This window comes from Mustela putorius, unplaced genomic scaffold, assembly GCF_011764305.1.
Source record: "Mustela putorius furo isolate JIRA1106 unplaced genomic scaffold, ASM1176430v1.1 tig00003845_pilon_pilon_pilon, whole genome shotgun sequence".
Lineage (NCBI taxonomy): Eukaryota > Metazoa > Chordata > Mammalia > Carnivora > Mustelidae > Mustela > Mustela putorius.
Window position 1 is genome coordinate 64,160,375 of NW_025421998.1, and position 280,214 is coordinate 64,440,588.

Below are 280,214 nucleotides of genomic sequence, written 5' to 3' on the forward strand. Positions count from 1 at the left end.
GACGAACCTGTCACTTGGCCAGTATCTATTTAGTGTGAATCCCACGGAGTTCCATGGAAGTGATTTTCCAGAAGAAGCAGGGATTTGCCAGATAAATTTTGAATCATTTTCCTTTAAGTATTAACATAGGTGTTATCTCCATAGTGGTGTGCCATCTTGTTTTGGATATCAATTGCCTTTTGAAAGATTAAAAGCTCACATCTGAGCTTCTAGCATTCAGCAGTTACTCTTCACAATGAGTGAAAAAATAGAGGGATGAATGTAAAGGTGGAAATTCTGAAATTCTCCCCCTGAATGAAGCAAATATTGAAAACTCAGATCTCAGCAGATTTTAAAAATCCTACCTTAACATAGTAAGATTCCACTATTTATTTTCCCTGAGCATCATTAAGCAAGCCTTTGAGACTCTCAGGTTTGCCTAGTCATCCAAGGACAAAATTTAGGGAATTCAGCACTCTCACCCATGGGAAAGTCTGCAGCAAGTCAGGGTATAGAATTGTGCTTATTTCTCCCAGAGACCAAACCTAAGCATTTCACCAAACTTCATGCATTGGGTTCCAGGATTCTATTCTAATCTGTAGCATCAGTTCTTTTATCTGCTTGAATTCCTAGTCAACAAAGAAAACTGAGACAAAATTTGATATTATTTCATGGGGCAATTTGGCCACTCTGGCCACATGTGGTCACTCAGCCTTGTTTCCTCATCTGTAAAATGGACCCATAGTGTTAATGAAGACTCTCTCTCTCTCTCTCTCTCTCTCTATATATATATATATATATATATATATATATAAATCAATGTTTCATATATTGCTCTTTCTTTCCCCTCTCTCCACCAACCCAGACTTCTGTGACCACCAACCTTCCCTTCTCATGTTCCTGTCTACATCGTTAATAGCAGTGTGTATTACTTATATGAAGTTCTTTTCAGTTAGTCCCAGTGAATCACACAAAGTTAGAGTGGGAGAAAGAGTTTGTAGATCACCTAGTTAAGCCTCTTCCTTTTTTAAAAAAAAATCAAGAACATGCCTCAGGAGGTACATAGTTTCCCCAGAATTTCTCTCCTTGTCTAGTCAGTTGCTCTACTCTGATCTTTTGAATCAACACAGTTCTGTCCACTCATATACCACTGGTTCAAAACATTTTTCACCCCTGAACTCTTACTGCAGATGAAATATGCTAAGGAAGGCAACAGAAGAAGAGGCTCAATTCAGAGCAGAAGTGGGACCTGGAGATCCATCTGCCAGACCCTCCCCTCATTCTCTACCTCGAGGAAAGGCCATAAGACCTCTGGGGAAGGTGATAATAAAAATACTTAGCCACTGGTAAGGACAAGGCACAGAACAATTAAAACAGATACCCCAGTCACCACTGTTGGGCCACACAAACGCCTACTGATTGATGCCAGTGATGCCTCCGGGGGTCCACCAGTGCGGGTCCACCACACGTTACCACATTAACAAGGCTGTAGGGGGAAAACAGCCATCCTGTGTTTCACTGTCCAGAAAGTTCCAGAAATCGGAATTTACAGCATCGATTGATAGAGCACTCATGTCTAATCACTGATTAGTCACAGTGTCAACTTTCTTTGAAAAACACAACAAAAAATACAGCTAAGCAGAGTAAACTGGATGGGCAGAATAAAACAATGTTGCCAAAATTCCAAACAGTGGGAAAGTAGGTAGTTCCAATTATCCATAGGGAATGGCAGGCCTTTGAAAAAAATTAAAGTTTTGGGATGCCTGGGTGGATCACTGGATTGAGCATCTGTCTGCCTTTGGCTCATACCATGATGCCAACGTCCTGGGATTGAGTCCCGAGTCCGGCTCCTTGTCCCCGGGGGAGCCTGCTTCTCCCTTTGGCTGCCATTACCCCTGCTTGTGCTCTCTCTCTCTCTCTGATAAAGAAAAAAATAAATAAACAAACAAATAAAATAAAAACCTCTAAAAAATTAAAGTGTTAAGAGTGCATATGTGTGTGCATGCGTGCGTGTGTAAGTGGTTCTGAACAGTAATGCAACAACTGAAAAATACTTTTTATAAGAATCAGGCTTTAAAAAGCAGTTACACACACAGGCAAAATCCCAAGACACCTCACCATCCCTGGGCAGATGGACGAACCAAGAAGCTGAATCGATGTTATTTTCAGCGACATCAATACAATACTTTCTTTCATTTGGAAGGGCAAATATAGGAAAGAAGCAGCTGAGAGCATCTGGAAAATGACAAGTAAACAGGTTTGATTTGAGAGCCTAAAGTTTTCCACTCATGCCTTTCCTGGGTCCTGTCCTGGGCGCCCATCCCATCGCCTCCATACCCTGAAGACAATGTCATCAGGCAAGGCCATCTTTTCTTTTCCAGGTCAGTTTATGATGCATAGGGAGATCAGGAGGGTGCAGGTGGAAAGGTCAGAGACTCAAACCCTGTTGGAGCACATTACTGTCCCAACTCCAGGAAGTCACCAACACGTAGGCATCTCAGCTTCCTCATCTGTTAAATGTCAGAAGGATGATGTTTACTGGCTCTGTTGCTGAATGTATTGCTGGGAATTTTAAGTTCACTGATATTATTAATATTTCTGGGAGATACGAGATGACTATAGGTGGTATCTGGGCCTAAAGGCTACCTTATTTTTCTAGAACCCACATAGAATAGAGGAAGCTTTAGACTGAGACTCTAGAAGCAGTTTTCCAATCCTCTTCAGTACGGGGGGTTTCCTTGGGAGCTAGCAAATCACTTGGAGTCACCAAGTCAAGTCAAGTCAAGTCAAATCACCGCGAGTCAAGACAGGGTTGTATAGCCATTATGTACAAATCTAGTGTTTATTTCCTCTCAATGTTTCTTGTGAGCATAAAAAAGAATGCTCAAGGATATAAAATAATTTCCAGACAAATTCTACCATTGTCATTTTTAAATGTATTCTAATTAATGAATGCTAGCATAGCCCTTACTATAATGTAGCAACAGTTTTAAAGGCCCTATGAATATTAGCTTATTTAATATTCAACCCTATAAGGTAAAATATCCCCTCTTACAGATGACAAAATAGAAATATACAGAGTTTAAGTGATTTTCTCAAGATCACACAGCTGAAAGTCATAGCACCAAAATTTACACACAGGTAACTGACACCAAAGGCCCTGTCCTTACCTATTAGGCTATGCTGCCTCATAGAAAGGTAAATACTACTTTTAAATAGTTTCTTCACATTGTATAAATCCAAAACTAAATCATCAGCCTCAAACAACATACTTGGAGTAGTTGGGATCCAACAATCAAAAGGTAGAATGATTTTCCTAATCTCCTCTTGACTGCTGGAATTGGGTAAGTATTTAATCCCCTTGGTGTTGAGTATTAATCTTTAGCAAGTGCCTGCCTCCTAAAAATTCTTAGGGATAAACTAAAGTGGGCTTTACAGGAAAAGCTGTATTTTAATTGCACTCTCTGGATTAGCAGAACGGTGAATGAGTAAGTTCAGGGCTACGGTAGAGTTCTCTTCCTAAAGGTTCCTCCAGCTTCCCAGAGGCTGTTTGAGCAGAAGCTAAATTAATGCTATAAACATAAAGTTGCAGAGAATATTATTTAAGGGTGATTCTTTTCATGGGGCTAAGAAGGGGACTTAACCCTAAGTACCTGGGTCAGAGCTCTAAAACCTACAATATCTGTTTGTTTTCTCCGATAACATGAAAAAGAACTGTCATGTTTGTCTGTGAGCCCCAAATCATGAGAGTAGAACACAAGTCCTGAAGACAAAAATGCCTGAACTGAAGCATATAAAGGGCATCTTGATGAGGGAGCCTCCACCTTTGATGATTCAGCTAACCTGGGCCTTTGTAGCAAGGATGGTCCAAGAAAGATGCTATTGTATCTTCAACAGAAGGCCAAGCTTTAGACTCAATGTCATTGCCAATATGTGAATCTGAATACCACCCAATGAGCCAGCTCTGGTTTCTTTTTAGAAGGTACATAATCATAGCAAACATTCAATTCAGGACAGTTACCTTCTCTCCCCACAATGAACAAGTGATCCCACCCTTTTTGGAGCAAAGGCAGACCAAGAGAGAAAGAAAATTCATTAAGACAGAGCTGTAGACTGGGACCGGAGTGAGTCAGACATGGGGAGGGAGGGTCACTGGGCAACTGTTATCATATAGAAAGAGGACTGTCCAGAGAAAGGTGGTGAGCATGGAGAGGTGATGTGCAGAGGACCACATGGATGGAGAGAGCTGCTGAAAAAGGGGACACTCTCTGAAGGCCTGCAGAGCAGGGCCTGTCTCCCGACTTCCCCTGCAACTTCCCAGGCTCCTATGAAGTTCAAGGGTATGGATTAACCGGATAAAATCACATCTATCTGCCCTCAATTTCACACTAGTTTGGGGTACTTACTTCCACACTTTCATAAGAAAAGTGGGGTGGAGATCTTTGAGATGGAGAATATGAGTTGCCGGTAAGACACATCTCAAAAAATGCTTTTTAGAGAAATCCGGATTTGTAGCATTTGTCATTTTCTTTGGTGTAAATCATTGCTGATTTCAAGCAGCTAAGGTGATGTCACTGAGTGCAGAGTTTGTAAGCAGGGCCCGCAGCCCCTCCCTCCTGAGCCAACACAGTCTCGCTGCTGCTGGAGACTGACACCTCCCCTGGATGGGGACCACATCCCCTTCACATCATCAACTTGTGCCTCATGAGTACCTTGCTTAAAAGCTTATAAACCAGCATATGATGATAGACACTTGAGAGACTATTAGACAACTTTCTTTGACCTGTCCCTTTCCCCAGAGAGTATGAAAGAGATGCATATAAATCAGATAATAGCCATGAAAATATATGATCATTGTAAGGCTGAGGTCAGGGCAACAGTACCAGGACCCCTGTGCTTATAGCACCACCCAGGTGCTGAGATCCAATCAGCCTGAAAAATGAGTCAAAGAGTAAGCAAAATGCCTTATTACTGGAAATGGCTGCTAGAGGCGAGGCTGGAGAACAGAGCTTATGTCTGCGGTCAAGTGGGCTTCCAAGCAGGCAGTTCCCTGGAAGGAGTGTGAAGGAGTAGACACCTTTAAAATGGGCAGCATGGAGGAAAGTAACCGAATCCAGGCTCTCTGCAGGCAGGTGGTCTCCCAAGACAGTGCAAAGAAGGCGGATGTGATGGGGGTTGTGACTCAAACCAAATGGGTACTCATTCTGACACATGCATTATGGGACCAGAGCAGGGCTCCCGAAACTTCCTATGGATTCTTGGTCCTGCTAAGGGGTGAGGATTACAATGTGAAGGAGCAAAGGGAAGGGTTGCTCCTAAGAGAAGCTTCTCCCAAGGAGAAGGAGAGGGAGAGACTGGGCATGTTTCTCCTATGTAACTTGCCAGTCAGGGTGGTCAGTTTAGAGCCAGAAGTATCACATGGATGGACATCACCCTACATGAAGGGAGACACCCCTCATATTGCCTACCTTATCTTTACCTTGGTCCATTGAGCTTAAGCTTTTGGTCAATGAGGGGTGTGGCTATTTCCTATAGGGATAAGATCATCACAGGGTTATAGGGAAGACCCATTTCCACTTAATTAGGCCCTTCCCCAAGAATTAAGATCTGCATCTTTATGTATTCATGGGATTGCTGATGGACAATATGTAATCTGCCTCCATAAAGCTCCAAAATTGGTCAGAACAGTTAATTAATCAATACAACCCTAAGGTCATTCAATTCCCAAGCCTGAAAATTTGTTCTTCATTTTATTTCCCATGCCAAATTATGTCCACCCAGCATATCCAGAGGTTCTGCAATAAAAACAAATGAACAAAATGCCAACCAGATAGATATACCCTGAATCTGATAATTAAACTTTCTCCCTTAATCAGATTCCAGAAAGAAATGAAATTCAAAGACAAAGATCACGTTTCCTTGTTAAAGTCCAAAATTTATTCTCTCTGATTTCATATTCTGCTCATCTCAGCTAAAAGGATTGTCTGAGAGCTTTTAACTTCACTTATAATGGCTTCCTACAGAACCCTCTAGAACAAAGTAATGGGAGAAGCCAATCACTAGCTGACTCACCGTCCTCTCTTCTCCCAGACCCCACAGAGCAGTGCCAAGGCCTAGGATTCCTTTACTCAGCTTCCCATTGCCACATGTTCAGACTTTCTCCTTTTCCGTGTGTCCTCCCAACTCCCTCCTTCTTTATTACCCCAGACAGCAGAGTTAGGATGACATTGACATGCAGAGAAGTGAGAATGTCTCACCTCCTGCTTCCATGTAGTCACAACCATCAATGGTTTATTCCACCTTGTTCAGAAAGAACTAGCAAAGTGGGTGTTAGATACACTCCTCCTTCTTTTAATAAGAAAGGGTTAACCCCAAAGGACTCTCCTTTTTACTTATGGAAAAGCACAGATCTCTCTCTTGCCCTCTGCCAAGATGTGCTGATGTCTTCTAGCAAGAATAGATTGCTCCTGCTTTGGGGGAATTTCTGAGCATTAAATATGTTAGGACCAAAAAGAAAAAAAAATACCATTTTGATGCCATGATTCATTAGGAGAACCTTGGGAACACTGTCCTCAGGGACCATGCCACGCAATAAGACCTATTTGGTTTTGGAACATTACTTTAAGTAAGGAAAGCAGTTTTTCTTACTTAAAACTATAATGTCAATTTTTCTACAACTCTAATCATGGCAACCGACTTTGATAAATAATTTCTGACATTTAAAATGCAGCTCTTGAATCTCTCCTCTCATTAAATGGGAAAAAATAAGTTTTGGAAACAGCCATTCCTCCTGGCCCTATTACTGGATGATTCCCTTTTTAAATAAATGCTTTCACTATAAAAGTAGAACATGCATATTAAAGAACATTTGGAAAACCCAGAAAAGTAGGCAGAAGGAAAAAAAAAAAAGCACATTTGCCCTGTTACCCAAGAAAAATCACTGTTAGCATTTCAGTGTTTTCATTTATGATTTCTTCTTAGTTTTATGCTTATAAAGTTTTTTTCTCAGATTGAAAATAGGTCAATCACCCATAAAATAAACTATTCATTTAATGTAATTCTAAGTTGTGATTCCTTATTGGAATTCCATTCTAATAAGCATCCCCATGCATTTCTCTTAAAACCTGATTAATTCAATCTAAATTCAACCTAAAATATAAATAAATGAGACTTATGTAAGGAAATATTTTGAAACAGCAAAGGAAGAAGAAGCCTGGTAATAAAACTAAAATGTACAATGCATAATCCCTTTGACCTAACAATCCATTTGAAGGAAACTTTCTTTCACATGTTTGACTCTACTATGCAAAGACACAAGTCAAAGATTATTTGGAGTGATTGTTTTGTTTTGGAACTAGATACACAGCTCACTTTCCTCAATTCATGAAACATTAATTGATATCACACACACTTGGAAAAACTGTCTTTTTAATTTTTTCTTATTAATTTGCTTATTAATTCTTATTAATTTGCTCCTTTTGCTCATTTTCCCTGTTCCTCCTTCCCCAGTATCGCCCATCACATTATGAAAATCCATTCTTCTAGAAATGGCAGCTATATGATCTCAGGACATTTTATCACAGCCAGGGTCACAGTGAACATTGTCATGCACTTTCCTGATGAATCTATGTAAAAATTTAGCTTTAGACGCAGGGATGTGTGTGTGTGTGTGTGTGTCTGTGTCTGTGTGCACGCATGCACGTGCATGCACGCACATGCACACTTGTGCACACGCATGTCTGTAAATATATAAATACCTTTTCTTTCACCAGCACTCCCTGAGGTTCATTCCCTCTCACTCTTACCAATGCTTGTTATTTACTTCTGTCAGAGTAACAGGGATAATAGCACAGCTCACAACTGTTGTATTTCACATGGGCCTGTTTAACTAGGGACTTCGACCATCACTTCGCATACTTAATAGCCATTTGATTTTTCACTTCTGAGATTCCAGTATACATGTTATTTGTCCACTTCTTCTTTTTTGTGTTCTGACTTTTTCTTAGTGATTAAAAAGAATCCCTTCGGGGGTCTAGATCTTAATCCCTTGTTCCCCTTAGATTTGGCAAATATCTTCCTTTAGTTCATTGCCTGTCTAATAATTTTGTCAATGGTTTCATTTAACAGAAATTTCAGCTTTGGGGGCGCTTGGGTAACTCAGTGGGTTAAGCCTCTGCCTTCGACTCGGGTAGTGGTCTCAGGGTCCTGGAATCGAGCCCCGCATCTGGCTCTCCACTCTATAGGGAGCCTGCTTCCCCACTCTCTGCCTGCCTCTCTTTCCTGCTTGTGATCTCTCTCTGTCAAACAAATAAACAAACTCTTAAAAAAAAATAAATTTCATCCACTCCTAATATTTTCTGCTATGGGTTTTTTTTTTCATTTATTTATTTTCAGCATAACAGTATCGTTATTTTTTCACCACACCCAGTTCTCCATGCAATCCGTGGCCTCTATAATACCCACCACCTGGTACCCCGACCTCCCACCCCCCGCCCGCCATTTTAAACCCCTCAGATTGTTTTTAAGAGTTTTTAAGATCTTCTCCAGGAATATTCATCTGACCTGAAGTCAGAAAGATAACCTACATTTTTTTCCTGTTATCTTGTATTTGACCCTTAATACTTACCTTCTACTGGCCCCCATCCTTGTATTTTGCATGATGTATAGTTCTTTACCCTGTGATCTGGTTTTCTGAGCACCTTCGATTAATAATCTAACTTCTCCAATGTAGACGTGGTACTATCGTACATTAAATTCCCCCAAAGACCTGACTCCTCTGTTTCTGACTTTCCATTTAATTCCACTTGTACTTGAACCAGTAAACCATCTATTTTTTATGACAATGTTTTTGTCATAAGATTTATTCTCTGGTACATTTATTTGGTTCTGTTTGCTTTACTTTTAAAAAAGAACGTGGAGAATTTCAAAGTGTATAGAGAAAAAATTGATTTAAAAAAAAAAAGAAAGAAAAATTTAAATCTATACCTTACCAGGAGACCCTAACATACCTCTGTGAGAACTCAATAGAATAAGAAAATTAAAAATTAGTAAGAATATGTAAGATAGGAGAGACAAATTTTTAAAAACTGACCTAAGTGGCATATATAGAACACTGTAACCAACAATGACAGATCCCTCATTCTTTTCAGGTTCACAGAGTACCTTAAGCAAAAATAACCATAAGCTGGGCATAAGGCAAATGTCAACAAACTTCAGAAAAGTTATATCATTCATCCTAAGTTCTCTGATCATAATGGAATCAACCTAAAAACTTTAAGTACAGACATATAAGTATAAATGAACTAATACACTTCTGAGAAGTACCTAGGTCAAAGAAGAAATCACAATGGAAATCAAAAATGGAAACAAAATATAAAACTGAATTATAATAAAGAGATGACATCACAAATGGAGGAGGCAGGTGAAAGCTATGCTTAAAGGGAAATTCATAGTGATATATGTTTATATTTATACACAGTGATATATACTTATACATATAGATCCCTCTAGCTTTAGAAATCTATAGCAGATCACACTGTCCTTTCCTTTAGGGTGTTTATATAGTCAAGGAAATTAGCTCTTCATCCACAATGGAAAAAATTTCAGTTCCTAAGTTTAAAATTTTAGTCTGGTAAAACAATTCTATACCTATACCTCCTTATGTGAAGAAAGAAACATATTTTTAATGAAACTTTTAAAAATCATTCTCTGGTCTCAGTAAGAAACAAAATACAAAAATCCTTTAAGAACTTGTATTCCCTCTTGATACAAAAAGTTACTATAGAGAATACTGTAAGAAAGCCCCAAATGACAGAGATCTGGAGACTATCCCAATAAACATTCAGTTAGCAAAATACTCCAATTACCTAATCCTTACCTCCTTTATTTTCTTGCAGCAAAAACTGAAATCGTAGGTGAATGAAAGTATTGATCAAAATAAATGGTTCTGAAGTTTACACAGACACTACCTATCCTAGAGGTCACAATTCATAAAAAGGACATGTTCAAAGTAAACTTGTCTGTATTTGGCCTGACAATCTGTCTATGTCCTTATCTTTGACAATAGAGTTTTAGAGAAAACAAGGTCTCTAATGGTTTGCCATGTCCTCATTTTTGTTCTGGTCAGTATTGTTATTAATGATTGGGTCATGGACAGCAATGGTATACTGAGCTAATAACCTTGACCAGAGACTATGAAGTGGGGGAGTGCAGTGGGGAGGAGGGCAGGAAAGTGGGGTCAACCTGGCTGTCCAGCACGAGAAGCAGAGATCATCAACATATCACAGGGTAGAGCCAGGCTCCCCCCCATCACCATATCAGCTGGGAATCATTATCTATCAGAGAGACATCTGCTTATTTGGTTGCAGATTCCATGGAAATCAACAATTCTGTGTGGTTTCCCATACAGATGATGTGAGTCTTGGGCTCCTATGATATCTGGAAAAAAGGAAGGTCATGGTCCCAGTGTGTGTTTAGCTATATGATAGGGGTCACTTCTGGAACCTACTCATGAACAGATTACTCAGATGAACTAAAGCCAGTTTGGTGGAGGACAATCAAGATGGGGAAGGCATTCAAGCATTGTCACATGGGTTGCTGCAGAAGAGACAAAGAGACCTCCCATGTGCTCTCAAACACTTGAAGGGCCGTCGTGCAGTGAAGGACAGATAGACTGCTAAAGCAGAGTGTGCACCTGAGTAAGGCAGGGCTCTCGAGGACTGAATGGCTGCTGAAGTAGGACTACCAACGAGGGGCTCAAACAGACAAGTAGCTATTAGGGACATTTGGGGGTGCAGGGATTTGGGTGTTAGAAATAGTAACGGCTGGGGGTGACTGAGGATTGGAAAGCTGACCTACGTAGCCTCTGTGATGCCCTCCACACCCAAATCCTATGGGGTTATATGTGCAAATCGGGTTTCCCCTGATCCTTCTTCTCTCCTCATTGTTTCGTGAAAGTGCCTCTTTCTGTGACTGCCTTTTCCAGTGACCCAGCAAAGAGCTCTTTCCCTCTAGTTCTCAAGGCCCCTAAGAGCACTCCCCTCATTGCCCAACATGGCATTGCTCTGTTCACATATCTTTCTTCCCATCTGCCTAGGAGCTCTGATGTGTCAGGAGGAGGTTTTTACTCCTCGTCAAGGCTTATCTTCCTTAGCCTGAAAGTTTCTTGTCGGGAGTGAGTATGTGCATCTTTGCAAATACCGTTATTAAGAAACTCTGAGAAACTAGAAGACTCTGTTTTAAGAAAAGGAGAAGGGGTTGATGAGACACTTCTAATACTTGTAATGCAGAACTAAAAAATTAAAAGAACAAGCCAAAGCTTCAATGTTCCATTGTAGAACCAAATTACATTGTACTTATGTAAAAAATAATTCCTTCCAAACTGCAAAATATTCATCACAGGTTGAGGAAACTAGTGTTTTCTGAGGTCAACCATACCACCACTCAGGGATGAAAAGCATAAAAATCAAGAATTCAGAAACACAGAGGAGGGGCTCATTAGAACATTGTTTGAGCCCCACTGTTCTGACTTCCCACTGCTCTTATTACTCTCAGTCTGACATGTTGGACAACCAAGCCCTAAGCCATCAATTGTCAGTTTTCCAGAATCATTAAATAGAAAACCTTATCAAGTCATTTCCTGGACAGGCAACCTCTTCCTGGGTCCTGTTTAGGTGTACTGAGGCCCAGAGTTAACTTGCAAATGTGGTAGAGAATTATGGATGGACTGGTTCTTCCAGACTTTTCAAGCCAGGGGTGAGCTGCAGCCACGGATGTAAGGGTTGGGGTGGGCAGGGACTGTCAACCTTGCCTCCCACGATTACAATGGTTGGCAGCAAAGTAAAGTACACCTGTTAGGTAAGAAGAGATATATTTGAGACCAATATGTTTGAGACTGCCAGAGGAAAGCTATTAGAAAAGATTCCTGTAATGGTGGAATTGGAATGTGTTTTGATGTCATTTTTTAGAATTAATTTTAATTTTTAAATAATTTGTGACAACATCTGTCCTTGTATTTACTAATCAACATTGCATTGTATAGAGTGAGTGTTCGAATCAGACAGAAGAAGGGGTCCCTGACCTCGGGGAGATAATAGTCTCTTTGGGATGCAGGTCTGGGTTTAACATAGGCTGATGTCAGGAAAGACAGAGGAGCCAAGGGAACTGGATCAGTAAGCTCTCCTGTGCAGAGAGGACCTGGCTGCAGCACAGACTTCTACAATGGTGCCTGACTATCCTGGGCCATGGGGTCCAGCAAGCATGAGAGCACAGATGCCAAACCACGAACCTGGTGGTTCACAGCAGAAGGCATCCAGGCTTCCAGATCCAGTGCGATCCAGCACCATCCAGTAAAATCCAGCATGGCGGAGTTGTGCCATGCTTCTGATTGATCTGACTGTTTATGGCAGGAGCCCAGCCAGGAGCTGGGAAAACCTGATCAGAAACTCTTCCTTGGAAGGAGGGTGCCAGAGCTGGCCACCATCATGGAAAACCTGATCAGAAACTCTTCCTTGGAAGGAGGGTGCCAGAGCTGGCCACCATCATGGCAGGAGGAAAGGAGGCCAACAGGGAATACGAAAGGCATCTTTATGGAAGTTTTTCTAAAGAACAGTTACGGTATTGTTCTCCTGGGCCATACGTGGTGGAAGATATCCACTTGCACTACACAAGCCACAAGTGTAACTTGACTTTGACAAACATAATCCTCTGCCCCTCCCCCCCAAATTATTTGGCATGGTGTTTTTTAAGCTTTTCATATTCATTAAAACCAGGGAAATCAGGCACTTATCTCAAAAATTGTTGTTTTAGAGAAAAGAAAAAGAACTGTAAGTAACCTAAGGTTTTTTTGTTTTGTTTTGTTTGTTTTGAATCAGAACAGTGAGTGGTATTCACTGCCCGTGCAGCTGGCGGGGATAGGACACACGGAGGATTACTGCAATTCCAATGGAGTTAGCTCTCAGACCCACTTTTTCTCTCTCCCTCAGAGTTCAATTACTAACAACAGACCCATCTTTCATCGATGTCATAATCCTTAATTCCTGATGAAACTGAAGTTTTCGCATGCTCTTGTACCGGAGTGCCAGCAACCCCTCCCCCCAGCACCCACAATGCACATAGCACATCACCACATAGCACATAGCACATCACAACTCTGGGCCTCATCTACACCAAGGGCAGGACAAAGGGCTTCCTGGGACCAGATGCAGTTTTCCGAAAACTCCTGGAAGTCAACTTTTCTCGATTTGTGGAAACACCCTCACATCCAGGACTCTTTCTCTTCTCCACTGATGTCTCTGTCCCTGAACTTCCAAGAAAAGGACAAAAACCCTACTCCAGAAATAAATGGAGTAGCAGGGGTGGAGGGTGTGGACCAGAGGCCCATTGGGAGACATACAGACAAGCAGCTTCTTTCTTTCTTCCTCTCTGTCCCTCTCTTTCTTATCACCCTGTCACTTCACGGAGAGGTAAGAGGCTCTTAATAACCATATGAGATCATTACAGATAATATAGTTCAAATGTGGTAAAAGCAGAGTCTCCTTTTCTTCCTCACAAGCTGTGCTAGAAACTGAAGGATAGGTTTTTCTTTGCACACAATGTCTAGCATGACATATAACCCAGAAAATTGGGTAATTGCACCTGCTTAGGTCCCTTGAAACTTTGCAGGTTCATATCCTTGCTTTAGTTCTTGATGTGACATTGAGGAAGTTTCTTGATTTTCTACACCTCAATTGCCATATCTATACAATGCAGATGGAAGAAGGGCTGCTTTACAGGGTTGCTTTCATCACAAAAGTTTTGTGACCCAGAACTTATAAATAATAGCTGTTAGCTGTTACTCTCCCATTGAGGCAAGAACCATTCCTACCCTCCCTCCCCCGGGGTGTATAAAAGATCAGAACTGGTATTTCGCGTTCAGATTGACTTGTGGTTGGATTTGGAAATTACCAAGGCAGCTCGCAGGAGCTGATTCTGGGTGGCTGTGGGGTTCCTCCTGACAATGGGTTTCTCACTGAGCTCTCCCACTGGCAACGGCAACCCACTCTATACCCAGGTAACTATGAATTCCTCACCACTTTTTAAAGAACTGTGGATAGCCATGAAAAATTCATGTCCTGGGGCACAGCACGTAAGACTCCTGTAAGGCACGCCATTCCTCTCCTCTTATCATTCAGTGGCAGACGCTTACTCAGGACCCAGCTTTGAAAGTTCCTTCTCAGGGACTCTTCAGTTAGAGGTAGATAGTCCCTTCTCTGGGCTGCACTGTTCTGCTTCCTAATTATTATCAGATGGGTCCGTGGCATTTTGACTCTGGGTCTACAGTGTATCATCTTTCCAGCTACAATGTGGGCTCCAAGGTGGTGATTGTTCCATTCATCCCTATTTCACTAAAGATTTCCTGCGGCTGGCACAGAATATGTGCTCAATACATCTTTTAACCTAAAGAAAGTAAGTCCATTCAATGTTTCATTAGAGCATATTCTCAGTTTCTTTCAAGCTCTCCCACTAGCCTGAGAGGTCCTTCTGGGAAGAATATTTTTAAAAATATTTGTAGCCCCAGACTAGTCAAGGATATTATAGGTGCTTAATAATCATTTATGGAATTTTTGAGCTGATTGCTTTTGAACACAAGCCTCTTATTAGCATATAGAGTAAATCAAAAATTCTTAGATCAGGCAAATAGCATAATTTTAATCAAAATTAAAGAGAAATTAAAGATACATAGTACGATTTGATCAAAATTATGGTAGTATCTTGTAAGTAGAATGCTTACTTGATAGAACAAATCAGCAGTATTGTCTGGAGACCCTAATCCTTGCCTCTCAGGCAAATTATGGCAGTGGGTCACTCACGGGGTTTTAAAACTCCCAGACTTAGGTTCTACCCCAGTGTCTTGAATCAAAGTCTCTAAAAATGAGTTTAGGCAGAGGTTTTGTTTTGTTTTTCCAGATTCTCCCAAGATTCATGTTTAGGTTAAGAACCATTCTGGCCCTCTAACTTGCTAGCCCTGTGATCTTGAGAAAATTTTTAATTTCTCTGAGCCCCAATATCCTCAGCCTCATTAATCCTTCATTAAAGAAGGATTAATATCTTTCATTAAATGAAGATAATTATCATACCTCCCTTCTCAGGTTGAGAACATTTAAATGAAATAATCCCATAAGAAGTGCTGAATACAATATCTAAAATGCTAAAAGCATAGAGTGACCATTACTGTTATATTAGTGATATTTTTATTATTGGAGTATATGCCACACCATCATCCATGAGCCACTATTGCCACATCTTGGCCAAATATCCTAATTGCAGGTCCCTGTTCTTATATTTAAGTAATTAAAACTGGACCAACCTACCAGCTCTAACCCATCTTGCACCATAAGAGAGAGGTGAGCTTCCAAGCATCCTCCCTTCCATCAATCTCTGCTTTCAAGGCCCACATTGTTCTCCAATTATTGCTAAGAATTAAATTATGCAACTTTCATTCAGGCTTGAGAGTGATTCTTCTTTGGGGAAGAAGAACAGGCAACAAGAAAATGCTCTAGGAAAAAACTTTTTTTTAAGATTTTATTTATTTTTATTCTTTTATTTATTTATTTATTTATTGGAATAAGTGTCTTTTATTTATTTTATTTTTTAAAATTTCTTTTCAGCGTAACAGTATTCATTGTTTTTGCACCACACCCAGTGCTCCATGCAACATGTGCCCTTCTTAATACCCACCACCAGTATTTAGCCTTTTCCTATCAATTCCTCAGTCTTACCATGTGTTGGTCAGGAACACCTCCTCCTAAAGCTCAGGGCTGTCTCTCAGAGGCCCGAGCGGGCAGGAGGGTATAGAGGATCCTCAGGGAAACCCATACCTGTAGGGCTAGGTTAGAGCAACTACCCACAGGCTCACTACAATGTCCTCTCAATTATCTCTGGGGTTTGGATCCTTCAAACTGATGTCTATCTTACAAAGTTCTTACAGGAAACTGAGGAAAAAAAAAAAAAAAAAAGAACACAGTGAATAAATGAACCCTTCCGCCAAATTTTACCAGCTTTAAGGGAAAGTACTAAGCTCAGATCTTTGCATCTATTGTTCTCATTTAATCCTTAAGACCACTGTTAGTATCCCCTTTCATCAGAAAATGATGCTGAGGCCTAGAGGGGACATTTGGTTATACCAAGCCCATACAGATCCTGAGAAGTGGAGACAATTTTCCCCGATCCCTAACTTGTGAGCCTGTGCAGTGTATGGACTTTAGAACCAAAATACTTGGGCTCAAATTCTGACTCCACGAGCTGTGTGACCTTAGGCACACTTGTAATTTCTCTGCGCCTCAAAGTCTTCATCTCCAAAATGAGGAACAGTAGTAGAGATAGTAAATCACAGGTCTGTCATGAGGATTAAATGAGTTAATACATTTAAAGTTGTTAAATATGTAATTCCTATCCTGTGTGCCGAGTGGTCCCAGGGCACCGGGGGGAAATCATAGAGAATTACTGGGACATTTAAAATTTTCAAGGGAAATGTGGTGATACCGGACATCTGTCTGACATTGAGTGCACTACTAACTCCAAGTCATTCACAGTTGCAACATTAGATCTTACCACATTCTTCTGATAATGGTATATCTCCTCAAAGCTGGGTTTTCAGTTAATGCTGTGCAAAAAGCTAAGTCCCACCCAAAATTCAACATGGAGCAGCAAGGGAGCGTGGCAGTGTCCAATCTAATTCCTATGTTCGAATAGTTGGGCAACACCCAACAGGTGCACATGTTCCATTATAAGTAATTATGTTCTTTAAGAAAGAAATAAACGTATTATCTTTTAATTTATGTATGTCTTTTTTTTTCAAATGGCTACGGAAGTTGTTAGGACATAAATATGTATTAAGTTGTTGATACCTAACTACTTAGTAAATGGATATGATGGGTATCTCTTTCAGCCCAGATGTGCCCTAACAAAACGATTGTTGCTGTGAATGCCACAAAATGAGGGTGTTTGGAACTTCTGGGTTGGAATAATTCCTGGTGAATAGTCACGCTGTATAGAAGTCAGCCGTTATTATCAACCCCCACGCTGTACTGAGTCTTATACTAAGTTCTGCCAGTTCCATGTGACTAATAGAGCAGACGTTTGTCTAAACAGGTTGGACAAAAGAAAAGGACTGATTTTTAGAGATAAAGGTATGAGGCTAAGGCTGGCATGTGACTTGTCCTAGATCATCCAGCTCAGCCTCATGGTGCTGGGACTTCCCCAGCTAGCACTTGTTGCCCTGAACCAGGCTGGTTCTTCAGGGGCGGTGGGGGGAGGGTACACAAAACAAGAAAAAATGTGTTACAGCCATCAAGATTCTTTTTCCTTTTTTTGCTATTTTTGCTTTTGTGGGGATGGGGCAGGGTGGAGGAGGGGAGTTGCATCTCTTCCTTCCTTTAATTATCAATTCATTTGAAAACATGTTATTGAACAATTTTACTGACAGAGTCACTCTGCTGATTAAGAAGTTACCTCACCAGAATTAATTTCCCTCTCTTACTAATTGGGAAGGCTTGAAGTAGATCCCGACATGGCATTCTAGAATTCAAATTCCCATCTGTTACTTTTACCTCTGGGAGGTTCCTGCCCTGTGGAGAAGGGAGCCTCCTGCTATCTTTTAGCAACATGACTGGCTTCCTCTGAGACCCTGCCTGGGTGCCAGCAAAGGGGCAGAGGTTCAGGTGTTTTATGCTTTAGTCCTAGGACCCAGCTCTGTTATTCATAAGAAGCGAGGGGGAAATATGGCGAAAGGACTCCACTTCACGTAGATAACTATACTACTGAAGACAGAGCCTTCTCATGGACTGTTTCAAGAAGCTGCCCTGAGAGGTCTGTGCTTTCTTGTTTGTTTTGCACATTATTTTCTGTTTCCCCACAAGTGCTTAGGAAATTGGTTTACCTTTACTTGTTTCACGGCATCCCTGGAGTCATCCCAAGGGAGCGTTTCATTTCGGCTATAAGCTGCATATCAGTTACTTCAAGCAATGGGTAAAGGAGTCCACAAAATGTGCTCTGAGAAGGAAAGGTTCGGCCAGTTCCAAAGGTCCAGATTTAAGCCTTGAAGCCTCTGCACTTATTCACCCCTCCTCTTACAAGGCAATTGCAAGGTGGTTTCTGTTCACTGACTCAGCCTGGAAGTGCCTGCCTCAAGTAGGACCCCTTCTTTCTTGCCCTCATCTTGTATCCTGGTAACCTCATTGCTCAGTCCCCTAACTCTGCCTTTGCTTCACTGGTGGTGCTATTTCCTTCCTAGTTATGAATGGGTTTCCTCTCATTTTCCAAAGGTAGTGCTAGATTTTTCATCATAGTGACATTCTTACAAACTACTTTAGACCAAGCCATTCGTTATCAGAGTCTGTTCCAACCTCAAAGACTTATCTTCCCTGGCACCCATAGCATTATCTAATATCATTATTATTATTATTAGTGTGAACTATTTGTTTCTTTGTTCCATCATCGGAGTCTCATTTTCTGGTTGGTATTAGGAGGTCGTATACCTAACTTCCAGGATTATTTCAAGGATTAAATGACATGCTGACTGTAAAGCACTTGGCCCAACCCCAAGGTCATAGCAAAAGTCTTTACTATTATGAGAAGTGGAACCTCCCCTTCAGCCTATGAGCACAAGGGGAAACTTAGATCCTGTGGTAATCAGAAAACCCCCACACAAATATGTGCACTCTTACCGCTGGACCTGTGGGTATGCTTTGTTAATGGCAAAAGGGATTTTGCAAGTGTAATTAAGATGGCAAACCTTAAAATAGGGAGATGAGCCTAGATTATCCAAGTGGGCATTTCTGATCAAGTGAGGTCTTGATAACAGAGAGAACATGCCAGCTGGAGTCAGGAAGATGTGACAGAAAGGGAGGTGGGAAAGATCTGAAGCAGGAAAGGGATTTAACATGACATTCCTGGAGGAGGGGACACCTGGCAGATAAGAGAAGGAACTCAGGTAGCCTCCAGAAGCAAAGACCTGCCCCCAGCTGACAACCAACCAGAGATGTGCTCTGCAGCCTGCCAACACCTCCCACTGAAACACCTTCCTGCACCTCCCTGACAACCTGATCTCCTTCCTCACACAACAGAGCAGATGCATCATGAATATAGCCTTCTCCCTTTGTCTGCACAATTGAACAGGTATCTAACAACCTCCGACTGAATCCTTCTCAAACCCTAATGTAGAAACAAAATACATATGGTATCTGCCCATAAGAGCAAGTGAATAGAGAGAAGTTTCAAATTTGTGGAGACATTCAGTAGTTTCAAATAAAGAGGCCATCCTGAGAAATCCAAATAAAGGTCTTCCATTAAAGAGAAAGCCAAAGTAAAACTGAGGTTAATAAATTTGGTTTATATTTTCGAAGAGATTCAAGAGAAACTTGTATCTGTGAGAAGTTACAAATCAGGAATAAGGAACAAAGTCTTCAGATGATCAGCATAATTATTGTGAAAATATCATGGAAGCTATGACTAATATAATACATTTTTTTTTAAAAAAAACTGAAATGGGTTGATTGGATGAAAGGCTTAAGACATTTTCTCAGAACCTAGGAAAAAAAGAAACATGATGAACGTGGTGAACATACTCTAAATAAATACAGATGAAAAAACCAGTTTCATTCATCTATAATAGGAATTGGAGAAGCAATTATTTAATAGAGGAGTTCCTTATTTAAAGGAGGCAAAAGGAAACTAGTAATAAAAATAATAATAATAATAACAGAAGAAAATTCCCTGAGATATAGAAAGCTTCCATCCTCAGATGAAAAGGTTTACTGAGTACTTGGCAAAATGCAGAGAACTTAGGAGCCAAACCTAATCAAAATCTTGTTTACAAGAGAGCCTGGGAAAAATGGTTTCCAAAGTCACCTCCAGAGTCAACAAGTAGAGCAGGGTGAGGGCAGGGAATAGATTATAGAACAAACATGGGCAAATTGGCACAATGACCAGGGAAGATCTATTCCATAAATAAAAGTATAAGTTAATGTCGGGCAGTTCATTAGGCAATTCTCTTAAGGCAATTCATCATCTAAATGGATCAAAGAATGAAAACTGTAAAAAAGATACTGAAGTAGTACTTGAAAAATTACAGTAAAAGGGTAAAAACAATTACCCTAGAGTTGAATACTAAGGACAGTGCCACTAAAGTCAAGAAGGATAAAAGATTATTTGCTGTAAGTGAATTATTCAGTATTGCTTTGGGTATATTGGTCAATACAAGAAGATCTTCATCCTTACAAAAAACAAAAGAAGAAAGGAAAGAAAATTAATATAAATATAAATTTATATTTATATAACCTATAATATTAGAAAGTTATAATATTAGAATAGAGGAGACAAAATTACCATGATTTTTATATGCTGTCCTTTTATACCTGTGCAACTTGCAAAAGGACAACTAAATAACTATTAAAACTGATAAAGGAATTCAGTAAGTTAGTAATTAAAAAGCAGTGTACAAAATCAACATAGTAGTGATAATTACACAAAATCCAACTTATAGAGTACCAAAATATATTACATACCAGTGAATGAATAACAAAACACGGTGCCAAAAATAATAAAAGACCTTCCTGAAATAACTACCTAGAAAACAATATATATTTGGTTGAAAAATAAAAGTACATGCACTGTGGTAGGGCAATTTTGTCTCTAGGAAACTACCATAAAGATGTAGTTAGACTAATGGGCAAAAAATGTTCGCTGTAGCCTATAAAGGCATGTAATTGAAACATCCTATGGTGAAGAGTGAAGCAGTATTAAATTTAAGAAACAAACGGGCAAAGGAAAAAGAGAGGAGACAAACCCAGAAACAGATTCGTAACTCTAGAGAATACACTGATGGTTACCAGAGGGGGGCTTGGTGGGGGGATGGGCGAAATAGGTGATGGAGATTAAGGAGGGCACTTGTGGGGATGAGCGCACAGTGTCCTATGGAATGTTGAATCACTATAGTGTTCACCTAAAACTAATACTGCACTGGATGTCAACTATACCGGAATTCAAACAAAATCTAAAAAATAAATATATTAGGACACATGCATACAAGGAGAAAAGTCTCAGCAGGAGAGTCATTGTCAGTCACGGTCCCTCAGGGAACTGGTGTCATCTCCAGATGACAAAAGAACTGAGAGGGCAAACGGGAGATGATGAGGCAACACAGAGTTTAGCAACGGCAGAAGCATCCTCACACCCGGATGCCTTCATTGATGGTGGGGAGGAAGTGGTGTCACTGGAACCGGAAGCTGAAACCTTTCTGCGGAAGTTAGGGCTGCAGTGGACACTGGAGCAAGGTTCCGTAGAGGAGAGGGCTGGCCTATCACTGCGAGAGCCAAGGAAGAGATGAGTTGCTGTCAGAAGCAACACTCAACCCATGAGAAGGGCAGAGCAATACCCCAGCTTCTCCTTTCCAATCTTCCACCAGTTCCTCCTCCCGCTGCTGAGTCTACTTAGAAATTAGAGAGGCACTGGAGCCTGGGATGTGCCATCGCATTTCAGAACCGAGTAGGAAAAGATGGGGAATGCATCTGAGAGCAAGCAGGCAATAAGCCAGCATAACTTCTATGTGATGTTTATTGATGAGGAAAACATATTTATGATGTATTTTAGGAAAAGAAACAGGTTATAAACATTTATATTGTTCAAATAGGCATATAAATACATACCTAAGTAGATAAGCACGTAGAAAAATGACTAGAGAACCCAGTAATGTTAGCGCTGTCTGGATGATGCTATTTTTGGTTTAATCTGTATCTTCTAGTTATTCCAAAATGAGTATATAACACCAGTGACTTAGAACAATAAAAGGATAATCGTGTTTCTGTGTTTAAGAAAAGAACAATTAGATTGTTGGCTCCTTGAATACTGGATATAAAGATGAAGCATCTTTATCATATTTAGAGCCTTTCATTCAGAGAAAAAAGCTGAGATTTTTCTACCAGTAAGAAATACATAACTGCACTATTGATGTTGACCATCAAAGAAAATGTTCGATGTACTTTTACTTTCGCTTGCCCTTTTCTACTCCCACAAACAATTGAAGTAATAAGGTATATTACAGCCAATTCCTTTTTATCTCTTTCAATAATACATTATGAATCATCTCCTTTAGGATTCCCTTGCACATCTTTTTCTTTTATTATCATGTTAGCCTCTGTAATTCAGTATGTTTTATTTTACAGTTCTCATAGTTTAACATCATCTATTTCATAGTGTGCATTCTCTGTTGGATTTTAATTCCACCCCCACTCCTCAAAACACTATCTGTGTTACCTGACTACCATTAGAATGCAGATCTCCCTTGGGAGGATCATTCTAATGCCAACCTGAAATGGCAAAATGAGGACCTCTTCCTTTTCTATCAGAAACCAGTTATCCTTCTGGTTTGTCTCAGCCAGTATCCAGTCAGGAGGTAGTGATCACATCAGTTATTTTTATAAAAACAGTATAATGCAAAGTATAGCTAATTAGGTATTGGAGAACTGAAACGCAAAGCAGGACACTGAGGTTTCATAGAGGTTGTGATTTCAAGAACTAACAACTCTCTCCATGGTTGTGAGGACAGGGGAAGGGACTGGGAATATTAAACTTTAGATGCTCAGGGATGGGGGGGGGTGTTGAAGAACTGCGATGGAAGCCTCTGATGAGAGGGCACTTCTTGGTTGGTATGGGATGACACCAGAGGGACCCATAGGAGGAACCCTGTGGAGCTGGGATTCAAATCTTGAGTGGGGCCCAGGCTAGCCAGTGTTATGACCCCTAAGGGGATACTATGTGGGTAACTACTGCTGCCAGAGCAAAGGAACACTGCTGTGGTGTGGCTGGGATGAACTGGAAACAGAGGTGAAGGAGCATGTCTCTCCCTCTAGCTCCCCCCACCCCACCCCACCCCATCCCACCCCACCCCCGTGGCAAACTTGAAGGAACTGGCCACCTTCCCTCTAGCCCCCCCTGGTGGCAGAGGCAACAAGGAGCCCTCTGAGAAAACAAAAACAGGGTTTGCAGTCCTGATTAAAAGTTGGGCACAGAAGGGTGGTTTGAAGCTGAAAAACATTAGCAAAAGTCCCCTGACTTCATCAAGATCAAAAGCTTCTGCACAGCAAAGGAAACAGTCAACAAAACAAAGAGGCAACCCACGGAATGGGAGAAAATATTCGCAAATGACTCTGCAGACAAAGGGCCGATATCCAGGATCTATAAAGAACTCCTCAAACTCAACACACACAAAACAGACAAGCTTATCAAAAAGTGGGCAGAATACATGAACAGACACTTCTCCAAAGAAGACATACAATGGCTAACAGACACATCAAAAAATGTTCATCATTACTAGCCATTGGGAGACTCAAATCAAAACCACATTGAGATACCACCTTACACCAGTTAGAATGGCCAAAATTAATAAGACAGTAAACAACAAGTGTTGGAGAGGATGTGAAGAAAGGGGAACCCTCTTACACTGTTGGTGGGAATGCAAGTTGGTGCAGCCACTTTGGAGAACAGTGTGGAGATTCCTCAAGAAATTAAAAATAGAGCTACCCTATGACCCTGCAATTGCACTACTGGGTATTTCTCTGAAAGATACAGATGTAGTGAAAAGAAGGGCCATCTGTACCCCAATGTTCATAGCAGCAGTGACCACAGTCACCAAACTGTGGAAAGAACTAAGATGCCCTTCAATGGACGAATGAAGAAGGAAGATGTGGTCCATATATACTATGGAGTATTAGGATGAATACCCAACTTTTGTATCAACATGGACGGGACTGGAAGAGATTATGTTGAGTGAAATAAGTCAAGCAGAGAGAGTCGATTATCATATAGTTTCACTTACTTGTGGAGAATAAGGAATAACACAGAGGACATGGGGAGATGGAGAGGAGAAGGGAGTTGGGGGAAACTGGAGGGAGAGATGATCCATGAGAGACTGTGGACTCTGAAAAACAATCTGAGGGTTTTGGAGGGGCGGGGTGGGTGGGAGGTTGGGTGAGCCTGGTGGTAGGTATTATGGAGGGCACAGATTGCATGGAGCACTGGGTGTGGTGCATAAACAATGAATTCTGGAACACTGAAAAGAAATTTAAAAAATAATAAAAAGTATAAAAATAATTAAATAAATTAATTAAAAAGCCCCCTGCACATAGCTCCTGTTAGAAGTGTCTGCAAGGGGCACCTGTGTGGCTCAGTTGGTTAAGGGTCTGCCATGTGCTCAGGTCATGATCCCAGGGTTCTGGGACGGAGCCCCACATTGGACTCCCTGCTCAGCAGGGAGTCTGCTTGTCCCTCTTGCTCTCGCACTGCCCCCCCATCTCTTGTGCTCTTTCTCTCTCTCAAATAAATAGATAAAACCTTTAAAAAGAAAAAAAAAAGGATTGTCTGCAAATAATAGGGCTCTATTCCTATTTCTGAGCGTGAAAAGGAAGATAAGGGAGCAAAGAAAAGTATAATAGGCTTATGGAAAAAATTATAGGAGTAAAATAGCAAGACAGAATGGCCTTCTCTAACTCTGCAGTACTCATGAGGAACACGCTTTGGGCTTCCTGGTGCTAAGAAGCCCTTGCATCTCTTTACCATCCCCGTCTGGAAATCTGTGCAGCTCCTGGGATTTTTTAAAGTCTCGCCTCCTATTATTAGTGCCCATTGAACTAGATAATGAGTTTGGGTTTCTGAATGTTGACTGTGAGAACCTGCCCTCAGGTATAAAGTATATCCACCCTCTGGCCTCTTAAGTGATATCCCCTTCCAACAGTACAGTGACCTGTAGTACCCCACCCTTGTGTCATGCATTCCCACGGACCTGTGCTGGCCTTGGGGAAAGCCTATCCTTCCATCCCCTCATCCATTGGCTAACTAGTTCAATGAGGGTTTATTCAAAACTTCCTGTGTTGGACATTGTCCTAGATACTGGAGATCCCCTCGTGAGCCAAGCAGACCAAATCTCTTTTCCATTTCAGCGGGTGTGGGAGGGAAAGGCAGGGGTGAGGCAGGTAGTGCACACTTGGAATAAGAGAATAACGAGTTCTACAGAGAGAAATGCACTCATGTGAGAGGACAGGGTGAGGTGGGGGTGTGGAGAGTGATCAAAAAGGACTCTGAGAAAGGAGCAGTTTGACAGAGATCAGAATGGTAGGAGTCTGAGGAACATCTACAAAAGAAGCAGTTGCAGGTGGAGGGAAGAAAGAGCAGAGGTGCTGAAGTAAAAGCCCATCTCGTGAAACAGAAAGGCCAGTGGTGCTAGAAAGAAGGTGGCTCAGGTGGGTCACATGGGGAATGAGATCAGAGCAAGAACAGAACTACCCGGGGCGGCATGATTCATGGAAAGGCTCTCCATACACTCCAAGTGCGAAGAGAAGCCACTCAGGGAGGATGAATGGGAGGTGGAAAACAGTTGATTTAAGAGTTTTTAAAAAATTATCCTGCCTACTATGTGAAAGTCATAGACTCCAGGAACCAGTCGATTAGAAGAAATACTATTGTATGTACCAGGAAGAAAAAACTGTTGATGAAACCACACAGGAAACTTTCTTATAATTTGGAAAATGTTTATAGTTCTTTAAAAAGTTGTTAAAGTTTATCCAGACAGGGATTTTCATTAACTATCACTCGAGAGCATATGTAAAAAAGAAATACACTTGAGATTAATTGAAGAATTCCTAAGTCGTCTTCATAGTCAGAGCTCAACCCTTCTGAAATACTTTTCTATTCAAAAACTTCAAGGAAGCTGAGATACTCATTTTCATTCATTCATTCATTCATTCATTCAACCAATACCATGAGGTTCCTGCTCAAGAGTAAGCACTGTTCCTAGTGCTGGGATGCACTTGAAAGAAGAGATATGTGGCCCCTGGCTTCCCCAAGCATATCGTCCAGGAGACCACAACAACCAAAGAAAGGGTAGGGATAGGAGAAGGCAACATCTGTGCAGAGCTCAGGCATCACACCATGTTGTTCACAAAAGGAATTCTTCTGTCAGGCAAAGTTGGCTGTGAATCCTGCCTCTCCATGATTACTCATGCAACCATGGATAAATTATTTAATCCCTCTGGTCATCAGTTCCCTCCTAATATCTACCTCATACAGTTGTCGTTATGATAAAATGAAATGGTACCCCGTAAAGCCCTTAGCAGAGTATTGGCTCTAATTATGGAATTCATGGTCACTACATGAGCCTGTTGTTGGGTTTAGATATGTCTTGTATGGTTCTCCAAGTAATTCACGTGCCCAAGACACCCCTGATTCTTCTTGAGTGCAACTACACTGCCTGAGTCCTTCTTTCTGTAAACTTTTAGGGACCTTCTAAATATGTTACAACATTTATACAAAATTTATGCAAAATTGCAAAAGCATGACAATTTGTCTTTTCATAATTGTATATTGAGTTGACATTCTGTTTTCTCCTCCCCTCAGATCTCAGGGAAAACTTATATTGCTTCCAGTTGTATAAAGGAGATTGTTACATTCCGTCTGTCTGGGGGGTATAGAAAAAAAATCAAAGAATGGAAAGGAAAATAATGGGAACTCAGCCTCAAAGACACTGGAGGATGGTACCAGAATACTGCAAAAATCTAAGCATGTGGAAGGAAGTTAAAGGAAATGACACACTAGTTCCATTGAGGAGCCTCCATTGTTTCCTTGGCTGTTCTCGGAGTCACATAATGAACAGTTCTCCATCAGTCCATGGAGTTCCCTGTGAAAGACCCCATAGCCCTGAAGCCTGGAGGCTGATGATATTCATGACACACTTCATGATGCTGCTACTGCAATCATCCTACCAATGGGACTGGAAGTATCTGTGACCTGGTCATCATCCCGGCCATGTATTTAAAGCTTTGAGGAGGCAGTTGCCATTTCAAGAAGCCTTAAGTAGACAAAGAAAACATAACTACAACTGTTCTTTTCTTTTAAGTCTTAAATTATGTAAATTGCTTCTTTGTTGAGGATTTCTTGACTCAAGCTTCTTAGAAGCCAAAAGGATAATCTATCTCCAAAATGTAGTTAATGTTTTCTTTCTCTTTTAAATTCTAGATCTGATTAGAGACCTCATTCCCCAACTGGCTCACTTGTGAGAATCCCCCAAAACTGAAGTTATGGATGAAATATAGCTCTTCCTACATGTATGCTCTAGTAGTCTGTTAGCATAGTGAATGGATGATCAACACTATTTCCATGTGTGAAAGATCCACTCTGTTCCTCTGCCCATCCTTCCTTTTCCACAGTGGAAAGTATTTTTTGCTCTATCAATCCTCATTTAGCAATAGTCTCACAACAAAACTTGACGAGATCTGGCTAGAAATAAAAATATGTGCATTTACAGAGCACCTGTTATGTACCCAATAGCATCCTTGCTACAGTTACTTATTAAAAATTTAGGATGTGGTGGGAACTGTGTCCATTAGTTCTACATTACTATTTCCATTGTGCTGAAAAGGAAACTGAAGGTCAAGGAGACTTGAAAGCCGTTCACTTCCAGTTCCATTCACCTAGCTAGTTACGAGAGAGAATTCCAACTGAAGTGTGTGCAGTATCAAAACTCAAATTATTTCTACTGAGGAAATACTGGATACTCTGGAAAACACTGTGTGCTTAGGGTTAGGAGGCCTGAGTACCCTTGTGAGCTCCAGCCTTGAGAACTTGGTAATTTTGTGAAAATATTACATATTTCTTACACTGTTTATAAAAATGGTCATAATATATATTATTGCCGTCCTTGTTCTAGAGTTGATGTAAAAATTAAGTGAAGTAATAAATGAGAAAGTGCTGTAAAAGCATTTTGCTACAAGACAATTGAATAGCATTTGAGGTCATGATATTGTCATCATCACTGACAAATATAGGGAGCGAGTGAGGAAATTTTAAGTGCGAACTAAGTATTAGTTTCGTACCAGGCATTTCCTATCTTGGCTGCACACTATTAGTTAAGAGATGGAGGAACTAATGTGTTGTCATACATTAGATCAGGGCACAATGGAATGGTGTGGAAAGTAAGAGAGGCGAGACTTTTCCAAAAAAAAAAAAAAAAACCACCACTGACTTAGAATGTCATTTACCCATAATTTGGATGAAATTAGTTTCTCTGCACAGCTGACATCTGATTATCCACATCAGTTAAAACTTCAAGTGAAAAAAATTAATTTTATTTTATGACTCAAAATATGGAATGTGTTTTAAGAAGTAACACATGCCAATAATTAATTCGAGCTGCTGAGGATATTTTGAAAAATTAGAAATTTATAAACATAGAACATACTCATGTATCTGTTGTAGTTAAAGACCATATGTTGCCTGGATAAGAATTCATTAATCGCCTCATTGTTTTTCAGTTTTCTTGTAATTTTCTTGTAATGGGACTTCCATCATTAACCATTTGTGACCAATCTCTAGATCCCTATTGACTCAAGGTGCTCATTATAATGAAAATATCTTTTGGGGAGAGAAAAAGTCAAATATATATTACCTATTTATTTATTATATCTAATTATATCTAACTTAAAACATTTAGGAATTGAAAGGGTACCTTGTGTTTTCACAACTGTATTGGAAGCATGGAGTCCTCTTCATCTGGAAGTTGTACTATCTGGCCCCTAGAACCCTTTCCACTGTGGAAAAGGATGGGCAGGGGAACAGAGTGGATCTTTCACACATGGAAATAGTGTTGATCATCCATTTACTACGCTAACAGACTACTAGAGCATACATGTAGGAAGAGCTATATTTCATCCATAACTTCAGTTTTGGGGGATTCTCACAAGTGAGCCAGTTGGGGAATGAGGTCTCTAATCAGGTCTAGAATTTAAAAGAGAAAAAGAACATTAACTACATTTTGGAGATAGATTATCCTTTTGGCTTCTAAGAAGCATGAGTCAAGAAATCCTCAACAAAGAAGCAATTTACATAATTTAAGACTTAAAATAACAGTTTTAGTTATATTTTCTTTGTCTACTTAAGGCTTCTTGAAATGGCAACTGCCTCCTCAAAGCTTTAAATACATGGCCGGGATGATGACCAGGTCACAGATAATCTGAACAATCACTACTAATAGTATGTATTGAGCACCTACTATACCACACACTATCTACTCTTGAGTACTTTATATATGTAAAAGTTAGTACTATTATTGCCTCTGCTTTACATATTAAGAAACTGAGTCACAGATCATTTAAATAACTTCTCGAGATCACATAGCAAAGAGTGACAGAGCCGGGATTTGCGACTCTGGCTCCAGAGTCCTCCAAATATAGGTCAATTCCAATAACAATACTAGATTCAAATTATAGACAAAAAATAAGCACAAAAATACAGCCAAGCTTACATAGGAGGATGCCCTGTTTTGTTTTATACTTTTGTAATAATCCGTTTCTTTGTATCATCCAACTATCTAAACTTAAAAACCAACATTAGCAGTATCTTGACATAGAGCAAAAGGTGCTCCTGAGAACAAGCCAATCAACATCTTTTTTTTAACCAACTATCAATTAAAATCCTATCTTTAAATGTAATGGTAATAAGGAAAGAAAAGTTTTATCAAGTAAATCAGGGTAATACCATACCATTTCCTTGATGAAAAATCTTGAGTTCCTCTCTTCTTCCTAAAGTCAAGCTTAAATTCCTTATCCTGTCACTCAGGATCCTACAAAATCCTCCAGCATTTAGTTTTTAATCTTTTCCCCCTTACACAGCCTGACGCTGCCACTCCTATCCTAATCTTACTTTCTAATTCTTATCTCCACAACTTTTCTCTCCTTGTCCCTGTAGCCAGGATGCCATCTTACTTCTCAGTTATCTCTAACTGTTCCCCAAGGTGCATACACAATCGGCAGTGTTTCTGTGAGTTATTCTTCCTTTCTAGTATCTTCTTTTCTCTTGAACCTGGAAGCACACCAACTGCTCTAATCATTTGATGTTAATGCACACGTTGACTGAGCACCCATGATGTTCCAGGTGCTCTAAAAATACACTTGTATATAATCCTTACAAAAGCTGGTATATGCCTCACTGCCTTCATTTTATTTAGGAAGAAACCAAAACTGAGACATCTGACTTGCCTATGGTAGACAGCTGTTAAGAAGTGAATTGGAGATTCAAATTAAAGATTCAAACTAAAGCCAGAGTGAAATTTTTCTCAAAATTTTCCAAAATGAAATCTAGATTTTACCTTTAAAACTAACTGGTCAATTTCTCATTGTACTACAGTTTTATGGAAAAATTAAGGATATACTAAGGCACACTGGGCCTAAGTGCCATGATCCATTTGTGTTATCCTCAGTGGGTATGGGGAAGGTAGCAATTGTAGAGAGTGGAGAACATGTCTAGGTTGGACATAAGGAAGGGGAATGTGTTGACAGTGTTAAGAGGCTGCTTCTTCCTTGGGCTTTTTTTTTTTTTTTAAGATTTCATTTATTTATTTGACAGACAGAGATTATAAGCAGGCAGAGAGGCAGGAAGAGAGAGAGCAGGAAGCAGGCTCCCCACTGAGCAGAGAGCCCAATGGAGGGCTTGATCCCAGGACCCTGGGATCATAATCTGACCTGAAGGCAGAGGCTTTAACCCACTGAGCCACCCAGGTGCCCCTTCCTTAGGCTTTCTTATTGCTGTCACCCAACTCAGCTACTCTGAAGTCATTTCCAGCACTTTTTTTCCTTGCTGCCTCCCACTATTAAGTCCTTAAAATCCAGGGACTCATTTTAGACCTAGGGGTTGCCATATGTTCTTGTTCTTGCCAACAAGATATAAAAGGGTAACTGTCAGTACTTTCTTGGGTATCATGAAAATATATTCTTGTCAGAAAAGAGAGGCAGAAAAGAACACTCTCCTCCACCATCCTTTCTTTCTGCTTTGGACCCTGCCATGTGAAGCTATGATGATGAGGGATCTGGGCACCATCCCATCACCAGGAAGGGAGACAGTGGCAACATGATAGAATGGTATAAAGGATCAAGAGAGTCTGAGTGTCCTATGGCCTTGCTGAGCGACCAGACTCAGCGTGATAGTGCCCAGACCCAGCCTTCTGTGGTATAAACATTTCATCTTCATGGCTCAATCTTCCATGAGTTGAGTCTTCTGCCCCTTGCAGCCCATGACATCCTAAAACCAGTATACCATCAAATGGGTAATAGCAATAACTTTCTACAAGTTCTGCCCTCTTTGATGAAACAGATACAGTCTAAACAGTACAGGTAAGTCTCTGAGTCTCTGAGTGACATTTTTGTGAAGCAATAGAAGCAAACAACCCACAGGAAGCCTTGGCTTTTCATTGTTACATAGATTCTTGAGAAAATTTTGGTTGGACCCATAGCCTACAATCTATATAGTAAGGCAGGAGAATTCTACCTAATGACTGTATCCTCACTGCACACAGAGAAGATAAGATTTTCTACAGAGGACTGGAAATAGCAGCACAATAGATGCTAGCGTTAGGGGTCTGAATCCTGACGGCCCTTTCTTGCAGATTTGACCCATTATTAGATGGTTGGATAGAATGGGCTTGGGGACCTAATGCAGAAAGACCTGTTCCACGCTCCCTGTCTGGAACCCATTCAGGAGAGTCATGTCAATTGCCTCATACCAAAAAAAGGTAGAATGCTAAAGATTAGTAAGACCTAATTATGCATGGCATAATGAGATCACCTATCTCAGGCCTTGGAAGAGACTCAGAAAGTTTCTGAGAGGCTCAAAGGACAGCTGAGAATTAAGAGCTGGAATGCAGTTAGGGATTCACAATTCCCCAGCAGACTGAGAAAGTGATGGCATGAGAAAAATGGGAGGAAAATTAAGTGGAAAGAGAACAACTCAGAGACACTGTTTAATTACCCTGAAATAGAAAGACTGGGTTTTTATTTTTTTTTAAGATTTTATTTATTTATTTGACAGAGGATGAGAGATCACAAGTAGGCAGAGAGAAGAGGGGAAGCAGGCTCCCCGCTGAGCAGTGAGCCCAATGTGGGGCTCGATCCCAGGACCCTAGGATCATGACCTGAGCCAAAGGCAGAGGCTTAAACCCACTGAGCCACCCAGGTGCCCCATAGGTTTTGGTTTTTTTTTTTTTTAATGTAAAGATAAAGGTGGTTTTTAATCCCCCTAGCAGTATTTAATAAACTAAGTTGATTTGTTTAATAAAGTTTCATTTTTCCCATTGGAGTTGGTATTACAAATTTACAGACAATTTGACATCACTGGAATATGATGTCAGAGCTCATCTATCTAAGCTAACAGCAATTTCCCCAAATAGCCCCCAGCAGCAGGCTGCCCTATCACCATCGCATCTGACTGACCCAAAAGAAAAGACCTAATCTGACAATCTCCAGTGGAGAAATCCCACAGGCTAAGACATTTTAAGCGTGGATTATATTTCACAACCACAACGAGCAGGTCAAGCCCGCCAGAGGAAGATGGTTTCCTCAGCCTTTCCAGTCCCCACCACAAAGTACTGCCATGCTCAAGAACAGCCCTTGGTCACAAGAAGCCACATCACTCCATTGGGTTTGCCTTTGCTACCAGCTTCCTGGGGGTACCTACCCATCCTAAGTAATGTTTCATTATCGGCAGACAGGCTTCTTGGCTTCCTGGGAATGGCTCTTTATGCCATTTGAAGTTCTGAAGCTCCCAAAAAGAGAATATTCGATTCATGAACCAAGTGAGATCCAAGCAAGGTGAGTGTAGAGGAGACACTTCGTCCCCTGCAGGACATCAACATAACTGCGGGTGTGTGACCAGACAACCTGGCTTAAATCCTAGGTCCACACCCTTCTGGGTCTATTACTCTTTCCTCAATTTCCTCATTTGTCAAATTGGAAGGCTGATGTCTACCGCAGCACACTTATCTGAAGATAAAAAGAGATCGACTGGGCTATACAAGAAATACAACAAATACCCATTTTCTCCCTTCATTTGTTCTTTCATGTTAAAAGTTTTACCATATTCTGAGTTTAAGCACAACACATGTATGCTAAGGTTTAACAACCATGGTGACTTCATCTTTAAGTCAATTGAATTAATTGTGGCTTTGGCTATACCCATTGGCCTCCATAAATAAAGACAGGAACAGTAGACCTGAAACCCTCAGGTAACCAGTCGTGATCTACACTTGAACAGCTAGAGATGGCTTCATCAGTACTCATGCAACTGATGCTCACTCTATGCCAAAAGCGGGCCAATCTCATCGTCAAGCCCAGGGAATAGAAAAGGGGACAATATAGTCTCTGTAATATGATGGCGGAGATAAGACAGATGCTATGGGGCTAAGATGAAGGATATGAAACTCAAAACCAAGACTGAGGAGCAAGGATGCTGTATCAGATGGTTTCAAAAATGATAGTGGCCTGAACAAGAATTGTGATGATGGAAATTAAAATAGTTTCAAAAAGCACTGAAGAGGGGGCACAGGTGCATCTCGCCTACTGAACAGGTATAAATAGCAGGTAGGTGGAGGAGGTGAAGAGGACCACATAACATAGTCTATGAATACTAATTGAGGGCCTGAGTTGGGGAGACTCTGACAGAGGTGATGTGGAAGGCTAGAGGGCTAAAGCCACATTCCTCACATCCAGAAAATGCATATGCATTTAAGCAAATAAGATATAACAAAAATTTCCCCATGTCCCCATGTCCCTTAGGCTATTACCTTTTTTATGGGGTTGGTTCTATTCAATTTTCAACAAAGAAAAAAGTAGTAAAAATAAAAGGCAGTGGGCATCTGGGAAGAAGTTTTTGGAAACTTTAGAAAAATTCCCTTGAAACCCGCACATAATTGTTTCAGTCTTACAGGGAAAGTAGATGAAAAGAACGGATTGTGTCATTGCACTTTGAGCCACATACTGCAAAGCCTAGGTGCTCCTTCTAAGGGCTGGTTTCATTTCTATGAAGAGGAAAGAAAACCATAGCCTCTGAGTTACTCTTCGGGAATTATAGGAAGTTAAACATTTTCATTTAAAGCCCATATTTCGGGGCACCTGGGTGTCTCAGTGGGTTAAAGCCTCTGCCTTCGGCTCAGATCATGATCCCAAGGTCCTGGGATCGAGCCCCGCATCGGGCTCTCTGCTTGGCAGGGAGCCCGTTTCCTTCCTTCTCTCTTCTCTCTCTCTCTTTCTTTCTCTCTCTCTCTGCCTGCCTCTCTGCCTACTTGTGATCTGTCAAATAAATAAATAAATAAAATCTTAAAAATAATAAAACCCATATTTCTTAAAATTATATATCCCCTTTTTATATATAGGTATGTTTGAGAAGCTATCATATCAATGTCCTGAAAAGGTAAAATTAAGGTGTTATTAGGTTTTACTATGGACCCTCCATTTCTGCCCTAGGTAACATAAAAAGTATAAAGATTACTTCCTGAACCCCTATCATATCCCACATTCTCCTTGTCATATTTGTATGGGCCCCACCTCAAGTTGGGGACAACCTGAGGTGGGACCCATCTTCCTTGACTCTTCCCCTTCATCTGGTACTTTTTCTACACCATCTCTGGGGCCCTGAGTCTGTTCCAGTGGCTGAAAGCTGCTGCTTTCAGGGAAAGGCCTGTACCATCACTGTAGCACATATTAACAGCCAGATAGGGAGTGAAGGAAAAGGACAACTTGAACCCCCCAGGCTGTTGCCCCAGCTTCTGCTCCACTCTGAATTCATTAACCATCCTGGTCCAGAGAACATTGCAAGAAAAATGATGTGCAGGCAGATTCACAAAACCTAATTCAGGATCCAAAGCCAAGATAGAGATCGAGCAAGGTCAGGAAATGAATGGGAATTTGGAGGAACAAAACCAAGCAGGAGTAAACATTAAAGTATATGGCATAGGTCTGAGTTCTGAGGATGTAGTTTGAAAACAAGGTAGAAAAGACTACTGAGGAGACATAGCAATGAGCTAGGAGGCAGTAAGGAATACTTAAGGACTATTTTAAATACTATTGTACCACTCTTACCCTAATCAAACATACATGGACATTGATTTCTTACCTGTCATTTGCCTTGTCTTTGAAAATAGGACAATAGCTTTGGTTTTCAGCCAAACAAATAACCAAGTGTCACAGCACATAAAGAATAAGAATCTATTGTTAGACTCCTTATCCCTTGGATGAGACATAATCCTAATCACTATTACCTCCCCATTCTGATGTTACACTAACTAGGGTTAGGACAGCCATCTAAGACTTCCTCAGATTTCCCACATCCAGCCAATAGCTGACTTCACCACCTTGATTGTTAGGAATTGGGGCAGCAGTCTGATCTCCTCATATGATCCAGTGAATGTATTGCCAAAGGAAATGTTGAGTACTGGTTCACTAGTAGCACAGAAACTTTGTAGCTGGTTGGAGTTACTGAGATCAGGGACTATACATCCCCTTATAACTCTCCCTTCAGAGTATTAATATCTCTTTTTTCTCTCTTGGATGCATTCTACAGATCAGATGTCAGGCGGAAAATGATGTTCTTGGGGAAGTCTAGGTGGTCTCAGGAATGACAGAACCTCCTTTTCTGCTGACATATACAAGATACTTGAGTAACAGCATGAAGTAAGCCTACAGCAATTAATCTTCTCCTATTTAGGTGAGAAGAGATTGGGTTTATTAATTTTGTTTTCACCAAATGTACCTTAATATCAGTATTTCTAAGACTCTTTCAGCATTATAATTTAAAACAGAGTTTAGTGTGATAATGTAGAGTATAATGTTTTGATTCTGGTATAAATTCACCATATGTGAGAAAAGGGAAAGAAAGAAAAGCTGGCAGTTCAGATAAGAGAAAATAGTGGACTAAGAAGCTCTTATATTTGATAAAGATATAAAAGTAAAAATTGAAATCATTGATATGAACTGAAGACTTTGAAAACCATTTACTCTGAAACTGAAATTATTCAGATATGCCTGGCATCATTCCATCCAGAATTAGACCTTGCATTCAATCTTTATACTTTCTCCCTAAAGGGAATGACAGTTCCCCTATAGGGTATGGGTGCTAGATCTGGGGATGGGAAAATAAGATGGGTGTGGGACATTTTGTGTTGGAGATGGTGATCTATTCAGACATTCTGGAGATAGTATAGTGGCAAATAAGTAGTAGACATGAGATGTTTATACATCAGAGCATTCAAACAGCAAAAAGATGACCAGAAAAATAATAATTATGTTCCACTAGAATAAGATTAATGTGTAAGTAAGCCTTGAGTCCATGATAACATTTAAAAACAAAAACTGACCCATGAATGCTAAGACTATAGAAGTTGGAACTGAATCACGCACATGAGACTTAAGTGTTACTTACAGTAAGATGGGTTATTTATCAAATAATTAAGAGAATTCTGCACTGAAGTTTAGCCAGTCCAGGTTACCCATGACAAACTGCTTTTCCTCTTGTGGGGGTTTTAAAGCACAAAGCATTTTGTAAAGAGATAGGGTCTATGTTCATCTCTGAATCTAACTGGGTTTGCAGTTGTTTTAACTTGGAGAGGACGGTATGGTAAAGATGATGTTATGCGATTTTGAAGGTTGGGTCACAGAAGGTCACATAGTTGTACCTTACTTACAGGAATACTCACTTTTGGATCCCTGAGCCATGTAAGATGTTCAGTTATCCTAGGGTTGCTGTGCTTTGAGGAAGCCCAAACCATATGGACAGACTATGTGTAGGTACTCTGGTCACCATTCCCCATTGAGATCAGCATTAGAGTCACCCCAGCTCAAGTGCCAAATATGTGAGAGTAAAGGTCTCTAAAATATTATGACCTGATGCCATTTACATTACCCAAAGTTTTCAAGACCTCCTATGGAGACCTCAGATATCACCAAGTAGTAACAAACCATTCGTGCTATGTCCTATCCAAATTCCTCATTCACAACGTAGGCAGTGAATCTGGAGGCAGTGGTTTTTTTACACAACAGTATGTATTCATAGCATCTCCAGACTCTTCGGCAGGAACCAACTACATGAATAAAGTCTTAGGTATGCAGGAAGTGCTGCCCCGTATTATTATGCCTTTGATTTTGCTTAGCGTTTATATGTCTAATGCCTTCCAGACAAAAATCAAGTAAAGTAGAATGATAGCAACTCAAGAAATTTCTACTAAATGTAATCACAGCAGAATGTGCATCAAAAAACAGCGCACAAATCTCCTCCCTGAGACTGTAACTAATTCAAGTTCCCAAGAAAATGCCTCAGGGCAGTGACTCTTGAACTTTGATTTACATCAGTATCATCTGAGAGACTTGTAAAATAGAGAGGCCCAGGGCTTTACCTACTTAATGTATCTGAGTCTCTCTGGTCCTTTTTTTTTTTTTTTTTTTTTTTTTTTAAGATTTATTTATTTATTTTAGAGAGGGAGCACAGGAGAGGAGGGGCAGAAGGAGAGACCGAGCATGGAGCCTGCAGCAGGGGAGCCCAGGATCATGACCTGAGCCCAGATCAAGAGTCAGATGTTCAACCAACTCAACCACCCAGGCATCCCTGCTCTATTCTTCGTTAACTCTCTAGGTGACTCTGAAACACATGAATGTTTGAGAACTGCCGAGACAGTACTACGGAAAGTAAGTAGAGAAAGGGGGGCCAATGTAGATAAAATGGCATTACTTCCTGTCCATATACCCACTGCACGTAGGAAAATGTTGAGAGGCTTAGTACCCTTTTTCAGCCTGTCTCAGAGAGTTTCTAAGAAGACAGTAGCTTAATTGCCGTGTCTTCTCCCTCTGACTAGAGTGAGCACCCCTGCCCACACAGACTCAACAACCTGAGGTTGTGTGCCCATGCCTTCATACCACAGAACAGACAAGCACCAATTTATTTGCCAGCTAACTGTGTAGGAGTGGGGTTATCTATCCTCAACATACAGAACCCACAGGAACAACTGTTTTGTTTTTTTTTTTTAACTCAGTGTTTCCCAACTTTGACTGCATATTAGAATCATCTGGAAAACTTTTACAAGTCCCCATTGCTCTACCCCAGACTATTATAACAAGGTCTGGAAGTGGATCACAGGCATAGGTTATATATACATAAGGCTCCCGAGAGGGTTCAAAGTCTATCCAAACTTGAAAACCACTGTCTCTGACTCAAATTCTCACAAATGAGGGTGATTCATTCTGAATTAAAAGAGAAGTCTGTATCTTTAAGGATCATCCTCATAACTTGGTATCAGATAAAATAGTTAAAAATATTAAAACATGTGCAGAAAGATAAGCTCCAGAGATAAATGTCCATATTTCTGCCCTCTCATTACCATATTGGCAAAGTAATAGACAATTCCTTTAGAATTAATAGACAGCACCAGCAATGTCAAGTGAAATTTGAAATTAAAATATACCATTTACACAGCCCCTCATTAATGCTTAGATATAAATCTAATAAAAGCTGCAAAATATATAATATTTGAAGAAAACTACAAAACTCTGAATAATTAAATCAAAGAAGCGCTAAATAAATGAAGACATATTCCATTTTTATGGATCAGAACTCAATATTGTCATGATGTCCATTCTTCCCATCTTGATCTATAGATTCAATACAATCCCAATCAAAAGCCATGAAGTCATTTTGTGGATACTGACAAACCAATTCTAAAGTTTATATGGAAAGGTAAATGATTCAGAATAGCCAACATAGTATTGAAAGAGAACAAGTTGGAGGACTAACACCACCTATCTTTAACACTTACTACAAAGCTACAATAATTGAGATAATGGTGATGTTTCCACAACTCTATAAATTAACAAGAGTCAATTTAATTATATACTTCAAATAGGTGAATTTTTTTAAAGATTTTTTCTTTATTTATGTGACAGAGATCACAAGTAGGCAGAGAGGCAGAGAGAGAGGAGGAAGCAGGCTCTCCAGAGCAGAGAGCCTGATGTGGGGCTCGATCCCAGGACCCTGGGATCATGACCTGAGCTGAAGGCAGAGGCTCAACCCACTGAGCCACCCAGGTCCCCCCAAATAGGTGAATTTTATGGTAAACAATAAAACTGTTTAGAAAGACACAATGTGGATTTAGTTTTAAAGTTCTGGGGGGAAAGGGGCATCTGGGTGTCTTAGTTGATTAAGCATTGGACTCTAGATTTTGGCTCAGGTCATGGTCTCAGGGTCATGAGATTGAGCCTGGCATCAGGCTTTGCACGAGGCCTTGAGCCTGCTTAAGATTCTCTCTCTCCCTCTCCCTCTTCCCTTCCTCACCCCACTCCCCCCCTCAAAATAAATCAATAAAAATAAAGTTCTGAAAAAAACAAACAGGCATAAATAAAGATTAGTACTCTGAAAAAATTACTTTAAGGAAATAGGAGAGAAAAAAAGCTATAGTAATTTTTTTCAACAATGCATGAGCTCTATAAAAATATTAATTAAATATATTGTTTACTATTATATGCCAAATGCTATTCTAAGTGCTTTAATTGTTTTATCATTAAATAATCCTATAAAGCTGATACTATATCCTCTTTTACAGATAGAGAATCTGAGCCTAACTGGACATTAAAAAAAATGAAATGATAGCATACAAAGAGAGGATTAAATTAAAAGGAAGGTGGTAGTGTTAAAGAAATGATTCAAGGAATTAACAATGCCATTACATTATTGTAAATGCTATTAGAAAGACTGAAAAATAATGGAGATCCAAAAGCAGTTTAATGATGATCAGAATGGGATTGAAAACAGTATGGTCAATGCAGAAGAAAAGGAGAAAGAGATTAATGTGATCAGATAATAGATGATAGATAGATGTGGATGACATAAAACAAGGACCAAAGAAAAGATAATAGTGTTCTGAGGAGTGTAGGAGAGAACAGCATAAAACAAAATTAAAGGCTATTATCTACATTTTCTCTTAGCAGAGGAGAATTTTAAATATAAATGGCACCATCGATAACAAGATACTAGATAAAAATGTCCCTGCAGCTGCACTGAGGACCTCACACACAGCATCTTGTTTGATATCACAATCCTAAGAAGCATGCACTATAATTATGCCCATTTTACAGATGATCCTTAGAAGAAGATGACTGCATATTCCCAGCTTGCCTAGGACAATGCTGATTCACTCCAGTGGTACCTCGATAAACTAATATAAATTACTTTAGGCAACACTCCATCCTCAAAAGTGTCAGAAATGTGGACAGCAAATTACATGATGACCTTACTTTGAGCCTAAGACCATAGCTGGTAAGCTGCAGAACCAAAACTTATAGTCAAATAAGTCTCTAAAGTCTTTCTTCTTAACCATTTTATTATAACAACTCTGTAGAGTGAAAGTGTTTATCATATCAAGTCAAAATTAGTGAAAAGTGGTCATTCCAAGAAATCGTGCATTTCTTTTCTTTTCTTTTCTTTTCTTTTTTTTAGAGATTTTATTTATTTGACAGACAGAGATCATAAGTAGGCAGAGAGGCAGGCAGAGAGAGAGGAAGGGAAGCAGACTCCCTGCTGAGCAGAGAGCCTTGGGATCATGACCTGAGCCTAAGGCAGAGACTTTAACCCACTAAGCCCACCCAGGTACCCCAAAAATCCTGCATTTCAAAGATAAATGAACAAGTCTACATGTAGCATTCAGTAGAAGCAATCATTTAAAAAGCAACAAGTACTTAATTTAGTAAGTAAATAATGTCCTAGACTTAATTCACCACAACATTTAATGGCATAAAACAATTTATATACAGACAAGTTGTAATTAATGTAGGAAAACAATAAAAAGCTATTCTTAAAAATATACAAAGTGTTCGGCAGCAAATACCCAAGCAATTACTTGAAGACATTCTTCAGCTAATGGTGGGATAAATCAAAATGCAGACTTCACAAATACAAAAGTAAGATAGAGAAGGACTGGCAGTGGGCAACAATCCATTTTAAAAATAAAATTATAGGGGCGCCTGGGTGGCTCAGTGGATTAAGGCACTGCCTTCGGCTCAGGTCATGATCTCGGGGTCCTGGGATCGAGTCCCGCATCGGGCTCTCTGCTCAGCGGGGAGCCTGCTTCCCTCTATCTCTCTCTCTGCCTGCTTCTCCGTCTGCTTGTGATCTCTCTCTGTCAAATAAATAAATAAAATCTTTAAAAAAAAATAAAATTATATATAAATTGATCCAGAAAATATGGTGTCTGGACAAAATGTGCATATTTGATTTCTTGAAGAACTATCACCATATTTAACTTCTCTACTGCATCAGCAATTCCAATGCATATCAGTTAAAAATTTTATGAAGAAGTGGGTAGAAGAAGGTGAAAGGGAATGTACGTGCAACCGTTTCCTATTTTTCACAGAGGGAACTGAATCAATGATGTCTCATTTCCAGTGTTGATAAATTAACAAAGCTTTAATTAAATTATTTGAAGATACAAAAGGTATATATTAGCAGAAGAAAAAACTTGTACGTCTTTCACATAATAGAAAAAAAACAACTAAAGAAAACCTTAAAAAGATTATTAAAAAAAGAAAAGATAGCATAAAAACTAAAGAAAATACTGAAAACAATAGAAAGGGATGGAAAATAGAGGTGAGAGTCAGAAAGTGTATTAAGAGACCAAACATAAAATGTTTAACAATAATTACAAATGGTTAAACTACTCTCTCAATAAAGGAAAGAGGGATGCCTGGGTGGCTCAGCGGGTTAAAGCCTCTGCCTTCGGCTCAGGTCATGATCCCAGGGTCCTGGGATCGAGCCCCGCATCAGGCTCTGTGCTCCACAGAGAGCCTGCTTCCTCCTCTCTCTCTGCCTGCCTCTCTGCCTACTTGTGTTCTCTGTCTGTCAAATAAATAAATAAATTTTTAAAAATCTTAAAAAAAAAAAGGAAAGACACTCTAACATTACACAAAAACTATATAAGTAAAACCTAAATAAATAAATAAACTTATTTACAGATGACTTAAAGCCAAAGACTAAAAAACACAAGGAAAAAAGGACAAGAGAAGATATGCAAAAGATATTAATAGAAAAGAAAAAAAGGCCAATGTGTCAGGGACCGATATCTGCCAACTCAATCTCCATGCTTAACGGACTAACTTAAAGAACCCTCATTTTGTGCTCGCTATGGCGCATATACTAAAATTAGAACAATACAGAGAAGAATAGCATGGCCCCTTGCGCAAGAACCCTCATGTTACGGGACATGACAATATTCCCAGTTTCTCTTGCAAACAGGAGAAGCCAGAGAATCAAAGAAACAGTGGAAAGACACTGGGGGAATTTTCTAGGGAAGCTTCTTTTAAAAGTGCTGAGCACCCTTTTGCTTTCTCCACTTGCTCCCTTCCACTGGCTGGGATGCCAACACGATAAAACTGGAATGTCCATCCTGCAACCAGATGTTGACCTTAAGGATAGAAGCAATTTATCAAGGACGCTAAAGCAGGAATGTACAATGGGCCTGGGTCACCGATGACATCCTGGAACCTCTTGATTGTTACTTGAGAGGGAAAACAAACAAAAGTCCATCCTGTTTTCAACTAGTCTTCAGATCCTTGTTTCCTGTACCCAAAAGCAATTCTTCACTGATACCATAAAATCAGTATAAAACCAAAATCTAATGTGCAAAAAAAAATTAAATGTGACAGAAGGGAGTTGGGGGAATTTGGAAGGGGAGGTGAACCATGAGAGACTATGGACTCTGAAAAACAATCTGAGGGTTTTGAAGGGGCAGGTGGTGGGAGGTCGGGGTACCAGGTGGTGGGTATTATAGAGGGCACGGATTGCATGGAGCACTGGGTGTGGTGCAAAAATAATGAATACTGTTATGCTGAAAATAAATAAAAAATAAATTTTAAAAAAATGTGACAGAGAATCCCTTTGTTGAATGATATAATCCAACATGAGTATGTGTCATAAATTTTTCTGTAACAATAATACATGAAAATGAATGAAGGAAATGCTATAGGAACTACAAAGAGAAACTTACAGAATTTCAATTAGAATGAGAAACATAAGCAAGCTTCTCTGAATCTTTGAAAACTCAAATAGAACCATTAGGTAAGAAAATGAAGGTTCTAGGGGCTCCTAGGTGGCTCAGTGGGTTAAGCCACTGCCTTCGGCTCAGGTCATGATCTCAGGGTCCTGGGATCAAGTCCCGCATGGGGCTCTCTGCTCAGCAGGGGGCCTGCTTCCCTTCCTCTCTGCCTGCCTCTCTGCCTGCTTGTAATCTCTCTCTGTCAAATAAATAAATAAAATCTTTAAAAGAAAAAAAAAAAGAAAATGAAGGTTCTAAAGAATACAGTAGAATTAAAGAAGGTAGTACTTTGACATGTAGGCATATGAATATGTTCATGTGTATCTATATTTAAGTGTCTTATAAATAGAATTTCATGGACTTGTTTTTCAAAAATCGATTATATGAAAATATTTAAATATTTCAAAATATGGATTTTATCTTCAAATTATAATTCAACAAATAAATAAAAATGTAAAGTACATTAGATTGAACAGAAATACCAACATTTGGAAGTCACTCACAATAATTCTTTGGTCCAAACAGAAATCAGAGTGCATATTACATGTATTGTAAAAAATAAGGAATATATGAATATATTCAATATATAGAATATATATTATTTGATATATATGAAAATAAGAATAATATGCCTCAGAATCCATATGACATAGCTAAAGCATATTCAGAGGAAAAGTCATTGCTTTAAACATGAAAGAATGAAAATAAATGTAAAGCATTTAATCCAAGGGTTCAGATAAAGAACAGCAAAATTAAGACAGAAAAAGAAATAGATCAAAGAAGCAGTAGCAAAAATACCACAAGAAAATCTTTTGGGGGAAAATCAGAAGAAAAGTACTCAAAGATGATTGCTCAGTGCACAGTTTCTGAAAAATCAGACACAACTGAAAACTCAGTTATTATGAGAAGGAATGCAGAAAATCATGGGAACATCACATATTAGCATTACAGGGAAGTAGCCATTTTATTTATTGATATAAAAGCCCAAAATGTGTGAAATTAAAAAGCAGAACCGTAAGCAGAATGCATAGTATGATCTCACTGGGTAACTAAGGAATACATTAGCATATCATATAATTTCTATATTTGCATTTCAGGTTAGTATTTAGAGTAGGAAAGTTTTGTTGATATAATTAAAAAAATAAAATCCTTAAAGTTTAGACCTCTAAATCCCATTTCCTCTGGTGTCCTCTTGAAAGTAGAACACTGCATTCCTTTTCTTTAGGGATAATATCTCTTAGTCATTATAACATGTGTAACCTCTTGCACCTATTAGAGCAAGCAATTACCAGATGTAATACTGCATTTATCTTTTCTCTAGGATCCCAAGGATTTCTCTCTGCTTTCAAAGCAATTTCCCCTCAGAGGATACTATTATTTCATAGTAATGATTCAGAGCCCTTACCACCCCCTCAGAATGCAAGCCAAAACTAAAGGAAAATTAACCAGTGTAGGGAGTCAATGATTGGTTCCAATTTGGTGTCTCTACTTGAAAAGCTCTCCTTTACCGGGAGCTCTCTGCACCTTTAAAATGGAGAAACGTGCACCCATGAAAGTAATATCCTGGGAATTAAATGTTGTGACATATGTCAAACTCCCAGCACAGAGATTTGGTGGAATCCTCCGTTTTCTCTCCCCCGTATCCTTTCCAACCTCCTACATGATTAAAACTCATCTAACCAATCCACATTCTCACAGATCCTAAAAGAGGCAAGGAGAGAATAAACAGCCAGGCGTGCATTGATGTATCTCACTTAGATACTGTGTGGAACATTGTATTGACAGCAAGTTTAGACTGTCAGCTCATTCCTTTGAGAGAGAAGTCACAGGGCATGGGAGGTGGCCTGTCTGTTATCACCTCAACCTTGAGAAATTTAGTCTCTGCAGGCAGTGGCACCTTCTGGTATCCGAGGATCAAAATCCCACTGGAGGAAGTTAATTTCCTTTGTCCTAAACCCACACTTAGTCACCGTTTTCCACACTGATGGATAAAGAAAAGTTGTATGCTTCATCCAAAGTAATAAAAACACTAAAAGCCAAACTTAAACCTCAGAACTGGGATCTTCCTCTGAACTTGGAATTTAATTCTCCTTAACTACTCACTTGGAGATTAATTGCACTCTGCCTGTGTCACTCACAGATTTCATATTATTTTACTTTTTCTGTGATTCAGCCCAGAGAGTTCTATTTTCTGGTCTCTCTGACCAAACCATGAGCTTTCCCAGAGCACCTGATATAATGTATACTTCGTTTAGCAATTGCTCAAGAGATTGTTTCTTCCTACCAATAACCCCTTCAATTCAATGCAGCATGAATTTTTTCATGCATACAGTTTGGACTCTGGTAAGAAAAGACTTAATTGGAAAGAATTGTTCCAGAGGGGAAGGACTCCACTGCAACAGGGATAAGAGGAGCATTATCACAGGGCGACTGTTCCCACCAGGAGATGTGCAATCATCTGAAGGGTTAGGACTCAACGAGGTTTATGAGGCTGGAAAGAGGCAGGCATGGAGAAGAGGGATGAATGGAATAGGATGGTCTGATAGCAGAAGGAAAATGCTTTCTTGAGGGACCGGCCATTCTAGTGAAGCAGGGCTTGTAAGAAGGGGTTGTAATCTGGCTCAGAGGGGCTGAAGTTCAGCCTGGGAAAGGACAGAATCTTGACTAAAATTGGTTTAACGAGCATTGTACTCCCAGTTGATCAGTGGGGACACAGTAGTTTAGCTAACATTTATGAGGCAAAGAAAGGGAATTGGAGGGTCTATGGCTGGCCTTGTTACAGCTGGCTGTGACCCACAAGGGGGCATCCATGAGTCTGATCCCAGCCAAATGGGAAACAATGGTTACTCACAGTCATTGGTTATTTCCTGTTTTCCCACAGGGTCCAGTAAGGTTCAGTGTGGTCATAGGATACAAAAAGAAAAGGGGCAGCTTGGGACACCTGGGTGGCTCAGTGGGTTAAGCCGCTGCCTTCTGCTCAGGTCATGATCTCAGGGTCCTGGGATCGAGTCCCACATCGAGCTCTCTGCTCAGCGGGGAGCCTGCTTCCCTCTCTCTCTCTCTCTCTCTCTGCCTGCCTCTCTGTTTACTTGTGATCTCTCTCTGTCAAATAAATAAATAAAATATTAAAAAAAAAAAAAAAAAGAAAAGGGGCAGCTTCTGCCCTTTAGGAATGTGGAAGCTAAACAAAAAGCCCAAGAAAATTTACACACATAAAGGAGTCATAATGAAGAAGAAAAGAAGGAAGACAATTAGCATTAATGGGATCAGTATTATCTCATTTAATTCTCTACCCATTCAGGCACGACTGTCATCCCTGTTCACAGAGGACAAAAGAGAAGCTTCAGGGTGTCCCTGTACTCATGGAAAGGAAGTAGCAGAGCCAGCTTTGGATCCAGATCACTCTGACTGCTGTGGTTACAGTCAATACGTGAAAATTCAAATGGTGACTGAGTTCTGGGAAGGTCAGGAAGTACCTGGGAGCTCCGAACTCTGTCTCCTTTACATAGGACTAAAGAGAAGACTTTGGACTTCCAAACTGCAATGAGGGGGAATGGCATCCCCACTGAGATGGACCCCATTAACCATCAAAAGTATGTATACAGAACCAACTTTAAATATGTTGTCTATAGTTTTTTATTCCAAAGTTGATGAATGCTCTACTTTAAACATTATAGAAAAACAATGTATTTGTTCAAGGTTGTAAATATCGTAGCCAGGGTTCCCATGATAAATGAAGCAGGAAGGTGGTGGGAATTCAGGGAACCTTGAGCATCTCCCTTCCAAACCCTCTCCAACATTCTGCTCACCCCATCCTGGAAACTGAATGCTCGAATGATACACCAGGACAGGAGGCGGTTGGGGGGGGCGGGGGGAGTTGTTGGGGGGTTGGAGAGGAGAACTGGGCACATACACAGGCGGACCAGAAAATAAAAAGTGAGACTCTCCCAGACACCACTTCTTTTTCAAAGCCCCACCTGACTGTGCCCCAGGAGCAAGACGAGTAAATACCTTATTAAGGTAGTTTCTTAGCAGTTTGTGCAAAATTCTCTTTTCATATCTCTAAGCCTTGGTCCCTTTTACTGAGACGCCTCACTCTGGGATCTGAAGCGTTCTCAGGAGCAGGAACTAAACCCCACTCACCACCCAAAGGTCAGGCAGGCGGAATGAATTACTGAACCACCCCTCACAGGCCGAGAGCATCCAAGGGGTGGATCGGAGTTTTATGACCCTTTTCCTTACCTGGAAATTCTTCTTTCAGGCTCTCCTTGAGTAGTTTTTAAGAAAGCAAGTCTTGGAAATGGGATCCAAACTGCGTGTCTGAGTGTCTCCGAAAGGGAGGTTAACTCTATGACTTCTTGGTGCTCGGAAAGAGAGAACAAAACTCTCTGGAGGTCCACAGAGAAAGGTGAGGGAAGCTTTCCTCCCTCTCTGGAGGTACGGGTGCCCTGTAGCTCAAACTTGGTCGGGAGAAAGCGGGGCGCAGAAATGAGGTCGAGCTCACTGTGGGTCCCAGGAACACCAGAATCAGTCCCCGGGGCTGGAGACCTAGGGCGAGCTAACTCAGACAGCAGCCCCAGAATAAATGCCCTGAGCATGCAGCAAAAACTCCCCACTGGGAGTTGGGCACCAGAGATTGCCCTGCTCCTAAAACGGTGTTTCTTTTCCCTGGAGGCACATTCGAATCACCTGGGGGAGCTTTTAACAATCCCAATGCCCAGGCAGCACCCTAGAACAATCTAATCAGGACGTTGGCCTCCAAGCATTGTATTTTATAAAGATTCCTAGGTTTATAAAGATTCACCTCACCCTGGTGAGCACTGAATGTGTACAACATAGGGCTTTCTTTGAGAGGGTTCCCAGTTTCTACAGGGAACACAGAGATTTGAGGCTCACTCTTTGCAATGTTAGTAAAGGATTTACTAAGATTTGTATTAGGCAGGTGGCAAGGTGAGGATTACCATGCTGCCTTTAATGATATACCTAGCAGAGGCTAGAGCTCCCCAAAGAGGATGGAATCAGCCCCCCAGCACTAATGGATCGCCAAGGCACAGTTTCTCTACTGCACCACAATTACTTGCTGGGTTTGTGATTGTTGTTATTATGGGCTAACAGCTAATTAATAAAGCTAAAGTACTGATATTTTCTTTTTCTTTTCCTAAGATTTTATTTATTTGATAGTGAGAGAGGGAAGGGGAGTGGCTGGCAGAGGGAGAGGGAGAAGCAGCCCCGCTGAGCAGGGAACCCAACATGGGGCTGGATCCCAGGACCCTGGGATCATGACCCAGGCTGAAAGCAGCTGCTTAACCAACTGAGACACCCAGCCACCCCAGTACTAATATTTTCACAGCTGAAATATTAGTTTTCTTCTAAGAGCTCATAGAAGTCTTGATTCACCCCAGATTAATTTGGGAGTGTGGTATGAAATAAAGGCCAAGGTTCATTTTCTTTTCCATGTGGATATCCAGTATTTTGGCACCATTTACTGAAAATACTTTTTACTCATTAGATTTTTTTACTCCTCTGTCAAAAATCAGGTGCCCTTACAAATGGGGGTCATTTCTGCACATATAAAATGTTTTGTCTTGAGCTACTCATCAGTCTGTTGTTGTTATTGTTGTTTTAGATTTTAATTATTTATTTGAAAGAGAGAGAAGGAGCAGAGGGGGGAGGCAGAGGGAGAGAAACTCAAGCAGGCTCTGTGCTGAGCCTGGATCCTCACATGGGGCTTGATCTCACAACCCTAAGGTCATGATCTGAGTTAAAATCCACAGTCGGACCCAATCAACTGAGCCATCCAGGTGCCCCTATTTGTCATTCTTTATTTCATTATCACATTGTCTTGATTTCTGTAGCCTTATGGAAATTCTTGACCTCCAACATTCTTCAATTTTAAGAGTACTTTGGATAGTCTAGGTTCATTGCGTTCCCATATTTTTGTATTAGTTTGTCCACTTCTACTAAAAAAAAAGAAAAAAAAAAACTTGATTTGATTGTGACTGGAATTTCATTGAATCTACAGATCAGTTTGGGGAAAATTGACATCCTAACCACACTGAGTCTTCTAATCCTTGAAGTGGTATAGCTAGCTCTCCATTTGTCAGTCTTCATTCATTTCTCTCAGCAATATCTTATAGAAATATTTCACATCTTTTGGGGCACCTGGGGGGCTCAGTGGGTTAAGTCTTTGCCTTCAGCTCAGGTCATGATCTCAGGGTCCTGGGATCAAGCCCGGCATCAGGCTCTCTGCTCATCGGGGAACCTGCTTCCCCATCTCTCTCTGCCTGCCTCTCTGCCTGCTTATGATCTCTCCCTCTCTCTCTCTGTCAAATAAATAAAATCTTTAAAAAAAAAAAAGTATTTCACATATTTTGCTAAGTACATTCCTAAGAGTATTAAATTACTAAATTTAAAGAATTCCAAAGAATTGTAAATGAAAATATTCTGTAAACTTTGTTATCCAATCCCTTCCATTTATTTTTAATGTCCCTCTAAGACTCATTATTTAAATGCTTACACATGTATTTCTTTTGCTCACATTCCTTAACTATGTTTCTCTCCTTCTTTTTCTTATATCACTTTTAATGCCTTCTGAGAGTTTCTTACCTGAATTCTATCAAATTTTCCTCTTTTTTTGCAATTCAAAACATCTCTTTAATTTTTTTTTCCAACAATTTATTTTTATATCCATTTTTCCAGTTGGTACACCTTAAACTTCAGCTCTTCTCTACCTTCTCCTTTTCAAAAAACTACCTCCCACACTTGTGAACATTTAACCCATGGCGTAGTATGAAGTATAGACTTTAAAGTGGCCACCATGATCCCTGACTTCTGGAATTTATGTCTTTCCGTAATCCCCTTCTCTTGAGGGGCATGAGCCAAGAGGAATGGGATGTATGCAATTACACATATGTGATTACGTAAGACTGTTGAACCCATGTTGGTAGAGTCTCTCTTCCCTTTACTGGCTTTGAAGGAACAGGTGCCATGGGTTTTACAGTTACAAAGAAATGAATTCTGCCAACAGCATGAGAGAGGTTACAAGTGCATGCTACCCCAGCTGAGGCTCTGATGAGATCCCAATCCTGGCCAGCACCTTGATCTCAGCCTAACACAAATGGGCAAGAAGAAAGACTGAGAGACTGGACTCCCCATCTTTGTGTTTTGTGACCTACTCCTATCAGCCCTGATCAGACTCTGGAATTGCTGTTACCATTTTTTTTCTCTGTTGTAACCATGAGCCAAGCAATAATCCACTTGGGCAATGTGTGCAGGAAAAAAAATGCACAAGTAGAAAGCATCCTCTCAGCCTATCCGTGTCCATGGCACCTGGCCCTTGTCTCGTCTCTATTTCCCCTCCCACCTTTAGCCTTCATCATACTGAGACCCAACCAGTCTCTGACTCACATCCAGAAATTTCTCCCAAAAAGGTACAGAGATGGTAAGTGTATTTAGCTCACAGCTTCTTCATAATTGGAATACTCTCATGTAACTGTCACCCTGACCAAGAAATAGAATATTACCAGCAGCCCAGGGGCTACCTCCTAGCCTATTCCAGTCACTACTCAGCAAAGGCTTCTTAACTTTTAATTTATGTAAATGAAATCAAACAGTATGACTTCCCTATAACTCAAAATAACAACTGTGAGATTTATGCATTTTGTTACCTATAGTGGCAGATCACTCATTCTCATTGGTATATGTTTTCCATGGTATGAATACACCACAATTTATTTGTCCACATTTCTCCTGATGAGCACTTAAGTAGTTTCAAGTTAAGGGAAATTACAAAGAAGCTGCTCTATTCATCCTTACGTTTTTTGATTAACATAAGTACTCATTTGTGTTGGGTATTTTCTTAGTAGAAAAACTGCTAGGTCATAGAATACACATATGATCAGCTTTAGATAATGCTGCCAAGAAGTCTTCCAAAGTGCTTGTACCAAGTTACATTGTCATAGTAGTGTATGATAGCTCTTCATCTTCCCCATCCTTACCAGCAAAAGGTATTTCCCATCTTTATCATTTAAGCCTTTTTAACAGGTGTCTCATGGTTTCATGCTAGATCCTGTGCTCCATCAATGCCTCTCTCGTTTCTGTGGGATATCTTGGGGTATATTCAGGTAAGAACATAGAAACCATAAGAGAAGTCCCAAGATCTGTAGTTAGCATACTAGAGAATCAGGGAGTTGATGTGTACTTTTAGCCTAAAATCCAGCAGGCTTGAGGTTCAAGAAGACCTAATGGTTTAGTTCAAGCCCAAAGAACTTTGAAGACCAATGTTCCAACTCAAAGGAGTCAGAGAGGAGTTCTCTCTTATTTATGGGAGAATCAGCCTTTTGTTCAATGGTTCAAATGACTGGATGAAGATCACCCACATTAAGGGGGGCAATCAGCCTTACTCAGCCTACACATTCAAAAGTTAATCTCATCCAGAAACACCTTCACAGAAACACTGAGAGTAATGTTTGGCCGAATATCTACACATCTCACTCCCCAGTCAAGATGACACATAAAACTAGCCATCATATCATACTTATTAGCTTGTCGTCTTGTCTACAAAATTCCTTTCAACTGTGATATAGTATTATTCCATTACATATAAATGTAAGTATATACAAACACACATATATATAGTTATACTTACTATAAATGAAAAAAGTATTATTTTGTTTAATATTATGTTTGTGAGTTTCATCTATAATGTACTATATTTGCTACAAATTATTCATTCTCATTGATGTATAGTTTTCATCATGTGACTGCATGGAAATTTATTTATCTGGTCTACTAGTGATGAGCCTGTAGATAGTTTACAGTTTGGAGTGTCTCATTGATTTTGTCACTCTGAATTTTAGGTTGCTTCTGATTCATTTCTAAACAATATTGCAAAGCCATCCTTTCCAGTGTCTCCTTGTACACACAAACATAAATGTCCCTCTTGGGCAGCCACAGGTCAAAAAAATGACCCATCTGCACCATGAGTGGAGAGGAAAAAACACAACCAGAAAGTTCTTTCCACCTATTCCTTATCCATCACGGAATCTACTCTTTTCTCTCTCTCTTTCCAACCTTACCACATTATGACTTAACCAGCTTCTGCTCTTTCCCAGAAATTTCTCACAGATTTTTAAAATTTTTTATTGAAGTAAAACATACTTATGAAAAAGTACATACATTTTATGTGTGCAGTGAAATGAACTTCCCTAAATTAAATACACGTAAGTAACCGAGTTAGAGACAGAAAATTACCAGCATTAAGAAATGGAATGATGCATCATAGGCTATGTAATTCTAACTTTACTGGATAAGGCCAAATTGCTCTTCAGTGTGACTGTGTCAGCTAACTCCCACAGAAGTGAAAAAAATACACTCATTTCTTCCCATCCTTGTCAATATTCGGGGTAGTCAGACCCTCCTTATGCCTATGCCAATAGATAAAAATTTTGTTGTATTGTTTTAAGTTGCTTTTCCTTAATTTTTAACATGGTTGGGCATCTTTTCATGTTTATCTGCCAGTCAGAATTTCCTTTGCTCATTTTGCTATCTGTTGTCCCGTTTTGACTCTTCCCTTGCAATCCCTGGCTTATCCAATTTTCTGGCCAGCTCCCTCCTATTTGCTGCCCCTTGTTACTGGACCAAAGTGGATCTGCTCCTTGACATACCACAGACAGAGATAACACCAGGAGGCATTGTCTCACAAACTCAACTTTATTTGTACAAACAAGGAAATCATGGAGAATAATTTCTAAAGTCGTGTCCCCCTGAACAAAAAAAAAAAAAAAAAAAAAAAAGAGCAGGCTCCTTTTTTTAGGAGGTGGGATAAATATTCCAAGGAGTATTTTAACATTATAATGAGGTGGAGGCACTTTCTGGCTCATTTTTTTTTTTTTTTGACAATTTTATTTATTTATTTGACAGAGAAAGATCACAAGTAGGCAGAGAGGCAGGCAGAGAGAGAGAGAGAAGCAGACTCCCTGCAGAGCAGGGAGCCCCATGTGGGGCTCGACCCCAGGACCCTGGGATCATGACCTGAGCCGAAGGCAGAGAGTTAATGCACTGAGCTACCCAGGCACACTTTCTGGTACTTTCTGAGTCTCGCATGCAGGCATTTTCCTCAAATGTTTCTTCTTCTGTTTCAGCAGCTCATTGGTTAATTTCTTAAAGGTTAGATAGACAGGCAGAAGTTTTTATGACCTTCCTGAGTTCAGAAGGTCAGACCAAGGACATTTGCTGCCCCTTCAGTGTAGACTTAATACCTTCTCATCTATAACATTCTATGTACTTCTGGGCTGGGCAGATAATGCTAAAGCTTTCCCACTTCCATCCCAGCTATGGTTTTTTTATGATCATCACTAACCTGCTACTCCTTCTACCAGGTGTCACGGACCAATGGCTGCCCACGTCTGGAGCGTTTTCCATGTAAATAATCAGATAGTTATGCTTGGTTGCAATACAAGCAGCTTAGTTCTGTTGTTTTACACCTGGCTGTCTAACCCTACTGTGTTAACTGCATGCCTCAACCCGCATTTGAGATATGATGCAAATCAGTATATGGTTAGTGTCCAGGCACCGCTGTCTAGGAATTTCTGAAGAGAGGAGTTATTACCTCATTTCCATCACTGGTTGTGGGACCTTGGGCCAGTCATTTCAGCTCTGAAAGCCAGTCTTTGCTAGGGTATAATGAGAACATAAAGATACAATGGCTGCCTACCTCCCTGAGTTGCTTGGATGTCAAATGAAAGAACATCAAGGCGATCAAAGTATTTACCCAGCCCCAGTCCCAGTCCCCTCACCAGGGGTCATAGCTTACAGACAAACACAGACCCAGGCTTTTCTGAGAAGTGCCCTGCGAACACCTAGAGTAAACCACGGTATGAAATACAAATAGTTTCTTTCCCCGTGTTTACTGAAATAATGCACAGGCTACTGAGTAAATGGTTAGGTGAGTATTGTAAGTCAGAAAGCAAGCTCAGCCCGAGCAAATGCACAATTATGATTTGATATCGGAAGAGCCAACATGACCTGAATTAATCAGTTGGCTGTTGAGTCCAAGTTCCTGTATTGTTGAAGCTGGAGCAGAAGGGAGGTCCATTCTGGAAGTTAGGGAAAGCATAGCTGGGCAGGAAGGCCTGTCTCGGGAGCCACGTGGATCGCTGTGGGGGTGGGAGGTAGAGGGGCTCCCACCTGCTCGGGGGTGAGGTCCCCACCCTGAGCGGGACCGTGGGGTGAGGAGGCTGTGCCGGCTATTGGATCGTAACTGCTGAGCAGAGAGCAGCACGTGGATCCTCGCAGGCTTCAGGCAGAGCTCCTCAGGAGGTGGGCTCCGGGAGGGCTCCATGCCTCTGCTTAGCTGAACTTCCACCAGAAGCCTTGGGAGGCAGAGCAGGTGCAGAGCTGTAGCTGCTGTCCGGCGCTCAGAGGCTGCTGGACCCTTCCTGGGCTGCAGGCACCGGGACAGCCAGGCTCAAGTTCACCTGAGCCATGACAGCCAACCTCACAGAGGGCATCCCGGACTCCAGCGGGACCACGCAGACCCTAGATGCTTCCCCAGTTTTCTGCACTGAAACGGTAACTTTCACGGAAGTGGTGGAAGCCGAGGAGTGGGGCTCCTTCTACTACTCCTTTAAGGTACGTTCCCTGCTTTCCACTCTGAAAAGGATTTTCAATAATGAGACAAGTAGAATTTAAGAGACCCAGTTAAACTATGGTTGCCAATACCGTGAACGGGTATGGTTTGTTTTTCTTTAACTAAAAGAGTAAAAGAAAAAGGAAAAAAAACCTGATTAGCTAAATCAAGGAGTTTTTCATACTGTGCAAGGACCTAAACTGTAGTTTCTTATGAATACTGGTCTTTTTGTTCTGCTGCTGAAAATGTGTGAATCTTGAATAGCATTTATGTTAACCAAGAGACTGTAGAGTGGAATATCCGCCCCCCCCCATTCCCTTAGGTATAAGCACTTCTAATTAATTCTATAGTAGTGCTTGAAATGTTGTCTGTTTCTTCTAAGGATTATTGCTGTGAGTGTTTTGCTAGGAACATCAGAAGTGTGGAGAGCCCCCATCCTCCAGGACAATGCCTGGCTCAAGGAGAAACATAGCAGTAAGGAAGGAAAGACCACACTTGTTTTTTGATCCTGGCTTTGAACATCAGGGAGTAATAGATTCTGTGACTGTAGTTTGTGGTGCCAGAGTTTGCAACAAGTTGTCTCCTGGAACAGATAAGTAAATCAGACTTTGGTGAATTTCACCTTCAAAGCATTCAGAGGCCACACTGCGAAATGATCCTTATTAGGTTAATACTGTTTCCTCTTCTATAAGACTGTATAGTCAGAAACAAGCCAGGCATCTGGAAAACAAGTTCTCTGCCTCTTGCATCAGAATGCAGACATGTCAGGATATTTCACATGCTGCCTGGAGGTGCCTGAAGTCGTGGCAATAATTCCCAGGTCTCAAACTGGTCTTTTATACCAGAAAGGAAAATATTTCAAGAAAAATTCTAGCCATGTTTGTTTGTTTGTTTGATCCTCTGGGTGTTCTTGAAGTGATTTGGTTTTTACTCCGCAAAGTAGAATTACTATAACATCTATCTCTCTCCTGGAGCTTTGCTTCTTTGCAAACACTCAAAATGAAACTTTCAGTGGGGAGCAATCCTGGGAGGCAGCCTAGCCTTCCACAAAAGCCAAGAGACAAAATAGCAGAGCAAAGCCCAAACAAGTCACTTAGGCTGGCTCTACGGGACCCAGCCCCTCAGAACTACCCCCTAACGCATGCACACACACAGCCCCGCTGCCCAACTCCGCAACAGAAAATAGACACTGAAATCAGAGTTTGTTGCCATTTACCTTTGACTGAGTACATCGTCTCTATGGAATCAGCTCACAGATCCAGAGAGTCTGTCTTGGAGAAGCAGGCTTTGTGCACCCAGGAAACACACCATTCCTTCTCAGGGACCCTACCTCTGCAGTGTCTTGATAGTTATAAAACCAGATAGCAACCAGAACGAAGAGAGAATGGCCATTGCAAAGGGATACTGATTAGCAGGAAGGCAGCTGTTCTGAGACTCAGGCAATAATCACTCTCCGCTGAAATCTGATTTGCCCTTTTTTGAATACAGCTCCTAAGGGTATTTTGAGTGTTCAGAAAAACAGATCCTGGCTGGTTCTCTACTAGTGTTTACACGCTGTCCTAGCATCATCATCTCTAGGCACTAAAGGAAATCACATCATTTTTAAAATCTCATTCCTATTCATGTTTGCCCTCAAACAACTGGACCATTGGACAAGAAAAGAAGATAAAAGGGAGGGATTGTTTGTCCAGGAGCTTAGGATGTTCTATTTCATTTTTTGGCCCACACAATCATTACTAAAACACACTGATTTGTAGTTACAAGGTGGTCCATGCTGTTTGTGGGCACTGAGCTTAAAAGTTTCAGGGTAGAGGATGCCTGGGTGGCTCAGTGGGTTAAAGCCTCTGCCTTCGGCTCAGGTCATGATCTCAGGGTTCTGGGATCGAGCCCTACATCGGGCTCCCCGTTCAGTAGGGAGCCTACTTCCCCCCTCCCCTGTCTGCCTACTTGTGATCTCTCTCTGTCAAGTAAATAAATAAAATCTTTAAAAAGAAAAAAGGTTTCAGGGTAACTTTTTCCCATGGTGCTCTTGGAAAAGGGCAGTTCTGTTATACTATGGGTCCAGAAACAACTCTGATACAAACTCTTGTTCATAGTGAGCCTTTTATTGCACATACCACTCAAGAAGAAAGTCCAAACTGCTCTTTACTATGTCCCAAACGTGTCCTTTTAATCCCCGTTCTTTACCAAAAGCAGTAAAAATATCATAAAAATAAAAATGGTATCAGCAGTAAAAGTAGCAGAACTAATAGCAAGAACAATAGCCTAACGTCTCATTTGCTTTGGGCTTTCTTGATGCTAGGAATCTTTCAAAATGACTTCTGTGACATGTCGCATTTCTTTCTTACACACAATGCTGCACCTTTCCAGCTGGAATTGCCTTGCACCCACATCTGCGTTGGTCTAAATTCCACCGCCTCTGAAGTCTTCTCTTGAATTGCTTCTCCATGAAGCCCCCCTTGACTCACCTCTCCTTTGAGTGCACCTGCCTTCTTGTCACTTAATCCAGCTGTCTTCAACTGCTATTTCAATATGTGTCCGGGAGATGTAAAATAGCCATTAAGCTCCTCGAGTGATTTTTGTTTCCTATTCGCTCCAGAAACCAGCACCATGCTGGGCATACTCAATAAGCATTTACTACATTAATGAAGTGTGGTGCTCTGTTGCTATCAACTGCCCATGTTTTCGCAGAAATCTTGCTTTCTCAGTAACAGAGGTGGGGCTCTTGTTAACCATGACTCCACAGGGTAGCCCCTGCCTGTCTCTCCACCCACTGTACTTGCCAGGCAAGGTCCTTCTCGGCATGAACATTCAAATCATCCTTATCCCATTTCAAAGCCAATGCGACAAAAGTAAGTTATGGGTCCAGTGGGTGGGGTATAGAATTAGTTGTGGTGCCGTAGACTAGTACCTAGTACCTGATTTAGCCCTGGGAATCCGTACCCACCATGTTGTAGCCTTACTACTGTCAGTGGTCTTGTGCAGTCTGCATGCCTGGGTTTCTGATAAAGTGGCAGAACTAATAGCAAGAACTAATAGGTGTTTCCTACGTAGCACTTGGGTTCTCTTCTGAACCCCAAAGCTCTCTTGGCAGGAGACAAGACATCCCTGTCTGGATCTGGTTAACTTTCTCTTCGACAGGCTTAGTGCCTTTTCCTCCTCCCATTTCCACCCCCAATTTCTAGTCCCCACTTCCCACTGCTCTGACCTACTCTGCTATCTAAATATGTCCTCGGATATAGGCAGGAAGGTCAGCAGTGAGTTCACCACCCCCTTCTTCTATTGTGAGTTTCACGTGATCGAACCTATGTGGTTCTGGGTTTCAAAGTTCCCAGCTCAATCCCTGGTTTCCTTCATAGTTTCCAATTTCAATTTCCGATCCAGTTCACTTCCTCAATTCCTAGCCCCAGCACCAAATTCTACCAGAAAATTCCCAAGGAGGCTGGGACCTGGCTAATCAGAAAGTGAAGAGAGGATGTGACTACAAACCTGCCCAAGTGGAAGACAAAGGTGAAACTTAATTTTAGCCTTTCATTTTGCCCGTGAATGTGCTAGCAGTGTATCCTGTATCTCTAATTCTTTTTTTTTTAAAAGATTTTATTTATTTATTGACAGACAGAGATCACAAGGAGGCAGAGAGGCAGGCAGAGAGAGAGGAGGAAGCAGGCTCCCTGCTGAGCAGAAAGCCTGATGCGGGGCTCGATCCCAGGACCCTGGGATCATGACCTGAGCCGAAGGCAGAGGCTTTAACCCACTGAGCCACCCAGGCGCCCCTGTATCTCTAATTCTTAATGATGAGAAAATTAATTCAAAGTAACTAGGAGAGAACCCTGTCTGAATTAGTAAATTGGTGAAATTATAAAATAATGCAAATGAACTCATTTTTATTACTCTCAGGTGAGGGAAGAAACTTGAACCAAGATTGCTAAATATTACCTAATGACGATCTTTTATTGAATCTCCTTCAGTGGGAAGCTACAAATGATATGCGATTAGCCTAACTATTGTTTATATGTAAATGGTTGCTTCTAAGTGCTTGAGGGTGATAAGACAGTTTTTTCCCTTTGTTAGTGCAGCCTCCTGCCTACTGTCTGTTCATTTTCTTAACACACCTTTCATCCTTTAATATAACAAAAGCAAATTCTTGTTGGATTCCTGTCCCACTTATCTCACAGGGAGGCTTTAGCAAGAGCTCAATTGAAAAAGCTTATGTAGCCTGCTTGTTTTCGGTATATTTTGGTTGACAACTCATTTCTAACAACTTGATCTACTTACTGAGTACCAATATTTTCACCTCCAGCGACTGTCATTTCAGTTCCTCTTTGCCCACTTTTCTGAACTCTCCTCTCTTTCCAGCCCACCTTTTATGGGCCTGTTTGTCTCTTTCCTGTCTTGGACCCCAGGATAGTGTCAGTGATGCCCTTCCCGGAATCCAGGAGCCCTGAGTCCCTGGCCTCCTCATGTTATCTCCTGCCCATTACAAAAGGACCTAGCATTCACATCATGCCTTTGTTTATGCCTTCTGGGGAGTTTCACTAAGTATGTTCATTTTTAGTACATTCATGCGGTTGAATATGTGGTTGTTCATAAGGAAATGACTACTAGTTTTGCTTGGTTAAATAATTATTAAAGGTCTGTTATTTACTACCTGTTCCTGCTGTGCAGACCTAGCACTCCACTTTCCACTCCCTCACTGGGTAAGTTCTATCATGTCCAATTTTACTTTGTGTCATTGAGAAAGGCACAGATGTTGCTGGTTGGCTCTACAGGGACCTCGGTCAATTCTCGAGCTGGTTTTTGAGAAAGGGAAACTTGCTCAACTAAATTTCTCTTTGCATTACTAATACATCTCAGGGCAGGAAACATAATCTTAGTTAATTCCAAGTGAACTCAGAGTTAGTTTTTCAGCCAATGAAGGGTTTTCCCATTTTCTGACTCAAGGAAGGTATCTAAGCTCTAGGGATGGTGTCTCTTGTGCATTCACATGTGTGCGATGGGGGGTAAGGCAGGGGGTCCAACTTGGGGAGATACCCAGGCAAGTTGGTGTCAGCCAGAACAGTGTTGTCTGGCCTTCAGAAGTGGTTATCCTTGTTCCAGACCCTTGTCTGGATCCCCCTCTGGCTCAGGTCAGGACCACACTGCCTTCTGAGGCAGAGTACTTTTGTCAAATTTCTTGCAGCCACACGGGTGTTCACACCCCTCTTTTCTTATCTCAATCCTGGCTAAATTTTTGTGTCCTTACTGGGAATGAAAAGTTCAACTGCCTCCCTCCCAGCTCTGGGCTGTGAGAAACAGGTGTTGTCTCTGCCCCTCTCTCTACCCACATGGAGATCATATCTGTAAAACTTCTACCTCACAATAGCCTGGGAAACCCCCAAGGGACTACCATTCCCCCCTTCCTGCACAGTAAGTGGACTTAAGTCCCCTTTTAATACTCTGCTCTCAGACTCAGTGGGTGTTCTCTCTTCCTTTTTTGGTGCAGGCCTTTGGAGGGGCCAACACAATACCCTCTCATCAGTGTCTAGGCTTCCTCACCTTCTGTCCCACTGCTGCACCGTCCTCTGTGCCAGCTCCCTCGGCCTTTCTTTATCAAGGGGGAACTGGTTGCACTGTGTTCTTCCAAACTTATTATTCCAAGCTTTCTGCTCAGGTTGCTCAAAAGACACTCCTCTTACCAGGGAAAAAGCCCTTTCTTTTCAAGGCTCTTAAGATACCCTCCTCGCAGCCTTCCTTTTTTTTTTTTTTTTCTTTTCAGTATCCCAGAATTCATTGTTTATGCACCACACCCAGTGCTCCATGTAATACATGCCCTCCTTAATACCCAGCACCAGGATCACCCATCCCCCCTCCCCCCTCCTCTCCAAAACCCTCAGTTAGTTCCTCAGAGTCCACAGTCTCTCATGGTTTATCTCCCCTTCCATTTCCCCCCAACTCCCTTCTTCTCTCCTTCTCCCCATGTCCTCTGTGTCATTCCTTACGCTCCACAAATAAGCAAAACCATATGATAATTGACTTTCTCTGCTTGACTTATTTCACTCAGCATAATCTCTTCCAGTCCCGTCCATGTTGATACAAAAGTTGGGTATTCATCCTTTCTGATGGAGGCATAATACTCCATAGTGTATATGGACCACATCTTCCTTATTCATTTGTCTATTGAAGGGCATCTCAGCTCTTTCCACAGTTGGTGATGTGGCCATTGTTGCTATGAACATTGGGATATATATGGTACTTCTTTTCACTACATCTGTATCTTTGGGGTAAATACCCAGTAGTGGAATTGCAGGGTCTTAGGGTAACTATATTTTTAATTTCTTAAGGAATCTCCACACTGTTTTCCAAAGTGGCTGCACCAACTTATATTCCCACCAACAGTGTAAGGGGGTTCCCCTTTCTCCACGTCCTCTCCAATGCTTGTTGTTTCCTGTCCTTGTTAATTTTGGCCATTCTAACTGATGTAAGGTGGTATCTCAATGAGGTTTTAATTTGAATCTCCCTGATGGCTAATGATGATGAACATTTTTTGATGTGTCTGTTAGCCATTGTATGTCTTCTTTGGAGAAGTGTCTGTTCATGTCTTCTGCCCATTTTTTGATGTGATTATCTGTTTTGTGTGTGTTGAATTTGAGGAATTCTTTATAGATGTTGGATATTAGCCCTTTGTCTATAGTGTCATTTGCAAATATCTTCTCCCATTCCGTGGATTGCCTCTTTGTTTTGTTGACTGTTTCCTTTACTGTGCAGAAGCTTTTGATCTTGATAAAGTCCCCCAAATTCATTTTTGCTTTTGTTTCCTTTGCCTTTGAAGACATGTCTTGAAAGAAGTTGCTGTGGCCAATGTCGGAGAAGTTACTGCCTATGTTCTTTAGGATTTTGACATTCCTGCCTCACATTGAGGTCTTTTATCCATTTCGAGTTTTATCGTTGTGTATGGTGTAAGAGAATGGTCAAGTTTCATTCTTCTACACATAACTGTCCAATTTTCCCAGAACCATTAATTAAAGAGACTGTCTTTTTTCCACTGGATATTTTTTCTTGCTTTGTCAAAGATTGTTTGACCATAGAGTTGAGGGTCCATATTTGGGCTCTCTACTCTGTTCCACTCATCTATGTGTCTGTTTTTGTGCTAGTACCATGCTGTCTTGGTGATCACAGCTTTGTAGTGAAGCTTGAAATCAGGCAACGTGATGCCTCCAGTTTTGTTTTTCTTTTTCAACATTTCTTTAGCAATTTGAGGTCTCTTCTGGTTCCATACAAATTTTAGGATTGTTTGTTCCAGCTCTTTGAAAAATGCTGATGGAATTTTGATCGGGTCAGCACTGAAAGCATAGATTTCTCTAGGCAATAAACATTTTAATAATGTTTATTCTTCCGATCTGTGAGCATGAATACCCAACTTTTGTATCAACATGGACAGAACTGGAAGAGATTATGCTGAGTGAAATAAGTCAAGCACAAAGAGTCAATTATCATATGGTTTCATTTACTTATGGAGCATAAAGAATAACATGGAGGACATTGGGAGATGGAGAGAAGTGAGTTGGGGGAAGTCAGAGGGGGAGACAAACCATGATAGACTGTGGACTCTGAGAAACAAACTGAGGGCTTTGGAGGGAGAGGGAGTGGGATGGTTGAGTGAGCCTGGTGGTGGGTATTATGAGAGCATGTATTGCATGGAGCACTGGGTATGGTGCATAAACAATGAATTTTGAAACACTAAAAAGAAATAAAATAAAATAAAATGGAAAAAATGTTTAAAAAGAAAGAAAAGACATGTCAGATCATTGTTCCATAACTGAACTTAGCTTTTCTCTGGACCTCTCAGTCCACCTGCTAGCAGAAACAGCTTGGTCATTACTAGGTAAACTCAGACCCTCAGATCTTCCCCATCATTTTAGTGAGGTATGGCATCTATAGCCAGATTGTTGGGGTCAGCTCCCAGGGCCACACTACCTAACTCTGTGACTTTGAGCAATTCCCTTCTACCTCTGCCATGGTTTCCATGTCCAAGAAATAATACTAATAATTAAATGTCCTTTTGAGCATTGTTGTGACAAGTTAAGTGAAGGAATTCTTGTGACATCTTTAAGAATGGCGATTGGTCTACAGTGTTCAATAATCATTAGTTGTTAGATCCCCAGGAACTAATTGTTTCACTCTTTGAAAGATGAGGAACCACCATTATCCATACTTCTGAATATTCTAAAAGACATCGCTGCATTTGAAGCTCTTTGGGACAGTTTTAATATACATTAAGTCCTCACATGGTGGTGGTGAATCAAGCTGTTTCTTTTCTTTCAATTAGACCATGAAAACTGTAGAGTAAGATATTTTTTTTTTTTAAGATTTTATTTATTTATTTGACAGACAGGGATCACAAGTAGGCAGGGAGGCAGGCAGAGAGAGAGAGGGAGAAGCAGGCTCCCTGCCGAGCAGAGAGCCCGATGCGGGGCTCGATCCCAGAACCCTGAGATCATGACCTGAGCCGAAGGCAGAGGCTTAACCCACTGAGCCACCCAGGCGCCCCTGTAGAGTAAGATATTTAAAGAAGATTCCATTTCTTACTTTATCATATTGATATAATGTCTAATTTTTATCTATGCAAGCTTGATGACCCACTGCAAGAAGGGCTATTTACAATGATAGGAAATTATGCCCTATCCAGTGGAAGAAAGGATGGGCTTCTACTGGGGCGAAAAAATCTGGGCCACAAGATAGCAAAAGCATGCACACTCATGATGAAATCATTAAGAAGGAATCATCAGTGTTCTTTTTTTTTTTTCCTCCTAATTTAGGCAATATTGCTGACTGCCTAAAAATGATAGATCTCTTACACTTGTCAGCACTTTATAGTCAATAGCATAATTTCACATGATTTCATTTGACCCTCTAGGAGGGTTTAAAATATCATATATTTTAACCAGATGTGAACATGAAATCTGAGAAAAGTTAAAGGTGTGAACTTCCTAATGAAATAGAAAGAAGAAAAAAGAAATAAGATTCTACCACTGATTTTAGTCAGGATAGGGTGTGTTCCACAGCAGTAAAAACTAAACTCTGAATATTGGTGGTTTTACATATCAGAAGTATATTTCTCTCACACATCCCAGTTGCAAGAAGGTCAACTTGTAACTCTGCTTTCTAGAACAAAATGGTTTCAAAAGGAGCAGGCGTTGGCCTTGTCTTATCTGCTTTGGCTTGAACTGATATATGACTTGACTCGATTCCATTGGCAAGAATGAATTAGGTGATGAGCATGGGAAATGTAGCTTCACTGAATGAACATCCCCAGTGTGGGGAACATAGTGTACTGCTTTAAAGCTTGGCTTGATTTTCACCTTCTACAGGCTGAAACCCAAAGTCTTCAGCCTGGCCTAAATATGTTCATGACCCCAATGTGTTATATAACATACACACATGAACACACACACAGAGACACACACACACAGTCAACTTCAATCATGGAAAGGTAACTCTAGATCCCAATTCCCTAGCATAGTGTCTGACACAGAGTCCAAACTCTGATAAAGGGTCAAAAAATATTTTGTTTAATGAACGAGCATATCAAGCATATCTGTGTCATAAGTTTATTCCTAAGGTCTCAGTAAATTAATGTGAACATATTCGAGTGGATGGAATCTTTTTTTTTTTTTTAAGATTTTATTTATTTATTTGACAGACAGAGATCACAAGTAGGCAAAGAGGCAGGCAGAGAGAGAGAGAAGAGGAAGCAGGCTTCCTGCTGAGCTGAGAGCCCAATGCAGGGCTCAATCCCAAGACTCTGGGATCATGACCTGAGCTGAAGGCAGAGGCTTTAACCCACTGAGCCCCCCAAGCGCCCTGAGTGGATGGAATCTTAATCCTTATTCTACAAGCCATTGGGATTGAATTTTAAAGGTACTATAATTTGGGGGAATTCCTAACACCACAGCAAGGCCATAGAGCAGGGGAGGGTGTGTAAAGAGATCTTTAGACCTGAAGCAAACAACAGCCAAGGTCTGGTGATACTCCTTTCTAGGCAGCTAGTTCTGGTCCATATCTGAGGCCTGGAAACCATTCACCTCTGAACCCCAAGACATCAGGCAGGTATTAGGAAAGGGCACAATGTTAACATTCATGTACCTGCACTCCTTTTATGTGTTCTGACACCTGATTATAGAAGGTCAGCTAGAGAGATCTTCTGTAAGATACAGAGGGCAAAGGGCACCATCTGTGGACAATAGAACCTAATGCAATGGGCTGAATGATTCAGCCTTGTCTACTAGAATGTCAGTCAAGCAACCACACGATTCCTGTCTGCTGCCTCTGGACACTGCACGCAGAAAATGTGTCTGTCCTGTGAACAGTGAGACTATAGCTGCTTCTCAGGAGAAGACCTTATACTAGGTACTAGGAAACCAAGAAGGATGCATCACTGTCTGGATGGGCTGGAAAACTAAAGCTTTAATTCAAAAATATTACTAAAGTGGCTTCAGCCTTTTCAATTCTTAATACCTATAGGTAAACAAAAATATTTCTCATTCAATTTAAATTTTAAAATACAAATATCATGTCTAAGAATAAGTAAAAGGTGTAATTATAATAATGCAGAATACAATTTTTTAAATTATATTCTTTCCCTCCCCATATGTTATGCACCCTTTTACCCTATCACGTTGAGAATCACAGATTGGCTTGACCAGGTATTACCTTAGGCACTGCGGGATCAGAGATGGAAGAAAGAGGTACCTTGACTTTAGACGGCTCTGTTTAATGGGAAACCAGACATTTAGTCAATAATTATAACGGAAAAGGATATAGTCACTTAGAAAAGGGAAGAAAGGTGCCTGGGTGGCTCAGTTGGTTATGTGTCTGACTCTTGGTTTGGACTCAGGTTATAATCCTGAGACGGAGCAAGCATCCGTCTGCCCCTCCCACACTCATGCACATGTTCACTATCGATCTCTCTCAAATAAATAAATAAAATCTTTAAAAAAAAAATAGAGTTAGGCTAAAAAAAAAAAAAAGACCCAAGGGAATCATTAGACTAAACAATATGGATTTTTTTTCTTATAGGCAAGAAGATCTTTAAAGTTTCATTAACAAAAATGTTAACAGTGAAAACTGATTTTAGAGAGGTTGATCAGGCTGCAGGGTTGCAGGGAGGGGACCCTGGAAAAGGAGAGTCAGTTCTGATGCCTGAAGGAGAGGTGTTGGTGCTCAGGCAAGGATTGTCTTGTCTGAGAGTGGAAAGAAAGCTCATGTGTCAGATCACATGCAGGTTTCAGGGAATCAGAGAGGGTTAACTTAGGCAGAGAAGGCAGAGATGACATGAGATGAAAAGGCAAAGGAAATTGAATAGCCATAACAATTCTGAAAAAGAATAAAGTCAGAGTACTCATTCATGTTACCTGACTTACAGATTTACTGTAATGTTACAGTAAGGTATTGAGGGAATGCTAAACATACAGAAATGGAAAAGAAACAGGCCCACACATATATAGTCAATTAATTTTTGACAAAGGTAAAACAGAAATTGAACGAAGGAAGCAAAAATAGTGCTGGAACAAATAGATAGCTACATGTAAGAAGTGAACCCCTACCCAAACATTATACCCTATAAAACTTAACCCCAAGTGGATCATATACCTAAGTGTAAAACCTAAAATAAAACGCCTTAAAGAAAATCTAGGAGAAAACTTTTGTGAGCTTGGATTAGGCAAAGATTTCTTACATACAAAACTAAAATACAATCCATTAAAGAAAAATTTGATAAATTGGGCTATTTTGTAATTAATAACTTCTTTTGTTTTTTTTTTAAGATTTTATTTATTTATTTGACACAGAGAGAGAGAGATCTCAAGTAGGCAGAGAGGCAGGCAGAGAGTCAAGGGTAAGCAGGCTCCCCGCTGAGCAGAGAGCCCAACACGGGGCTCGATTCCAGGACCCTGAGATCATGACTTGAGCCGAAAGCAGAGGCCCAACCCACTGAGCCACCCTGGAGCCCCTAATTAAGAACTTCTATAATTTAAAAGATGTTATTAAGAGATTTTTTTTTAAAAGGCTAATTGCATACTAGGAATAAATATCTATAAAATATATACAGATCTAATAGGTAATTTTATCCAGAGCATATAAAAATTTTCTAAAGCTCAAAAAGCAGAAAAAAAAACCCTTGATTTTTAAAAAGTAGGAAAAGTTTTAGGGGTGCCTGGGTGCTTCAGTTGGTTAAGCCTTCGACTCTTGATTTTGGCTCAGGTCATGATCTCAGGTCCTGAGATAGAGCCCCATATTGGGCTCCAACCCTAGGACTCTCTCTGGCTGCCTCTCCCACACCCCTCCTCACACAGTTTCTCTCTCTCTCTCTCTCTTCTCTCTCTCTCTGTCTCTCTCTCAAGCAGGTTAAAATAAAATAAAATGTAGCTAAATTTTGAACAGACATCCCACCAAAGAAAATACATAGATGATAAATAAGGACATGAAAAGATGTTCAGCCTCCTTAGTCATCAGGGAAATACAGAATAAAACTACAATGAAATACCACCACACACTTATTAGAAGGGCTAAAATAAAAATATACTGACTGTGTCAAGCACTGTCAATAATGGGAAGCAATTAGAAGCATCCTACATTCCTGATGGCAAAATGGTAGACATTTTGGAAAACATTTTGCCCTTTTCTTATAAAGTTAAACATACATTTATTGTACAACCCCCAACTCCTACTCCTGGGCATTTATTTACCCAAGGGAAGTAAAATGTACTTCTACACAAGAGCCTATATATCAATAGTGAGACTGCTTTCATTTGAAAATGCCAAAAAGCAGAAACAACCCAATCATCCTGCAGGTGGAGAATGGAGAAGCAAGCTGTAATACACCCATTCAATGGAACATCCCCTAGTAATAACAAGGAATAAACTTAGAGATACACAAGGCAGCATGAGGCACGTCAAAAACATTATGCTAAGTGAAAGGAAATCAAACTCAAAATGCTACATACTGTCATGATTTCATTTATGTGACATCGTTGTGAAGATAAAACTCTAAGGACAGAAAACAAATCAGTGGTTGCCATGGGCTGGGGGTGGACCAGTACCTGACTACAAAGCGCACGGGGGAGTCTTTGTGTATGATGGAACTGTTCTAGATCTCCAGTGTAATGATGGTTACATTTGTCAAAACTCACAGAACTGTACACTAAAAGGCTGAGTTTTCTTCTGTAAAAATTATACCTTAATAAAAAATTCATTATCTAGACATTTATATTGTGAATTTAATTTTCAACAAAATGTGTTTCATTTAAAAATCATAAATCTCCAAGTGACAGCATAATGGACGTAGAGCTGAAGCCCCAGGAGCACCTGAAATGGGATATGGATTTAGAAGATTACTACCGAATCAAGGGTTCAAGATGGATGAGCCTCCAAAAGGAGCAAATATGGATCAAAATGGACGGAAAGATGGAGGCCCCGTGTCACACGGGGTGTTTGCTCAAATGTCATCTTCTTTGACTTGTATGACATCATAGGACACATCTGTGCCTTGTCTCTCTGTCTCATAGTGTCTAGAAACTATGCTTCACGAGGACCAGAACTCCACCTGGTTTCACCATTGTGTCTCCAGTGCCAACAACCATGCTAGCCTTGATTAGACCCTCAGAGAGTCTTGAAGAGTGAATAGACCCTACTATGGACTTAGATAAGCATAAATATTGACAAAGAGTTCAGGGCACAGCTCTATGAATGTTTCCCTAGGTTTCTCTTTATTCTACTTTACAAGTAGACATCAACCATTAGCCATTTAGCATGAATCTTAACAATATATAGCTAATAGAGCTGAGGAATGAAGACGTTGCTTCCAAATTTTGGAGAACATCAACAGATGGGAAAGGAGGCATTGGATGTGCCTGGAGGAGATGAAGATGAACAGATGCTGAATGGGCAGTGCTGTTTGGTTGACCCCATAGCTGATCTCAACCCCCTCTCACTTCCCCAGCTAAATACTCCCTGCCCTAGTCTCCCCTGCAGTTCATAGTAGATCAGTTTGGGAAACTTAATTGGAAGCCTGTGAGATTTCTGATAAAATTTCTCCTTGTCTAGTAAAAGGAGAAAGATATGGCTGGCATTTTATTTTCCCCTTCAGTCTGCCTTGAATCCTGGCACAGTGCATGGAGCTGCAGCAGCCACTTTGTGACCACAAGAGAAATCCCAGGGCAAATTAGATAAGTCAAAGACAGCAGCCACCTACCTTCAGATTTCTTCTTATATGAAAAACAAAACCAAAAACACTCATTATTTGTTTAAGCCCCTGTTAAGTGGGTTTTCTTTTATTTTTGAGCTGAACACTTTCCTAGTAGATTTTTTTTTAAAGGTGCAAAAATCACATGTTTAGACTTCTGAAGCCAAGGCCTTAAAAGTGCGCCACAGAAAATCAAATAAACATTTCAGGGACGCCTGGGTGGCTCAATTGGTTAAGCAGCTGCCTTCAGCTCAGGTCATGATCCCAGCATCCTGGGATCGAGTCCCACATCGGGCTCCTTGCTCCGCAGGGAGCCTGCTTCTCCCTCTGACTCTGCCTTCCACTCTGTCTGCCTGTGCTCGCTCTCACTCTCTCTCTCTCTTACAAATAAATAAATAAAATCTTTTAAAAATAAATAAATAAATAAATAAATAGACATTTCATTTTCTTTTATTCTACATTTGGGTGGTGCAGGGCTGGCTATGCTCAGGTTTCTCATCCTGCTATTAAAGAGGCCCTGAATAGAGTTTTATAAACATTGATTCAGACTGGATTATATGTTTCTGAGTAAGAAAAATCTCTCCTTTTTTCCCAAAGAAAAAAAACCTTCAATTTTTCCAAATGATTCTCCACATTTCAAATAATAACAGTACCTAGGTAATTTTATGAAAAAAGCTAAAAACACTTTAAAAATATTAGATTAAAAAACTACCCAAAACATTAGGTCACTTTCTCATAATGACTCAATAGGAGGATTTTCCATTGTTCTTCCTGAAGTAAAAGGATGTGATTCTTGACACTTAAAGACAACCGAGGAAAGTGTGAGGCATGGGCTCTGGAACCTAAAACCAATTCCATATTGTGCAGTTCTGAACCCCTCACATGCCTGCTCTGGCCTCAGGCAGCTCTGCCCGGGGAGCCTAGAAATGAGGTAAGGAAGGAGCGAGTTCTCACGTGGAAAATGGATTTGGGGGAAGAAAAGAAGAAGGTAGTCGTGGAGGAATTCTACTCATGAATCTCCTGTCAGCGTCCCCTCAAGCTGACAGTAAGTGAACAGTGAGTGAGGGCTGATGGATTTCCTCCTGAAGACCAGCCTCCCAGACTCTCTACCACCCAGATTCTCCTTCCCTCACACTGTCCACTCTCCCAGATTCTCCCCCAACCCACACTCTCCATTCTTCCACTATCCACACTCCCAGATTCTCCACTCTCTCACATTCTCCACTCACCCACTCTCCACCCTCCCAGATTCTCCACTCACCCAAGGTTCTCCACTCACCCAGATTCTCCATTCTCCCCAGTTCTCTGCTATCCAGATTCTCCACCCAGATTTTCCAGTCTCCAACACTCTACCCACCCAGATTCTCCATCCACCCAGATTCTCCACTCTTTCTCACTCTCCACTTTCCCAGATTCTCCACTCTTCCAAATACTCCATTCCCCCAGGTTGTCCCCTGTCACACTCTCTACTCTCCAACTTGCCACTCTCCCAAATTCTCCACCCACCTACGCACTCTCTTCTCTCCCAGATTCTCCTCTCTCCCAGATTCTCCACCACCACCCCCCAGATTCTCTACCCACCCAGATTCTCCACCCTCCCACACTCTCTGCCCACCCAGATTATTCTCCCTTTGCCACAGTAAAGTAAAGCAGAAACTTCCAGAGATTCCTCCCCCATTTCTGTTCTATTTTTGGAAGGAAAGAGACAGTTCTTCCAAGATAGAAATAGGTGGTTGGAGAGGAATAAGAAGGAAGCATAACCTTGACACAAACAAGAGCCCGGTCCCACACTCTTAAGAGCTACTTCTTTCCCTTTGCTGTCTTCTCTTCCTGCTCTCATCCCTGCCTCCCCAGGCATTCATCATGGACCTTGCATGCTCTGCTTTAAAAAAAATTTTTTCTCCCTCTTTTCCCTAGTCCTCCTTCTATCTAAAAACATTTTTTCCTCAACAAGTAGATTCCAAGTATCCACATAAAAGCCTTTCAGAGTGAAGGAATTCTTCCCCTGGGGTGTCTCTTCCTTCGGCCCCCTTAAACTTCCAACGCTGTTTGCATTTTAAAGAGGATTTTGCTTAACTTCAACAAACCCCTACTCTCCAGAGCTCCCTGAGTAGAGAAAGTGAAGATCACAGGGTCTAGAGGAGTGCGAGGGTTCCTTGAAGAAGCAGCAGCAAGGAGGAAGAGGATTCCCCTTAATTCCTCTTCTTCCAGCTCCCAAAGGCATTTGCCCAGCTCCTCTGTGGGCTGGAGCCCTGATTCACCCAAGGCTGCATCTCCAATGTTCCACGCTCCGCATCTGATCAGGGATCTCCCTAAGGCACTTAGAATTCCATTCACGTACAGATATTGAACCGAAGTCTTTGCACAAGGACCATTATTCACAACTCATAATTTAATAAAAAAATGAAATGGAATATTGTTAGGGCCCAAATGCAAGTTTCCTTCCTTTCATCTAACATTGTGGACTATTGCCCTTGGCAACACATAGCAATCTATGCAAATAGAAGATACTCTTTCAACTGAGGATAAATTTGATTTTATTTCCAATGTACTTCGTTCCTTTTGAGGAGATATATATATATATATATACATTTTTGGTTTTGTTTTGTTTTCTACTTAGGTTGTATAAAAATGCAAAAGGTATTCAAGAATACAGAAACTACGTCCCCCCAAAAACCTAGAATAATCTATTAAATGCTAACTGCTAAGCACTTTGTCTTCTCCATCAATTATTTTATTTACTCCTTTATTACTCAGGTTAACCTAAATCATGTCATGGTAACAAATAACCAGCTATTATCAGAAAGTTGAAAGTACAATATTTATTTCCTGTCATGCCATGTGTTTATTATAAGTTAACAAGGGGCCTCTGCTTATTGTAGTCCCTCAGGGGCATAGGCTGATATTAAGGCTGCCTTAGTATCAGGACTAGAAGACAGTCAGAGAGACAGACAGAAAAGGGTGAACCCTGTCCTGGTTTTTTTAGCTTCTGCGTAGAAGGGACACACTTCACTTCTGCTCCCGATTCACTGGCTAAAGTAAGTTCATGGTCAGATCTGACATCAATGGAACACAGAAATAACAGCCTCCTCCTGAGAAAGTCAGGGGCTATTGGAGAATTGTGAATGCCACTCCTGCAACTCTGAAACAGGCATTATCATCCTTGATTTACAGAGAGAAAGGTGAGGCGCATAAAAGCCAAGTTCACACAATAGTTGATTGTCCAGAAATGTGAACCCAGCCATCTGGTTCAGAAGCACATGCATTCTCCACCGTAACAGAACTCCCTAAAGATGTTCCACAGAACTCAAACAATGTAAGTTGCTAAGTGTGTAAAAAAGAACTATGATCAAAAAAGTGTAGAAAAGAGCACATATTATATTCATCATATATAGTGTATTAGCCTATTTAAGTTTCTGAAAAGTCTTACCGTAAAAAAAAAAAACAGTTTAATTCTGCTTAATCAAGATTTCCCAAACTTATCTGACCATAGTACATCAGGATGTTACCTCTAATAATATGCCATGGAGACAGTGGTCCCTGGAACACACCTCAGAAAACGCCACATAGTATTCTTTTCCCGCGGAACCTGTGCAGTAACCCAGCAGAACCTCCTTTTGGGGCCGATGAGACCCAGAAAGGTAAAGTGATCTTCCCAAAGTCAGACAGGCTAGTAAATGGTAGAGACAGGACAGAGCTGTAGTCTCTAGATAGCTAAGTTAGGGCTCCTGGTCGGCCTGTGGAAGCATCATGAAAATACAAACTGGAAAGCACTAGTCAAATTTAAGATAGCATCATTCCTAATGCTAAGCACTACTGAAATATATAAAATATTTGAATAAATGAAAAAACATGGTGCTTCAGAATAGGGAGATCAAATTTTGTGAAGATGTCACTTCCTTCCAAATTATCTTATGATGTTTAAAACCATTTTAGTCAAAACTTCAATGTGATTGTTTTATTGTGACAAAATAATTCAAAACTCATAAAAAAAACAGGTGAGAAAAACTAAGAGATTTTAATATAAATGCTAATGAGGAAAGGGATTTTTCCCTATCAGCTTTTAATAAATATAAGTCTGCATTAAGCAAAAACATTTCAGAATTAGCACGATACTTGACAGATCAATAATAACAAATGGTCTGCCCTGAAAATAAAATTCTTGTGCATAAATGAACTTAATACTACAAAGAAACTGCAAAAATCAATAAGAAGGAATGTGTATTTGGGCAATAAAAGTAGAGGATGGGTGTTTGGGTGATGATTCTTAAATCAGGTAAGGTTGTAAAATCAATTTCAGTTGGATTTTGGAAATAAGTTTTTATAAAATAGCTAGAAAAAAGTATAACTATCAGACTGATTTTGAGATGAGTAAAAACTTTCAGAGTTTAAAAATAAAAATTCAAAAAAAATTTAAAAATTTAAAAAATTAAAATTCAAAGGAAAACAAAAACTAAGAAAATTATTGGCAATAAAACTAAATATATGTAGTATTATAGCTAGTAATGATACATATAATAATTGTATGACAAGAGTAACATGATTAAATCCATTAGTATATAATGAGCTCCTAGAAGAAAAAAAAAGATGTTTTTGATGGAAAAATGGGCAAAGAAAATAAAAATAATTTTAGATTAAATGCAGAGTTAAAAGAATGTATCAAAATATTTTTGCCAGTGGTCTGAATGATACAACCTTAACAATGAGACCTATCCAACTGGCAAAGATTCAAGAAAAATATGAAAAGCAAGTGACATTTCTGTAACACTGTCAGTAAATCAGGACAATTAAGCTAACTTTTCAGGAGAACCATTTCGTGATATACACTCAAGCCTAAACAATGTATTTGCACTTGGATTTAGTTAATTCTCCTTGCAGAATTATAAGAATACTAAAGAATTCTAAAGAATTCTTAAGAATAAGAATTGGATGAGATGGGCACCTGGGTGGCTCAGTCAGTTAAGTGTCTGCCTTCGGCTCATGTCATAATCACAGGGTGCTGGGATCGAGCCCCGTGTCAGGCTCTTTGCTCAGCAGGGAGCCTGCTTCTCTCTCTCTCTTTTTGCCAGCTGCTCCCCCTTGCTTGTGCTCTTCTATCTTTCTGTCAAATAAATAAAATCTTTTTTGAAGAGTTTGTTTTTAAAAAATATTTATTCACTTGAGAGAGAGATACAGAAAGAGAGAGAGAATGAGCAGGGAGAAAAACAGAGGGAGAGGGAGAAACAGGCTCCCCACTGAGCCAGGAGCCCAACCTGGGGCTTCATCCCAGGACCCCATGAGCATTACCCGAACTAAAGGCAGATGTTTAACCATCTGAGCCACTCAGGTGCCCCAAATAAATAAAATCTTTAAAAAAAAAAAAAAAGAAAAGAAAAGAAAGAAGAAGAAGAAAGTCTGAGACATGGTCTTAAGTGTCAGCTTATTTTATTCCATAGGTCTTGGACAATAGAAGAGGAAAATATGATAGAATCACAGGATGAAATATTAAGGAATATTATGCACCTATAACAATCATTGCTCTTCATTTAATGCTAAAGCTTTTTTAAAATCATGATAAGCTGCATATATAACACATTCCAAGTTTTATATGCTATATTGATATATACTCAGAAAATATGGAAGGAAATATACCAAAATGGGAAAGTAAAACATTCTCTCTGGAAGGTGGGGTTTTGTCTTTGTTCTTTTTCAGTATGTAACTTAATTTTTGACCATGAACACAGACTACTTTTATTAGCAGAAATAATTAAGTAATCCTATAAAGTACACCATGCAGATTTTCACATATTTTTTGCTCATTGCATTTCCATAAGAGCAAATGAAAGCATCAATTTTTTTTTTGCAGAGAAACCTTAAGGGAGGTTCTAAAAGGCATCTGAAAGCAAGACACCTTTCTGACAACAACACATGCCAAACAGAGGGAAGAGGGTGTATGCCAAAATGAAGGAGGAGGAGTTCCAGAGGGTCCTGGCCCCTGAGGCTCACACATGGAAAGGTCTGGGGAGCTGCCAGTGTCTCTCTAGTAATGACCTGGGTGTAGAGGAGAGGGATGTGGTCTTTAAAGAATTATGGTTACCCACTTCCAGAGCCACAGCTCGATTCAGGAATTTAGTGAACTCTCCCATTTCTTTATTTCTCCATTTTCCCATATCACTCTCCTCATAATTTTTCGCCACTCCAGCCTCCAATTGAGATTTTGATAGTGATTTTTGACTTATGCACGTGACCTGTGAGTTATCTGTTTCTTTGAAAATCGACTTTTCCAATCATTTGCATCATTTCTCTATCATCATTGGGATGGGTTGAACCACAAAATGTGTTTAGACTCCCATAGTGAGTGGAGAATAGTAGTAAGGTGGCTTAGACAGAGGCAGGCACCAGCCTAGAGGACCAGTCTCTCTGGGACAGGTCCCTGTTCGGGTAACTGAAGCTCCTGAGTATAGGCCCAAGGTGTTGTGGTCAACCCCATCAAAATCCAAGAGGCTCAGGTGGGAATGATGCCTGCTGCTAGGTGGGTGGTTGCCTCTCTAGGTCTCAGATAGGCTCCCATGGAATGACTGATGAGACGTAGAGAGATTAGTGTGCTACCCTGGGCAGGGGATCCTTGCAAGACTCAGAGTAAATGTAGAAATGCAGGCAAGGGAACCAAAGGACAAATGGAAACCAAGGCAGACCACCAGCTGTATGAGTTGGGTACAGACAAAAAATTAGCCATTTATAACCTTCTGGCCAACCACCCAACTTCAGTCCCCAGAAAATAAAATCACCTAGAGTTCAAGATGATCTACCTGGAATCTTTGTACTTAGCACCTCTCATGCCCCTTCCCGCTACCCATTCTCATCACTTCCATATCCTGTCTTCATGTCTGCTTCTGTTGTTCTTCATTTGTTTGACTCCTCCTAGGTTCTTCTGGCTACTGATTGTGAATCTCCCAGATGGATTGCAAAGTACAGATTGAAAGTATCAGAGTCTGTACTGCAGTGGCTCTCAGGGAGAAAGATTCCTTGGAAACTTTCCCCATTTATTAGTACCCTCAGAACATAAAACAGATTCCTGGAGGTTTTTGTTTGTTTGTTTGTTTTAAGTATTTATTTATTTATTTATTTATTTATTCATTTATTTGAGAGAGAGAGAGGGAGAGAACGTGCACACACGTGAGCAGGAGGAAAGTCAGAGGGAGAGAGGGAGAGAGAGAATCTCAAGCAGACTCCACTTTGAGCGTGGAGCCCCTCTTGGGACCCAATCCCACCACCCTGAGATCATGATCTGAGCCAAAACTAAGAGTCAGTTGCTTAACTGACTGAGCTACCCAGGCATCCCCTGGAGGCTTATTTTTTTAATTATGTGAATCACAAGGAAGAATTGTTTTTTTGGTATTTTTATTATGTAGTAATTATTTAGTTTCTACTATGTGTAGAGATTTGGACCTAATTTATCCAAATGTTAGTTTTCTATTTCAAAGGTCTAGAGCTCAAATAGCAATTTAAATGTTAATCTCAGCTCTTGGTACATAGCAGGAGTTTCATTCATTTGTTCAACAAACATTATTTACTACCTGAACTTGCAGCCCAGTGAGTTTTCAGATGATTTCTAGTATCTGTGATCTGGTATATTATGGGAATTCAGATGGAATTCCAGAAATTTTTTTAAGATTTTATTTATTTATTTGACAGAAAGAGATCACAATTAGGTAAAGAGGCAGGCAGAGAGAAAAGGGGAAGCAGGCCCCTGCTGAGCACAGACACCCCCTTCCCAATGCAGGGCTCCATCCCAGGACCCTGAGACCATGACCTAAGCTGAAGGCAGAGGCTTAACCCTTGTAGTCACCCAGGTGCCCTGGAATTCCAGAATTTAATTGCCCCCAAATGTCCAATACACCTTATTTGTGATTGATCTAGAGGTTCTCTTATGATCTGGGAATGAATCACAAGAAGGGACTCACATTGAAATGAATATGGGGTGCTGGTGTTTCTGCTGTGGGTGAAATTCAAGGATTCACTGGAAACCAAAACGCTGAATCAGACAGTCCCATCTAAAGGCAGTCCCATGCACCAAACCCTGATTGAAATGAAAACAATTAGGTAGTGGGAAATTAACTTTGGGAATTAAACATGAAATATAACCCATGGCAGTTAATGATAAAATACTCAAGACCAATAAGTAACCCTTCCTCGTCAGAGTAGAAAGAGCTGATGCAGTTATTTAATGTGTCCTAGAGGCTAACTTGAGATATAAATGTTAGGCTGTGAATAATTTCCCTGTGCAGTCCCAATTTGAAAGAGATAAAATTGTGGTCTTCTGTCACTTGTGATGGTGGTGTTGAGTGGTAGGGCAAAGACAGTTGAAGAAATGAAGGTAACTAGAGAAGGTTCCAGATGGAGAATTCCTTTCTTCTCTTGGTAGCAAGTTCTCCAAACTCAGAACAGAGACCTAAGATGGACCTTGCCCATTTGAAATAGTTGGTTTTCGGGACACAGGTCTGATTTCTCATTACTAAGCCTTTCATTGCTCTGTGACCACACTTAACGTTCCCGAGTGGCCCCCACTAACCTGAAAGTTCTCAACCTCTGCCTTCACTTATATTATTGCCAGCCATCCTACTCTTTCCTTGGCTACTTCTATTCATTTTTTCAGACTCAATTCATATATTAATTTCTCCAAGATACACCTTTTGACCAACCATGGCCAGTCTTTCCTAAAGTTCTACTGCATGTCCCTTTTTGGAATTCTACAAAATCTCCATTATAGTAGCTCACAGTAATTTTTTTTCTACATTTATTTCTCCACCATTAGACCATGAGCTCCTTGTCTTAGCCTTCCTTCTATCCCCAAACTATGTTGAACTTTAGAACTAGATTATCAACAAATGCTTGTTGAACTTGATTATACAGAATGCAGCAAGTATGTGTGTATTTACAACAACATGATTTCGAGGACAGTTTTCCACTTCTGGTCTGAGTATCATTTCTATACCAAGATAGATAGATAGAGAGAAATAGATGGATGGATGACAAGGTTCTCCCCTCAGGGCAAATGCCTTTCCCCCAGATATACTACATAGAGTTCACAGAATGACTCTTGGTCCATAACCCTTTGGGACTGCCGTGGTCCACAACCATGCTGTTAACCTCAACAAACCCAGGCTATGACAATACCGCCCATCCCATCCACATTCTCGTTCAAGCAGGAGACCCCCCTCAATGTGTCCCACCAGCCCCTAGTCAGAGATTGAAACCTACATCCCTGCCCTGGGCCCCTGTTAAAGGGGTATGAAAAGCCTTAGAGAAAATTTGAAACTTAAATTAACATCCAGACTTACATGTAGCTTTATATAATTTTCTCATTTTTTGCAATAGTAATTATTTTAGAAGTCTTGTTATATGTTTTTTTCATACTTGGTAACTAAGTACTAGAAATGAAGGCTATCCTAATCCTAGATGGGATAATCCTAGATGGGATTCTCGTAGTTTTAGGTAAAATAGTTTGAAAAGGTGAATGCAGATAGATGATTTGATGGTAGTGATTGAACTGTATTTGCATGGGCATCTCTCAGATGGTTAGTGGGAAATTGCAGATTTTCAAAGGGGGCATCATTAGGAGGAGGGGGTGGTGGGGGAAGAAGCTAAGGTGTGTTCTCTACAACAAACCCAGACTTCCCTCTGAGCCTTCTAGCCAACCATTCCCTGGCAGTGTCTCTGAAGCAGCAGGTGGGGTGAGACACGGGGAGTAGTTGGTACAAACTCCCGAGGGAGAGGTTCCCAACTGTGCAAAAGTAGTTGCTGCCCAGGAGTTTCTAGATCCCCTCAATGGATCTCATTTCCCAGGTCTAATTAGGCACCTTCAGGCGTCCAAAGCTTTGTAGTCTGTTCCTACCTGCCTCACTTTGAATTCTGTGTTCCCTGCATTGAGTGGTGATTCATCCTCAGTGGAATTAAACATCTTCAGATCTTTGCTTTGGATATCTGCAGCCCACCTAAGCAAATTAATAGAGCTTTGAGCAGCCTCAGAGCCTGTGTGCTGTGAATGACAGGTGGCATATGAGTCTCAGTGACAGAAGAGCAGAGTTTCTTTCCTGCTGCTCCTTGAGAACTGAGGCTGAATCATAACCTTTCTGAGATTTCATTTCCTCTCTTGGAAACTAAGATATATTTGCTCCTTCCTGTGTTTGAGAGATTCATCTTCAACATCACAAAAATAACAATAATCATAAAATGAGCCATGAAAATGTAAGTGGTACAGAAGGTTCTGTGATTCCTGGGACAGATGATGCAGCTGCATCTTGTGTGATATTTGTGACGACGGTTGGGTGGGAGTCATGCTCTGCTCCAGGGTCCGTCCATTCAAACATGTACTGAGCATCGACCTTATACACTCAGTTCTGCCAGACACAGTCATGAAACGGACCCAGCCCCAGAAACCCAGCTACGGACAAGTTTTGGGTCAGAGGGAAATGAATGAAAATTGAAAATAAATGAGTCAACTTCACCAATCCTGGCCCCAAATTGGAACAGAAAACCTCTATAGTAAGCTGGGGATGGACTTTACAATCCAGGAAAGCTATGTTCACATCCCAGCGACATCACTTATGAGCTGGGTATTCCATGAGCCCTATTTTCTTACTTACAAAATGGAGGACAGTGACATCTCATTGGTCAGTCTGTGAAATCCATGAGCAATATCTAAAGCTTCTCAAATGTTTGGTCCATGACAATCAATCAAGAACAAACATTTATTAAGCATCTACTATATGTGACAAACTAAGTAAGTCAGGTGCTAGATTAATGTGATTCACTCCAATAAAATTAGTTCCCACTCACCCTATAATTATTAATGATACTTTACACTTTTAATTCCAGTTTCCAGGACTCCCCTGGAAAAGAGAATTACCATTCCTTGAATTTGGATAAATCTTGTTTTTGTCTCCAGACGAGTCTGACATAACCAGCACCAAAAATAGTGTCCCCCAACTAAATGTCTGGCATTTTCCTGATATAACTCCCATTTCAGATAACCTGTTCTATGATACTTATAACTAACCTTTCACTTGTCATTAACTGTATATCCACCCAACATATATTTATTGAACTGTAGATACATATACATATACATATACATATACATATATTGCTGCCCGAGATATAGATATGTATCTGTGTATACATCCAACAGATTTATTTATTAAGCACTTTCGATGGGGAAGATGGAATTCCACCCTGGAGTGGTGCCCTAGACTTAATGCCCGCCCTCAAAGGCATCCTTTTGGCCCTGGAAGCCTATCCCATGGGGTGAAACCCCAAATACCAACCCTGTGGCAACACCAGCATTATTCAGGGGATGCTGTAATTCATCCTTCTAAATCCCAGGTCTTCGTTTTCTGGACTGCAGAGAGATAATGTCACCGCATGGGCTCATCACTTTGAGGTAGAAAACCAATTAGTCATGCCTAAAACCATGTAAGTGAGTTGGAAGTGCTGTAGTCTTTAGTCACTGAAAAATTTCAAACTCACCCATTACTTGTACTCAGTATTGAGCATCTGGCTTGAATTTTGCCTCACATGACCACTAGGGGGCATTTGATTCCCAACTATATTTCTCCAATAGGTTTGAGACCCGTGTTGGGACACCATCCCTACCTGGCTGGGTGAAGGAATCCGGGGTGGAGGGCCTGTTAGACTCGGGTGAAATTCCAACAGACTGGAATTGAAAGTAGGATGAACAGAGTGAATTCAAACATCTTCCTGAAAAGGCTGTGAGTTACTTATAAAACATTCCTCAAACCAGTACGTAGTCCATGAAACTTAGGAAGGAGAAAAAATAGTTTTTATTGTGTATATACTATGCATTGGGCACTGAGCTCGGAGTCTGCATTTTCATTGTTATTTCTATGCATCACAAATGTTCTGCAGCAGATTTTTTTTCAATTTATTTATTTTCAGAAAAACAGTATTCATTATTTTTTCACCACACCCAGTGCTCCATGCAATCCCACCACCTGGTACCCCAACCTCCCACACCCCCGCCACTTCAAACACCTCAGATTGTTTTTCAGAGTCCATAGTCTGTCGTGATTCTCCTCCCTCCTAATTTACCCCAACTCCCTTCTCCTCTCTAACACCCCTTTTCCTCCATGATATTTGTTATGCTCCACAAATAAGTGAAACCATATGATAATTGACTCTCTCTGCTTGACTTATTTCACTCAGCATAATCTCTTCCAGTACCGTCCATGTTGCTACAAAAGTTGGGTATTCTTCCTTTCTGATGGAGGCAGAATACTCCATAGTGTATATGAACCACATCTTCCTTATCCATTCATCCGTTGAAGGGCATCTTGGTTCTTTCCATAGTTTGGAGACCATGGCCATTGCTGCTATAAACATTGGGGTACAGATGGCCCTTCTTTTCACGACATCTGTATCTTTGGGGTAAATACCCAGGAGTGCAATGGCAGGGTCATAGGGAGGTTCTATTTTTAATTTCTTGAGGAATCTCCACACTGTTCTCCAAAGAGGCTGCACCAACTTGCATTCCCACCAACAGTGGAAGAGGGTTCCCCTTTCTCCACATCCTCTCCAACACATGTTGTTTCCTGTTTTGTTAATTTTGGCCTTTCTAACTGGTGTAAGGTGATATCTCAATGAGGTTTTAATTTGAATCTCCCTGAGGGCTAATGATGATGAACATTTTTTCATGTGTTTGATAGCCATTTGTATGTCTTGATTGGAGAAGTGTCTGTTCATATCTTCTTCCCATTTTTTGATATGTTTGCCTGTTTCGTGTGTGTTGAGTTTGAGGAGTTCATTATAGATCCTGGATATCAACCTTTGTCTGTACTGTCATTTGCAAATATCTTCTCCCATTCCGTGGGTTGCCTCTTTGTTTTTTTAACTGTTTCCTTTGCTGTGCAGAAGCTTTTGATTTTGATGAAGTCCCAAAAGTTTATTTTCACTTTTGTTTCCTTTGCCTTTGGAGACATATCTTGAAAGAAGTTGCTGTGGCTGATATCGAAGAGGTTACTGCCTATGTTCTCCTCTAGAATTCTGATGGGTTCCTGTCTCACGCTGAGGTCTTTTATCCATTTTGAGTTTATCTTTGTGAACAGTGTAAGAGAATGGTCGAATTTCATTCTTCTACATATAGCTGCCCAGTTTTCCCAGCACCATTTATTGAAGAGACTGTCTTTTTTCCACTGTATATTTTTTCCTGTTTTGTCGAAGATTAATTGACCATAGAGTTGAGGGTCCATAGCTGGGCTCTCTACTCTGTTCCACTGGTCTATGTGTCTGTTTTTATGCCAGTACCATGCTGTCTTGGTGATCACAGCTTTGAAATCAGGTAACGTGATGCCCCCAGCTTTATTTTTGTTTTTCAACATTTCCTTAGCGATTTGGGGTCTCTTCTGATTCCATACAAATTTTAGGATTATTTCTGCAGCAGATTTTATCTCTATCTTCATCTTATAAGTGAAAAAATAGACTAAGAAATGTTACCACTTACCTATGTATTACACATCTAGGGAGTAGCAAAGAGTCTGATCCCAAGTCAGGCTTTTCTACAAATCACTCACCTGATTATAATACTCAAATGCGTCCGAACTTGCTTCCTCAATTCCCATTGTTACAATTTTCTAAATCCTCATATTACCCTGGGGATTTGTGTGTGTCTGTGTGTTTGTGCGTGCATGGGTAAGAATGCTATGAATAAATGACCCTACAAGTAAGTGTTTGCATACTTAATGCCCCTTGTACTACTCAATGAAACATGATTTAAACTTGGCCAAGTATAATTTATATACTCTACATGTACTGCTAACACCTTATACTATAGACAATTAATTGATGGTGAATGAATTAATAAACAAGTGAATAAACATGGCTCTTAGGAAGATGCCAGAAAGCAAGAAGGGAGTGGGGAGATTCTTGTATCTGGAAGTTTCCTGAAGACTCTGAGGGGAGATTGTCTTCAAATAGAGAACTCTAAAGCAGGAACAGGGACCCTAATTTCACAGGACCTGCTCAGTTTGTCCAATAGATACCATCCAGTCCCAAGGAGAATAGACTCTGACCTGTTTACAGAGAGCCGTGGTTCTACCAGCCCAAAGCACAGTGACCACAAGCTTCTAAGGAAAAAGGCTCAGCCAAGCCAGCACCAACTATGCCAGCCCTCCTGAAGCCCGACTTCCAACTCACGGATCTATCTAACCAGGATAATTTAATTTGCAGTGTTTGTCACTGTGCTCCCTGTGGAGCCAATCTGAGCTCCAGGCCTACTCCGAAGATACTGCATGCCTGGCTCAGAATTGTGCCACATGAAGACAAGGAACACAGCTGCCCCATGACCTGTGAGAGGCCAGAGGTATCCTCCATTACAGAGGAACTTGATTTCTGGAATTCTGCACTTCGATGCCAGCCGCATGAGCACCAACGTGCCATGTGAAAAGCAAACCGTTTACCCACTTCAGTGTTGTTTTTCTGGCAATGAGGCTTCACTCTACTTACCACAGGCAGTTAGTTATGTGAGGAAAGGAGAGCATGAAAAGAGAAACATTCTGGAAAAAATTCTAGTTCAAATTTTTAAATCTCCTCCTCCTCCCAGTTCTCATCCAGAAGGCCTTCAGGGTATAATTTTAGTTGAAAAAAGTTCTGTGTCAGAAGGAGAAAATAGGGAGGTTTGACCTCACGTGTTGCAAAATTGAAGGAATTTCTGTCAGGTTTAGAGTAGGTAAGACAGTTCTGAGGGGCAGAGCGGAGAGACTCATTTACTCTCTCCTCTGAAGTAAGAGTCTCTTCCTGGAGGAGCAGTAAGCTGAGGCCAACCGCAGCAGATTCTATTACAGGAGGCTGAGGTGGGGCAGATTTCTGTGGGAAGTCACCGAATACCACAGACTCCATGGAGGAGACACGGCCACCTGCTTTCATCCAGCTAAGAGACACAGGCAGCAGAGCAGAGCCGTGGGTGGTGCTGGTGAAGACAGTCTCAGTAAGGGAAACAGCCCTGTATCCACCACCTTCCTGACATCCCACCATCCCCAGAGTAGCCTGCCTCCTTCTCCTTCCGCCCGCTCACCATGGACATCTGGATTTCTGATCTGACAAAGAAACATCACCAATATTCTAATGTTTCCCTTTCTTCTTCTTCTGATACTGAAAGAGTTCAATGGAAATCAACTCAGTACGGACGAGGTGTGGAAACAAAACTCACACCACCATTGCCCAGGCTGAAAAAGTGGCCTGGACGTGACAGTGTGTTCTCTAATTTGAAAAAAGACATTAAGGCATTGAAATGTTTCTCCCCATGAAACAAATTTCCTGAAAGCAAGAGGAGAAGATCTTGGGAAGTCTCTCATTTGTATTCTCAGCAGGGCTTGACAGGAATTTGTGTGCCCATATCTGCCACACTACCTGCTCTAGGGGCTCCTTATCTTTTCCTGACCTGTAAACACTCCCAGGACCCCGGGCCCCTCCCAGACAGCGCACTATATACTGGGGACATAAGTGCCTCCTCCCCAACACTGGCCCCTAATTGGATCAGCCATCAGCATCCCAGTGTCAGTTGAGTCCTTCTGCTAACAGATGTCTAAGCCCCCTTATGTTGGTCCACATGTTGCCCTAAAGTTTTAAAAGGCAAGTTCAAATCATTTATTCATGCTCTACCATCTACACACCAGCTGCTGAAAGAGAAACATCATTCTGACACTTCAAAGGCCTCCCTTGCTATCTGTTCCTGACAACAGTCCGTCTATCTCAAAGGAGAGAATTCTCTTATTAAAACCACTCCCTCACTCCCCTCAGACCAGCCCTTTTCATAACAGTTTCCATTTTTGATGCTTTCTCAATGCCACCCATATCTAGACTGCTGGAGAAATGGATCTTCCAGAAGAAGGTGACTCCTCTGGTCAAAAAAGGACCAGAGAAAAAGTATAGAACCTGGCACTGAGCAAAGACTATTCTCCAAATGGGAGATGAGTAAGCGTGCTGGAGGTATCTGCGCCTGTGCCTTTCAAAGGAGTGGAGGTCATCAACCCTGTGGGCCTCCCACTCTAGTCATACACCTTGCCCCCCAACACTACCACAGTGCCCCCTAACTCCAACCATCTGTAGTTTGAAGGCTCTGAGCTCTTCCCAGGGCCACAGGAATCCACCTGTAAATCTGAGAGGGAGAACCAGAATATCAGTGTTATAAACTACAGGGCTCACGGAGAAGCTCACTCCAGTCTGGACTTCTGGAAAGGATAGGGCTGGAGGAGAAACCATGAGAAACTGCTCGAGTCCTGGAGCCTGGCAGACCAGGTTTGGGTTTCCGCCTGGCAGGGCCACAAAAGCCCAGGGATGCTTGGGGAGGATAGTGGCTTCAAGAATGGAGCTGACTCAGTACGCACTCACCAGGTCCCCCCACCCCTCAGTCTAGAAGCTTCCCCATATTGTCAACATATTTTGTTTTAGCAAATCTAATCCATTTGTTCTAACTGAACTATTTTACTGCACTGTATGAAAGTATCACCTTTTATTTGGCCATTTCTCTCGCTGACTGAGAAAAACAATACACACAATATATACAGAGTATAGTAAATACCAAATTGCTAATCGCACACACACAATACTCTTTATTTCTATGCGTGCGTGTGTGTGTATGTGTATACACACAGGTATCCAGCTATAAAGTATTTTTCAAAGGACTGGAAAGATAATGTAATCAAAATAGTTACCTTCTGGGAGAAGGAAGTTGATTAAGACAGAGAGTAGTGACAAAGGGGCTTTGAGCTTTATCTGCATTGTTACAGGTTGTTTTTTATTTTTGTTTTTGTTTTAAGTAATCTCTACACTCAAAATGGGGCTTGAACTCATGACCCCAAGATCAAGAGTCACTTGCTCTACCAACTGAGTCAGCTAGGACCCCCTGAATTGTTACAGGTTTTAGAGAAGAATTCGTGTATCTGTTATTGCATAACTTAAAATTAATTTAATATAAGAAAAAGTGCTACTGTGATGTCTCAGATATTTAGAGAGTATATTAAGATTCTCCACAGAAAACATAGTCAGTAGAAATATAGAGACAGAGACAAAGAGAGGGAGACAGAGAGAGAGAGATTAATTTTAAGAAAGTTGCTCAAGTGATTTTGGGACTGGCAAGTCTGAAATTCACAAAGGAGCAGCCTGCTGGAAATTCAAGCATGATTCCCATGTTCCTCAAGGAATTCTTGCTGGGAAACCTCAGCTTTTGCTCTTAAGGCTTCCAACTCATTGGATGAGTCCCACCCATATTATTGAGGGTTACCTGGTATACTTAAACTGAAGTTGAATGTAGATATTAGTCACATCTGCAAAATACCTTCAGAGTAATATCTTACACTCCTATTTGGCAAAGTAAGTAGTCATTATCCCTTAGCTAAGTTGACACATGAAATGTTACCATCACAACGGGCTCCTCTTATCTCCACCAAGTAAGAGAAGCACTTCACATGCCAACATTGGACTTGTGCATTCTTACCAGCATTCTGCCCAGACTGTTTAGGCTACTGTGTTTTGGCTTTTTTTTCAAGCTTGCCTCCGGATCTCCTGATCCCAAGCTCTTCATGGCCATGGCCTTGCTCTGCTTTTTTCCTTTGTCCAGCCTGTCCTAGCACCCTGGGCCTCTGCCCATGGATTTTAAACAGAGGGAAATCTCCATTTGAAGGAATTGTGGAAAACTTCTCACAAAGGACTTGGCATTTTAAATGAGTAGCATTCTTGCTTTTTTCCCCTCATTATTTACTATTTATGTATTACTCAGTGAAACTTTGGTATTACTATATTATAAAATTCTGTCAAAAGAAAAAGAATAGGATAACCCATAATCATATTACCCTAAAATAACCAATCTTAGCACTTTAGTATACTTCAGTCTTTCTCTACTTGTATTAATTTTGCAGTTATAATCATACCTAATACACAATTTTAACTTGTTTTTTCACTTACTGTTATAGTATAAGCATGCTTAATGTTGCTACATAATCTTCATGGTTGCTATTGTTAATAGCCACATAATAGTTCACTGAATTGAAGTACTTTATTTACTTAACTATCTTGTTATCTTTTTTTTTAAAAGATTTTATTTATTTATTGGACAGACAGAGATCACAAGTAGGCAGAGAGGCAGGCGAGAGAGAAGAAAGGGAAACAAGCTTCCCGCTGAGCAGAGAGCCCGATGTGGGGCTCAATCCCAGGACCCTGAGATCATGACCTGAGCCGAAGGCAGAGGCTTTAACCCACTGAGCCACCCTGATGCCCCAACTATCTTGTTATCTTTAAGCAATTTCCAATTTATTCTTATGATAAATATCCGCATCTTTGCTACTGTAGTATTCTTTTTCACACCCTGAATTCTTTCCTGTAGTCTTAAACAACTGCTTGGCCAAAGAATATAGGTACATTCTTTTGTCCCTTGACATATATTTCCAAATAGATCTTTTTTAAAGGTTGCATCAATTTACACTGCCATGATTGTAAACAAGGACCACTGTGTCTCTGTTCTCTTAAGAGTAGAGCTTTGAGAGGTAAGGATTTGAGACTAGGAGGAAGACATTCCAGTAGTGAAGACTGAGCCTGTGTTTTGTAAAGTACCCTGGTTCTCACCAGGACACTGGTTTTGTGTTGCTTTTATTCTCACAGACTGAGCAGCTGATAACTCTATGGGTCCTGTTTGTTTTTACCATTGTCGGAAACTCCATGGTGCTCTTCTCTACGTGGAGGAGGAAGAGGAAGTCAAGAATGACTTTCTTTGTGACTCAGCTGGCTATCACAGGTGAGTAACTATGCAAGTGGGAGAGAATAAGCTGTGTGCAAAATTCCTGTGGCTCCTCGCTTTCAATTATTTTACCAATAGAAATAGCATACTATCAAGTCCAAAAGGCATCAGCGAGTTTGAGAGTAATTTCTATAGGATCCCATATATGGAGCTTTTTTTTTTTCAGCAAGTTTAACACATTTACATATCCATAAGATTCCATTATAAAAATAACTCTATATAGCACACTTAAAAATGCTATTTTCAGTGCCACCAAGAGCTGCTCTAGTGTTCTACCCTTCCTCTACACAACAGCCTCTACAGTTCACTGAGGTGAAAGTACGATATTACACCATGCTATGAGCTTAAAGAATACATCCCAGCAAATGGACCAGAATTACCTCTATTCAATAATAAATGTGAAGTCTCAAGTATTTTGCAGATTTAAGGCTGTGGACATTGTTTTTGAAATACAAGTGATATGTAATACCACTGGTGGGCATGATATAAGGACATAAGATAATATCAGGGATCAAGATGCTTAAATGTGGATTTGGGGAATGTCCAGTACAGTTGAAGTGTGAATGCATCACACTTAGAGAGGGAATGGTGAAATATTCTCAAGTTTAAAAATGATCTGTGAAATAAAAACTCTCACAGAGATGGGTAGAGCCCAAATTGGTAAAGGTCATGTTCAAGAGGAAAAGACAATCTCAGGGCACCTGGATGGCTCAGTAGGTTGAGCATCCAACTCTTGATTTTGGCTCAGGTCATGATCTCAGGGTCCTGGGATCGAACCCCACATTGGGCTCCCTGCTCAGTGGGAAGCCTTCTTCTCCCTCTCCCTTTGCTGCTCTGCCGGCTGTGCTCTCTTGCTTTCTCTGTCAAACAAATAAATAAAATCTTTTTTAAAAAGATAAAAAATAATAAAACAAGGAAACACAAACCAAAAGTCAGCTGAGGAAGCTATGTATGTATATCATATGCATATCAGAAATCCAGATATTCGCGGTTCTTCTTAAAGCACTGGTGCCCATTTGGTTTAGAAGGGAGAAAAATAAAGACAGGAGGATTCTAGTGCTAATAATGTTCTTTTTGTTGTTGTTGATGGTAATTACATGGATGTGTTCCCTTTGTGATAATTCACCAAATTATATGCTCATGATTTGTGTACTTTATGTAGTTTATGTCAATAAAAAGGTTTATTTACAAAACACAGCACCTCAATTTGAAGTAGAACTGCCAACTCAAATGCCTTCAGGAGTAACTGTGTGAAAGAACCCAGGGAAAGGACAGGTGAAGATGGACCCCCAGGGCAAGTAGAGGAAGCGTACCCCACCAACAGGCATTCAAACTCAATTGTTGTTAACATTATGCTGATCAAAAAAAACACACAAGCAAGACAGATTTGGCCTAAGGGCCCCTGATTTATAGCTGCTGATATATAAAATCTTAAAGTCAAAATTCTGAAAAACTTCTGCTATGATAAAATTCTAGTCCACCCCATGTTATGAATCCCACTCTCAGTATGTGAAGGGAGGGGCACCTGGGTGGCTCAGTTGGTTAATCATCTGCCTTTGATTCAGGTCATGACCCCAGGGTCCGGGTATCATGCCCCACATCTGGCTCCCTGCCTAGCTGGGGGTCGGCTTCCCCTTATCCCCCTCCCCCTAACATGTTTGCATGCCTGCGTGCGCGCGCACGCTCTCACTCTCTCTCAAATAAATAAATAAATAAATAAAATCTTTAGAAAATATATGTGATGGGAATAGTAAGCTTTTTGGGTGTAGTTGGGGAGAGTGAGAGCAAGGGTAGGGAGCTTGTCATTTATAATGGTTTAAAAAAATTGCATGTTTTTCAATGTTTTAAAATGCATTGCCTTGAGAAAAAAAAAAAAAGATGTTATGTTAGGGCTTTCTTCTCCAGTTTTCTTTATTGTAATTTGAGAATTATAGGCCATTATATTATACTATTAAAACCAAAAAATTAAAACATTATATGCCTCAGGAGCAACAATAACGCAATGAAAATATAAAGGAAATTTCCTAATGGTATCAAGCCCAACCCATATAACCCAGTCTACATGATTATCAGATGACCACTAAGATTAAGGAGAAAAGTCAAGAGCAGCATATCCTCGTATCTACTTATCATTAAAATTCCTCCATCAGAGGAGTATGTCTCAGGCTTCTTGATATGAGGGAAAATCACTGACAAGACACTGGGGCCCTATCAGGGTGATATTAAAACAGAGGCTGCTGGCTTAAACTCAGCATGAATGAGTTGTTCTCACATAAAGATGCTGCTATTATTAGTGTGTCCCTGTGATACCAAGACATTTGCATAAATACACCTATAATTTTATAGGTGTTTTTCTCTTGGCATCATATCTTAGTCTGCTCAGTGCGCCATAACAAAATACCACAGACTGGGGGGCTTAACACACATTTATATCCCAGAGCTCGGGAGGCTGGGAATGTGAGATGGGGCGCCAGCGGGGTCAGCTTCTGGTGAGATCACTCTTCTTGCCTTGCAGAGGGCTGCCTTCTCGCTCTGTCCTCAGATGGAGAGAGAGAAAGCAAGTTCTCTAGTGTCTCCTAATAAAGCTGTTAATCCTGTCTGATCATCCACTTCCATAAAGGCCCTATCTGCACATATAGTCACTTTGGGAGTTGGGGCTTTAACATGACGGATTTTGGTGAGACACAAATATGCAGGTAATAACAGATGGGAAAATCTAGGTGCATCAGAAGATTACAAGTGATTTGAGGGAAGAACATAGTATGTGGGGTTGGAGGACCTAGATGAAAGAAATGAGGGGTAGCCATAAACAAGAGTTTGGACGCCTTGCTAAGATGTTCAGCAAATCCTTGAGCACATCCTCTGTGGTGCTAGTTTGGTTCAGGCCACCATTGCCCTTTAGTAGTTTACGGTGAAAATCCCAGTGTATAAGAATGAGAATTGCAATACTAACCCGTGGCCAGGTTTTGCTGGTAACATGGGAACACGGTAAAGCAAGGAAGTTGAATTTCTTGTCATGAGGATGACACAAATGTTGGACCACTATGACTAAAGAGACTATGACTAAAGAAAGAAATGAAAACAGGCAAGTGGGAAAAAAAGAAAGATGTTGGAGAGTCAAGGAATGAGAGTCACCACACAGTGGTAAGGTGGGTTTAGTGACGGTTGCCGAATAAAAAAGAGCTGGAAAGAAGGGAGTATGTGTTCAACACCCAAGATATTCTCAGGTGAATGTTGCAGAGACTGTGCAACTAACTCAGTGTGCCCCTAGTAACAGGGAGCCAAAGTAGAGTCACATGGAAAGTCGTTAGTAAACAGGGTCTCCATAGTGGAAACTAAATTCTATTAAATGCTTATCATATATCAGGCTCTGTGCTAAATGTTTTGTGTAGATTTTTTTATTTAATCCTCACAATAGTCCTATGACTTAACCCTGCCCTAATCTTACCCTTTTTACAGACATGAAAATTAAGGTTCAAAGAGATTCAGACCTTTCCCTAGGTCATACAGTAAAGGGGTAGACCAGATATTCAAACCGAGGCAGGTTTTCTTTTTTTTTCCCCCAGTCATGAGCTTTTAATTGTTACAGATCGGGTGTCCCTGAGGGACCTATGCGTGGGTGAGTGGTCTGCGGACAGACTGCAAGACCTCAGGACAATGTGAGTCCGATTAGATGAAGCTATTTTGAGAGCTTAGTCCCAGTGTATTTAATAAATGAGGGGAACTGATGGAGCAAGAGCATAGGAGTCACTAGAGGTAGGAGAATATAAGAGCTGAATACATACTTCAATTTTGAAAGGGCTTGTGGTTCAGTTAAAAATATTTGTAGTTGGGGATGCCTGGGTGGCTCAGTGGGTTAACACCTCTGCCTTCAACTCAGGTCATGATCCCAGAGTCCTGGGATTGAGCCCCGCATCAGGCTCTCTGCTCTGCAGGGGGCCTGCTTCCTCCTCTCTCTGTCTGCCAAATAAATAAATAAAATCTTTTAAACAAATTTTTTGTAGTTGACCAGCTGGCTGGATTTCTAGTCTGTATCATGAGTCCCAGCATTGGTACCAGTCAAAACTGCCCATGCAGGCAGGATGGGGTGCCAGGAATCCTGTCCCATCGCAATGCCTCGCAAGCCTGTTGATAATGCCTGAAATGTCTGTCACAACATAACCATTTCTTGGAGCTTGTTAAAATAAAAATACTCTGAAAACTTATCACACACTTCACTTTGCTTGTTCCTTCTCAGTATGGAATGAAAATCTGAGAGCTTGTAGAAACGAAGGGTCTTGGGGGCCACGAATGACAAGGAGTGGGAAGGAGCCAGACACATTTCACTCATTTAAACTTGTCTACTTCAAATCCTTTGCGGAGCCAGAGCGTTGGTGGTATAGTGGTTAACATAGCTGCCTTTCAGATCCTTTGTGGAACCTCAGGATTTACATAAAGGCAAGCCAAACGTCATGGTTCCAAAGTTTAGGAAGGGCTAGGTCATTTTAATCAACATTCTGAGTGGAGATTTATGGTCTTTTCAAAGCATATTCTATCAGCCACTGTATTAAAATCCCTCTTCAAGTACATAAAACTTGCCACAAATGTTCATCTTTGGATGAACATTTTGCTTTACCAATGTTTCAGGTTATTCAGACTTGAGTATGAATCTCAACAATTGTATGGCCTAGCTCTAAGCCTTTGGAAAAGACAATTTGTCTGAATATCAGTTTCCTAACCCCAAAAGTGGGGATGCTTCTCAGAGCTGTAGAGAGCAGTAAATGAGATAAAATCAATGAAGTGCTTAATACAGTATGAGGCACATAGTAATTGCTCAATAAACACTAGCTGTAAATGCTACCACTATGGCTGTTTCATTCACTGAAATGAAATGAAGGAACTGATTAATTTAAAATCATTTGAGTCACTTGCAAAAGAACAAAAAGTTCTCCAAAAGACCTGAAGTTCACTGCAAACCCTCAGCTGCTCTGTCTTTTATTCAGGACAGTGTTCTTAGCTCAAGTGTGCTCTGGGTCCCAAGTGTTGCTTTGAAGGATGACCAAATATTTTCATATAAGCATATTTTTAATCATAAGCTTCAACTGACATCATCAGTGCCACAGATATTTGGAAAACTAAATTCTGAAACATTTCACCTGGCATTTTTTGAGGGAGAAAAATATGTGCTAACAGTTATTACTGGGAAAGGCAATATGAATGCCCTTTATTAAATAATTTCCATCAAGAAATACTGAGGTTGAGGTTGAGAATAGCCTTCTACTTATAGACAAGTAGCTTTGAGTGATTCTTTGAGGAACATTCTGATTTCTATTTGGTCTTTTATTTCTTTAGTGAGTAAGCCAGTGGAAATTAGATTCAGTTGCACATCCATAAAATCCAGATAATGGTGGTCTAAGTTTATAAGGATTTGTTTTTCCTTATGTAAAGAATTCTCAAAGCAGGTAGTCCAGGGCTCCTATTGTGTTTGCTTATCACTGGGGAACCATATTCCATCCTCAAGGACTTCCATCCTCAAGGTCAGTTCATTGTATGGAAGGCTCTTGGTTCAAAATGGCTGCCAGAACTCCTGCCCATCATGCCCAAATTCTAGTCAATAGGAAGGAAGGGGAAGGAAAGACAAGAGAAGCCCATGCCAGCTATCTGTCCTCCTCCTAATTAACATTCCTAGAATTCCCATCCATGAATTTTTGCTTGTGTTTCATTAGCCATCTTTAACTGAAGGAAAAGCAGGGAAATGTTTTTCTTTATTTCTAACCTGGGTTCTTTTTCCAGAAGAAACCCGGAGTTCTTTTCCTGAGGCAGAATGAGTAGCAGTCTCTGGCATATCTTGTTTTCCATACTTCAATTTCCATAGAGAACTGAGAAATTTAAACAATGAATCTGTTTGACTAACTATTCCCCTCCTTTGAGAATGCTTCCTCCAGAGGGTCATGGGTTCTTCTGACTTTTTATCTTGGCACACTTTGTCCCATTAATTAGATAAACTCCTGTTGTTCACTGTTTACATCCCTCCGCCAGAGTTTTGGCTGTTATAGCAATCCTGCAATGACTATCCATATATTAAATCTCATGAGCATTTATTTATTTAGGATTGTTTATAGAAGTGGGCTTACTGCATTAAAGAAACTTCTGTGGCTTTCAAATTTGCTGATGTCCTTTTAGGTCCCCCAGGACTAAAAGACGATGGGAAATGTCATGAGACAAAAGCTCTAGATGCCACTAGCATAGATCCACACTGATCCTTATTTTAAAAGGTCCCTGCAAACAAAAGCTTTGCTGGCTTATAAGAGTTAGTCATAACAAGTTCCTTGAGGGCAGGGGTTCTCTCTGTTCATTTCTTATACTTATACACCTATTCAGGTATAATTTGCTTATTTAAAAAAGAAAATTTTTAATTTTCTTTTGCTAGTACCTTTATCTGTGTGTCTGTCTTCATATGTTTTAAGGTTAAAACCTTAGCCAGTGTATTGGAGAAGAAAACTAACTTATCTCTTTCTTCCATAATGACTACAGCAGCACTCATATATTTGTGGAAACAAAGAACACATCATTTACCAGAGCATTTGAATGGAGCAAGTGTTTTAATTTTGCATCTGTGTTTTTTTTTTTAATTGGAGTATAAGTGACATATAATATCTTATTATGTACATCATAATGATTTGATATTTTTACACATTACAAAATGGTCCCCACTGTACATCTGGTTATCAACTGTCACCATACAAAGTTATTACAACATTATTGATTATATTCCTTATGCTACACTTTACATCCCTATGACTTCTTTATTTTAAAACTGGAAGTTTGTACCTCTTAATCCCCTTCACCTATTTTGCCAACCCCTAACTCCTCCCCACTGTGGCAACTGACAGTTTGTTTCTGGTATGTATGAGTCTGTTTCTATTTTGTTTTGTTTGTTTTGTTTTTTTAGATTCCACATGTAAGTGAAATAATTGAGGTATTTATCTTTTTGCCTGATTTCTTTCACTTAGCATAATACCCTCTAGGTTCATCCATGTTCATTTTTTTTTTTTTATGGCTGAGTAATTTTCGTGTGTGTGTGTGTGTGTGTGATCTTTATCCATTCATCCATCAATGGACACTTGGGTTGGGTTGCTTCCATGATCTGGCTACTGAAAATAATGCTGTAAAAAAACATAGAGGTGCACAAATTTTCTCAAATTAGGGTTTTCATACTCTTTGGGTGATACCCAGTACTGGGATTCCTGGATCTTATGGAGATTCTATTTTTCATTTTTGAGGAACCTCCATACTGTCTACACAGTGGTGTACCAGTCTGCACCCCCATCAACAATGCACAAGGGTTCCCTTTTCTCTACATCCTCACGAACACTTATTTTTTTGTCTTTTTGATAATAGCCAGTCTGACAGGTGTGAAGTGATACCTCTTTGTGGTTTTGACTTGCATTTCCCTGATGATGAGTGATGTTGAGCATCTTTTCATGTGCCTGTTGGCCATCTGGATGTCTTCTTTGAAAAATGTCTATTCACGTCCTCTGTCATTTTCTCATTGGGTCGTTTGTCAGTTTTGATGTTAAATGGTGGAAGTTCGCCCTATATTTTGCATAGTAACTGTCTATCAGATATATCAATTGTGAATATCTTCTTCCATTCAGTAGGTTGCCTTTGTTTTGTTAGTGGCTTCCTTTGCTGTGCAAAAGCTTTCCAGCTTGACGTATTTCTGTTTTACTTTAGTGTTTGTTACTCCTGCCTGAGAATACTGGTCCAAAAAAATCTTGCTAAGACTGATGTCAAAGAGCTTCTTGCTTATATTTTCTTCTAAAAGTTTTATGGTTTGTCTTACATTCAAGTTTTTAATCCATTTTGAATTTATTTTTATATATGGTATAAGATAGTGGAAAGTTTCATTCTTTTGCACGTAGCTGTCCAGTTTTCCCAGCACCATTCACTGAAGAGACTGCCTGTTGCCCATTGCTTATTCTCACCTTCTTTATCATAGGTTAATGGACCCTACATACATGGTGGGGGTGTTATTTCTGGGCTCTCAATACTAGTACCTTTATCTGTGTGTCTGTCTTCATATGTTTTAACTTACTTCTCCACATTTCTGAGCCCTTCCAAAAAAATCTTAACTAATTCTTCTCTATATATTCCATTAGGATTTTTGATTATAATATTAGTCTTAAGAATGGAAGGAAACCAGAAGATATTGAAGCTGCTATTTTGGCACATTCTGCAATTTTTAGTACTTCCATTCTAACAATTTTCTGGATGAATTTAATGACTGTTTATATTTTATGAGCTAAAGTGCCAATTAAAATTTATTAGTCATTTATCATCTTCAAGACTGACTTGTCTGTTTTATTCAAATGCAATAAAGAAGAAGGAGCTAATGAGAATAACTCCCGTTGAGTGTTCAACAAAGGAAAGATAGAAAACATATTTTTTGGCACACATTCAGAAAACTTCCCTTTTCTGATTGGACCAAATCTTCTCGTATTAGTAAAGAAAATTCGCTTTATCTCAAAGCACTTCTTGGAGAGCAATTTACTGATGAACTAAGGAATTCTCGACCTTCAAAACTCTCCTGTTAATTATCTGACAACAGAGAAAATTGAGAGTTTCAGCAAGAGAGGTGAGATCAGGAGTGTTGAGTTGTCCCAGGCCAAATATGGAACTTGCCATAACTTTCTTGTGCCCCTTTCCTTCAGTCTTTTTCTGGGTTTGTGAGTTGCATACTTAATTCATTTATTTATTTTAGTTCTGCTAATTGTTTACTTTAAAATTTTTTTTTCAACTGCATTGATATAAAATTGACATATGTGTAAGCTTAAGGTGGACAAAGTAATGATATAGTATATGTATGTATTGCAGAATGATTACCACAATAAATTTCGTTAACATTCAGCTCTCTTTTTAATTTTTTGAGGAATCGCCATAATGCTTCCCAGAGTGGCTGCACCAATTAGCATTCCCACCAACAGTGTACAGGGATTCTCTTTTCTCATATCCCTACCAGCACTTGTTATCTCTTCTCTTTTTTTTGATAATAGCCATTTTAACATATGTGAGGGGGGATCTCATTGTGGTGTGAGTTTCCCTGATAATCAGTGATGTCGAATACCTTTTCATGAACCTATTGGCCACCTCAATAAATTCTTTGAAAAAAATAGCTCTTCAGGTCTTAGGTCCATTATTTAAGTGGATTATTTCTTTTTGGCTATTGAATTGTATGATATTAATATATTTGGGATTTCTGTTTGGACTTGATCCCCAATAGTCAAGCTTTGCAGATTTCTCCAGTAATCTTTTTCCCCCACTAGAGAAACTGAAGCATTGGTCTGACACCATGCCTGCCTGGGTGAGGGGTGATGCAGTCAGGATACAGCTACTCCTCTTACCTTTCTGATGCAGTCCTTCTTGGTTCCTGTGGTCCAGCCGAGGGCTACATGATCTTGTCTTGTCTATGGTCTTACTAGTTGGTCTTGTGAGGGGGCAATCAGGAATGATGTGTGTTGCCCTCTTGATGACATTACTTGTAATACTCATTCATAATGAAAACATTAGCAATATGAATTTTTTCTGTATTCATAAATATATATATGATACAATTTACTGGGTTGGTTTTTTTTTAAGATTTAATGTATTTATTTGACAGAGAGAGAGATCACAAGTAGGCAGAGAGATAGGGGGAAGCAGGCTCCCTGCTGAGCAGAGAGCCCGATGTGGGGCTCCATCCCAGGACCCTGGGATCATGACCTGAGCTGAAGACAGAGGCTTAACCCATTGAGCCATCCAGGCGCCCCTTCTTTAACATTTCGTAAATCATATTGAATGTTATGGCCTTGCAGTCAAAGAACATTTTTGGAAGGATTCCTGCTTTTTGCAATTTATTAAGGGTATTTTTGAGGTCTCACATGTAATCACTTACTTTGAAAAATAGTTAATGGGGACACCTGTGTAGCTCAGCATCTGCCTTTGTCTCAGGTTATGATCCCAGGGTCCCAGGGATCGAGCCCCACCTCCTACTCTCTGCTCAATGGGAAGCCTGCTTCTCCCTCTCCCACTCCCCCTGCTTTGTTCCCTCTCTTGCTGTGTCTTTCTCTGTCAAATAAATAAATAAAATCTTTTAAAAAATATATTTAGTGGATATTTTAAAAGAAGATATAAGAATTAATGTGGGAATAAGAAAAAGCCACCCAAATGACAACAAGCAACAATTGTTTATTCAGAGCTGGCTGTAACAGGGGAGTCCGCCACCATCATTTCTGTTGGCAGCCTCTCAGAGATGGACAGGACGGCAGGAAAGTTTTATAATATAAAACAGGGAAGCCCCATAGGAGGCTACTAGCAAGGGAAGCCATAGGCAGGCTAACTAGAAGCATGCCGTCCTCTGTGGTTAACTGTGAGGATTTGACTTTCTCTGCTTGGTCCTAAGTTGGAAACAGGGTCAAAAATTAGAACAGTTGTCAGTTACCAATCAAGTCCTGGCTACTTGGAGTGGATTACTACCATAGGTATTGTTTGGACTTGTGGTTGCTACAGGTCATATGTTGGTTTCCTAGGCTGGTTGTTGCAGGTTGTGAGTCAGAATTCTATTTTTATATATAGTTTGATCATTGTCCATTTGTAAATTCAGTCCCTATTTTGTGCTTACTTTTTTGAATTTGCCTTATTAATTATAGTCTTCAAATATTCTCTATTTTTATGTATTTCTTGCCTATTTGATACATCATGGGTGACTAAAAGTGCTGTTACAGACTTTCATACTTTCTCTCATTTTCTCACAGTATTTTTTAATCAGTATTTATTTTATAAATTTCAACATTTCGTTATTTGGATCCTAAAGGCTCCTGACTCGTGTATCTTTAATACAGGTTTGTGTGCTGAATGTTACACACACTTAATCCTTCTAGTTTCACTTATCCACTTATTTCTAAATTTTATTTATGTGATATTAAGACTAAGTTCATCTATTTTATTTTTATTGCATTTATTTGTCAAACACTAGACCAAGTATTTTAATAGAAAGTTATATTAAAAATATTTTATGGTCTTTGTCTTCTGCTTTATGTCAATGCTTGCAATAATTATCAACAAGTACTTCTGTGTTGGACTGTTCCATGCTCACCAGCAGTTGGCTTCCTCATTCTTGATTCCTCTGTTTGGTACAGATCACAACTACACAACTCACAACTACAGCTCTGAACTACCCTGTGTGGTAATTCCTTCTCCTTTCCAGATTGGTGTGTGGATAGGTGTCTCATTTATGACATTTATGAAAAAGTCTTTCTCTTGTCTCCACAATAATGACAATATAGTTGGGTGTAGAAATCTTGAATTCACAACTCAGATCTCCATAGTTGTTGCTCCATTGACTCTTGGCACTTTATGCTACTAAAATCAACCAGAGTTTTCTTCTTTTATAGGTTATCAAATTTTTGTTTGTTTCTAGATTTTTTTCTTTGTGGTTTCATACCTTTAACAGTTTATATCTATTTATTGGGCTGTTTGATCAGTTCTCCTCTTTGCCAAGTAAGCTCTTTTGATCTGCAGATTAAAGCGACTTCTTAGCTCATTTTGTTTATGCCTGAATATTGATCATCTTCCATTTGTTCTGATCTTTTGTTCAGGAACATTAATTATCCATATGTCTGTAACCATGGTTTTTCTTTCTCATCATTAAAATCTTGGTCCTATTTCTTTACATTGGGAAGGATTATTTAAGCTTTTCCTAATCACTGATTTGATTTAGATTCCATTATTAGCAGAATTACCTCTACTTTTCATCATTTTTAGTCAACTGAGCCACCCAGGTGCCCCAACTTTTCATCATTTTTAAAGTCTCTTGAAGGGGCGCCTGGATGGCTCAGTGGGTTAAGCATCTGCCTTTGACTCAGGTCATCATCTCAGGGTCCTGGGATTGAGCCCCACATCCGGCTCTCTGTTCAGCAGAGAGCCTGCTTCCCCCTTTCTCTCTGCCTGCTTGTGATCTCTCTCTCCATCAAATAAATAAACAAAATTGAAAAAAAAAAAAAAGTGCTAAACCGGGCACTCACGTTGTTTTGGGGCACCTGGGTGGCTCAGTGGGTTAACGCCTCTGCCTCCTGCTCAGGTCTTGATCCCAGGGTCCTGGGATCAAGCCCCACATCAGGCTCTCTGCTCAGCAGGGAGCCTGCCTCCACCTCTCTCTCTGCCTACTTGTGATCTCTGTCTGTCAAATAAATAAATAAAATCTTTTAAAAAATAAAAATAAAAATAAAGTCTCTTGAAAGTTGCTTTTCCAGTGATCAGTTTCAAAATATCTACTTTTATATTACCTAGTGCTTTTCATTTCTGTCAATTTCTCAGTATTTCCTTTTTTGCAACTTATCTAATGTCTTATTGGTTCCTCCTTCACCTTTTATACCACAACATCAAAGTGTTCCTAAAATGCAAATGAGCACAAAACACACTGCTTAAAATTGAAGTGTTCCTTGAACAAAGTTTTTTTTTAATGTTAAGATTTTTTTTCCCCTGACATTTGTGTGCTTTTTTCTACTTACTTAATGCCACAAAAATCTCTCTACTATATGACTCACTCATTCCACCAAAAGTTGACTAATTGGCTAACATCTGAATAAATACACATGCTTCTCATTTAGATAATTCCTACAATCGCCATGCAATATCATCATTGTTCCCTACTCCAAAAAGAAAAGGTCTGTATTTATAAAGAGAGTCAGTTTCTCTTAAGCAGGAAAAGAAGGTATTGTCCTTTCACTCCACGAATAATTTAACTAAAAAAGAATAAACTCTTCTCCTAGGAATGCTTTTTTTTTTTTTTTTTTGGATTTCTTTTTGTTCCCTGCCTTCACACCATCATTAGCACACTGTGTGACCTGGGAGATGCACTTACCCTCACTAAGTCTTTGTGTCTCTGTTTCTAAAAATGAAGAGGTTAGCTGGTTGATCTTAAGAGGCTAGAGTGATCTGGTTGTAATCATCCTTTGCCTCTAATCAAAAATTCCCAATTGTACAAATTGAGAGGAATTTTTATATCTTTAGATAAGTTGTTTAATAACCAAACAGCTTGTGTTTTAATGAGAGCTGACACCTTTATGAATTAACTCTGTTGCTACATAATGGTAATATGTAGCTTCTGGCTCATAGAAGGAATATGACCCGTGGAATATAGTTAGACAGTGGACTCATTCCCCTGTTGCTCGCTGCCTCACTGGGCTTTCCAGGTCAACATTCTAGAAACCCATACATGGCTGTTTATTTATTCCTTTCTTTAGTCATCCAGTAAGTATTATTAAGCACTGACGCTGATGAGGCATGGTTCTAGGTACCAAAGGTACAGTGAGTGGTATATTTGGTTATAAGTGAGAGTTCAAACAATAACGTAAGAAAGGAGACAATTTTGCTTTTGTCCTGCAAAGTTCAGTGGCAGAATATCCCTGGGCTTGGTTTGCTCTAGCAATTCAGCAATGTCACCGAGGACCCTGTCTCTGATATGGTAGAAGGCCTCACCCCCTAAGCTTTGTTCCTTATCTTGGTTATGGGATGCTGTCATAGTCTGCTGAGGCTGCCATAAATACCGCAGAGTGGGTGGCTTAAACAACAGAAATTTATTTTCTCACAGTTCTGGAGGCTGGAATTTCAGGAGGAAAGTGTGGGCAAGTTTGGTTTCTTCCGAGGCCTCTCTCCTTGGCTTGTAGATGGCTGTCTTCTTCCTTTGTCCTCACATGGTCTTTCCTCTGTGTGTGTGAATGTCTGTGCCCTAATCTCCTTTTCTTACAAGGTTACAAGTCATATGACTTAGGCCCCACCCATATGACCTTGTTTTACCTTAATTACTTTTTAAAAAGCCCTATGTTCTCATATTCTGAGGAACAGGGAGTTGGGACTTCAACAAGTAAATCTGGGGGGACACAATTCAATCCACAGCAGATGTCCCCTAATGACTCCTGGGGAACATTGGTCCTCAGGCATTGAGAAAAACTATGACTTCCAGAAGCTTTCTTAGAAGTATAGGAAGGCACTCTTCCCAGCAGTGCTTGTCAACCCTCTTCATGCACCTCCCTGACCTAACTTGAGCTTTATGCTCATATCTGAACTAATTGATGTGAACAAGATTTGCATATACACTGAGGAGCTTAGACTGAAGTCAAATGCCTTACTCCTAGAGATTCACTTTTCCCCAAAACACATGGGCCGAGCAGATGGGATGGATACTTGAGTTAAAAGGTAGGGTGTTTACCGAAAGAAGGAGAAGTAGATGTTGGGGAGCATAGCCTGCTTACAAACAGTAAGGGGGTTGAAAAAATGGGGAGTTGCAAACTTCATGAGCTTCTAGTTAACGGAAAAGAAAGGGAGATTTTTCTCTAGGCTCAGGAGTAGGGTAGCTGGGCAGTTCGGATTCCAGAACATGGCAGAATATACTCTGCCCAAGAGCTGGGAGCCTTCTGAATATCTTTGAAGATTCAAAACATTATAACACTGCTAGAGGAAAATAATATTTATAAGGTTATAAAGTAAGCTTTTCCATTCAACTCAGGAGAAACAACGCAGATCAAATAAAATGCAATCATTTCTGTCTCCCTGATAATTATGTAGATAGGTGAGTGGTGATCAATAACCTTCAGGATGTTAACAAATATCATCCCTTTGAACTTACACCAGCCTTGTGAGATAAATATTCCCATTTTCCAGAGAGGATAATGAGGTTCAGAGAGGGTAGGCAGCCTGTCAAAAATCCTTGAGTGCCTTTGGCACTCCGCCATGTGAGGGATGCAAGCATGAGGAACCTGGAGTCACAGGTTGTCACTTTCTTTTAAAAGGGCCTGAGAGCCCCCAAGCATCTCTTCAGGGAGTCCTTGTGGTCATACTTGGAGGAGACCCTGGAGTAGAGTGACCTAATATACAGACAGGTAACCCAGCTCTATCCTGTGGAACTGTGTCCTTGGCTCAGCGTTTACTGGCTCCATCCCTTATGAACTCTGCCCCAAACTCAACATTAAGAATTAATTGTTGCTTGTCCCTAATCTTAATCATTAAGGAAACTTATACAACTTTCTGTGACTTTCATTTCCCTTTTCTTTGGCTTACTGTTTCTTGGTAGTTAAGAATGCAGTCAATGTTATACAGACAGAGGTTTGGTGTGATCTCCAATTGACTTCTTCCTCCACAACAAGCTCATTGTGTCCTGAACACCCACGGTGTTTGTACAGTTTAGCCATTGTCTGAAAACTTGAGGAATCAATGCCTGTGTCTAAAATGCGTTCTCACACTTTTCAGGCCAATACAAACACAGTACTCCAGACCTCTACACCCAACTTCCTCCTTGATATTCCTTAAAACGGCCCTTCTTCCTGCGCAGCTTTCCCTGTCAGTGATGCCAACACACCTTTGCAGAATCCTAGAGCAAACACGAAGGAATGCTAGGGTCCCTCCTTCTATCACACCACACATGCAATTCCTTGTGAAATCATCTGACTTAAAAAAAAACAAAAAGCAAAAAACAAACCAGAAACAAAACATTTGCTATCCAACCAGTGAGGGAACAGAGCTTCCCATTTAATAATCAAATTTACTAAACCAATCCATGATGGGAAAAGGCAGGGTCTTCTAGACTCACTGAAATACTTACTATAGCTTAACCAGTGATATTAAATCCTCGAAACATGTAAAACAATAATAAAGTACATAATAATGCATGTATGGATATATAGATATATATATTTTATATAGATATGTATACTTATACATTAGATGCATATATTATGTAATATATATCCATATCTATATGTAACTGCATATATAATATATACAGATGATATATAGTATACAGATATACTTTGTAATATATCCAGATATGTATTATATTGTATATTATATATACAGATATGTTATATACCCGTATCTGCATATACACATTAATTTATCCATATCTGTGTACATATATATATGCACACAGATATAGATCTACAAAGAGACTAAATCTGAAATGTTTTAATAAAATGATGATGAATTTTTAATGAAATAATGAAATGATGATACTACTGGCCAGGAGAGAAATGAATCAGGTCACTAGTGTGGTGTTCTGTCCTTTGAATCAAAGATGCGTCATCACGCCTCACCATGATTACATATCCATTCAGTCAATGGAAACTCATCGAGCATCTGTTATGTACCAGGCTGTGCTAAGTGCCGGGGTGGACGAGTGAGCAAGCGAGGGGGGCACTTGGCCCTGTGGAGCAGCAGGATGGAGTGGATGCAGATATTAAACCCACACTAGTCAAGGAGGCTGGCGATGGGGCGCGGGGCGGGGGGGCTCTCCAAGACCAGCTGCCAGCTCTTGCTCTGATGGGATGATCGTGAAGCTACCGTGGGATGACAGCTTCTGCGGCTCGAATGGGCTTTTAGAGAGAACTGAGGTTTTTTTGTGGTGGCTATAGATCAGAAGCCCAATTTCTGCACCTGCTGAACTGAGGACTAATCCACACCGTGTGGCAAATTCCCCCTGAGAAGACCACCCTCCAAACCTCCTGGGGACGAGCAGCGTCCTCCTCAGAGACACCTTTTTGCTTGCTACATACCCTCCTTTCAGGAGAAACTTTTTCAAAGGCTTTCTTTCCTTTGTCCACTTACATATTTCTTATCTCTTCACATTCTCCCATCTAAACCTTCCCCCAAATAAGTTTGTCTGGACCTACCTTGAGTTCATTTGGCCGGATTGTCTGTTGTTAATTGTCACCACTGCCTCTCTCTCGGCTTTCTATGGCATCGCAGGGGAGAGGCCTCCCAGAATCCTTCCCGCCGTTTGCTCCCAGGTCAGATCCTGCCACCGAGGAGCACACACGCAGGAGATCTGGAACAGAGAGACAAAGGGGAGACGGTTCCTGCACCAGCGGCGAGTATGACAGAGCATGAACGAGCAGATGGCAAGCATGAGAGTAGTGTCAGTGTTTTCTAAGCTAATTCTTGGAAGTCACCTGATTTCTTCATGCTTACAAAGATTGGTGAAGTTTGCAGAGACTCCACGTGACCTCCCGCAGACCACCTGTTTGGGTGCTACATGCAGCTAAGGCCATCCGAAGTCAGTGTCTAGCCATTCAGGTGCTTTTTCATTTTATGAACTCGAGCCAAAGCTTCCCTGAACCCTCTTATGTCTCTAGTTCTCCGTATCCAAAACCCTTCCCACTTGGGATTCCGAGAAAGGCTACTTTCTGACTGAACCTGACAAATCTGGTAGGTTTGTGGGGGAAGGACGATTTCCACTTCTTTTGTTGCTCTCTGCCAGAGCCTGACACCATACAAGGACCTCCCTTCAGGGAAAGGAGAGAAAGCAAAGAAAGGAAGGGCAGAAATCCACTCTTTGTGAATTACCTATTTCTAGACTCTACTCTGAGTGTCTAAACAGCCCTCTGCACTTACTATCCTGGAGTCTCAAAAGGCCATGAATAATCAGAAGCTCGAAAAGAAATCCTTTAGCCAATGAGAGAAAGACTTTCTGCTTGACCTGATACTAGATGATTGAGAAGCTCTCCTTGGTCTGTGTCCTGATTCAGTTGGTAAGTACTAATTTGGCACCTACTGTGTACGAGGCCCACTGCTAGACCTGGTGGAGAAGAGCGGCATTAGTAGGAAATAGTCTTTCACTGGGGGACTTCTGTGTAGCAGGGAGAAGTCAAAGTTATTAATTGAAATGACACCAGACAGAGGAAACTGTCATAAAAAAAAATTACATAAAAGCAAGAGCTAAGAGGTTTTCAAAGAAGCTGAAATTATATTCTCATAAGAGAAATCAGAATTCTTCCTTTCTGGAAGAGATAGATCTTAAACGATGGTTAGGTTTCCCAAAGAGATAAGCCAGGAGCTGTGCTGGCCTAGAAAACAGGCTAGGAAAAGGTATTTGGTGTTCTCAGAATATGGCCAATCGGCTTGCTGGGCTAGAAAATAGGAAACTCCGTAAAGGAAGGAGGAGGGTTATAAATATAAGCATGAGAAACACCTCTTATGTCCAAGGTGAGGGGTTTTCAGTCATCCTGTAAGTAGGAATCAAGTCCAAGAACAGTTAAAAATAAATAAATAACCCTGAACACTAATATCCAGGCCCCCCACATGAAAGATTCCGATTCAACTGATCTGGGGCCAAAGTGAGATATTGGTATTTTTTCCAAAGTTCCCCAGATTATTTTAATATGCAGCCGGGTTTGACAACTACTAAGACAATGTGCCTGAAATGCCCAGCACAGAGCCTATTCAAGCAACATTAGCTTTTGTTCTCCACCATCATTGTGTGGGAGATCTGAGACCTGGGCCCAGTTTGCTGGAGGAGCATGGTTTTCGCTGCCCCACAGCTGCCTGAAAGGGTGGGTAAGACCACAAAGCAAGCTTTGTCTGACTGCACCTTTCAGTAAACAGAGGCTTTGCAAAAACACGGGTGCTCTGGCCTACTCCGACCAATCAAATCAGCATCTCTAGGGTGGGGCCCAGGCAACAGTATGCTCCTCGTTAATTATTCCACGAACATCTGCCACGTGATCTGATCTCTATTTCCCCATTAAAACTGATTTGTTGGCTCTTTCAGTTTTCGCAGCATGCCTTGTATCAATGCAGCTTGTTTATATGATCTCTCTCGCTGTATCGTGAACCACCGGAGATCAAAGATTGTGTTTTGTTTCATTTTGTTTTTTATACAATCTCTTTCCCTTTGCACTCAGCACCCAGCAGAGTTTTAACATATGGTATATATTTAAGTAATATTAATTTATCTAATTGTCTGAAGCCACAGATACCCTTCTGAAACTCCCTGACTTCTCCATTCTACTCTCCCCTTTACATTACTCGCAGTGTTTTCTTTGGTTGTTATTCTGCTTTATGTCCTTTCTTCACATTGTAGCCAGAGTGATCTTTTCAAAACTCAAATCCATTACTGAAGCTGTCTGGTGGATGTAATAATATATGCGCCTGCGTGTTGGTTATAACGTTCAATCTCTTTTTGTGTGTACAAGAAGGTCTCCACCATTGATAAAACGTCCTCAATGACTTGAGAATGCACCCCAAGTGAAAAACCACCGCCCCCGGGATGGGTTGGGACTGGGGGCCAGAGGGTGAGACATTGGGGCACTGGGGCATCACTGAAGGCTTTGAGCAGAGGAGCGACTTAAACAGAAATGTGTTTAAGTGTCAAAGCCAAAAAACAGCGTGAGGATAGAAGAAGGAGACTTAATTACTTCTGAGAGAGTCCTTTATTCATTTCTCAAAGGACTATATAATCATCTCAGTTCTGTTTCCAGTTTCCTTCCTTCCATAATTATTTTTTTCTCCGTTCACTTGCCCTGATAGCCTTATACTCATTTGAGTTTCTGTCAAAGGGTCACATTTCAGTATATTAATTCTCTTGCTGAATTCCCATCTGCTAGTCTTATTAAAATCTAAATGGGGGGGGGAACCCTCTACATTATCTAGGAGATCCATGTGAGCAGCCTGGCCCCATTAGCCGTCGTCTGCCGTGGAGACGGATCGCGGGGAGGCATGATTTTAAGGACATAGCTCTCTGGTGCTTGTTACAAAGCACACAGACTGGCCAGAGAGGAAGCTGCCCTGATCAGTAGTTACATCACCCCCCGCCAAACAAATAGAATTCCAATTGTCAGACCCATCTTGGTGGGACAATAGAAAACCACTGTGAATTTAATAACCTACGACAGAGAACTCATTTTTTTTTTTCTGAATGAATTAGCATCTTTTAAAAGAGTTAGCCCATTTGTGGTTTCACTAGCATAGTCTTGTGATGGGCCAAATGCCTAAAAATCTTTGAGAGACAAAGATAAAGAAATCAGTCTATAGTGTCGGATGTGGCTGCCTCTGGGATTCCTCCTTCACAGCCCATCCTTACCCCATCTCCAAATGACAACTGAAAATGTATATTAAAACAATTAATGATTCCGCTCAAAGGCAGCAAGAGAAATCTCCAGGGGTCAGACATGAAGGGTAAATGCTTAGGCTGGAAAACTCTGGGAGCTGGAGCCGGGCAGAACACAGTGCGGAGCAATGGCCACGGTCACCAAACTGTGAAAAGAACCAAGATGCCCTTCAATGGACGAATGGATAAGGAAGATGTGGTCCATATACACTATGGAGTATCATGCCTCCATCAGAAAGGATGAATACCCAACTTTTGTAGCAACATGGACGGGACTGGAAGAGATTATGCTGAGTGAAATAAGTCAAGCAGAGAGAGTCAATTATCAGATGGTTTCACTTATTTGTGGAGCATAACAAATAGCATGGAGGACAAGCGGAGATGGAGAGGAGAAGGGAGTTGAGGGAAATTGGAAGGGGAGGTGAACCATGAGAGACTATGGACTCTGAAAAACAATCTGAGGGTTTTGAAGGGGCCGGGGGGTGGGAGGTTGGGGGAACCAGGTGGTAGGTATTAGAGAGGGCATGGATTGCATGGAGCACTTGGTATGGTGCAAAAACAATGAATACTGTTACGTTGAAAAGAAAAAAAAAAAAAAAGGAACACAGTGCAGATCCAGAGGTGATATTTAAGAGCTGTGTTTTCACATCTCTGGGGGCGGGGGCATGGGGGGGATGGTTGTTAAGGCTCCAGTAGTAAGCGCAGACCTAGGCTCCCTGAATAAAGCCTGGAGCTGGGGAGACTCTGTACCATCCATGACTGGGAAATGGAAAATTTCCCTGCTGTCTGGGAAGCCAATCATCTGTCTCGGGCCTTATCCCAGGCCCCCTCCAGATACAGGAACACCTCAAGAAACAGGATTTCAAACAACCGTGCACACTGGACACCATCATTTAACAAGTTTCTCCTGTTCTGGTCACTGTTTGTTGTGCAACAAACAATCCCACCCAAACGTTAGTGGCTTAAAATATCAGTTTGTTGCCCCTCATGTGTCTCGGGAGGATGGTCGGGAAATCAAGCAGGGCCCAGTGCAGTTGTTTGTCTTTGTTCCACGAGGTCTGGGACTCAGGTGGGAATGGCGTGAATGGTATGGCTGGCGTATTGATGCTGGCTGGCCCCTGGGAAATTGTCAAGAACTGTTAGGCAGGTTCCCCGGATCCTCCTTTAAAGCCTCACTGAAGGCGGGCAGAGGGTTCCAGGAGCACCTGGTAGAAATTGCAAGAGTTCACATGGCCCAGGCTGAGAAATTACAAAGTCTCACTTCTGCCACATCCCATTGGTCAGGCATGAGTCACAGCCCAGCCAGGATTCAAGAGGAGGGCACCGCATGTGAATAACATGAAACAGGGCTCAGGAGCTAGGAGGGGAGCATCTTTGAAGCGGCTGGAAGTAGGCAATGTGCCATACTTGGTTATGGTAGTAGGAACCTCTGTGTAAAAGCCAAATAGACACATGGGTTCAGAATAAGACAACTCCATAGGGCCCTTCAGAAGTGACCATAAAAATTGCCCCATAAGACCTCTGTACATTAACGCACCCACCAAACTCTCTTAGAGATCCCAAGGGTGATAGGAAAGTGAACTTAGAGGTAGAGGGCCACTTAGCAGAGCTGGGATGTGATTGCCAAGGCTGACAAAGGGGAAGTCCACAGGGTTCCCCACCCAAGACCCAGTCAGTCATTCCTGACCAGCCTTGGGAAAGAAGCAGAGCTGGGGGTCATGGCTAGATGGGTAGGTGGGCTACCCAGTGACCTATGCATCAAGGAATGCCATGGAGACCTAGAGCCAAATGAACAATGATGAGCTCTTATTCTGAAGGACATAAGCCCACAGGCATGTCCATAAGAAATTGTACCAGGACCACAAACCTCTCATCTCAAGCAAGCAGGAGTGATCTCTGAAAAGAAGCTCCAGGCTGGTACAATTCACAGTGAAGATGTGTGCTCTGATTAACACAAATGACAAGTCCCATTGTGCTCCTTCTATCTGGAGGAAGATTAATTGAGGACACCTGATGTGAGAGAGCGAGAGGAGTCTGGCTGTCACGGCAGACATTCTGCATTGTGACAGGTTCCCCTCTGCCTGGCCAATGCTTCAGAAGAGAGCAGAAGAATGGGCTCATAATTAGGGCTGCTAGAAAGACAGCAAAGAAAGAAGACCCAACTCAATAAAATCAAGAAACTCAGGCATATAAAGGCAATGCTGTCCTAAGCCAGCGCTGCTCTTGGGTTAAGCAAATGGGAATATGGTTCCAGAAAGTCCTTCTCCCCCCAAAATGTTCTTTTTGAACCTATCAGGCCTAACTGGATTATATAGGCACCCATGTACTGAAGTTTGGTTTTTGTTAAAGAGTTTATTTATTCATTTGACACACAGAGAGAGAGAGAGCACATGTAGGCAGAGAAACAGGCAGAGAGAGAGAGAGAGAGAGAGAGAGGAAGAAGCAGGCTCCCTGCTGAGCAGAAAGCCCAGTGTGGGGCTCGATCCCAGGACCCTCAGGACCCTGAGATCATGACCTGAGCCGAAGGCAGAGGCTTAACCCACTGAGCCACCCAGGTGCCCCCATACTGAAGTATATAAGAGAGTCAGAAAACCCTCATATCACTGGGGGCTCCACCAAGGAATTGTCAGTCGGCCCTACAGAACATTCTTTGCAACCCTATCTTACACATTGGCAGAAGCAATGTAATATGTTCACTATATTCCATTTCCTGTCTGTCCTTTCTGGATGGAGTCATGTGATTTGCTCAAGCCAATGAGGTGTGAATGGAAGTGTCATGTCACTCCCAGGCGGAAGCCACAAATAAACCCTTGATTACCCTGTCCGCCCCTCCACGTTCAGTAATGAGTGTGAAGGCCATGTGTTGAGATGTCGGGTTCTTTCGATCAAAGTAGCATGAGCCTCTGACTCTCTGCAGTCCTGCAGACAGCATTGGCCTCAACTATGCTATTAGTCCAGAGACCTGCTGGGGTCACCAGGAGCATCCTGGTGCTGGGACCTCTGCTTGGCACCTGGGTGCAAAAACTCCATACTTAGCTTGGAGGGATGCTAGTGGAAGTAGCTCCAGGATGAGAAGAGAGTTGAGTGAAGCCACAGTTAGAATGAGGGGGGCACTGGTTAAATCCAGAGAAGGAAGCACAGAAAACCTAGAAGCAGCGCGGACAGTGTGGGCGGCCTCCAGAGTTGCGGTACCAGGACATGGTGCAAATTCTGCTTGGGACTGAGCTGTTAAGCACGCAACTATTAATCTTTACTTGAAAAGAAGAGAACGTACAACTGGCAGCAGGTTCCAAAGGCAGTCCTGGTCCAAATACTGACTCTCCTGCTTTCTGTTAGGAAGTCTTCCAAGACAATTTACTTCTCTCTGAAAGCAGCTTAGGTGAGGGGGAGATGGAGGAGAGAATGAAAAGCCAGAGGATCTGAGAAGTAGTGGAGAAAGCAAAGGAGCCAAATGTGAACCCGGGGAGGTACCATTTGGTGCAGAACTTCTACTCTTGCTCTGAACTGGCCATGCCCCAAGGGGAGGCGTACCCTCAAAAGCCCGGCGGGGTTTTCGGGGTGTCCCCGTAGGAAGAGACTACTTTCACACCCTGGATTGCAGAGTGTATATACTAATCTGAAGAGCTCATTAGACACAAAATGATACAGTCCTACTTTGAATCCAGGTTTTTCGGACCTCCAAGCCCAGGCTTTTTCCCAGTCCTGCTGGCCCGGTGAGGTGTCCAGGGTCGGCAGGGAGCAGAAAGAGGTGGAAGACGGAGTTTGCTCTGTGAGTATATCCAGAGCCCACAGCATGTGATAAGGATGCTAGGGGAAGATGAGCGCTGAATACCTAGTAAGCGCATGGGGGGCTGCATTATGCAATGAGAGGAAAATGGGCGGTCACACGGCTGGGCGTCAGAGGGCTGGAGTGAGAGTAAGTGCTCTCAGATCACGTGTGCTGGGCAGGCAAACGCCCCCTGCCCCATGTCTGCCTCTCTCAGGGGAGAGAGGGCAGGGAAGCTGTTTCCTCTCCTTTCATTTCCATGCTGATGCTTGGCATAATTTGCTGCAAAGATGTTTCCTCTCTCATGACTTAGTGAGGAGAATGGAGTCAGATGGTTAGCATGCTAGATTGTTCAGAGCTATGTGGAAGCGGCAGGTGACCTAGAAAAGATTGGTCCTGGGAGAAAAGGATAAGGCGCCTTCCCTGGATAATGATGACATTCTGTCTCTGTGCGCTGTTAAGTTTCTGCAATATTATGAGAAACAAGAAAGGGATTTTTCATACAGCTAGCCCCATACTACATAAATATATATTTCGTACCTGGTTCTTTAATGAGGATTTAAAATGTACTGTCATACGGCTGTCAGAGCATGTTCCTAAATCACATTGTTTCCAGTCTCTTCTGCCAAAAATCTAGATGGACTTGCAGTTCGGGACTGTGCCGGTTTCCCTGCCCTCCCTGCAATCTGTCCCCTCTCCTCACTTCAGAAATATGGGGAAAAGTGAAAACCCCCATTGCTATTAAAAACTACCCATGACAGACAATCCACTGTCAGAGTTAGAGAGGAACTGATACGACTGATTAGGTAGATGGGGTTGCATGGCAAAACACAGAGCCAGGGAACCCTCGGGACCGTGCCTAGATTTGTTTTGCAAAACCAGACTGACAACAAATGCAAGACAGAGGGATGATCTGTGGCCTGCTGTGACCCACTGGACAAGGAGAAGCTTGTCCTCGGATACTGCCAGGCTGTGAGGCAAGCGCAACGAACTCATGACACCGTTAACCACTTTCTAGGAAGAATTATGAGTCCCAGGGGGGAAATGGGCAGAATATAGGAACAGACTCAGGGTATTAGGTGATGGGTAGTCCTACAAGCAAAAAGCTGAGTGTGTGAGTTGAGAGAAGTCCTCTGGTGATAGTGCCATGTTGGGAGTTGTGGGTGGTTTGTGTGTGTGGTGTGTGTGTGTACCTCACTCATTAAGAGTCCCAAGGATCCAGGCAATTGAAGGGGAGGGAAGATTTCCCTTAGACAAACAGCCATCAGAAACATGGTATTGGCTTGGAGCGAGGCATACTGACCTGGTCTCCCGGTGCATTTCGGGAAGGGGTATTATTCACCAGAGGCCGAACAGAGCAGGAGCAAGAGTAATTCATCCACCCTATCTGCTTCTAATCATCCAATCTGAAAAGCAATTGGATGTTTTCCTGAAAACAATAATAAAGCCATCAAATAATTTAGAACTATAGACGTGTAGTTTATACCAAGACAAAGGAAACAACATCCAGAAGGCTCAGAAGAAAAAGAAAAAGATATGTCTGGAAAATTTATACCTCAGCGGATAGAAAAAAAATACATTTCAAGGAAATGTTTTGGTGTCATTTAAAGATATGAGAAGGCATAAGTAGGAACAGTGTCATAAGCAGGACACGTAAAGGAAAGAAGCCCTGGCAGGCAGGGAACCATCAACCAACACTTGAGGCAACAACCAAAAACGGCCCAATTCATGGTGCAGAAAATCCCATCCACTGATGGAAGGGAAATTTGAGAAACCTTTCCAGAATGATGAGGAAAAAGATAAGGAAATCTAAACAAAATAAAAGGAGGTAAGAGTGGGAGAGAACAAAGAGTATTCTTGAAAGAGAAGCAAGAATAAATGAAAGAAAAGCAGAAGCAAGCCTGTAATGGAAGAAATTCTCCCTGAGCTTAAAGAAAAGGGGAAAGAGAGGTTTGTGTGAGCAGGTTCCAGGGACTTGTCATTTCTAGACACAGTCATTGAAAGTTCAGACCTGCCACCCCACGTCTACCATCATCGAGTCACATCTTAGCAAAGCGTTTTTATGCATTTGCTCAACAAATATTTATTTTATGTGAAGGTACTACAATTTAAAAAGGTTAAAGGAAATTCCTCAAATTTTAGGGAGAATAAATTGTTGACTAGTAATACCCACAGTGACTTTCAATTTCTTTGCAAAACCAAACATCAGGACACTTTGAGAAGACATGTAAAGTCTTAAGGGAAAAGCTCGTGGCCCAAGAATTTCAGAAGCTGCCAAGTTACCTTTTGTGTGTGAAGGTAACAAAACGATGAATGCAGATAAGCAGTGGTTTAGAAACCACGGCATTATTATAGAATGTTTAAAAATAAACTTAAAGGTATTCCACAACCAGGGAAGTGTTGGAGCAAAATTAAAGACCTAAATTGAGGAAGTCATGGTATAGAGTCCTGAAATTATTAAAATACAAATAATCATAAATAATTATTACATGTTGTTATAAACTAAAACAGTATCAAATATTATATTTTTAAAAGAATATATATATGTGTGTGTGTACATATATATATATATATATATTATTAAGTTAAGATTATGTGTGTGTATATATATATATTAAAATTTTCCAAGAAATTATTTAAGGTTGGGTGTAATGGCTCTAAACCAAGATACAGTTTACAGTGTCATAAAGTGAGAAATATTAGAAGAACAGTGATGTCATTGGTTGTAGAAACAATAATTTATACCTTTAATGAACTAAAGAATAATGCAGATAAAAGTTATTTATAGGTTAATAAGCTGTGAAATGCAAAAAAAAAAAAAAAAAAAAAGGAGGACAAGTTAAAACCCAATATTTATAGTATAATTCTTTGGAAAAAAATTAACTTATGCAAATAAACAGAAAATAAAATCTAAACATCTCGGGCGCCTGGGTGGCTCAGTTGGCTGGACAACTGCCTTCAGCTCAGGTCATGGTCCTGGAGTCCCAGGATCAAGTCCCACATCGGGCTCCCAGCTCCATGGGGAGTCTGCTTCTCCCTCTGAGCTCCTCACTCATGTTCTCTCTCACTATCTCTCTCTCAAATAAATAAATAAAATCTTAAAAATAAATAAATAAATAAAATCTTTAAAAAAAAAACTAAACATCTCTGCAGCTAAATTTTAATTGTTGTTATATCTGGGTGGAAAGGTTTTACATGCTTGTTATTTTCTGGTTTATGTTGGTTTGTTTTTGGCTTCTCTGGTTTTCTAGTTCTTTTCTGCAAGTTACATGTAAGAGATTTAAACAAGGCTGTGACGTATTCGATTTTCAAGGGTGGAGACAGACTTGAGGGCCAGGATGAGAGACGCAGTAGCTGAAGCCAGTCAGGTGGGAGGTGGTGGACGCCCAAAGCCAGGCAGTGAGCGGCAGGGCAAAGGGACAAAAGTGACAGGCTTGAGTCACTCCAAGGACAAGGGACCAATGAGGCTGGAGACTGGGTACATAAGGGAGTGAAGCAGCAGATAATCACTGTACAGTGCAGCAAGAAATCCCATCTCCTCTGAGGTTTAAAGAATAAGGAAGAGTCAGCCAGATGGAGAGGAGGGGAAGACCATTGGAGCCAGAAGTGTGGGTCCGGCTATTGGACCTGTCTCCCGTGGGCTTTCCCAGCCAAACTGCAAACATACTCACCAAATCTGAGTGAACATTTTCAAAGGGAGCAGAAACCACTCCTCCCTCTAGAACCCCTGAGCACCTTAAGTCAGAATGAATTCATCCATCTTGACCGAAGCAATCCCCCAGGGGATGCTGCCCAAGGCTGCTTTGCAGAACTGGTTATTCTCTGCTGAGCGCCTCATTTACTCCTGAATGGAGAACTCCTGGGAATCCTGCATCAGCCAAGCACAGCACAGTTTCTATTTCTAGGAAATAGTAACACATTTGACCCCAATGACTTACAATAGCAGAGCAATGTCCCATCGCCCAGTAATCATCACTGTGACCTTCCCTGGGGCTGAAGTGTCCTTTCCACAGGACCCGCTCCAAAATACCATTCAGCAGATTCGAGGTCCTGTCAGAATGTGAAGATTCATCACACTGACAGGCCCTCCCTTAGGACCCCAAGAGCCTAAGGGTTTGAACAAAGCATCCTTTATATAGAGAATGAAGGGGGTGCAAATTTCTAAATGGCCCAAAATAAAACGGTCTTTAATTATCTCTCTCTCTTTAGCAGACATTTAAAGTAGGAATGGGTCACTGGAATTTCCATTTTAAATCTTCACTGAAATTCTTTATCAAAAGGTTTCTTTTTTCACTTGATCTACTCAACATTTCTTACCAGTTACAGTTTATAACAATAATAACAGTAATAAAATAGTATGAATGTTTGTAGTTTGCCAAATATATCTCCTTTTGTCTTTTCAACAATCACTCGAAGAAGATAACCTAATTTCTATAGCTGTCAGAGAGAAAACTTACCCACTTGGTTGAACCAAAACCCATTTGCCTCCCACACGAAGGAGTTAGACTTGTATTTTAAAGAATATGCCATTATCAAGAAAGCCCCATTATACTTTGACTTTGACTTTTGCCCTCAAAGTCACCTAGACCTGAATTACTAGCTTGTTTCTCCAAAAACAATTAAAGTTGACTTTCTTTTCATCACCCCCTGGAACTGGATCTGGAAGAAAATGGTATAGCTAGCATAAAGGAAAACCTCTAAATAGTGTAGCCATATTGTCACAGAAACAGATTCAGAAAAATAAACCCGAGAACTCTAGAGAAGGAAAGCATATTATATAAGTTTTCCCTAGAGTTTGGCAGCCTTTGTTCATGGTTGGATATAAACTCATTCAGTTCTACCCAAAAGCCCACACGACTTCACTTCCTGGCATCTGTTCTCTGTTCCCAGGAGCTGGAAGATTATTTCTTCTGATAAAGTGTAAAACGTTTGCAGCAATAAGGTGTGCTCAGAAAGGGAGAGAAAGCAGACAGCATGATTCAACAGGTCTGGGTAGGACCCAGGAAGCTGGATTTTTTTTTTTTTAACAACTCCCTCAATGTTAATCTTACCCAAGTGATTTTTGGGCACTATTTGAGAATCTCTGAGTGTGATATTTGATGGTGGTATGCACCTTGTGGTTAGGAACTTGGAATAACAGTTTCTCAGGTCAAGTCCCAGCTCTATGTCTCACAACTGGGTGAATGTGGCAAGTCAATTAACTAAGTTAGTTAATTCTCAAATTTCCTGTTTATTAATGGGATAATCACATGTGAAAATTAATGAGATAGTATATATATACAAAGTGCTTAGCGCAGGTATCTGGATTACAGTAGGCAATTGATAAATTGGAGTAATTATTAAATTATCACTGTAGTATGTGAAACCATTAAACAGTACTGTAGTATGCTTGTAGTATGTCTGACACATACGGGATGGGATGAGAGAATGACTAATGATAGTAGACAGCAAGTGTCACCAAACTACCAAATGGATGATACATTCAAAATCCATTTTAGAAAGGAATAAAAAGAGCCATGCCAGGGTGACTCAGCCATTCAGTGTCTGCCTTCTGCTCAGGTCATAATGCCAGGGTCCTGGGATCAAGCCCCACATGGGGCTCCCTGCTTGGTGGGAAGCCTGCTTCTCCCTCTCCCACTCCTCCTGCTTGTGTTCTTTCTCTCGCTGTCTCTGTGACAAATAAATAAATAAAATCTTTCTTTAAAAAAGGAATAAAAATAAAAGGAAGGGGAGCTCTGGAACCTAGCTTGCCAATTGCCACAAGGTGACTACCAACATGATTTTCATAACTCTTCCTGAAACTACTCATATTGCAAAAAAAAGAAAGCACTTACAAGACTAAAACTTAGTAATTAAGACACTAAAGCCAAGGGGTGCCTGGGTGGCTCAGTGGATTAAGCCTCTACCTTTGGCTCAGGTCATGATCCCAGGGTCCTGGGATGGAGCCCTACATCGGGCTCTCTGCTTAGCGGGGAGCCTGTTTCCTCCTTTCTCTCTGCCTGCCTCTCTGCCTACTTGTGATCTCTGCCTGTCAAATGAATAAATAAAATCTTAAAAAAAAAAAAAAGACACTAAAGCCAAAAGAGAATGTCACCACGAATGTCATAATTACACTTTTGAAGAATTTACTATGTCCCCTCAACAACACCAAATCCTCTATTGGGATTGGCTCATTCTATCTTGATAGCCACCTTAGGTACGTGTTGGTTTTGTCTTTCGCTGTGATGGAGGATATTGAGGACAGAAAGATGAAGTTCAGCAAGGCTACACACACCCTAGAGAATGGGACCTGGTTCTATGCAGGTTAAGACATCTCAAATCCTGTGCTCATAATCAGAACCCTTGTAGTAGGGTCCCCAGAATGAGGACAAAACCCACTGGGGAGGTGGTTTCCTACACTACACCAGCTAACTGTCATCACCAGCTTGTTAATAAAAAGGAAGGTGATCAAAGAGAAGACGAGCCACAGACTGGGAGAAGATACTTGCAAAAGACATATTCTTATAAAGGCCGATCAATTAAAATATTCAAAGAACACTTTTAAGTCAACAATAAGAAAACAACCTGATTTTTTAGAAAGGTTTTATTTATTTATTTGACAGACAGACACACAGTGAGAGAGGGAATACAAGCAGGGGGGATGGGAGAAGAAGCAGCTGGCCTCCCAGGGAGAAAGGAGCCCGATGCAGGACTCGATCCCAGAACTCTGAGATCACGACCTGAGCTGAAGGCAGACACTCAAAGACTAAACCACCCAGGCACCCAAACAACCTAATTTTTAAAATGGGTGAAAGACCTGAACAGACATCTCACTAAAGAAGATATACTAAGGGTAAATAAGCATAAGAAAAATGCCCCCCATCATGCAGCATTAGGGAATTGCAAATGAAACAGCAATGAGTTACCACGGTATTCCTTTCAGAATGGCCAGCATCTAGAACACTGACAACACCAAATGCTGGTGAGGATGTGGAGCAACAGGAACTCTCATTCATGGCTGGTGGGAATGCAAAACAGTACAGCCGATGTGGAAGACAGTTTGGCAATTTCTTACAAAACTCAATATACTCTTAACCTCACAGTCCAGCAATTGCACGTCTTGGTATTTACTGAAAGGAGCTGAAAATTTATGTCCACAGAAAAACCTGCACATGGATTATTATAGCATCTTTATTCATATCGTCAAACCTTGGAGGTTTGTCCTTCAGGAGGATATGAATGGATGAACAAACTATGGTGAATCCATACAATGAAATATTATTCTGTGCTAAAAAAAAAAAAAAAAAAAAAAAGAGTTATCAAGCCGTGAAAAGACATAGAGAGAATAAATGCATACTACTAAGTGAAAGAAGCCAATCTGAAAAGACAACATAGTGTGTGATTCCAACTATATGACATTCTGGGAAAGATAAAATTATTCTAAAATTGTTCCATTTAAAAATTGAACTAGAAACAGTACAAAGATCGATGGTTGCCAGGAGTGAGGGGGAAAGGAGGGATGGACAGACAGGGTACAGAGGATTTGGGGGGCAGTAAAACCATCCTGTGTGTCATTGCAAAGTCGATAAAGGTCATTATAAACATTTGTCAAAACCAGAGAATGTCTAACATCCAGAGTGACCCTAATGTAAATGATGAACTTTGGGTGATAACATAATAATGTGTCAATGAAAGTTCATGGGTTGTGACCAGAGCACCACTCGGGGGGCAGGTTGTTATCAGTGGGGGAGGCTGTGATGGGGGTGGGGGGAAGGCCATGTCTGGAAACCCTATATCTTCCTCTCAATTTTGTAATGAACCTAAAGCTGCACTTAAAAAAAAATGAAATTTTTTTTTTAAAGAAATGGATACCAATCTTCAAACACATCAATGAATTGTAAAAACATAGATAAACAGTGATCTCCAAGGAGGCAAGAGTCATGTTTATTTTGTTTGCTTTATTCTTAACTTATTTTGAAATAAGAATACATTTGAAGGAAGCTGCAAAAACAGTAGAGAAAGATCCTCTGTACCTTTCATCTAGTTTCCCCAGTGGTTTTTGCATCACATTCTGCATAACTTTAATATAACATCAAAATCAGGACACTGATGTGGGTAAAATGCCGGGGGTGGGGGGAGTGCTGTACTTTACTTCATGTGTAGATCTGTATAACCACCTGTGCCCACCCAGTATCTTTTTTTTTTTTAAGATTTTATTTATTTATTTGGCAGACGGAGACCACAAGTAGGCAGAGAAGCAGGCAGAGAGAGAGAGGAGGAACCAGGCTCACTGCTGAGCAGAGAACCCAATGCGGGGCTCGATCCCAGGACCCTGGGATCAGGACCTGAGCCAAAGGCAGAGGCTTAACCCAGTGAGCCACTCAGGTGCCCCACCCATCTAGTATCTTGTTCAAGTGCGGACTAAGATACTCAGTAAGGCTATGAAATAACTCAATGAATGAACATACAGCAGGTAGCTGGATGGCTGGCTGAATCTGTGACATAATGAATAGCACATAGTTCTTATAGTATAAGCTCAGATGATCTCACAAACCATTTTTATTTTTGTAAAGTCTGGATTGGGAGCACCTCACCACACTCCTAAAGAGTCCTCCCTTTCAATTCAAGTTGGCCGATTGAACCTACATGAGCTGACCTGCCCTCCCCAAACACATTCTCCATGAAATAATATAACAAAAATATAGGAGGAAAGATAAAAACTATGTCCCTGGTGATAGGAAAGGGTGCTTATTCATGCAGTTCAAAAAAAAGGAAAAGACTTTCTTACTAGTTTCAGAGCCAGTGACATGGCAAGCCAGCATTGTGAGAAAACAAAAATGTGCCTTTGAAGCAAGTGAAGGGGAGACCCATCAAGACTCCATTCTCAATCCCAGAACTCAGAAAACCAAGAGCTACAATTAAAGGATATTCTGGGCATAAGTCACGGAAGCAATGCACCAGAGCCAGTCACAGAGCGACCTCCCAGTCCATCCTGGGTGAAGGAGGCACGCTGGTGGTGGATTGTGCTGGGCTAAGGGTGTAGGAGTGGGGCGGCCATGGTTAAGAGCCAGTTCTCACCCCAGGGGTGTGATGCTAACTCGGGTAATATGGCAGGGAGGGCCTCAGCCCCTGACAAGGCTCAAAAGCTGGAGGTGGGGCTAGTACTTTTGCTTTTGTCTCTAAAAAGAACTGGATCTTGATCTGGCTAAATGGAAGTAGAGAATATTCTGCCTCAGCTAGTGTCTGCTCACCTGAGTGTTTTCAGCAACGATCCAAGGATTTTAACAAGTATAATATCATCAGTGAAAGAGATAAGCTCCATTCCAAGGCTGGTGTTAGGAAAGGGCCTCAGGAAGGACCGTTCTGCTAGGCCTGAGACCCTGACAGCCATGGGCCCTGAGTGTCTTCTCACAGGAAAGCCCACTGGCCCAGAGATGGTGGTGACTGGCCACAGTCTCTGTGGGCCTCTTCCTACACAAAAGGGAAATAGGAGCAAAGAGAGAAAATAAAATGTCTGTAAATTCTTCATTATAGTCCTTTTTTGTTCAGAAGACAATTTTTAATATTGCTGTTAAGTGCAAGATAGAAACTTGTTTGTTCTTCTGTCTCCCGAGAGAAAAATGAAAGTGAGATTCTATTTCACAGTGTGATCATAGTTTCTGACCTAAAGAAATTGATCAGGGTGTCCAAGAGCCTCCCACCAACCCTTGGCAAGAACTGTCACCCATTTCCCTCCTCAGAGGTTCAGCTCTAAGTACAACCCTTCTGAGCACAGCGTCCTCTCCCAGAGAGCCTTGTCAGCCCCTAGGGTCCAGTCCCTACAAGAATCCCATCCTGCTGAGGGCTATGGCAGTACAAGTCATCTCTGGAGACTGCTTTCTCTTACACTTAAGAGGGAATAAAAGAGAAGCAAAACCTATTGATTGATCTCTGTTTTCCTCTTGTTTCCTGAAATTTCCATCTCCTTGTGAATAAAAGAGTTAAAATGTGCTCCACCCAAGAGAAGAGATGTATTCCTGGACTTTGCAAGATTTTTTTTTAAAGTTTTTATTTATTTATTTGACAGACAGAGATCACAAGTAGGCAGAAAGAGGAGGGGAAGCAGGATCCCTGCAGAGCAGAGATTCTGATGCAGGCCTGCGGGGCTCGATCCAGGATCCCAGGATCCTGGGATCATGACCTGAGCCAAAGGCAGAGGCTTTAATCCACTGAGCCACCCAGGTGCCCCTGAACTTTGCAAGATTTAAACATCTTGAAAATATACACTAACCTCTGATAGAAGAATCAATGAACACATACAAAGATTCTGCAGTTCACAAGGAAACTCTCTAAGGAATTGAGTTAATACAATCCAATAAGAAAACAATTTAATAAAAGACGTGAGTGAAAAAAAATGAGCAAAATTATCAGTTTGCAAATGATGTGACCATCTAAGAAGAAAATGCAAGATTGTTTGGAAAACCCATTGGGCCTAATAAGAGATTTAATTAAAGTAGCTGATTATAAAACCAACAAATATAAAAAGCAATTAGCTTTCCTATATACTAGCAATAACCTATTAGAAAATTTAATAAAAAACTACAGATTAAATTTTCATAGAGCAATCAAAACACAAAGTGCATGTGAATCCACTTTGAAATAAATATGGTGATTTACATGAACAGTTAACTAAGTGACATTAAGAGAATTTAAGAATTGAAAATTCATTCAATGTTCCTGGTCAAAAGATACCAGCATGTAAAAACTCCAGTTATCCCCAAATCGAAATTTTTAGTTTCATGAAATTCAGATGAAGACTCCAACTGGATTTTTTAATTTAAAACCAGCACATAGTATTTTAAAGCACATCTGGAAACATGCACTTCTGATATGTTCCATGGAATTTTCTGTAACAGTAAGTAGAGTGTAGCTGCTCATCTTAAAACAAGTCTATGTTGGCTCAAGATCTGAAAGTGAAGGAACAGAATGAAAGGCCAGAAGCAAAGCAAATATGTGTCAGACTCTAAGATATAAGAAAAGTATTTTTGAAATGAGTAGGGGATGGGGGTAGGTGGTTGAATAAACAGAGACCGATTGATCGATGCTCTTCTTGCTTTCAGGCACATACTTAGCTCCATGCTGCCTACAGCCCTTGGGGTTTTTTTTTTTTTTTCAATTTATTAGTAAAAATTTATTATTTTACTAACAAATAACAAGTATAGCACAAATTATCAAGTTAACCTAACTGACATTCTCAGAACGTTCTATCCACCAGCAGCAGAATACCCAATCAAATCTTCGTGAGACTCACCAAGATCGAACATACACTGATCAATGGAAGATGTTACCATGAACTTAAAATAACTCAGAACATACAGCATATCTATTCTGAACACAACAAAATTAGAGAATTAATAATAGCAAACTAGCTGGGCTATTTCCAATTGCCTGCAGGCTTTGTGCTTGCTCTTCCCTCTGACTTGAACTGTCTTCTGCCAAAGCTATTCCTGGTCTCTGCTCCGTGTTCCCTCTTCAGAGAGGCCTTCCTTGGCCTCCCTAAGTCAAAAAAACAGCATCCTGTAGAGGCTTTGAGGGATTTCCAGGAGTGATCAATGAAAAAGATATGACCACAGGGTGGCAGTAATGCGCACGAGCTTTAATTAGGTGCTACTTTGACACGTTTGTAGGTGAGGAAGTCCTTCCGGCAACAGGACCCAGAGGCTATGGTGCAAGGGTCAAGGTTCAGGAGGACAGGATGGCAAGCGGGGAGTAGAATCGAGAAGGTTGATGTGTCTAGATGATGCCACTCAGCGGCACTGCAGGGAGCCCCAAAGCTGACAGCATCAGCTTGAGATCTACATAGCCCCAGAGTGCTGATTTATGGCTAGCATTTATGGCTAGTTGGACAGGGTTTTGGGGTTTACAAAGCAGGCAGCCTTTCAATAGCTAAAAATCTGTCTGTTGGGGCTATATGAGCTAACAGATCTCTGCTTGCTGTGAGCAAAGAAGCAAGCTAGGAGCCAATGCACAGAGGCCATCTCTGGCTTACTTCTACAACACTCCCATCCCCTCTCTGGCTCCTCACCCCTTTCATATTTTATTATAACGCCTATCACTCTATAACATTACAATTCTATAGTTATTTGGGTGTTGTGTTTATTATCTGTTTTTCTCATTAGAATATTAATTCTATGAAGACAGGAATGGTATCATCTTTGTTCACTGCTGTTTCACCAGTGTTAAAAGGAATTGGTATTTACCCCAAAGATACAGATGTCGTGAAAAGAAGGGCCATCTGTACCCCAATGTTTATAGCAGCAATGGCCACGGTCACCAAACTATGGAAAGAACCAAGATGCCCTTCAACGGACGAATGGATAAGGAAGATGTGGTCCATATACACTATGGAGTATTATGCCTCCATCAGAAAGGATGAATACCCAACTTTTGTAGCAACATGGACGGGACTGGAAGAGATTATGCTGAGTGAAATAAGTCAAGCAGAGAGAGTCAATTATCAGATGGTTTCACTTATTTGTGGAGCATAACAAATAGCATGGAGGACAAGGGGTGTTAGAGAGGAGAAGGGAGTTGTGGGAAATTGGAAGGGGAGGTGAACCACGAGACACTATGGACTCTGAAAAACAATCTGAGGGGTTTGAAGTGGCGGGGGGGTGGGAGGTTGGGGTACCAGGTGGTGGGTATTACAGAGGGCAGATTGCATGGAGCACTGGGTGTGGTGAAAAAATAATGAATACTGTTTTTCTGAAAATAAATAAATTGAAAAAATTTTTTTAAAAAAAGGAATTGGTGGGTCAAAAAGCATTTGCTGGAGGAAGGAAGAGAGGACAGGTTTACTTTAAAGGAAAGAGGTTTACTTAAATAAGCAATAAAGTAAGTTAAAGTCTCCAATATAAATGTGAAATTATTTTCAGAAAAAAAATTTGAACAATTAGGGTGAGGAAGGATTTTGCTAAGTGTGACATCAACTTGTGAAGAAAGACTAACAGGTTTGACCAAAATAATATAAAACACAAAAATTTAAGTTGTAAAGTGAAAATTAAAAAAAAAACTGCAAACTAATTAGAATACTTACAATATGAGTAGTATTTGCATACCTGATAACAAGTTAAAACACTCACCAAATGAAGACTTCTGACAAATCGATAAGATGATAAATACTTAATATAAGGAAATAAGCACAAATATGTGAACAGGTAAAATAAAAAAGGAAATGCAGGGGTACCTGGGTGGCTCAGTGGGTTAATCCTCTGCCTTCGGCTCAGGTCATAATCACAGGGTCCTGGGATCGAGGCCCACATTGGGCTCTCTGCTCGGCGGGGAGCCTGCTTCACCCTGTCTCTCTCCCTGCCTCTCTGTCTACTTGTGGTCTCTCTCTCTCTCTCTCTGTCAAATAAATAAATTTTAAAAATATTTTTTAAGGGGCGCCTGGGTGGCTCAGCGGGTTAAAGCCTCTGCCTTCGGCTCAGGTCATGATCCCAGGGTCCTGGGATTGAGCCCCACATTGGGCTCTCTCTCTGCTCAGCAGGGAGCCTACTTCCCTTCCTTTTTCTCTGTCTGCCTCTCTGCCCACCTGTGATCTCTGTCAAATAAATAAAGAAAATCTTTAAATATATATATATTTTTATAAAAGGAAATATAATTTACTAGTAATCCTATTTTAAATGTTTAATGTTGCCACTAACTAAATAAATGCAAATAAGAATAACAACGAGCTGCCATGTTTTCCTACTAAGAAAAGAAAGCAGGTTTCAAGAAGTTGGTAGGGAATCAGGCTAGTTCTTAACAAAGTATGAAATGGTATCAACAAAATGTTATGAAGTATTTATTTCTGAGTCATATTGAGCTTTTTGGTACTTTGTAATTTTTTAGAGATAACATATTATGTATGTGATAAAAAATTAATTATACATGAAAACTACATAGTAAACTTTGGCTCCTAGGATGGGCCAGTCCTGGAAAATAATGCCTCAGTATTGGAAATTGTCTAGGTCTGTTGCATCTGTTAATAGCATGGAGGAGAGTGTGATTTTTCTCTCCTTAGGATGAAGGCCAGTGAGTGAGGGCTCATACTGCACAGATGGATCTTGAAGTCCCACTAGAGGTTTCCAGGTAGTCAGTGGAGGAAGGAATTACAGAACAGAATGTGCAAAGGGATAGGGATGCAAGACAGGATGGGGCACAGTAGTGTCGTTACACAAACAAGTGACACTTTTGGCTTCTCACTTTCCAGAATTCATATGTTTACACTAAAAGTTCATCATATAAGAAGGCTCAGGTTAAAGAATGACAGGTTATGGGTAACAGAATTTTCAAAAATTTGCAAAGCAATGTCGTTAAAAAAAAAAAAAAAGAGCAATTTTCTCTACCCTCTCCCATTGGGAAGTGCTAGTGCCGGTCTTGGGTGTATCTCCCAGGAAAGAGACCCAACTTCTCCAGTTGTTCACCTTTCTTATTCATCAAGGGATAGGGCAAGTTTATCAGTGGTGGGGAAGGGAGTGGTGGAGGCAAGAAAGGGACTGCCTGGGCATTAGGCAGGGTGGCTTAGATGCAGGTTGTTTACAGTAGTTGTCTAGGAAAGCCAGCTGCCTGCTTGAGAACCAAGAAGTTACGGACAAGGAGAGCTCCATCTCCGGACATGCGAAAAACCCGACTGTCTCTCCTGGCTCACCATGCAGGGAACCAAGTGAGAATTCCCAGGATGGCTTTTGGACTATTCTGTTCATCCATACCAGAATTCTAGGGTGGCTTTTAGACCATTCAGGTATCCATACTAGAGGTCCATGACATTTTAGCAATTTAAATTTTACCTAAACTGGATGTAACTCATGCACAATTTAAGGTTATTGTGCAAAATACATCACTCAACTAGTGAATGAGATGAGCTGACCACCCAGAAGTCACTTATTACTAAATATCTTTTTGTGTATTTATCCACAAATATACATGCACACTTCCACAATGAGGCTGTTATTTTGTAAAGAGTGGGCACAAAAAGGGTATTAACTGGCACTGTTTGTGGTGGCTATGAAGAGTGAGAGTTTATTAGTTCTTGGACAGAAGAAAAGAAGTTGTGACAGAGAGAAATATGAACTCATCTATTTGTTAATGTTTGAATGACAAAGAAAAATATGAACTCATCTATTTGTTAAAGTTTGAATGACAATGAGCATGGCATTTAGAAAGAAGTAAAGGCGATTCATGAATCTGTCTTCATGATTGCCACAACCAATTCAAAATTTGCTCCTCCAGTTGGAGAGACCATAAATGAATGATCAAATGATGGTGAGCTTACAGTGTTAGCAGGTGTCTGACTCTTTACAGGAGCCCATGCACAGCGAAAGTACCAAGGCTTTGATGGCACGTGGAGAAAGATAAAAATTGGTTGGAAATTTTAGGAAATATTTTTTCCCTTGTAGAATTTAGGTTAATGGGGCTTTATGAGGAGAGGACTTCTTAGTCACACCACTGTACAAATGCGGACCCTACTGGAATGCCTAACTCATTCATCATTCTTGGTCTGTATTACTATAGATGAAATGCAACATTGTATGGAGGTTATTTTCATGACAAAATGTACTGTACTTGTACTTGCTATTTAAATTACTATTTCTACATGTAGAGAGTCATTGAAGTCATAAACTTTTTAAGTCTCCTATACACATGTGTGGAAAGAAATTACACGACATCCAAGAAAATAGAGCATCACAACAGTCTTAAGATATTTCTCTTATGAATGCCAAAGACTGCTTTGGTACTGCTATAGGATAAACTGGGCGGTGAAGGGCATAAGAATTGATACTGAGGAGATGGGGGTGGGGAACCCACCATGAGGTTGTGTTTCCAGCCATGCATTTGAGTTAGGGTCACAAAGGGTCACAATCATGAAAGTGACAGAATCAGACAGGTTGTCCTAGAAACCCATTCCCCCAAAAGATTTCCCAGAAAGTGGAGTGGAGGACAGATTGGGAAGGAACCAGACTGGAGGAGTCAACATGACAATTTAGGAGAATATTATCATAATCCTAAAAAGGTGATGAAGATCTCAAATTAGTCTTAAACCCAGTGGTTCTCGACCCTGACTGGATAGTAGAGTCGTTGGGGAGATCTTGAGACTGTGGATTTCTGGATACCATTCCACATCAATTACATCAGAATCTCTGGGAGTAACACCTGGGTATCAGTATTCTTTAAAGTTCCCCAGATGATTCTGATGCAAGATGAGAGGTGGGGGTTTTGCTATTTAAACCAAGCAATGGCAGTAGATGTGGATGAATTAAAAAAACACTCAAGACTTAGAATTTGATGATGCCTGATAGAAATGGAAGAATAGGAAGTAACTAACTTCAAGATGTAGGTCTTGGACAGTCTGGGGGATAGGATGGCACTTACTAAAGGGGAAAATATGGCGAACCTTCTTAAAGTTAAATACATTTCAAGCTTTGAATATACCACAACTGATAATCTCTTCAAAACCTAGCCTGTCCTACAAATCTATGCTCGCAAAAATCCCATGCTCGCAAAAGCCACAAGAGAAAATGACTTGACTATAGAAGCATGTTCTCGAGGGAGATCTGAAAATTGAAATAGCAACATTTTATCATGTGGATTTTGCTTCCACCAGAGACGAGATTCATCATTTCTTTTCTTTAAGACTGTGGTGGAGCATCTCCTCAGAGGACAGTGTTTCTCAACAAATTGGTCAAAAATGGTCATGAAGTTTCATACCAATTATCAGGTTTCACCCTTCTTGAAAACCAATGACCAGCTGCAAGCGTGTTCTCTTTCATCTCCTACTGGCCTTATCGGTTTTCTATTGTTTTTCTCTCCCCATTTAATGGTTGTATTTTTTCTCTTAGGCAGGATCTCTTGAAAAGGGACTGCAACAGCACTAAGCTTATCCTAGTAGTTAATCACTATGGCCATGGGGTAGACTATTCTGATTGGTCAGGCCTGGCTCATGAGTCCACCCTTGATGGGAGGAATAGGGTCAACACCACCTAAATCACATGCATTAAGACCTTATTGGGGAAAGGATCATTGAGATACTGTCATCAGCAGAAATATATGTAGGGTAAGCAAAAACAAGAGGTGACCAGCAAAACTTCAGTGAGTTTCTAATTTTCCATTCCCTTGAGCCTCACCAATGTCCTGTGAACACCAGGAATAGTCCATAGGTTACTATGTTCCCTTCCCAAGCTCCATGCATAGCTGTGCTTAGGGACAGAGATGGCTATGCTTCATGGGGAGGCCCTGGAGGCTTCAGAGAAAAAAACAACCCTAGAGGAAAAAGCTAAAATGAGGGCCAACTTGCACCATTCACAGCAGGGCCAACACTCTCATTTCTTATCTCAGAGCCTTATTCCTCTCTTCTATATGCTGACTTTGATAAATGAATAAATGAATGAATAAATAGATGAATGAATAAGTAAATATATATTTGGGTCCCCTGCATATGTTCCCCACAACTGCCATGCCAGCCTTCCTTCTTTCCTCCAAAAAATAAATTGGGTGATTATTGGACTGTAAGAGCTGAAAAAGTGGGAGTTCTTAACCTCAGGCTCTTGAGAAAACAAAATGGATCTTGTGAAAAGTAATGCTTAATGAGTTAATTTCCAAAAGCCTGAAACAGAGCTTAAAAAATGTTCTTTTTTTAAAAAAAATAGCAGTGAAAGTTTTGATAATCTACCCTGGGGAAGTCATCTAAAACTGCTGATGAAGCTTTCTGCAAAGAGATTTTATCACAGGGCTATTTATAACAGCAGAAAATTGTAAACAACTTAAATGTTCAACAATGAAGGAACAGTTAAAAAACATATGCTACATACCCTCAAAGAATGTAACGTACCATTAAAAGTGATGTTAATAATAAACTTGTAATAGTATCAAAAAAATCTCATAAAGTAAATGAAAAATGAGAAAAAGGATTGTACATGCACAGTGGACGTTAGCTATATAAAGAGGTAACGCCCTGCACTGAAAAAAAGAATACAGAAAATGTTGGTTTTCGTGATGATAAAACACTTGATTCTTCTTCTCTCCCAACGTTACATCCATATTTATGGAAAACATAACCGATGTTCAATTCTCAGACACATTGATCTGCCTGTCAGCAGAATTTGACAGAGCTGATCACTTCCCACACCCTGAAATACATTCCAAACCTGCCTTTCGGAACACCATACTTTCCTGATTTTTATCTCACCCCTCTGGTTCTTCCTTCCCTGTCTCCTTTCCCGGTTTCTCATCTTCTGCCTGATCTCTTAGTTTGGGATGTCCCAGAACTTGGTCCTCATACCGTTACACTTTCCTGGCCACATCCACTGTTTTAGTGATCTCATATAGCAGCATGACTTTACACATCACCTATATGCCAGTAATTTTCCCATTTATATCTACAGATCAGACCTCACTCTTAAATTCTAGACTTGAATATGAAACCCTACTAGACATTGCCACAGGAAAACATCTCAAATAATCCCATATTCAGAGCTGAATTTCTGATCCTCTCTCCCAAAACCTTCTCCACTTGGACCCTGTCCCATCTGTACTGGTCCAGATTTTGTCAATAAATCAAAGTCAGTCTATTATAAGATAAAGAAATGTGGTCGTTAAATGGGTGCTTTCTCAAGTGTGAGCAGAGTTGGAAGAATGAAGACCAAGAAGCCAGAAGGTGAAGGGAAGACCCCCCAAAAATAAAAATTAAAAAGTCATTCTTAAATATTCTCTGGAGAACTGCAGCAATTCTGAGGTTCTATGGCAAGGCTCCTACCAACTGTCTCAACCTCAGAAGCAAAACAGTCCCTTCCAAGAAGCCCGAGATACCAATGACTCTTACAGCTGCCGATACATGTACTTTCTAAGACCTACTAATAGAATGTTCTCTCCTCACTTTTGCTTCTCAGATTTCTTATTGAAAAACTCTAACCTGGAACAACACAGGGAAAGAGAAATTAGAAAACATGGTTCCTAGAGAAGTGTGGAATCTAAAAGATGTGATAGTATTTCAATTCATGGCAAGGCCATTCTTAGCGTTCCTCAGGACAAAATCCTCAAAGATATGTTTGGCTCTTGTTTTCACACCCTATTTCCAGTCTATCAGGAGATCCAGTTGTCTCAACCTCAAAATATCCAATAATGGCCATTGGAGTGTAAGCTCCATTAAAGCAAGATTTGTATCTGTTTTATTCACTATGCTTAGAAGAGTATATGGCATTTAGTGGGCCATTTAATAAATATTTATTGAATGAGTGAACTACTAATTACACACCAGCTCTCTTTTGGTTAATATTTGCTTGGATTTTTCCCCCAATTCTTTTAGTTTCCTTCTATTTGTGTCTTTGAAACTAAAGTGGGTGTCTTTTTTTTATTTTTAAGATTTTATTTATTTATTTATTTGACAGAGAGAGAGAGAGAGAGAGCTCATAAGTAGGAAGAGAGGTAGGCGGGGGGGGGGGGAGCAAGATCCCTGCTGAGCAGAGAGCCCGATGTGGGGCTCGATCCCAGCACCCCAGGATCATGACCTGAGCTAAAGGCAGAGGCTTAATCCACTGAGCCACCCAGGTGCCCGAAGTGAGGGTCTTTTAAACAACATATAACTGGATAATGATTTTTATCAATTCTCTATTTTTTGATTACTTAAATACAAACATAATTGCATTTATATTTAAAGTAATTACTAAGACAGGAAGATTTACTTCTGTCATTTTGCTATTTGTTTTCTGTTTATAGATTTTTTGTCCCTGGATTCTTTAATTACTGCTTCCTTGTAGGAATAATTGATTTTTTTCCCCCCTAGTGTATAGTTTTTCTAATTTCTTATTTCCCTGGGGATTTTTCTTTCTTTTTTTTTTTTTTCTTTTTTCCTTAGAGGTTATCCAGGAGATTACAATTAACATCTTAACTTCAACTGTCATAGTTTATACAATCAAGTTTGAAAATTAATACCAACTTAGTTTCAACTATATATAAAAACTTAGTGCCTTTATAACTTCATCCTTTTTTTCTGTTGCTAGTCATTAATTACATCTTTATACGTTGTGCATCCATTCACATAAATTTATCATTATTGCTTTATACAGTTGTCTCTTAAATCATATTGAATAGGAGTATCCAGGTAGCTCAGTTGGTTAACCATCCAACTCTTGATTTCACCTCACATCATATCTCATGGTCCTGAGACCTGGCCCTGGGTCAGGCTCTAAGCTGGGCACAGAACCTGCTTAAAATTTTCTCTCTCTTTCTCCCTCTCCCTCTGCTCCTCCCCACAATTTGCATACTCATGCTGTCTCTCTCTCTCTCTCTTTCTCTAAAACAAACAGACAAGTAAATAATTGTAGTGAATAAAAAAAGAAGAATTACAGACCTAAAGTGCAAAAACACTAGCTTTTGTATTTACCCTTGCTTTGAGCTCTACTGTTGTTCTTTGTTTGTTTGTTTGTTTGTTTCACATGGCTTCTAGTCACTGTTTAGTGGCCTTTTATTTCAGCCTAAAGGACTCCCTTTAATGTTTCTCCTAGGGCATGTCCACTGCTGAGGTACTTCATTTTTCATCGGGCAATATCTTCACTTCTCATTCTTTTTTAAAAGGCAGTTTTGGGGGCGCCTGGGAGGCTCAGTGGGTTAAAGCCTCTGCCTTCAGCTCAGGTCATGATCTCAGGGTCCTGGGATCGAGCCCCACATCTGGCTCTCTGCTCAGCAAGGAGCCTGCTTCCCTTCCTCTCTCTCTGCCTGCCTCTCTACCTACTTGTGATCTCTGTCTATCAAATAAATAAATAAAATCTTTTTTTTTAAAGGCAGTATTACTGGATATAAAACTTGATTAGCAATTTTTTCCTTTTAGCCCTTTAAATATGTCATCTCACCACCTTCTGACTTCCATAATTTCAGTAAAGAAATGTGCTGTTGGTCTTATGGAGGATCCCTGGTATATGTCGAGTCACTTCTCTTCCACTGCTTTCAAGATTCTGTCTTTCTCTCTGGCTTTCAACAGTTTGCTATTGTGACTTCCTCAGCATCCCTATAAGTTTACCCTGACTGGAGTTCACTGGGTTTCTTGTATGTATAGAGTCATGTCTTCCTTCAAATGGGGGAGAAGTTGGGTCATTATTTCCTCATATTCTTTCTGCCCTTCCCTGTCTCTCTCCCCCTTTCAAGACTCTCAGAAGTGAAAGCTTTTATAAGGTGCTTCCCAGACTTGTCTGAGAATTCATACAGCCCTGAGCATGTGTGTGAACACCTATACCCATGGGAGCTTTTGAAAGCCTTTAGTTCCCCAAGCATCTTCTTTTCCAACCTCAACTTTCCCAGGCTTTCTGATTTATCTATTGCTTGTCCCTATTATTATTCCTTGCTCCATATGACTGTATTCAATACCTATGTCTTTAAATGTCTTCAGCAAGTGCCACTCAGGAAGCTCTTCAGGCCTGGAAACACTCCAAGTGAGGTGAAATGAAGGCAAGCTTTGTACCTGTGTTAAGGAGAGCTGCCAGACAAGTCAAAACACAACCATAGCTCTTTGAAAACAAGATTCATATTGCTCCCTGTGGTCCCAGCAACCTGAACCAGTGTCTTTATGGCCACTGCTGATCTGAGGAGTTGGGCATGTCAAGCAGGCAATTTCAAAATGCCATAGCACTCTCTCACCACAATGCAGCAATTTCTTAGGCTTTCCCCTAGTTGTTGTAAGTTGTTGTTGTTGTTGTTTTTTAACTATATTTCAGAGTTCTTTGAAAGTTGGTTCTGAGATTTCTGTTAGGTTATGAGTTTTTAGAGTGATGGAACCATGGCCTTCCCTATTCTGCTACTTTCAGTAATAACACCTGCACCATTTCCTAGCTTCTTAAGTTAGATACTCAGATAATTTCTTTTTATACTTTCTTCTTTTCTAAAATAAGCACTTAGGGATTACAAGTATTTCCCAAAGAGGCTTTCATTTCCTCTCACAATTTCTGACAGATATTAGTTTCATTACTATCTCATTATGATTAATCAATCTATAATTTCTATTATGGTTTCTTCTTGGACAAATTGTTATTTTGAAGTCTGTTTCTTAATTTCAAAAATGTCAGGCTTGTCTGGTTATGTCTTTTTTATTGTTAGCTTAATGTCTTATATGCTTTAGATTTTTTGAAATTGGATGAAACTTGACACATGGTCTAATGCCTAACAATTATAGAAAGTGCTATGCACCTTTGAAAATGTGTGTTTTCTAGATTTGAGGAGCATTACCTATATATATATATATATTTATATCAGGTCAAGGTTGCTTATCATGTAGCTCAGATCTTTTTCTATCCTTAGTGATTTTTTTATCTACTTGATCTATAAATATCCAAACAAAGTTGCTAAACTGTGCAGGTATATTGCTCTATGTCTCCCTATAGTTCTGTTATTTTTTACTTTATTTTTTCTAACAGGTTTGGAATTGCTACATCTTCCCAGTGAATTAAACTTTTAATCAATATTCAGTAACTCTCTTTATCTTCAGTAATGCTTTTAGCTTTTAAGATTTTATCTTGTATTGACGTAGCTATAGCATCTTTGTTTTAGTTAATATTTGTCTGACATATTCTTTTTTTAAAAAATGCTTTGTACTTTTATGTTGTAGATACTTCTTTTTCTTCTTTTCTTAGAGCAAGTATTCATGGGCCTAGTGCTGCATGCAGTTTGACTGCCTGCTACAAATGGGCAGGAGTCCTCAGGATAAGAGGACAAGGAAGAGCAGAGGAGAGGGTAGGAGTCCTGAGGCTGGGTGACCCTCCTGGAAAATGGCGAGGGTTCAACAAATGTTCATTGAATCATCAAAGTGAATGCTGATGGCCAGCTCTTCTTCCTGGACTCAGATAAAGTCTCCCCATGACATTTTTGTGTTTGACTCTCTGGGAGTTCCATTAAGAAACCCTGATCCCCGAGGCCTTCTGTTCATAATGACCACTCTGTTTTGTTGGTGGTTCACAAACACAAACTCTTTCCTCTTCCTAAATTTGCATGCTGTCTGAAAACTGTGTGGGATATTTAACACCCAGGCATTGACAGTTTTCTTATGTCTGAGGACTGGCATCCTTCAATTATAGTAAATTCATAGTCACTGTCTCTTTGAAGAATGCCTCTTTTCCATTCTCTTGACCATCTTCTGGAATTCCAATGAGATTTTCATTGGACTTGCTCATTCTATTCACTATGTGCCTGAAATTATCTTTGATCTGCCTCCTTGTCTCTATTGCCTTCAGGGTAATTTCTTCAGACCTATCTTCAAGCTTACAATTCTCTTTTCATCTGGTTCCAATCTTCTATTTAGCATGTTTATTGAGATTTTAATTTGAATTAGCACATAATTTTTCTTCATTTCTAAAAGTTCAGTTTTATTCTTCTTTTAATATATTTGCTCAGTTTTAGTTGTCTTTTAATCTCATCAAATTTAGAATCCCCTGCCTTATTTTGTTTTTAAAAACTATATAATATTATTTATCTGATGTTTCTAACATATGAAATCTTCATACACCTGTTTCTTTGTGTACAGAATGTACACAGATGTTTGTTTGCAAAGACAAATTTTCCAAAGGCCATAGCACACTCATGAGAGAACAAAAGTAAAAAAGGCAAATAAAGTCCTACTATTACTATGAAAATGGTTTTGACCTGATAGATCAAGGGTCTCAGGGACCCCTGGGGGTATCCTCAGATCACACTTTGAGAATCTCTTTCCCAAAGTTTCCATTGATATAAGGAATTATTTTTCTCCTGTGCATCCAGAATTACCCTGGGGAATTTCCCTTGGCAACTTTGGGAAGCTATCAACCTTGGGAACACTGAGAAAATGAAAATTCTAATCATTTTCCTTAAGGCTTCATTTTCTCTGGAGCTCTGTTTGAGAATGACTGCAAGCAAGTTTTAAAAATCTAATGCACTGTATGGTGTTTTTGCTTCTCAACCGATGTGCTCTTCCCCCTCTCCTCTTTAGCATTCTTATCACTCCATAATCCCCCATTTGGACAACTGTGTCATGAGGCTTTTACTGCCATAATGAAGGTTTATTAAAGGAACATGAAAACAAAAAATCGTCTCCTTCTTGGGTTTTGAATTTCAAGTGATTTGGAAGACAAGCTGAAAAGCTAGGCTTCCTAGATCCAGAAATGGGAAAGGCAAGGGGGCATGTGCAGGACACCGTCGAGCCATCAGGTCATTGCTCAGAAGGAGAGCTTGAGTCTGGAGCCACTCCAGAGCAAACATTAGGGGGACACGGGAGGAGAGCTACAAGTCAGAGAAATCTAAGAGCAAGGGGATCTGTGACCCACTTTCTCAAGAGAGAGTCCAGGGAGTGAGTGAGACACTGGGTTCCCCCCTCCACCCGGCACTGAGAATGAGAACAAGCGTCTGTGTGGGTGTGTAGGCAGAGAGCCTGAAATAGCCACAGGCGGTCGGCAGAGACTGCCCTGCATCCTGGTGCAGGGAAGGGGGAATGTATTCTGAGCAACACGAGAAGAGAGCCTGTGGCCGGAAGGGGCTGCACAGTGGGGACCAGGCAGGCATCCCTTGGATCTGCTGACAACCAAAGGAGAGATGGGATCGGGCACTTCTTAGTAGATGCCAGTGAGGATAAGAGAAGATACCTAGGACCAGACACGCTGCGTGCACACACACACAGACACGTACGCACACACATGCACACACAGGACTTGATGCTGCCTACGTTTTCTAGAACTTAATAAAGAGGACTACAGAGACAAGGGAAGAGTAAACACTTAATTGACTGCAATTAAGTTTTCGACATCCAACAGAGTCGGAGTTCATACTAGCAATTAATTTCAGGTTTAGAAGATGAAGAATGTTATTTTTCTTGTACACTGCAAACAAAAATGTAACCAGTCCTCCGGCTCCGGGATCCCTTAGCTGCTGCGGTGACAGGTGGGAGGAGGTGAAGAGGGCAAGGAGGGAGGGGCATGCGGAGACCGCGGTCCGCTGCTTCCCGGCTCGGGGGTCGCATCACCAATGAGGTTCATCGGGGCTCTAGGCATGTTTACTACTCAGCAAGGCTGTCAGCCAGAGAACGTAATTGATGTGCACAGAGCCGGCCTGTTGCAAGCTCGTGGTGCAAGAGCCTCTAATTCAGGGAAAGGGAATTGGGCCTCTGCCAGTCATGTACCTTTTATGCTTTCATGTGGACATCAGTCAGACCCTGGTTTCCATCTGACAAACCAGGAAAAATAAAACTGTCAGAATCCAGGCACGCTCTTTATTGGGACTGTTAGCTTGGTAATGGAAGGGAATGTTATTGCTCGAGGCATTTGCATAATATCTATTGATCAAGCCTCCCCACGCTCCTGTTCTTCATGCTGGGTTCTGGCAGCGAGGGAGGACTGTTCCTCAACGTCGCAGCTTCTTCACACTCAGGCCAGGCCACTGTCACGAACACAGTTCAAGAATAGGGCCGCAGCTCCCCGTTTGGACCCAAAGAGAGGCAGCCTCAGGCTGGGGCAGCCGCGTGAGACTGGGAGTTAGGCAGCTGAGTTTTATTTACAGCTCTGCCACTACCGTGCTGTGTGACCTTGGGCAAGCTGCCAGCCCATTCTGTTCCTGTCTGCATTCTACACTGCCTAGAATCCCTCCATTAACGAGTCCCTCCTGGGCCGAGGTTTGATGCCCCCATTAAAATGAACATGCTGTTGAGAGAATAAGTGGCTTCATCCATTAGCCCTGGAGAATTAGTTGTCAGTTAGATTTGTTTGCAACTGAGAGGGCCGTTTTTGGTGGGCTGAAGTGGGGAGGTGGGGGGAAGAGCACTAACTGGAGGTTGGGACTCTCTTGCCCCGGAGCGGGGTGGGGGACATAGAGAAGGATCCGTGTGAGTCATTATAGAATGAATCATAGACTCAGGTCCGGGAGATATAGCTTGGGTCATTGCACCCATCTTTCCACTGTGCCTGAATCCCTGTCAAATGGACAGAGGATCTTTGCATAATCCCCTCTAGTAATGGGGATAAACTGCTTGAAAGCTGCAAGATATTACTGAGAAAAGGCCCTTAGCCAGCCACATATTAATCTTAAACCTAATGCTTTTCCCAGGTGACAGCCCTTAAAGGAATGCATGACAGACACACACTAAGGTCAAGATTGTGACCTTGAATCTTTTCTCCTAGATTACTTATGTCCTCTCCTTCCTCTGCAATGTGTGCACTCCAACAAAGCTGGGCCCCCTTATGGCAAGTCTCAGCCTGATGCCCTGTTTCAAAGAAACACCCAACTTCAGTCTTAAGGAGAACTCTCAGAGGAAATGGCATTTATCGGTGGGGATAAATTTCAGGAAACCCAGCAAAATGTCTGAAAATTCCTCTCTACTCATCCACTTATCTCTCCCAAAGTCTCTCTCAGTTGCTCAGAATCTCTTCATTCTCCAACTCCTAGGCTCTCTCTTTCCAAAATTTCTTCCTAAATGTTCCAAGGAAAGCGGGAAAGGAATAGAAAGGGAAGTCAGGAAAAGAAAGAAAGGAAAAGCTTACATTATTGAGAACTGTCATGGTCCAAACACTTATAACATCGAAATCTTGACAAAGTAGGTATACTAGTCTCAATTTTATAAGGCAGCAACAATGACCCAAGATGTCTAGGTAAGTTTCCCAAGGTCACAGAGCAATTAAGCGGCAAAACAGTGGATTCAGATAGTGACTATATCACAGGCCAAACCTAATCACACTCAAAATAACTCACATCCTCCTGACTGCTGGAGAGCCAAGCCCTGAGGACCCAGCCATGGAGTGTTGAGTAAGGAGGAAAGTACAGAAAGGACAAGATGCTAATCTTGTCCTTGTACAGAAAGGTCGAAGCTGCTAATTCGACCCGGATTATGAAAACTGCTCCAGTTGAAGTTCAGTTTCATCTTTTTAGGTTGTTTTTTAGGGGCACCTGGGTGGTCAGTCAGTTAAGGGCATGACTCCTGATTTCAGCTCAGGTCATGACCTCCCGGCAGTGAGATCCAACCCCATGTCTGGCTCTGTGCTGGGCATGGAGGCTGCTTAAGATTAACTATTTCCCTCTCTCTCTGCCCCTCCCCTCACTTGCACACGAGCGCGTGCGCGCGCCCGCGCGCACACACACACACACACACAATCAAAGAAGAAGTTGGGGAGAGGAGAAGGAGAAGAAGGTTTCCTTTATATTCCAAGTCTGATGAGAAGTTTGCATCCTAAAAATGGAAATTTGTTGAATGTGTAAAATGTAGGCCCTCCATTAAATCTTTTAAGAAGATTTTTCCTCTGCTTCCCCTTAATCTTTTGTTTCTATCTAATTTTAGTGTCTAGAACTCGACTAGGGGAACAGAGCAGGCTGTTATGAGCCTTTTCCTGGTCTAGTTGGAAAGATTAGTAAATACAATGACACACAAGATGATGAATGACAACAGGTGTTTCATACTCCCATGCCTTCACACGTACTGCTCTCTTGCTCTGATCTCTCTAGCAAAACGCTGCTCTTTCTTCAAGATACAAAGCTCCAGGGGCACCTCTGTAAAGCCTGCCTTGTCCTCTTGGTTCCTACCCTAGCGGATTTGATCAGTCACCCCATCCTGGCAGACACCATGCAATAAATTATTCCACATCCTCCCTTTGCCACTAGAATGTGAACGAGTTGAGGACAGGAATGGAGTTTGCTTCCTCGTGGTATTTCTAGGACAGGGCATGGTATCTGAAGCCCAGTAGGCAGCAATCAATAAGTTCAGACCGATGATCACTTAAGGCCTAGACGAAGTGACCCAAATCAGAGTCCTTTGGCGAAGCAAGGTGGGAACTTCATGGAGAGGTCGAACTTGCAGTGGGTCTTAAAAGATGAATTACAGTTGAGGTTTCTGATGCTGCCAAAACTATAGGAGAAAGTCACCAGCAAGGGGGACAAGACAGAATAAAAGGTCAGAAATGCAAGGATGCCTTCCCATGGCTTCCTGGTGACCCTGATTTCAAATAACCCATCCTGTTTTCAGACATTGTTACAGCTTCAGAACGAGGAATAGGGTTTCGCAAGAAAAGAGGGATGTTATTCTGTCGCAAACCAGGCCCAGTGCTCATCATGAACAGACTTAGGACCAGGGCTGCCTGAAGGGATACCTAGATTTTCAAACACAAAGAAGGTATGAGGTGACGAAATCTGGGTCCCAACTCAACACCAGGAAGAAGGTCCAGCCATCTTGAAGCCCTGAAATTCGCTTTGACAGTTCAACAAACACTGGCAGAAATCTTGCCAGGTCCAGGAAGATTACCCAGCATCCAGCCTCCCTCCCACCTCCTCTACTCTTTCTTCCTTCTCCTGAGATCTGCCTTTATAACAGATTGTCGGCTGGACCTAGGTCTAGGCCCATCAAAACTTGCTTTCAGGGTTTTTAGGACAGTGAAAATACTTGATATGATAATAGCTGTGAGGATGGTTACATTTTATTATACATTCACCCAAACCTCTAGGATGTACAACACCAAGAGAAAACCCTAATGTTCACTGTGGACTTTGGGTGATTATGATGTGTCCGTGTAGGTTCGTTAATTGCAACAAATGCACCACCCCATGGGGACTGAGAATGAGGGAGGCTGTTAGGGCAAGGGGGGTGCAGGGAGTGGATGGGAACTCAAGTCCATCTGCTCAATCTTATTGTGACCCTAAAATTTGTACTTTTGCTTGATTTTATTGTGACCCTAAAACTGTTCTAAAAATAAGGGTATTATAAAACAAAACAAAAACTTCCTCTCCGGATGTAAGAAGAAAGAAAGAAAGAACCAAAATATACCCGTGCAAACGTGTTCTTGCACGTTCAGCGACCAGCGCTGGATATTCTGTTTGACGGTAACTGCGGCTGCTTCCGAGGAAGGAACTGAGTGAGTGGGAGTTAAGAGTAGGCGGAGGGTGCCTTTCTTATTTTCAGATTTTATTCTTTATATTGAAATACGAAATCTAATCCTGTGCACACATTATAAATATCAGTTTAATGAACATTCACAAACTGAATTCCACCAACATAACCAGCACCCAAATCAAGAAACAGAGTACCGCTGGCTTTTCCCAAACCCCCTCCACCAACCTGTAGTCCTCACCCCTCACCTCCATGGAGGGAAGTCCCAGAGGCCAAGATGACCTTCACCTGGTTTTATACTTTACCTGCATGGAGCCTTATGAAACCTTATGGTATGTACTTTTTATGTCTGGCTTCTTCTTCTTCTTCTTCTTTTTTTTTTTTTTTTTTTTTAAGATTTTATTTATTTATTTGACAGAGTGAGCACAAGCAGGGGGGGGCGGCAGGTAGAGGAAGAGGGAGAAGCAGTCTGGGACTGCTTCTTTGCGGGACTCGATCCCAGGACCCTGGGATCATGACCTGAGCCGAAGGCAGCAACCTAACCGACTGAGCCACCCAGGCGCCCCTATGTCTTGCTCCTTTTTCACACAGTGTTCTGCTCAAGAGATCTGTCAACATTGTTACACTTATTGTAGACCCATCACACTCTTATCTGAATGGCTGCACCGTGTGCATATAGTACAGTATACTGCATTCTACCAGGAACAGGCATGTGGGTACTTTCTAGTTTACAGTTATTACGAATAGTATTGCCTTGAACATTACAGGACACTTCGTTTTGTGAGACATTTATTTTTGTTATTTGCCCTGCTTGAATCGCATATTGTGTGCTTGTGTTACTTAAAAAAAAAAAAAAAAAAGTTTGTAAAACACCTTCCAGGGCATTTTCATTGAGATCAGAAAATGAGCTTCTTCCATCCTGACAAATAGGCAAGCAAAATAATAATAATAATAATAGTTAATATTTAAGGAATACTCACTCGGCCAACTCTTTGCAAAACAAACAAACAAATGAACAAAAAACTCTTTGCATATAGTTTCTCATGTAATCCTACCAACTGCCTGAGCTATAAGACACTTGCTCTCCTCCCATTTTAGACCCGTGGAACCTGACTCTGAGAGTGGTTAAGTGCCTTGCCCCAAACCAGAGAGCCAGTCATTGGAGAGGCAGGTGCAAAGCAGGGGCCTGCCTCCAGAGCTTGCGCTGTCAGCCTCCAAGTCCTCTGTGTCTGCGTCCGCAGCTTGGGCATGGGGGCAGGGCTGGGACTCAGGAAACTGTCAGATGGGGGGCGGGGTTCTCTGACTGCAGCAGCACACAGTGGCAACCCAGCCCAGCCCAGCCCAGTGTTCTTTCTCCCCCTTCAGGTCCTCATTAATCAAGTGCTTTGAACATGAAAGAGAGTGAGATTGGATTTTTGTTAAGATGGAAGAATCTGTTCCCATCTGGTAACCATCACAACTCTCCGATGTCAGCCAGTGGGGAGCACTTCAGTGCAACCTGCGTGGCAGTTTAATAATTCCCCAAGAATACCGAAAGATCTGGCAAAGTCACAAGCAGTCTGGATCCACCAGCACTTGGGCGTAATGACAGGAGCTGGGGGTCTCAGGTCTAGAGAAGGGTCAGCCAGCTTTTTCTAAACCTTTTTAGCTTCAGGAGCTCCCTGAGCTCCATCAGCGAGCTCTGCTGGTGTAGCAGGAAGGCAGCCATGGGCAATGTGGGAGCACATGGGCCTGGCTGCCTTCCAATACACATGTGGATCCTGGAATTGGAATTTCATGTAATTTTCCTGTGCCACAAACCATTTTCCTTCTTGTCATTTCATTCGATCATTATAACGTTTTAAAGGCCATTCTTAGTTTGAAAGCTGTACAAAAATAAGAGACTAGATAACCTGGGTTGGAGTCCTGGCTCTTGGGTTTATCATGTGTGTGCCTTTCAACACATTACTTACATTCTCTTGGCTTCATTTCTCTCTTGGGGAACTGAGCGGAGCAGGTGGTGTGCATTCAAGGCCTCCCTTGTGACTTGCACTGACACGTGTGCTTTCTGTGCCTTGCTTAATTTAATCCTCATAATGACCACAAGATGCAGGAATTATACTGTTGCCTTTTGGGGGAAGTTATGGTGATGGAAAGAGGTTTCCTGTAGATTATGCCTGACCTGATCTCTCCTGTTTGTGGAGGTTAATCCTTGTCACATGCAGAAGTCTCACGTTGGTTCGGTGATAGTGTTCCTGCTTCTCTAAGATTCTGTGATTTTTCTGAGTGTCTGTGGTTATACTTCACCTTAGACTGAATGATTTCATCTAATTAGAATTCTTTGATTCAATTAGTAATACATAAACGTCCAATTTACGCTCCAGATTTCACTAAACCAAAGTTGAATGCAAACTCTGAACAGTCACTAATTCTATTGATGTGTACACTGGCAAGCCTGGCTCAGATACACTCGTGCAAATGCTGCATTAAATGAATGAACGCATGTTAAATAGCCCCATGCAACGCCTGGCACAAAGGTCGTCAGCCAAAATTTGTCTCTGCCCTCCTTACTGGCAAGATCAGACTCAGAGAGCTATTTTTTGGGAAAGGTGAGCATCCCCTGGAATAATGAGGCCAAGGCCTTACAAGATACACTGGAACAAAGAAGCCTCTTCCAAGGGTCCAGTGCTCTGAAACCCAGTGTGCTCTCTTGTTTCCAGACTGATCCCTGGATCTGCTTTCATCAGTCACCTACTAGGCAGGGCGTGGCTATTCTAGGACCCGACTGTGGCCCAAAATCCAGCTTCCTTCTGACCCTGTGATCGGCTTCTGCTACCCCACTCTGCTTGCCTGATCCTATCTTCTGTCCTCTGAGCTTTGGCTCCATCCCCCGACCCCCACCACTCCTGACTCATCACAGACAACTCCACTTTGCCTTAATATATCAGGCAGCAGTTCAGACTCTTTTAGGTAGCTCTGACCTTGAACACCTCACCTTGCTTTATAAGTGACCTCCCCCTGGAGGAAGTCCTGGGGCATTTAGAAAGGTTTGGGCATTTGGAATTATCACAGTCTGGGGATGTCACATTTCCTGCATTGCACAACACAGTCTAACCCAACAAAGATTTGCCCCATAAACAGTACCTCTGCCAACAAATAATGGTTCTAGCTCTGAACCATTCATCACAACTACTATTTCTATTCTCTCGAGTACTGGCTTGGTCGTATTTACCTTGTAAACCAATCAGTTAATTTAATCAACACTGTTTTCTTAGTGGATGACAAATGTATTAAATTAACACAAATTAATGAGCATGCACTGTAGAAAATAAGATAGACAGTCATTACTGTAGATCTAGTTAAACAAAGCCTGAACCTCCTATTTATCAATTTTTTCAGAAAACTATTTTCTAGAAAATTGGGTAGGAGTTTGGGACTGGGCTGGCAGCTAAGATCTTAGATTATGCAAAGAGGCAGCCTTTAAAGACTATCCCTAGACAATCAATGGTCATGTGTCCCTTCCTGCCCTACCTCTTGTAGCAAGTTGGGTTCTTTGGAAGACAGATGCTGAACAAAATAAGGCTTGCAAAAATGGATGGGGGAAACGTAATGTGTAAAGAAAGAAAAAGGAAGAAGCAAGATTGGGCTGGAGGACCCATCAGAACACAATGGCGGTCTTACAGTTTCTGCTAGCTCATTATAAGAATCTCAAAAAAAAAAAAAAAAAAGAATCTCATGCTAGATGGAAATAAATGACTAGACCCTTCTACCCACACCTTGCTCAGTCATTGGCAGGACTTGTACTACAAACAGTGTGATCTCAACTAGGAAGCTGGGGTAGGCCCTGAGAAGTCTAACAGTGGGAGGATGCCAGCAAACCACACTTCTCACAGCTGCGCAGGAAGGTCTTTCTTCAAGAGAGATCTGAGCAGCCTTCTGTGTCTGCCTCACGTCCATATGTATAAGCCTGTGGCCTTTTGCAGCAGGATGAAATGAGAACCAACTATTTCTTGTTGCAATCTCCTACTTGCATGCCAACCTGCTACAATTCAGCTGTCTTTGGGCAAGAACTGCAAAGAAAAAAGAAAAAGACATTCAAAGGATTCATCTCTTAGATAACTGCAAATGGAACTTTTCTCTCCTTCACTTGCACTTTTAAAAATCCAAGACCATTGATGGGATTGATGGAAGGTCATTCTTACTAGGAAAAAAAACCTCTCATTAAAGGAGGAGACAAGTTGTCCGTATCTTACATTTTTATACTCAGAGTCATGTACTGCCATGCCTCAAGAAATTTCTCTGTAAAGAAGAGTAAGGAGGAGAAATAGTAGTCACTCGATGCTTTATTTTCCCTCACTTCAAGGAAACATATGCTTTTGCTGAACCTGATATTTACACATATGAGTATAAGAATTCTTCACCATCCAGCAATAACCAATGACCCATGCTAGCCAGTTTGGCCTCATGTAATGGGATTCTTGGCTTTTGCACCCAAGGAAGCAGAGAATAGGTTTTAGGAGGATTGGGGTTCCATTAATTATATACATGATTTTTATTTGTTTAGTGGACCAATGGAAAAAGAGAGACATTAGTGGCATTTATGACTTATTAAGACTAGATGAAAACCTCGGAAAGAGCTTTCTGTGAAGAGAGTGGTCTAATGAGAATGGATGTAATGGTTATTTACCTAATTGAGCAGTAATGACTGAGGTGCAGGCCACTTTCCCAGGATTAATAAAGAGCTGGGGAGTTGACAGTTTGAGCCATTAAGCTCAGCCAGTACTTAATCTTGGCAAAGGGAATGGTGCCAGGATCATATTAGTATTATAAAATGAGAATAAAACTTAGAGAAAGAACTTATTTTTTTGAGAAATGATTTTAATTGGCAGTTAAGCACCTGACATCAGATTGGGCAATGCAAGGTTCATCATGAAACAAATTTTCACATAAAGTCTTCAAATCTTGTTCCAAAGAAAGAGGGGGCTAAGAGAGAGACAATGACCCTTAGCAATATCAAAAATATTTTCATGCACAACCACAAGCAAACAATTATCACCTCCCTTGGTTTAAAAATAAAACAAACAATTCTAAAGACATGGAGTTGAGCTGGAAGCATTGTATACCCTGGAGATTCCCTATCGACATTACCATCCACAGTGTCCTCCAGGAAAACCAGGGCGCCTCTCATCCATAACACCATAGTTGAAGCTAAGACGTTGTCAAATATGTTGAAGTCTTCTTGAAATTGTTTGTATTCAGTGATCCCCTTAACCAGTGTGACAAATGTTCACATGTTACTCACTTGTCAAGAAAAGTTACTCGGTTTACTAAGTATTCGTTATTCCCATAGTTCTGTTCTGGGTGGGAAAGTATGAACATCAGCCGAGAGCAAGTAGGAATCTAAGAAATGGTGCTTCATCTTGTTCTCTATGTGAGGTGAATCTTACAAGACTGGCCTCGAATTTTTGAGGACTTTAAAAATCTGTTTAGTTCGCCAACATTTCCTTCTTTATCTTGAAAGCACTGAGTGTCTTACAAGACATCTTGAAAAAGGTCGAGGCTCTAAACATGAGTAAGGCACAGCCACTGCTCACCAGGAGCTTACAATCTAGCAGAGATCTCAGAGTCTAGAGCACTGTTCTAGAAATCGGCATAGGGATAGGGATACCTGGGTGGCTCAGTCAGCTAAGTGTCTGACTCTTGATTTCACCGTAGGTCATGATCTCAAGGACAGGAGATCCAGCCTTGAGTTGGGATCTGCACTAGGCATGAAGCCTGCTTAAGTTTTTTTCTATCCCTCTATCTTTCTTTCTCTCCTTCTCTTAAAAAAAAAAAATTAAATTTACAAAAAAAAAAAAAGAAAGTAAAGAAAGAAAGAAATCTGCTTGGGGATCAAAATTTCCAATCATATCCCTCCTTCCATCATCTTGACTCTATAATCATTACCTCAATTTGCTCTAAAGGATACAGTAAATGGGGTTGAGTCTTCTCTGTGAAACCCCCTCTGCTGAAGCAGCTGAGCCAACAACAGCGGGAACAATGTCGTCATTCATTTCAAGGAAAGTTACCAAGCCCTTACCATGTAATAAGATGTTAGGGTGTAAGACATGACAGTGCATAAATAAATAATCTTTATACTCTCATAATACAGCAGAATCAGAGAGAAATAAAAAGAATACATGTGTTAATGTGTTATAGGTGCTTTGATAGCAAGGCAGGGAGATGTCCAGAGAAGGCAATCAGCCAATCCCAGTAGTCAAAAAGGCTTCAAAAAGAAGGTGACCCTTATTAAACCTGGTGGAGTTAGGATATCTACCTTTAGGTAGAGGCGCGTAAAGAAACTACCAAGTCAAGGGGCAACATAAAGAAAGGGGCTGACAGAGTGAACAACCAGGAATGGTCAAAGAACACTAAAGGATTCCCATAGAAGGCCTCTTGGCTGCATCTTCTTCATGCCTTGATGGGCTGACCAACACTCCATTCTTCCTTCTAATACCCTGACTAACTAGCACCCATGACTAGCAGGATAGTCCTTAAAAAGTCATCCATTTCTGCTCCCACCTCTTGGGTTATATGAGTCTCAGGTGTTTGTTCCCAAAGCAGCCTATGCCAGTTTTACTCATTATTAAAATGATATAATTAACATAAACTATGTTGAAGAGTTGTTGTTTCTGTGAAAATTAAATTGGATACTTTGGAAAGACTTGACTTTTTTTTCCTGAGTCACTAAAAGAAGCAATAGAATTAAGCACAGGGTATGTAACTATAAAAGAATGAAAGAGGATTATAAAAATCCCTACAATGAGATTCTGCCTCAAATTGCTTTGCTGGTATCTCAAGTTCTCACTCCAATTTAAAGAAAACAAAACTGGAAATCATAAAAGATGCATTATGGATATATTTTATGGACACAAAAGCAAGATGATGCATAAAATCAAATAAAAGTCTTGGCCCTACATTAAAGAAATGATAAATGCATGCACATTAATGTTTTATATTCAAATGTTTTAAGAAGGTTTTGTGTGTGTGCTTCCTTTTTTTAACCAACGTTGTGATCAATTAACCAGCTGTCAGTATTAATGTGCTGGTTGAAAGGGTTTCTCTTATGGTATGAATTTACTGTAGGACAAGAAAAGATCAGACCTAAGAGGCAGACAGAAAGGCTCCAAACGCCACAATTTGTAGCTTATTCTGTAGATCAGGGGTTGGCAAGATATAGACCTCAGTCCAAACCCAGGCTGTAGCTTATTTTTATAAAGTATTATTGGGACACAGCTGTATTCATTCAGTTAAAGGGTTGTCTATGGCTTTTTCCACTATGCAATGGTGGAGTTAAGAAGGAGTTCTTACCAAGACGGTGTGCAAGTATACATGAAGGTTTAGTTTCTGCCTTCAGGAAAGGCATGAAGTCATGCCCTTCTGCTCAGTCGTCTCTCTCGACAAACACCTTAGGCCACTGTGGTATCACATACTGTTATCCCAGAACACAGGGAAAGACATAGAGACAACCAGTAAGAAGGCCTCCAACTCTTGGGGATGAGGGCATAAAACAGCTGGCCCAAGTTACTATACGAATTCCATTGAGAGTCACCCACCACTAGAGGAAGCGTATAAAAGTCTCTCCCACACAAGACCCACCACAGATCTAAGGCAGAAGTTCAAGTGCCATGGTGGGGAAGGAACTGGGACCCTGAGAAGCTCCCAAGCCCAAGACCCTGGTGCACAGGTTGATATAAGACCAAGGCTGAGTCAAACAAAGGAGAGGCTTCCGACCTCCAGCTTAGCAAGCCCTGAGCAACAAGCAGAAGCCATGTTCATGAACACAGCTGCAGAGGAAAGTAGAGACCGGAGCACTAAAACCCTCCCCACCCCATCTCCCACCCTGAAAGTACCCCAAAAGGAATGTGAAGTGTAGGGGCTATGGATGATCATAGCAACAACATTGTTAACTAGTAGGAAGATGCAAAATGGAAGCCAGGACAAGAGACCACAACACACCTAGCCCAATGACTAAAATAAAACATACTGACCATACCAGGTGCTAACAAGGAGAGAATGTATCTCTCAGACATTTATTTTTGGTATGATCACTCTGGAAAACTGTCTGGTAGTTTCTCGTGAAGTTCAACGTATACTCATCCTGTGGCCCAGTAGTCTTACTCCTGGGTATTTACCCTAGGGAAATGAGAACTTCCATTCACATAAAATCTTATACATGAATATTCATAGCAGCTTTGTCTGGAATTGCCAAAGACTGGGAACAAGCCAAATCTAGAGAGCTTATCCTCCTGTATTCTCAAGAGCCACCACACCTACTACGAACACCCAAGCCAGGACTTCTCCCTCTGTCTCACACTTAAAACACCAAGTCCTTATTTTACCTTATAAAGTATATCTCAGATCTGCACCCTTCTCTCTTTTCCAATTTCTATTTGACATACAACAGGTACCACTTATCTCTTTCCCATACTTCTGCATGGTTTCCTAACAATCATAGTGTAATTTAGCATTAGACCTCCCAAATAGATCCCTCAATGGCGACTAAAGAAATCTATTTGAAACAGGTGTTTGCCCCACATCAACATTCAATAGCTCCCACAGTACACAGGAAAAAGCACAGCTCCTTTAACTGGCACATGAGACCCTAAAAGGACCAACTCTTGTCTTCCCAGCCCCATATCTTGGCCTTGGAAGCTCCTACTTCAGACTTCAGCAATCCCAAATTGATGTTATTTCACACTGTAACTGTTCACGCAGTCAGCCCTGCCTAGAATCAGTGTCTTTCACCTGGTTTCCCCTGACCCATCCTTACTGACCCTTTAGGGTTCAGCTCAGCTGTCCCCTCATTCCTTTTTTTAAAAAATTATTTATTTGACAGAGATCAAAAGTAGGCAGAAAGGGCAGGCAGAGAGAGAGAGGGAGAGGAAGAAGGCTCCCCACTGAGCAGAGAGCCTGATGTGGGACATGATCCCAGGACCCTGGATCATGATCTGAGCAGAAGGCAGAGGCTTAATCCACTGAGCCACCTAGGTGCCCTTGTCCTCTCATTCTTGACTTCTTCCCACTCCACCCATATCCATGCTCCAACGGGGAACCCACACTCAGATTTCTGAGACCATCAAAGAAGCCATAAAACCTGCAGTGAGCCTGTTTTGGGTTTTCTGAGTATTGCAGTTTCCTAGGATCTCTTACGGAAGAAATGGGGAGAAGCAGGAGTAATAGCATGGAAGTGATTAAGCCTTTGAAGTGTACCCTTTGTTCCCAGGCTCCTGTTAATTACCATTTAAGAAAGGTTTATTTGTAATGTATTCAATTACTTAGGTAACAAAATAGCTTTTTACTGATCAGTTAGAGCAGCATTTGCTTAATAGCCACAAAGGCTGGGCCGGAGTTTCATTGATAGTCTACTCCCAGATCTGGGCTTATCTCAGACTGAGCTGGGCGGTGGAGGGAGTCTTACCGGAGTACATTATAACTGTTAATATAATCACTTAGATTTAGAGAAACGTAAGTTTAGGGATTTTCCCCATTATTCTTTAAAGAATAAGTACAACAAAGGAGAAGAGCCAAGGAACTCCAATGTCTATTTTATTCATTTATGCTTCATGAGATTTCTACTGATCAGGTTTCTTCTCACAATTCCCAACACCCTGCTCAAATCTGACCTCCTCGGCACTTCTCTGACTACCCAGGACCGCTACAAGATTTCTCTAATCTCCGACATTTTTGCTGTATTTCCCATGGAGCTTTGCCAGTGGTCTAATGGTTATCTACAGAGAAACAAAAAGGAAGAGACAGAGGAGCATAAGACTGGGAGGGCCAAAGCCATTTTGTTGTAGCCCCTACCATGTGAATGGTCAAGGGAAGCTCCTGGAAAAGGGGACATGTCAGCTAGATATTGAAAGATAAATAAAAATTCAACAGACTGATATATGGAGTGAGGCATATATCAGTGACTCTTTTTTTTTTTTTTTTTCCCAAAAAGAGGGAATTCATATCTGAAAACACGAATGTGTGATCTGGGGTCTTCAATACAAAAATGCCATGGGGGTATCTGACAAGAGGTAGGCAAGGCCAGATCCTAGAAGGTTTTAGGTTAAGCTGGGCACTTATCCTGTTTATGGTGAAGATCCAGAAGAGGAAGACTTACCATCACAGTTCTCTAAAGGAATAAAGGAAAATTCTATGGGTGGAGGGGCCCTATAAACAGAGAGAGGCAAAACAAAAATCAGGGCAGCCAGGACAGGGAGGGAGGGGAATGGGAGGAAGAATCACGCCTATATATTGAGGTTTCAGGACTATATGAGAACAGATAGAACAAGAATTAGAAAGGAAGATAAGAAAGGGAAAGGAAAGAAAAGAAAAAAAAATAATAAAAACACAGGCACTGTGGTGAAGACTGTGGACATAGTCATCCAAGTCTGGGTTACAAGGCTGGCTTTCCCTCTAATTTGTCATAAAACATTCAGAAAGATTCTAATCACACTTAGTTGCCAATCTATAAAACAGGGAACGTACCTCACAGTTTTTAGTTAGATTAAAAAGTCTTAAGATACTTTAAATACTTAAAATATTAACAAGGATATAATGACTGCTTGGTAACATTCCTTAAGATCACACTCAGTTGTACAGAAACCTGGATTAAGAGTGGTAATTCTTCAAACAGCGAAGTCAACTCTACTTAGGTAAGATGTCACCATGAGGGACAGCTGGGTGACAGGTATGTGAAAACTCTGTACCATTTCTGCAACTTCTCATGAGCCTTTAATGATGTCTAAATAAAAGTTTAATTTTTACAAAGCCATAAATACTTTTGACAAACCACAGTGACAATTTATTGGATAAATAGTCTTTGAGAACCTATTTATATCCTACCTACTCTGGACGATGGTTTTCCTTTGTTTCTCATTCTCCAGGGTTCACAGATATCATTTACCAAGTGACAGTGTCATTTCAGTTTTCATTACCCCCTTTTTTTTTAAAAGATTTTATTTATTTATTTGACACAGAGAGAGAGAGCATAAGCAGGCAGAGTGGCAGGCAGAGGTAGAGAGAGAAGCAGGCTCCCCGCCGAGCAAGGAGCCCAATGCTGGACTCGATTCCAGGACCATGATCCCTGGGATCATGACCAGAGCCAAAGGCAGCCATTTAACCGACTGAGCCACCCAAGGCGTCCCTTCATTACTCCTCTTAAACAGAAACACAGCAATAAAAATAAACTATTGGAAATGGAATTATGAGTGGCCTACTATAAAACTGGAGTTTCTTTTGCTGTTTAGCTGTTCAGCTGAGAGCCTGAATCCAACCAAACACATACCCTTTACTTCTAAGGTTCTGCCCAGTCCTCTAAGTAGAGTTGCACAGAAACCACAGTCCTCTCCCATAAAGGCTAGTAGTGAATCTCAACAAAGGCAGGATTTGAATTTTGATCTGAACAATTTACTAGAAAGTACAGTTCATTTGTCATCCAAGACAGAGTTGCTAGCTTTGTCTTTGTGCCACCTGAAGCCAGGGTGCTTATCTCCATGACAAGAATAAAGATTCAATTTCAGTCTCTATCACCCTCCCACCACAGCAGAACAGGGCACCCAAGAGCCTGAATAATCTGCCAGACTCTTTGCTGAGGGCATGCTGCAGTATACCTGGCATCCCTAGCCCCGTTCACTAATTACTGCTGTCAATCCTAACTTGAGAAGTAAATTGCCTGTGTTCTACCCATACTCTTCCCTGTCTTCATTGTATAAATCCAGCTCTGCTGAGATCACAACCAATGACTTTGGCCACAGTGGTGACTTCTCATCTAGACTGCTAGTCCCTGCACAAAGGAGTTCTTGTGGCAGCAGCCATCACTTTTAGTTCAAAGGGACCCTTGCTATGTCCCGTGGCAAGTTTGCACTTCCTTTTGCAGAGTAGAGAGGTACACAAAGTGTCCCAGGGGTTCTTTGGGAGTGATGTCTCGTGAAGCCATTTCTGTCTCTACCCTTTGGTTATCAGATGTATGTCAGCCTCCTATTAATAAACACAGCATGATAAAGAAAGCCCTGATTTTATGCATACGCAGCATTTTGAAGGATGGCATTCCATCCTTTCAGAGTGCCGTTAGGATGGCACTTTATCTATGCCTTTAGCAGACCACCCAGGAGAGTATACTATATGATATAAACTGAGGATTCTATGATCAGTGGTTCAAGCCTATATCTGCTTCACTATGAAATGGATCTCCTGATCAGATATTATGTTGTTTGGCATGCCGTTCCAATTGAGCAATCAGAAATCCTCTAGGGATTGGTGAATGGTGCTGACTACAACTCAGAGGTCAGGGAAGCAAGCTCATATTCAGAGTAGGTATACACGGGGAAGATGGAGAGCTTTCCCTTGCAGTATTGAAAGGACCCAGTGTAGTCAACTTTTGACAAGGTAACAAATTGGTCTTCTTAAGAAGTAGTGCCATATTGGGGCTCAGTGTTGGTCTCCGTTATTGGTAATTCCAAGACAGTCAAATACAACAATAGCTAAATTGACCATGATAAGGGGTAATTCATCATGTTGTCCAAATGTGTAGTCTTACTCCCTGCCACTATTCTGAGGAGCCTAATATGGAGTTATTCCAACTACCAAGTATGTCAATACAAATTAAACCCCCAGGGATGTGGGAAGTGAGCAATGAAAGGTCTGAAGATCTAGTGAACCATTCTACTTAAACTAGGATTCTATTTGTTACCTGGCCCCATGAGATTCCATGCTTGTAGTGGGGCCATAATGAGACTTCAGTTTGCCAAGTGTCAGGTTAACATAGACCCTGTGTCTAATAGTCCTCAAAATGTCTGTGTATATTCTTTCCCCAGTGCATAGCCATTCAAATAAATGGCCATAAGTCCCTTTGGGGAAGGACTAGGAGAATTATTACAGTTCATACTTACTATAGTTCTATAAGACCTGGTTTTATCACCCCCTCTCTACTGCCTTATAGTAGGAGGCCACCACTGAGCTTCTTTGTAATGCTGGTTCCTCTCACCATTACTTTCTTCAGGAATGGTGTGTCTTCTGAGCCCTTTCATGCAACATCATTCTCTGGTGGATCTTCTTGCTTCCCATAATATGTCCATTACACCATGACCTTTTTGTTCTTTTTTTATACTGTCTTCCAGGGCAACTCAGACATTTCCATTTTGCCTAAGAAGGACCAACACTTCCTCCAGACTTCTAAGTTACTCTATCAAAGAGTTTGCCTTGCCTCTTGGGTCCTTGATAGAGTGTTATATCCCATTTCCAAGAAAGTGACCCTAAGTCAATGAATTCTGGCCTGTCCTGTCTTCAGTCCCATCCCTGTCCAACAATCAGCAGAGAATCCCTCCAACACTGTTTTGAGAAAAATTTTGAATCACATGATCAATTAGTGATAGCAGTCATGGAGAGGTGAGAGGGAGCTTTAAGACATATGGTATACTTTTGCATTTCTGATGTAAACATCTGCTCAACTTACAACCTGTAAGTATAGAAATGAGTAAGGACAACCACAGGAGCATAAAGTCTCTGACCTTGGTCTCAAATCTTGGCCTCAGTTCCTCTGTAGTTTAATCAATGAAGTTAATTAAAGTGATAGATCATGCACTTGACTTTTTCTAGGGACTGGTGTTGAAGGGGGAAAGGAGAAGGAAGAAAAGGAACCTGGGGTGGGGGTTGGGGGGGAAGTTGTTGATGATAGGGAGGTAATAAGAAGTCGACACTGTAAAGTAACAGATAGAAGAAGGGGACTTTGAGGGACTTCTTGAAGATAAATAATTTCCTTTTCTCAATTTTGTCCTTATTGATCCTCACACAGTCCTTGTTTGGGTAGAGATCTAAACCCCCTTAAAACTCCTCTTCTGAGACTTAAAATGTCAACTGCGTGGTTACCAAAGTCATTTTAGTTATTACCAAAATCTTTCCAAGGTGGCTCCATCTAAGTGGTAACAAGCTCCAATAAGTAAAATCAATGGACTCCTGTCTTGCTTTACTTTTCCTTAATGGCCATCTGATAAACTGGGGCAGGAGGAGGGGATATCTCCCCAGGAATTCATTTCTACTGTGGCAAGGCTGGGAATTTGAAAGAGATTCAAATTAACCACTGTGTGTTTTTGTTAGACTCCTTCACAGGTCTGATAAACATCTTGACAGACATCATTTGGCGATTCACCGGAGACTTTCTGGCACCTGATCTCGTCTGCCGAGTGGTTCGTTATTTGCAGGTATGTCGCGCCTTACGAATGTGATGAAACAAACTGACACCAAGATTAGGTCTTGGATTCTTCATAAGGAAAATAATATAGAACCCAGCACTTCTACCCAATAAACTTCTCGCTTCTTCTAGTTGGAAGGACAAGAATAATTTGTAAGATTTTGGGGTTTTTGCTAAAATAATAAACATACAGATAAAACATAAGTAGCATTAGTAAGAATATAAGTGTCCACGTTTCAAGTATTAAGTAAAATTTTGGAGTCAACATGAAGGTCTTTGACATATTCTGGCTGTCTTGGTCCATTCAGGCTGCTGTAACAAAAATGCCGCACAATAGGTAGCTTAGAAACAACAAATATTTATTTCTCACACTTCTGGAGGCTGGAAGTTCAAGATCACTGTGCCAGAAATTGTCAGACCAAGTGCCTTCTTGCAGGTTGCAGACTCCAGATTATGACACATGGCAGAAGGAGCAAGGGAGCTCTATGGAGTCTCTTTTGTAAGAGCACTAATCCCATTCATGAGGGCTCCACTCTCATAACCTAATCATCTCCCAACAGCCTGACCCCTAACACCATCACAATGGGCATTAAGATTCCAACATGTGAATTTTGGAGGGACACAAACATTCAGAGTATATGTAGCACTGTCTAAACAATCTTCAGAAAATTTATCAGTTTTCTTTTCTTTCTTTCCTTTTTTTTGCCATTTTCCCCCACTCAAATTAACACAACACGGGCTACTGTTCTTTTTGAAAAACGTTGACAGATTGTTAGAAAGTAGGTATTATCTCTGGTTATTTTACTTGTATTTCTTGTATTACCACCGAAATTGGACTTTTTAAAATATCTACTGGCATTTGAATTTCTTCTTCTTCAAAGTATCTGTTATTCTTTTTCAATTTTTTTATAACTGGGATACTTGTTTTTTTCTCAGTTATTGATAATATCTATTTTCAGATTAAAGACATTTATACTTTGCCTGTTGAATATGCTTCAAAGTAAAAATTATAAATACAAATATATATATACATAAAATATATGGTATAAAATAATTCATATGTATCATTTACATATATTAGTAATATATTATATATGTATATAATATGGATTAAGGCACATCAACTAATTATAGAAAGAATGAACTGTTTCATAACTGGTATTAGGATTGAGGTGCTGCTTCAGAGCTGTTAACAATTATTTTTCATTAATATATTTCTATTTTTATGCCCATACTTCAGGTCTAAATTACTGTAGCTTTATAAAGCACAGTGCATTTCTGGGAAAACTTACCCTATAAGATTCCATTTGTTAGTAGAGTTTTGTAGAATCTTTGCAACTATATTCATCCATGATTTTAATTTGTTCTATCATTTTTAGACCTTGGAAATGGAGTTACTTCATCTCCAGAAAATGGACAGAGAATAGTTACAATTAAAAATCTTTTGTGCTCTGAACATAATCTTGAAAGTTTGGTAGATGTGAAAGAGCCCTGATTACTATCTGGAACTGGCATTTTTTCAGGGATAATTTTTTAAAACACATTTTCATTTATTATTTAAAAAATTTGCTTCCTTTTAGGTAGATGTTATCAATTGCTTATTCTAGCAATTGCTGAGAAATAAATTATGCCAGTTCTGTGTTAGAAGCAGGGATATGGTTGAGCTAAATAGCTATCAGTTGAAATAAACTAAACTATCAATCAAATTGACCTAATTGGCATTTATACAACACTTCATCCAACAAAACAGAATGCTTATTCTTATCAAAATCACAGGGAACATTCACCAAGAGAAATTACATACCACCATAAAACACACTTTAACAATGTAAAAGAGTGGAAATAGCACAAAGTATCCTCTCAGACCCAACTAGAATTAAACTAAAAATGTATAACAGAAAGAGAGCTGGCCAGTCTCAATGTTTTTGGAGATGAAACAACATGCTTCTAAGTAACATGTGGGTCAAAAAAATGAAAATACAATTTATCATAATTTGTAGGACAGTAAAAACAGTGCTTCTGAAGAAATATAGCATTTAATTTCTTGTATTAAAAAAGAAAAAAAGATCTAAAATTAACAAAGCTTCCCCCTTAGGAAACCAGAGAAAGCAGACCAATGTAAACCTAAAGCAAGCAGAATGTTTTAAATGATAAAAATTAGAACAAATTACTAAATGAAAACAGTAATTCAATTGTGAAAAATCAATGAAACTATAAACTGGTTCTTCAAAGAGATAATAAAACTGGTAAACTTCTTGTCAGGCCAAAGAAGAGTAGAAAAGGGATGACACAGATTACTGATATCAAAAATGAAAGAGGGGTCATTATTACTGATCTGATAATAAAATGATAATAAAGGAATTTATGAAATACAAGTTTGATAAATTACTTTAAATGGACCAAATCCTTGAAAGACACAATCTGCCAAAACTCACACAAGGAAAAAATATATTACCTGAATAGGTCTATATCTATGAAAAAGATTTAATTGATATTTTATAATCTTCTAAGAAAGAAAGCACCAGGTCCAAATGGGTTTACCGGTGAATTCTACCAAACATTAAAGGAAGAAATTATACTAACTAGTTTCTTTTTTTTTTTAAGATTTTATTTATTTATCAGAGCGAGAGAGTACATGAGTTGGGAGGGTGTAGGGAGAAGGGCAGGAGGAGAGGGAGCAGCAGACTTGCTCCTGAGGAGAGTCTGATACAAGGCTCAATCCTAGGACCTTGAGATCATGGCCTGAGCTGAAGGCAGACTTATAACCTACAGAGCCATCCAGGCTCCTCTACTAATAAGTTTCTAATTTTTCTAGAACATAAAAGCAAAGGGAACATTTCTTAACTCACTCTGTGAGTCCAGCATTACTCTAACACCAAAACCAGACAAAGGCATTATAGGAAAGTAAAACTATACACCAATATCTCTCATGAACATAGATATAAAAATTATCAACAAATATTAGTAAATTGAATGAAAATACTTATAAAAAGAATTACATACCATGACCAAATGGAATTCATTCCAGGTATGCAAGGTTCACGATTCAAAAGTCAATTAATGTAATTCATTAAATCAAAAAGTTGAAGTGAAAAAAAATGTATATAACCATTTTAATAGACACAGAAAAAGCATTTGCTAAAATCCAATATCCATTCACAGTAAAAAGTCTCCACAAACTTTTCATAGAAGGCAATTTCCTCAGTTGGTAGCTACAAAAAGCTACTACTAACCTCATACTCAATGGTGAGAGACTGGATGTATCTTTCCTAAGATAGGGAACAAGGCAAGGATGTTCCCTCCCATTACCCCCATTAGGATCATACTGGAAATCCCACCTAACTCAACAGGACAAAAAAAGGAAATAAAAGGTATACAGATTGGGAAAGATGAAATACCTGTTCACAGATGAAAAAAACAAAACAAAATATAGGAAATCTGTGGGCTTATTAAGTGAAAATAAAAATAACAAGGTTGAAGACTACAATATGCTTTTATATACTAGGAATGAAAAATTTGAATTTAAAATTTAAGAAGCAATAGCTATTTATGTTAGCACAAAAAATATGAAAGACTTAGGTATAAACCTAGCAAAATATGTGCAAGATCAGTATGAAGGAAACTATAAAACTTTGGTGGGAGGAATCAAAGAATATCAAAGTATAAAGATAGGTATTCTATATTAGGAAAATGCACTATAGTTAAGATATCAATTTTGTTCAAAACAACTTATAAATTCAATGCAATCCCAGTCAAAATCCCAGCAGGTTATTTTATAGATACAGACAAACAAAGTTTGTGTGGACAGGTTAAAGACACAGACAAGCCAGTACAATACTGAGGAAGAACACAGTTGGAGGAGCTACTATCTGATTTCAGACTTACAAAAATGCTACAGCTACATCACGACACCATGATATTGGCAAAAAAAATCAACAAATAGATCAATGGAACAGAATAGAGACCCCAGAAACAAATGCACACTAAAAGTCAACTGATCTTTGACAAAGGAGCAAAGACAATTCAGTGGAGAAAAGATAGCCTTGCCAAGAAATACTGCTGGAGTCATTGGTATCCAATTAAATAATATAAATGATCATGATGATGATCTGACTAAAGACTTTACACCTTTCACAAAAACTAATTCAGTATGGATCATAGACGTGAATGAAACATGCAAGGCTATAAAACTACTAGAAGATAACATAAGAGAGAATCTAGGGGACTTTGGGTTTCTCAATGGCTTTTTAGATATGACACCAAAAGCACCATCCATGAAAGAAAAAAATGAAAAGTTGGATTTTATGAAAATTTAAAACATCTCTGCAAAAGACACTGTTAAGAGACAGAAAAGACAAGGCACAGAATGGCAAAAAAAAAATGTTTGCAAAACATATACTTCATAAAGGATTTGTATCCAAAATATACAAAGAGCTCTTAAAACTCAACCCACTTAAAAATGAGCAAAAGATCTGAACAGACACTTCTCCAAAGAAGATAGAACGATAACAAACAAGCATATGAAAAGAAGCTCACCACTATATAGCATTAGGGAATCCCAAATTAGAACAAGATAGCATTAACATAGCTATTAGAATGACTATAGCCCAAAAAATTGATGATGCAAAATGCTAATGCTGTTTGCAGGAATGCAAAATGATACATCCATTTGGAAAGCTATTTTGGCAGTTCAATTTTATAAAAATAAAATTCCATAAAAACAAAATTGAACATACTCTTATCATACAATATAGCAATTACACTCCTAGGTATATAAACAATGAGTTGACAACTTACATTCACACAAAAACTTACACAAGAATGTTTATAGCAATGTTATTCAGAATTGTCAAAAATCAGAAGCAAGATGTTCCTCAAAAGCTGAATGGATGAAAAAAAATGGCTACATGAGTATGATTACAACCATATGACCTTCTGGAAAAGGGAAACAATGAAGACCATAAAAAGATCAGTGGTTCCTAGGGACTTGGAAGGATTGAATAGGTAAAGCACAGAGGATTTCTAGAATAGTAAAACTTTTCTGTATGAATGGTGGATACATGATATCATGCATTTATCAAAAACCCACAGAATTATAAAACATAAAGAATAAGACTTCATATAAAACATTGATTTGGGTAATAATGTGTTGATATCAGTTCATCAGTTTTAACAAATGGATGCTAATAATAGGGAAGGATGTTAATAATAGGGAAAACTGGGGGAGAGGAGGGTGGGACATCTCTGTACTATCTGCTCTATTTTTACTGTAAAACTAAAATTGCTGTAATAAATAAAGTATATTAATTTTTTAAGTCCAGGGATCCTCCTGTACATGGATCCAATCTGGTATTTTTCTAAATAAAATTTTTCTAAGTTTGCTGCATTCAAGTCTCACTTCGCTGGAAGATTTTCCTTAGTTTTATATTTCCTAGGTCATTTTTGTCAGAATTGAGGGGTGGGGTAGTGCGAATTCACACATATGTCCTCAAGCTGCCATCTGTTCTCCAAATGGTATCCCATATGTTGTTGATGTGTAGAATTTTCATTGTTGACATTTATGAATTGACTATAATTGTACTTTGATTTCCTTCTTGACTCAAGTTAATTACAAGGGTGTTTAAATTTCCAAGTGGTATTTTAAAAAAAAATAACATGGTACTAATTTCAGCTTTTATTGCTTGTTGTTTTAAATATGCAAATTATATAAGTTGTATAATTTTTGGAATCTATTGAGGGATTTTTTTTCTTGGTAGTTTAGTTTAGGACCAGTTTTGAAATGGTTGCCTAGATATTTTACAATAATGTGTATTATTTTTAAAGTGTGTTTAATTTTTCCATGTATTATTATGTTTTATTCTTTTAAATCTTTAAACATTTTAGTTATACATATTTCGTATTATGTTGCTTGTCACATATAAGTTTATTAATATTCTATCACCATTTTGTATTGTATTTTTTTAAATAAAAAGAATCCATTTTTCTCATGTAGTGCGATTTGCTTTGAATTTAATTTTTCTGTTAGCAGTATTGTATTAAATGCCTTCTTTTGGTTTTAGTTGTTCTGTATGCCTTTGGTCATTGTTGTGTTTTTTAAACTTTGATAATCATTTGGTTTCAGAGGTTTGTTTTCAACACACTAAGCAGATTTGGGGAAGGATTTTGTACATAGTCTTTGTTTTAGTCAAGGAGGTTAAACCATTTATATTTATTGAGACAAATGGTGTTTGGTATTATTTAAATCACCTCATTTTAATCTTTTTGGTTAATTTTTTTTCCTATTTACATGTTTTTTCTTTTCTATTTGGTTATTAATTGTGTTAGGCTGAAAGATGCCCTCCACCAAAATCCAAATCCTAATTCCTAAAATGTATGTATATTACCTTCTATGGCAAATAGGGACTTTACAGATGTAATTAAATGGGGAGATTATTCTGGATTATTTTAATGAGTCTAAATGTAATCATATCTATTCTTTATAAAAGGGAGGCAGAGGGAGATTTGACAGTCAGAAGAGGCATTATAACCACAGACCCAAGATGTAATTGGTATAACCACAAATCAAAAAGTGCTGGCTGTCACCTGAAGCTGAAAGAGGCAAGGGAGGAAAACCCCCCCGCCAGAGCCTTTGGAGGGAGGCTGGCCTTGCTAACACTTTGACTTTGAACTAGTATACTATAAGTGATTTTACACTTCTGGCCTCTAGAAATGTAAGAGAATAAATTTTTGTTGGTCTAAACCACAGGTTAGTGGCAATTTGTTACAGTAACCATAAGAAGTTAATAAATTATTTTTCTCCATTTTTATTTCACTATCATAGCTTATCTTTAATTTTTAAATTGAGTATGTCTCTATCAAAGTAAAAAACAAAAGAGATGCCTAAAATGTCCAAATGGAAAGATATAACATGATTCCTTTCCTTATACTCTCTTCTCAACTCCCCAGATTTTTCCCTGGAATGTTTCCTAAATAAATTCATAGTTATTTTGTAAACATGTTGTGGGAATTTTTTGACTCCTTGCTTACCATAGCTGCTATTATTCAATCCTGTCCCTCTTATAGAGTCTTAATTTTGAAACAATGCTCAATCAGCAGAAATATTTCCTCACAGAAGATTTTGCAGGAGATTATGTGATGTTATGCTTTCTTCTTTCTTATACATATAAGTAAATTATTCTGTGCCTTGGCACAGAAATGATATTTACAAAATTCTTGGATCATAATTTTTCTTTCAAAATTCTGAACATGTTTTATGCTATTTTTCTGGCATTTTATTTTTGTAAAAAAGAGGCACGACAATTTGAAATGCATTTCTTTTATGTAACCTTTAGGTTTTTTTTTACCCTGCCTAGATGTTTGAAGACCCTTGAAATTAACTACTGTTTTTGACTGTATCTCAAAATACATCTCTTTTTGTTAATGCTGGCACTCTCTTTTGTGAACTTTCCTCTTGCTCCAGATTCTGAACTTGTGTCAGCTACCTCACTCAACACAGCCAAAAATGGCTGAGATTCTTGTGACCTTCTTACCACAACATTCCGCTCCACAAAGTTCTGCCCCTGGGGACATTTTTTCCCCCATCCTCCTGAAATGCCACCTCCTGAGCTGTGTGTGGCCAGCTATAACAATTCTGAATTCTTGGATCACACATAGAAATCCCAGTTTTCTCTAAGAAGACAGTTGTCTAATTTTTTTTGGTTAAACTTGGACATGATTCTTCCCTCCATCCATATAGCACCTTTTTAGCAAGAGGAGACTCTCTTCTTACATCCCTCAGGAGAACCTTCAATCACTAATGAGACCTCAATACCCCCTCCCTATAGCACCTTCCACAATGGTAGTACTGGGATGCATTTGTGGTAGTGTTTTAGGTAAAAATAATAAAGAACAACAATATTGTTTATTTTTAGTTGAGTGAGGGAAAGAACAGTAAGGTATAAATTCAGACAAAAGTTATTACCAAAGTCATGGTATTTTTCTTTCATTTTAGAAGAGATTCAGACACTCACCCTTAGACTTTGGTCTTTGACTTACCCTTCCCCACTCTGGGATTGGCCCAAAGATTACAAAACAGAGATATGGCTGGACTTTTGGTAGAAATGAGGCTCAATGTTACGCAAAAACTTTCCACTTTGATCATCCTTTCAGAGATATTTCACTTAATTATATTTTGATTATGCTCCTCTCATAAAGAAGTTAACCTCTTATATCCCAATTTCCTTCTCTGCAAACTCTACAAATAACACTATACTTAGGATAATTAAAGGGCCTGACCAAAGTTGGTAAGAGATGGGGTGGGAAGGGGGAAGAGAGGACCCAAGGACTGACCCTAACGAACAGCTCTGCTAAAGAAGTGGAGGAGGAAGTAAGTTCTGAGACTGTTAACACAGATGATGATAAATGATTCTAAATAGCACATGGGCTCCCGGAAACCAGATCCCATCCATTGTCTTTCAACAACTCACACTGATAAAACCCAAATGAATGTTTCTTTCTAATTATTCTGGAGTGTCAAGTATGGCAGAGAAAATTAGTTTAGCTTTGTAAGTCAACTACAAACAAATGTACCATGCAAATGTCAAGAAAGACTGATCCTGAGATGTGGTGTCTCCAAGAAGTCATGTGAATGAATGAACAAGGGTGAGCTTAGAAGCATTCTCACTGGTCACCATTAGCAATGGCAAGTCCAATTCCAAAACAGCAATCTACTTCTAGACATAGGGAGTCAGTCATTTCTCTCCCTAGCCCAAACTTCATCCCTCCTTAACTTCAGTGCACAGGTTTCTAAATAGCACAAAATACTCCTCTATGATATGCATTCTCTCACTTTTGTGAAGTCACATACCTCCTCTTGTTTCTCTCTTCAGGTTGTGCTGCTCTATGCTTCTACCTATGTGCTGGTGTCCCTCAGCATAGACAGATACCATGCCATCGTCTACCCCATGAAGTTCCTGCAAGGAGGTAAGTTGGCTTAACTAAAGTCTATCCTGTAAGAAACCATCCTTGGGTGAGGGTAGGTTTATTTCCACTAATGTTATCCTCCTAAATAATGGTTTTCTTATTCCCACTCTCTTCTTTTCTTTCTTTCCACTTCATGGGTCTGATGGTCCAAAAAGATGTAGAATTAGAAACAGAATGCCTAGGAAAAGTGGATACTATTTGGATACTATGTATCTACTATGTAGATAGTACCCATGGATGGTCAACAAGCACTTTGTCTTCCTTACTTCCAAACCATAGAGATAATTGGAAAGATGTTTTTAATTGACAGTTACTGGCTAGTAAAATTCTCCTTGATCCAGCGATAGTGCGGAAGCCCCAGAAGAAGAAAACAGATGGGTCAGAGGGAAGGTTTAAACCACACAACTCACAATACCCACAGATGACAGTACAGTAATATGGTGTTAAGAGTGCTTCCTAAATAGATTGTGTAAAGGCCAAAGCAAGAAGGACTCAAGGAAACCAGTAGGGTGATTTCTGGAACACAAGGAGGAGGGTCCATCACTGCATTTTTACGTTCCCTCTGTCCTCCCCCTTCCCAGTGGGGCAACAGAGATAGGGGGCTCTTCCTCCTAGTAGTGGGGATGCTGGATTTGAAGAGACAGGGTGGGGTCCTAGGAAGAAATGACTCCTTGGAGGGATGGTTGGTACCTAGTCACAAGACTAATTGTCCATTACTCTGCCCATGGGCAGAGCCCAGTTTCCTCCAGGACCCCTGAAAGCAAGTAAGAACACAATGTTGATTGACCTGTACCACACTCTCCCAGGAAGCCTGTAAAAACTTATAAAATGGAGAACTAATATGAAATCTTGACTACAGAGATGAAGTGCAATCAAATATCATACAAAATGAGACAAAAACAAAACTGTAGAAAATAGATAATAGTTCAAAATACCATTCTGAGGCATTCACAACTAAGAAAGTAAAATTAGCAGAACAAGCATAACTTTAGAATAAATAGAATTAATGTCATCAGATACTAGTGAATATTTCAGAGAAAATTGGCATAGATCCTTTAAATGATAAGTTAACAACATCTAGTTAAAACAAAATGTGCAGTCCTTTGACCTTGAAGTTCTACTTCTCCGTATCTTCTCTGGACAAACACTTACATTCATGCCTGTATGTACATGTGTTGTTTATTGTAGCTTTGCTTAGAACAGCAGGAATTCCTTCAGTGGAGGAATGTAGATGTTTCAGTAGCTTAGATTTATTGATTGCATACCAGATGCATTCATGATTATATAAGTTCTTTAACCATGTTAAGTACTTTAATTCTTACAACATCTCTATGTGATAGGTCCCATTATTATCCGAATCCTACAGTTTGGACAATTATAATTTAGAGAGTTAAAGTAACTTGCCCAAATCACACAGCTGGTAGGTGCAGGGCAAGACTTGAACCCAAGATGGCCTGGGTGTAATTCAGGTATTTTGACTACCGCATATCCTGCTTCTCAATGAGGAAGTGGGATAGCCACAGACAGTAAAAAAAGAAAAAGTAATAAACAAATGCTTGCAAGGGCACACATCAACTAGTCCTCACTTTTGGCAATGGGATTTCCACTAGCTATAGTGACCACAGGGACTTACGTACAAGAAGGTAGACTGATATGTTGTGCACAATTAAAACTATTTTAAAAATAGAATTTATACCTGTTTATTGTAGGCTTTTCTTAAGGTTGGTGTGTGTGTGTGTGTGTGTGTGTGTGTGTGTGTGTGTGAAGTATGTGACCAGCGCCACGCTTTCTGGGCACTTTCTTTGCCTCAGTGGTTGTGATAAAGGAAGAAGCAGGGAGTGGGATGAAGGGAAATGGGAGAGACACTTCATGATGTAAACAAAGGTATGATATACTTATTCATTCACTTATTTAGTTATGCCCAGAAAGCCCCAGGAAGGATTGAGTGGGGGCATACAAAAACACATACACCAGAGTATTTCAAGGTACAGAAATATAAGTATTAGGGAAATTAAGTATAAGGAAACATGAGGGGTGTCCTGAGATATTTTCCAGAGGTGGAGGCTTAGGGAATCCATAGCCAGAAGGGAAACATTACTCATCTCACAATACTCATTGGGTTAAAAAAAAATCAACTCTTTAGCTCATGGAAAATAGGACTAGTTCTAGGAGACACTGCAATATTCTAAACCGGGTCCTAAATTACAGAAAAGGCAGCAATGAATATTAGAGCATTCTTTTAAAGATGTAAAGCAATTTATTTCCTCACTACAAAATTAATAGAGGTTTGGTGGAGGGCACTTGGAAAATAATAATCTTCAATAGCTTTGGGGAAAGGTGAAAACGTAGAAATCGACATTACCCATTTTCCCTTCCTCACTGGCCAATCCCACTGAAGTCACAGAGGAAGCAGGAATGAAGGGGATGTACAGCTGGGAGGGAGCCAAGGAAAGAAGGCTTCAAATAACAGAACCTCGTGGAATTCCCAGCACACGGGGATCTGATGAAAAATGGATGCCACACTCGCCCAGAAAGGCTGCATGGCGATGTAGGAGTTTTGGGGTGATGTGGTAGGTGAGAACAGGGAACCCTGTGGGGCTCACTTGGTATGACTTGGTGTTACAGTTCCTCAGAATTTAAGGGCAGCATTGAGGGGCTGGGCTAAGGGTTCACGTGATTGAACAAAGAGGGGGCAGCAGAAAGAGATTCCCCACCGGGCAGCACAGCTTCTTCACCCAGAACTGAGCAGGCAGAAGTCACAGAGTGTCCCTCATGGCTGAGCAGACACCAGGTGATGGCGACTAAACCAATGGAAGAAGAGGGGAAGGGGAGGCCTTCCCCTTATTCTTACTGGTTTTGTTCACTGCTTTTTACTAAAGTGGTGGTTTCCTCAGCCAGGAACTCCAAAGAAACTGACATTTTAAGCCTCTTTAGGATAAATAAGTACAAGAATAATTAGGAAAACATCTATTCATTATGAAGAGAAATACATACTTCAGGATACTAAAGCATAATATAAAACTTTGATAATTTAAGAAATATGATACTGAAACCAGAATAATGTACATAAGGCATATGGAATATCAAATCAGTTAGAAAAGAATGACTTAGTCAGTATATGGCATTAGGATAGTTGTCTAGCCATTTAAAAAATATTAGACTGCCATCTGTCACAGTGAATTACAAAGTAAATGCCAGTTGGATGGAAAAAATAAAAATTTTAAACTTGAAAGGGTACAGGTAAAACTTTTTATTTTTGGTGAGGGAAAGATCTTTCTGGGAATAACACCAAAAACAGAAACAATAAGGGAAATAAATGTAGTTTAAATTACACCAAAACTGGGGTGCCTGGGTGGCTCAGTGGGTTAAAGCCTCTGCCTTCGACTTGGGTCATGATCCCAGGGTCCTGGGATCAAGCCCCACGTAGGGCTCTCTGCTCAGCAGGGAGCCTGCTTCTCCCTCTCCCTCTGCCTGCCTCTCCGCCTACTTGTGATTGGTCTGTCAAATAAATAAATAAAATCTTTAAAAAAAATAAAAATAAAAAATAAACTACACCAAAACTTTAAAACTCTTTACACAAATAATAAACATCGTATGCATACCTAAGCAGCATAACAAATAAAAAATATTTGTATACAACAGGCAAAGGGATAATGTCCTTCTTCTAAAGAACTCTGGCAAAGAAATAATTGAAAAAGCAGACAAAGGACATGAACAAATTATTAAGAAACAAAAAAAAATGGACGATATATAGAAATGTTCCTTTTGATCATTAACTGAAGAACTGCAAGATTAGACATTTGGATATGAAATCTTATCAATGAGATAACAAGAGTAAGAGGAAGAATCCACTCAGTGTTGGGAGAATATACAGAAATAGGCATGTCTGTACACTTCCAATGGGAGCCATAAATTATAGACACTTTTGGAAGAAATTGAATAATATTTGCCAAAATCAGTTTCTCAGAGTTTATCCTAAGGCAACAGCACCATAAAGAGAATACACATAAATTGTTTGCAATAAAATAATTGGAAACAATTTAAATAATAATAGGTTATCAATAAAATTGGAGTTTAGTGTAGTGATGGGAAAAAATTTATATCAGTGCTTTTCAAATTACACTTCACACACTGGCCCTGGAGGACTCATTTTGTAGACCTGCTCTAGAACAGGTCTGGAAGCTTCTGGCTGTCACACAACCTCAGCCTGAGCCAACCAGGCATCCTGCACTGGGCTCGAGATAAAATTATATTTGATGAAAAGCTTTTATTGCCTAAAGAAGTCTGAATGCCGCTTGTATAGATGCAGACATGAAAAAACGTCATAAAATTTTTTGACAAAGACTTTCTTGACATGAAGATATGGTCATAAAAATTTTTTTCTGAGAAAAAAATCAGATTGAAAACTAGCATGTACATTATGTTCACATTTTTATATGTGTAATCTACGTATTACATATGAACACATTATCAAAATTTGGGCTGGCTATTTCCGGTACTTTCCACCAGGGATTTTTTTGCCTTCTTTTTGTTGATATTTCCCTACTGGTATTTGTGTAATTATCATGGGTAGCTTTCATTATTAAAAACAAAGAAGATCTGTGGGATGCATGAAAGAGAGGACTAAGACAAAAGTACAGAATTAGGGGGAAGGGAGTCAAGATGGCAGAGGAGTAGCAGACTGAGATGACATCAGGTTGCAGGAGTTCAGCTAGATAGTTATCAAACCATTTAGAACACCTACAAACCCAACAGGAGATCAAAGAGAAGAAGAGCAGCAATTCTAGAAACAGGAAATCAACCACTTTCTGAAAGGTAGGACGTGTGGAGAAGTGAATCCAAAGCAAAGGGAAGATAGATGGCGGGGAGTGGGGCGGGCTCCTGGCAAGCAGTCAAGCAACAGAGCACAAAATTCAAACTTTTAAAAGTCTGCTCCACTGAGGGACAATTCTCCAGAGGCTAAGCGGGGGTCGAGCCCTCGCTGGGACAGTGTGGTCTCAGGTCCTGCGGGGTCACAGAAGGATCGGGGGTGTCTGAGTGTAGCAGAGCTCACAGGTATCCCCATAGTTGGGGAAGCCAACTACAGAGACAGAGCCAAGAAGTGCGTTCTCAGCTCAGGATTACCCTAAACTGTGATCTGTGGCATAGTCGGGCCACTGCTATTTGAGCAGGGACACCACAAGTGGCAGATCTAGGAAGATTCAACTTCCTTCCCTGGGGGCAGGAATCTGCTGGGTTTGGAGACTCCAAATGGGACTGTGTGTCAGAGACAGAAATGCTCAGTAACAGGCCAGGTGAGCTCGGAGCACGGCCGGAGACCAGGGAGACGGTAGTGATTGACTGCTTTTCTCCAAGGGCACACTGAGATGTGGGACCCCTGAGCTCTGGGCTCTTTTGTACTGGAGACTGGGAGGCAGCTATTTTCATTCCCGTCTTCCAGAGCTCTTCAGAAAGCATTCAGGGAACAAAAGCTCCCAAGAATAAACCCAAGCAGATTATTTAGCCTGGCCCCTGGCAAGGGCAGTGCAATTCCACCTTGGGCAAAGACATTTGAGAATCACTACAACAGGCCTCTCCCTCAGAAGATCAGCAAGAACATCCAGCCAAGACCAAGCTCACTGATCAAGGGGAATGGCGGAATTCAGAGGAGGGAAAAGCAAAGCATGGAATTCATGTCTTTCTCCCCATGATTCTTTAGTCTTGCAAAGTTAATTAAATTTTTTTAATTTTATTTTTTTCTTATTCTAATGTTTTAACTTTTCCTATTTCCTCTTTTAACATTTTTTAACTAGTTTACTTAATAACTTCCTAAAAAAAATCTTTTAAAATCTTCATTATTATACTCATATTTATCCTTCATTGTATCCGACTTTATTTTTGTATACATATAGGGTTTTTTCCTTCTAAAAATATTTTGGGATACAATTTCTTCTAATAGATTAAAATATGCCCTAAATCTAGCACAAGGCTTTGTTCTAGTCTCCACTCTGAGCAAATTCTCTCCACTTCCTTTTCTTTTTTTTCCAATCAACTTATCAATTACTTTTTTTAGAATTTTTAAAAAATTTTCATCCTTAGTCATCCCTTTATCATGTTTACCCTTATTTTTGTATATATATAAATATTTCTTTCTTTAAAAAATTTTGGGAGGTAGTTTCTTCTAAGAGACCAAAATACACCTTAAATCAAGTGGGTGGCTCTGTTCTATTTACCAGTCTAATTTATATATATATATTAATAGTTACCCTGAATGTAAATGGGCTAAATGCCACAATCAAAAGACACAGGGTATCAGAATGGATTAAAAAAAAAACAAAACCCATCAATATGCTGTCTACAAGAAATTCACTTTAGACCCAAAGACACCTACAGATTTAAAATGAGGGGGTGGAAAACAATTTACCATGGTAATGGACATCCAAAGAAAACTGGGGTGGCAATCCTTATAAATTAGATTTGAAGCCAAAGACTATGATAAGAGATGAGGAAGGACACGACATCATACTCAAAGTGTCTGTCCAACAAGAAGATCTAAAAATTTTAAATATCTATGCCCCTAACTTGGGAGCAGCCAACTATATAAACCAATTAATAACAAATTCAAAGAAACACATTGACAATAATACAATAATAGTAGGGGACTTTAACATCCCCCATCCCCCTCAATGAAATGGACAGATCATCCAAACAAAAGATCAACAAGGAAATAAAGGCTTTAAATGACACACTGGACCAGATGGACATCACAGATATATTCAGAACATTTCATCCCAAAGCAACAGAATACACATTCTTCTCTAGTGCACATGGAACATTCTCCAGAATACATCATATTCTGGGTCACAAATCAGGTTTCAACTGGTACCAAAAGATTGGGATCATTCCCTGCATATTTTCAGAACAAAGTGCTCTGAAGCTACAACTCAATCACAAGAGGAAAGTTGGAAAGAACCCAAATACATGGAGGCTAAAGAGCATCCTACTAAAGAATGAATGGGTCAATCCAGAAATTAAATAAGAATTGAAAAAAATCATGGAAATAAATGATAATGAAAATGTAACAGTTCAAAATCTGTGGGACACAGCAAAGGCAGTCCTGAGAGGAAAATATATAGCAATACAAGCCTTTCTCAAGTAACAAGAAAGGTCTCAAGTACACAACTTAACCCTACACCTAAAAGAGCTGGAGAAAGAACAGTAAAGAAGACTTAAACCTAGCAGAGAAGAGAAATAACAAAGATCAGAGCAGAAATCAATGAAACCAAAAGAACAGTAGAACAAATCAATGAAACTAGGAGCTAGTTCGTTGAATTAATAAGATTGATAGAATTAATAAGATTGATAAGCCCTTGGCCAGACTTACCAAAAGGAAAAGAGAAAGGACCAACTAAATAAAACCATAAATGAAAGAAGAGAGATCACAAGCAACACCAAAGAAATACAATTATCAGAACATATTATGAGCAACTATATTCCAGCAAATTTGACAATCTGGAAGAAATGGATGCATTCCTAGAGACATATAAACTACCACAACTGAACCAGGAAGAAATAGAAAACCTGCACAGACCCATAACCAGTAAGGAGATTGAAGCAGTCATCAAAAATTTCCCAACAGTTCTACTGAGGGACATCACTCCAGAGGCTAAACCGGGGTGAAGCCCACATGGGGTCAGCATGGCCTCAGGTCCCACAGGGTCACAGAAGGATCGGGGGTGTCTGAGTGTCGCAGAGCTTGCAGGTATTAGAACAGGGAAGCTGGCTACAGAGACAGAGCCGAGGAGTGAGCTCACAGCTCGGGGTTACCTTGAACTGGTCGCAGGCTCGGTGAGCTCGGAGCGCGGCCTGAGGTCAGGCAGACGGGAGTAACGGGGCACTGTTCTCTGAGGGCGCACTGAGGGGGGGCCCCAAGCTCTCGGCTCCTCTGGGCCAGATACCGGGAGGCCGCCATTTTCATTCCCGTCCTCCGGAACTCTACGGAAAGTGCTCAGGGAACAAAAGCTCCTGAAAGCGAACCTGAGTGGATTACTCAGCCCAGCCCCTGGTAATGGCGGTGCAATTCCGCCTGGGGCAAAGACACTTGAGAATCACTACAACAGGCCCCTCCCCCAGAAGATCAACAAGAAATCCAGCCAGGACAAAGTTCACCTACCAAGGAGTGCAGTTTCAATACCAAGGAGAGCAGCTGAATGACAGAGGAGGAGAAAGCAAAGTACAGAACTCATGGCTTTCTCCCCATGGTTCTTTAGTCTTGCAGTTAATTTAATTTTTTCTTCTTTTTCAATTTTTTTTCTCTTCTTCTGCTAAATTTTTTTTAACTTTTACCCTTTTCTTTTTTAACGTTTTTAAACTAGTTTATCTAACATATATATGTATAGTTTCTTTTTTATATTTTTTCTTTATTCGTTTTCTCTTTTTAATTGTTTCTTTTCTTTTTCTCTTTCTTTCTGAGCCTCTTTTTGTCCCCTTTCTCCCCCCTCACGATTTGGGATCTCTTCTGATTTGGTTAAAGCATATTTTCCTGGGGTTGTTGCCACCCTTTTAGTATTTTACTTGCTCCTTCATATACTCTTATCTGGACAAAATGACAAGGTGGAAAAATTCACCACAAAAAAAAGAACAAGAGGCAGTACTGAAGGCTGGGGACCTAATCAACACAGACATTGGTAATATGTCAGATCTAGAGTTCAGAATGACGATTCTCAAGGTTCTAGCCGGGCTCGAAAAAGGCATGGAAGATATTAGGGAAACCCTCTCAGGAGATATAAAAACCCTTTCTGGAGAAATGAAAGAACTAAAATCTAACCAAGTTGAAATTTTAAAAAAAAGCATTAATGTGGTGCAATAAAAAATGGAGGCTCTCACTACTAGGATAAATGAGGCAGAAGAAAGAATTAGCAATATAGAAGACCAAATGACAGAGAATAAAGAAGCTGAGTAAAAGAGGGACAAACAGCTACTGAACCACAAAGGGAGAATTTGAGAGATAAGTGACACCATAAGATGAAACAACATTAGAATAATTGGGATTCCAGAAGAAGAAGAAGAAAGAGAGAGGGGAGCAGAAGGTATATTGGAGAGAATTTCCCCAATATGGCAAAGAGAACAAGCATCAAAATCCAGGAGGCCTCCTGAGATCCCTGGTTCTCCTAACATCTCCAAAGTGGATGCTTCTCAACTTGCCTTCTGAGCACTTCAAGTCCTGAAGGTGGTATAGACATTTTCCTACTTCCCTGGACCACTTCCAACCCTTCCATTATTTCCCGTGCACTGATCTATTCCTTTGATGCTCGTGCTATCAAACCAGATTACCTGTTCCCTCTCTGTCTTTACCACATGGCCATGCCCCTCACCCACCAAAGATGTGATCACTATTCTCCAGTGATCACATCTTTGTGATCTCTCATACTGTACCCATCTTGAATGTCTTTGATATCTATCTACATGGATAAACCATCCAACTTCTTTTCTTTGAGCAGAAAAGCAAGCCAAGATCCTCATCATGATTGCCTGGAGCCTTTCTTCCCTTTTCTCCATTCCCACCCTGATAATATTTGGGAAAAGGAAACTCTCTAATGGCGAAGTGCAGTGCTGGGCGCTATGGCCGGATGACTCCTACTGGACCCCCGTACATGACCATTGTGGCCTTCCTGGTGTACTTCATCCCCCTGGCAATTATCAGGTAAGAGACCAACAGGCCAGACCCCAATAGAGGCTTTCCTGGTTCACCAACTCCTGCTCTTCTCTCCCCACAAGGCCCGTCATTGGTCCTAGTGTCCTTGAGGGAAGTGGCCAAATCTCAAGATTTCATCTAAAGCTACTTTGTGTTAAGCCCAACTTCTCCAAAGTAGTGTAAGGAGGGGAGAACTAATATTTTCTGAGTATGTATTATGGAATAGACATAACTAACAGTGACTGCATATGGGATTCCATCCCATAGCTAACATAGATCCCAACTCAATCAAATAATTACATTTAGTCCCCTTTTTATGTATGGTAAAACTCAGGTTCAGAGAGGTTAAGTAACCTGCCCAATATCACACAGGATTTAAAAAGGTTTTTCTGAGTTTATACCCTATTCTTTCTCCTATTTCATATAGTCTTTCAAATATAAGGCACAGTACCAATTTCAGAGATCTTATGTTATCATTGAAAAGATAGGCAAACCTTAAGCAAAACTGAGCAAAAAAAAAAAGGCGATACACACACAAAAAATATGCTAGAAAGTGCATGCAGTGAGGTCAAGTAATGACAAGAAACACTTCTTGGAAGTGACAATTGGAGGAGAGAAGAATTCAGATAAGAGAAGGGAAAGGTGGGAGGGAAGCAGGTTTTCTGGGAACTGGGGGTCCAAGTCAAGTGCAGTGACAGGGAAAGGACAGGCAGGCATGTCAGTGGGAGAGAGAAGAAGTTGGCAATAAGCTCCTTCTGGTGGGGTGAGATTCAATTATAAAGGGCCTTAACAACCAAGTCATAGGATGCTCCCTCTGTCCCATAGCCAATGATGGCCACAGATGGTCTTTCAGCAGAGAAGACCACAACTGCTTGGAGAGTCAGGGTGTCGCTTGTCATGTGGCAGGACCACCTCTGACAGCATGACTCTAAAGGCCTGGGTGGGGTCAGGGATTGAGGGAGATACTGGCACGTTGAAGGTTTGCTTGGCCAGGCTGATCCTACACCAAGCCGGCCATGGTGTGCCCCATAATCTGTCCTGAATGAAGGAACCAGCCTTTGGTTTCAGATCATATAAATACTGCTGTGATAAAAATCTTTGTACTTAAATTTATTCATGAGTCTCTGATTATTCCTTCAGAACTTATTCTACTGGAATTGCTAGATCAAAGATGATGCTCATTTTAAAACTTTCAATGCATATTCATAAACTGCCCTACAGGAAAGGTGTATTCCTGTCAACAGTAAAAAAAAAAAAAAAAAGGAGCTCTGAGTTTTCTTCCCCTGACCCAATGGAAGATGCTATCGTTTATGAAATCTCCATCCAACATAGAGGTTTCAAAAAAATATCTCATTGTTTTCATATGCATTTCTTTGATGAAGTGTTAAGTGTATGAAATATGTTTTGAGTTTTTTCTGACATTATGGGACTCCTGCATTCTTGCTCTTTGTTCATCTGTAGTTGCATAAAATACCATAGCTGGAAGAATGTGATCCATCACATAGGCCAGCCCCTGAATTTTTCACAAAAGTAGACCTAAGGCTAAAAAGCGCAAAATGACTTGCTCTCCATCAGAGGTCGAGCTGGGCAGGGGAGGGATCCCATAGCCAGTGCCGCAGCCTTGCTGAGACTGGAGATTGTCAGTCATCTCTGCTGACTTGACAAATTGACGCCTACGTGATTTCCATGTACTGCCTCCTCTCCACTGAGTTGAATTTGGGAGGAATCTTGGAGGAAAGATGAAGGTTATTTAGACAAGCAGTCAAAGTTAAGTCATAGCATCGTTGAAAGTGGCACGTGGAGGAGGAAGGTGGCTCATCGCAGGGGTAAGCCTCTGGGGGGAAGCACCTCCTGCCGTCCATCACAGGCAACTGACGCATCGATTTCAGTGGACAGTGTTTGTGTTTGTTCTCTCCTGATTGATTTCCCATCAGCTCGTGAAATCAGTCCAAACACCTGCTCAGGCTGGTGGATACAGTATGTCCACCCCAATGTTCCCAATGCGCTGTCTGACCAGATCTGTCATGTGGCTCTTTCCCCATCCATAATCATTCCCCATCAATTCAAGCTGCTCCTTCCCATCAGGACCTCTCAGACCTGCCTACAGCCCGACTTGTGTGTTCTTGTAGTGCCCTTAGAAAAAGCCAAGTACAATACGACGATGAAAGGGATGACTTCAAAAGCACGTTGCACTCAGCCTTCAACAAAGCACAGCCTCCTTAAATCCCGCCCTGTGCTCCTTGCTCCTAGAATGACGAAGTAGAATGACGAAGATTCAGAGTGACCTCCCACAACCTCGAGCTTCCCTGAAGCGTTTCCTATCTGCTCAGTCATGACCTTCAGTCCTCTGTGGTCAGACTCCTCTTGCAGAAGAAAGAGCTTCTGTCTGGGGAATATGGCACCCTCCAGCCCTCTCAGCAACTCCTCCTTCTTGACCCAAGACCAGGCCCAGATGGAATCTTGTGAAGAATTTGTTTTCCAGCTAGCTCCTGGGATAACTTGCTACAATTTTATATCTCTCAGAGTTAAAGTTCATCTTTTTTTTTTCTTTCTTAACCACATTTTGGACCCTTGAGCTCGATCCTGTTGCTTATAGTCCTTTTAGATAAACTCTTAATTCCAAGCTTAAGTAGACAAAGGAAACAACTCAAATTAGATGTCTATTCATTTTCTTAACCATGCCTAATGCTTTGTTTTTCTTCAGGCAGGATACTTGTGTGTGTATATATATATATATATATGTATATATATATATATATTTTTTTTTTTTCCTTACCAAATTGATAAGCAAAAAGTACATATAAAGTTGTTTTAATTCTTTTCATTACAGATGAGGTTGAAAAATTTTAAATGTACATTATCATTTTAGTTTTTTAGATAAATTGCATATTCATATTCTTTTACCCATTTTTCTTAATTTTATTTCCTCTCTTCTTTATTTTTTTAAGATACTCTATATATAAGAAACTTTTCCTGTTTTTATATGTTGAGGCAATCCCCTAGTTCATCACTTGCCTTTTTGTTTTGAATATGGCTTTTTTTTGCTTTCTTTTTTTTTTTTTTTTTTTTTTTTGCTCTCAGTTAATAAGACTGGCATAACTGTGAAAAAGGGAGACAGCATGAATATCAAAAATTAGAAATGAGAAAGTCAGATTCTTTAAGAAGTTAAAAGAACCATAGGAAAGCGTTATGCAAAACTTTACACAAATGCATGTGGAAATACTAAGGAAATGTATAAGGCTTCTCTGTTATACACAGACCTTTCACGTTGAAATGTGTTCACACCTACTCATGCCTTTCTTTACATATTGCCTCCCATTTCTTTCTTAGGAAATTGTCCCTTGCACATGCTTATTTCTACTTTGATTTAACTTTTTAATGATTTATTATTTTATTTTTTTATTTTTTTTAAGATTTTATTTATTTGACAGAGATCACAGGTAGGCTGAGAGGCAGGCAGAGAGAGAGAGAGAGAAGGAAGCAGTCTCCCTGCTAAGCAGGGAGCCTGATGTGGAGCTCAATCCCAGGACCCTGGGATCATGACCTGAGCCGAAGGCAGAGGCTTTAACCCACTGAGCCACCCAGGTGCCCCAGTGATTTATTATTTTAGTTACTAGAACATAATTTCAGTGTTGGCAATACATTAAAAATGTCACTTCAAAAAAAAGACATTTATTTTAGAAGGAGAGCATGAGCAGGAGGAGTAAAGGGAGAGGGAGAGAAAATCCCAAGCAGACTCTGTGCCCCTAAAACTTTTACTTAAAAAAAAATTTGATTTGGGGCACTGGGTGGCCCAGTTGGTAAGTGTTCCACTCTTGGTCTGGCTCAGGTCATGATCTCAGGGTCCTGGGATCGAGTCCCACAATGGCTCTGCACTCAGTGTTGCTTGGGATTCTCTTTCCCTCTCCCTCTACTCTTCTCATTCATGTGCTCTCTCTCTCAAATAAATAAATCTTTTAAAAAACTTTGATTTGATTTGCCAAGTCCCCAATACCATTTACTTTCAATGTTATATATGAATTAGAGATTTAACTTAAATTTACTTTTTTAAGGCCAGGTCCTTTGTCCCAACACCATTTACTGAATAACCTATCTTTTCGACGTAGTATGAAGTGGCAATTCTATCATATGTATATTTATATTTTAAACACTCTCATTGTTTCTGAACTTGTCAGTCTCTTCATTGCACTTTTATTTTCTTTCTTTCTCTATCTTGAGTGGTAGTCTTTAGACAATCGCTTTTTTCTTTTTGTATATGTTGCAAACATGTCCCTAGTTTGTCACTCACTTCTTCATTTTGAATATAGTTTTATTTTCAGTTAATAGGTATTGCCATAATGAAGAAAGCAGAGAATTGCACAAATAACTAAGCTGGGGGCTTTTCTGCCACCAATACCATATTGTTTAAATTATTATAGCTTTATATACATTTAATATCTATATAAGTGTGTTTTCTCTTTCTCGAAGGTCCCTGGCTCTTTCCGGGGAGCTACTGATGCTCTCTCCTTCGCCCACTACTGTAGCCATAACAAACAGGGTCGCCCCTCCCTCTTTTCACCCCTCTACCATTATGCACATCGTTCCTTATGCCTGTACACTCCTCCACACCCACCCTGCCTTGCGGCTCTGTTTCTGGAAACCCAGGTCACATTCTTCACATCTTACTCCACATACCAACTCCACATGGAGTGGCCACTGCAGGTCCCCGGCCAAGTAGTGCCTTGGGTGTTCACCCATAACCTCCAAACTCCGCTCGTGCCTGCTGCCATGAAGACTTTGTGGTAGTGTCACCCCTGCTTGCTTGTGTGATGTATCTCTTGAGAACAGAACTTTGTCTCTTTATTTCTTAATTCCAAATCCAGTACCTAATGCTCACTCTATAAATGTGGGAGTAAATGTACAATGCAGGCCTGACCGATAATGTGAACCAATCCCAGGGCAGAGGTACTATGACACTCTGATACACACACACCTGAGATGGAAATTTCTAGCTGTTTAGTACCTAGGTCAGTTTCTGGCAGATGGTAGATCCTCCATGTATGTGAAAGGGAAGAAGGAAGGAAGAAAGGGAAAAAGCGAGAGAGGATGAAAGACAGAGAGGGAGGGAAGGAGAGAGGAAAAAAGAGTTGCATTATCTGGGGCAAACTCTCATGAGAGCTGTGTATGAATAAAGATTTAGCTCTTCTGTCATTAATTAAATCAGGCTCCCAGCTCTTGAAACCATAGTGACTGACAATAAAGGCAATACATTGTTTTTCTGGGTCAACACAACTCCCATTATTTCAAAATTTACTTGACATAACTGTCTAACTGCTGCTGGGTAGGTTATTAGCCCTGGTGTAATTGCTTTACTTTAGCAGTGGTTATTTTCTTGTAACTTAATTGATTTCTCATTCTTCTATCATTTTTATCTCTGTGACATAAAGAAAGAGGCATAAAAGATCCATGGCCAACAATTGCAAAGGAATAAGTGGAAAAAAAGCACATTTGTCATGGAGCATTGATTCGTGTTATATGAAAAAAAGATCCATTTATTTTGCTTGGAGAATGGAGATCAAACTATGGGAAAGTCCCATGCTAAGTTTGGTATAGCCCAGTAGAGTTTAAGGCCATGGTGTGTGAAAGGCCCCAGGGATCTGGCTAGCACTGTCCCTGGGCATGAGGTCCAAGGTCAAGAAGAATGACCCATCATATTATTAAAGGAAGTGACATACCATATGGTGTTGCCTGAGGGGTGGCAAGAGTTACCTTTTGAAAAGCCATTCTCATTAATTTGCTGGGTCAGGGTAGACGTTTGTGATTGGATTTCCAGTATCCAATTGGATACTGGATTGGATAATTCCAGTATCCATTCCACAATAAGCCACTCATGGCAGCCCTTCCCCTCAGTATGTGAATGTTTGGGAATGGCCACGTGACCAATTCAAGCCAATGAGATGTGAGGGAACATCTTCTGAAGAGCTTTTGGAAAAGATTTCCCCATTCTTAGGAAACAAGTCCAGGAGAGGATGGCTTATCTTCTGGATACTGCTTCTGTATACAGGTGTCCAGGATTGACAGCTGGAACTGCTGCAGTTGACTCAGGGAAACACCTACACTGAAAAGAAAAGAGAAAAGTCAGATTTCTGAAACTCAGTTTCGACCCTTTGAAGTTGCAATTATGGGAGATAAGAAATATTCCAATTGTTTAGAACAATTTGAGTCGGGAGTTTTCTATAAGTTTCTATAAAAAAGTATCCTAACTGATACCCAACAGTCCAAACCTGCTGTTTCCAGACATCAGTAAATTCATCTGAATTACCTAAGTCATCAGAATGAACTCTTCTAGGACCATTAGGAAATCTCAGTTATTTCAGTGGCACCAAGTGAGTTAGCCAAGGCATCCCTTTGACTTTCTCTGTCTGGGAGCCCATTAAACATGGTACCAATGGGCTGTATATATCAGGACTCTCATGTAATTTTTTAGTTTCTTAAGTATCAAGCTGTTTTTACAAGTTAGTTTTGCCTTCATGTCTCCCAAAACCCAACTACATACAGAGATACTGTTGAGTCCCTGACACTTTACCTTTTGCCATATATTCATTATTTCTAGAAATAGCTGTAGGGCACCCACCCTCTGGGAGACCTGGACCTGGTAAGGGGGATACAGAAATGACTAGACACACATGCTGTCTGAATTTAAGAATATTCCTGTAACAGAGAAGACAGCCAATTAAGGAAGGGGTTACAACACTGTGATGAGTGGTAGTAGAGTAAATAGAGAGCCCTAGGGGATCCACAGCAGGGATGCTAACCTGGTCTAGGAATCAAAGAAGGCATTTAGGAAATAACTAGAATCATATATAGCATATGTAACCCAATACAGCCCCCAGAGGAACTTGTGCACCCTCCTTCACAAAGTTGTTAACAGGGGTGCCTGGGTGGCTCAGTGGGTTAAAGCCTCTGCCTTTGTCTCAGTTCATGATCTCAGGGTCCTGGGATCGAGCCCCACGTCGGGTTCCCTGCTCAGCGGGGAGCCTGCTTTGCCCCCTCTCTTTCTCTGCCTGCCTCTCTGTCTGTCAAATAAATAAACTAAATCCTAAAAAAAAAAAACCAATCTTGTTAACAAGTCGGTTTACAGCCCTTGAAATCAGAGGACCTATCCTCTAGCTGTGTGAACTCAGACAAATCACTGAATCTCTCAAAACTGAAGTCTGACCCCCACAACCAATCAAGGTCCTTATTATATACTCTTGTTTCACCCTCCATTTTATCTTCAGAGCGTTTTGCCTCTTTATAAGCATATATTAATGTGTCCTCATTTTATTACTACCTATTGCCACGAATGTATTCTGTATTGCCACATTGTAGTGTAAGCTCTATGAGGGCTAGGAATCTGTATTTTCTACCAGAGTATCCACCATGACTTAACAGGTGCCTGGGACAAAGTGAGTCCTCAAATACCTAAAATGAAATGAATTAATTAATGAGAGAGACATTTTTGACTAGCAAGTACCCTTAATGCCCCTGCTAGGAGAAGAGAAAAAAGGGCCTTGTTCAGTGAAACACCAACTCCCCCTACCTGTCTTCCCTATGCTTGACCTCTAAGGAGACCTTCAGGGCATAACTGGACACAATCCTCGAACCCCAAATGGGAAGCAGAGATGGAGACTTAGATCCCCACTGGCTATGAATGTCTATGGCTCCAAGACTGTAACCCATGAAGTCCCCAGTCCTGTGCTGAATCCTGCAGGGGTGGGGCACTTACCGTCTGAGGGAATACTGTCTGTTGTGTCCCACAGGAAGGGCAAAGGTTTTGTTCTCTTCCCTGGACACTTCTTACACATTATCCAGAATCAGGACTAAGGAACCAGGTACAAGCATCCTCCTAAGGCAGTCCTACAAGGTCTTTCTCTGGGCTTCGGCTCTCATGCAACCCCCATCACGAGCTGCCTCTACAAAGGAAATGAGAGAAAATGGGTCTGTGTCTAGAGAGTGTCCCATAAAATCAAGAACTCAGGCAGCCAGTTACAGATAAGGGATACTTTCTTCGATCGGGATGATCTTTCAGTATTCAGATTTTTCAGAAACTTGAAGAAACCTGCACTTGTTGGGAGAGTGGAAATAGATTGAAGACGTGGAAGAAGTTAAACCAAAACAGTAGAGATGTTTCTGTTTTTGAAAATCTGTTTTGAACTCTGTTTCTGAGAATGGGCTATGGATAGATTTGCTGATCTTTAGGACATGATCATCATAGACAAAAGACTCCACGAAAACTGTGTGTTAGACCAGCATGGAGGTCCTAAGGAAGGGAGAGCCAGTTATCATTGAGGAACAGGGACAGTTCAGAAAGGTTTCACAGCTAAGTGATATATGGAGAATGGGCTTAAAAAATGCATTTCAGCAAGAAAGCAAAGCAAGCACAGAGAGATAGAAGGCACTGGAATTTACCCAAAGTCAGCTGCATATGAAGCATGGGGTTGGGGTCAGTTTTGTCAGCTCGCTCCTGTTGGGCACTCCTGTTGCTGATTTGGAGAAAGGTCATCGAGAGACAGTGGGGTGGAGGGAAGAAGGATGATGGTGGTAAAGGTGAGGAAGACAGAGGGAGATTGTGGGAAGCTTTGGATGCCCTATGTAAGAGCCTGGATGTCATCTTGTAGGTAAGTGGAGACATTGGGGCAGTTTTAAGCCAGAGATGACTCTGGGTCCTAGAGCGCCACCTTGAGGGACGCGCGGGCATTCAAGATGGTAGCTGAGCAGAGATGTTAGAAGATCACAATAATCAGGCAAGAGGTCATAAGGGGTGCTTGTTTCAGAAGCGCACATACTGAAATTGGAACCATACAGAAATTAGTCTGTCCCCATATGAAGATGCCATGAACGTTCATGAAGCCTTCCTTTTAATGGGTACAGAGCTTCAGTTGGGGAAGATGAAAAATTCTGGAGATGGATAGTGGGGACTGTTATACAACAGTGTGAATGTACTTCATGCTGCCAAACCATGCAGTTAAAATTGGTTAAAATGGTAAAATTTTTTTATGTTTATTTAACACAATAAAAATAAAATGTAAAAATATTTGGAGGAAAAAAAGAGATTGTAAGGATCTAGACTGATGCTGAGGAGCACGAATGGAGAAGAAGGAACAAATCATGGAGGCATGGGGACGTTTTGAAGGGACAGACCACAGAACTTGCTGATGAAAGGAACAACGAAGAAGAAGGAGACGAACATAATTCAGAGATTTCTCTGATACATAACTGCTCCGCTTTGAGCAATGGCCTGATCTGTCATAAAGGGGCACCCTACTAATTAGGAGTTGCTTTCCACTTGCCTGAAGGGTCCTTAGGAGATGAGGCAGAGATGACTTAGGCCCAAACCCCTAACACATAAGACCTTCCTCAATTCTCCATTATGTATATGGCTCGTGGCCAATAAATATTTGAATTGTTGATTGATTTAGCTCTGGGGTTGCAACTGTAATACATAATTAATGTTCCGTGGTGGTTTTTACCTTTCCTTGTATCTCATTTATGTGGGGAAAAAGTTTCTCTGCTATAACAAATGTCCAACTTAAGGTAAAGAATAGACTCACAAGTAGTTTTTCCTCATTTCTTCTATAATGTAGACACACAAGTTCCAGAAAAATCCCTGGGCAGGTATATGAGAAGGACTGGGGATGTTCCAAAAGGGCTCCAAGCACACCTGGAGCACTCAGAGGAGTTCACTTAGCAAGAATGGGAAAAACAAAAAGGAGCAGAAGATTTTTAACACGGTCATTAATTAAGTTATATTCTAAAGATCATTAAAAACAATAGCGCTTTGTCAGCCACTGCAGACCAGAGTTCTGATTTTATTTTAACCAGTAAATCTCAGGAGAGAAATGTGCGGCATTCTAAAGTAAAGCAATGCTTTGTCCCAGAGTTTTTAGTTCAAGTTCTTAACATATTGGAAGCATCAAACAACTGATCAAAGGGAACAAAAGATACAAAATTTCCTGATGCTTTTGAGTCATTAATATTTTGTTTTCCTGTTAGGCATAAATTATTTCATGCTACAGTAGGTGTGATAGTATGTGAAAAATGGGGAAGAAAAAGGGGAATGAAAATGACATTTATTGAGTCTCTGCTAATTTCCAAGTGCTGTGCTTGGCATTTTCAATGTTGTCACATTCGATCCATCCCCAAAAAAGTGTTTGTGTTATTAATTCCATTTTAGTGTCAACAGAGGCCCAGTGCCTTAGTCTGTTCAGGCTTCTGTAACAAAATATTACAGATTGGGTGGTTTGTAAACAACAGAACTTCAGTTCTTGCAGTGCTAGAGGCTGGAAGTCCAAGAACAGGGCGCCTGCATGGTCAGAGTGTGGTGACAGCTCTCTTCTGAGCAGCAGACTTCTCCTGGGTCCTCACATGGTAGAGGAGGCTAGGGAGCTCTGTGGGGTGTCTAAAAGAGCACTAACTCCATTCATCAGAGCTGTATCACAACCTAATCACCAATAGGTTCCACCTCCTACTACTATCACCACGGTCATTAACATTTCAACATGTAAACTTAGGGGTGGAGACGCAGCAAACATTCAACCTGTGTCAGCCAGTAGATTGCTTATCTATTGCTGGGTAACAAATTATCCTGAAGCCATGACTTAAAACAACATATGTTTATTATCTCCAGTGTTGTGTGTCCGGAGTCAGACATGGCTTAATGGGGCATGGCTCACCTCCGCGGAAGCAAGGCAACCATCAAGGTGTCTGCCAGGGCTGGGCTATCACCAGAGGCTCAATGGGGAAGGGTCTTCTTTCAGGCTCCTGTGGGTTCTTGGCAGAATTAATTTTCTGGGGCTGTAGGACTCATGGGCAGCAACAGAGAGAGGCGCTAACAAGACAAGCATAAATCTTACACGATCCCAGACATTTATCACCTTCAGCCCAATGCAAGTCACAGTTCCCCCAGTTAAGGGAAGGGGATCTCACAAAGGCATGCATAACAGAGGCAGGAGTCATGGGGCCACATTAAAGAGTGTCTAAGGTCAAGGTTATACAAGCAGCAAGTAGTAGAGCTAGATACAAATACAAATCTTTCTGATCCCAAACCCTGAGTCTGGATTCTAATCTCAGCTCTACCTCTAACCATCTGAGCTATCTTGGAGGAACCATTTTACTTCACCATGTTCTATCCTCTTCAGGTTAAAAAAAAAAAAGTGGTAGCTGTGACATGCAGGGATTCTATAATCAGCCAGGATAGGGACCAGGCGTGGTTTAGAGCACCCTCCCTCCTTACCTCACACTCAGAGAACTGGAGTGGTCTTTCTGTGTCCTGACAGTAGGAACCCACCAGCCATGTTAATATTACCTCTGGTCCTTTCCACAGTGTCATCTATGCCATTGTGATCCGAACCATTTGGATGAAAAGCAAAGCCCATGAGACAGTGATCTCCAACTGCTCAGGTAAGTGTCTAACTGGCATTACCTGGCTCTTAAATAATTTTCCTTCTTCAGTGGTTTTTGTCTAGCAAATAAGAGCTCAGGCTTTGCCTGAATTCAACCAGCCTGCACTCTTCCATCAGGACCCAGCCAGCTGGTCAGACCCAACAAAGCCTCTCCTGGTAGGTGCTGTCCCCTCCATGTGGCCTCCCTGAAGACTCAAGAAGGAAGAGGAGACTTTGGGTGCCAGGATCCAAAGGTCACCCTGGTTACTTGGGCCTGGCAAAGAGAACACCATGGAGGACACTGGGGTATACAGAGGTCTGTCCAAGGAGCACACATTCAGTGATGCATGGGCATAGACATTTCTACTTGACTTGAATTTACAGATGGAGAAAATGGCTGTCCATCCACAGAACAGTCCTGGACCCTAAGCCAGGCGACGCATGGTCAGTGCTTTCCCAACACACCATCTCACCCCAGAATGAGCCCGAGAGCACCCACTATAGCCCTTCCCCAAATTCTGCATCAGTAAACCTTAGTGCAGAGCCCCTCCCACACTGCGGGCACTGGGACCTGGAGGCCTACCCTGCCACCCAGTCCAATGCTGCCACACCTGCCAGAGACCAACCCGGAGAGAGAACACAGTGACCCACATGCCAGAAAGAGAGGGCAGAGGGCTCCTGGCTTTCTATTTATTATAATGCCACTAGTTTCTCTGCTCGGACTCCCTACCTCCTCCCGTTCCTGGTATCCGCATGCACACATGCACTCTTTCACAGTCTCTCACATGCACACTTACACACACACCTATACACATACACACACACCCGCACGCCCTCACACGAGGACAGCAGGGTATAATGCGGATGCCCAGAAAACAAAAGGGCTGGTTTCTGTTCCGGGTGTGCCACTGAGAGCTGGGCCACCTTGCAAAGTCATTTAACCTCTCTGGCCTTCACCAGGTTAAAATAAGGAGACAGCCTAAATGGTCTCGACACCCTCCTCTTTTCAAACTGTGAACGAACACCTTTACCAGACCAAGACCTTGCTCATTTTCCTCCCTCTTGAAGCTACTTCTCCCATGTGATGGAGGGAAGGTCTTAAGGATTCCCAAGCGGGCACTAATCATCTGTGTCCCTTCTCTAGGTAAATCGGGAGAGACGTATAAGGCTGGGTGTTCTTATCTGAATTCAGTTCAGTTCTGCTGTGTCCGCCACAGGTCAGCAGCAGTACCAAGGCCTGGGGATGCCAAATGAATCCATAGCATAGTTTCAGACTAGAGGAAGCCTCTAGGCCCCCACGTGGGGTCTCAGCTCTGGCTGCCCAAGAGTACTGCCTGGGGAGATTCTCAAATGCACCAAATACCAGGAGACCGCTGCCTGAGAGGTTCTGATTCACTCCGCTTGGAGTGAGGTCTGGCATCGTTACTTTGGAAAAGCTCTTTGGATGATTTTAATGTGCACCCAGGTTTGGCAACCTCTTGTCCAGCGGGAGGCACAGTTAGAGGCTGCTGACTCCCACCGTGATTGACAAGAGCAACCCCGAGGTGTGTGCAGGCTGCTTGGAAATATGCCACCCGTGAAACACCTATCATTCAACTTGTGACCCCTTCTGGGCTCCGTGCAGGTCCTCCACACAGACTCCCTCCCTCCAGTCTAGTCTCTGCATCCTGGTTTTTCTAGAAGAACAAGAGCAAGCAGAAAGAATGAACACAAATGCATTCATTTTATTCATCGTCAGGGGCTCTGGCTAAACGTCAGCATATTTGTCTGAAAAAAAAAATGGAGGAAGACATCCTTCCTCTATCAGGCATGAAATAGATACATTAAATACTAAAATTGTTGAAATAGGGTATCTCTATCAAAGAATTACAAGAAGAAGAGAATAGAACAGAAACTCTAAAGGAAACCTTGGGAATTTAGGGGAGGATAAAGTGTCTCGAATTGATAGCGTAGTAGAGATCATTCAGTAATTAGTGTTGTTGAGAGAGTTATTTAGAAATAAATAGAGCTATAGTCCTACCTCATTGCCACAAGGAAATAAACTTTTTTTAGTGATTTAAGTGAAAGAGAGGGAAAGGAAAGAAAACATAAGAATCATTGTTTATAATCAGGAAAAAATGGGAAAAGTTCTGCATACCTGTAATGAGGGATCGAGTATAATTATATAGACAAGGAAATGTGACAGCTGTAAAAAGTATTATGTAGTATACTCATTGCAATAAAAAGATGTTTATTATGTATTAAACTAATAAGGAAAAAGTTAAATGATATCACTTTTATAAATATACGAATACATAATAAGTATTAGAATATGCATGTGCATATACAGGTGATAGCACGCTGGACAGATAGATAGATAGATAGATATAGAGATATATCTTAAACTGATACATCCCTAAACATTCAAAACTTATATTTTCAGGGAATGGGTAATGACCAAGATAAGATGTGTTCTGATACATAGGTAGGATCTAGAAGCTACAAGGCATAAGGAAGTTCCCAGAGGTTGATATAACAGATAACAAAAAATGCCTCTTCCTGCCCACAGATGTCTCCCTGCTGAGCTTTCTGTGATGCCTGAAATTCAAACCAATGGAATCAGTCCTTTTTCACCAAGATACTGTCTCTAGGAGAGCCTAGGAGCAGTGCATTTGTAACCTGGATTGAGTAATGTGCACTATACAAGCATATACTGATGAAACTGTCACTTAGACTACACGACCCCTGATTTGATGGTGGACAGATCAAGTGTGGTGGGACCAGAGGGTTTGGAAAGGTCCAGAGCAATGGGTGTGAAGGGGAAAAAAGTAAAAAGGGGGCGTCTGCATCTGTTCAGGCTGACATAACAAAGTGCCATAGACTGAGTGGCTTCAACAACAGAAATTTATTTTATCACAGTTCTAGAGGCTGGGAAGTCCAACATCAAGGTGCTAGTTGATTCTATTCCTGGTGAAAGTGCTGTTCTTGGCTTGTAGATGGCTTCCCCTTCCCTCTTGTTGTGTCCTCATATGGGGGTGAGGGGAGATTGAGAGAGAAAGAGCACAGGCTTTGGTGTCTATTCTTATAAGGGCACTAATTCCATCATGAGGGCTCCATGCCCATGACCTCGTCTAACTCTGGTCACCTCCCACAGTTCCCATCTCTAAAAACCATCACATTGGGGATTAGGACTTCAACATATGCATTAGGGGAGAACACAAACCCATAGTCCATACAGAGGCAGAATCAGGAGGAAAAAAAAAAAAAAGACCCTGAAGAAATAATTGAAGTCCAACCAAATGAGAAATAGACAAACGTTTATCCAGAGCTCACAAAAGAGGCATTGCAAGGGAGTCAGGCACCATGTCTTCTGTTTTGGCAGAGACTCAAAAGCAAGCAGAGGAGTGGGAAGGCTTTATAGTGGAAAAAGGGAAGAATTCAGATGTGCCCTGGCTGGTGGCTGGTGGCTGTTTGCCTGGGAAGCTGCAGGCAGGCCAGGTAGAAGCATGGAATCCCACGTGGTTGGTGAAGGGTATATACTTGGCTAGCTCTGGTTGGGTTTAAGTTGAAAGTGGAGACAAAAACTAAAGAAGCTGTCAGTCATTAATTGAGTGTTGACCATTTGGGGTAGATTGTTATGGGTCTTACAGGACAGGGGGAGAGAGATACAGGTCAGACTGGCTACACGTATGACCTACACATGGTAGCTTGGCCTTCTGGTCTGGTCACTTTAGGTAATGGGTTGGTTCCCTGGCCTGGTGGCTGCAGAGTGTGGGTCAGGGGTTCTGCTTCTATATATGGTCTGGCCATGAAGCATTTGTTTACATGGTCTATCAACACAAGCTGACAAGACAGAGGAACAGACAGAGCAGCTCCTGTCAGCCACTTCACTAAGTTCTTTCCATACTACATCTTCTTGAATCTGTGCATGACGCTGCAAGGCGCATTATTAATCTCTCTCTTACAAATGAAGGACAGCCCATACAATTGACCAGAAAGCCTATGTTTTCTCCCCAGTATCAGGCTGCCTCTTAGAAGGAAGGCCACTGCAGAAGGGGAGGTGGTACATGGCTGGGGAAAAAAAAAAAAAAAAAGTTCAAAGTGAAAAAAAAATTTTTTTTAGTTAAAAAACCCAAACCCTGGCTCTTTGGCGTGGCTTCTCTTCCACCCCACTCCCTACAGCAAATGTTGCTGTAGGTCTGAGGGGATGAAAGTTTTCCACTTCCTATCAGCTGCCCCCCCCCTTTTCTAGCAGGCCTTTCACCACTGTGGTTGGGCTCTGTCTGTTTCCAGAGTCCCGCATATCTCCCTGCTACTAGATTTCCTAGTCCCTAAACTACTGGCTTAGCCCTGTCCTCCAGTCTCTGAAATAGTTCAAAGCCACATAGAGAGAAGTTTTCCCACTGGGTATACAATATGCCATTATCCTCCCCAAAGTGGAAATGGCTGCAGTCAATTTTTATTCTTTAATACAAGTCAAAGTCTATTACCCCTATTTTTTTTTTTTCAGTTGTCCATATTAACACCAGTGAGCCTCTTCTGGAATGAGGGGCAGATAGTAGTGTCAAAAGCCCATATACTCTCTGTATCTGATTCATAAACGGAACTCACCTGATTTTCTATTTGTTATTACAGCTAGGCAGCTTATGGTGTTGCCTGGTAAATAGATCTCCAGTGGTGCTAGCATGCCAGGATTATTGCTCATCAACGAGGGGACATTGGCAATGATTAGTGTGAACAGAAGCATGCGGTGTAAATACAGGCTGCAACATTCAAGCTCTCGTTCTTTTATGAACCACTCTTCTTACCAGCAAAGAAGTCTATTTTCTCTCCCTCAAAGGTGGACAGAAAGAAAAGAAAAAGAACTATTTAACAAATGATCTAAATACTTTCCCACAAACAAGTGTGGAAGGCAAGAGGTACCAGGGATGAGATTTTTCAATCTTGTAAGTTATCTTTCCTAAACAGGCGTGTTTTTGATGCCCAAGGGAATCTAATTCTGTAAAATAGAGCAGTTAACTGCATAGGGACAGGAGATGCAGGAAGTGCGGCCATAGGGTTTGCAAACCTATCTGTGTATGACTGCGTCTGGCCATTGTGGTTTAGGAGACGGGACAAGATCCATGCCACATCCAAATTGCAGGTTTCAAATCAAATGAGACAGAATGAGGTGGGGAAGAAAGCTTTGGATTGGGAACTGGGTTAGAGTCCTATTTTTCTAGCTAAATGATTTAAGATAAGTCCATTAGCTGCTCTCAGCACGTTTCTTCATCAGTAAACACAGGCAAAATGGCTTCTCTACATAGAATGACATTTAGTAAAAGACAAAGAACTTCATAAAAGAAATAGATATAAATAAATGAAGCTTATAACAAGTTCATGGATAGTAAGATTCAATAGCTTGAAGATGTCAATTTTCCCAAACAATCTACAGATTAATGCAGTTCCTGTCAAAATTAAAATGGGACATTTTATTGAGCTTGACAAACCAATTTAAAATATATGCGGAAATTTCAAGAGCCAAGAATAGCCAAGAAGACACTCCTAGAGAACTAGAACAAAAGTAGGGGAGGTTAGCTCTATTCAATATTAAAATCTATCATAAAGTCAGAGTGATTAATAGAGTATGGTATTGAGACAATACAATACACAAATAGAAAATGAAACAACTTCAAAACAGAACCTACATATATACAAAAACTTGATATATGTCAGAAGACCATAGAGAAAGAAATAAAACTGGTTCTTTACCTCAATTTATAAGCAAAAACAAATTCCAGGAGACTTGGAGACTGAAATTTTGTTAACTGCAAGCAGAGCAAAGAGCAATTTTATTTATGTAAAAAATGAATTTATTCATGAACAGCCGAGAAATTGCAATTCGGGACAAGCAAGCTGGGGCGAACTTTAGGCAAGTCCAAAGAGACTAAGGGAAGGTGAGCTTTATTAGGTTTTAGGAGGAACTGGGGTAGGCTGTTCCGAACAAAAGGTCACTGGAGAACGAAGAGTTCCAGGTGGCGGCGGTTTCTTATTGGCAGCAGGTGGTGTGGTTGGTGCTTTGGTGCTGAGGAAGGCGGGATCTTCCTTACTTTTTCTTAAAGGCAAGAGACAAATTCTCGTGTAAAAAGCGCCCTCCCTTCTCCAAGTGGTTTTTCTGTTGGTTAGGCAGGCTGCCGGGAGTGGTACGTGCGTGTGAGCGCCCCCTTCAGGCCTTGCTGACTCCGTTTCCTTATGTTCACAACATATAAACCTTCTATATTTTTTTTGAAGATTTTATTTATTTATTTGCTTGTTTATTTATTTATTTATTTGACAGAGACACAGCGAGAGAGGGAACACAAGCAGGGGGACTAGGAGAGGGAAAGCAGGCCTCCCGCCCAGCAGGGGTCAATCCCAGGACGCTTAGAGCACAAGAGCCAAGGCTGACGCCCAAAGGAGCCACGTGACTGAGCCTTTCAGGCGCCCCCATAGAAAATTTTTAAAAGAAAATGTATCGTGATACCTTTATGACATTGGGATAAGATATCCCAACGTCATATCCCAGTTAACATAAATTATGTTATACATGTCATATCCCAGTTAGCATAAATTATGTTGGATCTTAAGTTAAACATAGATCAACAAGATCCAACATAAACAAGATCCTACATCATTTATGTTAACTCAGAAATGATAGATAAATTTGGTTCTGTTAATATCTAAAAAGTCAAGTATAAAGTGGGAGAAGGTATTTGCAACACAGAGACCTGGGGAAAGATTAGTATTCAGAATATAGGAAGAACTCCTAAAAATCAATTTAAAAAAGAATTTTTTAAAAAGTTGAATAGAATAAGTAAGTCATGGAGATGAAAAGTACAGCATAGGGAATGTCATTAGTAATATTGTGATAGCCTCTTTGGAAAAGAGTGTGGAGATTCCTTAAGAAATTAAAAATAAGAGCGCCTGGGTGGCTCAGTGGGTTAAAGCCTCTGCCTTCGGCTCAGGTCATGATCCTAGGGTCCTGGGATCCAGCCCTGCATCGGGCTCTCTGCTCAGCAGGGAGCCTGCTTCCTCCTTCTCTCTGCCTGCTTCTCTGCCTACTCGTGATCCCTGTCTGTCTGATAAATAAATAAAATCTTTAAAAAAAATTAAAAATAAAGCTACCTTATGACCTTGCAATTGCACTACTGGGTATTTACCCCAAAGATAGAGATGTAGTGAAAAGAAGGGTCATCTGTACTCCAGAGCTCATAGCAGCAATAGCCATAGTCACCAAACAGTGGAAAGAGCCAAGATTCCCTTCCACAGACGAATGGATAAAAAAGATATGGTCCATATATACTATGGAGTATTATGCCTCCAACAGAAAGGATGAATACCCAATTTTTGTATCAACATGGACGGGACTGGAGGAGATTATGCTGCACGAAATAAGTCAAGTAGAGAAAGTCAATTATCATATGGTTTCACTTACTTGTGGAGCATAAGGAATAACACAGAGGACATTGGGAGATTGAGAGGAGAAGTGAGTTGGGGGAAATCAGAGGTGGAGGCAAACGATGAGAGACTGTGGACTCTGAGAAACAAACTGAGGGTTTGGAGGGGAGCAGTTTGGGGGGTTGGGTGAGCCTGGTGGTGGGTATTATGGAATTAACATTCCGTATTGCATGGAGCACTGAGTGTGATGCATAAACAATGAATTTTAGAACACTGAAAAAAAATAAAATAAAACTTAAAAATAATAATAATAATGATATTGTGATAACATTGTATGGTGACAGACAGTGACCATACTTAGCATGGTGAGCACTAAGTAATGGATAGAATTGTTGAATAAATATGTTATTCACCTGAAGCTACTATAAAATTGTATGCTGATTATGCTTCAATTTTAAAAAACATATACAACAACAACAAGAGATAAAAAGAAAAAAATGAGCAATACACAAACAGACATTTCACAGAAGGGACAAAAGGAATGGCCAAAACTAAGATTCTCAACCTCATTGATGATGAAGAAATTGCACATTTAAACCTCAGATGCAATTTTCTACCCACAGGATTAGTAAAAATGTTAACATCTGATCTCTCAAAGTGTTGAAAAAGATATAGAGCTCACGGCTTATTTGGTAATATCATTCCTCAAATACGTAGAAGGCTTCTGATCCATTTGCTTTCAGTTTCATGTGCCAGTGACCATGTCCAAAAAGTCTTTCTTAATAGAATTCTCATATCCGACTTGTGTCTTTGCTTCCATGTACCATCCCTGTCTTTAACTTAATGGAGGCTAGGTTGAAGCCATCTAAAACACTAGTAGGGAGGCCACATCCTTAGTGTCATCTTTGCCTCAAGAATGATTCTGAATGGGTCTTTGTTGGTTAAAACCTCTCAAACTTAATTTGGGGACCAAGGTCAGCTCCACTGGTATAAGACTTGTACACTTAGAAGGTGTACACATTTACTATAATGCTCCACTCACATTTTCAATTTGCACCAGGTCATGCAAAAGATGTATCTGTTAATATCAAGGGCCAGAAGCAATGCACACTTGCGGTTCCATGAGATCCCATATTTTAAGACTTTAAGTTCCTGTCAATTTTTTAATTTATTTATTTGACAGACAGAAATCACAAGTAGGCAGAGAGGCAAGCAGAGAGACAGAGAGAGGAGGAAGCAGACTCCCTGCTAAGCAGAGAGCCCAATGCGGGACTTGATCCCAGGACCCTGAGATCATAACCTGAGCCGAAGGCAGAGGCTTAACCCACTGAGCCACCCAGGCGCCCCATGTTCCTGTCATTTTTGTTCATAAACCAACCATCTCTTGTCTGAGCTCATCTCTTTTTTCTAATACCTTGCTAATCATAGTGGTAGCAATCAACACACACTATTAACATTCCACTTACCAACTGTGATTGTTAATTTTATGTGTCAACTTGAATGGGCTAAGGGATGCCAAGATAGCTGGCAAAACACTATTTCTGGGTGTGTCTGGAAGACATTTCTAGAAGCATTTGAATCCGTAGACTAAATAAAGGTGTTCTCACCAATGTGGTAGGCATCATCCAATCTGCTGAAGGCTGAATAGAACAAAAAGACAAAGGAAGGGTAAATTTGCTTGAGCTGGGACATCAATTTTCTCTTGCCCTTGGACATCAGCTCTCCTGTTCCTTGGGCCTCAGGCTAGGACCAGGATTTACACCATTGACTGCCTGAGTCTCCAGCCATTGTGTTCAGACTTACACAAACATCTTTCTTGGTTCTCATGATTTGTACTTAGACTTAATTATGCCACCAGCTTTCTTGGTTCTCCAGCTTATAAACAGCAAACTGTGGGACTTCCCAGCCTCCATAATTTTTGTGAGTTAATTCCTATAATACATTTCCTTTTATGTATATTTCTACGTATTTCCTGTTAGTTCCATTTTCTGGAGAGCCCTGACTGCTGAGCCAGGCCTGTTCTATGGGCTCCAGGCTCAGTAGATATACAATTTGACTTCCCAGGCATCGTATGTGATGGTTCTATGAAATAGATCTCTAGTGTCCCAGCTTCCAATGTCAGTTTTCTTGTCACCTGCTGCCAGCCCACAGGCCAATGCATGTTTTAGATTTTTGTTATAATAGCATTGCATATGAGATACCACTTTCTGCTTAGTGTTCTGCTTAGTGTTAAGGAAACACTAGGTGCCCTAACAAAGAAACCCCCGAAGACAGTAGCTTAACAAAGAAGAACTTTGTTTCTTGTTTAATTAAAGTCCAATCAACAGTCAAAGTCAAAGGCTCCACATAGTCATTCAGGAACTCAAGCAGATGAAGATTCTGCCTCACTGAACAGATGGCTATAAGGTGTCTCTCTCAGCATTGACATCCTACCGTCAGGGGTAGGGACACAAAAGAGAGGAGGATTACTCGGTGGTTTGTCTGAGCCAGGCCTGAGAATAGTGTCCATAGATTCTTCCCATATTCCCAGGCTTCCTGGTTCCCCCTAAACTGAGGAGCTGAGGAACAGAAAAGGCTGTGAGGTAGCTAAGTTAGGTCATACCTCCTCATATCTAGCTATGACCTCTGGTCTAAAAAAACAAAAACAAAAACAAGGGAAAGTAGTGGTCAAAATTTAGTGTAAAAATGCACTAGAAATATTTAATCCTGAGGCTATATTTATAAATAAACAGGCCATCAATGATTGGAAATAAAAAATTTCAAATTTTAAGAATTTTACAATTTGGGCATGACTGTTAAAAACATTTACATTGTTAAAGCCAATCGGAAATACATAGACTTCCCAACGTGTGAAAAAAAAAAGCATTTGTTTTTTAAAACATCCCCAGGTAGATTTCCTTGTTACAAACCAATCTCCTGCCCTCATTATAAGCCCAGAGATGGAACAATCCCTCCCGCCCGGAATAAATTCTGTCTCGTTTAAAAATCCCAAGATACCAATTGCTCCCCCTTCAGGTGGTTCAGGCAACAGTGGATTCCCAGTGGCTCTGCAAGGGTGGGGAAGGGGGGGGGTAAGGAGCAGGAAGTGGTCCCTTGGAGACTAGATGGACAGTGTGGGGGGGCCCCCCAAGGATGCATCCAGGAACTGAGACTGCCTGGGGCAGGATGCAGCTTCCAGTCCCGAATCTCATGGACCAGCTGCCTCAAGGCGGCCCCAGCTATCAATGCGCAGAGATGGTTGGTTGGATTTCACCGTTTTTTTGCTCTAGCTCAGTGCCAAGGCCTGGGTGGAAATAATCCTTTTATCTTCCAATAAAGGAGAATTATTGGCATTTGGGAGCTCAGTTCTCTTTGAAGAGCCATCTTTAGAAGCTGGAGGCTTTGCATTTCCTCGAGTGGTCAGATTAAAGAAGGCTTTCACTGATCTCATTGGGAGATCGAAGGGCAGGGAGTTGATTATATTGTCACCCAGTTGCCCTGCGGAAAGTACCGTGAGGTTCCATTTTAAAAAGATTTCAGAGCACAAATGTCATTCTCAAGAACTTTTCTGAAAAACCAACCAAGTTTTCAGAACTGTATTGTTTCGGAGCCAGCTGTTAGGCCAGCCAATGGGATATTTTGAATGGATATAATTTGGTCGGCTGTATTTCGGACTTGCCTCCCATGGGTAAAATCCTTCTGGGAGAACTTTTGGATGTATATAATTCCTATATCCAGATAACAACAGTGTATAATAGACTCTCTAAATGTAGTAATACTGTCTGTTCACTTCCATAAAGGGAGTTCATGTTCATCCTGAAATACTATTAAAACTTTATTCATTCCAATTAATAAGGGAATTGACATTCTCAATACTGAGGGCTTGGCATCTTAAATACATTTTTTTTTTCTTTTAAATCTTCAAAACTCTGAGTTTGGTGCAGGGTGTCTGGGTGGCTCAGTCGGCTAAGCATCCAACTCTTGGCTATGATCTCAGGGCTGTGGGATAGATCGCAGGATCCAGCCCTGCATGGGGCTCTATGCCCAGCAGAGAGTCTGCTTGAAAGATTCCCTCCCTCTGCCCCTTTCAAAGAGCCTCTTGAGTTTGGTGTGTTTTATGCCTCATTTTTTTAAATTGGGAGACTGAGGCTGGAAACAGTTCATAGCTGCCTAAGGTCACACAGGTGGAGTTTGGTAGAGCTGGAGGGTATATTCAGGTCTGACCTTGGAGCCCATATCCTTCCCAGGAGACCACCGTGGAAATCAGGGTTTTTTTCACCTTGGCACTATTGGTGTTTGGGACTAGATAATTCTGTTTCACTGTCCTGTGCCTCTAAAGATGTTTAGCAGCATTCCTGGCCTCTCCACACTAGATGCCAATAGCAACCCCTCAGCACACTGAGACAACCCAAAATGTGTCCAGACATTGGCAAATGTAGCCCTCCAGGGCAATATCACCCACAGCTTAGAACCGCAGCTATAAATGCTTCTGAAGGGTTTTTGCTTCCTTATGCTACTGAAGTCTCGTGGTTCTGTGAAATAAACAGAATAATTTGAAACCCTAGTAGTACCTAAGAGTGGCCTTATAACGTATACATTAAGAAATAAAAAACCAGTTCTAATTAGCATTTCAGCTTATTGCACATAAACGTTTCTTCCTATTCTTCCTGATTACCGTTTGTCCTCTCCAGCGAGTACATGTTCACACTGGGAAAAGACTCAGAAGCTTCAGCGGTTGGCGGCTGCCTCCGAAATTCAGCCCAGACTCCCTGGGAGGACATTCTAGGTCTTTCCACTTCTGCCTCAGCTCCTCCCCACCCTGAAAACCAACGTCCTTTTTTAGGCTCCAGTCAAGTGAGTGACTCCCCCATGGTCCAGATACATCTGACATTTTCTGGTTTCCACGTCCTGGCTGAGGATGCTCCATCTGCTTTGCAAGTCTCTCCCAATCTCACTCCCACACAGCCCCACAGAGCTCCACCTCTGGATTCTCTCCATCTGCCCTGCAGCCTCCCTTGCAGGGCAGTGGGGGATGGCTCTCTCCCTCACAGCTGGTTTTCCTCTCTCTCTTCTCACCCAGCACAGTGTGCAACCTTTCCTGCCGGACTGGAACCTCCTAGAGAACAGGAACTCTATCTCGGCCTCTTCTGTTCAGTCTTGTCTCTTGGCAGACATGCCATGTTGGTTGGATTGGGCTGGATTAGACTGGAGAGGGTCTAGAATAATAGTGCCAAGGTAACTTTCAGATCAGTTTCCATAGGATTAAAATAAATCTCCAACGTGGAATCGGAACACTGTAGTGAGGACAACCTAGCACAGCAGCTGGCCTCTAGTGTACAACTCCATTCAACAGGTGCCCCGGTAGGCCTTTGACATGGACCACTACTAGGGTCCTGCTCATTGAGCTCCAGTCAGCAGCATCTGGCTAGCAGTGCATGGGATTAGCATCCCATTCATGCTTCCCTCACTGAGTGTGTGCTGGGGCAAGGTTGAGGGCATCCACAGGAAGGGCATCTTTTCCCAATTTTCACAAAGGCCCCATACTGCCTGATGGAAGCTCTGACAGTAAAAACACTTCTGCAGGGGTAGGGACCCTGCGCCCAACATCTCCATTCCCAAATGTACCATCTTCACACCAATTTACTTCATACCAATTTACTTCTTTACTGAGAGCTATCCCTCTAAATTCTGTACACCCTAATCAACTTTTATTTTACCACTGCTTCTTAACTAGAGAGAGGTTTGTATTCATTGATTCAACAAATATTTATTAATCACTCACGAAGTTTAGAGGATTCAGCAATGAAGAAAACATAGTCCCTGCCTCCATCAAGCTTGGATACTAATAGATTCTTATATTTATCCTTCATGTGTTTACCATCAAACAACAGCCCACATAGAATTAAATTATATATCCAGGATCCTACTTGAGACAGGTTTTTTTGTTTTGTTTTGCTTTGTTTCTCGTATCCCTGGTTTGAGGTTTTGTTGAGAGTGGATTTTCTGAGTTAGATGAACGAGTTAGTCTGGGGTAACCATTCTAAGAAAATGGCTTCACCCTAAGTTGCAGAAGTGACCAGATGGGTAGCTTAGCATCACTCCCTGGCTAATTCCAGGTCACAAGGCTAATTCCAGCTTTAGCTGACTCAGGGCATTCAGCCAAGACTCTGGAGAGAGTCTGGATGTCCCAGTGCATTTACATTTTATATTAAGCTGCAACCTGAGCTGTTACCAGCATCCAGCCCAAAGCCATCTTGACTCTGAAAATATCCAAGGGTGTCCTCCCGGGCAGGGGTGAACAGGATCTAAGTGGCCCCATGACAGCTGTGGAGCTGTGGATCTAACCTGTGATGTTTCCATTGGCACAAACACTACCCCGTTTCACCATTCCCCCTTCTGTATCTCCAGATGGAAAGCTGTGCACCAGTTACCACCGAGGGCTCCTCTCAAAGGCAAAAATCAAAGCCATCAAGTATAGCATTGTCATCATTCTGGGTAAGCAAAGTCCCTCCTTGTGTGTGAACATTCCAAAAGCAAGCTTGTCCCAGGAGCTGGGCGGAGGGGGGGGGGGCATCCAACAAGAAAGGAATGTGCCTGAAGGCACTCTACCTTTGTCTGAGTGGAGAAGAATGTGTGGAATTTAGCAGTCCATCCGTGTCTCCTTCAAGGGCAGACAGAGGTTCCCGGATCCTTCCCTTTATGAATAGAGTTGTCCACCAAGACCATAGGGTAGATAATTGGGAGAAAGTTGATGAATTCATAACGGGCTGAATGATGCCCAACATTCACCCAGGTGACCCAACTGCCTTCTCTGAGACATATTCTCCCCTAAGGCTGAAGCTTAGGAGCAGAGAAAGCAGACGTGGCATTCCGTTTCTTCTGGATATTTAATTACAGGGTCACTACAAATCCCTCCCTCATGGCCTCATTACTCTCTCCCCGTTCTCTCTACTCTGAAGACCCATAACATCACTTTATCTTAGGAAAATAAGGTATTTCTAGAGCACATGATATGTGTCAGATTGGCGTAGATAGAATTTGCTCTTCTCAACCCTTCAAAGCTTCCTCCCCCTTACGCTCCCTGAGCTAATGACCTCGCATCATATTTCACTAAGAAAACGTCCTATTAGAAGAGAACTCCCTCATGCTCCCACCTTCACATTCATCGACCTATCTGCCTTTCTACAGTGTGCTCGGTCTTTTTTTCTCCTGTTTGTATGAATAAACTGGCACTGCTTCTTTCTAAGCCCAGAGTGATTGCTGGAGCTCCCCTTAACAGTGCAAGAGGGCCCTCAGTGAACTCCTCAAAACAGACCCCTTCATCAGTCTCTCTTCTAGCACAACTCCTCCATGCTCGACCTCTCATTTTCTATCTGCTTTCTCTCCAGTCACTCCTGAAACCACCTTCATCAATGTCATCACGACCTCTAAAAAGGCCAGTGTTGATTCCCAATCTTCATCTTGACTTGTAAGCAACAAGTAATCAATTTCTCTTTCTTAGAATACTTCCTTTGCTTAGAAATCCTATTTAAGATTTTTACTTGAGATCTTGATTTGTGTTTCTAGTAAGCTTGTCATAGTCAACATGTTAAACCCAAAGTGTCGGCCTGTTCTCCTCCCCCGCATGAAGTTACTCCTCCCTCTGTTGTCCCTGTTTCAGTAAATGACACCATCTTTCACCCAATGTCTATACCAAAAACTTAAGGGTCATCTATCTGTCCTTATTCTATTCCTTTGACATCCCACATAACTCATACAGTAGCAAGGCCTGAAGGTTCTACCTGCAAAATAGCTCCCAAACCCAACCAGTCTTCACTATCTGTACAACTCCTGTCTTAGTCTAAGTTCCCACCACTTTCTGCTTAGAACATTATACCTATTCGTCTCTTTATTCCTTTTCTGCAAAACAGCCAATGTGATCTTTCATGACTATAAATCAGGTAACATCACTATCCTGCAAACCCACCTCTGGCTTCCCATTACTTTGGAAGAAAACCCTACAGTTCTACCACGTGTGATCTATCCCTCAGCCAGACATCCAGCCTCTCCTCCCAGTGCTCTCCTCCATGCTCATTCTATCCTGGTTGCATTGGTCTTCTTGCGGGCTCCTGGCAAGCAGTCAAGCAACAGAGCACAAAATTCAAACTTTTAAAAGTCTGCTCCACTGAGGGACAATTCTCCAGAGGCTAAGCGGGGGTCGAGCCCTCGCTGGGACAGTGTGGTCTCAGGTCCTGCGGGGTCACAGAAGGATCGGGGGTGTCTGAGTGTAGCAGAGCTCACAGGTATCCCCATAGTTGGGGAAGCCAACTACAGAGACAGAGCCAAGAAGTGCGTTCTCAGCTCAGGATTACCCTAAACTGTGATCTGTGGCATAGTCGGGCCACTGCTATTTGAGCAGGGACACCACAAGTGGCAGATCTAGGAAGATTCAACTTCCTTCCCTGGGGGCAGGAATCTGCTGGGTTTGGAGACTCCAAATGGGACTGTGTGTCAGAGACAGAAATGCTCAGTAACAGGCCAGGTGAGCTCGGAGCACGGCCGGAGACCAGGGAGACGGTAGTGATTGACTGCTTTTCTCCAAGGGCACACTGAGATGTGGGACCCCTGAGCTCTGGGCTCTTTTGTACTGGAGACTGGGAGGCAGCTATTTTCATTCCCGTCTTCCAGAGCTCTTCAGAAAGCATTCAGGGAACAAAAGCTCCCAAGAATAAACCCAAGCAGATTATTTAGCCTGGCCCCTGGCAAGGGCAGTGCAATTCCACCTTGGGCAAAGACATTTGAGAATCACTACAACAGGCCTCTCCCTCAGAAGATCAGCAAGAACATCCAGCCAAGACCAAGCTCACTGATCAAGGGGAATGGCGGAATTCAGAGGAGGGAAAAGCAAAGCATGGAATTCATGTCTTTCTCCCCATGATTCTTTAGTCTTGCAAAGTTAATTAAATTTTTTTAATTTTATTTTTTTCTTATTCTAATGTTTTAACTTTTCCTATTTCCTCTTTTAACATTTTTTAACTAGTTTACTTAATAACTTCCTAAAAAAAATCTTTTAAAATCTTCATTATTATACTCATATTTATCCTTCATTGTATCCGACTTTATTTTTGTATACATATAGGGTTTTTTCCTTCTAAAAATATTTTGGGATACAATTTCTTCTAATAGATTAAAATATGCCCTAAATCTAGCACAAGGCTTTGTTCTAGTCTCCACTCTGAGCAAATTCTCTCCACTTCCTTTTCTTTTTTTTCCAATCAACTTATCAATTACTTTTTTTAGAATTTTTAAAAAATTTTCATCCTTAGTCATCCCTTTATCATGTTTACCCTTATTTTTGTATATATATAAATATTTCTTTCTTTAAAAAATTTTGGGAGGTAGTTTCTTCTAAGAGACCAAAATACACCTTAAATCAAGTGGGTGGCTCTGTTCTATTTACCAGTCTAATTTATATATATATATTAATAGTTACCCTGAATGTAAATGGGCTAAATGCCACAATCAAAAGACACAGGGTATCAGAATGGATTAAAAAAAAAACAAAACCCATCAATATGCTGTCTACAAGAAATTCACTTTAGACCCAAAGACACCTACAGATTTAAAATGAGGGGGTGGAAAACAATTTACCATGGTAATGGACATCCAAAGAAAACTGGGGTGGCAATCCTTATAAATTAGATTTGAAGCCAAAGACTATGATAAGAGATGAGGAAGGACACGACATCATACTCAAAGTGTCTGTCCAACAAGAAGATCTAAAAATTTTAAATATCTATGCCCCTAACTTGGGAGCAGCCAACTATATAAACCAATTAATAACAAATTCAAAGAAACACATTGACAATAATACAATAATAGTAGGGGACTTTAACATCCCCCATCCCCCTCAATGAAATGGACAGATCATCCAAACAAAAGATCAACAAGGAAATAAAGGCTTTAAATGACACACTGGACCAGATGGACATCACAGATATATTCAGAACATTTCATCCCAAAGCAACAGAATACACATTCTTCTCTAGTGCACATGGAACATTCTCCAGAATACATCATATTCTGGGTCACAAATCAGGTTTCAACTGGTACCAAAAGATTGGGATCATTCCCTGCATATTTTCAGAACAAAGTGCTCTGAAGCTACAACTCAATCACAAGAGGAAAGTTGGAAAGAACCCAAATACATGGAGGCTAAAGAGCATCCTACTAAAGAATGAATGGGTCAATCCAGAAATTAAATAAGAATTGAAAAAAATCATGGAAATAAATGATAATGAAAATGTAACAGTTCAAAATCTGTGGGACACAGCAAAGGCAGTCCTGAGAGGAAAATATATAGCAATACAAGCCTTTCTCAAGTAACAAGAAAGGTCTCAAGTACACAACTTAACCCTACACCTAAAAGAGCTGGAGAAAGAACAGTAAAGAAGACTTAAACCTAGCAGAGAAGAGAAATAACAAAGATCAGAGCAGAAATCAATGAAACCAAAAGAACAGTAGAACAAATCAATGAAACTAGGAGCTAGTTCGTTGAATTAATAAGATTGATAGAATTAATAAGATTGATAAGCCCTTGGCCAGACTTACCAAAAGGAAAAGAGAAAGGACCAACTAAATAAAACCATAAATGAAAGAAGAGAGATCACAAGCAACACCAAAGAAATACAATTATCAGAACATATTATGAGCAACTATATTCCAGCAAATTTGACAATCTGGAAGAAATGGATGCATTCCTAGAGACATATAAACTACCACAACTGAACCAGGAAGAAATAGAAAACCTGCACAGACCCATAACCAGTAAGGAGATTGAAGCAGTCATCAAAAATTTCCCAACAGTTCTACTGAGGGACATCACTCCAGAGGCTAAACCGGGGTGAAGCCCACATGGGGTCAGCATGGCCTCAGGTCCCACAGGGTCACAGAAGGATCGGGGGTGTCTGAGTGTCGCAGAGCTTGCAGGTATTAGAACAGGGAAGCTGGCTACAGAGACAGAGCCGAGGAGTGAGCTCACAGCTCGGGGTTACCTTGAACTGGTCGCAGGCTCGGTGAGCTCGGAGCGCGGCCTGAGGTCAGGCAGACGGGAGTAACGGGGGCACTGTTCTCTGAGGGCGCACTGAGGGGGGGCCCCAAGCTCTCGGCTCCTCTGGGCCAGATACCGGGAGGCCGCCATTTTCATTCCCGTCCTCCGGAACTCTACGGAAAGTGCTCAGGGAACAAAAGCTCCTGAAAGCGAACCTGAGTGGATTACTCAGCCCAGCCCCTGGTAATGGCGGTGCAATTCCGCCTGGGGCAAAGACACTTGAGAATCACTACAACAGGCCCCTCCCCCAGAAGATCAACAAGAAATCCAGCCAGGACAAAGTTCACCTACCAAGGAGTGCAGTTTCAATACCAAGGAGAGCAGCTGAATGACAGAGGAGGAGAAAGCAAAGTACAGAACTCATGGCTTTCTCCCCATGGTTCTTTAGTCTTGCAGTTAATTTAATTTTTTCTTCTTTTTCAATTTTTTTTCTCTTCTTCTGCTAAATTTTTTTTAACTTTTACCCTTTTCTTTTTTAACGTTTTTAAACTAGTTTATCTAACATATATATGTATAGTTTCTTTTTTATATTTTTTCTTTATTCGTTTTCTCTTTTTAATTGTTTCTTTTCTTTTTCTCTTTCTTTCTGAGCCTCTTTTTTGTCCCTTTCTCCCCCCTCACGATTTGGGATCTCTTCTGATTTGGTTAAAGCATATTTTCCTGGGGTTGTTGCCACCCTTTTAGTATTTTACTTGCTCCTTCATATACTCTTATCTGGACAAAATGACAAGGTGGAAAAATTCACCACAAAAAAAAGAACAAGAGGCAGTACTGAAGGCTGGGGACCTAATCAACACAGACATTGGTAATATGTCAGATCTAGAGTTCAGAATGACGATTCTCAAGGTTCTAGCCGGGCTCGAAAAAGGCATGGAAGATATTAGGGAAACCCTCTCAGGAGATATAAAAACCCTTTCTGGAGAAATGAAAGAACTAAAATCTAACCAAGTTGAAATTTTAAAAAAAAGCATTAATGTGGTGCAATAAAAAATGGAGGCTCTCACTACTAGGATAAATGAGGCAGAAGAAAGAATTAGCAATATAGAAGACCAAATGACAGAGAATAAAGAAGCTGAGTAAAAGAGGGACAAACAGCTACTGAACCACAAAGGGAGAATTTGAGAGATAAGTGACACCATAAGATGAAACAACATTAGAATAATTGGGATTCCAGAAGAAGAAGAAAGAGAGAGGGGAGCAGAAGGTATATTGGAGAGAATTTCCCCAATATGGCAAAGAGAACAAGCATCAAAATCCAGGAGGCCTCCTGAGATCCCTGGTTCTCCTAACATCTCCAAAGTGGATGCTTCTCAACTTGCCTTCTGAGCACTTCAAGTCCTGAAGGTGGTATAGACATTTTCCTACTTCCCTGGACCACTTCCAACCCTTCCATTATTTCCCGTGCACTGATCTATTCCTTTGATGCTCGTGCTATCAAACCAGATTACCTGTTCCCTCTCTGTCTTTACCACATGGCCATGCCCCTCACCCACCAAAGATGTGATCACTATTCTCCAGTGATCACATCTTTGTGATCTCTCATACTGTACCCATCTTGAATGTCTTTGATATCTATCTACATGGATAAACCATCCAACTTCTTTTCTTTGAGCAGAAAAGCAAGCCAAGATCCTCATCATGATTGCCTGGAGCCTTTCTTTCCTTTTCTCCATTCCCACCCTGATAATATTTGGGAAAAGGAAACTCTCTAATGGCGAAGTGCAGTGCTGGGCGCTATGGCCGGATGACTCCTACTGGACCCCGTACATGACCATTGTGGCCTTCCTGGTGTACTTCATCCCCCTGGCAATTATCAGGTAAGAGACCAACAGGCCAGACCCCAATATAGGCTTTCCTGGTTCACCAACTCCTGCTCTTCTCTCCCCACAAGGCCCGTCATTGGTCCTAGTGTCCTTGAGGGAAGTGGCCAAATCTCAAGATTTCATCTAAAGCTACTTTGTGTTAAGCCCAACTTCTCCAAAGTAGTGTAAGGAGGGGAGAACTAATATTTTCTGAGTATGTATTATGGAATAGACATAACTAACAGTGACTGCATATGGGATTCCATCCCATAGCTAACATAGATCCCAACTCAATCAAATAATTACATTTAGTCCCCTTTTTATGTATGGTAAAACTCAGGTTCAGAGAGGTTAAGTAACCTGCCCAATATCACACAGGATTTAAAAAGGTTTTTCTGAGTTTATACCCTATTCTTTCTCCTATTTCATATAGTCTTTCAAATATAAGGCACAGTACCAATTTCAGAGATCTTATGTTATCATTGAAAAGATAGGCAAACCTTAAGCAAAACTGAGCAAAAAAAAAAAGGCGATACACACAAAAAATATGCTAGAAAGTGCATGCAGTGAGGTCAAGTAATGACAAGAAACACTTCTTGGAAGTGACAATTGGAGGAGAGAAGAATTCAGATAAGAGAAGGGAAAGGTGGGAGGGAAGCAGGTTTTCTGGGAACTGGGGGTCCAAGTCAAGTGCAGTGACAGGGAAAGGACAGGCAGGCATGTCAGTGGGAGAGAGAAGAAGTTGGCAATAAGCTCCTTCTGGTGGGGTGAGATTCAATTATAAAGGGCCTTAACAACCAAGTCATAGGATGCTCCCTCTGTCCCATAGCCAATGATGGCCACAGATGGTCTTTCAGCAGAGAAGACCACAACTGCTTGGAGAGTCAGGGTGTCGCTTGTCATGTGGCAGGACCACCTCTGACAGCATGACTCTAAAGGCCTGGGTGGGGTCAGGGATTGAGGGAGATACTGGCACGTTGAAGGTTTGCTTGGCCAGGCTGATCCTACACCAAGCCGGCCATGGTGTGCCCCATAATCTGTCCTGAATGAAGGAACCAGCCTTTGGTTTCAGATCATATAAATACTGCTGTGATAAAAATCTTTGTACTTAAATTTATTCATGAGTCTCTGATTATTCCTTCAGAACTTATTCTACTGGAATTGCTAGATCAAAGATGATGCTCATTTTAAAACTTTCAATGCATATTCATAAACTGCCCTACAGGAAAGGTGTATTCCTGTCAACAGTAAAAAAAAAAAAAAAAGGAGGAGCTCTGAGTTTTTTTTCTTCCCCTGACCCAATGGAAGATGCTATCGTTTATGAAATCTCCATCCAACATAGAGGTTTCAAAAAAATATCTCATTGTTTTCATATGCATTTCTTTGATGAAGTGTTAAGTGTATGAAATATGTTTTGAGTTTTTTCTGACATTATGGGACTCCTGCATTCTTGCTCTTTGTTCATCTGTAGTTGCATAAAATACCATAGCTGGAAGAATGTGATCCATCACATAGGCCAGCCCCTGAATTTTTCACAAAAGTAGACCTAAGGCTAAAAAGCGCAAAATGACTTGCTCTCCATCAGAGGTCGAGCTGGGCAGGGGAGGGATCCCATAGCCAGTGCCGCAGCCTTGCTGAGACTGGAGATTGTCAGTCATCTCTGCTGACTTGACAAATTGACGCCTACGTGATTTCCATGTACTGCCTCCTCTCCACTGAGTTGAATTTGGGAGGAATCTTGGAGGAAAGATGAAGGTTATTTAGACAAGCAGTCAAAGTTAAGTCATAGCATCGTTGAAAGTGGCACGTGGAGGAGGAAGGTGGCTCATCGCAGGGGTAAGCCTCTGGGGGGAAGCACCTCCTGCCGTCCATCACAGGCAACTGACGCATCGATTTCAGTGGACAGTGTTTGTGTTTGTTCTCTCCTGATTGATTTCCCATCAGCTCGTGAAATCAGTCCAAACACCTGCTCAGGCTGGTGGATACAGTATGTCCACCCCAATGTTCCCAATGCGCTGTCTGACCAGATCTGTCATGTGGCTCTTTCCCCATCCATAATCATTCCCCATCAATTCAAGCTGCTCCTTCCCATCAGGACCTCTCAGACCTGCCTACAGCCCGACTTGTGTGTTCTTGTAGTGCCCTTAGAAAAAGCCAAGTACAATACGACGATGAAAGGGATGACTTCAAAAGCACGTTGCACTCAGCCTTCAACAAAGCACAGCCTCCTTAAATCCCGCCCTGTGCTCCTTGCTCCTAGAATGACGAAGTAGAATGACGAAGATTCAGAGTGACCTCCCACAACCTCGAGCTTCCCTGAAGCGTTTCCTATCTGCTCAGTCATGACCTTCAGTCCTCTGTGGTCAGACTCCTCTTGCAGAAGAAAGAGCTTCTGTCTGGGGAATATGGCACCCTCCAGCCCTCTCAGCAACTCCTCCTTCTTGACCCAAGACCAGGCCCAGATGGAATCTTGTGAAGAATTTGTTTTCCAGCTAGCTCCTGGGATAACTTGCTACAATTTTATATCTCTCAGAGTTAAAGTTCATCTTTTTTTTTTCTTTCTTAACCACATTTTGGACCCTTGAGCTCGATCCTGTTGCTTATAGTCCTTTTAGATAAACTCTTAATTCCAAGCTTAAGTAGACAAAGGAAACAACTCAAATTAGATGTCTATTCATTTTCTTAACCATGCCTAATGCTTTGTTTTTCTTCAGGCAGGATACTTGTGTGTGTATATATATATATATATATGTATATATATATATATATATTTTTTTTTCCTTACCAAATTGATAAGCAAAAAGTACATATAAAGTTGTTTTAATTCTTTTCATTACAGATGAGGTTGAAAAATTTTAAATGTACATTATCATTTTAGTTTTTTAGATAAATTGCATATTCATATTCTTTTACCCATTTTTCTTAATTTTATTTCCTCTCTTCTTTATTTTTTTAAGATACTCTATATATAAGAAACTTTTCCTGTTTTTATATGTTGAGGCAATCCCCTAGTTCATCACTTGCCTTTTTGTTTTGAATATGGCTTTTTTTTTTTTTGCTTTCTTTTTTTTTTTTTTTTTTTTTTTTTTGCTCTCAGTTAATAAGACTGGCATAACTGTGAAAAAGGGAGACAGCATGAATATCAAAAATTAGAAATGAGAAAGTCAGATTCTTTAAGAAGTTAAGAAACCATAGGAAAGCGTTATGCAAAACTTTACACAAATGCATGTGGAAATACTAAGGAAATGTATAAGGCTTCTCTGTTATACACAGACCTTTCACGTTGAAATGTGTTCACACCTACTCATGCCTTTCTTTACATATTGCCTCCCATTTCTTTCTTAGGAAATTGTCCCTTGCACATGCTTATTTCTACTTTGATTTAACTTTTTTAATGATTTATTATTTTATTTTTTATTTTTTTTTAAGATTTTATTTATTTGACAGAGATCACAGGTAGGCTGAGAGGCAGGCAGAGAGAGAGAGAGAGAGAGAAGGAAGCAGTCTCCCTGCTAAGCAGGGAGCCTGATGTGGAGCTCAATCCCAGGACCCTGGGATCATGACCTGAGCCGAAGGCAGAGGGCTTTAACCCACTGAGCCACCCAGGTGCCCCAGTGATTTATTATTTTAGTTACTAGAACATAATTTCAGTGTTGGCAATACATTAAAAATGTCACTTCAAAAAAAGACATTTATTTTAGAAGGAGAGCATGAGCAGGAGGAGTAAAGGGAGAGGGAGAGAAAATCCCAAGCAGACTCTGTGCCCCTAAAACTTTTACTTAAAAAAAAATTTGATTTGGGGCACTGGGTGGCCCAGTTGGTAAGTGTTCCACTCTTGGTCTGGCTCAGGTCATGATCTCAGGGTCCTGGGATCGAGTCCCACAATGGCTCTGCACTCAGTGTTGCTTGGGATTCTCTTTCCCTCTCCCTCTACTCTTCTCATTCATGTGCTCTCTCTCTCAAATAAATAAATCTTTTAAAAAACTTTGATTTGATTTGCCAAGTCCCCAATACCATTTACTTTCAATGTTATATATGAATTAGAGATTTAACTTAAATTTACTTTTTTAAGGCCAGGTCCTTTGTCCCAACACCATTTACTGAATAACCTATCTTTTCGACGTAGTATGAAGTGGCAATTCTATCATATGTATATTTATATTTTAAACACTCTCATTGTTTCTGAACTTGTCAGTCTCTTCATTGCACTTTTATTTTCTTTCTTTCTCTATCTTGAGTGGTAGTCTTTAGACAATCGCTTTTTTCTTTTTGTATATGTTGCAAACATGTCCCTAGTTTGTCACTCACTTCTTCATTTTGAATATAGTTTTATTTTCAGTTAATAGGTATTGCCATAATGAAGAAAGCAGAGAATTGCACAAATAACTAAGCTGGGGGCTTTTCTGCCACCAATACCATATTGTTTAAATTATTATAGCTTTATATACATTTAATATCTATATAAGTGTTTTCTCTTTCTCGAAGGTCCCTGGCTCTTTCCGGGGAGCTACTGATGCTCTCTCCTTCGCCCACTACTGTAGCCATAACAAACAGGGTCGCCCCTCCCTCTTTTCACCCCTCTACCATTATGCACATCGTTCCTTATGCCTGTACACTCCTCCACACCCACCCTGCCTTGCGGCTCTGTTTCTGGAAACCCAGGTCACATTCTTCACATCTTACTCCACATACCAACTCCACATGGAGTGGCCACTGCAGGTCCCCGGCCAAGTAGTGCCTTGGGTGTTCACCCATAACCTCCAAACTCCGCTCGTGCCTGCTGCCATGAAGACTTTGTGGTAGTGTCACCCCTGCTTGCTTGTGTGATGTATCTCTTGAGAACAGAACTTTGTCTCTTTATTTCTTAATTCCAAATCCAGTACCTAATGCTCACTCTATAAATGTGGGAGTAAATGTACAATGCAGGCCTGACCGATAATGTGAACCAATCCCAGGGCAGAGGTACTATGACACTCTGATACACACACACCTGAGATGGAAATTTCTAGCTGTTTAGTACCTAGGTCAGTTTCTGGCAGATGGTAGATCCTCCATGTATGTGAAAGGGAAGAAGGAAGGAAGAAAGGGAAAAAGCGAGAGAGGATGAAAGACAGAGAGGGAGGGAAGGAGAGAGGAAAAAAGAGTTGCATTATCTGGGGCAAACTCTCATGAGAGCTGTGTATGAATAAAGATTTAGCTCTTCTGTCATTAATTAAATCAGGCTCCCAGCTCTTGAAACCATAGTGACTGACAATAAAGGCAATACATTGTTTTTTCTGGGTCAACACAACTCCCATTATTTCAAAATTTACTTGACATAACTGTCTAACTGCTGCTGGGTAGGTTATTAGCCCTGGTGTAATTGCTTTACTTTAGCAGTGGTTATTTTCTTGTAACTTAATTGATTTCTCATTCTTCTATCATTTTTATCTCTGTGACATAAAGAAAGAGGCATAAAAGATCCATGGCCAACAATTGCAAAGGAATAAGTGGAAAAAAAGCACATTTGTCATGGAGCATTGATTCGTGTTATATGAAAAAAAGATCCATTTATTTTGCTTGGAGAATGGAGATCAAACTATGGGAAAGTCCCATGCTAAGTTTGGTATAGCCCAGTAGAGTTTAAGGCCATGGTGTGTGAAAGGCCCCAGGGATCTGGCTAGCACTGTCCCTGGGCATGAGGTCCAAGGTCAAGAAGAATGACCCATCATATTATTAAAGGAAGTGACATACCATATGGTGTTGCCTGAGGGGTGGCAAGAGTTACCTTTTGAAAAGCCATTCTCATTAATTTGCTGGGTCAGGGTAGACGTTTGTGATTGGATTTCCAGTATCCAATTGGATACTGGATTGGATAATTCCAGTATCCATTCCACAATAAGCCACTCATGGCAGCCCTTCCCCTCAGTATGTGAATGGTTTGGGAATGGCCACGTGACCAATTCAAGCCAATGAGATGTGAGGGAACATCTTCTGAAGAGCTTTTGGAAAAGATTTCCCCATTCTTAGGAAACAAGTCCAGGAGAGGATGGCTTATCTTCTGGATACTGCTTCTGTATACAGGTGTCCAGGATTGACAGCTGGAACTGCTGCAGTTGACTCAGGGAAACACCTACACTGAAAAGAAAAGAGAAAAGTCAGATTTCTGAAACTCAGTTTCGACCCTTTGAAGTTGCAATTATGGGAGATAAGAAATATTCCAATTGTTTAGAACAATTTGAGTCGGGAGTTTTCTATAAGTTTCTATAAAAAGTATCCTAACTGATACCCAACAGTCCAAACCTGCTGTTTCCAGACATCAGTAAATTCATCTGAATTACCTAAGTCATCAGAATGAACTCTTCTAGGACCATTAGGAAATCTCAGTTATTTCAGTGGCACCAAGTGAGTTAGCCAAGGCATCCCTTTGACTTTCTCTGTCTGGGAGCCCATTAAACATGGTACCAATGGGCTGTATATATCAGGACTCTCATGTAATTTTTTAGTTTCTTAAGTATCAAGCTGTTTTTACAAGTTAGTTTTGCCTTCATGTCTCCCAAAACCCAACTACATACAGAGATACTGTTGAGTCCCTGACACTTTACCTTTTGCCATATATTCATTATTTCTAGAAATAGCTGTAGGGCACCCACCCTCTGGGAGACCTGGACCTGGTAAGGGGGATACAGAAATGACTAGACACACATGCTGTCTGAATTTAAGAATATTCCTGTAACAGAGAAGACAGCCAATTAAGGAAGGGGTTACAACACTGTGATGAGTGGTAGTAGAGTAAATAGAGAGCCCTAGGGGATCCACAGCAGGGATGCTAACCTGGTCTAGGAATCAAAGAAGGCATTTAGGAAATAACTAGAATCATATATAGCATATGTAACCCAATACAGCCCCCAGAGGAACTTGTGCACCCTCCTTCACAAAGTTGTTAACAGGGGTGCCTGGGTGGCTCAGTGGGTTAAAGCCTCTGCCTTTGTCTCAGTTCATGATCTCAGGGTCCTGGGATCGAGCCCCACGTCGGGTTCCCTGCTCAGCGGGGAGCCTGCTTTGCCCCCTCTCTTTCTCTGCCTGCCTCTCTGTCTGTCAAATAAATAAACTAAATCCTAAAAAAAAAAAACCAATCTTGTTAACAAGTCGGTTTACAGCCCTTGAAATCAGAGGACCTATCCTCTAGCTGTGTGAACTCAGACAAATCACTGAATCTCTCAAAACTGAAGTCTGACCCCCCACAACCAATCAAGGTCCTTATTATATACTCTTGTTTCACCCTCCATTTTATCTTCAGAGCGTTTTGCCTCTTTATAAGCATATATTAATGTGTCCTCATTTTATTACTACCTATTGCCACGAATGTATTCTGTATTGCCACATTGTAGTGTAAGCTCTATGAGGGCTAGGAATCTGTATTTTCTACCAGAGTATCCACCATGACTTAACAGGTGCCTGGGACAAAGTGAGTCCTCAAATACCTAAAATGAAATGAATTAATTAATGAGAGAGACATTTTTGACTAGCAAGTACCCTTAATGCCCCTGCTAGGAGAAGAGAAAAAAGGGCCTTGTTCAGTGAAACACCAACTCCCCCTACCTGTCTTCCCTATGCTTGACCTCTAAGGAGACCTTCAGGGCATAACTGGACACAATCCTCGAACCCCAAATGGGAAGCAGAGATGGAGACTTAGATCCCCACTGGCTATGAATGTCTATGGCTCCAAGACTGTAACCCATGAAGTCCCCAGTCCTGTGCTGAATCCTGCAGGGGTGGGGCACTTACCGTCTGAGGGAATACTGTCTGTTGTGTCCCACAGGAAGGGCAAAGGTTTTGTTCTCTTCCCTGGACACTTCTTACACATTATCCAGAATCAGGACTAAGGAACCAGGTACAAGCATCCTCCTAAGGCAGTCCTACAAGGTCTTTCTCTGGCTTCGGCTCTCATGCAACCCCCATCACGAGCTGCCTCTACAAAGGAAATGAGAGAAAATGGGTCTGTGTCTAGAGAGTGTCCCATAAAATCAAGAACTCAGGCAGCCAGTTACAGATAAGGGATACTTTCTTCGATCGGGATGATCTTTCAGTATTCAGATTTTTCAGAAACTTGAAGAAACCTGCACTTGTTGGGAGAGTGGAAATAGATTGAAGACGTGGAAGAAGTTAAACCAAAACAGTAGAGATGTTTCTGTTTTTGAAAATCTGTTTTGAACTCTGTTTCTGAGAATGGGCTATGGATAGATTTGCTGATCTTTAGGACATGATCATCATAGACAAAAGACTCCACGAAAACTGTGTTAGACCAGCATGGAGGTCCTAAGGAAGGGAGAGCCAGTTATCATTGAGGAACAGGGACAGTTCAGAAAGGTTTCACAGCTAAGTGATATATGGAGAATGGGCTTAAAAATGCATTTCAGCAAGAAAGCAAAGCAAGCACAGAGAGATAGAAGGCACTGGAATTTACCCAAAGTCAGCTGCATATGAAGCATGGGGTTGGGGTCAGTTTTGTCAGCTCGCTCCTGTTGGGCACTCCTGTTGCTGATTTGGAGAAAGGTCATCGAGAGACAGTGGGGTGGAGGGAAGAAGGATGATGGTGGTAAAGGTGAGGAAGACAGAGGGAGATTGTGGGAAGCTTTGGATGCCCTATGTAAGAGCCTGGATGTCATCTTGTAGGTAAGTGGAGACATTGGGGCAGTTTTAAGCCAGAGATGACTCTGGGTCCTAGAGCGCCACCTTGAGGGACGCGCGGGCATTCAAGATGGTAGCTGAGCAGAGATGTTAGAAGATCACAATAATCAGGCAAGAGGTCATAAGGGGTGCTTGTTTCAGAAGCGCACATACTGAAATTGGAACCATACAGAAATTAGTCTGTCCCCATATGAAGATGCCATGAACGTTCATGAAGCCTTCCTTTTAATGGGTACAGAGCTTCAGTTGGGGAAGATGAAAAATTCTGGAGATGGATAGTGGGGACTGTTATACAACAGTGTGAATGTACTTCATGCTGCCAAACCATGCAGTTAAAATTGGTTAAAATGGTAAATTTTTTTATGTTTATTTAACACAATAAAAATAAAATGTAAAAATATTTGGAGGAAAAAAAGAGATTGTAAGGATCTAGACTGATGCTGAGGAGCACGAATGGAGAAGAAGGAACAAATCATGGAGGCATGGGGACGTTTTGAAGGGACAGACCACAGAACTTGCTGATGAAAGGAACAACGAAGAAGAAGGAGACGAACATAATTCAGAGATTTCTCTGATACATAACTGCTCCGCTTTGAGCAATGGCCTGATCTGTCATAAAGGGGCACCCTACTAATTAGGAGTTGCTTTCCACTTGCCTGAAGGGTCCTTAGGAGATGAGGCAGAGATGACTTAGGCCCAAACCCCTAACACATAAGACCTTCCTCAATTCTCCATTATGTATATGGCTCGTGGCCAATAAATATTTGAATTGTTGATTGATTTAGCTCTGGGGTTGCAACTGTAATACATAATTAATGTTCCGTGGTGGTTACCTTTCCTTGTATCTCATTTATGTGGGGAAAAAGTTTCTCTGCTATAACAAATGTCCAACTTAAGGTAAAGAATAGACTCACAAGTAGTTTTTCCTCATTTCTTCTATAATGTAGACACACAAGTTCCAGAAAAATCCCTGGGCAGGTATATGAGAAGGACTGGGGATGTTCCAAAAGGGCTCCAAGCACACCTGGAGCACTCAGAGGAGTTCACTTAGCAAGAATGGGAAAAACAAAAAGGAGCAGAAGATTTTTAACACGGTCATTAATTAAGTTATATTCTAAAGATCATTAAAAACAATAGCGCTTTGTCAGCCACTGCAGACCAGAGTTCTGATTTTATTTTAACCAGTAAATCTCAGGAGAGAAATGTGCGGCATTCTAAAGTAAAGCAATGCTTTGTCCCAGAGTTTTTAGTTCAAGTTCTTAACATATTGGAAGCATCAAACAACTGATCAAAGGGAACAAAAGATACAAAATTTCCTGATGCTTTTGAGTCATTAATATTTTGTTTTCCTGTTAGGCATAAATTATTTCATGCTACAGTAGGTGTGATAGTATGTGAAAAATGGGGAGAAAAAAGGGGAATGAAAATGACATTTATTGAGTCTCTGCTAATTTCCAAGTGCTGTGCTTGGCATTTTCAATGTTGTCACATTCGATCCATCCCCAAAAAAGTGTTTGTGTTATTAATTCCATTTTAGTGTCAACAGAGGCCCAGTGCCTTAGTCTGTTCAGGCTTCTGTAACAAAATATTACAGATTGGGTGGTTTGTAAACAACAGAACTTCAGTTCTTGCAGTGCTAGAGGCTGGAAGTCCAAGAACAGGGCGCCTGCATGGTCAGAGTGTGGTGACAGCTCTCTTCTGAGCAGCAGACTTCTCCTGGGTCCTCACATGGTAGAGGAGGCTAGGGAGCTCTGTGGGGTGTCTAAAAGAGCACTAACTCCATTCATCAGAGCTGTATCACAACCTAATCACCAATAGGTTCCACCTCCTACTACTATCACCACGGTCATTAACATTTCAACATGTAAACTTAGGGGTGGAGACGCAGCAAACATTCAACCTGTGTCAGCCAGTAGATTGCTTATCTATTGCTGGGTAACAAATTATCCTGAAGCCATGACTTAAAACAACATATGTTTATTATCTCCAGTGTTGTGTGTCCGGAGTCAGACATGGCTTAATGGGGCATGGCTCACCTCCGCGGAAGCAAGGCAACCATCAAGGTGTCTGCCAGGGCTGGGCTATCACCAGAGGCTCAATGGGGAAGGGTCTTCTTTCAGGCTCCTGTGGGTTCTTGGCAGAATTAATTTTCTGGGGCTGTAGGACTCATGGCAGCAACAGAGAGAGGCGCTAACAAGACAAGCATAAATCTTACACGATCCCAGACATTTATCACCTTCAGCCCAATGCAAGTCACAGTTCCCCCAGTTAAGGGAAGGGGATCTCACAAAGGCATGCATAACAGAGGCAGGAGTCATGGGGCCACATTAAAGAGTGTCTAAGGTCAAGGTTATACAAGCAGCAAGTAGTAGAGCTAGATACAAATACAAATCTTTCTGATCCCAAACCCTGAGTCTGGATTCTAATCTCAGCTCTACCTCTAACCATCTGAGCTATCTTGGAGGAACCATTTTACTTCACCATGTTCTATCCTCTTCAGGTTAAAAAAAAAAAAGTGGTAGCTGTGACATGCAGGGATTCTATAATCAGCCAGGATAGGGACCAGGCGTGGTTTAGAGCACCCTCCCTCCTTACCTCACACTCAGAGAACTGGAGTGGTCTTTCTGTGTCCTGACAGTAGGAACCCACCAGCCATGTTAATATTACCTCTGGTCCTTTCCACAGTGTCATCTATGCCATTGTGATCCGAACCATTTGGATGAAAAGCAAAGCCCATGAGACAGTGATCTCCAACTGCTCAGGTAAGTGTCTAACTGGCATTACCTGGCTCTTAAATAATTTTCCTTCTTCAGTGGTTTTTGTCTAGCAAATAAGAGCTCAGGCTTTGCCTGAATTCAACCAGCCTGCACTCTTCCATCAGGACCCAGCCAGCTGGTCAGACCCAACAAAGCCTCTCCTGGTAGGTGCTGTCCCCTCCATGTGGCCTCCCTGAAGACTCAAGAAGGAAGAGGAGACTTTGGGTGCCAGGATCCAAAGGTCACCCTGGTTACTTGGGCCTGGCAAAGAGAACACCATGGAGGACACTGGGGTATACAGAGGTCTGTCCAAGGAGCACACATTCAGTGATGCATGGGCATAGACATTTCTACTTGACTTGAATTTACAGATGGAGAAAATGGCTGTCCATCCACAGAACAGTCCTGGACCCTAAGCCAGGCGACGCATGGTCAGTGCTTTCCCAACACACCATCTCACCCCAGAATGAGCCCGAGAGCACCCACTATAGCCCTTCCCCAAATTCTGCATCAGTAAACCTTAGTGCAGAGCCCCTCCCACACTGCGGGCACTGGGACCTGGAGGCCTACCCTGCCACCCAGTCCAATGCTGCCACACCTGCCAGAGACCAACCCGGAGAGAACACAGTGACCCACATGCCAGAAAGAGAGGGCAGAGGGCTCCTGGCTTTCTATTTATTATAATGCCACTAGTTCTCTGCTCGGACTCCCTACCTCCTCCCGTTCCTGGTATCCGCATGCACACATGCACTCTTTCACAGTCTCTCACATGCACACTTACACACACACCTATACACATACACACACACCCGCACGCCCTCACACGAGGACAGCAGGGTATAATGCGGATGCCCAGAAAACAAAAGGGCTGGTTTCTGTTCCGGGTGTGCCACTGAGAGCTGGGCCACCTTGCAAAGTCATTTAACCTCTCTGGCCTTCACCAGGTTAAAATAAGGAGACAGCCTAAATGGTCTCGACACCCTCCTCTTTTCAAACTGTGAACGAACACCTTTACCAGACCAAGACCTTGCTCATTTTCCTCCCTCTTGAAGCTACTTCTCCCATGTGATGGAGGGAAGGTCTTAAGGATTCCCAAGCGGGCACTAATCATCTGTGTCCCTTCTCTAGGTAAATCGGGAGAGACGTATAAGGCTGGGTGTTCTTATCTGAATTCAGTTCAGTTCTGCTGTGTCCGCCACAGGTCAGCAGCAGTACCAAGGCCTGGGGATGCCAAATGAATCCATAGCATAGTTTCAGACTAGAGGAAGCCTCTAGGCCCCCACGTGGGGTCTCAGCTCTGGCTGCCCAAGAGTACTGCCTGGGGAGATTCTCAAATGCACCAAATACCAGGAGACCGCTGCCTGAGAGGTTCTGATTCACTCCGCTTGGAGTGAGGTCTGGCATCGTTACTTTGGAAAAGCTCTTTGGATGATTTTAATGTGCACCCAGGTTTGGCAACCTCTTGTCCAGCGGGAGGCACAGTTAGAGGCTGCTGACTCCCACCGTGATTGACAAGAGCAACCCCGAGGTGTGTGCAGGCTGCTTGGAAATATGCCACCCGTGAAACACCTATCATTCAACTTGTGACCCCTTCTGGGCTCCGTGCAGGTCCTCCACACAGACTCCCTCCCTCCAGTCTAGTCTCTGCATCCTGGTTTTTCTAGAAGAACAAGAGCAAGCAGAAAGAATGAACACAAATGCATTCATTTTATTCATCGTCAGGGGCTCTGGCTAAACGTCAGCATATTTGTCTGAAAAAAAAAATGGAGGAAGACATCCTTCCTCTATCAGGCATGAAATAGATACATTAAATACTAAAATTGTTGAAATAGGGTATCTCTATCAAAGAATTACAAGAAGAAGAGAATAGAACAGAAACTCTAAAGGAAACCTTGGGAATTTAGGGGAGGATAAAGTGTCTCGAATTGATAGCGTAGTAGAGATCATTCAGTAATTAGTGTTGTTGAGAGAGTTTATTTAGAAATAAATAGAGCTATAGTCCTACCTCATTGCCACAAGGAAATAAACTTTTTTTAGTGATTTAAGTGAAAGAGAGGGAAAGGAAAGAAAACATAAGAATCATTGTTTATAATCAGGAAAAAATGGGAAAAGTTCTGCATACCTGTAATGAGGGATCGAGTATAATTATATAGACAAGGAAATGTGACAGCTGTAAAAAGTATTATGTAGTATACTCATTGCAATAAAAAGATGTTTATTATGTATTAAACTAATAAGGAAAAAGTTAAATGATATCACTTTTATAAATATACGAATACATAATAAGTATTAGAATATGCATGTGCATATACAGGTGATAGCACGCTGGACAGATAGATAGATAGATAGATATAGAGATATATCTTAAACTGATACATCCCTAAACATTCAAAACTTATATTTTCAGGGAATGGGTAATGACCAAGATAAGATGTGTTCTGATACATAGGTAGGATCTAGAAGCTACAAGGCATAAGGAAGTTCCCAGAGGTTGATATAACAGATAACAAAAAATGCCTCTTCCTGCCCACAGATGTCTCCCTGCTGAGCTTTCTGTGATGCCTGAAATTCAAACCAATGGAATCAGTCCTTTTTCACCAAGATACTGTCTCTAGGAGAGCCTAGGAGCAGTGCATTTGTAACCTGGATTGAGTAATGTGCACTATACAAGCATATACTGATGAAACTGTCACTTAGACTACACGACCCCTGATTTGATGGTGGACAGATCAAGTGTGGTGGGACCAGAGGGTTTGGAAAGGTCCAGAGCAATGGGTGTGAAGGGGAAAAAAGTAAAAAGGGGGCGTCTGCATCTGTTCAGGCTGACATAACAAAGTGCCATAGACTGAGTGGCTTCAACAACAGAAATTTATTTTATCACAGTTCTAGAGGCTGGGAAGTCCAACATCAAGGTGCTAGTTGATTCTATTCCTGGTGAAAGTGCTGTTCTTGGCTTGTAGATGGCTTCCCCTTCCCTCTTGTTGTGTCCTCATATGGGGGTGAGGGGAGATTGAGAGAGAAAGAGCACAGGCTTTGGTGTCTATTCTTATAAGGGCACTAATTCCATCATGAGGGCTCCATGCCCATGACCTCGTCTAACTCTGGTCACCTCCCACAGTTCCCATCTCTAAAAACCATCACATTGGGGATTAGGACTTCAACATATGCATTAGGGGAGAACACAAACCCATAGTCCATACAGAGGCAGAATCAGGAGGAAAAAAAAAAAAAAAAGACCCTGAGAAGAAATAATTGAAGTCCAACCAAATGAGAAATAGACAAACGTTTATCCAGAGCTCACAAAAGAGGCATTGCAAGGGAGTCAGGCACCATGTCTTCTGTTTTGGCAGAGACTCAAAAGCAAGCAGAGGAGTGGGAAGGCTTTATAGTGGAAAAAGGGAAGAATTCAGATGTGCCCTGGCTGGTGGCTGGTGGCTGTTTGCCTGGGAAGCTGCAGGCAGGCCAGGTAGAAGCATGGAATCCCACGTGGTTGGTGAAGGGTATATACTTGGCTAGCTCTGGTTGGGTTTAAGTTGAAAGTGGAGACAAAAACTAAAGAAGCTGTCAGTCATTAATTGAGTGTTGACCATTTGGGGTAGATTGTTATGGGTCTTACAGGACAGGGGGAGAGAGATACAGGTCAGACTGGCTACACGTATGACCTACACATGGTAGCTTGGCCTTCTGGTCTGGTCACTTTAGGTAATGGGTTGGTTCCCTGGCCTGGTGGCTGCAGAGTGTGGGTCAGGGGTTCTGCTTCTATATATGGTCTGGCCATGAAGCATTTGTTTACATGGTCTATCAACACAAGCTGACAAGACAGAGGAACAGACAGAGCAGCTCCTGTCAGCCACTTCACTAAGTTCTTTCCATACTACATCTTCTTGAATCTGTGCATGACGCTGCAAGGCGCATTATTAATCTCTCTCTTACAAATGAAGGACAGCCCATACAATTGACCAGAAAGCCTATGTTTTCTCCCCAGTATCAGGCTGCCTCTTAGAAGGAAGGCCACTGCAGAAGGGGAGGTGGTACATGGCTGGGGAAAAAAAAAAAAAAAAAGTTCAAAGTGAAAAAAAATTTTTTTTAGTTAAAAAACCCAAACCCTGGCTCTTTGGCGTGGCTTCTCTTCCACCCCACTCCCTACAGCAAATGTTGCTGTAGGTCTGAGGGGATGAAAGTTTTCCACTTCCTATCAGCTGCCCCCCCCCTTTTCTAGCAGGCCTTTCACCACTGTGGTTGGGCTCTGTCTGTTTCCAGAGTCCCGCATATCTCCCTGCTACTAGATTTCCTAGTCCCTAAACTACTGGCTTAGCCCTGTCCTCCAGTCTCTGAAATAGTTCAAAGCCACATAGAGAGAAGTTTTCCCACTGGTATACAATATGCCATTATCCTCCCCAAAGTGGAAATGGCTGCAGTCAATTTTTATTCTTTAATACAAGTCAAAGTCTATTACCCCTATTTTTTTTTTTTCAGTTGTCCATATTAACACCAGTGAGCCTCTTCTGGAATGAGGGGCAGATAGTAGTGTCAAAAGCCCATATACTCTCTGTATCTGATTCATAAACGGAACTCACCTGATTTTCTATTTGTTATTACAGCTAGGCAGCTTATGGTGTTGCCTGGTAAATAGATCTCCAGTGGTGCTAGCATGCCAGGATTATTGCTCATCAACGAGGGGACATTGGCAATGATTAGTGTGAACAGAAGCATGCGGTGTAAATACAGGCTGCAACATTCAAGCTCTCGTTCTTTTATGAACCACTCTTCTTACCAGCAAAGAAGTCTATTTTCTCTCCCTCAAAGGTGGACAGAAAGAAAAGAAAAAGAACTATTTAACAAATGATCTAAATACTTTCCCACAAACAAGTGTGGAAGGCAAGAGGTACCAGGGATGAGATTTTTCAATCTTGTAAGTTATCTTTCCTAAACAGGCGTGTTTTTGATGCCCAAGGGAATCTAATTCTGTAAAATAGAGCAGTTAACTGCATAGGGACAGGAGATGCAGGAAGTGCGGCCATAGGGTTTGCAAACCTATCTGTGTATGACTGCGTCTGGCCATTGTGGTTTAGGAGACGGGACAAGATCCATGCCACATCCAAATTGCAGGTTTCAAATCAAATGAGACAGAATGAGGTGGGGAAGAAAGCTTTGGATTGGGAACTGGGTTAGAGTCCTATTTTTCTAGCTAAATGATTTAAGATAAGTCCATTAGCTGCTCTCAGCACGTTTCTTCATCAGTAAACACAGGCAAAATGGCTTCTCTACATAGAATGACATTTAGTAAAAGACAAAGAACTTCATAAAAGAAATAGATATAAATAAATGAAGCTTATAACAAGTTCATGGATAGTAAGATTCAATAGCTTGAAGATGTCAATTTTCCCAAACAATCTACAGATTAATGCAGTTCCTGTCAAAATTAAAATGGGACATTTTATTGAGCTTGACAAACCAATTTAAAATATATGCGGAAATTTCAAGAGCCAAGAATAGCCAAGAAGACACTCCTAGAGAACTAGAACAAAAGTAGGGGAGGTTAGCTCTATTCAATATTAAAATCTATCATAAAGTCAGAGTGATTAATAGAGTATGGTATTGAGACAATACAATACACAAATAGAAAATGAAACAACTTCAAAACAGAACCTACATATATACAAAAACTTGATATATGTCAGAAGACCATAGAGAAAGAAATAAAACTGGTTCTTTACCTCAATTTATAAGCAAAAACAAATTCCAGGAGACTTGGAGACTGAAATTTTGTTAACTGCAAGCAGAGCAAAGAGCAATTTTATTTATGTAAAAAATGAATTTATTCATGAACAGCCGAGAAATTGCAATTCGGGACAAGCAAGCTGGGGCGAACTTTAGGCAAGTCCAAAGAGACTAAGGGAAGGTGAGCTTTATTAGGTTTTAGGAGGAACTGGGGTAGGCTGTTCCGAACAAAAGGTCACTGGAGAACGAAGAGTTCCAGGTGGCGGCGGTTTCTTATTGGCAGCAGGTGGTGTGGTTGGTGCTTTGGTGCTGAGGAAGGCGGGATCTTCCTTACTTTTTCTTAAAGGCAAGAGACAAATTCTCGTGTAAAAAGCGCCCTCCCTTCTCCAAGTGGTTTTTCTGTTGGTTAGGCAGGCTGCCGGGAGTGGTACGTGCGTGTGAGCGCCCCCTTCAGGCCTTGCTGACTCCGTTTCCTTATGTTCACAACATATAAACCTTCTATATTTTTTTTGAAGATTTTATTTATTTATTTGCTTGTTTATTTATTTATTTATTTGACAGAGACACAGCGAGAGAGGGAACACAAGCAGGGGGACTAGGAGAGGGAAAGCAGGCCTCCCGCCCAGCAGGGGTCAATCCCAGGACGCTTAGAGCACAAGAGCCAAGGCTGACGCCCAAAGGAGCCACGTGACTGAGCCTTTCAGGCGCCCCCATAGAAAATTTTTAAAAGAAAATGTATCGTGATACCTTTATGACATTGGGATAAGATATCCCAACGTCATATCCCAGTTAACATAAATTATGTTATACATGTCATATCCCAGTTAGCATAAATTATGTTGGATCTTAAGTTAAACATAGATCAACAAGATCCAACATAAACAAGATCCTACATCATTTATGTTAACTCAGAAATGATAGATAAATTTGGTTCTGTTAATATCTAAAAAGTCAAGTATAAAGTGGGAGAAGGTATTTGCAACACAGAGACCTGGGGAAAGATTAGTATTCAGAATATAGGAAGAACTCCTAAAAATCAATTTAAAAAAGAATTTTTTAAAAAGTTGAATAGAATAAGTAAGTCATGGAGATGAAAAGTACAGCATAGGGAATGTCATTAGTAATATTGTGATAGCCTCTTTGGAAAAGAGTGTGGAGATTCCTTAAGAAATTAAAAATAAGAGCGCCTGGGTGGCTCAGTGGGTTAAAGCCTCTGCCTTCGGCTCAGGTCATGATCCTAGGGTCCTGGGATCCAGCCCTGCATCGGGCTCTCTGCTCAGCAGGGAGCCTGCTTCCTCCTTCTCTCTGCCTGCTTCTCTGCCTACTCGTGATCCCTGTCTGTCTGATAAATAAATAAAATCTTTAAAAAAAATTAAAAATAAAGCTACCTTATGACCTTGCAATTGCACTACTGGGTATTTACCCCAAAGATAGAGATGTAGTGAAAAGAAGGGTCATCTGTACTCCAGAGCTCATAGCAGCAATAGCCATAGTCACCAAACAGTGGAAAGAGCCAAGATTCCCTTCCACAGACGAATGGATAAAAAAGATATGGTCCATATATACTATGGAGTATTATGCCTCCAACAGAAAGGATGAATACCCAATTTTTGTATCAACATGGACGGGACTGGAGGAGATTATGCTGCACGAAATAAGTCAAGTAGAGAAAGTCAATTATCATATGGTTTCACTTACTTGTGGAGCATAAGGAATAACACAGAGGACATTGGGAGATTGAGAGGAGAAGTGAGTTGGGGGAAATCAGAGGTGGAGGCAAACGATGAGAGACTGTGGACTCTGAGAAACAAACTGAGGGTTTTGGAGGGGAGCAGTTTGGGGGGTTGGGTGAGCCTGGTGGTGGGTATTATGGAATTAACATTCCGTATTGCATGGAGCACTGAGTGTGATGCATAAACAATGAATTTTAGAACACTGAAAAAAAATAAAATAAAACTTAAAAATAATAATAATAATGATATTGTGATAACATTGTATGGTGACAGACAGTGACCATACTTAGCATGGTGAGCACTAAGTAATGGATAGAATTGTTGAATAAATATGTTATTCACCTGAAGCTACTATAAAATTGTATGCTGATTATGCTTCAATTTTAAAAAACATATACAACAACAACAAGAGATAAAAAGAAAAAAATGAGCAATACACAAACAGACATTTCACAGAAGGGACAAAAGGAATGGCCAAAACTAAGATTCTCAACCTCATTGATGATGAAGAAATTGCACATTTAAACCTCAGATGCAATTTTCTACCCACAGGATTAGTAAAAATGTTAACATCTGATCTCTCAAAGTGTTGAAAAAGATATAGAGCTCACGGCTTATTTGGTAATATCATTCCTCAAATACGTAGAAGGCTTCTGATCCATTTGCTTTCAGTTTCATGTGCCAGTGACCATGTCCAAAAAGTCTTTCTTAATAGAATTCTCATATCCGACTTGTGTCTTTGCTTCCATGTACCATCCCTGTCTTTAACTTAATGGAGGCTAGGTTGAAGCCATCTAAAACACTAGTAGGGAGGCCACATCCTTAGTGTCATCTTTGCCTCAAGAATGATTCTGAATGGGTCTTTGTTGGTTAAAACCTCTCAAACTTAATTTGGGGACCAAGGTCAGCTCCACTGGTATAAGACTTGTACACTTAGAAGGTGTACACATTTACTATAATGCTCCACTCACATTTTCAATTTGCACCAGGTCATGCAAAAGATGTATCTGTTAATATCAAGGGCCAGAAGCAATGCACACTTGCGGTTCCATGAGATCCCATATTTTAAGACTTTAAGTTCCTGTCAATTTTTTAATTTATTTATTTGACAGACAGAAATCACAAGTAGGCAGAGAGGCAAGCAGAGAGACAGAGAGAGGAGGAAGCAGACTCCCTGCTAAGCAGAGAGCCCAATGCGGGACTTGATCCCAGGACCCTGAGATCATAACCTGAGCCGAAGGCAGAGGCTTAACCCACTGAGCCACCCAGGCGCCCCATGTTCCTGTCATTTTTGTTCATAAACCAACCATCTCTTGTCTGAGCTCATCTCTTTTTTCTAATACCTTGCTAATCATAGTGGTAGCAATCAACACACACTATTAACATTCCACTTACCAACTGTGATTGTTAATTTTATGTGTCAACTTGAATGGGCTAAGGGATGCCAAGATAGCTGGCAAAACACTATTTCTGGGTGTGTCTGGAAGACATTTCTAGAAGCATTTGAATCCGTAGACTAAATAAAGGTGTTCTCACCAATGTGGTAGGCATCATCCAATCTGCTGAAGGCTGAATAGAACAAAAAGACAAAGGAAGGGTAAATTTGCTTGAGCTGGGACATCAATTTTCTCTTGCCCTTGGACATCAGCTCTCCTGTTCCTTGGGCCTCAGGCTAGGACCAGGATTTACACCATTGACTGCCTGAGTCTCCAGCCATTGTGTTCAGACTTACACAAACATCTTTCTTGGTTCTCATGATTTGTACTTAGACTTAATTATGCCACCAGCTTTCTTGGTTCTCCAGCTTATAAACAGCAAACTGTGGGACTTCCCAGCCTCCATAATTTTGTGAGTTAATTCCTATAATACATTTCCTTTTATGTATATTTCTACGTATTTCCTGTTAGTTCCATTTTCTGGAGAGCCCTGACTGCTGAGCCAGGCCTGTTCTATGGGCTCCAGGCTCAGTAGATATACAATTTGACTTCCCAGGCATCGTATGTGATGGTTCTATGAAATAGATCTCTAGTGTCCCAGCTTCCAATGTCAGTTTTCTTGTCACCTGCTGCCAGCCCACAGGCCAATGCATGTTTTAGATTTTTGTTATAATAGCATTGCATATGAGATACCACTTTCTGCTTAGTGTTCTGCTTAGTGTTAAGGAAACACTAGGTGCCCTAACAAAGAAACCCCCGAAGACAGTAGCTTAACAAAGAAGAACTTTGTTTCTTGTTTAATTAAAGTCCAATCAACAGTCAAAGTCAAAGGCTCCACATAGTCATTCAGGAACTCAAGCAGATGAAGATTCTGCCTCACTGAACAGATGGCTATAAGGTGTCTCTCTCAGCATTGACATCCTACCGTCAGGGGTAGGGACACAAAAGAGAGGAGGATTACTCGGTGGTTTGTCTGAGCCAGGCCTGAGAATAGTGTCCATAGATTCTTCCCATATTCCCAGGCTTCCTGGTTCCCCCTAAACTGAGGAGCTGAGGAACAGAAAAGGCTGTGAGGTAGCTAAGTTAGGTCATACCTCCTCATATCTAGCTATGACCTCTGGTCTAAAAAAACAAAAACAAAAACAAGGGAAAGTAGTGGTCAAAATTTAGTGTAAAAATGCACTAGAAATATTTAATCCTGAGGCTATATTTATAAATAAACAGGCCATCAATGATTGGAAATAAAAAATTTCAAATTTTAAGAATTTTACAATTTGGGCATGACTGTTAAAAACATTTACATTGTTAAAGCCAATCGGAAATACATAGACTTCCCAACGTGTGAAAAAAAAGCATTTGTTTTAAAACATCCCCAGGTAGATTTCCTTGTTACAAACCAATCTCCTGCCCTCATTATAAGCCCAGAGATGGAACAATCCCTCCCGCCCGGAATAAATTCTGTCTCGTTTAAAAATCCCAAGATACCAATTGCTCCCCCTTCAGGTGGTTCAGGCAACAGTGGATTCCCAGTGGCTCTGCAAGGGTGGGGAAGGGGGGGGGTAAGGAGCAGGAAGTGGTCCCTTGGAGACTAGATGGACAGTGTGGGGGGGCCCCCCAAGGATGCATCCAGGAACTGAGACTGCCTGGGGCAGGATGCAGCTTCCAGTCCCGAATCTCATGGACCAGCTGCCTCAAGGCGGCCCCAGCTATCAATGCGCAGAGATGGTTGGATTTCACCGTTTTTTGCTCTAGCTCAGTGCCAAGGCCTGGGTGGAAATAATCCTTTTATCTTCCAATAAAGGAGAATTATTGGCATTTGGGAGCTCAGTTCTCTTTGAAGAGCCATCTTTAGAAGCTGGAGGCTTTGCATTTCCTCGAGTGGTCAGATTAAAGAAGGCTTTCACTGATCTCATTGGGAGATCGAAGGGCAGGGAGTTGATTATATTGTCACCCAGTTGCCCTGCGGAAAGTACCGTGAGGTTCCATTTTAAAAAGATTTCAGAGCACAAATGTCATTCTCAAGAACTTTTCTGAAAAACCAACCAAGTTTTCAGAACTGTATTGTTTCGGAGCCAGCTGTTAGGCCAGCCAATGGGATATTTTGAATGGATATAATTTGGTCGGCTGTATTTCGGACTTGCCTCCCATGGGTAAAATCCTTCTGGGAGAACTTTTGGATGTATATAATTCCTATATCCAGATAACAACAGTGTATAATAGACTCTCTAAATGTAGTAATACTGTCTGTTCACTTCCATAAAGGGAGTTCATGTTCATCCTGAAATACTATTAAAACTTTATTCATTCCAATTAATAAGGGAATTGACATTCTCAATACTGAGGGCTTGGCATCTTAAATACATTTTTTTTTCTTTTAAATCTTCAAAACTCTGAGTTTGGTGCAGGGTGTCTGGGTGGCTCAGTCGGCTAAGCATCCAACTCTTGGCTATGATCTCAGGGCTGTGGGATAGATCGCAGGATCCAGCCCTGCATGGGGCTCTATGCCCAGCAGAGAGTCTGCTTGAAAGATTCCCTCCCTCTGCCCCTTTCAAAGAGCCTCTTGAGTTTGGTGTTTTATGCCTCATTTTTTAAATTGGGAGACTGAGGCTGGAAACAGTTCATAGCTGCCTAAGGTCACACAGGTGGAGTTTGGTAGAGCTGGAGGGTATATTCAGGTCTGACCTTGGAGCCCATATCCTTCCCAGGAGACCACCGTGGAAATCAGGGTTTTTTCACCTTGGCACTATTGGTGTTTGGGACTAGATAATTCTGTTTCACTGTCCTGTGCCTCTAAAGATGTTTAGCAGCATTCCTGGCCTCTCCACACTAGATGCCAATAGCAACCCCTCAGCACACTGAGACAACCCAAAATGTGTCCAGACATTGGCAAATGTAGCCCTCCAGGGCAATATCACCCACAGCTTAGAACCGCAGCTATAAATGCTTCTGAAGGGTTTTTGCTTCCTTATGCTACTGAAGTCTCGTGGTTCTGTGAAATAAACAGAATAATTTGAAACCCTAGTAGTACCTAAGAGTGGCCTTATAACGTATACATTAAGAAATAAAAAACCAGTTCTAATTAGCATTTCAGCTTATTGCACATAAACGTTTCTTCCTATTCTTCCTGATTACCGTTTGTCCTCTCCAGCGAGTACATGTTCACACTGGGAAAAGACTCAGAAGCTTCAGCGGTTGGCGGCTGCCTCCGAAATTCAGCCCAGACTCCCTGGGAGGACATTCTAGGTCTTTCCACTTCTGCCTCAGTTCTCCTCCCCACCCTGAAAACCAACGTCCTTTTTTAGGCTCCAGTCAAGTGAGTGACTCCCCCATGGTCCAGATACATCTGACATTTTCTGGTTTCCACGTCCTGGCTGAGGATGCTCCATCTGCTTTGCAAGTCTCTCCCAATCTCACTCCCACACAGCCCCACAGAGCTCCACCTCTGGATTCTCTCCATCTGCCCTGCAGCCTCCCTTGCAGGGCAGTGGGGGATGGCTCTCTCCCTCACAGCTGGTTTTCCTCTCTCTCTTCTCACCCAGCACAGTGTGCAACCTTTCCTGCCGGACTGGAACCTCCTAGAGAACAGGAACTCTATCTCGGCCTCTTCTGTTCAGTCTTGTCTCTTGGCAGACATGCCATGTTGGTTGGATTGGGCTGGATTAGACTGGAGAGGGTCTAGAATAATAGTGCCAAGGTAACTTTCAGATCAGTTTCCATAGGATTAAAATAAATCTCCAACGTGGAATCGGAACACTGTAGTGAGGACAACCTAGCACAGCAGCTGGCCTCTAGTGTACAACTCCATTCAACAGGTGCCCCGGTAGGCCTTTGACATGGACCACTACTAGGGTCCTGCTCATTGAGCTCCAGTCAGCAGCATCTGGCTAGCAGTGCATGGGATTAGCATCCCATTCATGCTTCCCTCACTGAGTGTGTGCTGGGGCAAGGTTGAGGGCATCCACAGGAAGGGCATCTTTTCCCAATTTTCACAAAGGCCCCATACTGCCTGATGGAAGCTCTGACAGTAAAAACACTTCTGCAGGGGTAGGGACCCTGCGCCCAACATCTCCATTCCCAAATGTACCATCTTCACACCAATTTACTTCATACCAATTTACTTCTTTACTGAGAGCTATCCCTCTAAATTCTGTACACCCTAATCAACTTTTATTTTACCACTGCTTCTTAACTAGAGAGAGGTTTGTATTCATTGATTCAACAAATATTTATTAATCACTCACGAAGTTTAGAGGATTCAGCAATGAAGAAAACATAGTCCCTGCCTCCATCAAGCTTGGATACTAATAGATTCTTATATTTATCCTTCATGTGTTTACCATCAAACAACAGCCCACATAGAATTAAATTATATATCCAGGATCCTACTTGAGACAGGTTTTTTGTTTTGTTTTGCTTTGTTTCTCGTATCCCTGGTTTGAGGTTTTGTTGAGAGTGGATTTTCTGAGTTAGATGAACGAGTTAGTCTGGGGTAACCATTCTAAGAAAATGGCTTCACCCTAAGTTGCAGAAGTGACCAGATGGGTAGCTTAGCATCACTCCCTGGCTAATTCCAGGTCACAAGGCTAATTCCAGCTTTAGCTGACTCAGGGCATTCAGCCAAGACTCTGGAGAGAGTCTGGATGTCCCAGTGCATTTACATTTTATATTAAGCTGCAACCTGAGCTGTTACCAGCATCCAGCCCAAAGCCATCTTGACTCTGAAAATATCCAAGGGTGTCCTCCCGGGCAGGGGTGAACAGGATCTAAGTGGCCCCATGACAGCTGTGGAGCTGTGGATCTAACCTGTGATGTTTCCATTGGCACAAACACTACCCCGTTTCACCATTCCCCCTTCTGTATCTCCAGATGGAAAGCTGTGCACCAGTTACCACCGAGGGCTCCTCTCAAAGGCAAAAATCAAAGCCATCAAGTATAGCATTGTCATCATTCTGGGTAAGCAAAGTCCCTCCTTGTGTGTGAACATTCCAAAAGCAAGCTTGTCCCAGGAGCTGGGCGGAGGGGGGGGGCATCCAACAAGAAAGGAATGTGCCTGAAGGCACTCTACCTTTGTCTGAGTGGAGAAGAATGTGTGGAATTTAGCAGTCCATCCGTGTCTCCTTCAAGGGCAGACAGAGGTTCCCGGATCCTTCCCTTTATGAATAGAGTTGTCCACCAAGACCATAGGGTAGATAATTGGGAGAAAGTTGATGAATTCATAACGGGCTGAATGATGCCCAACATTCACCCAGGTGACCCAACTGCCTTCTCTGAGACATATTCTCCCCTAAGGCTGAAGCTTAGGAGCAGAGAAAGCAGACGTGGCATTCCGTTTCTTCTGGATATTTAATTACAGGGTCACTACAAATCCCTCCCTCATGGCCTCATTACTCTCTCCCCGTTCTCTCTACTCTGAAGACCCATAACATCACTTTATCTTAGGAAAATAAGGTATTTCTAGAGCACATGATATGTGTCAGATTGGCGTAGATAGAATTTGCTCTTCTCAACCCTTCAAAGCTTCCTCCCCCTTACGCTCCCTGAGCTAATGACCTCGCATCATATTTCACTAAGAAAACGTCCTATTAGAAGAGAACTCCCTCATGCTCCCACCTTCACATTCATCGACCTATCTGCCTTTCTACAGTGTGCTCGGTCTTTTCTCCTGTTTGTATGAATAAACTGGCACTGCTTCTTTCTAAGCCCAGAGTGATTGCTGGAGCTCCCCTTAACAGTGCAAGAGGGCCCTCAGTGAACTCCTCAAAACAGACCCCTTCATCAGTCTCTCTTCTAGCACAACTCCTCCATGCTCGACCTCTCATTTTCTATCTGCTTTCTCTCCAGTCACTCCTGAAACCACCTTCATCAATGTCATCACGACCTCTAAAAAGGCCAGTGTTGATTCCCAATCTTCATCTTGACTTGTAAGCAACAAGTAATCAATTTCTCTTTCTTAGAATACTTCCTTTGCTTAGAAATCCTATTTAAGATTTTTACTTGAGATCTTGATTTGTGTTTCTAGTAAGCTTGTCATAGTCAACATGTTAAACCCAAAGTGTCGGCCTGTTCTCCTCCCCCGCATGAAGTTACTCCTCCCTCTGTTGTCCCTGTTTCAGTAAATGACACCATCTTTTTCACCCAATGTCTATACCAAAAACTTAAGGGTCATCTATCTGTCCTTATTCTATTCCTTTGACATCCCACATAACTCATACAGTAGCAAGGCCTGAAGGTTCTACCTGCAAAATAGCTCCCAAACCCAACCAGTCTTCACTATCTGTACAACTCCTGTCTTAGTCTAAGTTCCCACCACTTTCTGCTTAGAACATTATACCTATTCGTCTCTTTATTCCTTTTCTGCAAAACAGCCAATGTGATCTTTCATGACTATAAATCAGGTAACATCACTATCCTGCAAACCCACCTCTGGCTTCCCATTACTTTGGAAGAAAACCCTACAGTTCTACCACGTGTGATCTATCCCTCAGCCAGACATCCAGCCTCTCCTCCCAGTGCTCTCCTCCATGCTCATTCTATCCTGGTTGCATTGGTCTTCTTGCTATTTCTTTAAAATGTCCACTTGTTTGCACCTGGGGAGACCACGTGCTGTTTCCAACACCTAAAATACTCTGTCACCGGATGGCCTGGCTCCCTCCTCACATCATTTGGTTTCCCAACAGTGCTCCCTCCTCAGCCAAGCCTCCTTCACAAATCTGAAATAGTCCTTCTCTAGTCTTTGTCCCGCTGTATTTTTCTTCCTATTCCCACTTCTTTCTGAATATTTTATCTATTGATCTGCTTATTGTCTGTTCCCCCTACTGGTTGAATTCCATGAGACCAATGACTTTTGCCTTTGCGCCGCTTGTACTGTTGTCACCAAAACCTGAAATGGAATCCCACATACACTAGGGGCTTCATTAATATCTGAGGGAAACAAATGAATTAGGATATGCAAGAAGGAAAGTGATTTGTGTGATTTTCTTTTTATGTGGCTCCAGTCTTCCCCTTCCCCTCCGTACCCCACTTGCAGCTCCTGGGAGCCCTGAGAAAGCCTCACACTTCTCGTGTTAGCTGCATGTCAGATCACCAAAACAGGCAATTTCACCTTTCCAAGACGCTGTTGCAAAATGCCAAACAGAGCAGGCGCAGTGGGACTCAGCCAGTAGAATAGAGGCCCAGAACAGCAGTGCGGGCAGAGCTGGGGCCAGAGCAGATACAAGCACTGGGGTTCATAGTCAGTCCTTCCCCAGCAGCCAGCCAAGTAGCACCAAGATTCTCTTGCCTTCTGAGACAGAAAAGAAAATACTCATCCCCTGGATGTTGAGTCCGGAGATAAATGTTAGACATGTGTTCCAGAGCCAATGTAATTTTTTGTAATCAGGAACCATCTGCTAGGCCCTGGGGGTCCTTTCTTCGGAGAACAGAGAGGCCCCCAGACGGCCAGCCAGTGTTAACAGCCCGGACAGACCAAACCAGCCTTTTTCCTATAACAGATATTCTGTGATGCTCCTTTACCATCGTGCGATGAAATGCATAATTAACACTATCTACCTAAGATGTCTTCCAAGATCAATATGTAATAACACAAAGGAGGACTAGAGAGAAAATAACGTATAAAAGAACAGTAGATTTCAATATGTAAATACTTGGCCACGGCTGCCCTAGAAGAAGAATGAAGTAGGCAGCTAGATGTAGTAACAGGTACAAAGGAGAATCAGTACAGGTACGTTTTCATGAAGATGTGAAAATAAAGCAGCATTGCTGTCAGGGACTTGATTTTCTGAACAGGTAAATAAATCCTGCTGAAGTTCCAAATTAAAGAAAGTAATCTTTCCTCCCTCTGCAAAGGAATTACATTTCTGGAAAATTCATTATTTTTAAAAAGACAGTTGTGTTCATATATAGAAGAGAGTTAGGTTTCCAGACCGGGGCTATAGAATAGGTTTCCAGACCGGGGTAATTATAAGCAGAGCTCCCAGCTACATAAATGTCCACTTGGGCCTTCAAAGGATGTATGGGACTGCCCCACACAGGAGGACCCGTATCCCTGGGCAAACCAGATCTCCACCAACCCCACACACGTACATACATAAACACACACATTTTTTTTCAAAATGCCCCCCAAAGGCAATTTTGCTCCTTCATACCCCAGAACCACCATTCTAAGCCAACACTAGGCTTACCAACTGGTGCCAAGAATGCTCCGTGGTCTTTGTGTTTCAATTGCTCCTCTTTAATCCATTGCCAAGGCCTGGGGAATAAAGACGCACCAGTCAGTTACAGAGGAAAGTTGGCCCCTGCGAGGAGATGGCAAAGGAAGCCTGACTTCTCTGAGGAGAAGTCCTATGGGTGAGAAAGGAGAGGGAGGCTGGAGAGGATGTAGCAAGAAAGCAGAAGAGGGCACATCCCTGTCTAGTCAGCCCCAAGACCGTTCACATTGGTGCATGTGGGTAATAGTCCAGTTCTCCAGAGATGGACATATATGTAAAGATAATTATTATAAGGAATTGGCTCACATGATCACAGAGCTGAGAAATCCCAGGGTCTGCAGACCCCGGAGAGCCAATAGTGTAGTTCAGTCCGAGTGTGAAGGATGGCAGGAGAAGAACAGTGTCCCAGCTAGAAGGTAGTCCAGCAGACAGCATGAATCCCCTCTCCCTCAGCTTTTTGTTCTATTCAAGGCTTCTGGGGATTGAAGGGGGCCCACCCACATCGAAGAGAGTGGTCTGCTTTTCTTAGTCTACCGATTCAAATGTTCGTCTCATCCAGAAACACCCAGAAATCATGTTTCACCAAATACCGAGGCACCCCCTGACCCAGTCAAGGTGACCCATAAAATTCACTGTCAGACTCTGGATCTCCCCGTATACCACCCATTTCCTCTGAGGATTTGGAGACCGATAGAATCAGGAACTCACACACACTGATTGACTTGGAGAGGGGAAGAGAGCAGCTCTTTTCTGGAGTGGCAGACTAACAAATGGAAAAGAAAATTAAGAACATGGGGATGAATCCAGATTGTGCTTTGAAAATATTAGGCACCACCTTTCCCCCTGCCATACACCAAGACCAGGAGTCACTACTGGTCAGAATGCTTCCTGTTCTTCTGGGGTTTTTCCTCATAGAATCTCCAAAGAGTTTTGCTGGTTTTCCTTCCACACTATGTGGGATGAGAAGCTGAGGCCATGCCTCAGCAGTTCCCGACCTTTCCACAAAGACTCACAACAGGGGTCAAATCAAACCCTCCGTTTACAAATTCACTCAACTCTAGCAACGTTATCTGTGGGACGCGTACACATCCATGTGTATGTGTGCTTGCGTGTGAGTAAACATGACATGGATGTTGACACACAACAGTTCTGAGTATTTCTGAGAGATCGCAGATGCTAAGGAACCTGTTTGGAGCTCCACTTGGGGCCACCACTGAAAGCTACCCCCCAGCTGTGGTCAGCTACGGTGCTCATGGCTCTCTTTTCCCCAGCCTTCATCTGCTGTTGGAGTCCATACTTCTTCTTCGACATACTGGACAATTTTAGTCTTCTTCCAGACACCGAGGAACGCTTCTACGCCTCTGTGATCATTCAGAACCTCCCAGCCTTGAACAGTGCCATCAACCCACTCATCTACTGTGTCTTCAGCAGCTCTATCTGCTGTCCCTGCAGGTAAAAGGTCCTCCTGCTTGGGTCAGTGCAGAGAGCCACTGTACTTGGATTCTGACATGTGTCTTTTCTCTCAGTGCTCCCTGGCAGCTTGTAGATGAGATGCTTGAGGGTCAGAAAAGTCCTGTTTATGTACAAATTCAAATCCAGGTCCAGGTCATGGTCCTTGTTATTTCTTCTCTACCACCTCACCTGCGGTAGCAACCGTCTCACTCAGGTCATACATAGAACTTTTTGTTTGGAGCTTCCCAGCATGAATTTCCTCAGTACAATAGGATGCTGTGAGAATAGCAGGACCCAAAGCATTATTACCATGTTATAGATTAACAAAGGAAGGCTCATGAAGGTGAGTGGCATTACTGACTTTATATGAAAAATAAGGACCAACACTGAAATTAGGTCCCTCCCGAAACTACTCAGTCATTTTGCTGTTTTGCAACTGTTCTACTGCAGGGAGTAGTAGAGAGATATGTAGGAGACAGAATAATAAAATGGTTTAAGGTTTGGGTTTGATGCCCATGGCTGAGGTTCAAATCTGGCCGCTGCTGATTCATAGCTATGTGTTTACCTTGAGTGAGATATTTAACTTCCCTAAAACTCAGTGTCCTTGCCTTTAAAACAGGGCTAGTAGCAGTTCCTACCCAGACTCTGGTGCTGACCCGTGGGGAGGAGTGCTGTGAAGTGTGGGCAAGGAAGGAGTGTGTGGGGGCTGGGGAGGGGGCCAGATAACACATGCAAACTGCTTACAACAGTGTTTGGTCCTCAGTACCTCCTCCATAACTATTATCCTTTAACATCCTTGTTTCCCTTTCCATCAGGTCAAATTATTTTCCCTCCCTGATTTATTCTTTCACTAGGGAGCGAACATCAAGGGATTCCAGAATGACGTTCCGGGAGAGAACTCAGAGGCACGAGATGCAAATTCTACCCAAGCCAGAATTTATCTAGACTCTGAGGCAGTAGGATTGTGAGGCTGAGCCCCATCAGCAGTTCTGGGTCTCTGTCACCACCTTGGGCGTGTGGAGGGAGCCTGAGCAGACTTCTCCATCCTGCTCCTTCCATCACTTGGGAGATGCAGGAGGCAAGCAGCCTAGGAGTGTGTGTCTTCTCCATCAGCAAGCACTGGCCAATGTGAGGTCACCAACTATTCATGCCAGCCAGGAAAGATGCTTCCTCCTTCTCTGTGACTCTTGGCCCTCCTTCCCACTGGTCAGCACCAGAACCCAATGGACAGAGACATCTCTGGCCCAAGGTCCATTCTCGAGTAAGCGGAGGAGGCTAAAGTATGGTTTATGATTTGTCAAAAGAACTCAGTGCTTGCCCTCTAGAGGAAGGTTAAAACGGAGGGTTACTTTCTCTGATGGGAAATAATAATAATACTAAAACGTCATGGCCCCCAGATTTCCCATCTCTGAGAGTTGGGACCTGGGTTTCACAGATCTTTGAGGCTCCCGGACAGCCCCTCCCTTGGCATTCCACATTTGGGCGACTCTGGGCTCCAGTCCCCACCGTGCAGGGTCCCCTCTTCCCCCTCTGACTTCTCTGAACCCTCTCTTTAGTTGGGAACTGAACCCCTGCGGCTTTTCCAGGCACGATGTTCCTGCAAGCTCTCTATCCGTTTTGCACATTGCAGCCATTGTCTATCTAACACCTCGGCCAGAAAGTGCTGGTAGGGTTTATTTTGACAAGTCTGGAGTTTGGTATTTATAAGCCTAATCCAAGTGAAATATGACTAAATGTTTTCTAGTCAATTTTTGCCATCAGATTTTTTCATAAGTGGAAATGGCATAATTTAATTTGATTATATATACATCCCCACCCACGGCTCTGGAATGTGCGTGAGCTCCTTATTTTTAGCCTCACATACATTCTTGACATTAAAATCTCCTTGGCAAAATCCTCCTTCCCAAAATTATTCTGAGCTTAAGTCTTTTTTTTTTTTTTTTTTTTTTTTTTTTTTTTTTTTTTTGGCCTACCGCTAGAGGAGTCATTAAAATGTGCAGTATATTTTAATAGCACTCCATTCCTCATTATGGTGTCAACCCAGAAACTGCATGTTTAAGGTCACAGTGGCATTTTTTCTACAAACTCTCTTATCAATTCTGTCTGTCCTTAGGGAAGGTATCTCTTTAGGCAGAAATCAGACTCCTCAGTCACCATCTCTCTGAGAATTATTCTCCGAATTGAGGAGACTGAATAATCTAGCTTTATGTCGACACAATAGTTTTGAAGGATGCCTCCCTTTCTGTCCGATCCGCTAAATATGAGCAACCCCGGACGTGTTGAGTGGTCGAGAAGTACTTTTCAACATCTCACTTTAAATCAAGATGTGCCGCAGAAGACCCACACAGAATCGTTGTTAAAATAGCTGCTTGCACGGAAGCCAATTAACAGAGCAAAACCTGGCAGGTGGCCTGGATGGCAGAACAGGAGGCCTGGGTTCTCCTGACAGATGCTTTCAATCTCTGTCAAGTTCTGGTCTGCGAGAGCCATTAATGCCCACCTCATCTATCAGTAGAGTCTGACAGCAAAGGAGAGAGAGGAGCGAGGATCTTCGTGCTCTTCTGAAATGGAATGCAATTTTGTAGTTGCTCTAATGCTGTGCCTCTCCTTCCCCGGGAAGACTGGACATCAGGAAGATCATGGCTCACATTGCTGCAAGAGAAGCTGCCGCTGAAATGAAACTCACTGGATAGAGGTGTGCATTCTGGAATCCTCATCTCCCCTGTATCTGCTAAGCTTGGGGAAATATGATTTAGACATTATGAGCACACCGGTAATTACTAGTCTTCTGACCTTGGGAGAAATCATTTAATGTCTTTGGGCGCCCACTGTCTTGTCTGTAAGATGAGAAAAGAGTAAGGTTGGAGCAGATGATCTTGTGGGTTCTTTATAGATAGAGTTCTGAGACCAAAATGGTTTATATGACACCCAGAGAGCCTGACCTTCTGAAATTCTTTCCCCAGGGGACCAATGACTTGGTGACTCAACACCGAGTCATTTGTCCTTTAAAAGGTGTAACTTCCCCATCATCAGTACAAAGTCAGAGACACGTTTCCCAATCGAGCAATACAGTTTGTGCTCCTGGAGGAAATGAGAAGCTTAGTGTTGTGATGTCACTGTGGATAGCCGTGGACCCCAAGTAGGGTCAGAGCAGTCAACAAGGCACTGTGCAAAATAAAGATGCTTACTTCCTACACTGAGGCATCACAGAGGTCTGTGGGTACATCGGGCACAGGTGAAAATTTAGGATAACAAGAGTAGGTGTGCTTAAGATATTTAGCCGTGCTATGGAAATAGGTGTGTCCACTTCACTGAACTAAATTAAACACAAATGGTAAAAACTTTTCTGTTTTCAGGGCTTGTGTGAAGCATAATTTCATTGAAGTTTAATTTCACCAAGCAACGTGTCCCACCATTTTTTCTTTTTCTGGAACGTAGCAACACCTTTTTAATGGCTTTAATTTTAAATCAATCAGAAGAGAAAAAAGTGTCCATTTTATTTTATTTTTTTTAATTTAAATACAATTAACCAACATGGAGTACATCTTTAGTTTTCGACATAATGTTCAATGATTCATTGCGTGTAACTCCCTGTGTTCATCCCATCACGTGCCCTCCTTAATGCCCATCACCCAGTTAGCCCATCCCCACCCCCGGCTCCCTTTCTGGAACCCACTGTTTGTTTCCTAGAGTCAAGAGTCTTAACAAGGTTTGTCTCCCTTCTTAAAGCAAACAAACATGCAGCTTAAACCTTCTTCCCTCCCTTTTTGGGGACAACTTTGTACACACATACACAGAAATGACTTTGCTTTTTCCTTCTGCATGCTCCAAGTACAAAGGGACCACAAGCCTGGGTCTGCTAAGGAAACAGAAATACAAAAACACTTACAGCAGGAAGTAAAGTGATTTGGTCCTTCTAGAATCGCCTTAGGTGAGCTACAGACCTGCAGGCACCCACAGTTCTTTTATCATCATCTGAATGCACCTCATTTGATATGCAGATCTCCCTGTGCTCCCTACTGCTTTCTATTGCATTTGATTAAAAGGAGATAGCCCCATTTAGGTGCCAGCCTCCTTGCCTTGGGAATCATGAAAAACCCATGCCTCATTGCTCCGCAATTGCATTTTTAAAACGCATTATCCACAACAGAGCTGGTCCAGTTAACATTTTAGAAGCTCAGCTCTGTAGAATGTTAATGTGCACAGTGGCTTGGCTTGTGTCATCTCATGGTTTTCGGACTGCTCAGGGACCCTCTAAGAGGCTCCCAGCCGGTGTGACTCAGTAACACCGTTTCTACACATAAGAGCACATGTCCAGAGAAAACTAGATGTAGTGAAATTGATCAAAGGTCCTTGGATTACCTGGAATTAGAGAGGATATAGATTACCATCAGCCATCGATATACCCAGAATGCATGTGGTCCTCTCCAGAACGCATGTTGTAACCTAATAGAATCGAAGAAGTATATCACTTCTAAACTAAATGAGGAGAAGGAAAACGGAATGATTAAATCGCTCGAGCTGGGACAAGTAAAAAGAGCAGAGGAAGATAACGGGGTTTTTTTATCCAAATACATCAGTAAGTATAATAAATGTAAGCAGATTAAATGATCCAATTCATAATCAATGATCATCAGACTGGATTTAAAACAAACAAAAATCTGTCCTTTAAAAAGACATGCCTAAAACAAACAACGCAGGAAGTTTGGAAGTAAAAGAAGGAACCAAGGCATTCAATGCAAACGCTGTTGAAAGAATGCTGGGGGGACTATGTTAACAAAGGCTACATAGATTTTAAGGCATAAAGCATTAGTAGAGTTAAATAGGGACACTGCAAATGATCACTGTTTTCGTTCAATAGGATGATATAATAATTTTCAATTTCTGTGCACTTAACAGCGTGGTTTCTATTTGCAAAGTGGTCAGAGCGACAAAATAAATAGGCCAATCCATAGCCTCCTGGGGAATTTGATCACACTTAATTCCAGTAACTGAAGCAAAAATTAGAAATGATCTAGATGATTGGAACAATGTGAATAACACAAAAAGCGCTTCACCCTAACACCCCAGAAAAATCAGGCTTTGAAGCACAAGTGAAACAGTTAGTTACAAAAGTTGCCTGTATACCAGACCACAAAACAAGCTTCAAAACTTTTGAAAGACTGAGCTCATACAGTCAAGTTTCTCTGATCACAATGCAGTTATGCTAGAAAAATATCAATAAAGTCGCCATTTATTTGGAAATACACTTCTTGGAACTTACAGTCAAAGAAGAAAGTATATGGAAATTAGAAAACAGTTGCACTAAGTGATCATGGACTCATATGTCAGGTGTGTGGGATACAGATAAAGTCATACTGGAAAGCGGAAAAATTTAAAGACAATGAACAAATCATCTATTTTGTGAAGTTAGAAAAAATCACCAAAACAAACCCAAAGGAAATCTTATCATAAATCTTATAAGTAAATAAATCTTATCTTATCATGTTCTCCAGGGTAGACAAATTAGCAAATGGAGCAAGAAAAGAGTCCAGAAGAAGATGCCTGCATTTGGAAAACTTGATTGATTTCAGAGGCAGCTCTGCAGAGGGATGGGGAAAGGGTGGTCTTTCTAATACATGACACCAGGACAGTTGGATGTTTACATGGGAGAAAACAGAAATGAAAGCCTAGTGGATTATATGCAAAAGTGATTCCAGATGGATTATAGATCTGATTGTGAAGACAAAACAACCTTAAGGAGATCATGTAGAATATCTTTATGATGTCTGAATAGGGAAATAGCTCTTAAACAAAATGCAAAAAAAAAGACAACAGCAACAACAACAAAAACACAGTGCATAAAGGAAAAGATCAATACATTTGATTACTTAAGATTAGAAACTCTTCATCAAAAGCCATTACAGGATGGGTGAAAAGGCAAGCCGTTGAATGAGAGATGGTGTTTGTAACACACATAACTGAGCAAAAGCAAGTATTTAGAATACATAAAAACTCATGCTACTCAGTAAGAAAAGACAATGGAAAAGATAATGGCAAGTGGGCAAGACTTGGCTTCAGGAAAGAGACAACCCAAACGTCCAGTAAACCTGTGTGATGTTCAATCCCATTAAAGGTCAGGAGAAGGTAAATTAAACCACAATGAGAAAATAATATGCACCCACCAGACAGGAAACATGTGTGACTTTGAGAAATATTGAGTACTGGTAAGGACACGGGGCATCTGAAATTCTCATTCTGTTCTGGTAGGTAAATAATTAGTACAACCATTCTGGGAAAATATATGTACCTTTAACTAGTAAACTTTAGGATGCCTATACCCCATGACCTTGAAATTCCATTCCTGAGTACACACACCACAGAAGAGTGTAATTATAGCACCATGAGATGTGTGAAGGAGTATTCATAATAGCATTGATTGTAGGAACTCTGGTTGGAGGCAAAGCAAATGCCCACCAGTAGGAGAATAAAGAAAGAGATGATGATGTAGTTCACATAGTAGGATACTTTACAGTAATAAAAATGAAAAAAAAAATAGCAGCTTACCGTAACATGAAAAAATGTTTCAAAACATAATATAAAAGTAAAGAAGATGGATACCCAATGATACTATATATAATTTGATTCATAAAATTCAAAGCCACCTGAAATTAATGTTTGGTAATGCACACATAGATGATACAATTCTTAAGCAAAGCAAGAAAACAACTTTTTATAAACGCTAAGACTGGGGCACCTTCGTGGGGGAAGGAAGCGCTACCTTTGAGAGGGGGGCACACAGAAGAGGCAAGGACCGGACTCTGTTTCTTGCTCTGGGTGATGCTTTAGGTTCTAATTACTCATTAACCTATATATTTATACTTCAAGCACTTTTGTGAACGTGTGTCATATTTCACAATAAACAGAGTTTCCAAAACTGTCTTTCAAAAGCCTTCTAGAACAATCATTCTGGAAACAGTGTAGAGAAGGGAACCAGACTGGAAGAGGAGGTAGGGGATCAGTTGGGTCTCAGTTACACACAAGAAACAGCAGAAAGGGATGAAAGGAAACTCTTGGGTTCCTTCTCTGCCTTCAGAGCCAACACGTATCATTAGCATCCAGTGATAGCTATACCAAGGCCAACATTGTTCAAAATCTGCAGAGATGTCTTGGCTCCTTCCATGAGACTTGGGAGTCAATTCAGCGGAAATCAATATTCGTCTTCTGTTCTCTTCCTGCCTGTCAAGGGGCCCTGGAGTCCTTAAGCTTTTCCCACTTCTGTATCCTTCCTACAAGTCTCCTTTCTCTTCCTTGTCCCCATCCTTTCTGCCCTTCCTCATCCCTTAGAGCAGAGCAGGTGTCTGATACACCTGCTAAGATATTATTCCCAGAGCAGAACTGGACGCAGCATTCCCTGGGAGGTTTACATGTAAGTAGGGAACAGTGGAGAAGGTGCTGCCCCAACCCCAAAGAACGAATCGCCACAGGTGTGTAATTCGGACCCACAATAGGTACCTGGGAGAAATATTTGGGGCAGCAACATGTAACTCACACATCCCCATAACTACGTGACTGGCTTTATGGAGGTTGATCAAATGGTCCCAAATCTACCTCACAGAATCACCCAAGGAATTAAAAAGAAAAAAAGGGGGGGGGGATAGATTGCTAGATCTCCAGCCCTAGATTTTTTTTTTAACGGGGTTCTGGGCAGAGCCCAGAAACTCCGTATGAATGGCAAGCAACTCGGGTGATTGTGTCAAGGAACTTTCTGTGCGGCTTTCCCGTGGGCCGGAAGCCACGAGCCCATGTGCCTCGTGGCTGGACATGTGCAGGCTCTCGTTGCTTACCTCCATCAGGTTGCCCTGGGTGCGACCTGAGGACAAATGTGTTCTCCTCAGACCACAGCTTCATCACCTTGTTGCCCTCCAGATATCCGGTAGGTCAACTCAAGATAGCTCTTACTTCTTCCTTCCACTCTGGATTAATGGCATTTTCCCCCCAAGATGATAGACTTAATCGAAATCAGTTCTGCACACATGTAGGTACCCAAAAGAGAGTCAAGTGGACAAGGATAGCCCTGTATTTTTTGAAGATTTTATTTATTTATTTTAATATCTTAATATTTGAGAAATATTGACTGGTAATAATACTGGTAAGGAGAGGTGTGGGGTGTCAGGGACAGAAGGAGAAGCAGACCCCCCGCTGAGCAGGGAGCCTGACTGACACACGACTCGATCCCAGAACCTTGAGATCATGACCTGAGCCGAAGGCAAAAGCTTATCTGACTGAGCCACACAGGCACCCAAGGATGGCCAAGTATTTATGTGACATCTGGACCCAAAAAAGAATGTCTCTGAAGAGGTATTTTGTGGGTTTAACAACATGTGGGTATGCTATCACATCAAAGCCTCTAGAACAGCCTTTCTTAAACCTATTTATCTTAGGACCCCTTTATACTTGTTTATGTGGATTATACTCACTGATATTTACTACATTAAAAATTAAAAGTGAGAAATATTTAATATTTATGAATTCATTTATAAGTAACAATAACAAGCTCTTTCCATATTAACAAAGATATCTTTTATATGGAAAGTTCTTGCACCTTCCCTCCAAAAAATTAGCGAGAAGGGTGACATTGTTTTAACTTTTGCAAATCTCTTTAAGTTTGGCTTAACCGAAGACAGCTGGATTTTCAAATCTTCTGCATTCAATCTGTTGCAATATGTTGTTTTGATGGAAATGTATAAAGAAAATCAGGCTTCACACAAATATGTAGTTAGGAAAAAAAAGGAGAATTTTAATCTGCTTCTGCACTCAATCTGTTGTGCTATTACATGCCACCGTAACCTCTGGAAAATTCTACCATACACATGAAAGAATGAAAATGAAAAAAGCAAATAGCATCCTAGTGCTGCAATGAAAATAGTTTTGACCTCACACACCACCTCCTGAAAGGTCTTCAAAGACACAGCCCTCCACTCTTCAGGATCTGGACCACACTTTGAGGACTGCTGACTTAAAAACAGCATTGGCTTGCTTACCAACAGCTTTAGCCATTACCACTGTCTTGGACGCAAATCAGGAACAGCGTGAGGTGGGCAGAGGAAGGGCCCCTAGGTTTCTGTTTGCAAAGCTCCTTAAAGCACTAATTATAGGCAATTCTGATTGAGGCTCCCAGACCACACCAACCTGTCTCTGCTGGGGGCTGAGTTCATCGTTTTATAGCATGTCCAGGACTGGGGACCAGTGATTGCTTAGACTGAGGAACAGAATGGCCAATATTCCCCTCAAAAGTGAGGGCCTTTATTGGGTTCTGAGTGTCAGCAACAACAAATAGCATTCCCCGTGTGCTCAGAGGGGCTTGCTAAGTAAGACCCCCCCAGACCACACTGTTTAGAATCGCAGGTGCTGATCCAGCAACCCTGGTCCCCCTTCACGGTTCTCTGTTATTCTTTGCACCTGTGTTTATCACTTTCCAATATACTATACGGTGTACTTATTGATTATGCTTATTGTTTATTGCCTGCATGTGCCCTGGGATAAGGAGCTAGTCTATTTTATTCCCTGCTGTATCCTCAGGACCAGAACACTGCCTGAGAGAGAGCGAGTGCCAATAAATGGCAGCTTTATGAATGAACCGGTAAGATTTACACATGGAGGGGTGGCGGAGAACCTCAGCTTCCTACAGGTAGGCTCCAACCATGAGAAGGGAAGGCTAAGCTGAGCATGGCCATTTTCTTCTCCCCAAATTCAAGATCCAGATTAGGCCATTCCAGTTTCCTTGGGTGATTGAAGAGCAAACAAAGATAAGTTAGGAATGTGACAACTCCTTGTGAGAGGAAGCATCAGGAACAGAGAAGCGGCCACTGTGACTTTCCTCAACTGTTCGTTCTCAATCTGTGCTCACCTATGAAGCCATGGTTAGTGGAGCGCGGCCATACTCAGAGGGAGATCAGTTCTGCCGGGACCTTTCTGCTCCTCCTTCTCAGGCACGCCCCCCCAGTGCCATCCACTGCATGGAGGCCCTTCATCTCCCTGCTGCTTCTTGGCTCTGAGCCCACCCATGGGCTCCATCCTTGATTCGGGGGCTGGGACTCTGCAGACTACATTTCCCAGACTCCTTTGACCATTGGTTCCTGTTAGGTAGGGTCTGCCAAAGGGAGATGGGAAGGAGAATGGAAGGAAGAACACAATCTGGGGAGAGGGTGGAGCTTTCTTACTGTCCGAAGCACCAGTCTCGCCTTCTCAGAGTCACCAACAACATCTAGGCTGTACCTCTCCTCAGTTGCCTGGAGCTTGAATCCTAGAATGACCTCCTAGGATGACTCTACCTCTTACGTTTTGTTCCCCCAGTCTTAGGGATAGTAGCAGCTTCTTGTCATTACTCATCTCTCTACTCCTCCTCCTTTTTGCTCTCCCTGTCCTTTTGTCCTCCAACATTTGTGCACCCAGTTCGCTGCATTGAGTCCCCTCTATCTGAAATACATATGGCGGCTCTTCTCACTTGACTGGATGGTCCCTGACTAGTTATGCTCCTTTGTGGGTCCTCCTGGGACCACTGGTAGACAAGTTAGAATTGATCCCCAGAGGGCTTTTATGTGAGTCAGGAAATCTTCATTGATTAAATCTACTATGTTACTGGAAATTTATTCCCCATTCCCTTCCTCTTTACTAATTACATTTTTCCACATTGTTCAGTATAGCTAGAGTGACCACATGTCCAAATTCACCCGAAACGGTCCAGGTTTGTACCTGTTGTCATGGCTTAATTATTGATAGAGCCTCTTTTCTCTCTCAAAACCATCCTAGTTTGGGTGATAAATTATATGGGCACTCTAAATAGAGACCATTATATGTTCTGCAATGAAACCAAATGACATTAAAATACTTCAGCAATAAAATACAAATTACAGCATGTTCCAAATTTGAATATCGACCCCTGCTCATCGTGAATTTTCTGGGAAGGAATTAAAGCTCAACGATTAAGTTAAAGTCCAAAGATATTAAAGTCCGAAGGACTTAAAGTCCAAAATCATATTCTCTTCCCCTTCTGATTTAAGGTTCAAAGAAAATTAAAGTCTAAATCTCCTCCTGATTTGTTATTCCACTCCTACGTTCTATTTCTCAGTGTTCCAAGGCCATGCACCAAATGTTGGAGTTGAGAGGTTCAAAAATAGCCTCTCTCTTCCTCATGAGAGCTTTGAGCAGATTATAAAATAAAACAAAGGATGACAGAAGGGAGGATAAAACACCCTTATTACAAATAAATGTAGCTTATACCTGCAGTCAAGAGAGCCTACTAATAATGAATCCTAGAATGAGATATCCTGGCTGTGGCATATACAGCTGCTCACCAGTATCTCTGCAGCCCTTTCCCTAGGCCCAGCTGCACTCTATATACTCAGCTTCTCTTCAAGACAACTCTGCTTAGATGAGTTTTGGCCAATGGATTGTGAGAAGGTCACACACATCCTCTTAGCACGATCCATAAATAATGCCCTTGAATTTTCTCCTGCTTTCCTTCCCACCCCCAACGGCAGACTGACTGGAGAGGACTCTGAGGGCATAGAAAAGGGAGAAGGTGCTCAATTTCCAGAAATTGCTTCTTCTAGCCCTTAGCGTGCCCTGCCTGATCTACCCATCCAGCTTCTGGAAGCATTGATCCGGGATGGGTTTTCCTATGGCAGGGAGTTAGCTGCTTCCGTGAGACAGAGGAGCCTTCTGCACCCTGTGGACAGCCCAAGGCTGAGAGAAAGAGAGTGGGGCTGAGCCAGGTGTGCTCAGCACAGTCTTCCCAGGTTCAAACCAATCATGTTAAGACCCACCTGGTAGGAGGGAGCCTCTTTCCAGAGGCTAAGATCATGACGCCTCCATCTGGAAGTATGTGCCCACCAAAGATGTGTCTTCTTTCCCTGCACCTCTTGCTTTGATCACCGACATCATTCCTTTGCTCCCCATCCAGAGTCTATTAGCTCTTTCCCAAGATACACACTCCCACTGCAGCCTCGCTAGCAGGTGTGAAACAGAGGGCAACTGCCTTTGTTTCTCTCTTGAGATTGGCCCATGGGGGCCCCACCCAAATGCCCTCTGGGCATAGTTAGATGAAAATTAAAGAAAAAAAAATGCTTCTTAAACCCCCCCACCCCCAACCTTCTCCAGATTCCAGGATCTGCAAAGGGTTATGCTCAGAAGATATAACAGGAGATTGTTGGCTTTTTTTTTTCCCTTTATCTTTTAAGAATGGTGGCATTTGCTTACAAGTCACCAGCCTATTTCTGGGGAAAATTTGTGCTCTCAGTATTTCCAGAGTTCACCTTCCTTGGACCCACCTATCTTCTGCCTTTGCTTGAAATGGAAAGAGAAAAGCTCAGATCCTCACCACAGCAAGAATATATCCTGGAGTGGGCCCACTTCAATGTACTTGCCCCACTCACAGTCCCTTCTGAGGGACACTGTCCTGCTCGGTACTTAATGTGTAGGCCAACATTTGACCTAACACCATGTGACCTAGTACCTCCTGGCCAAAGCAGATTAGACCAATGGGGTTCCCAATCCATGGGGGTCATCTACAGACTGATCCACAAACTATGGCCAAGGGTCTAAGCCATTTAATAGGAATAAAACCCCAAAGTTCATGATATAGGATTCACACAAGAGAGGTCACAATGGACCATCTCAAGCCCATAAAACAATAAGACCATGAGTAAGCAGAGGAAATTGACTGAGAAAAGACAATGAGACAGTTGTGTGGCGAAATGCAAATGGAGACAGGAGGATAGGGAGAAGGGGAGAGAGAGAGAGAGAGAGAGAGAAAACACAGTTTGGAGGGACCCATCCACAGAGATACCTTGGATCCTGACAGTTGTTCAGTTCTTTCCATGTCTAACCTTATAATAACCTCCTTTTTCCTGGACCTGACTTAAGCACATCACAGAGCCTTGTCTGACTAGAACAATTCATTTCTATAATTGTGTTATCAAACTGTGATGAGTGACTCGTAGAAAACTATGCTCATATGAGCTTTTTCCTCTTCCTTCCTACCTGTCAGATGCCTTGAGCTACAAACTTTGGGAAGAAGCTGTGAATAAATAATAGAGAGTTCGGCAAGATTGGCACTTTGGGAAGAAAGGAGAATAAGACAGGTGAATCTCTGTGATATTCTATAGGTTTCTATGAGATTTGGAGCTTAGGATAAAAGTCACCCACAGAAAACCATCTATGCCAGGGGCACCTGAGTGGCTCAGTTGTTAAGCGTCTGCCTTCAGCTCAGATTGTGACCCCAGGGTCCTGGGATGGAGTCCCTCGTTGGGCTCCCAAGCCTGTTTCTCCCTCTCCCACTCACCCTGCTTGTCTTCTCTCTCTTGCTATCTCTCACTCTCTCTGTGTCAAATAAATAAATAGAATCCTAAAAAAAAAAAAGAAAGAAAGAAAGAAAAGAAAAAAAAAGTCCTGGCCAGACTGAAGAATTCTCCAGTTGAGGCAATGTGAGGAAATGATGAGTTCTGGATAATAAATAAATAAATCCATTGACTATTTTTTTTTCTGCTGGAAAGGAGAGACCTAAATCATGTCCTCACTGTCACCTTTCAACCCAGGACAGACGCTGGTCCCTTCCCACTATGCAATGCTGAGGCCGGGATGAGACCCTTCTGAGTGACGGCAAAGAGGCTCTGATTACAAGAGCCCAGAGACAAGAGTTGCAGTCACAGGGAACCTAGAACCTCAATCCATTCTCAAGACCAACAGATGTCCCCAAGAAAAGGGGTGGTTGTCCTGACAGAGCTGCAAGGGCCAAGAGTCTTAGTGGACAAGCCTCCAAAGCAGGATGAATAGGAAGAGGGATGGGTGTAGAATTTAGCTCCATGCCATGCCCTGGAGGGAGTAGCAGAGTGGCAGCTGGGAAGCTTGGGAGATTGGATCCCCACATGAGGCCGGAGATCCCGGCACTAGATGACTCAGTGCACCTTCTGTCCCCATCTTCAGGAAAGGCTTGAGGCTATTTGGGGCCCCAAAGTCAGGGGCTAGAGGATCAGAATATAGTCTTTGGGCCATGCCCACTTGCCGGTAACATCACAGGTCCTATTAGAGAAACACATCCAAGTCCCCGTGACCCATACCTGTTATAGCTACAGAGGAGAGCCATCTTTCTTCCTGGAGATTTCCCATTTATCACCCAAGGAGCAATAATGACTATTGATTTTGATCTGGAAATAAGAAAATGGTCCCTGGGAACATTAATGGAACGTCTTCAAGAAGCAGAATCTCTTAAGAAATTCTGAAGCCAGCCGCTTCCCACACTCAATGGCCTCCTTGTGGAATAGTGATCCCAGACTGCGTTCCAGGATGCATCCAAAACAGTCTCGCATTCACTTAAGAGAGTTCATTTATGAAAAGGAGGCACTCTGAAATCAGTGGAAGGAATAAACTAATGAGGCTCATCTACTCCAAATGCAGAAAGTTCAGGCAGTTTTCCTAAAAAACTTCCAATCTTTAGAATTTGTAACACGGGAAGCTATAATATACTGAATTTTCTAAATCCTCACCAAAACAAAGAAGTTAGTGAGGAAATCAAATGAGAGGAAGCTAAAACTGACAGTTCAACTAGCCAACTAACCAAATCATCTGGTGCACACACTAGAATGTTATTAAATAAATCTCTGGTGAATTTCCTTTATTAAAGAGCAAGGAGTCAGAAGAAGAAAGGCAAATTTCAGAAGCCTGGGGCAGATGGGGGATGCCAGAAATGAAATGGAGAGGCGGTCTATATCCCTTAACATCCTCTACAGGAGACCTGGGGATGGACCAGGCGGCTGCACCCCTCAGCACCCACAGATGTCAGATGAACAATTAATTCTTGCTAGCTTTTAGGGGCAGGCTTCCATGAAAATGAGTCCCATGAGGACCATGGGAAGAAGACTGCCCATCTTGTCACCCTGCATGGTAGCAGACATATCTGTTGCTGAGTGACACCCTCTGGCAAATGCAAGGAAGAAAGTGTCCTCTTCAATGGGTGAAGGCAAAAATCAGACAGATGGAGACTGGACAATAAAACAATTCAAGGAAAACAATACAATAATTCAAGGGTAGAAAATATAGGCCCAGTCATTCACAGTGTTTGAAAGATATTCTTCTAAAATGCAAATTTGATGACATCAGATCCTGTTTAAAATCACTGCCTTTTTCCCCAGTCCCACACACCCTGCCTTAGGTCCGACCATAATGAACCAGGACTAGAATGACTGCCGTAGTATAACTGCCCACAGCCTTACCTTGCCCCCTCCCCCACATGCTGCTTTCTGGAATCACACTTTGAACCTTTCATAGGTTCAGAGGAGGGATGCCTCACAGATCTGTCAGGGCTGAGCGTATGGTGTATTCGTGGACAGGCAACAGGAAACAACATCTTTCTGAACCTGAACTCGTGATTCGTGCCAAGTGCTGCGCTAGGTACTTTCTTATGCTTCATTTCATTTAATTTCATTGCCGCATCCCCTCCTGAGGCAAATGTCAGTATCTGCATTTTGCAGACAAGGAACATAAGACTCGGGAAAGGTACACAAAATGCCAAAGCCATGTACCCATAAGTGGGACATGGCTTCTGACCTTGGGCTCCCTGATATCCCGTCTCACGCTGTGGGCCGGCAGCAGCCTTTCCCTGCCCCTCCCTGTACTCCACTTGCTGTTGGCTCCTCCAAGCCCCGGTGCGACACTAATTCATACTGCCTCCCACAACCCATTCTTGATCTGCTATGGTCCACGAGCTAACCAACCAACACCATCACCTTCTGTCCTACCCGTGCCCCCCCTTACCACCCCCCATTCATCCTCCCAGACCCCAGAGTTTACTACCACCTCAACCCCTTTTCCTGAGAAGAGATTAATAGACCCATGTCCCTGCCCTACAGTATTTCTGAGGAAGGAGGTGGGGCCCAGGCAGGGGCTGTGTGAACAATGGCTGTTATGATAGGACTTTTGGGGCTGGGCAAAGCGTGGCCCCTCACAATGCTTTGCATCTTGTTTCTTAATCATCCCCTGGCCTATCTGGCTGGCTCCCGCCCTTGAAATCCCATAATACCCAGGGATAAAGAGCCATTGTACTTCTTCCCCAAACAGAACAAGGCTATCATTCCAAATGCAGCTAGGATCCTGGCTTCACCCCATTACTCAACATTTCCAGAGCCGCTGTCCCCACTGTCCCTTAACTCGCCCCCAACAGAGTAGCCAGCGATCGCCAGGAGCGGAGGCACCTCAGCTTGAGGTCTCTAGGCAGCGTGGCTCTTGATGCGCCTTGGAGAATGGCTTGTGCTTTTCCCTTCAGCTTGGGATTTCCAGAACAATCCAGGCTGGAGGACAGAATGGGAACAGAACGGCAGGGCCAGGTCTCAACTCCTTGTGATCTCATCCCTCAAACAGACCGACGAGCGGAGGGCAGCAATGATCTCTGAGGAAGTTCACCCTTAGGTGAACTTCAGTACATACAGGCAATTCCTGGGATTCTGTGGCAAGACAGGTTTGGATTCAGCCTGAGATTCTGCATAGGTCTGGGACCGCATTTCTACAGCAAGGCTGAGAAGCTTGCTGGAGTGAGTGGACATCTCAAGGGGTGTGTGTGACCCTGTGTGGGACCCTCTCAGTTGCCACTGTCAGCCGTTCTCAGAGCAGACGCCCGGATAGAGCAGCCCCGGTCAGCTGTGACTAAGGAGTAGAAGAGGATAAAAGAAATAATCACAGTCGCTCAAAGGGGAAGGGGGTGGGGAAGGCCCCCACAGTGGGATGAGTCAGAAGGTGAAAAACAAACAGGGCTCAGTCTGTGGTGTGAAGAGTTCCCCAAAGGAGTTACACATAGGAAGATTCAGGCCTTATCCATTTCGATGCATCTTCCTTCTTTCCCAGAGTGCTGCTTTCCGTGTCAACTCCAGGAGGCCTGCTCTGCCATTCCCTCTAGGAGAAAACCAGGGAGAAACTCGGTCACTGGCCTCCCACAAGCCGCAGGTGGCCTCATGCCTGGCGCCACTTCTGACGTCTACGACAGATCCTGGTCACTGGTGGCTCCGAAAATGGGTCACAGCAGGCCAGGCTGTGTCAGAATCAACAGGGAGGCTGGTCAAAACGCAGAGTTCTAAACCCAGACATTCTGACATGGTGGGGTATGGGAAAGAGCCCGAGGACCTACAAACACGGCTGAGCTCTCCAGGCGACACTGAAGCAAGCCAGACTGATTTCCACCACATACTACTACTACGGGACTGTTAAAAGGGATGTTAACAAAAGGCATTCAGATGCCAGGATTATAAATAGTATAACTCGACTTGTGTGTGTATATATCTATATATGCTTTGTAGTGTATAATAAATAGGATAACTCGAATTTTGAAAATACACGTATGTATTAGATGCCTAGATACTAGGCAGTAGGATGACAGGCTCTTCTTTTTCTTTCTCAGTTTTCTAGGTTTTCTCCAATCAACACGTATTTCTTTCACTAATGAATATGTGTTTTTGTGAATGCTGGGGAGCAGATTATGACATATGTGGTGTGGGTTGCCTAAAAATGAAATGCCTCCCAGAGAGGTGTGCTGTTCCTCCCTTCCTTCTGGAGAGAGTTCGCAGATGTCTGCTTCAATGTACTCTTATTGTCCTGACTGCTGGACAGCCTGGCCAGCTTTTGCAAATGAAGGAACACTCATTTCACTGCATTCAATAAATATATCAACTTTTTTGTTTTTAACAGAAGTGAAGGAGGAGGGCAGGGACCTGGGCTTGCGTTCAGGACCGGGCCCTCATCAGCAGGAGAGGGCAGGACTGAGCAGGGAAACCGGGGCTAGCGTCAGCAGGGCAGTGCATGGGGGCAGCTGGGGCTGTGGGGGGCTCCCGGGTTCCCCTAGTCCTACCGATGCCAGAGCCCAGCTGTGCTAGAGCCGGCTCTGCTATTGTTCATACCGGCACAGGGTGGAAAGTGGGAGGATCTGGTTTGAGCCCAGCTTGACTACTTCCTGGCTGTGTGTAGTAACCGGTGCCCAAATGGAACACTTTTCCTCTCATTTTCCCACCTGCAATAGGAGAATGGGAAAACCCACCTCAAAGTGCCGGTGCTGGTGATGATAACTTAGAAGAAGCCCCATGTGGTATCTGGCACATAGATGGCCTTTGGGAATGCCCCTTCCCTGCCTTTGAGATGGGCTCATGTAGTGAGAGGGCAGGAAATGGCAGGTGGTGGGCACCAGGGGTTCCCTGGAAGAGCTTGGAAAGGGAAGGGCCCAACAAAGCCCAGCAAAAGGAGGAAGGGTTGCCCCATGGCAATCTTGCTGCAGCACCACTGTCCTGGGGAAGGCTCAGACAGCCCAGAGAGCTCCCCGAGAAGCCAGGGCATTGTAGAGGTCCTTCCCTCATCTCACTTCCGCTCTCACACCCAGAAGATGGCGGCGACCTGGGGCTCCCTTGTCCCTGTGTGTCTGACAGATAGCACTGTTGTCTTGAAACAACAGGCAGCTGAGGTCGGGGAGGATTGAAGCAGTGCGCTTGCGTTCCAGTGCTGGTCTCACCACCTACAAGCTGAGCAAGGGACTTTGTTGTTCTGTGCCTCCGTTTCCCCATTTGTAAAATGAGGTTAAATAGCACCTTCTCCAGAAGGCTGCCGGGTCCCCGACACAGAACTCAGTGGAGGCGCTCCGCAAAATATTTTCCTTTCTGACTCCTTTACCGGAAATATCTGCAGATTTGATTCCAGTTAAGTCTCTAGGGCATTAAATAATATCTCTTCCACTTATTCCTGAGGGGTATGGACATTCTTCACCATATAAGTATGAAATTCATGAGCCTTTCCATGGCCAAGAACTGGCCTTGTGAGGATCCTCACGGCCAAGTCCCTAGGCTCTGAGTCCACTGCCCAGGCAGCCTCTGCCCTTCCTCTCAGAAGATGGGGGAGGGGTCCCCTGATATCCTTTCTCTAACACAGGCACCCACCCCCATCCAGAGCATTTGGTTCTGGGGTCTGTTTCTATGTTAAAATATACACAGGATTTGTTTAAATCAAGTCTGATAAAACACACAAACACAGATATGACTGTCATGAAGGAGGAAGTCTATACCCACAGATCCCAAGAAACAGGAGACATGCCACACCATGCAGGACCACACTGAGAAGCAGCAGGGTCAGTCAGGAGGTGAACGAGAGGAGAGGGAAGAGCTTGGCCCAGCGTGTTTATGGGGGTTTTCCTGGGAAAGAAGGTGTGAGGCAGGTGAGTGCTCTGAACAGGTTAGGACTTGATAGTTGGAATAATCTCAGCAGGGTCTAGGCTATGGGGGTGGTCCCTAGTTGTCCTTAGAACGTGGCCGTGGAGTGATTCAGGGCAAGAGGAATACAGGCTTGGTCTGGAGTTCGACGAAGGTGATGATTAAGGGAGTGGGCACCAGATCTGTTGGTTTCTGTATCAAAGAGGCACTCTCGGGGGAAGTCATTTGCTATCTGGAGGAGTTAGCGCAGGGAGTGGCAGTTTCCCCAGAATAAGGCCCCAAATGCCACAGCATCAAGAATACAGATCATTTCAAAAATATAAGGAATACAGAAAAAAATTTAAATACAGCAAATCAACCCTTGAAAATGCCACTCGGGTCTTCAAAGGACACAGAACAAAATCGATTACAGGGTAAGAAGTCTTGTGTATTCCGGCCAATCTTATAAGGTGAACACAGACTTCCATGTTCCTCTACACCTCTTTTTACATGATGATTATCGTCATTTTAACACCAACTTTTACAAAGCACCTCCTCTTATATATTTTGCTTCATTTGATTTCCATAACCGTTCTATGAGAGAAGCATTTGGTGCCCATTTGATTCATAAAGTAACAATCTGCCGGGGTGTTTGGGAGTCAGGGGAGCGAAAAATGAGGGGCAAGCTATCATGCATGAAACTCCTCTAAAGGGTGGGGGGCATTATCCTCATTTTGAGGTGGGGGATTCGGAGGCTCAGAGAAGCAAAGTGGCCCTGTCAAAGCTGGAAGCTGATGTGTCCCTGGGTTAGGCTTTGAAACCACATCGGTTTGATCTGAAGACCCATGTCGTTCCCACCATGTTCATGGATTTGGCCAATAGTGTTGAACTCCCATATGTTGCATACACTGTTCTAGATGCTGGAGATGCAAAACTAAGCAAAACTGACATGTTCCCTACTCTTGGGGAGCTTACAGAGTAGGGGGAAAGATATTAATCAGTTAATCACCAAAGAAAATATAAAATTGGAATGGTGCTAAATGCTTGGAGAGAACACTTTTGTGGCACTGTGAAACCACATTCAAAATCCTGGCCACGATCAATTTTACCCACCATGAGGACGGGGCTGGGCACCGAAGCTGTTCCATTGTTGATAATAAGCCCCGCAGGGTACCTGGGGGCTGCAAACCAGACTTCAACAATATCAGAAGCCAGAGCAGAGAAGAGACCCAAGAAAGCTTTCCTTCCTCAAGAAGGAGCGACAGTATTTGTTATTAACACCAAGATTCAAAGATTCTTCACTTCTCTTCTGCAATTGTGCCTGAAGGGATGTGAAGCGAAGATTTTTCTGAAAGGGGAAGTTGCTAGAAAATTCTCTTGCTCTTCCGAGGGAGCCACAGGAAGAGACCGATGTCCAGATACAGCCAGCGCTCAGTGTCACCACTGAGCCACCAAGTCAGCTCTCCCTGAAGCTGCCTACCTCACCACCTGTTTCCTGAGATAATAAAGTCCCTGTTTAAACCAGTTTGAGACGGGGGTTCTGTTTCTTACAGGCAAACATATTTTAACTGATGCATAAGAATGTTTTATTTTTAGCATCATGAAGATTATTTGCAACCTCACGGAAGCAAAGTTGTTGATGTCTTGTAACTGGATCAAAGGTATCTTTTTAAGTAAGTGTTTTATTGAAATGCAGCATCCATAAAAATGTGTGCAAATCCTAGGTGTACAGTTTGATAAATTAATATACTGGGAACACACCCGTGCAGCCACCTGGGTTGGGCCTGGAAGAATGGGGAAAACATGGAGAAATGGCTTCTAATTTAGAATTAGAAGTTAGTATTAGAAATCACTATGTGCTTGTTGCCCTAGTGTGTCATTGTTTCTAGTCCCCCTCTGTCAGCAGAGCAAGGAAATACATGTTTTTTCCTAAGTTGCTCTTCACTTCATGTTTGCTGCTTCTTGGATTCCTCCTCATTATACTCCTAATGGGCATCTAACCTCCTGATTGTTGGGTCCATAAGCAGGAAGGTTCCTAGTAGAACTCACATAATGAAATGGACATGCTTTCTTTATCTTAGTGACCCATGTTTAAAAAAAAAAAAAAAAAGCCAGGTCCCCCTAGAGAAATGGCTAATTCTGGAACCAGAACAGACAATGTACAAGATGAACCTAGAGCATCTTATACGCCAGAAATAAGTTTTAGGGAAGGAAAAACATCCCATAGTGATGGGGGCTGTGTTAATGGGAAACAAAAGCCAAAGGGAAGAGCCACTACAGCCAAGTGGAAACACTTTAAGCAACAAAATAAAAAGGGTTGAATCATAATCCATAAGACACAATAAATATCCATGAGTCATTACTCATAGAAAAATGATTCAATTAATCAACAGGAAAGGAGAGACAAATCTCCCATGCAGAAGAATTCTAAATAATGTATACAGATATCTCACCTTCAAGGGTGTGTAGTATAAGGCCCATCTCTTAACTGTGGGCTGCAGATGGTGATTTCCTTCCAGAGAGTAGGAAAAGGAGGCAAGAAGAGGAACTTTGCAGTAGAGAAAGCTGACCAACTACCTCAGCCAGGTGGTCAAGCCATAAATCATATCAGCATTCATAGCCATAAATCAAATCGATAGCATGCACCCTTGATACGATGGAATGAGAATCCACTTTACCTCTGTGTCTTCCTTCAAAAATTTCGTAACTTCAGTGTAATCATAAGAAAACCATCAGACAAATCCTGATAGAAGGCATTCTGCAAAATACCTCCCCAGCACTCTTCAAAACTGTCAAGGTCATCGAAAGCAAGGAATGCCCCAGAAACTATTATAGCCAAGAGCAGGCAGGACAATGGTCGTAATTTCCTAGGGCTTCTGTAACAAATGACCCCAAAATGGGGAGGGGGTAAAACAACAAAAATTTCTTCTTTCACAGTTCTAGAGGCTGGTGGTCTGAAATCAAGGTGCTGGCAGAGCCATGCTTCCTCTGAAGATGCCAGGAAAGGATCCTTTCTTTCTTCTTCAAGCTTCTGGTAGCCCCAGGCATTTCTTGGCTTGTGGATGCATGGCTCCAATCTCTGCCTCTGCTGTCATATGGTCATCTTCTGCCCACGTGTCTACCTCCTCTCTTATGAGGACACCAGTAATATGGGATTAAGGGCCATCCCACTCCACTAGTAGACCTCATCTTAACTAATTACATCCACACCAACCCCATTCCCATGTAAGGTCACATTCACAGGTACCAGGGATTAGGACTTCAGTGTCTCTTTGAGGGATATAATTCAACCCATAACCATCCCCACTCCAGTTGTTAACCCCATTTTACAGATGAGAAGCCAGGGCTTGGCAGAGGAGAAGCAACTTGCTCAAGAGCATATGACTAGCAGAGAGCCAAAGCCAGGGTTCTAACTCAAGTCTGCCTGGTTCTCAAGCTTGGGTTTCTGCACTACATTATACAGTCTTTTTCACACTAGACATACTTTCCTGCCTCTGCCCTCACTGTCCATCCTCTTTTAAGTTCCAAATTGAGGTCTAGGAAGGGGTAGTGATTTGCCCAATGTCATCACCGGGAAAAATACAGGCAACAAATTTTGAGATTGGGACTTTTAACTAATGTCTATAAATTCAAAAAAATGTTTATTAACAATCTGACCATTCAGCCATGTGCAGGGAGTGAGGGCACAGGGAGAGGAGCCTTGGGGGTGATAGGCTCTGGATCTGAAGGTCCCATGTTTACAATAAAACAGTTGTCCATGGCAATGGGTCTCCAGTTCCTTCTGCAGTCTCCCTCCCATGCCACTCTCTCTCTAAACAGTGACTTAGAAGAAAAAAGATATTAGAACAGTTTATCTGTCTCTTATCATCTGTCAGGAAGTTGGGGCATTGTGGGTTTCATGGTGCCCTCAAAAAGAAGCCCAGATTACAGACCTGTGGACACATGCTCTGTCTTCTTTGCCTGGGAAAGTGCCATGCATTTTTCTCCAAGAATGTCAGGAGTTATCCACAACCCCCTGCCCCCTGGGATTGATTTTGCAAAGGTTGCAGCTATGATGAGAGAGAGGCTAGAGATGACACTACAGTCACTCATCTCCCTTGCTCGCCAACAGCCATTAGGAAGGCTGTTATAAGGTGGTGTCTTGGGTTGAAAAACAGTCACCCAAATATATCAGATTCTGACCTTTGGGACTTAGAAATGTTATAAGGAAAAGGATTCTTTATAGATGTGACTTCAGTTAAGGATTTTGATGTGGGAAGACTGTCCTGAATGATCAGGGTGGGGCTCCTAATACAATCACAAATGTCCCGGGAAGAGAACACAGCCAGGGGTCACACACAGAGAAAGGGGGAGGATAATGTGCCTCAGAGGCAGAGACTAGAATAGTAGAAGTCAAGGAATGCCAGCTGCCATCAGAAGTCAGAAGAGACAAGGAACACATTCTCTCCAAATCCTCCGGAGCCAGCTAGTCCTACACACACCTTGATTTCCACCCACTGATACCGATTTCAGACTTCTGGTCTCCAGAATGATGAGAGAATACATTTCTGTTGTTTTAAGTTACGCAGTGTTTGGGAATTTGTTACAGCAGCCTCAGGAAAATAATACAGACGGTAGAACATTTATTCCACTAGTAAGGGGGAAAATTCTCTAAAGCAAATATAAGTTTCCTGATTTAGACTAATCACTGCGGGAGCAAGAGGCTGTCCAGTGATGTCCATGTGCACACCTCTGAAGAAAAGAGGTCCATCAACGCTCTGGGCTTCCATCTGATTCAGAAAGAAGTTAGGGCTGCAAGAAACCATTATGCAGGGTAATTACCTCATTTTTCAGATGAGGAAAAGAAGATCCAGGGATGGTATCTAACCCGTCCAAGAGCCAACCAGTTGCTAAGCAGTAAAGCCACTTCAGGTCTCCAGAGCTAGCACACAGCACGCACGCGCACACGCACACACACACACACACACACACACCCCGAGTTAGGTCATAATGACAAAAACACATTCAATGAAATAATGACAAAAACAGAAAAAAAAAAAAAAAGAATTGGGATCTAGGAAAAATATGATTAAAAGATTAAGATCAAAGCAAAAATATTGACAAAATACCAGAACCCCTCAGAGCAAGCACACTATCTAGAGTTAAGCTTCAAAACAACAGGGGAAGGGCAGGAAGGAAGGAGATGGGAGAGAGGGAGAAAGACAGAAAAAAGAAAGAAAAAAGAGAAAGAAAGATATTTGCACAGGAAGCGGAGGGAGATCCCCAAGGATTTTTTTCTAACGAAGTGCGAGTTGTGTTGAGAGAGATTAGGAGAACAAATAACAAATTGGCAAGGGACACCGTGCCCCGCTGCAGCTGGAGGCAAGGCCTTCATGATGGCACCGTCTGCTGGCTGCAGAGCTCAGGGCCTCCCCCCCCACCCTGCCCCCGCTCGCAGGCGGTTCAGGCACCGGTTCAGGCTGTGACACCACCAGAGACAGGAATGTGGGGAGATCTGAGAGCTCAGGTAGCCCCTGGCTCTCCTCTGCCTTGTTCCCTCAGGCCCCTGTCACTTCCCTACAGGAAACTAAAACAGAGGGACAGTGATGGGGATGTGAGGGAACCCCCGCAGGGTGGCCTGGAATCTCCAGGCCGAGGTCCCCTCCCAAAGGACAGAATAGCTATCCCTAGGCTTGATCCAGGTCAGAGGAACAGGCTTGGGTGCCAGAGAGAGGTCATGGAGAGTGGCTGGTGTTGACCTAGAAAGCAAGCCAAGGCAAAGTTGCCCTTGGGTCTGGTCCTAGAGCCACTGCCCTGAAGCGGGCATTGCTGGGCCGGAAGGGGCAGGGTCTTTGTGCCCCGCCCCCCACCACCAAACACATACAGCACAGACTGCTGTCCTCCTGTTCTGGGATGAGCCAACCTCCTCAACCCCGAACCTTCTGCCTTCCACAGTAAAAGGGACTCTGCAGACATGATTACATGAAGGATGTTAGGACAGAGAGATTATGCTAGATTATATGGAGGTTGCTGAGTGGAATCATGGGGTCCTTATAAGAGGGAGGCAGGAGGCTCAGAGTCAGTAGTGGAAGCAAGAGGTTACAGAGGGTGGAATTCTAGACTCTGAAAAGACAAGGAAATAAATTCTCCCCTAAAGTCTCTAGAATGAACACAGCTTGACCGACATCTTGAGCTTTTAAATTCCTGAATTCCAGAACCCCAGAAGAATAGATATGTGTTGTTTTAAGCTGCTGGGTTTACAGTAATTTGTTACAGAGGCAACAGGAAAGGAAGACTCTTTCGTATAGTGCAGGGAGGGGGGAGGGGGGAGCATGGGGAGGTTGGACGGTTGCCAAAACTTTGGGGGGGCATGTATGCTGCAGATGGCAACATCAGCACCTCCTCAGGTTCCTGCCCCGGTCCCTGGCTCATTCACCCACTAGGAAGAAGGCTATTTATATCACCAACAAGGTTACCTGTAAAGGTGGTAAGGTCAGTGTCTACCCAGTGCCCTCAGGCATCCTCTTCCCAGTAGAAAGAATCGCATTTATTAGGGCCAGTGACGCCCAGCCATTCCACCAGTCACCCTGCCTCTGAGCAGAAACACAACCTGTCACACCCTGTCCCTGTGGGGACACTCAGAGCTGGCTCTTGTTTCCTCACTCAGACCCAGAGAGAGCAAAGGAAGCCAGGGAAAGCGGGTTCAGACCACAGAATGCAAAGAAAGCACTTCTCCAGTCCAGAGAGCCCACAAGGCCAGCCCTAGCAACACCAGCGTCGTGCCAGTGGCCCCTGCCAACTGCTCTTGGCATCCCGGCTGCTCACATATTGAAGGTGAAGAGACAGGAGACCTCTGGCTGCCCACAGGCTCCATGTCCCCACTCTGCGTGTCCCACTCCCTTCCTAAAAGCCATGTTCAAGCGACTTCCCTGCAGAGTATTAGCATAAAAGAGCTCTGGCTGTACCTTCCTGATTCTTTCATTTGAAGCACATGCTCGTTATAGACTTTCTTTCAAATCAATCATATTGCTGGCTGCAAAGGAGAGTATTTCTCTGGCTCACGCGACAACCCAAGAAGTACTAACGCACCACCCGACACATGCCTGGCCTGACAGCCTTACTGTCAAAAGCCAGCAAGTGCCTGGAGGCACCTGTGTTCTTACTGTGTTCCCACAGTCAGGCCACTGACCCCCAGCTGCATCTTCGATAGGGGCTATTGTTTGGGATGCACCTAGCCTACCGGAAGGGGGCCGGAACTTCAGGCTGTGGGACCGCAGGGGCAGGACCACCACCTGTGTCCTGGAAGGCTCTGTAAGGCAGTCATCTGGGGCAGAGGTGAGCCGGCACTGGGCCACGGAGTCCTCTGGTTCTAGCACCAGGATTCTCTCCACTACCCATTCTGTACTATTATAGAGGACCCCAAACACCAACATACCTCTTTTTTTTTTTAAGATTTTATTTAATTTAGGGGCACCTGGGTGGCTCAGTGGGTTAAAGTTTCTGCCTTCAACTCAGGTCATGATCCCAGAGTCCTGGGATAGAGCCCCATATCAGACTCTCTGCTCCGCGGGGAGCCTGCTTCCTCCTCTCTCTCCGTCTGCCTTTCTGCCTACTTGTGATCACTGTCTGTCAAATAAATAAATAAATAAATTTTTTTTTTTTTTTTAAGTTTATTTTTTGAGAGCGAGAGCAAAAAAGATCAAGTGCACGAGCAGGGGGAGGAGCAGAAGCAGAAGCAGACTCAAGGAGCAGGGAGTCTGATGCGGGGCTCCATCCCAGGACGCTGGGATCACGAACTGAGCTGAAGGCAGACGCTTAACCATCTCAGCCACCCAGGCACACCCCCAACACGCCTCCTAAGGGTAAGTGTAACTCTCCAACAGGCTGCCAAAACCCGTGCTAGCCATTTTCTTACCTAATTTTCTAAGATGGTACAAAGGAACTGAACATGGTCATTGATCAGCCACAGCCGGAGCGCTCATGCACACAGGCATACCCTGCTCCCTGTGCAGGCACACCTGGGCATGGCCTCCAGCTCAGCCCAGGCCCAGCCAGGGCTCTTTCTCTTTCTCTCTTTCTGTCTTTTTGTTTAAAGATTTTATATATTTATTTGTGTGAGAGAGAGATAGCAAGAGACAGAGGACAAGCAGGGGAGAGAGGGAGAAACAGGCTCTCTGCTGAGCAAGGGATTCCAACGTGGGGCCAGTGCTGAGACCCTGGGATCATGACCTGAGCCAAAGGCAGATGCTTAACTGACTGAGCCACAGGTGCCCCTCTTTCTCTCTTAAAAAAAATAATAAATAAAAAAAAATAAAATTATTTATTTAGAGAGTTTGGGGGGGGAGGGGCAGAACGAGAGAAGGGAGAATCTTAAGCAGATTTCCCATTCAGCGCACCGCCCACATCGGGGCTCGATCGCATGACCCATGAGATCACGTTTTGCCAAAATGAAGAGAGTTGGGTGCTTAACCAGCTGAGCCACCCAGAGGTCCCAGGGCTCTTGCTCTTACACCTGCCTTCTGCATATAACTGGGAAGGAAATTTGGGCTGGTGTCTTTAATTTTCTGGGAAGAGGAGTGAAGTCCTTCTAGGACTCCTATCTTTGTACCAGGAGTTGTTGCATCTGGCACTTAGTGAAGAGGCACATGGATTTCCATTTGGCTATTAGTGCTTGTGTATAAGCCTCTCACCTGGTAAGCACCCAGGGAAGCAGGTGTGATCGAGCCCAGACTCCCACAGCTCAGGAAACAATGTCCCTAGAGGTCCTAGGGCAGGACTTGGTTAAAGAGCAGCTATAACTGAAAGGGACTTAAGAGGTCTTGAGCCGTCCACACTTAAGTCTCTTACAATCATACGACACGGTTTGGGCATCATCTATATGACTTGCAACTTGGTTTGGATAAAGCCAGTAAATGCATTTGAGTTGTAGGACAAGGGTAGTCTTCCGTGGAAGAAGAATAATGGCCCCTAAAGATCCACATCTTAATCCCCAAACTTATAAGAATGGTAGTTTATGTGGCAAAGGGGAATTAAGGTTGTTAATTAGATGACCTGAAAAGAGGAAATTTATCCTGGTTTATCCAGATAGACCCAACGTAATCACAGGGTCCTTAGGTGAAAGATGGAGCACCAGCCACCTGGCAGCTGAGGACTCGACCTGCCATTGCTGGCTTTGAAGATGAAGGACGAAGCAACAAGTCAAGAAGCCGGAAAAATCAAGGAAGTGGATTCTCCCCTAGAACTTCTGCAAGGAACACAGCCCTGCTGACATTTTTTTTTTTTTTTAAGGTTTTATTTACTTATTTGACAGACAGAGATCACAAGTAAGCAGAGAAGCAGGTAGAGAGAGAGGAGGAAGCAGGCTCCCTGCTCACCCCTAGAACTTCTGCAAGGAACACAGCCCTGCTGACATTTTTTTTTTAAGGTTTTATTTACTTATTTGACAGACAGAGATCACAAGTAGGCAGAGAAGCAGGTAGAGAGAGAGGAGGAAGCAGGCTACCTGCTGAGCAGAGAGCCCTATGCGGGGCTCGATCCCAGACCCTGGGATCATGACCTGAGCGGAAGGCAGAGGCTTTAACCCACTGAGCCACCCAGACGCCCCCTGCTGACATTTTGATTTAAGCCCAGTGACACCTGTTTCAGACTTCTCACCTCCAGAACTGTAAGATTAAAACTGTGTATTGTTTTAAGCCATGGTGTTTATAGAAGCAGCAATAGAAAACCCTTTCCACCTGCCACTCAACTTCAGTACTATTGACATTTTGGGCTGGAAAATTCTGTTGTGGGTGCAGTCCTGTGAATTGCAGGATATTTAGTAGGATTCCTTGCCCCTACCCTAATAGATGCCAGTAGAGCCTCTTCCTCAACTTGTAACAACCAAGAGTGTCTCCGGACACTGCCCCGAGTGGGAGAGAAGTGGGGAGGTCCCCCAACCCCCAGCTCAGAACCACTGCCCCGAACCTGCCATAGTTATTCATTCTAATATGTACTCTGTCTTCCTACACTTTGGATTCTGTTCACTGACCTTTTCTACGTGGATGCTTCTGGATGAGTCCTCTGATGCCAGTTGAAGAGTAAGTGCCTAGAGAGATACCACACAAAGCTGTCATCTGTCTCTGACATCTCAGAATGAATTCCCACTATTTCAAGGAAGCCGATGTGATGGGGAGAAAGGGATCTGAACGTGCTATTAAGTCAAGAGAAGGACACTGATGGGACAAGACAGACTCTGCCCACTCTGCGCAATGCTCATTACCATTTAGGGAGGGACAGGGATACACATGAGGAAGACCCAGTTTCTGCTCTTAGGACCTCACTGTCTCATCAGGGAGACTTGCATACAGTTTTTTTGAACCCTGAACAGAAATTAAAAGGACTGTAAACACAAGATGAATCAGGTATCCATGGTCTGGACACAAGAGGTGAGAAAGCATAAAAATAGGACCAAATATTTTTAATCAAGATGACCTCATTGTCATCTGTAAAAGGCATACGCAAACTGCTACCAGAAACTTCCAGGCCAGAGACCCACATATGGACAAGAGGAGGAGGAGAGAACCATAACCCATGCAGGAGAACCCCGTAGGCAAAGAAGCAGGATAGGAAAGCATAGGACACACTATTTGCAAATAACAAGCCATTCCAGATCGATGTGGCTATTTGAAAAGAATTTCAAATATGCATTATTAAACTGCAAAGAAATAGAAAAAACAGGAATGATTTTTATTTAAAAAGATACTGTGGATCAAGAAATTCTTCAAGGGTAGACACCACGGATTTAACCTAGATTCTTCCCTCTCCCTAAGCACCTGTGCTATAACTTTGGGCCGCAGCACCTGTTTCCACATCTGCACCTGTTTCCACATCTGTAAAATGGGAACAATAACATCTGCCCTCCTGTTCACTGCAGGAATCATGTATCCACGTGATGCCCTTGACAGAGTGTCTGGACCATGGTAAGCGCTCTATAATTGTTCTTATGGGTAGTATTGGAGGTAGTATTGTTAGCGCTCAGTAATGGCACCAAGACACCACGCATGCTGCCTGGGGCCCACTTGGGGAGGGGGACAGCCAGAGCCTGGCGTGCCCTGGGGGCAGGCACCTGCTGAAACACCTGGAGAAGAACCACGCCCCCTGGCCATCAGGAAACGCCCCCTGGCCTCCTTTACAACCTCACCTGCATGCTCTAGGACTTGGACTGGAGGGCCCAGCACCTAGGACACATGGGCCCTTCTGCCGAGCAGCAGCTGGGGACTCCTTAACCTGCAGTCCTGACAGATGTTAGCGAGTAGTAGGGCCTGTCATAAGCCAGGGGTGGAAATGCCTCTGGAAAAAGTCTCCCTCAGCTCCAGCCAGTTGTCCCATGAGAATGTTGACAGATCTTATTTTTAAAAGAGGTGAAAATCAGAAATTCTGTGGGGGAAACTCCCAGTTTTAAGACACAGTGCAAGTTAAATCAGCTCATTGGGCTGGAAGCCACATTCGGCCTGTGGGCCACCCTTGTGAGACCTCAGGTTAGAGACTTACGAAATGATCTTTCTTGCCATATCCTATCTTGGGAAAGAGCCACCAGCAGGAAGTCTGGATACTGCTCTTGCAAAACCCAGAGGAGGAAATTATTTCTGACTTCCCTCTGGAAGAATCTATATATTGAGTTAAGTAGTGTGACTACCTTAACACCGATTTACTGTCACTTTTCCGGCTTTAGCTGGCAGCTCGCCAACCTCTTCAAGGCCAGGAGGAAGGGAGTCACTTGCTGTATCCTCACCATCACAGCCAGTCCCTGACCATGTCCCAGAGAATGGATCGCGTCCAGATTTCGTAGCTCAGTCGCTCCCACCAACATGTAGGCAATGTCATCCTCTCGCCACAGCCCTGGCGATGCTTCCTACCAGGTGCTATGCCTGCACCTGACCAGGTCCTCCTTCACACATCGCCCTGCAAGGTGAAGGTGAACCATTCAAAGTAAGCGTTTTGTGAGCTTGTGTCACTGCCTTGCTTGGAACCACTCAAAGACACCCCATCGCTAGTGAGTCAAATTCTGTGCTCCTTGACATGACATACACAGCCAGGGAGTGGTGGATGTTATGTGTGCCTAAGTTTGGGGGGAATGGAAGTGGGAACTTGAGGCAGGATCCATACCATGAAGAGCCTTGAACGTCAAGCTGCGTTACTGGCTGCCTTGCATAGGCAATGTGGAGCTATGGAAGGTTAGAAGCAGAGAAGAGCCTTGTGTGGTCTCAAGTTTATAAATCTCAATACTCCCGTTTGTTTCTTTCCTGGCACTTATCACAGTTTGTAATTATTTCACTGACATTTATTTTTTTCTGTGTCTCCCATTAAACTTCAAACTATGAGGAAGGGGAAAAAAAAAAAAACAGCTTGTGCTTTGTTTACATTTATTTCTCTACTACCCATGAGTACCTGGAACATAGTAGAAATTCAATGAAAGGTTGTTGAATAAATGACTAAATAAGTGATAAATAAATGAGTAAATAAATGTAGGAATGAATGAGTAGAATTAACACAAAATTAATTATAGGCTCCATTCAACCCATTCCTCACCATTCCTGTGAGATCCTTCAGAAATACGTCAAGATAAAATGTGTGTTCTGTTGAAGCCTTGCAATTCAGGGTGCAGGGACAGTGACTAGACATTAATGATGTGCATTTTTATTGAATAGAGCAAAATGCAGAGCAGCAACTAGTAAGTAATTAGAGGAATAAGACCTTCAAGAGTGCTCATATGCCATAATTAATTGAAAAATCTGCTTACTGTTACCAGGAGCATAAATGCCAAGATTTGGTATTCAAGTCGGTCTATATGCATGAAAGATCAAGAGAATTAACAACAGTCTTTATTCGGGTGTGCCTTCTTTTAACTACCATCAATCAAGTTCTTGAACAATTTGGACATACACTGAAATGTTTCCAGGGATCTTCTTTGGGTAGTGACATTTTCTTGATTTTCCAAATTTTCAGTAATAAACATGAGTTATTATAAAAATCAAAAAGAGAATAAAACCTTAAGAAAAGATTCCTAGGGAGGAAACCGATTTATTGTGTATCATCTGTGATCCTATCATTTTTCAAATATTTTTCAAATCCTTTCAATACCATTCTGTCCTTAGAATCATGAATTTTTAGAGTTGATAGAAATCTTGCAAGATCATCTTATAAAGCTGCCTCATGTTTCACGGGTACATTTTTGACTACACAGTATCCCTCCCCCACTATGTGTGATTCTAGCAAAACTGTCAATCATGGGGCTGGGAGGCAGAGGGGAGTGCGGAAAGGCTAAAAAACAAGATCTAAACTAAATAATCAGAGTAATTTACATCATTTCCTTGGAAACAAGAATCAATCTGGCAGTGTTCACATGACCCAGGCATCATTCAGATTACTTCTGTCGGGGAGAGGATTATTCTCTTTGTCTTGGCCCTCAAGTCAAGGGAAGCCATGAGATTGAAATGATCATTCAAACCTTGAGTAACAGATGTACCTGGCATAACTCCTCAAACTTTCCTGAAAAGTGTTAAAAATAATTAATAACTGTTTTTGCTGAAGGCTCAAATTTATTTTCTGTCACATAGCTCAGAAAGAATCTTTAATAAATAACCACCCATAACAAATACTATTGTATTGTATTGTATTTTGTTTTGTTTTGCTTTTTATTTAAGAAAGGTAGACTGCCACATTCAGTGGCTCATTTGGATCTGTCTGGAGTTTTGGAAGCTTGCCTACACTATGTTCTTCTACAAATGGACTTTGAGAGGTTGATTGGATGTTCTAACAGAAGAGCACAGCTACTCTTATAGCCGTGACTGAAGAATGATTTTCCTCTATGGGTGCGGTCATTCTCTTCAATCATGCATGCAGCTTTGGGAGGTACAAACTTACAGCAGTTAGGAAGGATGGAGACACCTGCCTGGCCAACCAGAACAGCCAAATCAACTGTGGCATGAAATGGGGTGACAGATGTCCCAACCAGATCACCCTCTCAACCTGCCCCCTTTTTTAAGGCTCCAAGCATGAGGACTCCCGCATATTCCTGGGTCTCCTATTTCAATGATTTTTTGTTTTTCTAATAGTGGGAGTTAAACAAAGAAATCATTTCTTACGTTCAAATTAAACTTCCTGCTATAATTTTCAGTTAAAGATTTCTGCTTCCACCTGAGATAGAGTAACTGGAACTAGATTTATCTTCCTACTGAAATGACAACAACAATGACAACAATGACCAGCAAACAAAATATATGAAACAAAGATTTCCAAGTGATTGGATATTAGACAATGAAGAACAGTGATCCCTGAGATAGCTAATAAGGAGGTGAGTCCTATAATTGCCACAGATTACCTTAAGAGAATTTATAGCCTGGAGCATAAGAAAGAGGAAGCTACATAGAGCCTGATGGACCCTGTGAATTGAGAGTCTGGAGATAAGAAGGAAGCTGGAACTGGTAAGCTAGGGTACAAAGATGGGAGAAAACTGCACAGAGAGTAGCCTGTTCAGGGTCCTTTGGGTATGTAGCACAGTAGTGAGTAGTATATACATTTAAGGAAACTACACAATGCTGGGGGAGAACCATCTGAAAGATTGGAGAACAGTGTCCAGTGCTCACACTGGACTATGACCAGAGCCTGTTCCTACCAGGCAGAGGGGAAAACACATAATTCATGGCACATTGGGAAAGTACCTAGGGAAGTCATACCTCAGTAGTGGGAATAAGTAGTCCTAAACTGAGCACAGATCTGAACCCACCAAAACACACACACACACACACACACACACACACACACACATACAAATAAATCCCACAAGGATCTTTCAAAAAACTCATTGTATCCCTGAGCAAAGTTTAAGGATATTTACAGGGATATAAAAAATAATCCACATTAAGCAGGATAAAATTCACAATGTTTGAAATCTAATCAAAGATCATCAGATATGCAAATAAACCAGAAAATATGACCCACAATGAGGATTGATCAATCAATAGAAACTGACCCAGAACTAACACAGATGATAGAACAAACAGGCAAGGACATTAATAATGCTTTAATAAGCATTTATTTTAACTATTCCAGTATGGTCAGAAGTTATCTAAGGACACGGAGAATATTTTTAAAAGACCCCAGTGGAACATCAGGGAGTGAAAACTGTGAAGTCTAAGAGGTGAAATACTTACTCTACATGGTGTCCCCAGCAGACTGGACATTGTAGAGGAAAAGAATAGTGAGCTCAACCACATGGCAATAGAAATGATCCAAAATGAAAGGGAGTAAAAAGAATCTCTGCCCCCTACTGCCCCCAAAATGAAAACAGCATCAGTGAGCTGCAGGACAGTCACAGGCAGCTAAAATTTAGGTAGTTGGAGTCTCCAGGAAAGATATTAGAGAGAGGGGTGTGGAGAGAAACTATAGTCCTTCAAATGAAGAAATAATGGCTTAAGATTTTTCAGATTCAATGAAAACTATAAACCAGGGATGAAAAGAACTCAACGAAATACACACACACACACACACACACACCACCATTAAGAAAACTACACCAAGACACATCACAATGAAATTGATTAAAAACAATAATAATGGGTAAGGTTTAAAAACATCCAGAGAATAATGACAAGTCACATACAGAGGAATAAAAATAAGAATTGCAGCAGATTTCTTCTTGAAAATATTGAGAGCAGGAAGACAATGGAGGAATGTCTTGAAAACACTGTACTGAAAACCTGTCAACCTATAACTCTTTACTAAGTAAAAACATTTCAAAACAAGGGCAAAATAAAGACATTTCATTCATACAAAGGCTGCAAGAATTCATCTCCAGCAGACATACATTTCAGGAAGTGAGAGGAAGTCCTCTGTACAGAAGGAAAATGATACTGGTTGGAAATCTGGAGTTACACATACGCATAAGGAACGTGAGAACTGGTAAAGCCATGAACAAGCATTAAGATTTTTTTTCTTACTATTTAAATTTTATGTCACTCTTCCTTCACTTGGTTCTCCATTCAAGCCCTTCTTATAAGTGAAGATGAATCACATTACCTTTTACCCATCTCTCTTTCTAATTCACATCCTCATTTCTATGGATTTTTATTCTTATGATCTCACTCTCTATAACATTAGGACTTGTGCTTCTCATTCTGCTAGCTTCTCCCCCACCTTCCTGAGTGATGCAACTAAATGTTCAAAACAAGTAACCTTCGTACTAATAAAGCCATTAAGTGCCTTGACTGTCACCTGCTCTAAAGAGCTTTTGATTGCTTATGAAAACTTTTACCTTACTCTTGCCCTGGAAAGTTGTGGTGCATAGTAATGTATTAAAGTTTCTGAGAAGGTCATTACTAAAGCACTTTATGAAATTTATCCCAGCATTTCCTCTAACTTATTGACTACAGGATTCTCAGAACACAATCTGAAAATTATTGATCCTATTCAACATCCTTACTTTATAGATGAGGAAGCTAAAATCCAGAGAAGTAAAGTAATTTGCCCAAGATCCCACAGAGTGATACAGCAGAGACTAATACTTAAGTCTTTTGGAATCAGTCCAGTGTTCCTTCCTCAGCACTCACCCTGAAACCTTGGAATTCTCAAAAATTTCTTTAGGAATTTCTTGTCCGTCCAAAATCAATCTCATAGCTTTCAACTTGGCCTCTCGCCATTAAACTTCTTTCCCAGCATAAAATTCTGCAAATCTAGGAATCAATGGAGGCCTGGGCATTTGGACAGGAATCAAATCTTCAGATCATAAGCCACTGCAAGGAGAGAAAGCTCGTTGTGAAAGTGCCATTTGAAAAGACAATGTTGGGCGTCCTCAGAGGTGGCAATTCTACTTGGAACTGGCAGCCATTTTTCTGTCATCACTTAGTCATTTTCCTGTTCAGCTCAGAAGGCAGCCCTGGCTCTGCTGGGAGTGACAGATGCTCTATTGAACAGAGCCCCAGTGCGTCGTACCCAACCAGCCCCGCTTTGCACAAAGGCTGAGTGAAAGGGGCAGATGTGGAGCCAGACTATTTTGACAGGGGATGGGTTCCCCCCTCCCCCTTTCTCCCAAAAAACCTTTTTTCTCTCCTTATGTTTGGATGAATTATTCCTATTCTCAATGAAAAGCAGAGAGGAACAGAAAGAAATTATTCCAAAAGGGTTGGGGAGACATCTGGGAGAAAAGTACAAAGAAAACCTCAAAGATTTTCAGCATTAGAAATGGTGAGCGAGTGGATCCACCCCAATTTGCTCATCTGCTGGGTACTATGATTAAGGGAAGAGAAAAAGAGAGAGATGTTATTTTTTAAAGCGCTCTGCTACTTGAGCTTGATAGAAAATTCATTTCAAAGAGAGTTCTGGTCTTCTGGTTGGGAAAAATAACCTAACAAACATGTTTGATTAGGATCATGAAACCCTCTTGGAATAGATCGCCCAGATAAGAAGGTTAGATGCACCAACTGAAATCAGAATCTCGAAGAGATATTAGCCCTCCTAGGCTTACTGAATTCACAGCAGCTAAGAAGCAGAAACAACCTAAAATGTCTGAGAACAAATAAGTGGATTCTTAAAATGTGGTCTATACATACAGTGGAGTATTATTCAGCCTCCAAACAGAAGAAAATCCTGCCATCTGTGACAGCAAGGATGAACTTTGAGCACAGTAGGTTATGTGAAATCAGGCTGTGCCAAAAGGCCAAATTCTGCCTAATTCCACTTATATAAGGAATCTAAAATAGTCAAAGTCATAGAAGCAGAGAGGAGAATGGTGGTTGTCACAGGCTTGTGGGAGGAGGAACTGGGAGTTATTAATCAACAGTTATGCAAGGTAGAGTTCTAGAGCTCTCCTGAGCAACACTGTGCCTACAGTTAACTACAGGGGGTCACACAGTTGAAATGTTGTCAGCAGGGCAGATGTCGGGTTAAATGTTCATACCACAGGGCCAAGGAAGGAAGCTCAGCCGTGAACAAGTTCCTGAGGTAGAAATGGGGGCACAATGACAGTACCGCAAGGCAGGCCCTCCTCTCCTTGCTAACCTCAGGGAAGTCCGGGACATGATTCAACTTGTGTTAGTGGATGGGGGTGGGGGGGCTTTAAAGTGTAGTTCAGGGCGTGAGAGAGAAGAATGATAGGGAAGATACCGGCATGATAGGAAGGCCAGCCAGCATGATTAACAATGTCGCATGTGACAGGATTCCAAGATGGAGTTTATTCTCACAGTAAATGGGAGACTGAGCTCAGAGAGCTGGCAGTAACCTGACCAAAAACTATGATCTCATTTAAACCTCACACCCAGACTGTGAGGACCTATTATCCATATTTTAGAGACAGGAAAACAGAATTGGGCATGTTACTGCATTTACCTAAGCTCATGCGGCCTTGTCTAGAGACTGGTAGAACCAAACTGCTTACCCCGCTCTGACCCACTCCAGCTCCTGGGCTCCTGGCCAAGAGTCTGCTTGTGATAAAACGTGCACATCCCTAAACCTCACTCTCCATCTCCTTGATGGCAGGGAATGCGACTTATTTCTTTTCTAGTGTTCTCCCGCTAACTGACATGCAGCAGGTACTCAAAATGTAGACACTAAGTTGCAACCCCCTCCCACCACTCCCCCAAAAAAGAGAAGAAAAAGAAAGAAATGACATCCTATAAGTTCTGTCATGGAGAGTATTTTCCAGATAGTACACAAGTTAATTAATTTGCCCGAGATTACATAGCCAGAATATGACCCAGACATGCCTCAATAGCACATTTACTATGGACCCTCAGCCAGGCTCCCAGTGGCATCCATGGGCAGAGAGATGGCAATTCTTTTCCCCCCAGGGTGAGATCCCAAAGTCAGGGTGAGATAGCAGGCAATGGGAGATTTGGTGAAGGAAGAAACCAATAAAGGAGTCAGTCATTCATCCAAAAAAAAAAAAAAAAAGTTCTTTGCACACAGACTGTGAATGATAAAGCCTCTCAACTTCAGGAAATTGATTCTGGCTTAAAAAAAAAAAAATCTTTGTTCAGCTTGATTCTTCAGCTTGATTCCCATCAGGACCTCTGGGTGATAACAAAAGCTCTGTGGGCCTGGAGTCAACAGGAAACAATAGTAATTGTTTTGTTTGCACAAATGTAAAGTGAATGTCCTGTTATCTGCCAGCAGAAAAAAAAAAAAATTTGGTTTCAGTCTCAAAAGTAAGAAGCAAGGAGCACCAAGAAGACACTGAACTAGAAACCCCAGCATGCACAGAGCACACCCAGAGAGGCACAGGGCCCTGGCTCTCCCGCAGGCAGCATGCTTCCCTGCTAGAGTGTGTACAGAGTTGACATTGTCACATCATTTCAGCCTCCTCATCTGCTGTCATCATGGGTAGGAGGAAAGGGAGGCAGCTGGCATTGATTTTACTCTGACTATAAAAAGTTCACATACAGTACCTCATGCAATCTTCTGACAGACATAGGAGACTGGCATGATTTCTACTCCCCGTTTTACCCAAGGGGAAATTGGGCTTTCTAGTATGTAACTGTCAGTGTATGACCAAGCCCATGCTCTCCTCACCTTACCCAGGTGACAGGAGTGCCTTGGGCTAGGGCCCAGAGAGCTACTTTCTAATTTCAGCTCTCCTACTTGAGTAGGAGTGTGAGCTAGGCAAATCGACTTCCCCTCTCAGAGCCTCAGTTTCTTGATTTGTAAACAGATGTTGACCTTGACCATGCCAGTCAACATGTTCTTCTAACAGTCTATGGTTTTGTTTACTTAAGTGGCCACTGCTGGCTTTTTTAAATGAGACACCTGTTTCTTTCATCCCTCTTGTCCCTTCAAAATGAACTTCACATCATGCACAAGTCTTAAGGGAAATCCTATCTAAAAATTGTGATTGCCAGAGAAATTGAGGATTTCTTCTCTGCTTCCTGTCACACCTATTGGGGATTGTTCTTTTCATGTGTGTTAGCATTCTAGAGTGTCTACCTGTTTTTCCAATATTGAATATTTGTTGAAGAATATTTATAAAATGTTTACAGTATAAATAATTCCCAGTGGTGCATGGGTGGCTCAGTTGGTTAAGCGTCCGACTCTTGATTTCAGCTCAGGTCATGATCTCAGGGTTGTGAGATCGAGCCCTGCATTGGGCTAACACAGTTAATGTAGAGCCTGCTTAAGATTCTCTCTCTCCTTTTCCCTCCGTCTCTTCCCCCTGCTTTCTCTTTGAAAAAGTATAAATAATTATAATAAAGTTACATCTATATAACCACTACCCAATTTCAAGGAACATAACCTTTAACTCTGAAGACCCCAGAGTACCCCTCTTCCACCCATCCTTTGAGAGATGACTATTAATCTAATTTTGTATTTATTGTTCACTTGATTTTCTTTGTATGTTAGCATGTTTCAGGTCCTTAAAAATAAATTATTTAACTTTTCATGTTATTGAATGTTCTGTAAATAAACTCACATCAAAATTTACATAATTTCTTATGCAAATTAGATTTTTTTGGCCTAATAATAGTCCCCTGAGAGTCATCCAAATTGTTGTCTATTGCTATTTTAAATATTCAGTAGGACCCTTTATCTGTCTATCTGTTCTATTATTTATTCCAGACACATGTGTAAGTGAGCTCCAGGTTTTCGGCTGTTATGAACCCTTGGCAATGACCTTCTTAGACAATGTCTTCTGATGTACATGTATAAGAAATTTCCTAGGGTATATGTCTAAGGAATGGAGAAGCTATGTCATAGTATGTACATTCTCAATTTTAGCAGGTAATGCCATTTATTTCCAAAATAGTGACCTTCTACCAAGGATAAAGGAGACTGTGCTTTTCCACCTGTTTCCCAATGTGTTAAACCAATGTCCTGTTATAAATGATATTATTATGGTTTCACTTTGCATTTCCCTGATTATGAGTAGGCTGGATTTTCTTTAATGATTCTGGTTCATTCACATTTCTTTTTCTGTGAAATGTCATGTCTTCGGTCACTTTTTCTTTTTCTTTTCTTTCTTTTTTTTTTAAGATTTTATTTATTTATTTATTTGACAGACAGAGATCACAAGTAGACAGAGAGGCAGGCAGAGAGAGAGAGAGAAGAGGAAGCAGGCTACCTGTGGAGCAGACAGCCCGATGTGAGGCTCCATCCCAGGACTCTGGGATCATGACCTGAGGCGAAGGCAGAGGCTTTAACCCACTGAGCCACCCAGGCGCCCCTCGGTCACTTTTTCTAATGAGTTATTTGTTTCTTACTGCTCATCAGAGTTCTTTATTCTGATTGCTAATCAAGTATTTTCCACACATTATGGCTTGCTTCACTTTCTTTATATCTTTGAGTGAACAGAAGTTAATGACCCTAATGAATTGATTTATCCTTCTTCTAAAGGTTTTTGATTGTTTGCTTTTGTTTTGGAAGTCCTTCTTTGAGGAATTCCTCCTTGAGGGCATGAAGATATTACCCTATGCTATCTTCTAGGTTTTCTAGTACTCTCTCTCTCCTTCTTAGGTCCTTCATCTATTTGCAATGTCATTTTTATGTATGATGTAAGGTAGGAAAATAATTCATTAATTTCCATGTAGATAACTAGTTGTCAGCCTCATTTGTTAAATATATGCACATTTGTTCTTGAGCTATTCTCTTTTATGAGTCAATTTGTATATCCTTGTGCCATGCTTCTTATCTGTTGTAATAAATCTTGTTATCTGATAGGAAAATATTCATCTATTTCATGTCCTTCTTCAGACTTGTCTGGACTGTTCATCCTTGAAAACTTTACATTCAGATTGTAAAGCTCCATAAAAAGTCCTATTGGTATGCGAATTAAACTATAGGTCAATTTGAGGAGAGCTGGAATTTTTCTATCTTATATCCAATTTATTCTTAGGTTCTTTTTTTTTTTTTAAGATTTTTATTTATTTATTTGACAGAGATCACAAGTAGGCAGAGAAGCAGGCAGAGAGAGAAGGGGAAGCATGCTTCCTGCGGAGCAGAGAACCTGATGTGGGGCTTGATCCCAGGACCCTAGGATCATGATCTGAGCTGAAGGCAGAGGCTTTAACCCACTGAGCCACCCAGGCACCCTATTCTTAGGCTCTTGTTTGTATCTTTGTGCATATAATAAACCTGGGCTTCCCTATTACTGCATTAACCCCACTCTGCTATGGGTATTAATGTTATAATCACCTAAAAAATGGAATTCTCTAATTGTCCATTCTCCATATGTTTGTATAAGATTGGAATCATCAGTATCTTGAAATTTTAGTAGAACAGACATATAAAATTGTCTAGGTTATGTTGTTTTCTTTGAGGGCAAGATGTTTCTTAAAATTATTAATTCAACTTTTTTGCTGGAAATGAGTTTGTTCTTAATTTCTATTTCTTCTTGGGTCAGTTCTATTAAGTTGTATTTTTCTAGAAATTTAACCATTTATTTAAGTGTTCAAACTTACTGACAAAATTGTTCATAATATCCCCGTTATCTGTTTACTCTTTGCAGCTTCAGTAATTTGCTGATCCTAATATTTAATGCCTCCTCTATTTTGTCTTTATTATGAATGATTTTAAATAACCAACTTTGGCCTTATTGATCTCTGTTTTCTATTTCATCAAGTCCTGCTTGTTATTTCCTTTCATGGGCTGGGGAAAGGGGATGCTGCTATCCTTTGTCTATATTTCTGACATAGATAATTGAATTCATTTTTAATGTGCATTTTATACTAAATGGGGAAAAAAGTATACTTCTAGACATTCTTTAATTATACTGCACAAGCTGTTTGTGGTATATAATTGTTTTTTTTTCCTCAAAATTTTTTTCAGTTTTTTGATCATGGATTACTTAAAACTTTTTGTATTAATTTCTAACAAGGGGTTTTCAATCATGAATTTGTTTTCAAAGTGCTATTTGGTTCCACATATGATTTTTTTTTTTCTTTTTTGGAGAAGTATTGAGCACTCATCTATGCCAGGTGTTGTATTTGGTGCTTGTGTTACATCCCTGAACAAAAATTCATGCCTTTCTGGAGTTCACATTCTATTGTCAATTCTTGGAAACATCCCACATGCTTACCTGAAATGTGTATTCTTCCCTTATTTGGTGCAGTTGTTTTAAGTATGGTCATTAAATCAAAAATTCCTTTTCTTATTACTTGAATTATGTATATCCTTACTGACATTCTTGCCTGCCTATTATATCAATTTCTAAGAGAGGTAGGTTAAAATTTTCTGGTGTGTTTGTGAATTCATCTGTTTCTTCTGTTTTTAATTACCACCATAGGAGGCATATCCTGTTGAAAGACAAGAAAACTGATTCTCAAAATGAGAAACATATCTTATCTCACAAAGTTTGTGAAAATGGAGCCAGGATTCCAATTTAGTTGTCTCAATTATGACAATATTATGTCACTGTCATGTTTTGTTTAATATCCTCATATAGCAACAACACATCAATCGCTCCCCATATGGGGGGAATTTCCTCTATTATACTTTAACCAAATTCCTAGAGTTCTCTGCTTCCCAGACAGCAACAAATCTTAAGCCACACAGCCTAAACCAGGACAGTGAGTCCTTCCTCTGTCTTTGTCATATTGCTTTTTAAAAATAGTTTTCTGGTGACTAGTCATGTCTGAATGTATCAAAATACCTGGCCAGAATGTGTCTTGAGGTTAATTTTTGTTTTGCTCTTTGTCGAGGATATCCTTTCTCCTATATATGGTATTAATCTCATCTAAAGGTACTCTGAATATCCTTATTTCATTTCCACCTCTAGAATATATAATCTTCCATTTCTTTTAGTTCAAATAAATAATTTTTAGTGCTATATGGAATTTACTGCATTGTTGAATGAAGTATGATTTATTTGTTGAAAGAATTTATTGTTGAATTCAATTTGTATGAATATATTTATTGAAGTTGAATGAAGTATGATTTATTTCAAAAACATTAGCATTACTACATGCCAGGAACAGTGCTAGGAGGCACTGTAGATTCAGAACACAGTTAGATAGTAAGATAGAAGTCCAGGACACAATGCAGTAGAAAAAGTCTTGTTATATGTGTGGAATATAGGGGTTATAGGAGCATGGGCAGTGGGGGCAGGTCACTCAGCCAAGGTATAGTCTGTCAGGGAAGGCTTCATGAAGGAGGTGACACTTGAGCTGCATCTTGAAGTGAAATACAGTCCGGAAAAAAGAAAAAAACTGTCTGGGAAGAGAAGAAACACACTTCTCCACACTAATATTAAGTGGACAGTGATTTTTAAAGAAAATTTGTTTTAATTTTTTGCCATTATATTCCCATTTCTCACTGACACTCTACACAGGGTTTATGAATATGAGACATCTACTCCATGGCAAGGATCTCTAACTGAACACAGCATTCTTTCCACAGCATTGAGTCTACTCAACACGAGGTTCCATGATTGATAAAGTAGAAATAGTCCGTCATCCTTTATAAAGGAAAGTATATATGAGAGAAACTTGCAGACCATTTCTGATTGGATTGGGTGGAGGAAATGTGGAAAGGGTGGATCCAGAAGTGAGGCAGGGAGGCCAGGTTCTAAAATATCACTTGGCAAGTTTTAAAAGTCCCAAATCATACTGGGGGAGGGATTCAGTCCCAAACTCTGGGGGAGGGAGGAAAATATTCTGTATTTCCGAAGCTCCCCAAGTAATTTCCAATGTGCAGCAAGTTTGAGAATGACTGCCATAAGGGGTCTTTGTCAGAAAAAGTCTAATTCATTATAGATTTAAAGGGCTGGAAGAATTACCAAATTGCACTTCCTGGAGATTATTATTTTAGGGCAAAGGAAGCCTCTGAATCTGGACTCTGGTCAATAAGCAGATACCAAAAGTGAAGACCTGAGGGGTCTGGCCAGTGAGCAGGGGATTGTCACCCAGAGGCAGAGTCAGAGATGTGAACTGTGTTGATAAAACAAAGCTGAAGAGTTGCCTTCGGGCATCTTTTCTTTTTTTTTTTTTTTAACTAGTTTTAGTGGCCTAAAGCCAACTCTACTTAAAAATGGTTATTTCTGGCTTTCATTTCTTTCAGTGTTTTTAGAAATGCCTAAGTACAAAAGCTTTAAGGGCAATTGGCATCACAACTGAATGACCTTAATTTCGCTACATCGAACTTTTTTTCAAGGTTTTAAATTTGCATACAGAAAAAAGCCCAGGTACTTAAAAATCAATGAAATGATATTATGCTCAATTAAAAAGAACATGCCTGCGTAAACACAATACTTGGTAGTACTACCATTTATTTGAAAGTCATTTTGACAACATACTGCTTACTTAAAGTAATTAGAATTGGGGGTTAGAGATAATGGAGTACAGAAAACACTGCCTTGAAAGCAGAGCCAATGTCAATACCAGCCTAATCTCTTTGCACAAAAAGGAAAATCTACCTTTTAACTACACTACAATGACTCAAAATCTTAAGAGAAAAAGACTTCAACTTGTATGTTCACTCAGAATTTTTAAATCTCTTACGGAAGGAAAGGTTAAAGGAAAGAATTTTCAAGACCTTCCTATGCCTTAATGTCCTTTTCAACTCCAAATGTATTTGCACTGATATAGTACTGTGAAATAAAGACCAATTCAAGAATGTAATGAAGTTTAAAAGCAGCTTCTCTTTTCTCTGCACAGGGAACAATTTTACTGATTTAAATTAGAAACTCCTAGTTGTGGGGAAAGGAAAAGGGAAGGCAGAAGAGAGAAACAGGTGATCCGTGACTCAAAGCTTGTCTTTAGCTGCTCTCTAATAGAGGGAGAAGATTGAAGATTTCTGGGGCCAAACAAAGGTAATAAAGTGAAAAATGGAGTTTTAAAATCCACACAGATCACTGAATTTATCCATTTTCTTCTAGATAAAGTAATTTTACAAAAGGAAGTTCCACTGTAAAGGATTTCTCTTGTTTTTATTTCTGAACTGAAAAGAACGTGTTTGAAGCCCAGTTTAGTTTACAGTTTCAAAGTATTTGAATGATCATAGCCACCTGCTCAGCAAACACCATGTAAATAAGCTTCTTTAACGTTCTGTTTAAAAAAACACCTTATCTGTTCTTTGCTCCTCGTAAGTTCCATTGAGGCAATGCCCCCAAAAGACAAAGAGGGGACTCTACAAAATTCAGTTTCCAATAGAGGGACCCTGTAGCCCATCATGTGGGTTAAATGCTGTCAAGAAGGAAACGCCCTCTAGAGGCCAGCCATCCACATAGTCTTGCAATCCACCAGAGCAGCGGCTCTCCTGTGGTCCCTGGACCAAGAGCATAATGAGCACTACTTGAGACATGGTTAGAAATGTAAACTCTTGGGACCCGTCTATTTAGTCCATTTGGGCTATCCTAGAGACAACAAAAATTTGTTTCTCACAATTCTAGAGACTGAAAGTCCAAGATCAAGGTGCCAGCTGATTCAGTGTCTGGTGAGATCCCTTTTCCTGATTCATAAATGGATCTTGTAGTTTTAACTTCACAGCGTGGATGGTCCAAGGGAGCATGCTTGGGATTCTTTCATATGGACACTATCCTATTAGTGAGGGCTTTACCCTCATGACCTAATCACCTCCCCAATGTCCCATCTCTGAATACAATCACCTTGGGGTTT

General features: G+C 41.5%; 1 protein-coding gene and 1 pseudogene across 2 annotated transcripts; both read left to right on the forward strand.

The window, feature by feature from the left end:
• The first annotated feature begins 41,976 nt into the window (after positions 1 to 41,976).
• LOC123387106 lies at positions 41,977 to 42,077 on the forward strand (annotated as a pseudogene).
• Positions 42,078 to 54,379: 12,302 nt separating this feature from the next.
• On the forward strand, positions 54,380 to 235,414 carry NPSR1 (neuropeptide S receptor 1). 2 transcript variants are annotated; one of them, XM_045089510.1, is made up of 9 exons: positions 54,380 to 54,526; positions 87,391 to 87,523; positions 154,100 to 154,203; positions 163,061 to 163,154; positions 204,308 to 204,509; positions 215,850 to 215,926; positions 229,677 to 229,763; positions 234,289 to 234,469; positions 235,324 to 235,414. In XM_045089510.1, the coding sequence occupies exons 1-9, from the start codon at positions 54,380 to 54,382 to the stop codon at positions 235,412 to 235,414; spliced, it is 1,116 nt and encodes a 371-aa protein (XP_044945445.1). The 2 variants fall into 2 exon arrangements, with proteins under 2 accessions (XP_044945445.1, XP_044945446.1); XM_045089511.1 differs by lacking the exons at positions 154,100 to 154,203; positions 163,061 to 163,154.
• Positions 235,415 to 280,214: the final 44,800 nt, after the last annotated feature.

What these genes read in the sequence shown, in the direction of transcription:
- NPSR1 (XM_045089510.1), top strand. Translation starts at nt 54,380, where the DNA reads ATGACAGCCAACCTCACAGAGGGCATCCCGGACTCCAGCGGGACCACG. An exon ending in ATCCCCCTGGCAATTATCAG is followed by an intron (nt 204,510 to 215,849) that starts GTAAGAGACCAA and finishes TCCTTTCCACAG; the next exon opens with TGTCATCTATGCCATTGTGA. An exon ending in TCTATCTGCTGTCCCTGCAG is followed by an intron (nt 234,470 to 235,323) that starts GTAAAAGGTCCT and finishes TTCTTTCACTAG; the next exon opens with GGAGCGAACATCAAGGGATT.